Source organism: Cololabis saira, chromosome 22 (assembly GCF_033807715.1).
Source record: "Cololabis saira isolate AMF1-May2022 chromosome 22, fColSai1.1, whole genome shotgun sequence".
Taxonomy (NCBI): domain Eukaryota; kingdom Metazoa; phylum Chordata; class Actinopteri; order Beloniformes; family Belonidae; genus Cololabis; species Cololabis saira.
Window position 1 is genome coordinate 14933146 of NC_084608.1, and position 210304 is coordinate 15143449.

Genomic DNA, 210304 nt, shown 5'->3' on the forward strand with positions numbered 1-210304 from the left:
ATATATTGTGTTTTTTTTTTTTTTTTTCAGATGCCCGAGTGCATGGGGGGAACGGGGAACGCACCGTCATATTTCGCTCTTGTCTACAAATGTATGCCTTTTACTAATCAGACTGTCACATGCAAAACACAGGTGTTATTAATAACATGTAGGCTTTGAAAGTGTGTGTGTGTGTGTGTGTGTGTGTGTGTGTGTGTGTGTGTGTGTGTGTGTGTGTGTGTGTGTGTGTGTGTGTGTGTGTGTGTGTGTGTGTGTGTGTGTGTGTGTGTTATTGTTTACACCTGTCGTAAGCCTTCAGACCAACTTCCATTATGTTGATTAATCTATTAATTTTGCTCTTTTTTGGCGAAATTGTAGCTGTCGTGTGTGTCCAAACATCACTTTAACACTCAATGTTAATTATTTCTGTTATTTAAAAAAAAATCAGACAGTTGAAACACAGATCTCAGGTTTTATCTGCTGAGTTCATTCCACCGAGGAAAAACACTCCACGTCGGGTTTTTGTCGCCTTTCTTCCAAATTAACTTTAATCGTAAAATATATAAGGCGGCTGGGCGCTGCGTCCCTCTCTCTGTCTCTCTGTCTCTCTGTCTCACTTGTGTCTCTCTCTCCTCGCGCATAAACCCAGGCGCGCTCCCCCGCGGGCCAATCAGACGCGCAGGAGCAGCCAGCGCGCAGGGCGAGCGGGCGCGGAGCGGAGACAGCGGCCGGCAGGGACAGCAGAGCAGCCAGGCGGCCACTGCTGCTGGTTATTACCCGAGAGAGTGGAGGAGGAGGAGGAGTGACAGACGCGCAGAGAGGAGAGGACAGGACGGAGGAGAGGACAGGACGGCCCCGGCCAGAGCGCAGCACCGGCCCCGGAGGACGCACGGAGACGCGGAGAAGGAGAGACCCAGACCTCCGCCCCCCCTCCTCTCTCCCTAAAGAGTTGGAAACTGGACTGGAGGCGTCCCCTTCCCACCCCCCACACAACAAAAAAAAAAAAACAACCCCAGACGAAGCCAGGCGTCGACATGAGTGGCCAGTTTGAGGAAGATATCCACGACCGTGGCGAGAGGAAGAGCAGTAAATCCCCGACGCTGCTCTCCTCTTACTGCATAGACAGCATTCTGGGCCGCCGGAGCCCCTGCAAGGTCAGGCTGCTGGGGCCGCAAAGTTTGACGGGGCTGGCCGGCAGAGGAGAGCCGGACAAGACACCCGACGGTTAGTTGTGATTTAAAAATGACAGCCCGGGTCGGTTATCTGGGGAGGGAAGACGGGAATGATGTTCGCGTAAAGGCTGATTTATGGTTCCGCGTTACACCAACGCAGAGTCTACAGCGTATGGTGCGCGTCGCTGCGTACCCTACGCCGTAGGCCCTGCGTCGATTTAACGCGGAACCATAAATCAGGCTTCACAAGTGAACTTGTGTGGGGAAGAGCTGCTTTTAATGTAGAAATAAGTCTAAATTCCTCGGAAGGGAATTAGTTTGGGACTTATCCTGGTGTCTATTAAATAAGGAAACATTGTTTGGGAATTTTCAGCTTTATTTAAAGTATACAAATGTAAATTAATCATTTATAACAGTTTTTTGTCGTCTCTTTTATTTTCAGGGGCCACGAAAGAGCCCCTATCTCTGAGCGCGGACATGCACCTGCCGCCCAAGCTGCGCCGGCTGTACGGACCCGGGGGGAAATACCTCCACGACCACGCAGAAAAGCTCCTGGAGCAGCAGGGCGGCGACGGCCTCAAGATCAGCCAGGCTCCGCAGGTGAGCATCAGCCGCAGCAAGTCGTACCGGGAGAGCGCGCTGAGCCGCGGGCCGGAGGCCGCGCACAGCCCGGGGGAGAGCGCGCACAGCCCGGGGGAAGAGCTGGTGGAGCTCGGCCCGCTCAAGCTGGAGGAGGACGCCGGGAATAAGGAGGAGGGCAGCTGCGGGGACGCGGCCGCGCTGTCGCCCAATAAGGACGAGGAGAGGGAGAGCTTGAACGCCGGGGACGGGGACGGGAGGGACGGGGAGGACAGCGTGTGTCTGTCGGCGGGCAGCGACTCGGAGGAGGGGATGCTGAAGAGGAAGCAGAGACGGTACAGGACCACCTTCACCAGCTACCAGCTGGAGGAGCTGGAGAGGGCTTTCCAGAAGACGCACTACCCCGACGTGTTCACGAGGTAAGGAGAAAAAACTACTCACGCTCAGAATAAATTCATATTGAAATTAAAATATATTTATTTTATTTTAAAATGTCACCTTTCCCAAAGTCAGTATTAATATTATTGTTAGCCTATACATTTATTTTAACAATTATTCAGGCTTTTATGTAAGCCTGAATAATAAAAGGCCATTATTATTATTATTATTATTATTATTATTATTATTATTATTATTATTATTATTATTATTATTATTATTATTATTATTATTATTATTATTATTATTATTATTATTATTATTATTATTGGTTAATTTTAAAATATTTTCCGGGATAGGCAAAAAAAGACAGAAAACATCCATTGTGGTACTTTTTATTTCTACGCATTAACGTGTTAATTAATTGCGGTTACCTTTACATAAACAATTTTCTCGTAAATATTTCCAAAATCCGTCCCAGTACCGTGTGTAACAGGACACTAGTGGATCACAGCTCGTACACTGTCCCAGCAGTTAAACCCGTGCTGCGAATAAGTGCTACCGCCGGGGACTTTCTTTATCCTCTTTTTATTTTGTGTTGAACTTGAGCGGTGTTACAGGAGGAATAATTACCAGGAGCAGCTCGGGTTAAACCTGCGAGACTGGATGCTTACGTGGAAAAAGACCGGGCCTCACCTCAAACCCCAAGGGCATGTGCGCAAGAGATTCACGAATTTAAATATTTTTATAGGTTGAAATATTTGGCTTGAAAAGAGAGAGAAAATAACCCGACCAAACAAAATAAAATATTTTATTTGCAACACAATTTAAAACCGATTTTGTGTAACTTTTTTCACCCATATACGCTTTTTAATTTAAAATAAATGTTGCTCGGTTGCACTGACGCTAAAACCCATATTTGTTTTAGACTTCGGATTATTCATATTTTGAAATCGACTTACTTTAAGGCAATTTGTTGGTCTAATTTGGACTGCAAGCCCATCTTGTATATAGCTCAGGGGAGCGTCGATTGCATTGTGGAAGGCTAGTTTAGATGTCATTATTCCGACCATTATGTTGTTACAGTGACAGGCCTTGGCTGAGGAAAATCTAACAATCACTAGGCCTATTTCTACCCATCCGTGACAGGGAAAATAGAATATGGCCATGGCGTCTTTTTGCGGTTCATGCCGTCTCCTACAAATAAAATAAAAAATCAAGTCAAGGCAATTTTAGTCGTCTATTGTTGATAGTTATCAACGGGAGGGGGACAAAACAGCAATTCTGCGCGCTCCCAAATGGAGGCTTGTAATGTTGACTCCTTTCTTACTGTCTGCCTTTTTTCTTTTCATTTTCCTTTCAGAGAGGAGCTCGCCATGCGCCTGGATCTCACCGAGGCCCGCGTTCAAGTAAGTGTCTCTGTGTGTTTGCCTTGATATCCGCAGATAAGCATAATGCCCTGTAAACCAAACAGAAAGGAAACGTAGCCTCGTCTATTTTATCAAATCCTCGAAACCTTCCCATATACGGTGCCGGGTAATAACCGGTGATATGCGTCACTGATTGAGGATCAACGATTATGGGCCAATCTAAGGCAATAATTTATTACGGGTAAAATGTGTTAAATGGCCCCAGTCGCTGCGCGGGGAGAGTCTTTCCTGTTATTGGATGTTATTACGCGCGAACGGGGAACGTTTTAGTGGCAATTAAGCCGACGCCGGCGATTCATAAAAGGCTCACTTAGTGCAGGAGCAAACACTGTCTGTATTCCTTGGATGAGATGGTGTTTGAATTCCCATCAGAGGGGACAGATAGGGGGCGAGTCCGACATGTGTGTGTGTGTGTGTGTGTGTGTGTGTGTGTGTGTGTGTGTGTGTGTGTGTGTGTGTGTGTGTGTTAGAAAGAGAGAGAGAGTAAAAAGATATGTGCCAGAACAAGAGAGAGGGGTGAGAGGGAGGGGAAGGAGAGAAAGAGGGGAGGGATAATGCCATTTGATTTCCCATTATGTGATTGCAATAGACCTGCATTGATCCGATGCTTTGCACTTGGGAGCGAATGAGAGACCATTAAAGGTGTCTGCTCCCCCGCCACCCCTCAAGCCCCTCTCCCTCCCTCCCTCCATCCATCCATCCATCCATCTAGCATCCCTCCATCCCTCCCTCCCTCCCTCCCTGGCTCTGAAAGCGTGGCTTGCATGTTGAGAGTCTGGGCTCATAACCAGAGAGACAGTTCAAACATGGTGGAAGCCATGGCCGACGGTGAAACAACAGATGTCTCTTTAGGGGGCCGTAGGTGAACAAATCACTTAACGGGCGCCATCAGGAGGTGATAAAAACTCATAAATTCCCGAGGGGCTGTGTAATGCTAAACAGCCCTCTGGGAATAATGCGTGTGTGAGCGTGTGTGTGTGTCCCTGTCGCTCAAGCTCACTTGTTCAATCACTTTCCACATGTTGACATTTTGCTCATTGTGAGAGCCCCGTGCTTTGGCAGGGCAAGCTGGGCAACAGTGGATGCGTGGGAAAGTTAAATACTCTTTTGGATGGAAGTCGCTTGTTCTGCTTCTCTTAAGAATTTAATTTAAAGCGCATTAATTGTTATTGGAGCCAGTTCTGCTGTAATTTTCTGGATCTTTTGTTAAGGCTGCTCTTAATTATCTCTCCCCTCCCCGAAGCCCATCTAAAGAGAGGGGGTTTAATTAGACAGAGAGTGGTTTTAAGGGGGCATGAGTGGCAGGGTTTACCTTGCATGCAATTAGCATTGACTTCCCGCCTGTTGGCCTTGCACCTGAACCAGACAACTATAGACTAACATGAAGTTCAACAGGGACTAGTCATGCTACATTAACATGCTCCTCACTGTGAAGTAAACAGGGCAGGGAGTTGAACTACTTAATGAGTGAAAGAAAAAAAATATGCATAGCTGAGTATTTATGTCCCTGGAAAAGCATCATACTCATCTGAGTGTCATCATCTTCTGCGTGCCTCCAGGTGTGGTTTCAGAACCGCAGAGCCAAGTGGAGGAAGCGTGAGAAGGCCGGGGTGCAGGCCCACCCGTCAGGCCTGCCGTTCCCAGGCCCGCTGGCAGCAGGCCATCCTCTCAGCCACTACCTGGAAGGAGGGCCCTTCCCTCCTCACCCCCACCCAGCCTTGGAGTCTGCGTGGACGGCTGCTGCGGCTGCAGCCGCAGCCTTCCCCGGCCTGGCCCCCCCACCTCACAACGGTTCTGCCCCCTCCTTGGCCACCCCGCTGGGCCTGGGCACTTTTTTGGGCACTGCAGCCATGTTCCGCCACCCAGCCTTTATCGGACCCACTTTTGGCAGGTGAGTTTCACTTGTAGAAGGTGTCCTCTGGACTTAATATCAGCTATTTATCCTAATTTATATCTCAAACTTTACATCATATGTGGCCTTTGACACCAACCGCTAAAAAAACCCAACCAAATCCCTGCATTTTGAAGTGAATCACAATAACTGTGCAGCATCAACACAGCTTATGGACTCTTTAAACAGGGCGCCACTCTACTGGGACAAACTGTCACTGTTTATAACTGAGTTGCAGTGTTGACCATCCAGAGTAGCGTGTAATCACGCGTGTGAAATGCGTGACTAGATTACCCAAGTGATCATGCAAATCAAGTTGTGAAAGATTTTTTTCGGGGGGGGGGGGCTGACAACACACCGTTCATGTGAGAGCTACAATATAGTTAATAATTTGGCTCATGTCTCTTCTCTCATTCAATTTTTATGCAAATAAACACAAATCCCGCTAACAAACTGACCTGACCTCATGACCTCCTTTACGCCAATCAAAAAGCTGCTTCTCCATAGTTGCAGACAGCATTTTGAGTGACATTAAAGTCTAATAAAGGAGCAAAGAGTCTGTTGATAACTTAAATAGTGATAATGCCTCCCGATTTTTGCTTGATTGAAATATCAACATGTCTTATTTGAGATATGACATGCAAATATTACATGTTGGTCTTTTTGCAGGCTCTTCTCCAGTATGGGTCCTCTGACCAGTGCTTCCACCGCTGCAGCTCTTCTCCGTCAGCCTGCTCCCCCCGTAGAGAACCCCTCCCATGCTGGCTCTGTCCTCCCTGATCCTTCCTCTTCTTCCTCCTCCTCTTCCTCTTCAGCGGCAGCCGACCGCAGAGCCTCCAGTATCGCCGCGCTGCGCCTCAAGGCCAAGGAACACTCAGCCCAGCTTACCCAGCTAAACATCCTGCCCACTGGAGCGGCGGGGAAGGAGGTGTGCTGAACACTCGACACCAGCTCCAGAGCTCCCTGTCCCGGCTAACGTCCCATTCCACTACACCCTACCCCTAAAAGAGAGAAAAAAACAACAAAAAAAACCCCCACTCATACCTCTGGAGGCTGACGTGCTGATGTACCCCCCTGTTCAACCATCCCTTTTACCTCATGTCTCCCCAACTCTAGCACGACCAAATTCAGAAGAGCACTGGTTTTAAAAAAGAAAAAAAAGAAGAAGTTTGTTGGTGTGTGCCTGACAGAAACGGTCATTGTATCGTTCTTTTATACTGGACCCACACTAAATTCAATATCCTACAAGCTTTCATTCAAACAAAACAAAGAATATTTTGAGAGGAAACCAAAAGATTTTGTAAGGTCAGAAACTAGATTACACCACTAACATGAAACTCTATCACTGTTAATCAACAGCAGCATCTTATCAATCATTTTTCTGCATTTATTTCTCTTGCATTTTAGTGCAGATTCAAAAACAGAGCTTTTCTTTCTTTGTAAGACAGTATTTTTGAAAAATAGTTTGGTTTCTCTGACTTAAGTAACAGCTTGTCGCAAACACACACACACACACGCATGCACAAACACACAATGAGAGCTGAAGAACTGCAGGGAAGTCCCAGACTTTTCAGAACGGATTCCTGCGCTACTTCAAATGTGGACAACATGAGTGTTGGTCATTAACACTGCTTAATCTGTATGCATTGATGTGGGCTGAGCCGGTCTGAATTTCTAACAAAGGCAAGTAGGAGGAGGTCCCCCCCTGTACCAAAGGAAAACTGTCCATAGACCTTCCATAGCCTTCTCTACAAGCCTGACTCTGCTCCACTGCTCACCTGGCCCTCAGTCAAACACACACACACATTATTTATATATATATGTACATGTATATATATGTATATATATATATATATATATATATATATATATATATATATATATATATATATATATATATATATATATATATATATATATATATATATATATATATATATATATATATATATATATAATGCCCGAGCAATCTGACTCCAGGACATGCGAGCATGACACCAGAGTGTGTCTATACTGAACTGACTGTGCGAAACACAACTGTACATAGTGTGTAAAAGAAGAAATGAGAAAAAGTATGAGGAAAAAAAGGATGAATTTCAAAACAAGGTCATGCATATTACAAGAGACCATGTTTTGATAATTTGCACTCAGTGTGATGTTTGATTAATGTCGCCCTGTGTAGAATTCCACCTGTGTTTATGAATTATTAGGTTTTTAGATCATTATTTATGTCAAAACCTTTCCCAGAGGAAACGAGTGAAGGGCAGTTTTTTTGTTTGTTTGTTTGTTTTTGTTTTTCTTATTAAGTGATTGTAAGCTTCCTGGTTTAACAATTTGAATAAATTACAATGTCAAAATTTATTACCCTTTTTCATATAGAATTGGCATAGGCCTAAACCAGGAAAAAGAAACACTTCAAAATAAACTATTATAGAAATATTAATAAAAGGTGATATGAATAAGATGCGCTTTCTGTCTTGCATTTGAAGAATTTGCACAAAATGCTCCAGGATTAGTCCGTTTATGATTTGAACATTGATGATAGTCTAGTGGAATGGGAAATAAACATTCATCCAGCTTCATGACAGGTGTGCAAATGCCCGCAGGCCGTCCGAGGGAGAGGAAACACAAAGAAGATGAAATTATGGCCGCACAGATGCAGAGGCAAACTGCTCCACCTGCATGAGAGAAAATCTATGAGGTGTTTAATCCTGCGCTGCGTGCCTCTATCCTCTTCAACGCAGTTGACAAAATACTAACCATATATTCATGAGCTTAATCCCCAACATGTGAAACGCGCGACAAAGGCGAGGGGTTTTCAATTAGATCGCCCACTTTATCATGGGGGGCCCGTCACAAAACTTCCTTTAACATCCTTTAAAGGCGCTAAATTGGTCTTAACATCAGTAATGCCGTGTCGGTGGAAGAGAGTCTCTTTTGTCATTAATGAAGTAACAAACCACTTCATCAAACGGCTTTCACACACACGCACACACACACAGCCTCGCAGAGTTAATTCCCCCAAATCTCCCCTCTCAACTGGATCTCAGCGCTGATGTAGGACTATTACAGCAATCAATGCTTATTCTCCTCCGTTTGACCCGTCTATGGTGCCCGGCCAAAACGCGTGAAATTACCCCACGGATTAATGTAGTCCCTCTTTATGTTGCCTGCATCTGTGTGGAGAAAAAAAACCCTTCTTAATTCCTCCAGCGCTCTGGTTTTATGGCTCTGCTGGTTTTAACACCTGTTGATCACCCAATTTACTCCAAACAAGGACCTTCAATAAGGGACTAACTGAGATTTAGTCATGTCCATAGATTTAACCCACAGTCCCAAACCACCAGGCGGCTACAAGAAATACAAGTTCTATGTATGTATATTTGATAATATTATGATGATTTCTGCGTAAAATATTCATTTTTTAAATATTTTACTGAAATTCAGTGGAGCGCGTTATTTTCGCGTGATTTTAGTTATTTTCCTGGACGCCCCTATAGGATTTTGATGAGATTGTCCGGGGACTTTTAATCTCATTGTGAATATAACTAATGAATGGCAAACCAATTTGTCTCTAATATCTGGGGAATGCCAGGAGGCGGGCGACCTGCTGTGAGAAAGGCTTAAACTTTCTTTGCAGCGCAAAAAGGCGAGAAAATTGAAATGCTGTCGAATGGCAATGGCCCTGGATTTATAGAGTCACACTTGTTGGATGTGCGCTGTTTCATTCAAGACCGGCCTGTGTTTGGGATTAGGGCCAGGAGGCTCCTTATTGCATGAATGATCATTGTAATGAATGTTGATGCATATAGGGGAGGGGGCTGTTTTCTGGCAAATTGCTTGTAAAAAAAGAAAAAGAAAAGAAAAGAGAAAAAGGAGAAGAAGAAAATGGAGCTGATTTGGTGGATTGTGTCAGTGCACTGGACCTGAATGCCGCTTCCCACCTCTCACAGGTCAATCCAGGTGTCTCAGGGGTTTCTCTCCCCCATTGTCATCAGCCACCCCCCCACCCTCGCCCACTTGCAGTCGGACTTGATTTGGCCCGTGATTTAGTTCCTGCGGGGCCTCGCTGCTCCCACCACGTCCCCATCAGAGAATAGACCCAATCACTGCAGCAGCTCCGGATCAGAACTCACTCAGGCCCGGAGAGAGAGGAGCCCTAAAAGGGGGCTGATGAACAGCACACACACATATATATAATATATATATATATATATATATATATATATATATATATATATATATATATATATATATATATATATATATATATATATGAATTATCATATATATGATACATGATCAGTTACAATTGCTTTTACAATATATTACAGCAATAGGAATATTGATCAAGTCATAAAACAGTAATGGTTTGTCAACAAGCTGTGAAATTCAGAGCCTTTTAGGTGCAGTTTTTGTTTCAATTTCAAAAGAATAAGATATTGAAAGTGGTTGGGGGACTTGACCCACCTGTATGAGTGAAAGGGGCCATAAATAGGCCCATACTGCGCTATATTCCCTTTAGTTACCGACCACCAGCCAGGTCTTTAAACCAGTGGTCATACTTGTTCACATTTATCTCCATTAGCTGCCCACATTTCAATTTGAGAAGGTCTTGGTGTACTTTGTTCTTATTATTCAGGTACTGCAGAGGTTTTCATTTTCTTTCTCTTCTTTAAAAAAAATGCTGAAGCCCACTGACAGTCTTTTTGAATGCTTGTGCCAATAACAGGAAGGAAAGAAAGAAAACTGGCACGGAGTTTATGTTCACTTTATGTTCACTTTTTCCTACAATTGTTTCAGTTTGAAGCATATGGAAGCAAAATCTATCTATCTATCTATCTATCTATCTATCTATCTATCTATCCATCCATCCATCCATCCCCAGGCGGAGAACCGGGTCCCCTATGGGCTGAATGGGGGCCACGGCTCCGCGCTCCCCTCTCGCATCGCCCCTTAATTCCCCGTCTCTCTTGCTCTCATCCAATTAGCTCAGTGTATTAAGCGGTTTATCGTCTCATAAACTCCCTTTCAGCTCCAACAAGGGAGACACTTTGCAATGGGCCCGGCTCTCCCTTTGACACCCTCTCCGGCGCTTGTATGTTCCGCAGCGCCATGAATAACCGGGACAGAATGGGAGACTAATTCCCTCATCAAAGCCTACCTTGTCCATCGCTCGGTCAAAACGACAAGCAATAAAGCTTAAGCGCCACAATACAAAGAGACTTGTTCGACCTTATTAGCTTAGGAGGGTCGAATTAATGCAGGGACCTCATTTGACTGGGTTTTGCTCCGAACTGAGAGGACAAAACGGGGCCCTTGCTTTAAAAGCCCGGAGTGAGTGAAGGGCAGAGCAGAGCAGGGCCTGTAACATTCAGCTCACATGGGAGCCGAGGTTGATTAAATGGAGAAAAAAAATAAAGTGGCAGAAGTGGAGCTGATATGATTGATTAAATAAATATGTAAAGTAATGAGCAGTAGGATGTACAGTTTCTCTCACACAGCCTGTTCTGTCCAGTGAATCATGGCTTAAGTGTTCCTCCCACTTGAGGCTGCCTTCACAAGTCACTGAGGGTTAAAGTGATTTGTGAGCTGTGCAGTGTTGATGGAAATGCACAGGACAGGATGGAGTTAAAAAAAACAACAAGAAAACAAAACAAACAAACATGTACAGTAACACAAAGGAGGATTTTTGAGAAGGGGAAATGCTCAGCCTTCAATAGCCACAGAGAGTGACAGAATCAGAATATATATCACAGGGAAATATTTATTTGTTGTGACTTCTTTTCTCTGAGGGAGAGGAGTAGAGTGGGTTGTCTTAATGTGCTTCAATTTCAGCATGGTTGCAAATATAAATAAATGACTCATCTTGATATCAACAGCGTCATTCTCTAAGCACAACCTGGTGTGATGCTGCAGACTGAGAGACAGGCCACTAGTCCCCAGGGCCAAAGTCAGACATGCAGGACTCCTTTCATCTGCAAAGCAGCTTCAAAGATGAGCTGCTGAAGGGTTTTATCCACCACTTTAAGACACGTTTATGAATTAAGTAATTACTTATTTATCCCCCCCAAAATTCCATAAAATCCATCCGTTAGGCCCCGGGTTTATTGGGTCCTCCAAAATATGAAATTCTTGAACCATTATGTAACAAATACTTGTTTTTATTTTACAAAAATAACTTTAATTCCTCAATGGGCAAGTTTTTGTTTTTAAGCAACAAAAGGATTTCCCCAAAAATGCTGATTGAAAGTGATGATTTGTTTTTCAGAGAGGGAGACAGAGATAGAGAAAGAGGGGGGGAGGGGGTGCAGGTAAAGTTTAATTTTCACGTCAGAATAAAATAAAATAGAGAATAGAATAAGATAAATTTAAGGCTCAAACAGTCACTTTTCACTGAACAGAGCAGGAATTTTCATTTAACGTGCAAAACATTATAAATATGACATTCGAGGAGAAATTTGTTGTTGAATATTTATCACTTTTGAAAAACACAATGTAAATGAGTAGTTTTCGCAAACAGACACAATTTTTTTCAAATTGTGATTTAAAAAAAAAAAAAGACAGCTGTCACCATTCAAAATGAAACCAGACATTCCTCTCTCTTTAATAGTGAATTCATGCTTCAATTCACCCTTTTCACTGGCTGTAACACTGCATTCACCGACTGTATTTCATAGATGTGTGATATCTACATTTACCAGCCACATGTGAAGTCAAATGCAATCCAGTCTGACAGCTTTTTATTCAGGTTCAGCATTTCCAGTCGTTGATAGATGTCCATAAAAGGCTAATCTAATTCTTCTGAAAGTAACGGCACTATGGCAAGTGGTTGTATTGCACTAAACTGCTTTTAAGTCATTAGAAAGTGAAAAAGAAAGTAAACCCTCTTTTAATTCAGAGGCAAGGGAAATACCAATAAATAAACTAAAATAAAAGGTAAAATTCCTCATTAATTACCGAACAAAAAATATTCTAAAATTCAGTACTGTACAGAATATCTAAGTACACTTTTTGAGTTTAATTAAGAGGGTAAGTAGATTCCAGGTGCGGTTCACCAAATGCACTTTATTAACTGAACATCAGAACAACCCAAGCAGTTTGTGGGATAACAGAATGCCAAAGAGAAGATTTCTCGTTGAGAAGTCGTCACTGTTTATGTAATAATTGCTCGGGGGTCATGTTCTGGGTCTCTGGAAAGTGCCTAGAGACAACTTTTGTTGTATTAGACGCTATACAAATAAAATTGAATTGAAACTGCCATCAATCTGGGAATGGCCATAAAACCATTTCCAAAGTTTTTGGAGTCTGTCGTTCAATAGTACGAAAGCTTATTCACAAGAAAAAATTCTTCAAGATAGTTGCAAATCATCCAAGCACTAGATGTCTCTGCCAGTTAAGCAGCAGGTCAGATGGTACGATGCTTGGAGAAATGACCAGAAAAACCCAAGAGCTTCATGTCAGACTCCACGCGTCTCAGTCGCCATGTTAAATGTTAAACAGTGCAGTTTTGACGCATGCACAGCTATGGCTTGCTCAGGATTGTTTCCAGTCATCCGAACAAACTACAAGACTTCTGTAATAATCTCCCCTGAACATCCAAGACCAAAGTAGAGGTGTTGGCAAAAACTGAATTTACCAAGTAGTATATCAGGACGGATGGCTCTGAAAACGTGTTGAAGACACGTGAGGATTTGGGCCAGTCATGGAGTCATCTCTGGGCACCTGCCTGACAGATAAACCTCCACTGAAACGGGATGATGTAACAAGACGACCCTAAAGTGTCCAAAAAATAAAAAAACTGGGGTGTTATAATGAATAAATCAATGTTCAGACTTCCATGTGATTAAAATGCACAGGTGGGACCGTAAGAGAACATGAAGAGTACTTAACGAAGGCGAGACTGACGACAGACGACAACACTTTCAAGTTAATGCTGCTAAAAATGCGTCAGCAAACTACTGAACCAGACACTTATTTATTTTATTTTACACGATTTGTTTTAGTTTTGTTCAATAACATTAGAAAAATTTGAGATGACGGTGTAAACTTCCTTTTCAGTTCAAAGTGTTATAAAAAGATCCCCCACCTCACATAGGTCATGACCCCTGACCCCTCCCAGAATGACTCTCTGGGAGACTTTTCAAGTAACTGGCAAATATATTGAAAACAGACTAATTTGTTAAATGCCGTTTGAAATCAAGATCATCCATGCATCCATCACAACACCAAATTGTCTCATCAGTTAATTCTTTTATTGAGGTTTCAGTATCAAAAACATTAAAATCAATATCAAAATACCCAATATGAAACATTCTGCTTATTACAAAAAGACGGGCACCCTAATGAAACATGAAAAACTCTAATACATATAAAATTACATGCCTCAACGCTCAATTTTAAGGGAGAGGAAGAGGAAAAAAAAAAGGATGAAAGGGATGAGATGACATCAGTTAAACAGAGGCAGTGGAGGAGAAGAGGATCAGCTGTTCGATACGGGGACAAAAGAGCGGAGGAGCAGCACGTGTGGCCTTCCTCACCCCGCCACTCCCTGCGTCCATCGCACTCCTTTCTTTCATCCAGCGATCTGACACGCACTCGTCACACTCGCACGCGATGAATGGTGGCAATCAGAACAAGTGTCCGAGCGCGGCGGGCAGCCGGCGGTCTCTGCGGCTCGGGTCACTATCATTGGCTAATTAGCTGCTGCTGGAGTGGCCAGGCGGCTCTGAAGAGGAGTCAGTTTTACCCCTCACGCACACAAATATCTCGCCTCAACTCGCCTTTGCACATACAATAGACTGTCATTTAGGTATGATTGCTGCTGTGATGAGGTTAAGTCAGGAGTCTGCGTGAGAGAAACTGGACGAGTGGAAGGTGTGATCGGTGTTTAAACGTATATAACAAGCCCATTAGCTCGAGGTAGGAGCCACATCAGAGCAAAGTCTTACAACACCAACAGCACGTCTGTCAAACCAAACCCTCATGTGGTCAGATGGGCGAACCTCCACCTTCACGTCGGCGGTGCAGTCTCTGTGAACGAGTCATTTTTATTTGAGGGATGAGAAAGCTTGGAAGAGTTTGGACAGGTTGATCTCCGAGTAGCTGCTGGCTGCCAAGGCTTTGTCCGGCACCTCCTTCAGCTTCCCGTAGTCCTCCTTTTCACGGCTAAACCGCTTCAGGTTGTCTGGAAAGGAGGGAAAAATAGAAGAAAGAGAGGAAAAATGTTAAATGATGTTCTGCCTAAGTTCTGCAACTGCCACTGTAAGAGGAGCGGAGAGCACGGAGACTTTGTCCCAGCACTAATAAACACTTAAGACAGTTTCACCCGTAAGTGCAAAGCTAATAGATCCAATGCCGTCGTCAAGCAATGCTATCACTCAGAGGGCTGGGAGGGCGATCTGGCAGAATTGAACTGATGGGTCGATGGCACATGCACCCACATGGGATCATGAGATCGATAGAAAAGCCCAAGGAGAGCATGGAGTCAATACCTCGTCCCTGTTATCTCCTCAGGTGGGCTGTAATGGGACCAGACTGAGGGAGCGGCACTCGGGGACTGGATGGCAACCGCAACCAAATCTCTTCAGCATTACACCGAGCGTCAAGTGTGGATTAAGTACCGCGAAACCAAGTAATAACACAGCATCGCTCAGAGCATCGCTGTCCTGTTTCGCCAGCGACCGATTTTAAAACATCAGATCTTTCTCTTCGGCTGAGAACTTTAATCTGGTTTCTTATCGCTTTTGTTGGAAGTTAAAACCTTTTATCAACGTCCTGATCATTAAAATCAGCGATCGTTTCTGTGAGCTCAGGGATCAATGTCAATGGAACTGAAGCTTGACCCATTGACAAAATAAATAACCAAGACACCTGCTGTACGCTTCGATTCATTGATCACAGAGGGTTTGTTGATTAGCTAATCATTTACACTGTACTTCCAATAAAAAGAAAGGGGGAAACATCACAAATTGTTCAAAAAAAAGCTAATTAAACACGTCTAAAAGTCTATTTTAACCTCGATCACATGAACACACAAAGGCAAAGTCCTCCATATGGCCAGTTGTCATGTTCTCTCTCCCGCCTCGTCCTTCCTGCCTGCTGCATTAGCGGCTGCTGGATAAATAGCAGCCCGCTGACCGCCCAGGGGAACAAAGGTTAGATACACAGAGATCGCCAGTGTGGCAGCAAAAAGAAACTACACGGCAACAAAGGTAGTTAAACACTTAAGAAGCCCAGTGACTCGGCCGCTAAAAACACATCCACAAGGCAAACAGTGATGGATGTGCTCAGATGCATGCAGGGAAGATGGAGTGGTTGACTTAAAACGCCAGCAGCAACTATTACCAGATAATCCTCATTTTAGGGAGGACGGGGACGGAGGGGGAGCCGAGGCAGGTAGGGAGAGACTTTTTATCCGGGGAATAGAAAGAGAGAGAGAGAGAGGGAGAGAGAGAGGGGTGATGATGCATGATCAAGCGAAAGCAATCATGTCATCATTTCTGAAAGGTAGAAGAAAATAATTCTCCACTTCCCATTCTTCCCATCCTTTCTCTTTTCCAACTCAATCACTGCATGGCAAATGGATAAAAGAATGATTTAAGAGTCACAAGAAAAAAAAAAAGAAAGAAGGGAGAGATCTTGCTGCAAGTCGGAGCACAGTGGGGAGTGTAGTTCAAATAAATAGCTTCCCCCAAAGAGCAAGTGAGAGGTGGAAGGACAGACGAGAGCGGGGACGCTGTGAAGAAGCGAGACGGGCAGAGTGAAAGACGGACGACGGTGGGTGGACGGAGAGCCCGGGTCGGATCCCGGGCCACCTCGCTGGCGGGAGGGCCTGCCACACGTGCGCGCCGAGCGTATCAGAGGTTATCTGTGCCCTAACTAAGTGTTGTCACACAGTCGCGCACACGCTGGTGGAGCCGGGCACGAGTAGATCAGGGCTCTGCACGCTCTAACTAGGTGTAAATACAATAACAAGCCTGTAATTAAGTGAGCATGATGAAGTTAATGGAGATCGGCCATTCCGTCGGCCGCCTCCATGAATATTCTATTAGGCTGGTGGCGACGGGCAGCTGGAATAGCAGTTAATTTAATCACTACTCGGAGCACGGGGAAACTTCTTTGTGTGAGTGTAATTGCACAGAATGAATAATTGATTTGACAATCGCACCCGTGGATTTCGCCACCCCGCTTTGTACCGGCATAGAAAGGGAGGGAGAGCGTGGAAGAGGAGAGACAGAGAGACGGAGAGAGAGACAGAGAGAGGGGTAGGGGAGAAAACGGAGAGGGGAAGGAGGAGAGGAGAAAGAGGACAGAGTGGGAGGCAGAGCGACCGAGAGGTGGCGAGGAAACGTTCGGTAAATGGATCATTAGAAAAGCGCAGCTCAAGGACAATTTATATTTTATCAATGCGGCAAAATTACATTATTGCTCACACACGCAATCATACTGCCCACACTCAAGATTGAGACCTGCAGGGGTGGCGGGAGGTTGGGGGGGGAGACAGAGGAACCAGGGAAGGAGGGAGAAAATGGAGAGAAGAAAGTGACATAAAATGATTTGAAAGTCATTGATACGGGATGTTCCCAGCTAAGGAACGGACAGCATGCTTTTTCATGTTATTTTAATATTGTACTTGTGTGTGTGTGCGTGTGTGTGTGTGTGCTTGTACGAATCCATTAGAGATCTCCTGCAGTGGATGAAATTACCTCAATGTTTTACTCAGTCGCAGCAATCAGGCACAAAAACGCGACGTACATGTAGATAAGACAGGCGCATGCTTATAAATAAATACACACACACGAGTTCTGCAGCGTACAAACACCCAGATTATGATGTGCATCGAGTCACAGCCTTTATCCACTGTACATGTGGTAAATGCAATTTTACTTTAATAACTTTTTATCCTGTTGGTTCTGATGAACAGATACATCCCGACTGGATGATTGGACTGAACACAAATCCCCCCATTTCATCTACACATGACAAGTACTGTCATAATAAACATTTGATTTTATAAACAAAATGCAGACATCAAAAGAAAAGGTTGAGGATATCATATCCATGTTTCTTTTTCCAATAAATCCCCTTGAAGGAGTAAAACAACTTGTTAGAGATCTCCCCAACATATAAATACTCGTATCAAGGGTTTTCCCAGCGTGGAGCGTGACAGGTGGAGAGTATGCCGCTGAGCTAGTCGGAGCAGACCTCTTTCACTCCTGAACTTGTGGTTTCCGGTGTTGATCAGAGTGACAGGTATTTCCACCGATCACGTCAAACATTTGTAATCAGTGTCCTGTCACTCTCTACCTCTGACCAGCTCATATTAACAACACGGCGGGCAGTAAATTGGACACATTAAGCATACGGTGCAACAACAAGGGTGAAATGTTAACTCATATCAGAGTGAGGATGTTAAAAAAACAACAACCATACAAGTTAAGTGAGTATAATAGCCCTGGAATAGTAGATAATGTAAGATTCATAGACATATAGATGCATTTCTAATCCGGGATGACGTATAGTACTGATTCTTTTATGACCTGTGTTGTTTCAGATCTACAATAACGGGGAAAAAAATGTTAAAAACCACCACCAGAGGTGCATTCATGACTTCTGCCATCTAAGTCAGAACAAATCTTTTGCAGTCAGTAAATTACCGCTGGAAGAAAGATGGAAAATCCAGTTGAGACGGGGTGAATGAACAGACATCGTCACAAACAGGTCTCTAGAGACGTGGGCCAATACGCCGACCCCCCAGTAGAGTTGGGTGTGCAGGACTGTACGTCTCCTCCCTGTAATCTGAGCAGTGTGGTTCCTGGGTGTGTAATACAGTAATACGGGGTATTACTGCCTCAGGACCGAGGGATAACACCCTCAACCTATATTTTATAGCAGCATGAATGTGGGCACGTATACGCATGCACACATTCATGCTGCCATAAATATGATCTTTCTTACTTTAAGGATAGATGTGGTATGAATTGGATGTCAATAATGTGGTACGCGACATAAACGCTACAACAAAAACTAAAAAAATGACCAAAAGGGAACATAACAGCAGAATAAATAAATAAGTCTTGCAGTCTTCATTAGAAATGAAGTGATCCAGTAAACAACACTTAATACACATGTGTCACATGTGACTAGTATGTACACAACACTCATTTATTCATAAATGTATCCATAAATGAGCATTATGTTTCCATGACAACGACCCTTAAGTGGCTGGTGACAACTACACCACGAACAAGAGAAGCCCAGACCTCCCTCTCTCAGCCGTCTCCTCCAGCTCTTCCCAGGCCAGACAGGAGATTCCCCCAGTGCATCCTGGGTCTGCTGTGGGACGTGCTCCTAAGGGAACGGAGCCAGAACCAACTCAACCTGCTCCCCTTGATGTGGAGGACCAACCACATGCTGAATGAACTTCTTCCTCAACCACCACACAGAGAAAAGGCATCTCAGCTTTTTCAATTCAACCGATTCACAGCAAAGCCTCCTCAGGGCACTTTACACTGAAGGGACTCAAAGCTTAAAGCAGCACAATGTAACTTTCAGCTTTTGTTGAGTTTGGCGGCTCCTTTGGACAAAAGCGGTAGTGCTTTACCAGAAAGAACACTACGTTTCCCATGAGCACCAGCGCGTACTGCCGGAAAACTCCTGTCCGGTTGCGTGCATTTGTTTTGAGAGAAGACGGGACACTTTTCTGTTTCACCAAGTGAACAGACGGAACGCAAAAAAAAAAGATGTTAAACTGCTGGAAAGGAACTGGAATTTACCGGGATACCTTAAACAAGGAAGCCAGGGAGCAGTATATGGAGAAAATAATGATTATTAACGGTTTGGGTTCATATGAAATCCCTATCAAAGAGTGGAGCTCCGATGAGGATTTACTGCCGCAGTTCTGCACAACCCACATCTTACTACCTTGTTTAGGAGTGTTTGGCAGCTGCTTTGGTAAATGTTTGACTCGCCATGTGTTTCAATAAATTTGTATAATAGTACAACATACAGTACATGTTTTGTATCACTCTTACTTGTCTTTTCTTTTTTTTGACTGCTATATTATGCTGAAGAGGCTCCGAGGCGTGAGCAATATTTTTGTTTTCCTCGTGAGATTATTTTTTTCCTCTGCAGAGTTAATATCTTTTCCTCAACAAACTAGTTTTATCTGAAGATTGGGGTTAATTGCACCACAAAGAGCTGGCCAGCAACTGCGTTTAGCTGGAGAAGTGGGGAATAAAACCTGTGTTTTGATCCGACCCGGTCTGTGTGTGTGAGTGTTTGTGATACTTTGTGGAAGGTTATGTTTGGTCGTGACTCGTTACAGCCGCGATCCAATCGAGCCGACGACTCTTTGTTATCTCTGATGGTTGTTCTCCGTGGTTCTTCCTCAAAGCAGGAAAGCGGTGAAAAGTTAAACCATTAGGATCTTTTCCCTGGTCTGTTATGTGGAGCTGCTGCAGCCACAACACAGCAACGGGTTACCAGCTTCTCCTGAGCTCTCGCTCAAAGCCCCGCCCATTTTCGTCTCGACTATGAATCGGGAAGGAGGGGGAAGTGACGTATGCCGTAAAGCAGTCAAAGCCGTAAAAATGTGTAGTTTTTTAGTGTGGAAGGGTTCCTACCATGCTCCTCAAAGTTACATAGTGCCAGTGAAGGCGATACAGACCCCTCATACCATAACAGAGGTGTCATTAAACCTGTTGTAAGTTGATGTACCATCACAATGACTCTGGAAATATGATATTAAGGTGGAAAAGTTACATAGTGCTGCTTTAAACAAGGTAAATACATAACCACTTCTACCCACGATCTTGTTCTCTTGGCATCTACTAACAGGTCATGACCAGAGGGGAGGAACATACCTGGACAGGTAAACACAAAGCTTTGCCTGCTACCTCAGCTCTCGGTCCATCTCCAGTTCAATCCTCCCCTCACTTGGAAACGAGTCCCCAGAGACACTTCAAGTCCTCCACCTGAGGCAGAACCTCACTCCAATCCCAGGGGACAGTCCACCCTGTTCCCACTGAGAGCCACGGTCTCATGAGCCAGACGTTAATGTGATGGAGGGGATCGTCACATTCTCTCAGCCACATTGTTATTCCCAGTCTGAGGGCAGAGTCTACAGGCCGCACACAGAAGGTGAATTTCCATTACACCTTTTCGCAAAACAACAAGCAACACTGCAACATGGTACCGCTGCAGAGAGGCAGGTGTTTCCATTCAACTGCGTTATTTGAGCATAACTGCACGAATCTTGTCCTGTGAGACTTCAAAACGATGGACGGTAGGAAAAAGAACCGCCTACGTCACGTCTAGTGATGCTGGAGATGTGCAAACACACAAAAGGGTTTCTTTTACACTTTAGTGATACACTGGACTATCAACACGGCTGGCAAAAAAAACACCTCATTAAAGTTTAAAAAGGATTTTTTGCAACATTTGTTTCAAATTCGAGGTGTTTCCATTGCAGGTTTTTCTGTGCAATATTTAGTTTTGCACAATTCTAATGGTAATGGGAACATGACTAGGGACGTATAGCTTTTATCGTAGAGCTATAAGCAAAGCTACAGCTGCAAAATAACACTGCAAAGACTCCTTTAACTGATCAGAAATTAAATCTGTCCCCTGTGACAAAAGCAATGATTTAACAATAACACTTTCATTACTACTTCCTAAAATCACAAATCGCATCACCCTGCTGAATAAAAAATAAAACCAGTCCTTTGCTTGGCAGGTCAGGCGACATGAAGCGGTGGAGATCTACTGAACATTGTGGATAATTCAGTTTGTCCCCGTTTGGTGGTCAAGCTGACAGTCGTCTGTCGTCTAAGGTACCACTACCTATCAAAGTAGAGATCCTGACCTTAAAACAATGAGGCAATGAACAATACGCCAATAGGAAGGTTTCAACAGTTGGTTTTAAGACCGGTGGGCCATGACTTGCTCTAGGGAAACACTCATTAGGATGTTAGCTGCTCATCAGTCCTCCGACACGTTGTTTACTTATTAATGCACCTTCTACATGTACAGTAAATGGTTAGCACACATTTACAACTCTTTATCATTGGGAACAAATGCACACCGTTGGTCTGCGAGACGAAACAAGGCTGGAAGAAGGAACGGGCGCGCGGATAAACAACGCTGAAAAGCACAAGGCAACATAAAGAAAGGAGGAGAGTCCAGAATTGATTGGCGATGATTTCTTACATCTGGGCGAAGACAGAAATAAAAGAAAGCAAAAATGGAGGCTATAATCATGTTAGTGCCCCCCTCCCCTTCTCTCCTTTACAATGGTCCAATCCCTCCATTTCAGCTCCCTCCATTTTTCTGAGTGGTCATCTGTTGATTACATGTTATATTTAAGTCAGCTGTCTGGCTCGTTTGCAGCCTCACTCAGGTTTGAGCTCACACACTCGCAAGATTCAGGCATACATACATAAATAACATACATACATAAATATTTAATCAAATAAATAAATCACTCGGCCCGGCAGCCCTTTCTAATCAAGTGACATCAATCAGGGAGAGCGGTGGGTAAAGAGGCCTTGTGGCTGACGCCTACTGAGTGCACCCAGATCGCTTGAGTAGCGTCTATTTGAGTCCAAGGGGGGAAATATACGCTCCATGTCCCATTACAGGAGAAGGGCTATCCTTTCGTCAGCGTGCCCATTACTCCCCCTATCATTTCCCCAAATCTAAAACCTGTTTTCAATCAACACAGCCAAACGAGTGCCTGTCCAAGAGAGGCAGAGCGAGCGGGAGAGACAGAAAAGAGAGCGAGAGGGAGCACGGGAGGGAAAGCAGTAGAGATGGACAGTGAGGGTAGAGGGAGAGCCATGGAGGGCTCTTTCCTTCTTTCTTCCAGTGATTGGAGCATTTTGCATTCTGTATGTGTGTGTGATTGAATCCGTCTCCTAAATTAGGGCTGTCGACTCGAGGAGCTGAATGTCCTTAACTCCCCTCCCTACAACCAATGCCCAGGCGGCAGGACTCGGGTGTGTGTGTGTGTGTTCATGTGTGGGTCTCGCAACATTGGTGAATATTTTAAGTGCAGCCTTGGTAAAAGGTTTATGTTGAGACATTGATTGCTAATGCTATGTTGTATGTGCATTTGTGAGAAGGCATAGCTGGGACATTAAAACTTCTGTACTAACTTGATTTCACTTCCAGAAGCTGTGTTGCAGAGTAGCAACAAAGATGGCACAAAACGATAAATCAGACTTTGCATTATGAAAAAACCAACCACAAAGAAAAAAAGACTTTGGGGGGCGAGGGAGGGGCAACAAATATTAAAACCGAATAATTTCCACAAAGCCTTCCAGCATACAAGATGTAATCTTACGTCTTTCATCACTTGTTAGTATTTTGGTTGCTGCGTAGTCCCAGTCGAAGAGGAATTTGTAGAAGCAGAGCTGGTTGTACAGGGCCTTCTCCGAGTACTGCAAAGACAAGACAAACAACGTCAGTTCAGCAGAAATACGATGAATGTAACAGCAGAAACTTTGCTGGGTTCAGGTGAGTTTCATCTAAAACAGTCCAGAGTCCAGAGTTTGTGATTTAAGTCCTCAAAATCAACTTCACCCATTCAGGTTTAAGTCCGTCAGGAAGCACAAGTACTAATGCATTTACATTCTGTGTTGCTGCCTGTCTTGGCCAGGACCCTCTTGTAAAAGAGATTTTTAATCTCAATGAGTTTTGTTTCCTGGTGAAATAAAGGTTAAATAAAAAATAAATTAACAGAAACAGCAACTAACTACTATATCTAGCCTCTTTTCAACGCACTTTTTTTACTATTAATTAATAGTTTTCCATCAGACATGCACACACAGGTGAAAGGGATCCATTCAGGATCTTCAGGGATGGTCATCTTCAACGAAAGGGACCACATATTATATTTAAGCCTTTGATTTATGGTGGCACATTATGTCCTGACATCGTTTTAAAATAAAATAACAGACAATAGATTGAGGAATGGAAACGTTTCCTTATTTGATGGACGCTGGTTTATCAGCAGCCAACATTTGTACCACGTGTCTCGTTTTCATCTTAAACTGCAGCAGCTGCTTTGTTACTGAGAACGGCTTTGAGCTCAACAGTAGTTGATAGTAATAGTTTTCATGCAGTGTAAAAAAGAATATTTCATTAAACAATAGTTATTTTTTAAGGTAATTATGAACAATCCAGTAAATGTAAACTGTTCCCTGTGTGCAAATGTTGGTTCATTTTGTTATTGTACAGGCAGTTTTAATTTCATTTTTGTGAAGGTACCGGTATGTTTGTGTCTGAAATGACTAAAAACACTTCAAATGTGATATAGTGCAAACTTGCCCTGAGATACTTCATCCACTGAGATGTTCAGATCTACAGGGCAGCATGGCCTTGCAGAACCAAGACAACACAGAATTATGCAGCCTCCCCATCTTTAACTGCACCTGCTCCCTCCTTCATAGCTGCTGTGCTTCAGAAGGGGGTGACACAAAGCTGTACGACTGATTTCAAGAGCCACATGGCTCAGAAAGCAGGGAGGAGTGGCGTTGAGATGCTAAAGCGACTCCCTTAAAACACCTTCGGTGGCCAGAGCTGAAAACGTACGTTAAAAAAGTTAATGTCATTAAGATGTCATGATCAACCCTGGAAAATGGGCACGTTTCCTATGAAACTTAATAGATTTGACGGTAGCTGGATTTCCATTCCCCTTTTTTCAAACCAAAAGTGCCAATTCTGAAACTGTGACGAAGGTACAGAAGCAGGAGGTTGATGTTTCCACTGGATTGTGTTTTTCTTTCATGAGTGTAACTCTCCTAGTTTTCTCTCCATATCTCTATCTTGTCCTGATTATAATTACATCCGAAGATGCTTCTCCTTCACTCACTTTTGGTGAATGTAGCCTTGGCCAGGAGGACTTGATGTCACCAGGTGGTAACCAAGTTCATGGGATGTTTGGACCCTGGACCACAACACCCTCCCATTGGCGGGCCGGCAGTGTTGGCCAAATCACTGCCCATCTCCTCCTCCTGGCTTACAGCTAACCTCCTCTCTCCTGCTCCATAACCAGCAACAGCTCTCTCTGCTGCCTCCCCCATCCTGCGAGCTGCTGTTTTCCTCTCCCTCCCTGTCATTCCAATGGCTGTGAGCATCCTCCACACGACTTCTCCCCAAAAACCAAAGAAAAAGAAGGTCTAGACTTCGAGGAAGATGGAAGAAAACATCTTGAGTTTTGGAGGGATTATTGCGACTGCTGTGAGCGCAGATGATCATTCTAATGATTATTTAAAGGCAAAGTTCCTATGTAATCTGGCAATGTATAATGATCAAGTAGTGATATAATACAACTACACTATAAATGAGGACACAAACAGCTGGTAACTACATTTTGATTACTGTAGATTGACCGACTACATCAGAAAGAAAGAAGAAAAGTGTTTCCATTACCATTTTCTGCAATAGTAGAAACGCAACTAAGTCATTTATATCAATTTACTGCTCCCTACTAAGTCATCCATTTTTTAAATCAGCTATTTTTGTCTTATTTCTTTACATATTGTTTGGTTTTGTGCTGAATTTAACAGTTTTCCAAGGTATATATATATATATATAGTCAAATATGTGTATTCGATTTATCTGCAGTTTGGCCATAAACAGTTTTTAGTGATCCTTCTTATGCCCGGCTTACTGTTGATGATCGTTCTGAAAGAATGGTAAGGATGTGTTTTGTTGTTGCTCTAAATCTGTGGTCCCGTCATATATTGTGAGAAGTTCAAAGATAGTCGTCTCAAAGGTCTTGCAACCAAACATTTGAGGTCAACCATTACAATTTTAACACGCCTCTTCTCCTTAATCCATAACACAACCACATGCTCCTCCTTCACCACTCCCTGTTTTAAAGTATTTTCTGCAGAAATAAATAAAAAAAACTAACATTAATGTGGTTCATTTTCTTGTTTTTCCTTATTGGTGATCAATACGCTGATGACACTATTTTACATCGGTTATAGCTTATAGTTCAGAGCATCTCATCGTCGTACAGTTTACACATAATACACACCTTCCTGAAGTCGTACCAAAGGATAAGCAGATGCACGTCCTGAATGAGATAAAACGGTCTTATATGAACGTGGGAATGGTGCAGTCTAGGGCATAACTAGAGATGTTCCCCGATAACGAGCTGTTGGGTATCGGCTGATTAGTACTCTTCTAACACCAGTTATTTTTATTTAATTTGATTTTTTTTAAACACCACACTTGCATTTCGATTAACATACTATAAAGAACATGTATAAATACAGAGCGGTTGAATAGAGCGGTACTTTTGACCTGGGAGACTACCATGGGTGCAGATATTTGATACGCAATGAACCATTTTGTCCATGATCGTTCTTTTTTTAGTCTGGAAACAATAGTCCTGAATGAAGACCATGTCACAGTTTTCCTGGCAGGATTTTCCAGCCTAAAGCACCAGCATACGTGGTATCAGATGGTGCATAAACCCTTACCGACACTGATACCTTTATGTATGTGAGCAACCGTAGGCACAACCAGCTTAAACTGCCCGAGCTTGTTAAAACAAACCACCACAGATCGGAAAACTGAAGCAACATAACAGCCAGCTGTTGGGTGGCAGATCAGATGAAGATAATATAACTTGTTGGTGTGATATAGACGGGGGAGGGTGCTATAGGTCTGTGATGAAACACTGCAAATCTAAGCACTCACAGAATAACATTTTCAACATGGATAATGTTTTTTTTCCTGAGTTTCTGAATTGTTAGTTGCATCAGACAGATAATGACTTACTCTCAAACACAGAAAAATGCATATGTAGCCTTCAACCGATTATAAACAACAACGCATCTCCTGAAAGCCATCCTATTTATTCACCAATCACAATTTGAAGCAGAAAGTGCCAGACAATGCTGTTACTTCTTTAATGACGTAATATGTACAATTTATTTTACAAGAAGATTAAATACCAATTGATCTTTCACGATTGTTTACGACACTAGAGATGACTAAAAACCAACTCTCCATTAATGCCAGTGCTCTATTTTGTTTCTTGATTAATAAACATTATGTCAATTTGTTGAAAATCAAGACCATCACAGGTCAACAAGCATCCAAACCAGAGTAATAAAACTGCCAGGCAGATTAAGAGTGATTTTACGAGAGAATACCCCGCTCAAATGACTACACCTCCCTCATAACATCTCCCTTCCTCTGTGTGACAAAGACGGGGAAGAAAACAAATTTGCTTGCTTTGTTAATCTGTACTGCAATTAAGTGGAGCCACATGACAGCCAGCTAGCGGGAGAGAGGGCAGAGTTGGAGAGGATGAGCGAGACAGAGTGGTGGGGGGGGCGAAAGAGGAGAAAAGGAGAGAAAAAGTAAAGACAGATAGAAGTGAGAGATAGCGAGAATCAGACAGCGACGGGGAGAGAGAAAAGGAAGAGAGGGGATCAGACCTGATACACCCTCCCTCATAATAGTTTGTTGTGATAAGCCATTGTGAGAGAGGCATGCGAACAGCCAAGGCTGTCAATTTGATTAGCCATTATACTGCATGTTTAATTGCAGTTATTGGCTCGTCATTTCCCTGCTACACTGCAGAGGGCACGCTAAGCCTCGACCCCACACTGCCATCAGGTGTGCGCCGAGTGCTTTATTATTACCGCCAGGAAGAATCCCCTGACAACTCCTGTGCGAGAAGCGAGTTTGTGTGTGCCTATTATACCTGCCAATCGGCAACGCGCGTAATTGTAATTTCAGTTTTTACTGCTGTGGCATAATCAAGTGGTGAGAGTATCTAATGCAGCTAAATCCAAGCTGTGTGATGTGTGTGAATGTGTGTGTGTGTGTGGGTGTGTGCGTGCCTTTAATGGCTTTCTATGGCCGCCCACATGGCACGCACAGCTGTTGACCGTTGATGCACTGCCTAGTCAACAACCAAACCATGCACATCCCATAATGGAGCCTCGGTTACGGTTGCCAAGGTTGAACGAGCTCAGTCGGCACAAACGCTGCACACCACCTCTTCCTCTAGGAAAATAAAACACACACACTCACACACAAGCACACAGAGCAATAGCATCCAAACAATATAATGCTGATTGTGGGCGGGCCGTTCACCGCATTCTGATTGATTGACAGGTGTCAGAAAGGTGTGGCTAAAATGTTAAAGGATTGTTATTGAATTTAGAGCAGCAGAACCCTGCCACACTCTCTCCCTCACACACCCATGTACACACACACACACACACACACACCTTCCTCGTCATTCAGCTCGGCGCTTTGTTCCTGCACTGACACCATTTCAATTTGTTCCACAAATCTGCAGCATTTTCAGCCTGACTGCCTAAGGAGCAAACCAGCTGTGAAATTGCCTCTCCCGGGAGAGTCGGACCCCCCAGCCCCCCAGCTTGTACCCTTGCTCCTTTGCCTCCCTCATACCAGACTTACTCCTGCACCTTGGCACACGTACCGTATACACAACCTGCCTCCGGTACACGAGCAGAACGCAGAGGGAAATTTAAAGAGCTGAATGGACGTATGGAATAAAGGACAAATAAATAAAAGGAGGAGGCTAAATCATAGAAATTGATCTAAATCTCAGGGCAACAGCATGAAATGTCTCACACAATAAAACAATCCCTGAAGTCTTTCCATCTTTTAAGTGACAGGCAAATGCAGAAAAACACACACAAGCAAAAGAACTTTGGCACCCTATATTTTCATTCAACTACACAAGTGAAGCATTTAATGAAAAGGGAACGCCGTTGGAAAGTATTTCTGCATGTATGTAAGGAGACAGAAAACTCCCAAAACAGCAGGCCAAACATAAACAGAAATGCATAACGAAGATGAGAAGTATGCAACCTGCTGAACACATTCAGCAGCTCGGCGGCTCAGACACGACCCGACGCTGCTCACGCGCTGCCATACGGCTCTGCAGCTCGGCTGCAAACACGCACAGCCTAACTGCTAAATGTACAGTATCCAAGACCCTCCAACAACTGCAGCTGCAGTAAAAGAGAGGGTGTGAGAAAGGGAGGGAGACGCAGAGAAACAAACATACATTTGCTCCTCAGCTGTGAGGCCACGAGGCTTTAAAACTCTTGAGCTTTTTAGATGCGATAAGCGTTATTGCCGGTTGTGGTAGTCACGCCGATCAGCTTCACAAGACACCATAATGAGTCAATATATGTAAATCTTTACTAGGCAAACACGATGGGAAACAAAGGCATTTAACTGGTGCTCTCGCTCGCAAGCCTCCAATGATTCAGCACCGGTAATTTCTCCCCATTGAAAGGCATAATTGCCTGCTATTTGAAGATATTCATGCTCAATTTTTGAAATTAATTTCAATTGGGGGGAAATGTAGAAATGTCAGCTCCAGTGAAAGGGATTTGATTTCAATTATCCTCGCTCAAAGGACTGTGATTTCCAAATACACTTAAGCAAAATTATGACAAGAATTTTTGTTCAGCAAAATTCAGTGTTTAAAGAGCGATTAGGCGATAATGGGGCAGCTTTGAGCCGGCAGTGAATGCAGCCGTCTCCCTCTGAAAGGCACTCAATTATCTCTGATTGCTCCTGCTATAATGTATCAAATAGAGATACCTGCTATTGCCGTAATTTGTGTGAAAATTAACATGCTGCAATTTCCACTAGAGGGAAAAAGGGAGCTCTAATGGGCGCCTGAGCGTACATCAATAAAACGAGGGGAGAAAAAGAGAGAGACAGAAGGGGAGGGCGAGAGGAGGACAGAAAGAGGGAGCCAAGAGAAGACGAAATGTGTGTAGGAGCTAAAGAGGGGCAGGGGAGGGAAAGAAAAGAAAATGAAAAGAAGGGAGCAGGGGAGGAAAGCAGTGAATAAAAAACGGAAAAGAAAAGCAAAGTCAGGACAGAGATTTGAGACCGGGTGGGGGGGGGGGGGGGGGGGGCTATCTGATTTAAGCACCGAGGAGGGCGGCAGAGATGAAGAGAAAGGGAGAGAGGAAGAGAAAGAAATTTAATTTACTGAAAATATTACAAATTGCACCTGTGCATAACTCCCCCAAATTACCAACCAATCAAGGCAGAGTGCCTATTACTCTCCCATTACATGGAGATCAGATCACGCTCCGAATCTGTGTCCAGAGAGAGGAGGGAGGGAGGGAGGAGGAGGATGAGGCAGAGTGAGAGAATTGGATGGCGGAAGGAGAAGAGATAGGCCCCACAGCAATGGTTAAATGTACCAAACGAGCCACAGTCAAAGACAATATGCTACTGTGATGAAACTCGTGTTTTTGTGGCCGCTGCCGATATGAACTCTGTAATCTGTGAGTGAATCTGAGGGGGAATGTGGTCCGAGCAACCAAACTTCACTGGAGGCACGAAGACCTGATGGAGGTTTCAAAAACCCAAAACTTTAATTGGAAAGAAAAAAAAAAAAAAAAAAAGGCCATCTCTGAGTGGAGACTGGTGGATGCTTCATCTTTTTCTCTACTTGCTGAGCTTTTCTGTCCACCACCAGCTCAAACAGCCATGAATGGCCTCTTGAGTACTTTGCATAATTAGCACCAATTAAATAAGAAAGCTGCAGGGCCATTAATCTCCACGCACTGGTTGGATTCAGATGACGGTGTTACCCTGTGCTTAACAACCAACATTAGCTTGCTAAGAACCATATTATGAATGATTTTTGGAGAAATATTACTAAGAGGGAGGTCAGTGGTGCTAATGAAGGTTTAAACATTAGGCTTAAGGGCACTTCAGCAGGGCAAATGCTTGTATAAGTGGAGGGGCAGCATTTGTGACGAACGGTTGTCGCAGTGCAGACCTGCCATTGATTTGCCTGGCGGCGGCTTCAAGATCAGCCCAATGAGCTACAGGGGAGGATTAATGACCAATCAATTACTTTTATATGGCAGAGTCAGTGATTCATAACAATGCGGCCAAAGTCAAGTTATAAAAGTTACCAGAAATGGTGCATGTAAAGGTAAACAACAATACATGACTAGAAAAACGTGGGAGCGACGGCGGCAGAGACGCAGAGATTTTTTTTGCTGCTGTAGCTAAACGCAGCCACGTCCCAGACTTTATGTTTATCCACATGTTCGTTCAGCCATTTATTTACTATACGGTCATTTTGATCTGGTGAAAATGGATTGTGTGTCAATACAGTTTGAGAAATGACAAACAAGCTCATCTGTATTGGTATGCAAATTAGAAAAGAAATTACAGGAAGCTTTGTGCAAAACTTTGATGCATCTGTGTGTGACTCATGCAGAAACTCAAAGCTTGTAAAGCATCTTATTGTTTTACATTCTTCTGCAGATCAAAGAAGCATCTTTAAGGAAGAAAACAAGAAAGGTTGCATTGTATATATCTGTTTATTCATTTATGATAATGTAACAGGAGTTGGTGTAAAAGCACCATGAAACTGCTGTTGTTGCAGTGTTTGGAGACAGTTTTAATTACTTTATACGTGTTTAACCCATGTGGGTTCCTCAGTTGCTGATGGAGATATTACGTGGAGTATTTCGATCAAGCAAACAAACATAATGCTGCTGGGGTTTTCTTGCATCATAGAATTTGAAATTGAGTTGCAAATGAGATAGATTATGAATATCATCTTTGATGAACCTGTGTTTGCTTTGGTAGATTTACACTGTTCACAGTAGACTTATTTTTATATGAATGTGACTTATTTGTCTGCACTGCAGATGCGTTTACATTCTTTTAATTGTGATTTCATGAAATAATCTGCAGCGGATATCTTTATACATCTTTATAGACAGGAACAAAAAAAGGAAAAGTAAAAGGGGGAAAAAAACAACACTTTTAGACATTTTACAACAATTACGGGGAAAACATGCTTGCTGTGGGGATATAGTTTTTAAATCATTATTCGGTCAGGCTTATTTTTTTAAGCCTATCATATCTATTATCGCACCTTTAAGCAAAGCACTATATAAGGTTAAGATTATATATAATTATATATATATATATATATATATATATATATATATATAATTTGTCATCACTCCATTTAATATGTTTCTAAAAAGAGAATGCAATGATAGACTGGGGAGTCAAAAGTAAGGTAAAATGAAGGCAGGATGCAGTTTTTTGATACAGAAGGAGTTCATGAGCAAGAACAGAAAGTTAAATGTTGTATTCAGCCCTCAGCGTGAAGTGCTTGGTGCCCTCCGGCACAGCGATGGCCGCCTAAAGTGGCTACAGTGACAGCAGAAATTGGCCTTCTGGTTTACAACCTGTCGCCACAGAGCCAGACGGAGCACAGCAGTCGGGGTGGAGGTTTGGGCCAGAGTGTACAGAATTAAAAACTAAATGAGAAAGTTTAGGGTTGGGAGAAAGGAACTGAAAGAGATGGGACAAAATTAAAAAAGAAAAAAGTAGATTTAACAGGCGCGCACAAGCTCGACTAAAAGGGAGAGTGTTTCTGTCAAATCCAGCTGTCAAACTAAAAGTGTTCAGAAGGCCTGAGTGCGACAGACATGTGCTTTTTAACGCTTTATCTGCCCACAGGCTCTCAAAGTCATGGATGCAGGTGGATATGCATGTACATGACAGACAAGGTTATAAGACAAAACTGTAGGAAACTGTAGTATATATATGTGAAATGTGAGACTAATACAGTGCACATGAGGAGAGAGTGCAGCTCCATAGCACCATCACCTGGAAAAGACCTACAGAGCACAAAGCTTGTGTGGATTCAAGTCAACCTCTGTCCTTATGTGTGAAAGAAGATGCAGTTTTTTGCTGTTTATCCTCCATCAAATGTATCTTTTTTTAATTTATTTTAATTTTGAAGACTTTGTGGCTCCAGTGGACTTAACTGACAGTAGTTAGACAGGAAATGGGAGCAGAGAGAGGGACTCGAGCCTGGGTTAGACATCCGAGGACTGCAGCCTCTGCATGTGGAGCACCTGCTCAGCCAGGTGAGCCGTCTGGCCCTCCCTCCAACCTGCATTCATCCAGCTAAGCACAAGCGCGTGGCTGCGATCCCTGGCGTTTGTGTGTCGGGGTGCGTTACCTCGGGCCTGAGCGTAGCTCTGCTGCAGGCGGGACAGATGGGTCCGTGCCGGGAGAAGGCGACGGGCAGACGCCTCGTCCTGTTCTGGCAGGCCTGGTCCTCACACACCAACCAGCCCTGCGACAAATACAGACACTTTATCCTGGCTGACCGTGAGATCCACTGAAGAGCTGGAATTATCAGTCCGTCGAGCTTTAGAAATAAACTGTTTCTCAATTTCTTGCTGCTTTGGAGCAAGATGGTGGAAGTTGACTTTGAGGAAACAAAGAAAACACATTACCAAGAAATAAAGTTACAAATAAAGAACACCCCCCCCCCCCCCCCCCCCCCTCCACTACATAAACACTCAGTAAAACTCACCCTCTAACAAATATCCATGCTTTCATTTTTTTAATCTCAGATTCCATGTTTGTTATCAACTTGGTGAGTAAAATGGATCCTTGATGTACTTAAATAAAACTAAAGCGAGTTTTGAATCAAAAAGATGAAAATGGAAAGACTGGCATCACAAACAGCCTTTACCACTCTTTGTGATTGCTTCTTTATAAAACGTGTTCACGTCGCCATTTATTTTGTCAATAAAGATGCTCTTTAAAAATTGATGAAAAAAGAATAAGAAAGTTTTATTGACTCAAAATACTTTCCAAATAGTTTATAGTAATGAGGAAATTTCGCTTGAAAATTGTTCGCTTCCATTTAGTTACTCTGATTTTGCACACCAATCTCACAAGGATGGTAGTTTGAGGAAGAAACAGACCGTTTGTAAAATAAAAGCTCAAGACAGGTAAAGAAAAATGGAAGAAAACAAACAAGAGGTTTGTATCTGACTTCATGTCCCACCCGTCTGTCTCTCTTTAAATTTGCGGCCCATAACTGCTCCGTCTCACACAGGCAGTGCAGCGGACAGCCAAAACGGCAGTAGTTAGGACCCCCTGGGGTGAGGCGCTGACCCTGGGCAGGTGCTGTCTTCTAACCCTCTCAATCTCCCCATATCCTTTCAGACTCCTCCTCCTCCCTCCACTTCTTATGCTCTGTCATTACCAGGGGGGGTGTAAAGGGGAGGGGGTTAATGCCCGGCTAATGACAGAGCATGAGACCCGCCGCCATCAACGCCTTTGCTCCTCTGCTGCATCCATCTTTGCTTCCTTCCTTCCATTCACTCAAAATAAACCCCTTCTAAACCGCTGCACCTGTCTTTCTATCAACACCCCCTTCACAAACTGAAGCGTGCAGCGTTCCTCTGATTGATTTTTGGGTCTGCCTTTGTCTCGTCTCTTGATCAGTTTTGAACAGCAGGAGGTGAAGAGAAAAAAAAAAAAAAAAATGGCGAGGAATATTTTTGTCTTTGCAACTGACTTAACCTTATATAAACACTTCCCTCCTCTCCTCTGCACAGGCCCCTTCACTGCCCCTTCAAGAAAAGAAACAAGCAATGCAAAGCGAGGATGCACTTTTTGACGTCACTTTGATACAACACAGAATGACAGAAATGAATGTGGCAAAGTTTGATACGGAAAAAAGAAAAAGGGACTGGAATTGAGCAGCTGTACAATCCTTGACCTAAAAAGTCCGTCAACTAACAAGAACAGAGAGTAAATGAACCAATAGTTTAACTTGGTCCAGTTGCAAGTTTGTATCTTACATAACATTTGAGAGGTTTTGCAACCTCTCAAAAGAAATTTGGAATCAATTACCTGTATTTTCATATTAATATTTAATTTAGAAAAGTGCAATATCCCATACAACCACTGCAAACCGGGCCGGTGTTGGTTCCGCTTTGAGAACTTCCTAAGATCCAGTTTACCCATCACCACCTCCAGAGAAACCACACAAGTGCAGCACTCTTCACTGTGTTTGGGATGTGTGTCCGTGCCACAACTGTTTAGTTGTTGTTGATTGAGTCAATTAGATGGCACACTATCTCTTTAGTTTCAGCTGCTCTTACTGGTCACAAAAACCACGCTGCAAGCCCAAGAAATAACTGGTTTCGGACAAAGATTTCTTTGTCAGAGCAAACTGACTCACAGGTGAAATATGGATCCGCCCACATCATGTCAGGTCACAGAAATGTGATGAGGATCGGTCAAAGGTTCAGTCCTGTCTCAGGCTCTAACAGCTCCTATTGCTGCCTCTGTACATTTTAATTAGTATTATTTTTGACATGCTAAAAAGAAAAAAAATTCAAACTAAATGCAAATAACAAAACTGCAGGTTGGCAGAACATTTGGAGAGACGCAGCAGCCGGTGGTCGCGGGTCGTCTCGCTCTGGATCTGTCGATATGTTCTGCAGTCCTTCAGACGACCTGAGTCTTCCAACACTCACTGAACATAAACAATGAAGACACATTTCTCTCTTTTTCAATATGATTATTTCATTTTTTGGGTTGCTGTTGCTAATAAAAAAAAAAAAAAAAAAGAAAGCCAGAAGATTGTTTGAATTTCCAGCGCTTTTTATATAAAGTTGGGCATCAAATGGAGTAACGGTCCACAGACTGCTCATTTCGTCTGGATCAATAAACTGCTGTGGCCAGTTTCCAGATCGGGCCATGGCCCAGAAATAGTCATCACTGCCTCGGTGGAAAAGGTGTTGGAGACGCCATTCTAGTTTAAAACTTTCAGAACGTAACACAAACATTAAAGTAACTAAACTTTTTTTATAATTCCTGCAAACTTTTCTCTGTTTTAGACCAATAGGATGTTTTTTTTTTGTTGGTAAAATAAGACTTCTACATCCTAGACGCACCACAACATACACAACCCTACTCTTTTGCATAAAGTACATGTTTTTTTCATCATCTAAAAGACTTTTGAGGCGTCAAGAAATGCATCAAACTGCAGTGAATCCTGAATGTGAATCTATCACAAAGGCATTCTTACATTTTATGTGCATTACTAAGATTTTTTTTTTGCAGTTAGAAACTTCATATCCCAGCCAGACTTTCTTTCTACAGTCCCAAAGCTTTGATGGCGTAGGGTTTATCTGAGAGGGATCCGTGTTGATGTGAATGACAGCTGGCACATCTTTTTACACTTATTGTGGCAGCAGACAGAAAGAGGAGCGTTTCATGTACTTTGCAAACACAAACAGGCTAAACACACACACACACACACACACACACACACCAAGCCAATCTCTTTTAAATGAAACCAAACACACACATATGTCCCAAATCAATTAGAAAGTCCCAGAGTTCACAGCTTTACCCACAAATCCCAGCACCACGACTAATTACTTAACACCTTTGCTGCTCTTCTGTAGAGAGTGGAGGATCATGGGAAATTACACTATGATTAAGTCATGGAGATGACATATAAGAAGCATGAGAGTGAGAGGCTGTTTGATCGCAGGTTTTTTTGTTTTTGTTTCTTAAGCCTTAGCACAAACTCCTGCTCCCATCCCTCACAGACAGACTGTCACACACACATCCGCGCACAAACACACACATTTCAATTAATTAATAAGACACATATCCAGGACTGAGGGGTACAAAAGAATAAAAGTTATCCACAGTGTCCCTGGGCTTGGGTTTGGAGATCTCACAGCCATGCGCAGGAGAAAGAAAAGGAAAAAAAAAACAAGTCAAGATGAAATATTTGGGATCTGTGAGCCACACAGAAAGGATTAAAAAGCAAAAAAGCAATTCAGGAGCTAGCCAAGGTGGGGGGAAGGAAAGTAAAATGTAATTGAGGCATTTTGCCAGAGCAAGGGAGGGGGTTGGGGATGTACAGTTGGATGTGAGAGAATAAAGGATCATAATTGCATAATTATAGCAGTGGATACCTGACACGCTGAATGCAGACGTCAAATGAGTTCCACATAATTTAACCAAACAGAAGCAAGACCAGGCCACGACAGCGCCCACCGCCAAACACACCCTCCCTCCTCTTCCTCCTCTTTGTCTGCTCGCCTGTTTCTGCGTCTTCCCCAGATCTTCCTTCAGGTACAATTTCAAAACATCATCTTAAGTGTTTTGCTGACCAATTTGAGCAGTGGGAATATCTTTGGTAAAGTGGCTGGTCTCTGACTGATTCTGCCGTTTTTCCTGACTCTTGAACAGTTCACCAAGAAAAATAACTTACGATTAAAAAAACAAGTCAGCATTGACAATCATTTACTCAGTTGAAATACTTTGTCAAACACAATATAAACTGTTGGTTCAGACCGTTTCCAGAAGTTGGTGATAAAATCCTGGAAAAACTAGACTAAATAAAAATGATATGCTTTTTCACGTCTTATTCCATGACTTAAAAACTCTCCAGCATGAAACAGACGTATGACGATGTAACCAACTAATTTATGATAATTATATTTGCAGGCAACTAATTTTGTCATTAATTTTTGTCGACTGGGTCGGTTATTTGTTGCAGTTCTACATTTTAATACAACTTACTTTCAGTATAAATTTAATCTGAACCAGCTGTCCGTTTTAAGTTTGTGCTTCGTTTTAACAGAGTCAAAGCTTGAAAATAATGACTCAGCTGTTAATCTGGATGTATTTTACGTATAAAAGCTTGCTCCTGCTGGTTGCTTGGTCGTCAACTGAATGTTCTCCAGCCAATCACTAATTTTAAAACCTAATGGCTACATAAGATGTTTTAAAATGATTGCGAGTAAAAAACAAGAGCCAGTATTCAAAACAAACTCGGTGTCTGCTGTCACGTGGTTCACAGCTCTGATTGGTTGGTTGTAGGGAAGCCCCGATACCATTTTTTTCACACCGAGTACGAGTATTTTAATTTGTGTACTTGCCGATACAGAGTACCGATACTTCTACCACAAAAATAACTAGGCTAAAAATGCAATGAAAAATGCAATGAATTGGATACTGATACCATTATCCCTAATTGTTTGTCTATCCAAGGCGTCCAGGGGCCATTTCTTTTGCATCGGCTTATACTGAAATCAAAGTTGAAAAGACAAGAGACAGACTCATTCTGGTATTATAGAGGAAATGATCTACAGTATGATGGCTGGCCAGTAGGGTTGCCACCTTTCAGAAATAGAAATAAGGGACGCCCTGATTTCAGCAGCCCAGGAGCCAAAAAAAAAAAGCCCCCAAACTTTTAAACTGAATAAAAATGTGTTTATTTTTATATAAAATTTTTATATAAAAAAACAAAATGCTTTGATTTCAAGTTTAAAGTGCTTTAATAGCATTGAACTTGCATGACTGTACAGACAGACAACCATACTAGCAACTGAAATATCCTCCTATGCTACTGTATGTCCACATCAGCCCAGATGTATAATATAGCCTACAGGTGAAGAATATGGTGTAAAAGTTGATTTATTTCAATAATTCAACTAGAATAAGGTGTAAAAGTTAATTTATTTCAATAATTCAACTAGAATATGGTGTAAAAGTTAATTTATTTCAATAATTCAACTAGAATATGGTGTAAAAGTTGATTTATTTCAATAATTCAACTAGAATAAGGTGTAAAAGTTAATTTATTTCAATAATTCAACTAGAATATGGTGTAAAAGTTAATTTATTTCAATAATTCAACTAGAATATGGTGTAAAAGTTAATTTATTTCAATAATTCAACTAGAATATGGTGTAAAAGTTAATTTATTTCAATAATTCAACTAGAATATGGTGTAAAAGTTAACTAATTTCAATAATTCAACTAGAATATGGTGTAAAGGTTAATTTATTTCAATAATTCAACTAGAATATGGTGTAAAAGTTAATGAAAATACGGGACAAATCGCGTCCCGTATTAGTTCAATACGGGACACAACATTTTTTTCTCAAATAAAGGACAATTCCGTATTTTACGGGACGGGTGGCAACCCTACTGGCCAGGCTGGAATTGTTAATGCACAATGTTTTATTATGCTGTATTAACGTTTGTAATACTGAGTCATCCTTGTTATACAGTAGATTTTTATTCTGATCCCTCCACACATCTAACCTGTGTTAGCCAATTCCGTTAAGCAATTGCTTGCTATTGCAGCAAATTATGATAATTTCCATCACAGATTAACAAGCAGACAACTATCTCCAATCACTTAATGAAATGCTCTAAAATGTGTTAAGAAAAAGCCTTCTGACTTCTGGTTCTGTGTCAGTTTTGTGCCAGTTTTCCATCATTCTGCTTTTTTGTTTTACAGCAAAATAATTATCTGAGGTCCCAGAACTATTACACTTTTTTTTTTTTTTACAGTTTCATGGAGTTAAAGCATCCAAGAAACCCAGCAGGGCCCCCTATAGGCGTGGAGAGTAAGTCACTTCTACAACACTGTCCAAAATGTATTATAGTTTATTCTCTTGTTCGGTCACTCTCTCAATAGCTCTTCTACTACTATTGCTCCAGGCCGCGCTGAGGCTTAAACGATCTCTTTACCTCACAATTCAGCTGAGCTCAGTTGGGAACGAGGTAACGCACCAATTGCAGAGGACTGAACAAATGTGGTTGCTTCTCTGCCAACAAAAGACTTTGGTGAATCTCCATCCATGCCCTTCGAGCTGAAGGCCAAAGTAGCTGGAGGATGGGACTTCACGCAACAGAATAACAGTCACAGACACAAATGCACACCTTCCATTCCCACAAATAAAACTAAAGTCTCGTCAGGAGTCTCGTCGGTGCAGCTGCGTCAGGATCAGTGAATGTACTAAAGTAGCCTAATCTAAAGTTTCACATGGCGAACAGTGAACAGTCTTGAGCTGCCACAATCGGACAAATCAAGAGCAGCGCTGAACTGCAGATGTCCAACACTCAGAAAGGAAACTTTTATAACGCTGAGATTTTTAAGAGGAATCTGGTGTGTTTGTTGAAGTGACGAAACTGGCAGAAAACTCCTGAGACGAATCACCAACAATTCAGCAGAGTTTCAGTCTGAGCGTTTCAGTGAACGAATCTGAACTGATCCTATTGATTCAGTACTATAAAAACAGCAGCTATGCTCATCTATAGGCAAAAGCAGCACGATGAGAGTGAGTGAGACAAAGCAAAAGGTAACTGGATTCTAGTCTCCTTTGCTGTGACGTCCACTTTAACTCTGAGCTAGCGTCATCATTGCTGCTAGGTTACTACAACATAAAAGTGAGCCACAGTTTTCATACGAGACAATTTGCACACAAGTCCAAAGTTAATTTGACTGTTTTTGGTGATAGTTCACACAGGAGAAGGCAAGAGCCCATCGATGCTTCCTAAATGTGAATAAATATTCCTTTAAATAAAAAAACAAGACTGATTTAATCTTTGATCATCACTGATAGGGATTGGGGTTGGTGGGGAAAGGGGCTGGGATCCACTTTCATACTGTAAAGCACTTTGTGCTGCATTTTATTGTACTCTATATGAATAAAGTTTGATTTGATTAGATTTTTGGAGCTGGCATTAGGACATGAAAAACCTGTGGTGTAACTTGCAACTTTTTTTTTTTTACATTTGAGAGAAAAGCTATAGGAGACCATCACTGATGAAAAGTATCCTCACCTATATATTGTACAAAAAAACAAATCCAAGGTGATTTCTTTTTTCCTTTATTGCTAGTTTGGTGTCAAAAAGTCCAAAAAGTTGGGCCTTTTTAATTCAATTAATTTTAAAGATGATAAAAGTGTTGTTAAATAATTAAATTAATGCTCTCAATGAAGACACCTGGTTGGCCAATCGATCGATCACCGATATCTGCCGGTAAAGTCCTCGTTGACATGAATCTTGTAGCAGAGAGATCGACCTGATAAAACCACAAGCAGCAAAAAGACCCATAACTCATTTTAGCCCTCTATCAGTCAACGCATCCAGCGCTGAGAACAGACCTCGAAAATGGGCCTTCTTCACAAACAGTCTCCCTCTCACAAACACGCAGTGAAAAGAGCTCAAACAGCTCCACTTTGTACCTCCTCCGCTTAATCAAAGCTTCACTATTCAACAATTTGACCTTTTGTTCAAAACAGGATTATCACCTTCTCTAGTCTTCATTCAACCGTTCTCTCTTTCTCCCCCTTTCTTGTCTTGCCCCTCAACCCGTTTCCAAGGGCGACCCACACGACGAGGGTAATTGCAATAATTTGTTAAATGCCATGGCAACGGTGGTTGGATGGGAGGGGTTTAAAAAGGAGGAAAAAAAAAACAAAAACGTAGAATTGGGGTGGTTCAGGAAACAAGCAAATTTCTCATTTTGCCAAAGAGAGTAGGGTGGGACAAGGACAGGATGGTGTGTGTGTGTGTGTGTGTGTGAGAGATAGAAAGGGTGAGTCGTGAAGAAGTGTTTGCATATTCTCAGAGTGCTGGTTTACTGATAATTGTGGGGATGAGGGCAGGAATGGGGGCAAGAGGTAATTTCACTAATGAATAATGCCTCTATGGTCCCAGATCAAGCCGCCAGCACACATGTACGTATATTTGTCCACCCACCCACACCCCGACCCACACACAGGTCCACAGCTTTCACTCTCTCTCACCAGGCAAACAGCTCTATTTGAACTCTCCCCCTTCCTGAAAGGAATCTTTAATTACACAATATTACCCCTCTTCATTGCCCCGTTGTGTGTGCTGTATCCACTGCTGTTCAGCCTACAGTGGTGTGTGTACGTGAGGGAGTGTGTGTGTGTGTTGCTGTGTGACGTGGAAGTATTCAGTGGTAGCAGCTGTTTCACACATCGTGACAAAGGGGTTGAGGGGGTCTCGCTCCCCTCACATTCACCACACTAATTGATTTCTGTTCAGCACTGTGGGAGAGTTAGCCAGCCAGCCACACACACACACACACACACACATACACACACACAACCACACACACACACTTTAAAATACAGTGCATTCCACCCTGTGTAGACCGAGGTGCTGGAAGCTGCCCAGACAGAGAGTCCTTTACAAAGACGACACTGGAATCCAGTTTGATTCACTTTCAGGCGGATTACAGTCGCAAACAGTCTTCCACACCGTTGTGTTTCTACTCCGTCCTTCCTTTTACACCAAACCGACATGACAGACAGCAGCAACTATGACTTGTTGCTGCAGGTCCTCATAGTGACAGTGCCCAGACAAAAAAGTACTGTCTTTGAACACACACCAGAGGTCCAACATCCAACTACGACACCAACACTCGTGCAAGAGGACGTAAGTTTGCACCTCACTGCAGGTCTTAAGCCTGAATTAAGGTTCTGCGTCAAACCAACGCAGAGCACACGCCGTCGCTGTGACGCCGTCGTGAACCCTTCAGACTTCTCCGTCTTCACAGTGAATCAAAGAGATAAGGACAACTATTGTGCAAAAAAAAAAAAAAACAAAAAAAACAAAAAAAAAATCACACATACACGAAGAAAAGAGCGCTGAAAGTTCACTACTGCTTCAAACCAGAAATGCGTTGCTACCAAGCGAACCAATCGCAGCCCTCTCGGTCTGCGTGTGGTCTGCGTCGCCTCGACGCGTAGTTACAATTTTCGGGAGGTGCACGTCAGTGACGGCGTCGTTTTGACGCAGAACCATAACTCAAGCTTTAGTGTGCGACATAGTGCTGGCTCAGTTAAGTTCTACATGCTAATCACAAATGTGTGTGTTAAATTTTTACTAATTACTTGTATGGATTAGTTTTGCCCATTTCTGCTGTTATTAAGCACCATGCATCCATCAGCAGGATCTCTCTCATTTACAGACAGAACATTGATTCAATATGTTAAATCAATTAGAACAAACCCCAACATAACCTTAACAGAGTCTAACAGTCTGTGGCGTGTTACACACCGACGAGAAAGTAGTAACAAATATTCATCAATGCCAGTTGTTGTTTTGGCATATAGGAGCGCCAAAACGAACCACTTCATTGATATTGGTACGTGATGATATCCTGGTAGAAATCAAAAGTGCAGCAATACATTTGACCTTAATTCATCTCCTTTTCGGGTTAAATAAAGTACTTTTTCAATAAATCTAAATTGAATTGCCTTGTATTTTTGTAAATGGAGGTAAAAACACAGAATGTGCTCTGGGCTTCCCTCTGTGCTTAATAACAGTGGTGCACCATGTTACCTGAAACTTCAGCTTTCACTGGTAGAAATGACTGAGTATTTAAGCATTAAGACATTAACCTTGCAAAAGAAAGAAATACCAAGGGTTAAATACGACTGAGGTACGTGATGAATGTCACTCTTTTGTCAGCAATGTGACCTAAATAATGCCGCCTCTGAAATGTGAAATGAAATGACAAATATTAAAGCATATTAAAGCATAGTATTAAAACAAACTCAAGGCTCAGGTGCAGGTTTTACTTTTACAGGTCCTTTCCACCCTGTGCAACTCTGCCACCATGATGGACGGACATTAACTGTTTCTTCAAAACACACAACACTGACGTGGAATTCCCCCCCTGCAGACTCCACTCGAGCTACTAAAAGTGTTTCCAGACACCCTTTGATGTCGTATCGGGACTGGACGGCTTGAGCGGCGGGACAGCGGAGCAACGGTGTCGCTCAACAGTATCAGAATTGGGTATTGAATGACAGTTTTTTTAGATACACAACGGTACTGAAGTCAGTGCAAAACCAAAACCGTTGTTTCAAGAAAAGTACAAGGCTATTTAGCTAGTCTTAAGAATTCTAGTCAAGAAAATTTCTTTAAAAGGTTGTTATTTCTTAAATAAGAGAATTTAACAGGCTGATTTTTAATTAATAATGTGCATTTGTCATCATTTTTTTCAAGTCTAGTCAGTTTTTTATGTAACATTTAAAAACAACCAGTGTAGACCATCATCAACATAATGAACTGATAAAACGGTTAGAACTTGATTTGTCACATTTCTGTGTGGGTATATACTTCTTTTATGTGTGCGTTTGTTTTTTTATTTTAAATACTTCTGAAATTAATTTAAAAAAAAATCCAAGGGCTCACAATCAACAATTTTACACACATTCCTTAAGACATTTGGCTGAAAAGTAATTTGTTGTTTAAACCTTCTAATTAAACTTTACTTTCTAACAAAATATCAACCTTTTATGATTAGGAAAAATGCAATTTTACCTTGAAGTAAGCCACATCTATTCCTTTATTTATTTATTTTTTGTTCTTTCTGAAACTTAAAATTACCCTCTGTTCATGCAATCTAAGCTTTTACTGTACGGTAAAACTGCCTACTTAAGTTTGACAATGTTCCGTCTCCTTGGAACCTGTTTTATTTCACGTACCAGTATGTTCTCTGGCTGAAAATGTCAGAGCGCCGCCCCGCTGAGAGGTTCTTTGTGTTTAAGATTACTGCATACGTTGCGACCCCCGTCGCGTTGAATGCAGTCCATTGACACTTTGCAGAAGGTCAATTATCACAGGTTTTGACCATTTTATTTACTGTACAAACAATCTTTTGACTACTTGAGATTATAAATTGTCAGTTGACGGATTCATTTGATTTATTTTTTTGAGAACACGTTGACAGGCAGTTTTACTGTATGCCACAAGTGACAGGCTGCAAAGACCTAAACAGTGAAGTCATATTTGGTGTAGATGTTTGAACCAATGGGGCGGAAGGAAGAGATCGACATTATTAAATCTAAATAAAACAAATAAATAAATATATAAATTAAAAAAGAACCACTCTAGCAATCACCAGCTCAAAACTCATCCGTGCTCTTCAAAGTTATATATTTCAAAGTTGTTGCAAAATAGAAGACTAAAAATTAAAAAAGAAATCATGGCTGTAAAATAGTTTCAACAATCTCTAAATATGCAAATCTGATCCTGGCATAAGATAACAGCGACCTGCTCCATCTTCTGCAGATCTGGTACCCTATGCAACTTAGTATGCAGGTGGACGTATCAGAAGGGGAAAGAAATGACTTCAATGACATCAGAAATGCAACATAATTGAAGTGCTGCCCAGATTTAGTTGAGCATGCTTGGTTAAGGTTTACCGATTCTGAATATCACAGCCATGAACAGAACATGTCATCGCTGCCATTTTCACGAGAGCAAAACACACCTCCTTGCTTCTGCTATCTTCTCCACTTAGCTTCGGGGTAGCTTTTCATTATACTGTTTTCTCAGAAAATGAGGGAATGCAAATGAGCTGTAAAGATTCACAAGCACTCAGGATGTTTCCCTCCAGTCTTTTACACTGAAACGTCTGACCTCGCCTCTGCGACTGCCTGTAAGAGGAGTTCGGCACATTCAAAGTGGAAATGTACCACAACTATACTGTTAGTGGCTCATTTCGCTCATGAATCTTGTAACATAAAACAAATTAAAGGACAAATCGTTGATTTGAAATTAAAATGTAACCTTTTACTGAATGGGGCCTTTAAGTTAAAATGTACATCTGGCTAAAAAAAAAAGATTTTGGACCTGTTTTCAGGTGAAAACGCAGCTTTGGTTGCTGTACCGTGATTTAAACACCATGTCACCCATCTACAAGGATTTGGACGCCTTTACTTTTTCACTGGAGTATAACTTGTTTTATGCTTTTGCTTTGACTTCTTTCTCACACTATCAGAAGTCTCTCATTGGTTCTGCAGCTCAGTGGTGTGAACTGTGTCCCCTCAGCTGATTGAAATCTGTGTTTGAATGTTGTGCAGAATAGTAAAGACTATTCCTGGATGAGCATTAAAGCTAACAAATTAATACAAGCTATTATGGATACTAAAGCCTTGACACTTGTCTCAAAAGCACGACTCCCTGAACAGGACTTAAATTTCTCCCTCAGACTCAGTAATGATGCTTCTCTTAAACTCCACGGTTCCTGGAAAATTATTCCTGCTATTGAACTGCAGGTTAAGTGGAGACCAGATCATCTGCTAAAAAAAAATCCCCCTCAACTAAAACTCTCAATGAATAAATAAATAAATACAATTATCACATTTTGTTCCTGCAAGTTGGTAAGATGTAAATCCGTGACTGATTGTGCACTTCCACATGCATAATTGAGTGAGTGTGTTATTGTTTTGAGTCGGTTGCATTCATTTAAACTTTATAATAAGATGCAGAGCAATTTAAGAGGAATACTCACAGAGTAATATCTTTTGATGTGGCGCCGGATGTCGAGGAGAAGTTTGTTGCGGATGTTGACCATGTAGTCAACGGGCTGAATCTTACAATCGTTGTTGCAGCACCGCAACAAACTGGGCTCCACGTTGGTGCCCTGTAACAGAAACACACGTCACATCTCAGAAAGTCAACACATCAGTTCAATTACACAGAAAATGTCTTCACAGGATTATGTTGTTTCAATGAGAAATGTTATTCTTCTGTTGATGTATCCCACTTAAACGTTTAAAAGCTTAACCCCATGTGGCAATCGCACTCTGTGAAGCAGCACAAAGGAACTATTGTCATTTTTAGCTCTTTTACAAAACTGTCCAATATTCATTCTTCGTTTGGTCGGCCTCATTTTCTTTTCCGTCATTACTTGAGGGAATGCTAATAGCGCCCCAAGTGAGGCCATGACGGGAATCCAAAGCCACTGTGCTGGCAGGGATGGAGACCACGTGAGCTTGACGACGCTTCCTAACAGCAGGCAAAAATCCCCACAAATAAAACTGATATCTTTACATGCATGGAAAAAAAAAGAGCTCTGTTCAAAAGCAGATAGTTTCGTGGGGTCTTAGGCCCCGTTTACACGGGGCAAAAACGGAGGCGTTTTCATGCGTTTTGGCCGTTCGTTTACACCAAAACGCAGCTCAAAGCCCCGAAAAACGATCATTTCTGAAAACTCCGGCCAAAGTGGAGATTTTCAAAAACTCCGTCTTCACGTTTGCGTCTAAACAGACAAAACGGAGGAAAACGGAGATTTACGTCACATTATGCGACAGAAACGTCACCAGCAGCGTCATGAGTGCGACCTGTGTTTACAATTTGTTTGGCCACCGTCAATATTTTATTTTATTTTACCTGTTTTAAATTCTCTCAGACTCTCGTTCCGTCTTGGAAGTAAAGCCTGAATTATGGTCCCGCGTAAAATCAACGCAGAGCCTACGGCGTAAGGTACGCGGCGATGCGCCGTAGATTTTACGCGGAACCATAAATCTGCCTTTATTCACCCGCCCGAGACTCGCCTTTTATTCGCCCCACCAACCGCCCGTGCGCTCCTAAAAGAAACTCCTAAAAGAACTCCTAGACAAGGCGGCAGGAAGAAAATAGAAGCAGGTCTAACGTCCGACCAAAGTGGGGAAAAAACCGAACAAAATAACGGCGTGTGATGACGCAATCAAACAGCGAACAGCGTGGAGTGACCGGCGTGTGGTGTTAAATGCAGCAAACATGTCAGATCATTACTGGGATGTGGGGAAAAAGCAGAGGACACGAGAAATGATCAAGTAGGTACCAGATCGTGTTGGATCCGGTGTTACAGTTCGGAGCTCGTCACCTCCTCGCTGCAGTTCATGCAGTATAGTGCCAGTTTGCTGGAGACAAAGACGGGGACTCACTGATGCTGAAACTGAGCTCACTGATGGAGAAACCGTCAGAACCATGCCACCCTAAGAAAAGTGTCAGGGTTGTAGTTTTGCAGTTGGTACCATTTCAAAGACCCAAATAAATGCTTTCAGTGCTTTCATTAATAGGGAAGTTAATTCCATAATATGTCAGTTTTAATGGCCGTAACCTCCATCGGCAATATTCTGTTCACTCTGGGGGGAAAAAACATTTCAGAGAAGCTATGATGTTAACCCGATCTCCAATAGCCCCCAATGTCCAGATCTGTAACCCTCTGAGCCCAAACGATTACCTGCACACATCACAACACCATACAATCCCATAATAACCCCAAATGTCCTGTGTCTATGTTGCAATAATTGAAAAGCAGCGTGAGGGGGATCTAGGCAGTATTAAAGCTTTTTAATGTTGTGGCTTCTAACAAAGCTGTTTAAATGTTCAGTGGTTTTAAGTGGGAAGTTTCAAGCTGATCCGTGTTGCAAAACCACTTTTCGAGAGTCATCGAAAATTATCTGAGGAATAAAAATGGCCGTTCCTCACCAGGGGAACCCGAAGTAATCTTTCCGATTTCTAATGTTTTAATGCTGGAAGCCAAAACGATGCACTAGGTCCAAGTATTAACTAAATCAGATATTTATGTGTGGGGAACTTGTTTGGAGTCCTGCATGTACACAGGAAATCATTACAGCTCACTGTTCACCCTGTAATCAAGGAGTTGGGTACTTATAGCATAAAGAATCGACCCATTATCTTTAAATCCCCCACAAAGTGCACGTCAAACACAGATGAGAGCCGAACGAGGCCCAGAGTCCATCAAATTTTAACATTACTGTAGCCTAAAAAGAAAAGCGGGTCAGTGTGACCGCCCTGAACTGTTACCTCGACGGCAGGACTTCTAGCCGCGGCGGTGAGAGAGGCAGCTACAGTACATAACAATAACAATAACCGTGAATGAAATGGCTTTAAACACTTGCCCCTTCAGAACCTGAACTCCATTTACCTGTCGTGTTGACGGCAGCACAAAAGTCAATGCAGAAAAGTCAATGTCACAAGTATGCCGGTGACACCCCCCCACCAACACGCAGGGATTTTGTTTGCTTGAATCAGTCCATTTTGGTGAGAAAATTACAAGAGATTTTCTGGTAGCTGGAGTCTCTCGACTCCCCCCCTCTTCCCCCCCGACCTCGTCTCGTACATCGCCTGCTTACTTTCCTCCTCTTTTCCCTTGATATTTTTTTCTTTTTTATATCCTCAAGATGAAAGCAGCCTCCCTTTTTCTCCCGCTCAAGATCTCCCCTCCTTCCTGCTCTTTATCTCAGTTGTTTCATTCCACACTTCATTTTGCAGCGATAACTCCCCCACTCAAACAAACTGTATCTATTAAAAAAAAATACACGCAATTGGCTTGACGGTGTTTTCCAAGCTTGCTTTTTTTTTTCCACAAAGCAACTGCGGAGAAATATGAAACTCCTACAGTAACTCATCTACTGTCTTTGTGCAAGATTTATGAGAAATGTTCATATAAGGCAGTCCAAAGATAGTAACTTTTAGCACTCGTCTGCAACTTCAGCCGACTTTCATCTTTACTGCGGCGCGTCGGCACCCTGAAATAGACTCACGCAAACCAGGGAAACGCTTTTTAAAAAGCTCCACAATGTCAAGCGTCTAACAAGCCCATTTTCGTCGGCGTTCTCATCTGATAACGCGGCGCTTTCACAGCATTCTCCTTTAACTGCACCGCGCGGAATACCTAACGCTCTTTTCATCCCGCGTCTGTCCTCCATCATCCACCGCCGCCGCCTCCTTCCATCTCTGGCTCCGTGTCAGTGGAGGAGTCAAGGCCCATCTGTCCTCCCCTCTCACTGAGCTGTTAGACCATGTTCACCACCTTAATTAACTTACCGTCTTATCAGTTCCAGTATGTACGCATGCATGCAGACTTCAAAAAACACACGCTTGCTCTGTAATCACGCGATTGCCGGTTCGGCTACACTAAAAATCACTCCGCCAGATTCTGACGGATTACTTCAAGAAAACGTTTTTACTATCGTTTCTTTTCTTTTTGCGTTTGCGAGAGCGTTACAGAAATAATATTCCTCTTTTATGACCACCGTTCAGTGCGATGGTACAGTCCTTTTATGGTGTCATACTCCTGCGTTAATTAAAAGCGAGTTCTTTCCGCCGGTCGGTGACAGAGGCTTGTCAGTTTTATTAGTGTCTTCCAGACGAGAAAAGGCTGCGCGCCCTGCTCCTCATTAGAGTCTGATAACACTCGAACACATGACCTTGGCCTGACAAGTGGTAGGAGATGAGTGTGTGTGTGTACATGTGTGTGTGTGTCCGTGGAGCGGCGAGGTTAAGGAAAGGATTTTCAAGTTGTGGAGTCCAAACTATGCCAATGAAAACAGAGTCCATTTTGGAGCCAGGCAGCTGTCTAAAAATACAGGCAGAGACACAATATGGAGGATGACTCAAGCAGGAATCCTTCACAGGAAGTTTTACTGACATGCCTTCAGAAACACCTTTCTCCAACGCCTTTTACGCGTCTCATTTTATTAGAAATAATAATAAAATCATCAGGGACAGAGAAAACCATCTGTGACAGCATCAAATGCACGAGACAGCAGAAGAGGTGACACAGACCGGTGACAAATTCAAGGAAGAGGTCTGAGGCATGACGCAGAGGGAATCTGATCGCTTTTATCATGTGAAGAAACTCTTCTATCGGAGGGGGGTTGCTGCCTCAAGTGGAGGAGTTTAAGTGTCTCATGGTTTTGTTCAGGAGTGAGTTCATGAGTGGTCGAAATCAGGGAAGAGAACTGAACCCAAAAGGATAAAACTGTCAATTCACCAGTTGATCTACGTCCCAGCCGTCAGCTACAGCCGTGAGCTGCATGAGCTTCCACTGAAAGAGTCTGGTCTTAATACATAACATTTATTAACATAAATGACTGTTTACTGAAGCGTACTCTGATGCCCTTATTTTTTAACAACTTGTGCTTTTTATTATTTTACCTCTTTTCCTATCATTTTATTTGTTATTTAAGCGTACTCTTAAATGAAGTTATGGGTAAGACTTGAATGCAGGCATTGTGACGTAGAATTGTCAAATTGGTCTGATTCACCGCACCAATTGGCACAGATTACTTTTGTAATACTGTATTTAACCCAGTCTTTGTATGTTTTGACCGTATAGAAACGTAATTCTTGCCATTGAACCGGTCTTTGTACGTTTTGACCGTATAGAAACTTAATTCTCGTCAGTTGTGTAATAAGACCGGGAAACAGGTATTGTGGCATACAATTGTCAAATTGGTTTAATTCACCGTACAAATTGTTACAGATTACTTTTGTAATACTGTATTTGACCCGGTCTTTGTACGTTTGGACCGTATAGAAACGTAATTCTTGCCATTTTAAGAATGAGATGTACCTGCTGTACTCTACTGCCCTTACTTTTTAACAACGTGTGCTTTTTTATTATTTTACCTCTTTTCTTATCATTTTGTTTGGTATTTACTGTTTAATTGTATATGTTGATGTAAAGCACTTTGAATTACCTTGTGTTGAATTGTGCTATACAAATAAACTTGCCTTGCCTTAAGGGAAAGGTTGAGGGCTCGGTCATCTGGGAGGAGCTCAGACTAAAGTAGCTGGTCTTCCACAAAGTGGAGGTGCTCCTGTGATCTGTATAGAGGAGCTGTTTCCAGACACGTCCTGCTGGAGGAGGAATCGAACCTGATCCAGGAGCCGGAGATTACGCATCTCAGCCGGTTTGAGATTATTGTCTCAGCAGAGGAGCCTGAGAACGGCGCCGTTCACAGGACACTAGGGCTGCAATGATTCCTCGAGTACCTCGATTACAAAAAATGATAGAGGAATTTCCTCTTCCTCGAAGACTTGTTTAAATAAAAAATACATTTAAACTTCACGTTTCGCACGGGTTCTTTTTAATTTGACAACGTGCTTACACGCATGTGTCCCCTATAAAGCAGAAGAAGACGGTGTTGCGCTTTTCGTAACGCGTTAACAGTTTAGCTGCACAGACGCCGGCCCGGGACTGACAACAGTGACTGTGCCAATGAGAAAACGCAGCAAAACAAAGTAATAAGAGGAAGAGAAAGAAGATGTCGAAGGTGTGGGATTATTTCAAATTAAAAATGAAGGCCCGGGTCCATATGGTGCAAGTCCCGGTCCACAGCCAAGCATTTCTGTTGAAACGTATTGGTTCTGCAGTGTTTAAAAATATTTCTTATTTGTGATACTTGGAAAAAATATGTTTTTTCTTTTAATGTTTCAGGAAATGTTAAGTTTAAAATAATTGTATTTATTTTTATTGGAAAATTTAACTAACAGTTTACTAGTTTGCATAATATGTAAATAAATGTCAATTATTCTCATAAAAGAAACAAATTGGTTGTTTTTAAATCAAGTGATCGGTCTTGTTTTCTATTGTATATTTATAATTGGGCTTTAACAAAGCAAAAGTACATTTTATCCGATTACTTGATTAAATCGATGGAATATTTTATCACCAAAATATGGTGACATCACTGGCTGGCTCGACATAATCCTTTGCAAACATTGGATTGTTGCGCTTAAACACTTAAATCAGGAAAAATTATCTGAAAGAACGTCCCACTGAAGCCGTTCGATCCCTTATCTTGTCGTGGTTTTTCCGTTCATTTGTCACCCATCTGTTGCTCACACACACATTTACTCACCGCTCCTTCAAAGACGTTGTCGTAGATGTTGTCAGTCCCGCACCCAGGGCAGGTGAACGTAAACCTCTCGCAGTCTTTGTAACGCTCCTCGTCGGTCAGCTGGATTGGCACTCCCAGCGTGGCGTCTGTTTCCTCCTCCCGCTGATACTGCTGCTGGGATCTGAACTGAGTCGGGTCCAGACCTGAGATGAACATCAGCCATTACTCCAGCTGTTGCACGCGAGTGTAAGAGCAACAAAACAAAGTTGATCCCAGACAAAAGATGATAAAATCTCTGAATGCTACAGCAACTTGGAGGATGTTTGCAGATCACACCTGAAATGATGCAACAAGCTGAAGTGAAAGATAATGTCTTTCTCCAAAAGTTACTTTCAAGTAAGACACCAGAGGGTTTTGTTTCAGACTAATCTCATAATATCACCAGAAATGGTAGCACCACATTTATTCAGTGAACTATACCCCACGACTGTCACACAGTTAGTGTTTATCTATAAAATGGTATCAGATCTGTTTTATCTGAAAAATGCAAATGAGACCCAATGATCATTTTACAATATTATTTCAAAAACCAAGATGAGGTGATGTCAACAGCACCCCTCTTTCATTTTAATTATACACTTTCTTTTTTTTTTTTTTACTTTTTCAGCACTAATTAGGGTAATTTGTCATTTTTTTCTGAGGTGAAAGGCAATGTGACATTCCTCAAGTAGCAATGCAAATCCTTCCACAGTCGACAATAACCTGTAATTAACGTACCCAGCCATGTAGCTATGAGCACGTTGTCGAAGCCTTCAATGGGGTCACAGATGCGAGACACCACGGGATGGACCTGCTGGGCCAGGTAGTACTGCGTATCCAGGCTGAGACCCTCCTGCTTCTGGAGCTGCTCTAACGCGTACGCTCTCTGACTGGCGGCCAACGTGGAGCCGTCCTGCACGACAAAAGGAGATACAATGAAAATCAATTTCACAAGTTACATTGTAACTGTCTGTGGAAATTAAGTGCAAAAGATTACACGTCTGCCTTCCTGAGAGGCCGTACGTTTCATGTGAAGTGTGGCTCGTGGGACGTGAGGGAAGGAGCCTGAGCTTGTACGTTAGGTTAGTTAGTTAGTCAATATTTATTTCGGTCAATCACAAACATAAAAATCAACAAACAAGATAACACAGGTTTTTCCCTGGTCAACATTGTGATTATTTTGACCGAAAAGGTCTAGGCTTGAAGCTTAAAGCTTATCTTGCCCACCTTTTAACAGAATAGAATATACAAAAAGAAAAAATGAAGTATCATAAGTCTACACAAAATAATAATAATAGTAATAATTATGATAATAACAATAATGACGATGATAATAATAATAGTAATAATAATAATAATAATAATACTAATAGCTTAAATAACTGTAATAATAGTAATAATAATGATAATAATAATAATGACGATGATGATAATAATAGTAATAATAATAATAAAAATAGCTTAAATAACTGTAATAATAGTAATAATAATAACTAGAAAATTTCTGGAAATTTTGATATGGGCATGCCCTACCGCCCATTCGACCCCTCTCGCTGCTTTGGTTTGGGGCTGTAGTGGTTGTGTTTGGGGTGGTTCTATGTCAGTTTGAGGTGTTTACGGTTGTATTGCATTCATTCCTGTGCTCCCAATAGTTAAAAATGGGGCGCGCTTTTTGGCGTCTAGCGCCCCCCACGGTGACACTTTTGACTGAAAAAAGTAATGCCCATCGAGGCAACATGGAGACCCATCTAACGATGTATGCCATGCATGGGTGCACGTTGCGGTTCAGGCTACATTAACGGATAGGTTTTTGTTTCACCGTGGTAAAAAAAACCCATCCGAATGAATGGGGCCATTTGGCATGGATTTTGACATAAAATTTCCTTAAATAACAGCTTCATGAAATTTGAATATGTTGAAGTCCACAGCGTGCCGAGTCGGGGAACATTTGTAGGATGTCTCTACGATAATCTGTTGCCTAGCAACAAGCGTCCAAAGTCAAACGGAAATAAAGAAAAATATGAAAGGCCAATATCTCAAAAAACTGTAATAATTAGCATAATGAGGTTGTACGTAGCGTTAGGGACAATTGGGCCGAGTGTTTGAAAGTTTGAACGATGTCTCTACGATAAAGTTCGACCGAGCAATAAGCGTCTGAATTTTTGCCTTTTTTTTTGCTTTTTGGCATCTAGCGTTGCCACGGTAACACTTTTGACTGAGAAAAGTAATGCCCATCGAGGCACGATGGAGACGCATCCAACGATGTATGCCATGCATGGGTGCACGTTCCGGTTTGGGCAGCATTAACAGATTGTTTATTCACATGGTCCCCCATACAAATGCATTGGTTTTTGTTGCCATGGTAACAAGCCCCATAGGATAGAATGGGACAATTTGGCTTTAATATCTCAAAAGCTGTAAACGACAGCGTAATGAGACCTCAGCATGTTGTAGTCCACATGAAGCTGAGTCTTTTAACGTTGGAACCAAGTCTCTGCGATACCGCGTTGCCGCGCAACAAGCATCCGAAGTTCCGTTAGCATCAAAATGAACAATGTGGAATATCTCAAAAACCGTAATAGCAAGCATGACGAGACTAAAATATGTTGCAGTACAAAGCGTCCCGGGTTGGTCAATGTTGTAATAATGTCTGTACAATAAACCGTTGCCTAGCAACAAGCGTCCAAAATAAAAGTGATTTTTTTTTTAAATTGAAAGTTAAATATCGCAAAAACCGTAATAACTAGCATGATGAAGTTGTATGGTCCTTTAAAGACTATCGGGCCGAGTGTTTCAAAGTTTGAACGATGTCTCTACGATAAAGTTTGGCCGAGCAATAAGCGCGGGAATTTTTACCTTTTTTTTTGCTTTTTGGCATCTAGCGTTGCCACGGCAACCCCTATTACTGAGAAAAGTAATACCCATCGAATCACGATGGAGACGCATCCAACGATGTATGCCATGCATGGGTGCACGTTGCGGTTCGGGCCGTATTAACGGACAAAAAAAAGTGCGGAATAATAAGAATAATAACTAGAAAATTTCTGGAAATTTTGATATGGGCATGCCCTACCGCCCATTCGAGCCCTCTCGCTGCTCTGGTTTGGGGCTGCAGTGTTTGTGTTCGGGGCGGTTTTATGTCAGTTTGAGGTGTTTACGGTTGTATTTCATTCATTCCTGTGCTCCCAATAGCTATTAATGGGGCGCGCTTTTTGCCGTCTAGCGTCCCCACGGTAACGCTTTTGACTGAGAAAAGCAATGCCCATCGAGGCACGATGGAGACGCATCCAACGATGTATGCCATGCATGGGTGCACGTTCCGGTTCAGGCTACGTTAACGGATAGGTTTTTTTTCCACCATGGTTTTAAAAAACCCATCCGAATGAATGGGGCCATTTGGCATGGATTTTACATTTAACTTTCCTTAAATCACAGCTTCATGAAATTTTAATACGTTGAAGGTCACAGCGTGCCGAGTCAGGGAACATTTGTATGATGTCTCTACGATAATCTGTTGCCTAGCAATAAGCGTCCAAAGTCAAACGGAAATTAAAAAAAAAATGAAAGGTCAATATCACAAAAACTTAAAAAAATGGCATAATGAGGTTCTAGGCTCCGTTAGTGCCAATCAGGCCGAGTGTTTGAAAGTTTGAACTATGTCTCTACGATAAAGTCCGGCCTAGCAATAAGCGTCTGAATTTTTGCCTTTTTTTTGGCTTTTTGGCATCTAGCGTTGCCACGGTAGCACTTTTGACTGAAAAAAGTAATGCCCATCGAGGCACGATGGAGACGCATCCAACGATATATGCCATGCATGGGTGCACATTGCGGTCCGAGCAGTATTAACAGATTGTTTATTCACATGCTCTCCCATACAAATGCATAGGTTTTTGTTGCCATGGTAACAAGCTCCATAGGATAGAATGGGACAATTTGGCTTTAATATCTCAAAAGCTGTAAACGACAGCGTAATGAGACCTCAGTATGTTGTAGTCCACATCAACCTGAGTCTTTTAACGTTGGAACAAAGTCTCTGCGATACCGCGTTGCCGCGCAACAAGCATCCGAAGTTCCGTTAGCATCAAAATGAACAATGTGGAATATCTCAAAAACCGTAATAGCAAGCATGACGAGACTAAAATATGTTGCAGTACAAAGCGTCCCGGGTTTGTCAATGTTGTAATGATGTCTGTACGATAAACCGTTGCCTAGCAACAAGCGTCCAAAATAAAATAGATTTTTTTTTTAAATTGAAAGTTAAATATCGCAAAAACCGTAATAAGTAGCATGATGAAGTTTTATGGTCCTTTAGTGACTATCGGGCCGAGTGTTTGAAAGTTTGAACGATGTCTCTACGATAAAGTTCGGCCGAGCAATAAGCGTGGGAATTTTCGCCTTTTTTTTTGCTTTTTGCCAACTACCGTTGCCACGGTAACCCCTATTACGGAGAAAAGTAATGCCCATCGAATCACTATGGAGACGCATTCAACGATGTATGCCATGCATGGGTGCACGTTGCGGTTCGGGCCGTATTAACGGACGAAAAAAAGTGCGGAATAAGAATAATAATAATAATAATAAGAAAAGGGAAACCTTTTCTGGGTACTAATTTACGCCTTCATTTTCATGTTTTTCCTCATTTTTTCGGCCGTGTTTTACTTTTTGGGGATTTTTTTTTTCCACATCAGTGCGGGGTCATGCTGTACACCCACTGGTACGCAGTGGGACTTTTGCGACTTTAGCATGTTAGCGAAACGCTAGCAGCATTGCCCTTTGGCCCATTCTGGACGATTGCAATATGGTCATGCCACTACTTGGCATGCCCATAACTAGAAAATTTCTGGAAATTTTGACATGGGCATGCCCTACCGCCCATTCGTCCCCTCTCGCTGCTTTGGTTTGGAGCTGTAGTGTTTGTGTTCGGGGGGGTTCTATGTCAGTTTGAGGTGTTTTTACGCTTGTATTTCATTCATTCCTGTGCTCCCAATAGTTATTAATGGGGCGCGCTTTTTGGCATCTAGCGTTGCCACGGTAACGCTTTTGACCTAGAATAGTAATGCCCATCGAGGCAAGATGGAGACGCATCTAACGATGTACGCCATGCATGGGTGCATGTTCCGGTTCAGGCTACGTTAACGGATAGGTTATTTTTTTCACCATGGTACAAAATCCCATCCGAATGAATGGGGCCTTTTGGCCTGGATTTTGACATAAAATTTCCTTAAATCCCAGCTTCATGAAATTTGAGTATGTTGAAGTCCACAGCGTGCCGAGTCGGGAAACATTTGTACGATGTCTCTACGATAACCTGTTACCTAGCAACAAGCGTTCAAAGTCAAACGGAAATAAAAAAAAAAAAGAAAGGTCAATATCGCAAAAACTTTAAAAATTGGCATAATGAGGTTGTAGGGTCCGTATGTGCCAATCAGGCCGAGTGTTTGAAAGTTTGAACGATGTCTCTACGATAAAGTCCGGCCGAGCAATAAGCGTGTGAATTTTCGCCTTTTTTTTTGCTTTTTGGCATCTAGCGTTGGCACGGTAACACTTTTGACTGAAAAAAGTAATGCACATTAAGGCACGATGGAGACGCATCCAACGATATATGCCATGCATGGGTGCACGTTCCGGTTCGGGCAGCATTAACAGATTGTTTATTCACATGGTCCCCCATACAAATGCATTGGTTTTTGTTGCCATGGTAACAAGCCCCATAGGATAGAATGGGACAATTTGGCTTCAATATCTCAAAAGCTGTAAACGACAGCGTAATGAGACCTCAGTATGTTGTAGTCCAAATCAAGCTGAGTCTTTTAACGTTGGAACCAAGTCTCTACGAAACCGCGTTGCCGCGCAACAAGCATCCGAAGTTCCGTTAGCATCAAAATGAACAATGTGGAATATCTCAAAAACCATAATAGCAAGCATGACGAGACTAAAATATGTTGCAGTACAAAGCGTCCCGGGTTTGTCAATGTTGTAATGATGTCTGTACGATAAACCGTTGCCTAGCAACAAGCGTCCAAAAAAAAAGTGATTTTTTTTTTAAATTGAAAGTTAAATATCGCAAAAACCGTAATAACTAGCATGATGAAGTTTTATGGTCCTTTAGTGACTATCGGACCAAGTGTTTGAAAGTTTGAACGATGTCTCTACGATAAAGTTCGGCCGAGCAATAAGCGTGGGAATTTTCGCCTTTTTTTTTGCTTTTTGGCAACTAGCGTTGCCACGGTAACCCCTATTACGGAGAAAAGTAATGCCCATCGAATCACGATGGAGACGCATCCAACGATGTATGCCATGCATGGGTGCACGTTGCGGTTCGGGCCGTATTAACGGACGAAAAAAAGTGCGGAATAAGAATAATAATAACTAGAAAATTTCTGGAAATTTTGATATGGGCATGCCCTACCGCCAATTCGAGCCCTCTCGCTGCTCTGGTTTGGGGCTGCAGTGTTTGTGTTCGGGGCGGTTTTATGTCAGTTTGAGGTGTTTACGGTTGTATTTCATTCATTCCTGTGCTCCCAATAGCTATTAATGGGGCGCGCTTTTTGCCGTCTAGCGTCCCCACGGTAACGCTTTTGACTGAGAAAAGCAATGCCCATCGAGGCACGATGGAGACGCATCCAACGATGTATGCCATGCATGGGTGCACGTTCCGGTTCAGGCTACGTTAACGGATAGGTTTTTTTTCCACCATGGTTTAAAAAAACCCATCCGAATGAATGGGGCCATTTGGCATGGATTTTACATTAAACTTTCCTTAAATCACAGCTTCATGAAATTTTAATACGTTGAAGGTCACAGCGTGCCGAGTCAGGGAACATTTGTATGATGTCTCTACGATAATCTGTTGCCTAGCAACAAGCGTCCAAAGTCAAACGGAAATTTAAAAAAAAATGAAAGGTCAATATCACAAAAACTTAAAAAAAAGGCATAATGAGGTTCTAGGCTCCGTTAGTGCCAATCGGGCCGAGTGTTTGAAAGTTTGAACTATGTCTCTACGATAAAGTCCGGCCGAGCAATAAGCGTCTGAATTTTCGCCTTTTTTTTGGCTTTTTGGCATCTAGCGTTGCCACGGTAGCACTTTTGACTGAAAAAAGTAATGCCCATCGAGGCACGATGGAGACGCATCCAACGATATATGCCATGCATGGGTGCACATTCCGGTTCGGGCAGCATTAACAGATTGTTTATTCACACGGTCCCCCATACAAATGCATTGGTTTTTGTTGCCATGGTAACAAGCCCCATAGGATAGAATGGGACAATTTGGCTTTAATATCTCAAAAGCTGTAAACGACAGCGTAATGAGACTTCAGTATGTTGTAGTCCACATGAAGCTGAGTCTTTTAACGTTGGAACCAAGTCTCTGCGATACCGCGTTGCCGCGCAACAAGCATCCGAAGTTCCGTTAGCATCAAAATGAACAATGTGGAATATCTCAAAAACCGTAATAGCAAGCATGACGAGACTAAAATATGTTGCAGTACAAAGCTTCCCGGGTTGGTCAATGTTGTAATGATGTCTGTACGATAAACCGTTGCCTAGCAACAAGCGTCCAAAATAAAAGTGATTTTTTTTTAAAATTGAAAGTTAAATATCGCAAAAACCGTAATAACTAGCATGATGAAGTTGTATGGTCCTTTAAAGACTATCGGGCCGAGTGTTTCAAAGTTTGAACGATGTCTCTACGATAAAGTTCGGCCGAGCAATAAGCGCGGGAATTTTCGCCTTTTTTTTTGCTTTTTGGCAACTAGCGTTGCCACGGTAACCCCTATTACGGAGAAAAGTAATGCCCATCGAGGCAAGATGGAGACGCATCCAACGATGTATGGCATGCATGGGTGCACGTTGCGGTTCGGGCCGCATTAACGGACGAAAAAAAGTGCGGAATAAGAATAATAATAACTAGAAAATTTCTGGAAATTTTGATATGGGCATGCCCTACCGCCCATTCATCCCCTCTCGCCGCTTTGGTTTGGGGCTGTAGTGTTTGTGTTCGGGGGGGTTCTATGTCAGTTTGAGGTGTTTTTACGCTTGTATTTCATTCATTCCTGTGCTCCCAATAGTTATTAATGGGGCGCACTTTTTGGCATCTAGCGTTGCCACGGTAACGCTTTTGACTGAGAATAGTAATGCCCATCGAGGCAAGATGGAGACGCATCTAACGATGTACGCCATGCATGGGTGCATGTTCCGGTTCAGGCTACGTTAACGGATAGGTTTTTTTTTTCACCATGGTACAAAATCCCATCCGAATGAATGGGGCCTTTTGGCCTGGATTTTGACATAAAATTTCCTTAAATCCCAGCTTCATGAAATTTGAGTATGTTGAAGTCCACAGCGTGCCGAGTCGGGAAACATTTGTACGATGTCTCTACGATAACCTGTTACCTAGCAACAAGCGTCCAAAGTCAAACGGAAATTAAAAAAAAAAAAGAAAGGTCAATATCGCAAAAACTTTAAAAATTGGCATAATGAGGTTCTAGGGTCCGTATGTGCCAATCAGGCCGAGTGTTTGAAAGTTTGAACGATGTCTCTACGATAAAGTCCGGCCGAGCAATAAGCGTCTGAATGTTCGCCTTTTTTTTTGCTTTTTGGCATCTAGCGTTGCCACGGTAACACTTTTGACTGAAAAAAGTAATGCACATTAAGGCACGATGGAGACGCATCCAACGATATATGCCATGCATGGGTGCACGTTCCGGTTCGGGCAGCATTAACAGATTGTTTATTCACATGGTCCCCCATACAAATGCATTGGTTTTTGTTGCCATGGTAACAAGCCCCATAGGATAGAATGGGACAATTTGGCTTCAATATCTCAAAAGCTGTAAACGACAGCGTAATGAGACCTCAGCATTTTGTAGTCCACATCAAGCTGAGTCTTTTAACGTTGGAACCAAGTCTCTACGAAACCGCGTTGCCGCGCAACAAGCATCCAAAGTTCCGTTAGCATCAAAATGAACAATGTGGAATATCTCAAAAACCATAATAGCAAGCATGACGAGACTAAAATATGTTGCAGTACAAAGCGTCCCGGGTTTGTCAATGTTGTAATGATGTCTGTACGATAAACCGTTGCCTAGCAACAAGCGTCCAAAATAAAAGTGATTTTTTTTTTAAATTGAAAGTTAAATATCGCAAAAACCGTAATAACTAGCATGATGAAGTTTTATGGTCCTTTAGTGACTATCGGGCCGAGTGTTTGAAAGTTTGAACTATGTCTCTACGATAAAGTTCGGCCGAGCAATAAGCGTGGGAATTTTCGCCTTTTTTTTTGCTTTTTGGCAACTAGCGTTGCCACGGTAACCCCTATTACGGAGAAAAGTAATGCCCATCGAGGCAAGATGGAGACGCATCCAACGATGTATGGCATGCATGGGTGCACGTTGCGGTTCGGGCCGCATTAACGGACGAAAAAAAGTGCGGAATAAGAATAATAATAACTAGACAAAATTCCCGGGAAATTTTGAAGTGCCACGGACTACTGCCGGATGATCGCGGGGCTTATTTGCACCCATGAAGGTCAAGGACTCGATACTTAGTCATTTGACACCACCCATGACTCTCTATGTCAAACCATTCAAAAGTTATTACAGAAAATATGTAATAGGCTAATAGAACCGCTAACAAGACCGCTAACGGGATCGCTAACTGAACCGCTAACGGGATCGCTAAAGGGATCGCTAACAGAACCGCTAACGGGACCGCTAACCGAGCCGCTAACGGAATCGCTAACCGAGCCGCTAACAACCGCTAACGGGACCGCTAACGGGACCGCTAACGGGACCGCTAACGGGATCGCTAATGGGATCGCTAACGGAACCGCTAACGGGACCGCTAACGGGACCGCTAACCGAGCCGCTAATGGGGTCGCTAACGGGACCGCTAACAACCGCTAACGGAACTGCTAACGGGACCGCTAAAAGAACCGCTAACGGGACCGCTAACGAGATCGCTAACAACCGCTAGCGGAACCGCTAACGGGACCGCTAATGGGATTGCTAACGGGACCGCTAACGGGGTCGCTAACTGGACCGCTAACGGGATCGCTAACTGGACTGCTAATGGGACCGCTAACGGGATCGCTAACGGAATCGCTAACTAAACCGCTAACGGGACCGCTAACCGAGCCGCTAACGGGATCGCTAACCGAGCCGCTAACGGGATCGCTAACGGGATCGCTAACAACCGCTAACGGGACCGCTAACGGGATTGCTAACGGGACCGCTAACGGGGTCGCTAACTGGACCGCTAACGGGATCGCTTACTGGACCGCTAATGGGACCGCTAACGGGATCGCTAACAGGACCGCTAACAGAACCGCTAACGGGACCGCTAACACCAATAACACTACCATCCCATAATAAACACCTACCATCCCATAATAACACTAACATCCTATAAAAACACTAACATCCCATAATAACACTAACATCCTATAAAAACACCTGCCATCCCATAATAACACTAACATCCTATAAAAATACCTGCCATCCCATAATAACACTAACATCCTATAAAAACACCTGACATCCCATAATAACACTAACATCCTATAAAAACACCTGCCATCCCATAATAACACCTATCATGTGTGTGTGTGTGTGTGTGTGTGTGTGTGTGTGTGTGTGTGTGTGTGTGTGTGTGTGTGTGTGTGTGTGTGTGTGTTCATCTAAGGTTAAAAGGTCAGGGTTCAGATTTCTCCATTTTCCAGGTTATACTATGAAGTCTGTACTGAGTGAGTCATGTGACCAGTTCTGGGTCAGCCTAATCAGTCAACAGCTGAGCTCTGGTTGCTAGGGGCAACAAGAACCTGATACAGAGGGAGCGGGAATGACTCAGCTGGATTTTCGGTTGTGACAAACCTGAAATCACTCCACTTTGCGCTCAAACCGTAGCACTTAGCAGAAAAACGAAAACATTTTGAGAAACAGAGAACCTACCAGATTATCTAAATGTTATTTTCATACAGATATTCCTTAAAATGTGTTAGTAACGGCAATTCGAAAACAAAAATGAGATTTTTTTTAAGAAAACTTCATTTAACATGGGAGTCAATGAAGAGACAGACAGGAATTGGCGTGACTGTTGGCTCCCCCGTTAAAATTTTGTGCACACCACGCCTGTCAAAGTCACATTTTACGAATCACAACACCTATGTCTATATTCTGACCAAAAATGATCTGTCTACCTTTTACGGTTTGGCCGTGACCTCGAGTTACAAATAAGAAATCATGTTTTTTTTTCAGTGTAACTACACTCTAGCAAACTGACTCCCGTGCTCTAGATTTGAAAAAAAGTGATTTCCAGTCCTCGCTTGAGCGCTCATATCTTGAAAAGTGTACATTTTAGGAAAAAACAGTCCGGGGTTTGGAGAGAGAAGAGAAGTTTTCCTCCGTTTTGAAGTTTGAATGACGTTTCTACGTCCAAATATGAGAAAGATACGTGACTCGGAAAAAAGGTGAATTTTGTCTTTTTTTTTCTCAACATTTTCCCATCCGCTTATAATGGCGCCATTGAAATGCATGGGAAAATCTTCCCCATTAGTTTGGAAATTTGGAAATGTTTTTGCACTTCGTGCAAAAACTATTCGTGCCATCGTTCTGAAAATCCACAGGACTGTAGTTAAATTCAGGGCCTACAACTTTCTAAATCGGTTCGGAATTTTTCGAGTAACGGTGTGCGAGTGGTGAGGCCCCAAAGTTCACGCAATGCGTTCCGGATGGGGCAAAAAGCGCACGTTTGTGCACGTTGCGCAAAAACGTGCACGCCAATTGCTTATAAAAGTCATACCCATCGATTCCCGATTAAGGCGCACGTTTCTACGTTTTTACTTTTCGCGTTTTCTCAAAGCTGTGGGACTAGTTACGGGACGAAGTTTATACGGAAGAATATGGAATAAATAACTAGACAAAATTCCCGGGAAATTTTGAAGTGCCACGGACTACTGCCGGATGATCGCGGGGCTTATTTGCACCCATGAAGGTCAAGGACTCGATACAGATTCCAATGACACCACCCATGACTCTCTATGTCAAACCATTCAAAAGTTATTACAGAAAATATAGAACCGCTAACTGAACCGCTAACGGGATCGCTAACGGGATCGCTAACGGGACCGCTAACGGGACCGCTAACCGAGCCGCTAACGGGATCGCTAACCGAGCCGCTAACAACCGCTAACGGAACCGCTAACGGGACCGCTAACGGGACCGCTAACGGAACCGCTAACGGAACCGCTAACGGGACCGCTAACGGAACCGCTAACGGGACCGCTAACGGGACCGCTAACGGGATCGCTAACGGGACCGCTAACGGGATCGCTAACGGGATCGCTAACGGGATCGCTAACGGGACCGCTAACCGAGCCGCTAATGGGATCGCTAACGGGACCGCTAACAACCGCTAACAGAACCGCTAACGGGACCGCTAACAGAACCGCTAACAGAACCGCTAACGGGATCGCTAACAACCGCTAGCGGAACCGCTAACGGGACCGCTAATGGGATTGCTAACGGGACCGCTAACGGGGTCGCTAACTGGACCGCTAACGGGATCGCTAACTGGACTGCTAACGGTACCGCTAACGGGATCGCTAACGGAATCGCTAACTGAACCGCTAACGGGACCGCTAACCGAGCCGCTAACGGGATTGCTAACCGAGCCGCTAATGGGATCGCTAACGGGACCGCTAACAACCGCTAACGGAACCGCTAACAGGACCGCTAACAGAACCGCTAACGGGACCGCTAACGGGATCGCTAACAACCGCTAGCGGAACCGCTAACGGGGTCGCTAACTGGACCGCTAACGGGATCGCTAACTGGACCGCTAACGGGACCGCTAACGGGATCGCTAACGGAATCGCTAACTGAACCGCTAACGGGACCGCTAACGGGATCGCTAACAACCGCTAGCGGAACCGCTAACGGGACCGCTAACGGGGTTGCTAACTGGACCGCTAACGGGATCGCTAACTGGACCGCTAACGGGACCGCTAACGGGACCGCTAACGGGATCGCTAACGGAATCGCTAACTGAACCGCTAACGGGACCGCTAACCGAGCCGCTAACGGGATCGCTAACCAAGCCGCTAACGGGATCGCTAACGGGATCGCTAACAACCGCTAACGGGACCGCTAACGGGATTGCTAACGGGACCGCTAACGGGGTCGCTAACTGGACCACTAACGGGATCGCTAACTGGACCGCTAACGGGACCGCTAACGGGATCGCTAACAGGACCGCTAACAGAACCGCTAACGGGACCGCTAACACCAATAACACTACCATCCCATAATAAACACCTACCATCCCATAATAACACTAACATCCCATAATAACACTAACATCCTATAAAAACACCTGCCATCCCATAATAACACTAACATCCTATAAAAACACCTGCCATCCCATAATAACACTAACATCCTATAAAAACACCTGACATCCCATAATAACACTAACATCCTATAAAAACACCTGTCATCCCATAATAACACTAACATCCTATAAAAACACCTGACATCCCATAATAACACTAACATCCTATAAAAACACCTGACATCCCATAATAACACCTATCGTGTGTGTGTGTGTGTGTGTGTGTGTGTGTGTGTGTTCATCTAAGGTTAAAAGGTCAGGGTTCAGATTTCTCCATTTTCCAGGTTATACTATGAAGTCTGTACTGAGTGAGTCATGTGACCAGTTCTGGGTCAGTCTAATCAGTCAACAGCTGAGCTCTGGTTGCTAGGGGCAACAAGAACCTGATACAGAGGGAGCGGGAATGACTCAGCTGGATTTTTGGTTGTGACAAACCTGAAATCACTCCACTTTGCGCTCAAACCATAGCTCTTAGCAGAAAAACGAAAACATTTTGAGAAACAGAGAACCTACCAGATTATCTAAATGTTATTTTCATACAGATATTCCTTAAAATGTGTTAGTAACGGCAATTCGAAAACAAAAATGAGATTTTTTTTAAGAAAACTTCATTTAACATGGGAGTCAATGAAGAGAGAGACAGGAACTGGCGTGTCTGTTGGCTCCCCCGTTAAAATTTTGTGCACACCACGCCTGTCAAAGTCACATTTTATAAATCACAACACCTATGTCTATATTCTGACCAAAAATTATCTGTCTACCTTTTACGGTTTGGCCGTGACCTCGAGTTACAAATAAGAAATCATGTTTTTTTTTCAGTGTAACTACACTCTAGCAAACTGACTCCCGTGCTCTAGATTTGAAAAAAAGTGATTTCCAGTCCTCGCTTGAGGGCTCATATCTTGAAAAGTGTACATTTTAGGAAAAAACTGTTTCGGGTTTGGAGAGAGAAGAGAAGTTTTCCTCCGTTTTGAAGTTTGAATGACGTTTCTACGTGCAAGTATGAGAAAGATACGTGACTCAGAAAAAAGGTGAATTTTGTCTTTTTTCTCGACATTTTCCCATCCGCTTTGAATGGCGCCATAGGAATACATAGGGAAAATGAGCTCCCCATTAGTTTGGAAATTTGGAAATGTTTTTGCACTTCGTGCAAAAACTATTCGTGCCATCGTTCTGAAAATCCACAGGACTGTAGTTAAATTCAGGGCCTACAACTTTCTAAATCGGTTCATAATTTTTCGAGTAACGGTGTGCGAGTGGTGAGGCCCCAAAGTTCACGCAATGCGTTCCGGATGGGGCAAAAAGCGCACGTTTGTGCACGTTGCGCAAAAACGTGCACGCCAATCGCTAATAAAAGTCATACCCATCGATTCCCGATTAAGGCGCACGTTTCTACGTTTTTACTTTTCGCGTTTTCTCAAAGCTGTAGGAGGAGTAGCCGGACAAAGTTTTTACGGAAGAATATATAATAAACTAGACAAAATTCCCGGGAAATTTTGAAGTGCCACGGACTACTGCCGGATGATCGCGGGGCTTATTTGCACCCATGAAGGTCAAGGACTCGATACTTAGTCATTTGACACCACCCATGACTCTCTATGTCAAACCATTCAAAAGTTATTACAGAAAATATGTAATAGGCTAATAGAACCGCTAACAAGACCGCTAACGGGACCGCTAACGGGATAGCTAACAGAACCGCTAACGGAACCTCTAACGGGATCGCTAACTGAACCGCTAACGGGATCGCTAAAGGGATCGCTAACGGGACCGCTAACGGGACCGCTAACCGAGCCGCTAACGGAATCGCTAACCGAGCCGCTAACAACCGCTAACGGAACCGCTAACGGGACCGCTAACGGGACCGCTAACGGGACCGCTAACGGGATCGCTAACGGAACCGCTAACGGGACCGCTAACGGGACCGCTAACGGGACCGCTAACGGGACCGCTAACGGGATCGCTAACGGAACCGCTAACGGAACCGCTAACGGGACCGCTAACGGGACCGCTAACGGGACCGCTAACGGGATCGCTAACGGGATCGCTAACGGAGCCGCTAATGGGGTCGCTAACGGGACCGCTAACAACCGCTAACGAAACCGCTAACAGTACCGCTAACATAACCGCTAACTGAACCGCTAACGGGATCGCTAACGGGATCGCTAACGGGACCGCTAACCGAGCCGTTAACGGAATCGCTAACCGAGCCGCTAACAACCGCTAACGGGACCGCTAACGGGACCGCTAACGGGACCGCTAATGGGATCGCTAACGGAACCGCTAACGGGACCGCTAACGGGATCGCTAACAGGACCGCTAACAGAACCGCTAACGGGACCGCTAACACCAATAACACTACCATCCCATAATAAACACCTACCATCCCATAATAACACTAACATCCTATAAAAACACCTGCCATCCCATAATAACACTAACATCCTATAAAAACACCTGCCATCCCATAATAACACTAACATCCTATAAAAACACCTGCCATCCCATAATAACACTAAAATCCTATAAAAACACCTGCCATCCCATAATAACACTAACACCCTATAAAAACACCTGCCATCCCATAATAACACCTATCGTGTGTGTGTGTGTGTGTGTGTGTGTGTGTGTGTGTGTGTGTGTGTGTGTGTGTGTGTGTGTGTTCATCTAAGGTTAAAAGGTCAGGGTTCAGATTTCTCCATTTTCCAGGTTATATTACTTGAAGTCTGTACTGAGTGAGTCATGTGACCAGTTCTGGGTCAGCCTAATTAGTCAACAGCTGAGCTCTGGTTGCTAGGGGCAACAAGAACCTGATACAGAGGGAGCGGGAATGACTCAGCTGGATTTTTGGTTGTGACAAACCTGAAATCACTCCACTTTGCGCTCAAACCGTAGCTCTTAGCAGAAAAACGAAAACATTTTGAGAAACAGAGAACCTACCAGATTATCTAAATGTTATTTTCATACAGATATTCCTTAAAATGTGTTAGTAACGGCAATTCGAAAACAAAAGTGAGATTTTTTTTAAGAAAACTTCATTTAACATGGGAGTCAATGAAGCGCGAAACAGGATTTGGCGTGTCTGTTGGCTCCCCCGTTAAAATTGTGTGCACACCACGCCTGTCAAAGTCACATTTTATGAATCACAACACCTATGTCTATATTCTGACCAAAAATTATCTGTCTACCTTTTACGGTTTGGCCGTGACCTCGAGTTACAAATAAGAAATCATGTTTTTTTTTCAGTGTAACTACACTCTAGCAAACTGACTCCCGTGCTCTAGATTTGAAAAAAAGTGATTTCCAGTCCTCGCTTGAGGGCTCATATCTTGAAAAGTGTACATTTTAGGAAAAAACAGTCCGGGGTTTGGAGAGAGAGGAGAAGTTTTCCTCCGTTTTGAAGTTTGAATGACGTTTCTACGTGCAAGTATGAGAAAGATACGTGACTCGGAAAAAAGGTGAATTTTGTCTTTTTTTTCTCAACATTTTCCCATCCGCTTATAATGGCGCCATTGAAATGCATGGGAAAATCTTCCCCATTAGTTTGGAAATTTGGAAATGTTTTTGCACTTCGTGCAAAAACTATTCGTGCCATCGTTCTGAAAATCCACAGGACTGTAGTTAAATTCAGGGCCTACAACTTTCTAAATCGGTTCATAATTTTTCGAGTAACGGTGTGCGAGTGGTGAGGCCCCAAAGTTCACGCAATGCGTTCCGGATGGGGCAAAAAGCGCACGTTTGTGCACGTTGCGCAAAAACGTGCACGCCAATCGCTAATAAAAGTCATACCCATCGATTCCCGATTAAGGCGCACGTTTCTACGTTTTTACTTTTCGCGTTTTCTCAAAGCTGTAGGAGGAGTAGCCGGACAAAGTTTTTACGGAAGAATATATAAATAATAATAAGCCTGAGCAATAGTATGAGTGCCTCGTGCTGCGCACGAGGCACTCCTCCTCCATTGAGCTTGCGCAGCTCAATGGAGGAGGCGTGCCACGTGGCGCAGCCGTGGCACTAATAAGCCTGAGCAATAGTATGAGTGCCTCGTGCTGCGCACGAGGCACTCCTCCTCCATTGAGCTTGCGCAGCTCAATGGAGGAGGCGTGCCACGTGGCGCAGCCGTGGCACTAATAAGCCTGAGCAATAGTATGAGTGCCTCGTGCTGCGCACGAGGCACTCCTCCTCCATTGAGCTTGCGCAGCTCAATGGAGGAGGCGTGCCACGTGGCGCAGCCGTGGCACTAATAATAAGAAAAGGGAAACCTTTCTAGATACTAATTTAACGCCTTCATTTTTCAGGTTTTCTCGGCCGTGTTTCATTTTTTGGGGATTTTTTTTTTCCACAACAGAGCGGGGTCATGCTTTACAGCCGCTGGTGCGCAGTGGGACCTTTGCAACTTTAGCATGTTAGCGAAACGCTAGCAACATTGCCTTTTGGGCCATTCTGGACGATTGCAATATGGTCATGCCACTACTTGGCATGCCCATAATAATAATAAGAAAAGGGAAACCTTTCTAGATACTAATTTAACGCCTTCATTTTTCAGGTTTTCTCGGCCGTGTTTCATTTTTTGGGGATTTTTTTTTTCCACAACAGAGCGGGGTCATGCTTTACACCCGCTGGTGTGACGTGGGACCTTTGCGACTTTAGCATGTTAGCGAAACGCTAGCAACATTGCCTTTTGGGCCATTCTGGACGATTGCAATATGGTCATGCCACTACTTGGCATGCCCATAATAATAATAAGAAAAGGGAAACCTTTTCTGGGTACTAATTTACGCCTTCATTTTCATGTTTTTCCTCATTTTTTCGGCCGTGTTTTACTTTTTGGGGATTTTTTTTTCCACATCAGTGCGGGGTCATGCTGTACACCCGCTGGTACGCAGTGGGACTTTTGCGACTTTAGCATGTTAGCGAAACGCTAGCAGCATTGCCCTTTGGCCCATTCTGGACGATTGCAATATGGTCATGCCACTACTTGGCATGCCCATAATAAAAACTAAAAATTTCTGGAAATTTTGATATGGGCATGCCCTACCGCCCATTCGTCCCCTCTCGCTGCTTTGGTTTTGGGCTGTAGTGGTTGTGTTTAGGGTGGTTCTATGTCAGTTTGAGGTGTTTTTACGCTTGTATTTCATTCATTCCTGTGCTCCCAATAGTTATTAATGGGGCGCGCTTTTTGGCATCTAGCGTTGCCACGGTAACGCTTTTGACTGAGAATAGTAATGCCCTTCGAGGCAAGATGGAGACGCATCTAACGATGTATGCCTTGCATGGGTGCATGTTCCGGTTCAGGCTACGTTAATAGGATAGGTTTTTTTTTTCACCGTGGTACAAAACCCCATCCGAATGAATGGGGCCATTTGGCCTGGATTTTGACATAACATTTCCTTAAATGCCAGCTTCATGAAATTTGAGTATGTTGAAGTCCACAGCGTGCCGAGTCAGGGGACATTTGTACGATGTCTCTACGATAACCTGTTGCCTAGCAACAAGCGTCCAAATTCAAACAGAAATTTAAAAAAAAATGAAAGGCCAATATCGCAAAAACTGTAATAATTAGCATAATGAGGTTGTACGTAGCGTTAGGGACAATCGGGCCGAGTGTTTGAAAGTTTGAACGATGTCTCTACGATAAAGTTCGACCGAGCAATAAGCGTCTGAATTTTTGCCTTTTTTTTTGCTTTTTGGCATCTAGCGTTGCCACGGTAACACTTTTGACTGAGAAAAGTAATGCCCATCGAGGCACGATGGAGACGCATCCAACAATGTATGCCATGCATGGGTGCACGTTCCGGTTCGGGCAGCATTAACAGATTGTTTATTCACATGGTCCCCCATACAAATGCATTGGTTTTTGTTGCCATGGTAACAAGCCCCATAGGATAGAATGGGACAATTTGGCTTTAATATCTCAAAAGCTGTAAACGACAGTGTAATGTGACCTCAGTATGTTGTAGTCCACATGAAGCTGAGTCTTTTAACGTTGGAACCAAGTCTCTGCGATACCGCGTTGCCGCGCAACAAGCATCCGAAGTTCCGTTAGCATCAAAATGAACAATGTGGAATATCTCAAAAACCGTAATAGCAAGCATGACGAGACTAAAATATGTTGCAGTACAAAGCGTCCCGGGTTGGTCAATGTTGTAATGATGTCTGTACGATAAAGCGTTGCCTAGCAACAAGCGTCCAAAATAAAAGTGATTTTTTTTTTAAATTGAAAGTTAAATATCGCAAAAACCGTAATAACTAGCATGATGAAGTTGTATGGTCCTTTAAAGACTATCGGGCCGAGTGTTTCAAAGTTTGTACGATGTCTCTACGATAAAGTTTGGCCGAGCAATAAGCGCGGGAATTTTCGCCTTTTTTTTTGCTTTTTGGCAACTAGCGTTGCCACGGTAACCCCTATTACGGAGAAAAGTAATGCCCATCGAGGCAAGATGGAGACGCATCCAACGATGTATGCCATGCATGGGTGCACGTTGCGGTTCGGGCCGCATTAACGGACGAAAAAAAGTGCGGAATAAGAATAATAATAATAAAAATAATAATAATAAGAAAAGGGAAACCTTTCTAGATACTAATTTAACGCCTTCATTTTTCAGGTTTTCTCGGCCGTGTTTCATTTTTTGGGGATTTTTTTTTTCCACAACAGAGCGGGGTCATGCTTTACACCCGCTGGTGCGCAGTGGGACCTTTGCGACTTTAGCATGTTAGCGAAACGCTAGCAACATTGCTTTTTGGGCCATTCTGGACGATTGCAATATGGTCATGCCACTACTTGGCATGCCCATAATAATAATAATAAGAAAAGGGAAACCTTTCTAGATACTAATTTAACGCCTTCATTTTTCAGGTTTTCTCGGCCGTGTTTCATTTTTTGGGGATTTTTTTTTTCCACAACAGAGCGGGGTCATGCTTTACACCCGCTGGTGCGCAGTGGGACCTTTGCGACTTTAGCATGTTAGCGAAACGCTAGCAACATTGCCTTTTGGGCCATTCTGGACGATTGCAATATGGTCATGCCACTACTTGGCATGCCCATAATAATAATAATAATAAAAATAAGAAAAGGGAAACCTTTTCTGGGTACTAATTTACGCCTTCATTTTCATGTTTTTCCTCATTTTTTCGGCCGTGTTTTACTTTTTGGGGATTTTTTTTTTCCACATCAGTGCGGGGTCATGCTGTACACCCGCTGGTGCGCAGTGGGACTTTTGCGACTTTAGCATGCTAGCAGCATTGCCCTTTGGGCCATTCTGGACGATTGCAATATGGTCATGCCACTACTTGGCATGCCCATAATAATGATAGCTCTGAGAACAGAAAGTGAAAAGATGCTAGGAAACCGACAAAACCAATTTAAGTTGTCATTTTATCTCATGCATGTGTGCATTCTTCTTTGTTTGCTTATTGTGCTCCTATATGTGTCCATTACCTTTGCTTTGAATAATATCTTGTATGCTTTTATTGAGTTTGCTAGTTTAAGGTCGTCGTGTAATGAGTTCCACAGTTTTACTCCTAAAGCTATTTTTCAATAAAGCTATCAAGTCTTGCTAGTTGATCCGTATCAACTAGATATTGCCGGACTCACCTCATTGCACAGAATTAGCTCTGGAACCAATCTGCTACAGACTCACAGAGTGACTGGACCTTGTTGCACTCTGACGTTGCCCAGGATGAAAGGCAGCAAGCTGGAGTGGGCTTATTCAAAGGATTATATTTTTTCTTAAATGCACCAACCTTGCAAATGAGGTAAGATACAGTATCTCCAGCTTTGACTCTGCGACCCCCCTGCGAGTTGATCCACAGAGCTACGTGGACGTGGGGGAGACTCTTCTTATCAGGGTAGTCCTGAGGATCCTTCGTCAGGGCCTGGGGAGGAGAAGACGGGTCGAGAAGTGATCAACGAGACATTAATAGAGAACATACAGGTGATGTCAAATATCAGAAAGTAAAGGCTGAGAATATTGTGTGAATATACCCGTGTAATGCTCATGTAAAGGCAGAATCCAAGTACTGGAGGACCTCACCTTGTGTATCTCGTACTGGTTGAGAGGAATGTCTCCGTTGGCTACTTTCTCTCCGACCTCCACAAGATGTTTCTGGATGTTTTCCACGATGACGTCACGGCTCTGGTCTGACAAGATCTGACCAATCACATAGCTAGAAGCAAAGGAGAGTGGCGTCGTTCATCATGCAAAACTAACACTTCAAATGCACTGATGATTGGAAATAAAAAAATGCTGTCTGAGTATATCCTTTGGATAAGCGGCTTTAACATACTTGCCACATTCTTTGGCGAGGTCACACCAGTCCCTGCGGACGATGTCCAAGCCTTTGAGTTCCTGCTTCACACTGAACCGGCCTTCCCCGTGATGCTCAACCAATAGGGCTGCATATTTCTTCTTCTTGAGCAGCAAAAGCGACTTAAACACGCCATCAATGTCAATCTCCAGGAGTTTATAGAGCTTGTTCACTTCTGCCTTTACCTGGATGGAAATGTGCATTACTGCATGAGTATGCTGAAAATGATTGAATGGTGATAATATGGTTGAAGACAAGCATGTAAAAGGGAATATTAAAACTGCAACGCAAACCTTATTTCCAAGTTTGAAGACTTCCTCCAGTGACTTGCTGTTGGTGTTGATCATGATGGAGTCAGTATCTCCATAGATCACCTCCAGATTCATCTGAGTAACACACAAGCACAACGAGGAGTGAGGCGTTATCAGAATCATGACATTGGAAAACAACAAACAGAACTCCTGTGAACAGATCTACTTGACACAAATGAAGCCCTCAAAGATGATTGGGATGATTTTATAAAGGGAGTGCTACTAAAGAAAAATATATCATTTCAAAAAGTGGAGTGTGTGAATTTTTACTTGAATATTTCCCTTCAATCCTCTCCTGAGCTTTGGCCTATCAAGAGCTGATTTTCTTTGCTACTTTTAAAGCAAAGCACTTTGATCAACTGCAGTCATTTGACTGTTTGAAAGAATAAAAAATACACCAGACTCAGCGCAACATGCGAGTATTGCCGTTTCCTTGTGAGGGGGAACTGCAGTTGTGAATGGGAAAAAGCTATAAAGGTGAGTGCTGCAACTACCCTTTTGAGGTGATGCAGAAGAGGGAAATGAGGTATTTTAATCCAGTGGGGGACTCACTACGATACCGCTGTATTTGCATAATATTCCTGTAATGCTGGACTGACAGTTTCCTTTTTTTTCTTTTTTTTTTGGCTTTGTGTGGCTTTTTTTACTTTCCCAACTAAAGCCTTTTGATTCCAGCTTGTGGAAACATCTGCATGTCGCCCGCTCTTGGTTAACCAACTCCTCTCCAATGGGGCACTTGTCGCAGGTATTGAGAGGTATTTCCATCAATCATTAATATGGTATCAATCATTAATATGTGTGCAGACAAGGTAAAAAAAAAAAAGAAAAAAAAAAAGTTAAAAATCGATTTTACGATTTTCACGTTTTAACATCGTTCTAATTACATAATCGCGATTACGATTTAAAATCGATTAATCGAACAGCCCTAGTCCTACTTGTGTCGAGCAAATCCCCCCCTCAAAAAAAAAAGTAACAGCAAATATTTCCATCAACTCACCTTCTGAACCATGTCCTTGGTGTGCATTAGAATCTGAGGAAGTGAGGAGACATAACAGTATGAATAACACCAACGACAAAAAGCATTGCAGCCTGTAAACAAACAAATCACCCGGGAACAAACAACAATTAAATATTAAGCTTCCATGTTATTTATTGAGTGTGAACGTGTGATGTGTGTGAAGGCATTCATGCGGACACGGTAGCAGAGCAGGTGACTTGCTTTTAAATGGAGGATAATTGGCTAAGAGGGCAATTATGAGAGCGTGCTGTGACAGGCGTCTTTTCAACCCACACACACATCCAGCCAGCCAACACACCCTCGCATGACTCGCAATGGCCTTTATAACCAGCAGGGCGAGCGGCGGATAAAAAAGTTTAAAAAAAGAAAAGAGAGTTCTGTTAACGCAGATTGTTCACTCAAAGGGAGAGATAGACAGAGAGAGAGGGGCTGGTGGGAGTAGCAGAGGGATCCTAACAGGTGGGGGCCCAGAGAGAAAGGGGGGAGTGTGGGGACCCGGGGTCGCTAATCTGGGGGGTTGGAGGGATGGAACGCGGTGTGACCTGTCACCAGCAATCTGCCCCTCAATCAACCCTGGCTGCATATATACACACCCCGACTCACACCAGCTCTGCGCGGGGACAAGGACGTGGCTATTTCAGAGTGTGAGGAAGGGGCGGGCTCGTCTCCCACTCCCTGAAACCAGAGTGGGATGTAAGCATGCTTTATGGGCTGCGACATACCGCTGTACGGTGGGGGGAGTTGGAGCCATTCACAGAACAGCCCTCCTCCATTAGGGACTGCAGTCAAGGTCAAGGTCTCACCACAAACACACATTCACAATCACACACCAAAGTCTTGGCCCCCGCACATATGCGGGGAATTGCGCTCTTAAGCTTTGATGCAGACAAAATGACTCCGGCCTGTTTGGAGGAAGAGTAATGGAGGACGGGGACTTAAACCTTAATGTAGATCCAGCTTGAGTCACCAAGCGTCAAGTCCTGTAGCATATATCTAATTTTAGGGACATATTTAACTTAAAAATGCTACAATGTTACAGTCAAACACAAATCATGTTGGATTATTAACTGCTTCAGAAGCTTCACACTCTCTAAAATCACCTAATCCATTCTGGCTGTGTGAAATAGAGCAGCATAGTTGACACCAGACAACATTCAAATTAAAATGCAAATGAATGAAAATGTAAAAGTTTGAACTAAGAAGATTCAGATTCAAATCTTTGACTGTATTTCATGATTTCACCGGAACCTGGCATGTTTGTTTAATGTATATAATGGAAAAACATTGAAGGAATAAAATGTAATCTTCATTTAAGTCAGTTATTTTTACTGTGATAAACAGTCGTTATAGTAACAGCTGGAAAGAGAAGAGCAGAGAAGTCTAGCACGGATAGATGTGAGGAAGGGACGCAACAAAAGCAGTACGCGGTAACAGGGGGAGTCGAGCGAGGTGAGAATGCGTTGATGTAATTGATGAGTGGACTCATTTAGACAGGTTTTCCATATGCTGTCACTTCCAGCAGGACGGACAGCTTCAAGGAATGATCTGTGTGAAAGACAAGTCGTTTGACCATGACATTGGAATGTGTGCAACTGACTCTGTGTGTGTGTGTGTGTGTGTGTGTGTGTGTGTGTGTGTGTGTGTGTGTGTGTGTGTGTGTGTGTGTGTGTGTGTGTGTGAGAGAGAGAGAGACTGTGTAAGAGCGCTCATCTTTAAACACATACCAGCATATGTATACTATACCAACCAATGCAAACACATTTCCCCGGGGGGTGAACAGCGTTTTTGTCTGAGTCTTTGCCGTGAAGACCGCACTAGCCACAGCCGAGCGTGCCGCTCATACTGGCCCAAACAACTGAAAAAGCATGACAGGGGGCTCGTGTTACTTAACGTCATCCTGATATTGTGTGATTCCCCTCAGGGAGGCCCCCCTTTATTCATCACTCTCTAACTATGTAACCAACCGCTGAATGTACCGCAGGAGGCACAATCTGCTCAGCTTCAAGTACTCAGTAAATGTATAAAATCTGCTGTTACTGTCTTTCTGTTTTTCCTCCCATCTAAAAAGCATCACTCAGCCCCCTCTGCTCCTTCCTCTTCCCCTCCTCGGCTCGCTGGCATTAACAAACAGTAATTAGATTTGACAGTAATTGAGCAGGTTAAGGAAAGGGGGCTCTCACAGATCAGGGATCATGACTAAAGACTTGTGATTTAGCACAAGCCCAAATCAGAAAAAGCCATAACAATATAAAAGATGCAAAATAAATAAATAAATACATTTTTTTTTTTATCAACTTAATTTGTTCAGTTGGAACTAAAGTGATGCAGCTTTTACCACCGTATGTTTCCTTTCCTACTATTAAAAGAAAGCTCTTCCTTCTTCTTCAGTCTTACTTTGGTACTGTATGTAGAATGTAGTTTTGCATAATCTTGCTGAAAAATGCTGCTATAGTTCCTCTATGTACTAGGGCTGGGCGATATATCGAGATTTTAATATATATCGATATATTTTCAGAAGCGATATGGTACGAGACAATATTGTTTATATTGATTTACATTTTTTTTTACGATTTTGATATAGCTTATTTTGTGACAAATTGACTTGAATGTTTTATTTGAGATTTGCACAAATGTTTTGTCATTTGCAAAACTGTCAACCTCAGTGGAAAAGTCTGCCTGTTACTGTCTACATTGTATTAATTGTACAGTGTATTTTAATTTAATTGTTATGCAGGAAAGGGATATTTGTTTTATTTTATTCAAGAAGCATTTTTATTCTATATATGCAGGCAGTTTATTTTTATTTCATTTGTTTTATACATTTTGATATTGTGCAGACCTCTGTTAATAAAGGAACCTGTGTGACATTTGGCATGAGGCTTTGTATTAAAACTGACTGTTTTTTTAAGGGTTTGCCTCAGAAAAAAATGAAGCTAACAGAGATGCTATGCTATAATGCTTTGGGGGAAACCCCAATTAAGGCACAGAAAAAATATCGATATATATCGAGTATCGCCATTCAGCTAGAAAATATCGAGATATGACTTTTGGTCCATATCGCCCAGCCCTACTATGTACTTTCCCACATGATTGCTTTCACCCCTGATGCAAAAAAGACCTTTGCTACAAGGACTTGATAGAACCTAATGCCATCCCAGAACCGGACCTTTGGACAGTCAGGATGGTCCTCTTCACTTTTGCTCTGGAGCACAGTGTCCGCTTCTTCCACTAAATAGATCTGGGAATAGATCTGACCACAAAACTCATCTCCACTGAGCCCAGAGATGATGCTTCCAGATACCATTAATACATTTAACTTTTCAGTGGGATTACTTATTATTATTACCTTGCCTATATGGTTTCCCTCGCCATCCATAAATGTGGATTCACACACGTCGAGCTTGAGTGTTCACGCCAACACCTCTATTAACTGATAATCCTCCACATTTCTTTTATCATTCAATGACCCTGCAGAAGGAAGGAAAATATGCAAATTCTTCGCAATCTTTCTTTAGCCCCTTTCACACTGACGGACACCCGGCCTTTAACACTGGAATCTACTGCTCTTTTTACATTAAGTGACACGGGGTGGCCTCACGGATAACTCTCCTCTGAGGGTACACTTAACTGCGGGTCAGGACTTATGTAAACAGAACTGATGCGGGGTGGCGAGTTGTGGGTGGGATTTGTTAAGGACAAGTCGAGGAGGTCTGCGAGCATAAATCAGGATATGACAGAATCTCCAACTGGCTACAAGACGAGAAACTCAACAAACTGAAGAGCCTCAGAAGTTATTCGCATCCAACAAACACAACAGCAAGAGTGGTAGAGGAAAGCTGCTGGTCATATTTGTGCAACACCATTTGGGCGAAGTTGCTACAGAAATCCCGTTGTTATTCAGCATGGATCCACCACCCTCCCCTCCAAACAGCGGGTTTTCATGTTTCGTAGTACCATTCGATTAAGGGCCAATCCCAACACACCCCCTACTTTCTACCACTAGCCCTAAAAATGAAGCCACAGGCGTAGGGCCCTTGTAATCTTCCCTAGGGATTGGGACACCACTTGCGACGTCACTGCGTGGTTTGCGCTGTTAATATGCCACTTTATTAAGTTTTAATATTTTTTCCAGGCGTAAAAGTAACCGTTAAGATCCCCAACCTGGGCTCAGTTTATCCAAATAACGCCTGTTAAGAAATTTTCTCTGACGTTTTCGGGATGAGACCAGCCTGCCGGCTCGGGAGCTGATTTATGGTTCCGTATTAAATCGACGCAGAGCCTACGGCGTAGGGTACGGCGTACGGCGCGCGTCGCCACGTAACCTACGCCGTAGACTCTGCGTTGGCGTAACGCGGAACCATAAATCAGCCTTTATTCTGGCGAGGTTTGAAAAAGACTTCGCAACAACGGGTAAGCGAGTGATTATGTACATTCACTGAGTGAATATTATGAAAGTAAAATATATATTTCTCGCTAGAAATGTAATCAAAATGCATTTTTATGCAGAAACTAACTCAAAATATTGATTTTATTCACTAAAAAATAAGAAATGTCCGCCATGTTTTTTTGTTTGATTCAGTCTGCAAATGATGACGTAAAGCATTCTGGGAAATTTCTCTAGCCCTCGGTCGCGAAGTCAGCATCTGAAATCCCTAGCTTTTAAGGGGTAGATTCATACCCCCTAGCCCTCGTTATGTCCACTACCCCTACATGCAAAGAGGAATTGGGACACCACTACCCTCACGGGAACGTGCAAAATTTAGGGGTAGGGCTGAAAAGTAGGGCTAGGGGGGGGATTGGGACTGGCCCTAAAGCTCCCGAGTTGTCTTCTCCCCTTGACTTAGCTTTAGGAGGCAAAAACACGCTGGGTAGTTACATGGCCCAGCGCACGTTAAAGATGCGTTCGTCAACTAGGGCTAATAACAAGGTCTAATCTAAAAACGCCCTTTGTTTGTAAACATTTCTAAGATCTTCTCAACCATTTGTTGGCCACTTATCTCCTCCAAGACTCAAACTTTCATGGGTAATGCTTTTATACAGAATCTTTATCATCAACTGATGACATCACTTGCTTGAAATAACATCATTGTCACTTCCTTAGTAGCACTAAATCTTAATCATCCTAATTTGGGGCAAATACAACCTCAGATAAACAACAGCACATGACATTTCACAGCTTGTTATTATTCATTTTCCTTAAACTAAACTGAAATACAAGGGGCAGCTCTCTTAACATCCAGGCAGAAGATCCAAATTCTTCCAATCCTCACCCGTCAACAGATGGCCCTAACATCTGTCCACACAACACTTTAGTGTACACAAAGGTTCATGGTCAACCCAATGACTACAGGACATCCAGGTCCTGTGATCGGACACAAGCTTCCACACCTGTCCTCGTCAGGTGAGGGCTATGAGACGAATGATCTCTGCAATGCACAAAGTTGGGCATTCAAATCAAAAACCTCAACTTTATTCCACAAGTTTTGTGGTTTCTTCAGATACAACTCTGGTAACCATGAAGTCATGCTGCCACGTTCTTTTTCAGAGATAAGACACTTCCTCTTTCCAGTCTTCCAAACACATCTCTGTGCTGTCTTCTTCTCATTATACTGTCATTAACTCTAACATTTTACGTGAAGCATGTACAGTATGTATGTGGCTTGATACAAAGTCCATTCCTGGGAAGATTGGCAACCATCTTTAATGTCTTACACTTGGGAATAATTATCTCACTGTAAAATGATAGACGTCAAATTATTTGAAACGCCCTAATAAAGTTTTCCCAGATTGATGAGAAGCAGCAACTGGTTCTCAAAGCTGATGTCTTGTCTCCTTAGCATTGTGTTAACATACTTGAATGCCTAAGATCAGCAAACTGATCTACTGTAACAGAATTTGCATTTTACATAGGAGGTATTCACACTTGCTGACGATCAATCATTCAAGTGTATTTGATAAGAAGCGCTTGGCAGGTACTTAAATTTTAATTTACTAAGCGGTTTTAGTTCTGTAAAACAGTGAAACTGTGTCACATGTCATGTGACGGCGTTCAATTTTGTATTATTTTAGCCCTTTCAGTTCCCATGTAGTTGATTGGTCTAGTCTAATTGTACTGCAATCTCAACATCACACGTACATTTTTGCGTCAAAGATTCCTTAAAGTCAAACTCCGCTCTGTCCTCTGAACAATGACACCTGTAAACATCACTAACCTACTCTTTAAAAGAAAAAGTTTAACATTTTACAAAAATCTGTGAGTGTCAGAGCACGCCACAGTCTGAAGCTATAGTCTTTTCAGATGCACCGAGTCAGGATCTGAAATTTTCAAGCGAGAGAGCAGGGAAGTGCTCTCGTATTAATGCCGTATTTCAGCCGAAACGTGACATTTTCCTTTGTGGTGCGCATAAAAACATAATGCACCCAAGAAATATACCTTGGGGCTTGAGAACGCAGGCTTCGGGTCACCAGAAGATGGTGTGTTTTTAATAAGTGCTCCAATAGTAATCTGAAACACTCAAAAGTTGAGGCAAAACGACCAAAAGAGACACGTACAGGAGCAGAAGTCTGCGAGGAGCAACACATCTGTCCAGCTGACACGTTGACTGGATTTGAGGCTTGATGTTTAAACAACACCTGAGTTTTACCTCAGTAAAATACTAAAGTGTTGCGTTTTCTGACGTCGGCTTTAACTTTCCAACGTTTCCCATCTTTCCATGTGCGCCTGAATGCCTTTACATAATCTGCAGCCTTTAATCGTGGGCTATTGATGAATGGGTCAGTGAGGTTGGGATATCTGCCCCCCCCCCCTGTTCTTGCCCTGGTTGCAGTCAGTCTCATCTGTTAAGACTTCATGTGATGTAACTTATGTATCTGAATGACGGACCTCAGGTGAATCAGGGGTAGAGTGTAGGGTAAAAAAAACTAAATTGAAAGGACGAGGATTAGTGTGTGTGTGAGAGAGAGAGAGAGTTCTCAGTAAGTCAGAAGCAGTATGTCGATCTCCAGAGAGGGAGAGGGCCCTCGTAAAAAATAACCTGAACCATCAACAATTGTTTTGAAAAGCACTCAGCTGAAAAGCATTTTGGGATGACAGTCGGCCGTCTGAAATAGCACGTGTGGAGGAACACACTAGTGTCAGAGCCGGGGGGGCACACATGGCTCTTGAGAGTGTGTTGTGCACATACCCATGGCCATGTTTTCAAACACTCTTTCACAAAAACAATCTGGGACCTATAAAGATGCGTAGCCGTAGAGATTTATAATCTTCGTCACTGCTGGGAGGATATGAACACACACACGTGGAAATCAATCACACCGGTTTTGACTGAAAACGATTCGAGGATGGTATCGATGCTCTGGTTGGTTGCTCAATTCAAACGTGGTTCTTCACAAGGCAGGGACAAAACCAGACTAAAAAGAAAAAATATAAACAACTATGCCAATAGTTGCAAAAACAGAAAAACACAACTTAGGCTATATTTAATGTATAAAATATGAAAGGCTGATAATTCTGCATTTATTCTTCCTTTTACTATATGTAATACTGTTTTTTATATGTAATACTGTTTTTGAAACAGGCCAAGTAGTTACATGAATCTTTTGTTTTTCACTCAAATGAGTCATTTATGTGCCAATATTCCTTTGATCATTACAGCACTAATCCTGTGATTCAGAAACATCATGCTAAGGTCCATTTCCCATGGCGGTTTAATAGAAAATCCTCACATTTGCATATACAGTGGGGAGAACAAGTATTTGATACACTGCCGATTTTGCAGGTTTTCCCACTTGAAAAGCATGTAGAAGTCTGTAATTTTTATCATAGGTACTCTTCAACTGAGTGATGGAATCTAAAAAAAAAAAATCCATAAAATCACATTGTATGATTTTTAAGTAATTAATTTGCATTTTATTGCATGACATAAGTATTTGATACGTCAGAAAAACAGAACTTAATATTTGGTACAGAAACCTTTGTTTGCAATTACAGAGATCAGACGTTTCCTGTAGTTCTTGACCAGGTTTGCACACACTGCAGCAGGGATTTTGGCCCACTCCTCCATACAGATCTTTTCCAGATCCTTCAGGTTTCGGGGCTGTCGCTGGGCAATACGGACTTTCAGCTCCCTCCAAAGATTTTCTATTGGGTTCAGGTCTGGAGACTGGCTAGGCCACTCCAGGACCTTGAAATGCTTCTTACGGAGCCACTCCTTAGTTGCCCTGGCTGTGTGTTTGGGGTCGTTGTCATGCTGGAAGATCCAGCCACGACCCATCTTCAATGCTCTTACTGAGGGAAGGAGGTTGTTGGCCAAGATCTCGCGATACATGGCCCCATCCATCGTCCCCTCAATACGGTGCAGTCGTCCTGTCCCCCTTGCAGAAAAGCATCCCCAAAGAATGATGTTTCCACCTCCATGCTTCACGGTTGGGATGGTGTTCTTGGGGTTGTACTCATCCTTCTTCTTCCTCCAAACACGGCGAATGGAGTTTAGACCAAAAAGCTCTATTTTAGTCTCATCAGACCACATGACCTTCTCCCATTCCTCCTCTGGATCATCCAGATGGTCATTGGCAAACTTCAGACGGGCCTTGACATGCACTGGCTTGAGCAGGGGGACCTTGCGTGCGCTGCAGGATTTTAATCCATGACGGCGTAGTGTGTTACTAATGGTTTTCTTTGAGACTGTGGTCCCAGCTCTCTTCAGGTCATTGACCAGGTCCTGCCGTGTAGTTCTGGGCTGATCCCTGACCTTCCTCATGATCATTGATGCCCCACCAGGTGAGATTTTGCATGGAGCCCCAGACCGAGGGAGATTGACCGTCATCTTGAACTTCTTCCATTTTCTAATAATTGCGCCAACAGTTGTTGCCTTCTCACCAAGCTGCTTGCCTATTGTCCTGTAGCCCATCCCAGCCTTGTGCAGGTCTACAATTGTATCCCTGATGTCCTTACACAGCTCTCTGGTCTTGGCCATTGTGGAGAGGTTGGAGTTGGTTTGATTGAGTGTGTGGACAGGTGTGTTTTATACAGGTAACGAGTTCAAACAGGTGCAGTTAATACAGGTAATGAGTGGAGAACAGGAGGGCTTCTTAAAGAAGAACTTACAGGTCTGTGAGAGCCGGAAGTCTTACTGGTTGACAGGTGATCAAATACTTATGTCATGCAATAAAATGCAAATTAATTACTTAAAAATCATACAATGTGATTTTCTGGATTTTTTTTTTAGATTCCATCACTCACAGTTGAAGAGTACCTATGATAAAAATTACAGACTTCTACATGCTTTGCAAGTGGGAAAACCTGCAAAATCGGCAGTGTATCAAATACTTGTTCTCCCCACTGTATATGTATTAATATAATATCTAAACTACTGGCTGAGCTGAGTCATTTAAAACCATTTACTAATTATCCAATCATTACCAGCTATATCAGTTACCCGATAAAGACGGCAGATGTCAAATCAATCCATTATCAATTGTAATCCCTGCCATTAGCTTGGTCTCGCATGGCCTCATTAGTAAGTGTTACCAACGTGGCCGTTTGAATTCTGCACTCTTGTCTCGTCCGCCGTCGGTCCCTCAGACAAGCTGATGCAGCCAAAATAGCAGCGCTGCTCCCATGTGACTATTTGTTAAGTCCCGTCCCATCAGGAGTAAAGCCAGCTCTTTACGAGGACTACGGGACCATGGAAACATCGCAGCCTTCATTTCCCCAGACAGGAGTGCGCAAGCAGAGCCACGCTATTACGTATCAGGCTTATATTCTTACACCTAATTCAAGGAAATTTAAAAATTGCCCCGGTGATTCTGAGGTGTCGGCGGCAGCCGCCGAGACCCTGAATGAAAGAAATGGGGGCAACAATGTTTCGCTGCAAAGCGCTATGGCCCAAAGTGACAGCCACGGCTGCAAATGAGACATGATAGCGAGGTTTAGGTATTCGTGCGTCCAATTCTGGGAAATAGTTTGTCACTCTAGCGACAAGAGAGGTGATATGGAACCTGAACAGGAGATGCCAGGGGCAATAATATTTACTTAGACTTCATTACAACCACTTGCACACATGTATGTGCAGGGTTTTAACCTAAACCAAACTCTGACCCGTCGGCTCTGTCACATAAGACCGCTTCTATCCTCCTCTCTTTGCATGCCATCCAATAACGTCAACGATGAGCTCCTGTCAGGCTGTTTTTAAACACAAGGACAGAGACTCAATTACAGCAGAATGGCTTTCAGGAGTCATCCTCCGTCCTGAGACACACACACGCACACACACACGCTCACACATGCACACACCTGCTAATGGTTGTCAGATTTGCTGGCAAAAGGTACAAAGGTCAAACCAATCTGCAATCCACAACAATCAGCAGCTTCCACCAGCCTGTGCTGTTAACATCACTCGTTTAAGAGCACATAAACACACTAACACACACAGTCGCGTCGGCAGCCAAGATAAGGCGGTAAAACTAAAAACCAAGCATCCTGTGTGCTCATTCACATCTAAAGATACCAAACAGATCATAGTTAATGTCAAAGTAAAGCACTTTATGATACATCTCTAAGGGCTGGCAACAATAAGAGCGGCGGCTCGTTGTTTAAATACTTCACAGAGTTCTTTGCGTTTGTCAGGTGAAACCACTCAGAGATTATCGACATCTGTTAGCCGGTAGTCAGTGGATAATAAAAGTTGTCTGGTGAGACAAAGACATTAATCAGCCCATCATGAGCGCGTGTGTTTCATACATCTGCGCCTGTGCACTCAGGTTTTCTCTGGCGAACATACAAAAGAACCCAAAATAACGCTGAGGGCCCGAAGGGGACATCAATCTGTAGTGGACCCTCGGCTGTGTAATCCTAAACCTTCACCTTCCTCTTAATACCCATCATCCCCCTCCTTAATACCCACGCATACCAGGACAGAGCAGGGCCACAACAAATGGTCATCCGACAAAGGGCAGAGTTCGGCCGGTAGCGCGGCGTGTGTATTTGTGTGCACAAAGAGGCGGACGGCTGGGACACGTAGCCGAGTAACACCTACGAGATTTAGGAGGAGAGATAACTGGATAGGCTTCGATCCTCTTATGTTAGCAAATCTGATCAGAAGGGTAACAGCCAAGGATCTGTCAGCCCTCCCTTCAAGCCCCTCACAGGTCCGATAAAGCCGCCGTGGCCTCCGTCCTGACCCGCTCTGCCACATGTGAGCGAGGCCCCCCATTTAAAATGAGAGTGAGAGAAAGATGAGAGCAAGGCCAATCAATAAATACGGAGAACACATGCACATTCACTGCCGACACTCGTCCAAACAGATGATGGGAGGGCGCGGATAGGGGATGTGGGGGGGGGGTGGATTTACACTGCGGACAGTGCTGTGATCAGTGTACATGTTACAATTACAAAAATAAAAAGCCTCCTAAATCATGAGATGAAAGTAGAGTGCAAATGTGATGATTAAAATGGGGGCAGGAGTGCAAATGGCAATACCCACAAATACACTAGAACCGTAGCCATAAATGCCAGCTGGCTTTTCTGGCTCGCTGCTGCTGGAAACTACCAGGAACTACTTGCTTTGCGGTCGATTAACTCTAAAGCTGCCATGTTTTTTTTTTTTTGCTTCATGTGAGTGATGGAGCAGCAACGTGTACTTCTGTCCGTCCAGATTAACGATCCGGGGGAAAAACGTGGCACTTAATTTATTTAATAGGGACAATGCAGGTTTACATGTGATCACATTCACTCATTACAAACAAGCCAATGTGACTGATGTTCTGCATACAGAGATTGTAGCTATTGCTAGTTTCCATCTCCTGTCCCTAGTTAGGCTTTTAGTAAAAGAAAACGAAAGAAAGGAGAAAAAGAATACAAAAATAAATTCAATTTTCAACATGCAAAGCTATATCCTATTTACAATTCTCAGCTTGCAAGAGAGCACCCTATTAGCGGTTACAGGTGATTAAAAATGCGTACATTTCTGATTTTGCTTCAACCAGTCTTTGACATTTTTAGTAAAAACCTTAAAATCTTGAGTTGTTTTTATCTCAGTTGGCAGTAGTGTGTTCCACATTTGAGAGCCCTTTATAGAGAACTTGGCAGAATATGTGGAAATGTTAACGTTCAATTTTAATTATATCAGATACATGCATATGAAATAAAGCTGTCAAAATGCAGATTTAGTAGTGGACAGAGTTGACTGCGATACCCCTGCGCGGCGCGGATGCGCGGCTTTCCGCAAACACAACGTGCAGTATAAATAGAGTCGTGTCCAGGATCACAGACGCAAAGTAAACAAAACACCAAGACAGCGCGAGGTGGGACCTCCTGCTAAATCAGCAGGACGAGTTAGAAGCCGAGCACTCAGCCCGCACCGGCTTCAGATCTGACTGATGACCTTTTAATCATCATCTCTGCAATATATCATATCACACCTTACTGTATGTGATGTACTAATAGTAGTAAAACCACAATGTAACTCCATCCACTTCATTTACTGTCCCCTCAGCACACCGGGTAACTTTGGGAAAACATTGGAGGCAAAGCAGGCGGTCAGAGTTTCAAAGTATCTGAAACCGTCATTAGGGACCGCGCTCGGATGAAGGTTTATTTGATGCAGCCAGCAGAACCTGGACTCGTCGGGGGTATGACATTTAGTTTTTGCTGTTGCAGCAAAGTGTTGATTTAACCGCAGGGTCACTTTAGAGGTTCTAATTGCTGCTAAAGTGTACTTTATAAGTGTTATAATGTCAAATCAGTGTTTTGATTTTGCCAAGCCCGTTGGTTTCTGTTAGAGTAACCTAACAGAAAGAAAACACCATTATTAGTAAAATCCATAAAAGCTGCATTTCCACTGCAGGAACCTTTTAGAGATTTATTTTATAGTTTTTTTGACCCTCTTCATTCCCCCCCACAGGAATCTGTGTGTAAACAGTCGCAGGAGAGACGCGTCTGACACTGAACATTTCTGATTGGTTGAGCATTAGCAGCATCTGATTTCTCTCTTTTCTGCGTCGGGTATCTTTGGGTTGAATATCTATGACAGCTGATAAAATCCTTTACCTATAAATCGTGCCACGGGAATAATTTTTAGCGTCTGTAACCAGAGCATTCAAACTGGGGTTCATGCTGCTCCGTTCAGCGCGTGAGAGAAGACTCAGACTCGAGGGAGAACTCCGACTGCGACCAGAAAACTGTGAAATGAGAGCGAACAAACGTCGATCTGTCACTGTGATAACTGTCTTAAACAAGATAAAAACACCCAAAACCCATAGAAGTGTGGAACATGAACAGAGTTTGAGTCTAAATCCAGATATTGGTACAAGTGTGTCTGTGGTTCTGGCTGCACTGACCTTGCTGAGCAGGAACGTCAGACATAGAGCTGGAATAATCACAAAGCTCCTTGAAAAAGCCCCCGGGGTATTTCGTTTCTACATACTATTGGCGGAAATGATATCTTAAAGGAGACCTATTATGGCATCTAATGCCTATTTTAAACGGGCCTTGAATGTCTTAAAAACAAGCTTTTGATTGTTTTTGCTAAATAAATTAGAAATTCAGCCTCCGAGCCATGTCTTTATCTTCCCATTCTCTAAACTCATTATCTATGCAGGATTCTGAGTGGGCGGGGATATGATAATGAGGCTCTGTGCTGATTGGCTGCCTGAATGACCCGATACACCGCTACGAAAAAATGGTGGAAGCTCCGGCCGGCGGAGTTAGTTGTGGACGTGGTTTCACGCATCGGAGGCCAACCGATGTAAATCGCTCCTGTCGTTATGTAACAACGGGAGCAGAATCTGAACGGCTCGTAGATCCACATCACACTGGATGGCTCATCCAGGCGGCTGTACAGACACTGCAGAATTTGGTTTCTTTCCTCCTTCTCTGAGTTGGCAGGCTGAGGGGAGACCACTTTATATATGTTAAAGCAAGAAAAAACCTGTTTTTCATAATAGGTCCCCTTTAAGCTTATTTTAAGCTGAAATACCACCTTCCTTTCACTTTTTACACATTATCACCTGCTTTTTTTTCCCCCATCCGATCCCATCTGATACAAGCTCCTCATTTTGAGGACGTCTTCACATTTATAAAGTTAGCATGCTCTGGTATGACAAAGCTGGGTTTGCAAGCTTGTAGCATTTCTAAATTTTCTTTGAAGTGCAAATGCATCACCACAAACTGCAAGAGACTCCTAAGAAAGTAGACACGAGGAAATGTCCCTGCGCTGAGAACTACTGCAAACATTTCTGAAGGAATTATTGTTATGCTGTCAGTGAGCTCCTACCATCAGACAAATTGGCAGAAGATCGGCTGAAAATACTGAAAATGTGCAAGAATATGTGTGAATTGTCAAGATGTTATACTGAAAAGGCCGTGAAGCTTAAACTTAACGGTACAATCCACATCAAATGAGCCACATCAGACTGGTTTATGTTTGTGTTTTTTGGCAACAAAAAGATGTCACCATGTGTCAAGGGTGTAGCTGTTTTGGTCAGAGTGCAATTACCGTTTTCAAACTCTCCCTTATAAAGCCAACCAAGAATATACTGTGGCTTAATTGAAAAACCCTTTCCACGTGCAGAGTTTATACCCGTCTGTCAGGATGAAATCCTGGAAACTGGTTGGTCTGGGAGCCTCTGAAGCCTTTAACAAGAAGTGTCTTATTAAGGCAATTACTTACCACGTGAAGATATAATGAATAATATTCAAACTGAAACTTTTAACAATGTTCATACAGTCACTGGGATGGTATTATGCGTGTTTACTTGCTCTTCCTACGGGCACATGTACTCACGTTTGTTGAATTTTCAATATAAATATTCCCAAATACCACCCACAAGAACATATTTGTTTAAAAACCTTATATTTCATGTTTATTTTAAAATTATGAATGTGCTTTTTATTGTCTGAATGGAAGTGTGGTTGATTTTTATGTTTTGATGAGCTGCTGGACGGTTGAATTTCCCTTTGGGGATGAATAAAGTTCTATCTATCTATCTATCTATCTATCTAGAAGTTAAATAAATAATGTGGAATAGTAAGCATCTGAATCTTTATATTTGTTTTGAGATATAGAGGCATTGCTTTATTGGATATCCTGCCTTAACATGGCTCACTGATAACACCCCTTTACTTCAACACAGCGGGACAGAAAACACTGCTGGATCCTCACATCTACAGTATAACAAGAGTTTGTTCCAGTTACAAAACAATGCGTTCATTAAAAAGGTCTCATGTGTAGGATGTGGTGACATCTAGAGGCTCAAACTGTGTACTGCAAGCAAATAAATGAGTAAATAAATTAACCTCAAAGTGCATGTTTTTGTTCTTATATCCAAAAATAGGACTTATCTAAATAAAATGGATTTGTCTTGGGGTTCACGACGTCTACGACTGTTGACTGTTTTGCTGTTCTCTGTTGTTTAAATTGTGTTTTTATATTTTGATTGTTGTACGCCGACCTTGAGTGCCATGAACGGCGCCTAACAAATAAATTGTATTATTATTATTATTATTGATGCCTTCTAGATAAAAATGATACAAGCCAGCGCTAACTGAACCATCCAGCTTTGTCTGTAGACGGAAAAACAAAGTACGGAAGGAGACGTTCCCATCTGTTCCAATAAACCAAATACACCTGTTAAATTTTGCCCTGTCAGTCTAACATGGAGCATGACTCGAGACAAAATAAACACAGTGAGTAACTGCCCTGCACTCTATTAAGGAGCACAATGAATGTGTAAAGTGATCTTAATGAAGGACTCCCCTGAGGCAAAGCCTGATGCCTCTGCTGAGGACTTGTACCGTTAGAGCTCATTAAATGAACATGAGTACCGCCACTGACACGATGGGAGTGTGTATGGTGTTCAGTTACAATTCCCGCTTTAGCCGTTTATGTCATGCAGCACCCATGCTCCTTTGCACCCCTTTATTGAGCGTGCACGCCCATCAGTCCTTACACAATCAGACTTTACATGGGGAGAGTTCAGGTTTCATTGAGTTTTAGCAGCAGTTTGGAATTAGACCGTGTCTACAGGATGTCACTGATATCAGAAACACTAAAACAAATATTACATACTGATATCATGAGCAAGAGGGGGTGCAGCGTGACTGGGAGACAGAAGCAAAAGAAGAAAAAAGAAGGGGAAGGAAGCAAGAAAATATTAAAGAGACAGAAGTGATGTATAATTATGGTGCAACAGTGCCCTCTAGTGGAGGAAAATGGAAGCTCTTGTTGGCTTTTTTGCCTACAAGATCTAACCAAATCTAATGCAGATTACATCATGAAGCTCGGTGAGATGATCAAGAACAGGCAACAAAAAGAAAAAAGAAAAGAAAACTCAACAAATGTGGTAAAATCCGGACTAAATCTTAAAACTGCCTTGGCTGGGGAAAGTGCTCCGTGCGCCTTGGAGCCTGGATCAACATGGTCACAGAGCCGGGTGTCCACACAGGCTGCAGTATCAGTTATTAAATAAGGTACAGTACGAATGCTGGACTCACCTCTCGACCTTTGTGTGTGACCAGGGCAGCAAGTGGCTTTGCATAGAAGCGGCTGTAGCTGAACCCCAAGCAGCCGTACATACTGTTAGCCGTCAGTTTCAAGGCTTTCTGACGGATGTCGTACTGAGGAGCAAAAACATGGAAAAGAGACGACTTTTAAACAATACACTCGCCTATTAAACAAGTCTATGATCCTTTTTGTAGACATGATCCTACAATAAACCATAGTTGGGATCAATAGTAAATCCCATTAGACTGAATCTTCAAAAATGTGGTCTTTTAAAAGTTTTAAAGATACCAAACTGAAATAAACTCACAGCTGTTCAAATTATTTTCACTTCTGGAGTTGAGGCTGATCTAGACCCATCCACATAAAGACACAGGCTCCATAGTCTCACATTTTCACTAAAAATTAGGGCTGCACAAGACACTGAAACCCCCCTGTCATTGCAATATCAGCAACCGCTATATTAATAACCCAAACAAACATAACACATACTCTCTCCAGTATATTTAGCCAATCAGATGGACCCGTACTGCTCCAGAAGCCAATTTAGATGCAAATACACATGAAAAGTGTTGTTGTTGTTGCAGAGGACAGTTTTATTTGTATTTATTTTTAGTAAAAGTATGACACTGTAATAGAAATTATGCATTTAGTTCTTTTTCATTGTCTGCATAGACTATTTAATGTCAGGGGCCAGTCTTAGCTAAAGCAGAAAGACATTACCACCTTACACTGAAGTATACGTTCATAGGTATCAAAGAATTAAGAAATGATAAACTCATTTTATTGTAGCGATGCATACATTAAGTCCCTCTATCTCTCACAAACGCAGATCATTAATATTAATCATGTTGCAGAGTTTAACTGCTGCTAACAGGGTTTTGAGGCGTAAGCATCTCCAGGATATGATGGTTACATACATGGGTACGATGTGAGTAAGGGACATGTTACGTTATTCTGTTAACCACAATTCAAAAGTAATATCTTATTATTTGACTTTAAGTAATTATTTATTACTACTTTTGTCAGTTTCAAGTTATTTCAGTTAGCATTGTGTTTTTTTTTTTAAACCAACAAATTTGTCCACATCTGCCTGTAGACTGTCACGTCAACTAATCGATCGATCAGTACATCTCTGTCAACGTACTGATCGATCGTAAATCTTAAGCAATAAATCAGACAATAAATGCTGTAATTCAAGATGACAAAGTCTCACTTCGAGTACACGCCAAAAACTAATTTGTAAGAAAGTTAAAACAGCTTTGTTTCAAGAAAAGTAGAAGACTACTTTGATAGTTTTACATATTCTAATCAAAAAGATATTTTTGCTTAAAAATAAGACAATTTTTACTAGATTTATGGAATATTAGACGTATGTTTTTGCATCTTGTTCAATAAAGAGAGAGCGTGCTTAAATTTCAAGAGTAAATTTGGTGCTGTTTTGCTTCATCTTTACACCTCTAGTGTTTTTTGCCAAATCGACAGTGCATATCCACTTTCATTCCCTTTTTTGCAGCACAGCTTTCAGTGAAGTACCATCCCTCTCTGCCACAGCCACGAAGAAGAAACCCCGCTGGAGTCTGGATCAGTGCATTCGCCACAATACGGAGCGCAGGCCAAATTTAGGGGAAGCTTATTAAACTTGATATTGAGGCTGAGACTGTGCCGAGCAGGATCCTTCTGTTACTTGCCATGTAAATATATACGCAGGCATCGGCCGACTTCAGCACCGGGTAACATTTCATAGCAACAAGTACACTGATAGCAATGTTCACGTCAAAAAAGTTCTTGTATCAAAATACACCAACAAGTCAAATTCAGGAAGTTAATCCAAACAGAAAAGTGCATTTCTAGTAAATTCAATGCTGGAAATCATCACCAGATTGTCCAAAGCTTCTCATCAAGCCTCAAAAGAGACTAATTATTTTCAGTGCTGGAAGTCATTCAGTCCTTTTACATTATTTATAGACACATTATGACATCACACGCAGTTAATGACTAAGTAGGAAAGAAAAATGAGTTATTTCTTAATATTAACAAGTGAAATACAAAACATCTGTCTGTTCCTATGGTTGCAGATGTGTACATGGTGTGTGTGTGTGTGCGTGTTAGTCATTGTGGATGGAGAATCAGTGTGTACCTGCATGTAGAGATCTGGGTTGATGTCTTGCTGTTTCATGAGCGTTTTGACTTGTTTACGTCGTTCCACCAACTTCCTAATTTCCTTGGGCAGGATCCCCATTTCCAGGTCGGGATCTGGGATCTCGGGAATTTCCTCGTGATCATCTTCCTGTTACCATTAAAACAAAAGTGAGACATTCCTCCGGTAACCCGCCTGCTGCTGCACTCGTGTCCCCACATGCTGATTCATCTATAAATGGCTTATCACAGTTCAAGATTTGATATTATTTCATGAAACAACAACTTGTACGTACGTCCGTCCTCTTCTTCTTTGCGTTGTGAGCCTCCCGCTGCACGGTGGTGAAGCAGATGTTGAACTCTTGGATGATTGAGGGATACAAGCTGTTGAAGTCAAGGAGCAGCACAAACTTGTCGTAGAAACCTGAATGAAAAGAGGGATGCAGCTTAGAGGATATGAAGTTAATACCTACAGGCATATCATCTAGGACAGGGGTCGGCAACCCGCGGCTCTAGAGCCGCATGCGGCTCTTTAGCGCCGCCCTAGTGGCTTCCTGGAGCTTTTTCAAAAATGTTTGACCTTTTTTTCTTCTTTTTTTTTCTTTTTTTCTTCCGTTTTTCTTTTTTTCCCCTTTTTTTCCTCTTTGTTCTCATTTTTGTCTTCTTCTTTTTCGTTTTCTTCGTTTCTTCTTTTTTAATCTTGACATTTCGACTTTTTTCTCGAAATTTCGTGCATAATGAAAAAAAAAATCTTCCCCCAGTTCTAACTAATATAGAAACATGCCGCATGTGTTGCCTTCATTCTAAGGCTTATACAAGACTTTTAATTTTTTGCGGCTCCAGACATATTTGTTTTTGGTCCAATATTTTTTTTTTTAAATCATTGTATTTATCACGCACTTAACGGGGGACTTATATTTTTTATCTCTTTTTCTCTCGTATTTTATCTATGCTATGGTTTTACAGCATCTAAGTCCAGCAGTATTTGTGATTGCCCAATGTATGTTGCTTTATATTGATTGTTTGGTTTGTTTCTGTACTGTCCTGTTGCAAATGTTATCTGTACACGCACTGATGCTGATGCTTTTCCACAAATTAAGTTCCTAACGGATAAATAAAGTTATTTATTATTATTATATGGCTCAACATTTTGGGTTGCCGTCCCCTGATCTAGGAAATTCACATTTCAGACACGCAGGACTCACCAACTTTCGGATCCAGAACCAGACCTCCAGCATAGGCCGCCTTTTTCTTCCTCTTGCCTTTCCCAGCGTCCATATCGTCTTCTCCCTCAGCCTGGTATGCAAAGAAGAAAAAATATGTACCAGTAATGACTTAAGTGCAAAAAGACAATGAAATGAGCCGGCTTTGCAAGCATCTGAGTGCTTCCTTACCATCTCCAGCTGGGCCTTTCTAAAGGACAGTTTGTCGGGGACAATGTAGTTTTTGTCATGAAAGGCGTGAAGCAGCAGGAACTCATTCCTCTCAGACCGGCCGCCCATCAGAGTTCGAGACTGCAAGAAAGAGATGGAAAGAAATTAGGCAACTGAAGCAGAAGTGAAGAATATCACCCAAGAGAGAAGAGTATTGAGCCAGAAAGTTCATCTGACCTGCCTTAAAGCAAGAGCTGGGGGCGACTGTCCTTTTCATGACTTCATAAGCAAAGTTTTAAATATGTCATTTCTTTTTTAAGAAATATCAATCCTGGTGAAATCTGCGGTGCCTTTTTCCATGTCCTGAATCATAGCAGCTGATTCTGGGACACCAGTTCTCAGCCGTGTTTTAGACTTAAAAGTTACCTAAAGTTTTCACTATGTTTACTTAGACTGAGCAGTGAGTTGGAGAGCCCGCACTCGAGGAAAAATACATTACATGTCAAGTATTTGTCAATTTGTGGCGACGATAAGACGAGTCGGGGTGTTTAGGGGATGAAGTCTCTTTAGCGGTTGCGTTTGATGTTGGGGGAAAACATTTCTGCTGCGTCGTACAATTAAGCGTGAAATTCAAATTGAACCCAACCCTATGACTGCTATATTTGGAGTTCCTACGGATGATGCACCAGTTACCTCTCTCTCCTCAAGCCAATTTTATTGCATTTTCTTCTCTCATAGCCCGGAGACTTATCCTCCGCAATTGGAAATCGGACAAAACCCCAACATTCACAGAATGGGTCAAAGATGTGATATATTTTATATCTTTAGAAAAGCTCAGATACAACAGATTCAAATCTCGCCAAAAATGTATAAAGGCCTGGTCCCCTTTTTTAGAATTCGTCCTTACGCTGTCTTTCGATGATGTAGCTTAGTATTATTTTGGTCATGTTTACAGTGTTACTCAGATTGGTGGAAACCCTCAACTGGACTAATGTGTAACCCTTAACCGTCCATGTGTTATTCATCTATTTATTTATTTTAGCATCATTATTACTAATGTTATTTTATTTGTGTACTTTATTTTATTTTTTTTTTAGATTTTTTTCTTCCTTGTGTACATATTATGTTTTACTGCTATTATCTTCTTTGCATGTGGGAACTGGGGAGGGTGGGATATATGTAGGGTTGTTTGTCTTAAATTTTTGAAAAATCTTATAAATAAAGTATAAAAAAAAAACGTGAAATTAAACTAATTTGACCGGAAAATTATGTTGCGTTTAACAATTTAGCCAGAAGGTCACGGCTGTCCTTGATGAAGCCCAAGTGACTTCATTTGCACGGTTCTCAGTTCTCCGCTGGCTTCAGTATTCCTCACTGGTTGTGTTTATTGCCGGCGTAGATGGAGCGGATCAGAGAAGATGGGGAAACGTTGATGCTCATTCTGTATCATCCCTTGACACCCAAAACAAAAGACTGGAGTAAACCGGTCTATAATCAACGTTCCTCCTCTGAGCAAACCTCGGCTACGCCACCGCTGGCTAGCCGTCCCAAAACACCTCCATCCACCTGTGAAACCCCAGTTTCGTCCACAGCGACCACTTCAAATCTTCTGATAAGGACGAGGGAGGCTGCGGTGAGTGGGACGTTTGTTTTGTTGCACCAAAAATCGGCTGAAGCCAGACACGGCGCTACCGGTGTTCAATAGTGACGGGAAGACTGACAATCTAGGCTAAAGCGACAGGCGCTGCTCCCCGTCGCAGGGACAGGGGATACAAACGGACTTGCTAGACAGATTTACGCATACCAGTTAAACCGACCTATCAGAAAGCTTTAATTACTGTTGCTAACTCGGACAGGTGTTGTTTACTTAAACAATGGTGAGCAAAGATGTTTTAGACACAATTTGGACCAAGAAGGACCACTTTTCTTTCATTGAGGGACATCAATATACCATGGAGGGACATGCACAAAATCCTAAAACAGATACAGTTGCTAATAAGTTAAACTGTGGGTGAGGGTTTGCAGATCACAGTGTAAGTGGGAGAAGCTTCATCTCATCAATATCGCAGCTGAAAACCTCCAGGATCAACACCGCTCATGTATCACAGGGGGAAATTAAAAATCAATTTAGCTTTAATTTGAAAAGACATAGCTTCAGCTCTACTGCGCTGCTGAACGTCACATCTTGTGCAACACGTCGTAGATCTGAACTTATGGCACCACACAACTTCAGACCTTCTATTAGTCATCTCGGACTAGATATTTAGTTACGAAGATACTGAAGAAGCTCTTATAAACCCTCCTCTACCAAGAGCAAACTCAGAGGAGGAGGGAGGCAGGGAGAAGGTGAAGCAGAATACACCGATAACAAAACCAGTGTTACAAAAGTAATAATACTAACTATGGTTATTTCCATGTTGATACATTTTAAAATTCATTTTTCAGAACAAAACAGATCTGGATCTGTACATCTCAGCTCCGTGTCAGAAGAGATCTGGATCCCCGTTACTACGGCGTAGTCACACATTACACACCCATCTATGCTTACTTTTGTGACTTAGTTGTTTTGTGGTATATCTCCATCATCATTGATGCTATAAATATGCTTTAATTCTGATGTTGCATTTCTACTTGAACAAAGCAGTAGCATCGTTTTGAGTTACCATGACATTGCCAGCGATGTTGGTGATCTGCAGGGCGAGCGGCAGCACGTTGAGCTCACACATGATCTGGAGGATCAGCTTGGTATCGGTCCACGTCAACTCCAACAGGTACAGCAGGTGAGGAGAGTCACTGACATGGAAACATTTAGATTTTAGGATACACACACTCATACTGAACACTGACTTCTGTTAATTAAAAAAAACATGGTTAAAAATTTCAAAAAAATAAATAAATCTTTACAGGAGACTGTTCTGCATCTCAGCTGATTTTGGTGAGATGATCTGACTTTTTCACCTGTAGAGATTTTTGATTTCCTCCTGAGGGACTGCGACTCTCTCCATCTTGAGCACCTGTGAGGTGAGCTCGGTCAGATGATAGCTTTTACAGCGAATCAGCTCTTTAGCTGAGATTTCCACGTCACACACCAGACGGCCGCAGGTAGCACTCTTCTCTGCAAAGGAACCACGGCCCTGCGAGAGCAGCAATCACAACAACACACATACATAAGTACTATTTAATTATGTGTGCAATGTTATGTGTGCAGCATTTTGGCCTTCACTTAGATTACCCCTAATTTGGGCATATTGGCCCTCCTGAGGCGTCCAATCTTTGACCAGTGGGGAACTTTGCATGCATTGATCCTCTGCAGAAGAACTTCCAGATCAAAACCAAAGATGTCATGACCCTACAGAAAAACAAACGAGGAAAAAGAAGTGAGGCTCTGGACAACGGAGAACCTTTATCGTTGCCACAATGCTGATATATTTAAATGACAACAAGGAAGGAGCAAGAAAGGCAAATTAGACATAATAAATATCACGTCACCATCAACAGAGAAATTACATACAGTACAGACCAAAAGTTTGGACACACCTTCTCATTCAAACAAAGGGGAAGTGTGTCCAAACTTGTACTGTACTGTATACCAACTCAACACAGAAGCTGTAATCCAGGCGTGCGCGACTCACCACAAGTACATCAGGGTCAATCTTGTGCATCTTGGCCAAGAAGAAGCCGAGCAGAGTCCGCTCCGTAGCAGCAATCTCCACTTTACCGTTCTACGAGAGGGAACAAGTCGCACCGTCACCATCTTGAAAAAAGGTTGACTGAAAGACATGATGCATCTATCCAAAAATGTGTTTCCAAGCAACAGATGAGCAGCCCCCATTTTTATAGCAGAAATCAACTAAATCAATCGAATTCCTATCATCCATGTTAGAGAGGAAAAGCTGCTGTTTATCAATAAATTAGATCAAGTCACAATAATGTTTGTCCCATCATTGCTGAAACGTGTCCTGGGTAACAAAAGCTGACATGTTCAGACACTGCGGTTTGTAGTTTAAAAAGGAAATGAAGAAGGAAAGCTGAGTTTTTGTAAAGAGATATAAAACGTTGACAAAGTAGATTCAAGCAGCGGCCCTTTCAGTTGATAGTGTAAACGCTGCTTGTGGAAAAAGGTGGTCTGGAGTCCTGGAGAAAACTTTCTATTCAAGCTCCAGATTTAAATAGTTAGTAGTGTTAAAATGCTTTTTTTTTTGCTGTTGCTCTGCAACGTTTTTTAAACCCTAAACTATTGTAGTATCCTACAAACGAGGGCTGTCCTGCTTCTGTACTAGTACTTCTGCTGTCTCACCACACGACCACCTACCTTCTTCCTCACAGCATCTTTGAAGTCATAAGGGAAGATGCAGTCGACAGGTTTACTGACCACTGAGGAGACAAAATACTGATCAGTTCCTTTTACATCTTATCATTTCAGAATCTACACAGACACTGAATTTGCACCTTAATCTCATAAGAAAAAAAAAATAAAATAAACTAGTATATTATACATGTATGTGAGGGGTGGAAGTGTAAGCTCATGAATTAAAAAAAAAGAAAGCAAAAACACAAACAACACTCACCACAGAAATGGGTCTGATATGGAGGTTTGGGAGGAGCTTTATCCATATGGAATTGATAGTGGATAAGTGCAGCAAGAGACACAATCTGCAGAGGAAGATTGCAGCTTTAAGCTCAGAGTCCAAGTCCAATATTTGCCAGTGTTTTCCATCTCTGATAACAGATACAGCTTTCTAACCTCGTTGTGGTGCGTCTTGGGGTTCTGGACAGTCTTGAGGCTGATGGACATGACAGTGATGGGAGGAGGAGGAATGTCTTTGATCACGTTGACCAAGTCGCTCCTCACAGCGAGAGCCTCCACTTTACACCAGCTGACGGGCTGGTTCATCAGCTCTGACGTAGACAAAGTGAAGATGTTAGATTAACAACGTTGCTGGGCTTAAAATTCTTTTTCCTGATATATCAGATAAGGAATTATAGCCTGAAACATTATACGAGTTAGTTCTTCTTTTAAAAATAGTTCAACTAAATGTATCATCAGAAAAAGAGATTTCGCTTACGAGGCGTCTTGATATCCAACCAACAAGGGCCTTTAATTTTCCTGCCGAGGAGGAAGTGCTCCAGACTGGAAGTGTTAGTCCCAAAAACATGGGAAAAAGTTGTCCCCTTAAGGTCAGACGGCAGGGTGGAGTACTCCGTCTGCAAAAATGACATTTGATGAGCCCTCAACAGAAACACCACGCGAGCCTGAACTATCTGGAAATGTTGCACGTGTTTGCTCACAGAGTATCTGACTTCCAGGTACTCGCACTGACTGGGCACATCAGGGATTTCAAAAGCATAGTTCCTTTCCACTTTCTGCAAAGAGAAACGCACATCAATTTAAATAAAAACATGCTTTTTTTTTTTTATCTAAGCCACGCTAGTTAGCAAGGCTAGTGCTGACCTTAGATTTGAACTTCATAATCTTAAACTTCTCAGAGAGGTCGTTGAACTCCTGGTAAACATCCATCATCCCCACTGGTGTGTCGGATACCTCGCCAGTTTTGGGATTTGTTTTCTGTTGATTACAGTAAATAAAAAAATAAAAAAACTCCCAATAAATAAGCAGAAATATTTCTTCTTCATAAAGTGTTAACATTTTGTAAATCTAATCATGGAAATACTTACTTTACACTCCTAAAATGTCTCTCATTTTAAGGGATAAATTTACCTCTAATGTGACAATTATTTTCCAAATTGAGTCTTCTAAACACTTGTTTCCCCTTTTCTCTATTTCAACCAACAACAAACATATCAATAGTTTGTTTTTCCTTTACAAAGAACATGAAACTTACATATTCACGAGGAAGCAGGTACATGGTCCGCTCGATGTTCTTTACAGTAACGCAGCAGCTGACGTGAGACTTCGCTGACTCGATCCACACTTTCCCAAACAGGTAGACCACACCTGGTCCACAGTCAAAGACACATATTACAATGTTTTCCACAATTTTGGAGATTTTAGGACATTAATTTAAAATGGTATTATCAAAGCTTTACCTGGTTGGTTGTACGGGTCTTCAAAGGCGTCCAACCAATAGAAGCGAAAGACCTGGTCTCCATCCGTCCCCTCTACCAGTGGGAGCCGGCTGGAGTCCACCTGCACGTCTGCAGGAGCTTCACTGACTCCTGCATCCTCATCTTGACCCCAAGAGCCTCCAACTCCCCTGCAACAAGAAAAGAAAAATAAAAGAAGGATGCTCGGGGTTCAGCAGAGTGATGAGGAATGCATTTGTGAACAACTATGAACTGGCCAAAACATAAAATAATCACAAATGTCGCAGAACCTGCTACAACAGCAGTATTATGGGAAATTGAAGAATCAAGAATAAACCAGCTTACAAGACAAAGGGATCAAGAGGCTTGGCTTTTGGCTGGACTTTAGCTGAGGCCACCTCCGACGCTGCTTTAGGTTGCGGTTCGGGATCCTCTTTAACCGCTTTTTCCTCCTCAATCCCAATCTCCATCGGTTCATCAAAATCCACCCCATCAAATGCTAATGTGTCATTCTCTGAGAAACAAACAAAATTCTTGCGTTTACTCCTCGTCAGGAAGTAAAAACAGAATACCAACGAGCCGGAAGCTTTTCCTCACCTTCCTCTTTCTTCAGCTCCTCTTCCTCCACCTGAGGCTTTTCCCGAGACGGCGCTGGTTTGGAGGGAGGACGGTGCGCTGACGGAGAGGGAGTGGGGTCTGCAGGTGGAGGCCCGATCACTCTGGCCTTTGGCCCCGCAGGTGAGGGAGACGCCTGATACGACAGGGGCAACATACACAGATTTACAATTTTAGTAATTTGCGATGTTTGGACAGACCCCTTCATAAAAACTACACTAAATCAATAACCAATCACTACAGTAGAAATGTCCTGATGAGTGGAGCGAACCTTTCGCATCTGTGGTTTGAGGGAGAAGGGATTCATGGGGGATCCTACGGACTTCCTCTTCTTTAGAGTGACCACTGGCGGAGGGCCCAGAAGAGCTGGTTTCTGCAACAGAAGTGAGATATGTGTTAATAAAAAGTCAGTAAGAGACACCCAAGATGCATGTCTCACCCTAACTAAATTCAGTTTATCTCGGGTTCACGCCAGCTAAAGGCAGCAAACGTTTGAAACTAAAGGATGAAAATCGTGCATTACCGAGAAGCTGCTACCTACCTCAGAGTGCAGGTCCTGTAAGATATCTCCTAACAAGTCATCTTTGGACAAATCAACATCTTTCTGAAAGAGATTACATAGGGTGAAAAACAACGTTAATGAAGCACAATGAAGACAAAAGCGGTTACATATGAATATGATCTTGTAAAGTCAGTGATGCACATAAATACACACCTCTGAGGGCCTTTTGACATTGCTGTTCATGAAGAGGCTCTTTATGGTGTTATTCTTGGCTACAACAGGTTTCTTCATACTTTTCTTTGACTCTGCTCCTTTATTTCCTCCTTTACCTGTTAAATCAAGCAAAAATATATTCATATATCTTAGTTTGTCTGATTTTCCGGCCTCAAAAACGTTATGCACTTCAAATCTCTACCTTTCTTTTCCACCACATCTTCATCCAAATCATCATCAAAGATTTCTCGTCCATCCTCAACATATCCAGTACCGTCTGAAAGAAGCGAGGGATGATTAGAAACTGGACTTCTGCATCAAAACAAATCTGTGCAAGTTGATTGAGAAGACAAGATCTTACCATCGTCGATAATCCAGTCGTCCTCTTGCCTATCTCGTACCATCTTTGAGTATTGATCCTCATCCACCTCCTCGTACACGCTGGCAAACTCCTTCACCTGGAAAGAGATGAACACGGCTTGACCATCAACTGTAACCGAAGCATGGCACGATAAAATATCCAACACCAACAAAGCAATAATGACTGATCCTTTTCTCCGAGCAAACCCACAGTCTAAAATCTGCATATGTGAACTTGAAAAAGATGCAAGTTTGAAATTATTGTTTTTGTCGAAATATGTGAAATGCATTAAATATTGAGATGCCTTTTGAAACCACTGTTAATTTAAGTAAATATGTTCACGATAACTAAAAAATGTATAAAATTCAGGAGAAGGGCTTCTTGATAACAGAAGAAAGGTGTGAAGTGGAGCTCAAAGTACAATATATCTGATTTACTAAGGTGTTCCAAGTTAAATTGATGCAATTACAAACATAAGCAGTGACAAACAGACAAGCATGCAGAGCTACAGCAGGTTGTTTCTCATACCTCGTATTTAATCTTCTCTCCCATCTTGGCTTTCTTGATTTGCTCAAGCGCAGACTTTCTGCCCACCTTCTCCCTCTTCTCCCGCCTGGAGCGAGACTTGGCCAGACCACAGTCATCACCGCCGTCAGCTGAGCAGAGAGAAACGTTGTTATGACAAAGCAGCATCAGTTTGACTTGCTGATATTTCTCCTTTCAACACTACAGTGAATTAACTGCATCATAAAGATAAATAAAAAAACAAAAACAGTCCTACTAGGCCACTTCTTCTTCATGTCAGTATAAATGGTGAGACATTATGCTGTGACAATGAACTGTAAATACACTGCCTAGCAATAAATAAATAGATAAAAAGTGACATCCTGTGGTTGTGGGTAAGATATTACACTGATGTTTATGAAGGCTCAAATATTAGGTCTGAACAAAGCAAACAAAACAACTAGAAAGATTGCTGAAACTGTCCAGGCTGGAAGGACAGTGGTTAACAATAATCTTTGAAGACAAAAAAAATAACTGTGCTTAAGGATGTGATCTTATAGGTATAAAGACATTGCTAAACCTAGATCTGACCAAATGAAGCAACCAAACATTTAAGTAATCTGTTTTTGTTGAAAAGATCTTTTAATCTGGAGATATTTTAAACTTAAAAAAATCTAAATAAAAAACATAAACATTAGAAGTCATGCCAACATTTAATAGTGAAAGAACTTCCAGAAAATTAACTCTACAATTAAAAGAACTGCATAACCTTAGAAAACAGTGTAAAAAGAAAGCTGTCAGTCTGCTAGGTGTATAGAAACTGGTTAAATAAAAACTAAAAACTGAGGTCTGAGCCCAGATCTGATCCAGATAAATGGGAGCAGTAGGACAACAAAAGCAGTGGATGGGACAGTGATGCACCCGTCATATGTGAGGTGTCTAAAGAGCAAGACTGATGGCAGTATTCTGATTTGCTTCTGTTCGTCAGGTCAGTAGGTTCAGCACAAAAAAAAAAAAAAAAACAATAATATCAGCTGGCTGGATACAATAAAAGACAAGGTCGTATCTTCAATAGCTTTTTTATTGCAAAAGAGTGGTTTAGGAAGCACGAAACATATTTTTTTTACACAGGAATTGGTCATCCTAACCCTAATATGAATCATATTGATAGTCAGTAAGATACTTGTATGTTTGCCTGTCAGGTTAATACTGCATGCTGTACTTCTCACAGCACATGTCATCACACTCACTTGCTGTTCTGGTTTATGATGGCGATACACTCGAGTTTTCTTGTCTCGACAGCACATAATACAGAACCAATACGATAAAATACCATCTAGTGGGCAGAAATAACTCTCATTCAGTGTGAAGGGCCGAAGCCTGCTAGCAGGTGCTGGTGGGACTGAGCTAAGATGTTAGCTGCCTTCGCCGCTTTCTCTGTGCCAGTTTGAAAAAAGCGAGCAAATAAGCAACGACATAAACTCACCGCCATCCTGAGCGTCCACGTCTTTGTCTGAGTTTGACACAGGAGCCATGACTATCAGACTGCTATCGTTCGCTCTCTGACAGCGACGGCAACGCAGCACAACAACAGACGAGTTCGCGCCAAATCCTTCCCGGGGAAAGTCATATGCAGGAAGTGACGTCACACCGCTCTCCTCCAATCAGGTCTTATCTTGTTACGATCCGTCCACCAGGTGGCAGTATTGCACAGTGGAAGGTTTTGACTGGGACACAACATGGTTAATCGTGTATTTAAATTGTAATCCGGATTACCAGGTCGGATTAGAAAAATAGGGGCCCTTAATCAAGTGAGATTCATTTTAGAAAATATGTACAATATCATAAGAGTCAAAATGATTGCTATGATATATGCACTGTTACTGTATATGTATATATATATATGTGTATATATATATATATATATATATATATATATATATATATATATATATATATATATATATATATATATATATATATATATATATATATATATATATATATATATATTATATATATAGAGAGAGAGAGAGGGAAAGAAAGAGAGAGAGAGATTATATTTAAACTATAGCAGCATAGCTATAATAATATGACAATAAGATGTGCAATAATATAAAATGTGCAATATCTCCCAATCTGCCAGTCTACTTCACAACACTCCACCTGCTTTTTCTGCACCGTTTCTTCTTTCAACCAACTGTATATACTGTTCATATTATGTGATTATACATATTTTGTATATATTTTTTGTATTTTTTATATATTTCTGACTTTTCAGTCTTTTTTACCCCTCCCCTGCATGTGTGTGCTAAGTGTACTGCTGACAACAAAAATAAGTTTCCCCACTGAGGGAGAAAATAAAGGATATCTTATCTTATCTTATAAGTGTTCAAGAAGGTCAACACGTCATTAGATAATTATGCCCGAATTAAATGTTTTTAAAAGAGTAATTTGATTGCAACAGTTTAAAAGAATTACTCGTATTATTAGATTTTTTACTGGTTGACTGTTTTTTTTGTCAACTACACGGTTGTGCTGATAAGAAATCATTATGCAGCTTAATATGTAAACATAAAAAGGTCATAAACATAAAAAGGTGAATAAAATTAATACAACAAAACATAATAAACAAAACATGTTTCTATTTCATCTGTGACAACTCACACTACTATGGAGGATTTTTTGTGCCAAAATTAAATAAATAAATACATCATTAATTAATTAAAATGGGAATGAAATATATAATTAATTAATTAAATGTGTCATTAATTAATTAAATGCTGAAACAATAAATATATATTTTTACTTAAAATGAATTGTATTTTAATTAATTAATGACATATTTCATTCTAATTTTAATTAATTAATGACACATTTAATTCATTAATGATATATTTCATTCCCAATTTAATTAATTTATGATGTATTTATTTATTTAATTTTGGCACAAAAAATCCTCCATACACTACCTGTAGTGCCGTAAAAAGGGTTTCATTTTTCTCTTTTTCTTCCCAGTCCTAAAAATATCCTAATGTATTTAAGATAATAGGCCATCTAAGATTTGTATTTCTTTATCCCTCAGCATCAAGCCCTGTGTGCCTCCATAAAAATTGGTTTCTATAGCAACGAGGCGGGTCACAGGGCACAATGGATTCCTGTCCCAGATTGAGTTCACAACGGCATTACAGTACCAGCAATAACGAAAACACAAAGCATGTTTTGTCCCTTTTTCCCACATCTTATTTAATGTATGTGTATAAAAATACTACTTCTACCTCCCATGAGCATAAAGTAGCATCCATAAACTTTTTAATTCATTCCAGTAAACAAAACAAAGCATGCGTGTATGATCCGCGCTCTTATTGACCTCCCACTGTTTCTTTGAGCGCGTTATCCCAGATACAATAGGAAGAAGATTTATGCGGGCCTGAACCCCAAGGATCCTCCCCGCAGTCGGAGCAGCTGAACATCTCCGGGACTGTAGTTGGGCGGCCCTTTGCAGCTGAGCAGGATAAAACCACGTCTTCCTCACCAGATACTGTAGGAAAGCAGAGACCCGACCGGTCAGTGATGGTGAGGCAGCAGCCCCGCTGCGCCGCTGCGCCTCTTTCTAGTGGGAGAGGTTCCCTCAAGGTAATTCACTTCAATTCAATTCAATTTTATTTTATTTATATAGCGTCTAATACAACAAAAGTGGTCTCTAGGCGCTTTCCAGAGACCCAGAATGTGACCCCCGAGCAATTATTACATAAACAATGGCAGGTAACCCCCCCCCCCTAGTGGGAGAAAAGCCTTAAGCCAAACAGTGGCATGGAAAAACTACCCTTAACTTTAAACTAATATCTCGTTGAAAAGAGAGTTTTTAGGGTTATTCTCCATCTCAAAAAAGTTTCGCTTTTGACATGTGTTAAAGAACTGTATTTAAAATGGCTTTGAAAGCTAAAAGTATAGATATGAAGTTTTTTTTAACCTTTTTGTTCTGCCAATTTCTGCTGCTTTCCCAAAAAATGCTACCTAATGGTTTTCTACCTTTGCAGAGCTTCAATTTTACTGTGTTTTACTCCCTAGCCCACTTCCTTTTTCCCCCAAGTGGTGCTTGCCTCTTGCCAGGCCGTCGTTGTAAATAAGAATTTAATGACCTGCCTGGTTAAATAAAGGCCAATGACTGAATGAATATCAAATAAAGCGATAGAATTGTTTTTTTTTCTCTTTATCATATAATGTTCACAAAGTGTAATGCAATTCATGTCATGGGTAGTGTATTTTGAAGGATCAAATACTCAACATCCCATATTATCCATTTTACATCGTGCAAGAAATGATGCAAACTTTGAAAAATCCACTGTGCGCATGCGCAGAACCACAACGTAGCATTTCTCGGCAGGTAGCAAAGATTGGCAGAACACAGGACCACAGATGGCATAAACAATCGGACCAGTCTACAGTGTATGGTTTATGGTCTCTGGCTTAATGTCTGCTATGAAACACCAATCACCGATGCTTGTGCTGCTGGTCTGTGCCAGCTGCTTTCTGATTGGTCCTCTCTGGAAGCGCTCTCCTCTTTCCCGTGGTTGTCATGGAGAAAGAGCTGCCATCACCAAAGATCGTCTAGTAACACACTGGCTCACTCCGCCCTGAAAAAATGTAACCGGATGATCTTTGAGGGTTATAAATATCACTTGTAAATGAGGGGCAGTAAATGCGGTCCCGTTGTTTAAATGTAATAAATCTACCTTTAAAAGCACTATATGTCGGTCTTCTTAGAGCACAGTGGCTTATTAGTCCAGGGGCCAGAGCCCAAAATTTAACTTGTTGTCAATACCACTCAAGGTGACAAAACTTACTTATAATTTTTGAAAATATCTATGTCTGTAGATGATATTTTGGTATGATAACCTTTCCTGAGTGGCAGCTGTATCATAGTTTGAGTGACATTATGTGATGATTCTGTACTCGGTTAACCTTCTTAACATTATCTTAAGTACACACAGAACTTGATAGACTAACTATAATCAGATCTTGACATATTCCCATTAATAACGATGTTCATTTTGTTTACAATATTGTTATGTTTATAATGTTGTATATAAAACTAAGCTGGTTCCTTATCTCATTGTTATGTCCTTTTTGTCCTGTATGATAAAGACCAGTTTGTGACATCAGCCTGGTAGTGGCTGTTATAGTTTCATAGGAGCCTAATGATACTCTTCTAGTTTAAGGCTCACAATGACCTGTAACAATGATATATTATGGGGTATATTATACATTTCCTGAATCCTTATGGTCCTGTGAGTATTCCAGTTTTTGTATTTTGTGTCTCTATTGTTCCTAGATGACACAGGGCTAAAATATAGTATATCATTTAGGCGAAAATTGTGTAAAAATGTGTGTTGTTTATAGTTTAAAGAGCTGCAGTGACCTCTATGTTGGTCCGAAAGATTCTCATCTTAGCTAGAATGAATGCTTAAAAGGTCCCCTTTAAAATGATACCAAAGACAATATTGTGAAACATTGACAGATATCCTGTACATGAGTCTAAACCAGGATATGCACCACCATCTAAAATGTAGTTTTCTGAAGGGGGTGGGTAACTTCATGAGCTGATATGACACAGCTGCCACCCAGGAAGGGTTATCATACCAAAATATCATCTACAGACATAGATATGTTCAAAAATGAAGAGCAAGTTTTGTCACCTTGAGTGGTACCGATATCTGGCCTGGCCCATGGACTATATACACACCGTGGCACGCATCTTTCTTTGTGTGATTGTGTTACTAAGCAAAAGCGAAAGAGGGAGACATCTTTCCTGGGTGGTTTTCTGCAGCAGGGAGGTGAGGAGGAGGAGGGAGAGTGAGTGGGGAGCAGCCGGACTGACAGAACAGGCAGTGGGCGGAGACAAGGACAGGAGACACAGTGGTGAGGAGGAGAGAGGCATCGTCTCACTGATGCTGAGTCACATAACAGAGAGACCTCAGTTGCATCCCATGAGTCTTTGGGAATAATGGAGGAGCTTGAACACACCTGCCCTCATCCCCGGACGGTAGGGGCATTTGTGCCTGGGTGGTTGTTTTTTTTTTTAGTCCTGCTGTGTGTATAGTGTGTGGGTGTGTGTGAGAGAAGGAGACAGGAAGTAGTAGGGAAACAAAAGACCCTGCTTTCTCCCATGTTATGAAACAGATCCTCTAGCGTGTGGCTGCGGGGGGATGCTCGGGGAGCTGAGTGGACAGTGTGTTGGTTTGAATGTGCTGCCAGAGGAGGAAACACACCATGGATGTCCTGCTGATGGGATGCTGCTGCAGTGAGAACATGTATCTCCTTTGATCTGCGTCTCTTGCATCTTGTACCGTCTTTGTTGTAATTCCTCATGCTAGCATTTATGGTTATCCAACTCTCCATTTTACACGTTTTCACCCCAGATTGCCTGTATTTGTGTGAAACCGTGTTGCCTTCACTGCCCTTGCTAGCTCCTGCCCACTCTGTTTTTTTTTTACTTTAATCCTTTTTAACGCCAGATGTTCTTTGTTTGTGCCAGATATTTTCCTAGCATGCTCCCACCCTGATAGGGCCTTGTACTGTACGCTCCTGGTCACAAAGTTTATGTTTTGCCATCTGCTCTGTGCAAAATAGCTTCTCTCTCACCGCTCCCGAAGGGTTACAGGCGATAAGGTGGCTTCCTCAGAAGACTGTTGTGGCTGCTGATAAATTGTTGCTCCAAACTAATTCATATACCCGGAAAATGCTAATGACCAGTTTGAAAAATAGAGGAAGGAGTCTTTCAGCTACAGAAATAATAACACCTATAACTTATTTCCCTGTTTGAATAAATAGGTTTACTTTTAATTAGTCCACTGCATGAATTGCCTTTTTCCAGGCCTCTGCCAACACCTCTGGATTGTTTCCAGATATCCGTGTAATAAAATGACTGCATCTCATGCAAATATGTCAAGAGCAACCTTGCAGCTTCTCTTACTTTGAGGGTCAGTTAATGTTTATGACGGGTAGTTTTATTGCTATAGGGCACAGTTGGCACTCCGCATGTGCGTGTTTGACATTGCCTCTGGGATTGTTTAGGGTTCAAATACTTAATTTCTTTGTGTATAATACTATAATAATCACAGAGCCACCTTCACCTTTCCATATGATTTTTCTCTTGACGTTATATAACTACAGACAAAGACAAAGAGATGGTATTAACCTTCCTGTCTCCTTGTCCTTTTTTATTTGTCCATGTTAAAACTCTTAACCTGAGCTTACCTAACAGAGCCATTGATTGGTTGGTGTTGTTGTTTTGTTGTCATACTGTTCTGCAAGGATCATATTTTCCCATATTATGGTCTAGTAGGAACCTAGTCTGCTCTTAACCAGGCTGCTGCATTATGTGTGTATATACATATTGTTCAATGGGGAAAAAGTCATTTTCTTGTTTGAACAAACCACCAAGTCCTCATTAAGGAAAAGAGGACCAATGCCACCAGTATGTGCAGCCATGCAAACTGCTGTGACTTCAAGGTCACCATACCACTAGATCATTTAGAGGTCTAAATTATATTCTTTCACATTGCTATGGTTACGGTACAGAGCATGGTTTCTTGCTTGCCTATGTGGGACATGATCATGAGAATTTATAGTACGAGTGGGTGACCATATCCTCCTAAACCTACCAGATGGTTTCGGCTCATATAAGGCAATAATATGCACTGATAACACCGACAGAGTGGTATCATGATAACAAAACATAATACAACATAATAAACTGCCGTAAAAATCTGTCCTTTCTCAAATCAGGATGTTACAAAAGTTACGTGTGATTAAATTATATTACTTTGATTAGGGAGCAGTCGTTCACAGCCAGAAAAACAAGCTTACACAGCTGAGTTACTGAGTATTTTATAATTTTCATTATAAATGAAAAACTGGTTTGAGAAGCCAGAGGGAATGTATTTCTGAGAAATATTAGGCTAAGTAACAAGGTGAAAATAAAACTTATAGTCTTCTTTTTGAGTGATTTAAACATTGCTCAGATCGGACCAATAAGGTTACTATTGAAATCAAAATAAAGGCGCTCTCAGATGTTTTAGAGCAAAATGAACCTTATCCAGTTTTAGTATATCTATAAACATTAGATTGGTTTGAGCTATTTTTTTCTTTTTACCCAATTCCACCTCCAATGTACCTGCGGGACCTCATACCCTTGCATTGTTCATGTGTTCATGTCACCGGGAGGCTTGGGAGAGACTGGGCGTTACTATTTGATCAATGTTTTTATTCCATGTATTTTTATGCAGCGGCTGATGGTAACAGAGCGAAAAGCCGGGCATACCTGAGGTCAACATGAGCACCAGGGCGGTTGCTGCTTCATCGTTCAGTCTTACCATGTCTCTGTTTTCAGTGATATTTGTATTTTTTTCCAAATTCATGCCGTGAGGACCGAGCCTGGTGTGGTGCAGCTTCTGGTTACATTGCTGTTCACTGGTCAGACTGACGTCAGGTGCTCGCCTTATCCACAGAGGCCTCTGTTTCCATGTTTTCATCCTCCTCTCACACTCCCACATTTTTCCACTCTGCGCAGGTTCCTTTCACACTGGTGGGAAATGAGAGTCAATGACTGCTCCCTGCAGTCAACAGATGGCACACACACTCCATTTTTCAGACTTTCATACGCTGCAGCACTTGTGTGATGTAGCTGTGATACAATCTATCCAACAGATCCTTCATCTCCCTTGTCCTTATTTGCCCTTCGCTTTGATCTCCCACTGTTACTTATGTTCACCCATCCCAATTTAATACGCAAAAAAAAAGTCAGATTTTCTATTACCTCCTCACACTTTTGTACACTTCAGCTCAGTGGTTGACTCCTTAATTTGTGAACACATGCAGTCGGCTTTACAGAATTCAATGTCAGCTCGCACTCAGTGATCAATAACAGTGAGTGCAGTTCTGTCTGTCTCCCACTCTTTTGTCTCAGTGCAGCGTGAGCATCAGCTGGGGTCAATAACATAATGGAGGTTACTGTAACTGGGAGGGGCATGGAAAGGGAGGCATAATGTGAACTACCCTGGGAATAAATGACGGCGTTTCTATGGAGACAGTGTGTCTCTATGTTTTTGGGGATGCTGGGAAAACCTTCATCAGTCTGCATCACACCTCACGTCGATAACCTTGCCACTCTCTGTTGCAGACTCTCACCGAGCCCGCCATTTTTGCCAGGGAGACCAGCTGCGACTGTCGCGCGCCTCATGAAAAGCTCACCATCGCGCAGGCCCGTCGAGGCACCCCAGGTAAACCTCCTCCGTCCAGCAGGGCTTTCCTCTTTCCTTACTGTCCTTCCACCCAGCCTGCTTCCGACCCGGATATTATTTCTTTTATTACTAGTGTAGTACAGAATACACAAGTATAGCACCATCCCAGTACTACACACTACTTTTACCTAAGCTTGTAATTCTTCCTCTGAAGCTGTTTTCACTGAAACCACCTCAGCCGTTGGTCCTTTTATAGATCGGTTACTGTAACTATCATGTGTTTAACGCCTCAAAATTTACTGCAGCAGCTGCTGTGCGTCCTTATATACACATATTCTCGTAATTCACCACACAAATTGCCACAACTGCTAAGCAAAAGCCAGTCTTTGCAGTGCTTTATTGTTTCTATTAGAACAAAAAGGTGGAAATACCCAGTTTCCTTAACTGAAGACATTCCTCCACCTTTGGCAGGATTAACGGACTCCCCAACCTCAATTGATGATGGGCCCCTGAGCAAGGCCTTAACCCTAATTGCTCCATGGTGTGTGTGTCTCAGATGTAAGTCGCTTTGGATAAAAGCATCTGCTAAATAACAGTAGTAGTCAGTACTCGAGTTGTAAAAAACAATCAGGGGGGATGGTGGATTTTATCATATGGGGACGGATCATTTGTGCTGATTACAAATAATATAATATATTACAAATAATAGCAGTGACCAAAACACCTGCAGAAATACTGCAGGAATGACATAGCAGCAGTTAAATGCAGCCTTCGGTAAGCTTTAAATATCCACTGGGCTTACATCAAATACATCAAAACACAACAATAAAAAACACTTTTCTGAACTTATCAATACGACTCTGTCCTTCACAGGATAAGTAAAATAGATCACTGCAAAAACTCAAAATCTTAACAAGAATATTTGTCTCATTTCTAGTTAAAATGTCTCATTTTAGTAAAAAAATCTCAGACTTAAAACAAGACTGATCACTGGAAAAAATAGCAATTTTAACCTGTTTCAAGTAGATTTTCACTTAAGATAAGTAGAAAAATCTGCCAGTGGAACAAGATTTTTTTGCTTGTAATAAGAAGATAAATCTTGTCCCACTGGCAGATTTTTCTACTTATTATTTCAAGTGAAAATTTACTTGAAACAGATGAAAATTGTCAAATAAGTTATTTTTCTGGTGTTATTTTTCTGGTGATGACTCTAAATGTTGAAATAGCAGTAAAACCACATTCATTGATGAAATGACATAAGGGATGGAAAGGGGGGATGGCAGTTTTACAGGGGGTATGATTTTGACCGTTTTTATTTCAGGGGGGATGCCATCCCCCCTCATCCCCCCTCAACTCGAGTACTGGTAGTAGTAGTCAAATTTTCAACCTGAGTCACACTTCAACTAAGTGTGTACCTTCCCAGTGTCCAGCTGTTGTTCATTTGGCGCTGGTGGAGAAGCAGAAGCACGTCAACGTCCTCTGGTGGTGTGATGCACCAAAAAACAGCACCAAGAATCACCGCAATGTGTTGGAACACTCATGTAAATGGTATAATTGAGTCTAAGATGAGTAAGCACCACACTGAAGTCTGAGAGATATACTGTATGCTTTTTGGCTTGTTCAGAACATGAGAGGCTTAAGTGTATTCATTATATCTGCTTTTCTTTTAAGAGATGGCTTTGTATGTGCACCGTGGCTCACTTTCTTTTACTGGGACATTAACCTGAGCAGTATTTCTGTTTTTGACCTTGCAGTTAGGTTCACTTTGTCTGTGTCTGTTTTCAGTGGACCGGCCTGTCCGCGTCTATGCAGACGGCATCTTCGACCTGTTCCACTCTGGACACGCTCGCGCCCTCATGCAGGCCAAGAACCTTTTTCCCAACACCTACCTCATAGTAGGAGGCAAGACAGACCTCACTTTTAAAAACGGGCCTCAACTGATCAGATTTCATTGCGTTTGAAGCATTTTCTCATCAGTTTTCTCATGTTTGTCTCCTGACAGTGTGCAGCGATGAGCTGACTCACAAGTACAAGGGTTTCACGGTCATGACGGAGTACGAACGCTATGAAGCGCTGAGACATTGCCGCTACGTCGACGAAGTTTTGAGAGACGCACCTTGGACTCTCACGCCTGAGTTCCTCGAGACACACAAGGTTTGTGGTTAATAGTTCACATCACTGACACAAACCAGCCATTTCCAGGGAGTAAAATTATTCACAAACATGAAGTAATCCATGTAAATGAGTCTGTTAGTTGATGTTTTCCTTAAATATTCTTAAGTGGAAAATCTTATCTTACTGGACAACTTGTTCTGGTATTGTGAATATGGACTGAGGGAGTGATATGTTTATGATCAAACCCTTATCTTTCTTAAAACAGTGTCTCCTTTGTCTCGCAGATTGATTTTGTGGCTCATGATGACATCCCGTACTCCTCAGCTGGAAGTGAAGATGTCTATAAACACATCAAGGAAGCAGGTTGGTGCGCAATGCCATTGCGTAGATGTCATTTTAAAATTTCCCTCGGTCAGTTTTTTTAGGTTATATTTGTTGTTATTATGTGTGCCTGTCAGGGATGTTCGTGCCCACCCAGCGGACAGAGGGAATCTCAACCTCGGACATAATAACCAGAATTGTCCGAGACTACGACGTTTACGCCCGACGCAACCTCCAGCGTGGTTACACGGCTAAGGAGCTTAACGTCAGCTACATCAATGTAAGACCGTGATCAGTTCCTCACACTTGATCTGCTGCAGCTGCTTTATTTCTGAGCATCGATTTAGCCTTGATTTGATTTTTTTTTTCTTTTTGTAAAAACATGACTTCTGATGGATCTGCTATTCACGGGATGCTTTAACGGTAACAAGGAAAAAAAATGGTTTGATCGAACTAAAACACACATGCATGTATTTATTCATCATATTGATCCATTAGTCATTTGAAGGCTGGAAATCTGAAGTAAAACTGCTAACACACAGAACTGTGTAGCTGCTCATGAGATTTGATCAGGAAGAGCTTCTTCTTATTCGTTTGCTACAAAATGGTTTTATTTAATGGAAGTACCTGCCGTGTTTTGGCTGAACAGCCGTACTCAGGTGACGCCACTAACAGTTTGATTGATTTCAGGACTGTGACTTGACCACTCCAAAACCGACCCCCCCCACCCAAATCATGATGGTCCCTCCACCGTGCTTCTTATCTGGGATAATGTGTCAGCGTGGGTATTTGGTCCAGACTGCCAAATAGGTTTTATCTGAACTTTCGACAATACATTATTCCACAAGTGTTATTTGCTGTTTTGCCATGGAGACATGCATGAAGATATTTGCAAGATGTAGAGATTTTGGTTCTTTTTCATCTATGATGTATGACGTATGATGACATATGATCTTTGCGGACGGCTCAATCATGGGCGAAAATAGCAACAGTTCGTACTTTTTTCTTCTGTAGACAGTTTGTCTTTTTGTAGATTTATGGTCTGTAGAACTCCTTGGAGTCCTTTCGAGGTTTTGACATCTCTGTAAAGCTTCTTCTCAGGTCCTGAAACCCTGTTGGATTAGACTCCAACTGGGTTGGACTTGTTGGCATGAACTATGCTGCGACATTTGGAGCATCGTTCAGACTAACAAGTCTTTCTTGAACCTTTAAAGAAATCAAGAGCCAGATCCATAAACCACATTTCCAGTCTCACTTTCTACCTTGGAAAACACAGCTCAGCATAGCTTTTGGGGACGTTATTTTTGTAAAAATTTGTTCGATAAAGACTAAGCAAGTAAAATTAAATTTGTGTTTTCCGTCTAATCAGACTGTATTTCACCGCGGAAGATAAAGATATAAGCAATTCAAGCAAAAATCCCCATAATTCAAAACTGTTCGTATTAGCGCGTGATAAGTGTTGTTCTCACGTTGAAGGAATCAGAAAAGGTGTCACAGCTGCCATGCAACCAGGTGTGAGGAAAATGATCCTCACGCTGCTCCTGCATGGAAAAACCTGGACTGGATGTTTGTTCTGGTTCTTCTGCTGTGTTTTCATTCGTGACAGCTTCTAATGGCTTTTCCATCGACATTCCATCTCCTCAGGAGAAAAAGTACCGGCTACAGAACCAGGTGGATCGCATGAAGGAAAAGGTTCGCACAGTCGAGGAAAAGAGCAAACATTTTGTCTACCGCGTGGAGGAGAAGAGTCACGACCTTATTCAGAAATGGGAAGAAAAATCTAGAGAATTTATTGGCAACTTTTTAGAACTTTTTGGACCTGATGGCACGTGGGTAAGTCATTTTCTTTTTAATGGTGCAAATATTAATAATCTCGCTCGTTCTTTAACTGAATATGTTGAAGTATGTACTGACAAAGCTGGAGGTTTTATCGTCTATTGGACTTGGACTCTTCTCTCTCCGTGTGTACAGAAACAGGTGTTTCAGGAACGCAGCGGTCGAATGCTGTCCTACGCGCTGTCCCCCAGGGAGTCGCCCTGCAATAGTCCTCCCCGCGAACTGTCCCCCCTGCGCTCCCCCTCTCCTCCGTCTCCCCCCACCCGCTGGCACAGCGCGCGGCCCTCCCCCCCTACGTCTCCCAAAGGGGCGTCCGCCTCCATAAGCAGCATGAGTGAAGGTGATGAAGATGAGAAGTAGATGGATTTCTTAACGCCTAAAAAACATCTCACCCATTTCACACGTGGTGCACTGCCCGGGAACTCCTCACTAAAACACATACGCACTCCTGCAAACACTGGCTGGAAACGGAGACGGATTCACGTCAAAGACGTTGCACATCTGCAAGGCTTGGCGGTGAACGGGGGGGGGAAAGGTAAGAAGCCATCACAGTCTCTGTTGCCTGGGCAACCAAGCAGACCAAAGGAAGAGGCCAGAAGAGGAGGATGGGGGGGGTTCTGCAAGTCTTGAGTAGTTTATCATTTCAGACGGACCAGAATCCTTTACTGTACCTTTTAAATGGATCTGCTTGGTAGAACACTGGTAGAGACTCACCAGCCTTCCTGCAATATCACTGCTTTGCTTTTTGTCTACTTATGTCTGAGTGTCCATTTCTTTAAGAAGCCAAGTTTTGTCATAAATACCACAACCGGGAAGTTACTGGAACAGATTTGACATGAGATGATAATTAGAAATAAGACCATGTTTCCCCTAAAATAGCAGCAGAGACACTATGTATAACATTTTGGCACTTAAACACATAGTTAGTTCTAGTTTTTAGCGTTTTAGCTTAAAGGAGATCAAGAAAAAATAACTTTACTCATCACTGATACTAACGAGTGCTTTTTAAAAGGTATTTCTCAGATAAATAAGGGAAAACTACAAGTCCGCATGCTGACTGGATACTTTAAAGACTGTCCAACTGAACGCTGATGGAGTTTACTAAATTCTGTTTTAAATTGATGACAGAATTAATTTTAATAAAATTACCCCACGAGGCTAAAACTGCAGCTATCATGTGCAATCCCTGTTTTGTTTTTTTTTATACACAACTTTTGATTGTGATGAGGTACACAAAGCAGCCTTCAGACGTACGTCTTGAATGTAAATTGAGTTTTTGAGATTGCACTTGAAAAGGAAGTGCAACCGCTGTCTCCTAAGGTCGTAAAAGCAACGAATTGTTCAGACCGTCCAGCTGGCGTTGCAAACTTTACCCCCTCAAAGGAACCAATTAATGAAAATGGTTATCTTTTTACAGTTTTCCATGCTTTATCAGACATTCTTTGACGGTTTGGAACATGACGTCCACCGTCATTGAACATTTGACAAATTGATGGAAAAATAAGAAAATGTAAGCTCTCTGGGTGAACTGTCAAAGTTGTCGGAAGCCTGAACTTTAACCCTGATGTTTTATTGCTATTATCAGAAATGTGCTTTCAAGTTCTGCTCATCCATAAGAGGCCAAAGCGGACCAGTCTTCCACACTGACGATAAACAGCATAATGTGATGAAAAAAAACCTAAATATCCTTTTAAGCTCTACATGTTAGTCTGCACTATAAAACTTTGGGAATATATGTCATTTTTTTATTTTTAATGTTCAAACAGCTTGACATGTAAATAAAAATGTTTAAGAGGAAAACAATGAGAGTGCATTCCAACTGTTTGAATCAGATAAGATGATGGATGGATCACAAATAGCAGTTTCCTTTATTGTCAGGTTGTACAGTTGGTACACTAGTGGGTGTCGCTGCATGGCTGCCTCCACAATGAGCAGTTCATGCACACAAATACATCATTTCAGCAGGATGGAAAAACACAGTGATCACTCCACACTGTATATACGGCATCAAAATTAGATTTAGTTATAGGTGTAATGTTCTCTGAGATATAAGCACAGTCTTCAAGAATACAGGTGAACAACTGCTGAGCTGGAAAGATCCTCAGTCTTTAAAATTGAGATGTGATTTGTTTTTGTTTTTTTTTAATTTTTCTAGCCTGGCCTGCAGGGAGACCACACGTTTACGTCCACATCAACGGCTATTCTATAACAGGGCACTTCCGTTGCAGCAGGTGCGTCACAGAGTATCACTTGGGGAGGCTGGCAGCTCTCAGAGTCATTGGAAATGATGGAATCTTACAGACAGGCCGAATAGCGGAGAAGCTACAGGATGTGGACGCTGTCAATACTGAATTCTTCTTTCATTTCACCGGTGAAGCTAAAGGAGACGAGAAAGAGGAAATCATTTCAGATTGAGAAAACTCCCCACCAACTGATTTTATTCTTTGGACCAGGTTTGGGCCACACCTCATTAAAATCTGGTCTTTTTTTTTCCAGCAATTACAAACAATTACGTTGATATTGTGACTTTCTTATTAGTTCTTGGTGGTTTGTTGAAATCAAAGCAACAGAAGCACTTTGAATAAAGACAAATGCATGCAAAGTTAGTAAAGTGCACAAAAATAAAGCTCGATATGGTCCATGCTGTACGCCTGGATAGTTTGATCCACAATTTAGTACCCAAGGAAGTTTAAGTGGTTCACCATATTTGCCTTTGCCAGCTTTTCCAGACACTCAACTGTGTCTCCATTGCTCTCATTGAAAAATCATTGGGTAAAATAAAAGTAAGCAGTCTGCACAATTGCAAATAATAAAAATATCAACAACAATAATCATCAACAATTAAACTCCTTTTTTTTTAGCTGCATCTTCCAACTCATTCATTTTCACTCATGATTGCATTTTTAAAAATGTATAAACTTTGTTCAAACTCATTCAGAGGACTGAAAGTACAAATTAGGTAAAAGGCTGACTTGACAAAACCAAAAGGAGAGTTAGGATAACAGGTCCGAGCTGTGAGCCTTGTCATTTATCCGCCACGACAGGTTTACAGAAGCATGTTTAAAAAAACAAAAAACAACCGATCCAATGTTCGCGACATGAAGCGACAGGTCCATAAAATTCTGTGAGGATTTGCTGGTTGGATTAAAGCTACTCAGCAGATCAAGCTGGTATCTGATCATGTCATAAGAATTTACAAGATGCTCATTTGGGCTCTGAGCGGGTACCATCAGTCTAAGGTCTGTAGTTGGGCAGCAAAGCCAAACATCAAAATGTAAATATTCCTACTACTACTTTCATTTTTATCCTTTCCCTCCTCAAGTGTTGTCCACAGTTCCACATAAACTTTCAATCAGCTTTTCAAACACATCAAATAATCCTCAAGTTTCCACAAGTAAAGCTTTCTCTCTATGACAAAATAAAATCTTGAATTGTAGTACTTTAAAAGATGTGTACTTTTAATGCACTGCTTCCTCTATCTTTTCAAAAAGGTGCTAGAATTTATTTTTTCATCTATAAATATTATTCTTATTCATTTTCCCTGACTATCAAAGAAAAAGAGTGCAACCAAACGAGATCTCCGCCATATTTATGGCACACTGGCCTAGATGTGGTTCAACCACGTTGAAAATAAAATGTCGCTCCTCGCATTTGCACTGAAACATAAAACCCTCCCGACTCGGCAGACGTTTGCAGGAGGTGAAACAGAACGCAAGCTTTTACTCCTGGTGAGAGAGAAGGACACTCAATCAGCAGTGCACAGCTCAGTCGGCCACAGGGAGCAACGGCCTAGTCAGCAAAGCTGAGGCGGGCCAAACTGCAGGAGACGGAGGGAGGGCTGGCAGTTACGCAGTCAATTTAACGTCAAGATTCACCAAAATAACCGGTCATTGATGAATGGAGTTAAACACCGGGGGATCTACTGTACGATCAAGACGAGGTTCATTTTAAACTCAATTGTGAGTCACAACAATGAAAGCTACGCTGATGAAGGTTATTGCCATTGGGTACAAATTTAAGTCAAAGGGATTCCACCTTAACAAACCTGTAACGAGTGGAATGTAAAAAGCAATAATAAATCCTTCACCCAAGGGCAACATTTCAGCATACATGCTCCACGCAGTGTGCCGCCACTTTGGATCCCAGCAGAGGGCTACGATAGCAGCTCGGGCAGAGTTATCTGTTGGCTTTGTATATGGACTTGCTGGCATCGCGTGGTTCTCTGCTGGGATTGCTCCAGTCGTCCGCCTCGGCGCTGGTCTGGTAGTGCCGCCACGCTGACTTGTTGAAGACAGGCAGCCGCTCAAAGGACTCGCTGGACAGAGCCTTTAAACGAGGACACAAAACATGAAAGACAAGTAAAACTCTTATCTCTTATCTTTAAAAAAAAAAAAATATATATATATATATATATATATATATATATATATAGATAGATAGATAGATAGATATGCTTTATTCCAGACTCAAGGTCCATACAAAAATACAATCAAAAGATACACAGTACAAAAAAGATTAAAAAACACAAAGATAAAAAATAGTTTAATGACTCATTTTAAGAGACACTTATACCAGTGTTCCCAAAACTGAGACGTGCAGCGTGTGGCACTGTACATAATGTTCACCAGTACCACAACAATTTGATTTTCAGAATCATTTAACCGACAAATAAACCTGTACATTATATTTCTCAAAACAGATTGCAGTGTGTTCACTCCAGCACTCACAAACATCTCACTTGCGCTAGTCCATCTGGGCCTTTTTAACAGTATCCTCAGAGCATCATTGTATGCCACTTGTAGTTTCTGAAGGCTGGCTTTTTTATAGGTCAACCACAGATGTGCAGTGTACAAAGGTGAACAATACATTTTGAACAGAGTCAACTTCACTCCAACAGTACAACAACCGAATTTACGTGACAATACATTTGCTCTCACATACAACACTGACGATATATGTCCTCGTCATCTGTCAGTTGGTCTGTGATCACATGACCAAGATATTTCATATATATATATATATATATATATATATATATATATATATATATATATATATATATATATATATATATATATATATATATATATATATATATATATATATATATATATACACATATACATATACATATAGGGCTGGGCGATATGGACCAAAAGTCATATCTCGATATTTTCTAGCTAAATGGCGATACTCGATATATATCTCGATATTTTTTCTGTGCCTTAATTGGGGTTTCCCCCAAAGCATTATAGCATAGCATCTCTATTAGCTTCATTTTTTTCTTAGGCAAACCCTTAAAAAAACAGTCAGTTTTAATACAAAGCCTCGTGCCAAATGTCACACAGGTACATTTATTAACAGAAGTCTGCACAATATCAAAATGTATAAAACAAATGAAATAAAAATAAACTGCCTGCATATATAGAATAAAAATGCTTCTTAAATAAAATAAAACAAATATCCCTTTCCTGCATAACAATTAAATTAAAATACACTGTAATTAATACAATGTAGACAGTAACAGGCAGACTTTTCCACTGAGGTTGACAGTTGTGCAAATAACAAAACATTTGTGCAAATCTCAAATAAAACATTCAAGTCAATTGTCACAAAATAAGCTATATCAAAATCATTAAAAAAAAAAAAATGTAAAAAAAAAAAACTTTTTTTTTTTTTTTTCTTTAAATCGATATAAACGATATTGTCTCGTACCATATCGTGTTTGAAAATATATCGATATATATTAAAATCTCGATATATCGCCCAGCCCTATATATATATATATATATATACACATATATATATATATATACATACACACATATATATATATATATATATATATATATATATATATATATATATATATATATATATATATATATATATATATATATATATATATATATATATATATATATATATATATATATATATATATATATATTACTATCAACACATAATTACTGCCAAATTAGTAAATTATTGTCACGTAAATAATTGGCTCTATTTCCCGAAAGGTCAAAATACCCATTTAGGCCTTGAATAAGCTGAGTAACAAAGCTGAGTGCGATCGCTTTCAGAGGGAGACGGACCATTACAACACGCCCCGTTTGGCAGACTCGTGTTACCTTCAGATAGATGACAGCGTCCGTGCCAACTCCCTCCATCGAGTAGAGCTTCAAGTCCCCCTGGAAGTATCGGGCATAGAGTCTCGAAATGGGTAAACCATAGCCAAAACCAGCCTGTAAGAGGAAGAAAAGAGAACTTTAGTAACTCCGATGTCTCGGCATTTATCAAAAATACATGAGCTGAAGGAGGTTATTGTCACCACGGTCAACACTGAATGGTTTTGAACTTGCGTACCAGCGGGACGGCTCCTGGCTCAAAGCTCGGCGTTGGGGCAGTGGAGTACATGTAGTTAAACAGACGGTCGATCTTCCTCAGAGGAACTCCTCCACCTTTGTCGCTGATCTTAAAGGCAGATGGTGAAGAGGAAGACAGAACATCAAACACCACTACATTTTTATATAATGATGGATATGTGGATGTCAATTTACCTTTATTGAGAGATCTTCTTTACCCAGAGTGAGTCTCGCCTTTACTGGCGGTAATCCTTCATTACTGTTCTCATGAAGCTCCACTGTTGCCCTCATCGAGTTCTGCAATCACCCGACCCCCCCAGAACTGATCAATTACGCCCCGTGGGAATCCAGACAGACATTTTCTCATATTCAAAGAGCACAGAGCTGGTTATAATAAACACTACTGCTGCTCTGCTCACCTTAAAAAGCTCGAACAACATGTGGAACAGATGCGACGGCACGTACACGACATGGATGGGCTTTTTAGGAGCCTTCACTAGAAGACAAAAATATGAAAAAATGTAGCGCAAACAGAAGCACACACAAAATAGGGTTTGTTTTGGAAGCTGAGACTTTGAAGCTCAAATCATCACATGGCTAAACGTGGAGTCCAGAGTTGTAGCCATAGTCTAGTCTGAAGAGAGTAACACAACAGCTGTTTTGTGTGGCTGATTATAAGGACAAATGGTTAAAAGCAGTGATGCACGGGTTACTGCACAAGAGCACTAAACTCTCTTACTGTTGAACTCTTCAATCTTGAGCTCGGGAGCCGCTAAGTAGTACTTCTCACACAGCATCTTGGCAGTGTCGTAGGCATCTGAAGGAAGAGGCATAATAACATGAGTCAGGACACAGCGATCAGAGCGTGCTCAGTGTTTATGTTTGGCTTTCCGTCGTTTGTTACTAATATAGTTTCCATCCCTGCATGGTTCACTCACAGGGCAACTATGGATCCATCCGGCTGGAGCGATTTAAAAACTATCACAATGTACAGTACATGTGTGTGAGATGGAGGAAAAAACCCAACTTCAGCTCTTGGAAACAGCAGAGACGCTCAGGATGTCAGTGGAGAAATATTTTCAGTGCATAATCAGATGTCCATATATGAGCAGTTTTGACAGAGGTAAGAAGACATTTTCCATCATGGCTGTGGCTTGGATGGCTCTGACGTCACGTCAGATATCTCAGACTGTAAAAAACAATGGAGGAGGCATTCTGTCACGTGACCCATTGGTTTCTGGTTTTGACATGGGGACACGCCCACCCCGTATCAATCAAAGTTAGCTTTGATCCCAGCTCTTTCAGCCGAACCTCAACTAAATATAAGAAATAGCTGCTGTCAGGCATGTACAGCAGAATATATTGTTTAACATGTTGAATTTACGACAAAATCCAAAATGACGTTTAGCCGACGCTGGGTTAATATAACCAGCTGGTCGCTTCACTAAACACGGTAGCATGACAACTACAGATGAGGAAGTATTAATTGCTAGCCGTTACCTAAAACGACTGTGTTGTTACATAGCCTGAGCAAAAAGTAGTTTCTTATAAATGTGTTTAAGTGTATTACAAGTATACTTATTTTATATATTATATACTTAAGAATAGTATAAGTGGAGTTTACTTGGCTTATACTGAAAATAAATAAAAGTTGAAGACTAAGTACATTAATGCTACAACTTACACATATACTTTAAGGCTTTTACTTGTACTTTCAAGTACTAATACTTTGTACATCTTGATCCAAGTACAGAATAAGGTCAAGTCATTGACTCGTGATTACATTTAAAATTAGCAGAATAAAAATGTTTTTCACTCCACACATTTACTTTGAGGTCTTATCTGTTATAAACCTGCATGTTCAAGTTCATATAGTTCTGGAGTTTAAAAGAACATCGTATGTGTGCTCAATTGCATTATTATCATTAGTATACTTCAATACACTAACAAGTGGACTAGAAGTATATACTTAGTACACTAGTAGTATAGAGATAAGTGTATTTAAAGTATACTTTTATAAAACGTAAAAATCTGCCCATTTAGTCTGAAGAAGTATTAAGTTAGTATACTTTCCAGTACACTACAGGTACATGGTCCGTAGTTTAACTGCTATACTTATACTCAAGCCTACTTAATAAAATAAAGTGTACTACTTTTTGCTACAGGTATACAAACGTCTGATGTGAAAGCATCACTAAGCAAGTTCCTCAAATGATCGAAAACCCACAGAAAATCATTTAAATGTTGGGTTATCGGGAAAAAAACTATAGGGAAAGAAATGTCAAAGGAGGTGAAAACTTCTGCAACGCATTGCCAAAGCAGACCCGTTAACAAAGAAACAGGTTTCATACAGCAAGAAGCAAAAGGCTTTGCATTCCTGGTCAAAACGTCTTTACCCTGAAAGGTTGGGACAGTAAAAAATGAATAAAAAGATTCTGTTACAAAGTATGAGCAAAAAAAAGAGTAAAAAAAATATGTGACTACGGCTTATATCTGACATCGTTAGGAAACCCACGCTGATGGGAATTCCAAAACTACAAATTCTGTTGATCGATCAGCCCGATTGATCGGTGGCACTGGCTACGGGCAACCAGGTCAAGGCTACAACAGGAAAGGAAAGAGCTGTCTTATCTGACTGCAATCTTATCAGTTCATAAAATAATTAGGAAATGACACTAATCAGCAGCGGAGGAATTCTAGAGGATCATGAAAAGATTTCGACAAACATAAAGCTAAAATAAAAACCCACTTTGATTTAAAGACCTTCGGGGAGCTTTGGAAGACTGTGCAGACGAACCACATAAAAGTCCGATCTAAACATGGAAATTAACATCCAAACATGCTTGACACATTTTGGAAACAAATCATGTAGACCACTGAGGTAGAAATAGATTTTTCTGGCCTCAACGAGTGAAGAATGCAGGAACACATACAGTAAAATGAACTGCTATTAATCATGGTTGGGCTTTTGTTGCAGACTGTGGCACCGGGGACGTTTCTCTGGCAAGGACGAAGCAAAAACAAGCTGGTGAAAAAGCTGAAGGTGGAATAAAAAAAAAAAAAAGGAAGTTTTTTTTAGTTTTTTTTTTTAAAGGAGCTAAAACCACTAAGTTACTATTCACTGTGGACAAACCTTAATTCTTCTTTGATATTCAGATTTTTTTTTTTTTTTTTTACATTTTTTTAAGGTTGCAAAAAAATGCATGATGCGATGCCTGATGAAATGTAGTTAACTCTTACTTTTTTCCCAACTGTAATGTCTGATATTATGTTGCATAATCACAGTGCTTGACCGATCTGGTGCGCTGCTGAGCTATTCACGTGTTAGGCCTCTTAGTCTGCACTTTACATTTCCACATCTGGAAGAAATTTGAAAGCAACCCACCAAGTCGCACTGTCTGCACAGCACATGCATCTTTTCCCGTAAATAGCTACAAACACAGTTCTTGGAATACGTAAAACAGAACTGGAGACAGACAGAGAAGACATCATGAGGAAATGCCATTCTACTATTAAGTGTGCTTTTCTGTTTACTTTTGTTTGTGAAAAAAAAAAACAATTTAAAAACACCATTTCCAGTCACAACAAAACAAAGGATTGCAAAACACAATAGATCCAACATACAAAGAATCCACAATTGAAACTCTCATGGGATACTTCCAACTTAAAGAGACATCACATCTGTTAAAGGAATATTCCAGAGTTAAAGCTTTCTTCAGGGAGCAAAATGAAGTGACAAGAAATAGAAGTGAATATGCATTTACAGCATGCTTTGAAGCCTTTGTTAAGACTCAAAAACATAATTCTACTGTAGTGATAGTCTGGATAGCATCCTTACAGATGAACCAAGGCAGTTTTAACTTTGTATGTATACAAAAAGTGTAATAACTATTTTTACAGGAATGCCCTTCTGCTACTGTTACATCAGTCTGTATAAGTCATCTACTGGTATCAAAAAAAATACTGTCCAAAGAGACAAAAGAAGGAGTTTGTTGTCTCTGTATCTAACTCTTGTCTATTTTGTCATAAATATTTAAGTCCCAGTCCAGTTGAATGGAAGCAGAGGCCATGAACTCGCATTCTTTCTGCATCTATTGTCAGTAGTTTGTGCAATATTAATAATGAACTTGTACAGACTTGTGACAACCTGGCAGCAAACAGAAGGGACAATTTGTTCACATACAAAGATAAAATTACCTGGGTTCATCTGGAGGGACCTTATCCACACTATCACTTAAAAGAAAACACGGATGCTCCCAAAAGGTCCGCACCCCGACCTTCCTCCCCACTTCTTGTCAACGAGCATGAACTCTTCTACTATTGGTGATCGGCTGGAACAATATTTATTATGGCTGCAGAGTCTTGGTTGCATTTTCCTTTTTAAACAGTCACAAGATTAGCAACCAATGGATGGTTAAGATATATTCATTGAATGAGACAACAATCTTGTAGCATTGGTTACCCTGCCTTTAACCCAGAATTACAGCATAGCAAGGAGTTAATTTTGTGTGCAAGATAAATCGATAAAACGGTATTTAATAATATATCTTTAACATATTCTCCCACTTACAAAAACAAATGACAGTTGTTAAACTCACCGCTCACAACTTCTGCTACGCTGCAGTTGGGATCAATGCTGCCGATGTGTTTGGGATGTGCCGGGTTGGTGTCGTTACCAAACAGAAGAGCTGAACACAAACGCATGGAAATAACACTTGACTGCAGTGACAGATCAGAGTAGCTCAACCACACTCGGTGCCAGGGATACAAATTAAATACATGCGAGACTCACTGTGCTGGTTGATGAGCATGCGGAAAGAGATCCGGTTGGTGTAAAAGCGGTCGAGGAAGTACTGGATGTTGCTGCTGATGAAGGGGTCGAAGCCAAACTTCTCCTTGTACTCTATAACCCCCTGAGCCATGGTGGGAACCACATCGTTGTGACGGTTCCGGATCTCAATCAAGAGCTCCAAGAAGCTGAAAAGATATTATATTAAACATTCAAACATAGACAGACAACCGAACCAACATGCAGAGATCGTCAGTAAAGCTGCCTCATTGTAATTCCCATGTATGCACATATTTATGTAATCCAAAATAATTCAAATCCTTCCATTAATTTTCTATCATTACAGAGTTTCAAAATGCTCAGGAAATGATAACCATCTTTGTATTTTTGTCTTAATTTCCATTGAACTAAACAAGTCTTGGAAATGTGCACACCAAGCAAACAGGTCCCAACTGTGAGTCAAAGCAGCCTCCTTTATTTGTGTTTATCAGCATGGCTATTTATCAAACAGTCGTTGTTATGGTATACACACACTCTGTTACCCGAGCAGCCAGCAGTCATCTATGTGCACTGATGCAATTATCTGAAGTAACTCTTCCATTGCAGCTTCTAAAGCCAGCACGCAACATATTGCTGCTTGACAAAAGTGCACGTATTCTCTGTAAACCCAACTCTGCGTACAGCAAACACCATTGCATTTTACCATGAATGCAACATCCACTCACTCATTCAGAGTGTGAGGATCCTCTGGCTTTCTGTTCTCGTAATCCAGCAGTTCCACAAAACTCTGCATGTACCTAACATAGCAAACAGAGGTCAAAAGTCAACTTTTATGCACTGTTCTTAACAATACCATGATTATAAACCTTATCAACTGGCACCAGTACAGAGAAAACTGCTTACCATTTCTGGACCAGTCTGACGGAGGGCTGGCTGAGCAGGTTATCTGGCAGCAGGTTGACCTCTCTCATGGTGTTCGCCAGCCGTACTGGCAGCTCTTTACGCAGGAACATGTATGATGTTTTCTCACAGGCATTTTCCCTTCCTGAGAGGAGATAAAAAAAACAAAAATAAACATTTGATAAGGTTTAATCTTGACAGAGGCCAGTTTACAGTTCACTCCAACGCCCACACAACCATGAACGGCCCAATGCCTCGATTATTCTAACATATTAGTCATTGTGTAAGATAGCGGTCACATCAAGACCTATAAACCTTAGTGCCAGAGCTCGGGGCGCACCCATAGTCATCGCAGTATTCATCCTAAAGGAGTATGTGTTACTTCTGAGAAATGACACTGCAACACCACCGAGATAGCACTGGAACGAGTCCTACAAAAAGTACAACAAATTACAAAAACATAAGTACAGTACACCATTTTCAAACGATAAGTTTTACTATTACATAGTATCTGGTGTTTTCGTAACCACTTGCATAGCATTAGTTTACAAACATCTGAAGGTCTGAGCCAGGCCAAACAGGCAGCAAAGCATCCATCCATCCATTATCTATACCCGCTTTATCCTTAGCAGGGTCACGGGGGTCTGCTGGAGCCAATCACAGCTCATTACAGGCGAGAGGCCGGGGTTACACCCTGGACGGGTCACCAGTCCATCGCAGGGCCACATATCGGTACATACAAACAACCAGACACACTCACACCTACGGGCAATTTAGAATCACCAATTAACCTACTACGCATGTTTTTGGACTGTGGGAGGAAGCCGGAGCACCCAGAGCGAACCCACTCAAGCACGGGAGAACATGCAAACTCCACACAGAAAGACCCCGCTGGGCCTGGGAGTCGAACCGGGAACCTTCTCGCTTTGAGGCAACAGTGCTAACCACCAGCAGCCGTGCTGCCCCCCAAAGCATCCAATAACCAAATATAATCCAATTTTGAAGTAAGCTGCTGTTCTGCAATTGCAGACATGGCCAAAGCTTAAACGCTTTTGTTTATAGCCCAGGTGTCTCAAATTTTACTGATCTATATAATAGAGATGCACCGATCGATCGGCAACCGATCGGTATCGGCCCGATAATGGCCCTATCGGTTTTGATTGGAGATCGGAAAATAATAGTTCCAAAGCGGGCCGATCAGATGACGTTTACAACAACAAACCGCCGCAGGAAAGCTGAAGCTAGTAAGCTACACTTACTCTTTGTAAGCCGAGTCTAAGTCGTCTCTAAAGGGTGAAATATTGCCTCAGCCTGAAATAAAACAGTTCATGATACTTTCTCATCTCCTAATTTTTATACCTAATAATGCAATGTCAGTGTTGTGTACATGAAACAACAATATTGACGAATTTATGGATTTCACGCTGTGATCGGTGATCGGCAATATCGGATCGGCAGATACTTCTTTTGGAGATCGGTTATTGGTGACCGGCCCTCAAAATCCTGATCTGTGCATCTTTACTATATAACCATGATACATACTCCCACAATGCCTTGTTAAGAGCAATTTTCCCAATGAACAATAGAAATCAATTGGACGAAGCATTAGGTCACGTGACCTATTGGTTTTTAAAGAGCAGTATTGAAAACTATTTCTTTCAATTCAGTTCAATCAAATTTAACTTTGGCTACCAGCTCCTTCAAAAGATCCCTGACGAAATATCTGCAAAGCTGCCAGCAGACGTTTACACCAGAATAAACCGTTGACTGTTGACTTGATGGCAAAATCAAAAATGATTGCCATGTTCAGCCGACGCTGGGTTAGTACAACCAGCCGGTTACGTCACTAAGAGCATTACCATGGCGATTAGGGATGAGGAAGTGATAGTGCCTAGTCATTGGCTGAGGCAACTGTCAATCAATCATATTAGAAAAAAATGTACTACTTTATATAAACTCTCCTGGCATGGTACAAAAAAAAAAGAACACCCTCAGAGTTGTCATAGATGTGAAATCAAACAATTGAAACCAAATCGTTTTTTTTTTTTAACCGGGCTGTAAACATGTTTAATTCTGTTTTAAAGTTGGACATTTTAACATGGGAGTCAATGAAGTGACTCGCTTTTGCAGCCAGCTTCTAGTGGTCGGTCGAGGAGCTGCAACAAATCTTAGGTCTCAACCTGGAAGTTAGATGGATAGTGCTTCTAAAATAAGGAATTACCAATTTTCTGAGCAATCAAATCCCGCATAGCTATTTGGGAGAGATCTCTTAAACAGACGGACGCTAAAACAAACCACTTTAGACAGCAGTTCATAAAAGGCAGAAAAGGTGCGATGGAAAATTCAGCCTTGCACTTTGGCCTAAGTGTACAGAGACTGGTAGTCAAAACCAACGACCTTAACAATGTTTTGTTTACCAGAATCGTAAGAATGAATCATCATTCTTACGTCATCATCATTTATGCTTTAAAAAAGATTATGTTTCCTTGGTTTCATTGATATTCTGCATCGAGACGCCTGATGTATGTTCTGGGCCTGCATGCAACTGCTTAATTAAATCCACTGAAAACTGAATTATCTCTCAAGTCTTGGTTATTTAGAAACTCAGTTTCAGCCTGGATATTCACCTGGTTGAAAATAACATATTAAAGAGCATTTCAACCAGTTTTTCCACAACAAAAGGAATGCAAGGAAACATGATTATGCAAATTTAAAATATGTAAACTTAAATGTCAGAATTAACTTCTGCTGCCAAAAAAAAAACCTTTTTATGCTACTCTCAAAAGGTGGCATAAAAAGCAAATCCAGCAACCTCAACTGAATTCTATAAGTAACCTAATGGAAGCTGGAACACAAGCTGGAAAGTGCATTTGGTTTCAATATCCAACCTTTAATATGACACCTAAAAAGGCACTGCTGTCTGCTTGTAGCTGCATGTGTCTGTAAACATGAGCTTTAATAGTTTATGCAAACTACCACAAATCTTAAGAGGCAAAAGAAAAAAGGAAACTTCAGAGGGATTTTAGGTAGAAGAAAAGATTTACTGTATCAAAACATCTTTCCCACTTTTAACTTGACCTGAGGTTTACAGGACACTGTGTTCACGCCGTGCACATGGCCCAGCTTCTCGTGTGTACAAGATAATCTTTTTAACCCTCAGCAGAGAAAACCATGACACACAGAGAAAATCTGCCTCTTTCAGGTTCTTTCAGCTCCTAGAAAAAGGAAGTGTCATGGGAATCTTTTCATGCAGATCATGGTGCCACATGACCGACTTCATGACTCCTACAGTTAAAGTTTTGCTCCAAAAGAAGTTAAAACGTAAACGATCCAGGAAAATCAAAGGCTCCAGCTACAAAGAAACACTTACCCAGCGTTTTTTTTTTTTTTTTTTTTAAGACAATGGAAGGGTTATAAATTAGAAAATACTGTAGTTAGACGGCAAAATGTGGAACCTAAGAGGCCACATCCCAGTTTTGTGTGAGAGCAGGAAACACGAGCCGCGTACAAGTCCTCTCTTTGGGCCAACTGCTTTCCAGACACAAACAAGTTCTGCACACTTCCCGTTGCTCTCACCCAATTCACAGCTGTGAGGACGAATTACATAACAGACATGACATGCTTTTAATCAGTGATGGATTAAGAAAATCCTTGAGACCAGCACCAGGATCCAATTAATAACTGTCATCGTGTGTTTGGAGTCTCATGTCTGAGTCTGGTATGCTTAGTGCACTTTGGAGGGAAGGAGAAGAAGAAATGTGGCATCTTTCTCTTTATTAAACTCAAAACACTGAGTGTACATTTCAAGATTAAATCCTATGAGACTGAAAGCAACTTGTTCAGATTAAGTAATAGTTACTGAGCAGCTGGAAAACAGGTCTGTTTACCCTCCAATGCAACTGTAGCTCTGCGGTTCTAGTAAAAACACCTGCACGCACAGAGAAATGTGCTAGTACATGCTCCCATGGTAAACAATCATGCAACAGCACAACATATGCAGGGATGTCAGCGTGCATGCTGCTGCTTGTGCAGACCTGGAGCTCTGTGCCAGTCAATTTAAATGTCACATCTGATCATGTGATCATAACTCAGTATTAGCTTTCAACTGGGCTTGATTGACTTTTTTCTATTAATAACGAGCCAGGGTTTGCATGTGACACTCATGAAATATACAGTATCCTTTGGTAATACTGGCAAAAGATTAGGAGAGGCCGCTCTGGTGTTGCTGTCTTTAAAGGCTGATTTATGCTTCCGCGTTACACTAACGCAGAGCCTACGGCGTAGGAGATACGCGGCGACGCGCACCCCTACGCCGTAGGCTCTGCGTCACGTCACGTTTTTTCCTTTACATTTCTGAAGTGGCTACTTACCAAAATCCAAAAACTGCTTAATGGAGAGCGGTGACGGTGAAAATCTGGAGTAATACTCGATTTTGGGATTGGTGTTTTTCAGCAGAGACATGAAGATCCTCATTTTGAAAGTTTAACGCTGATGTCTCTGTTCTGGCGTGAGAGAGTGATCAGAAACAACAACAGCGTCTCATCCCCGGGACCGATGGCGGACACAGTCTTTCTCTGTCACCAACCGCCTCATTTCCAGCGTCCACGGAGGACACGACACGACGCCAGAAATGTATGTCCATAAGACAACAGGTTAAGACACAAAGAGCTCCCAATGCGGCTTCCTGGGTCTACATTTCTGTATCAGGTCAGCTCATCACCGTGAAGCAGCTGACAGGAAATATGCACTTCCTTTAAAGCTTTTCAAAATAAAATCCTATCACGTACACGACTTGGAATTTAAATGGGTCACTAAATAAGAGGTTATAGTCCATGGGCCAGAGCCCAAAATTTCACTTGTCAGTACTACTCAAGGTGACCCAACTTGCTTATAATTTTTGAAAAGATCCATGTCTATAGATGATATTTTGGTATGATAACCCTTCCTGAGTGGCAGCTGTATCATAGTTATCAGCTCATGAAGTTCAGAAAATTACATTTTAGATGCTGCTGCATATCCTATATATATATATATATATATATATATATATATATATATATATATATATATATATATATATATATATATATATATATATATATATATATATATATATATATATATATATATATATATATAGCAAACATTTATTTATAATGCGCAGGTATAATATTTATAATGCTCAAGTATATTTATATTTATAATGCTCAGGTATAATATTGCAATGAAGTGCTGTACTATTTTTATAAGGTAATAACAGGTATAATTTTTTGATAAAGTAAAGCTTGCTGTTATATTTTCTTCTTATTTTTATTTTCAAGCAAAATTGAAATAGAAACAAGGGGTAGGACCTCATAAGTTTTTTACTTCCTCCTACTCCTTTTCGAGCATGAAGGTTTATTTCCCTTTGATTTTGTTGAGTGACTGTTTATTTGTATTCTTTTTTTTGTTGTTTTGTGTAATTGTTTTTTTTCTGTTTTTCTGTTTTCTGTTTTTTCTCTCGAAATAAAGATTTCAATCAATCAATCTATATTTGTAAATATATTTTTGTGACTTTTTTTACGCTAAGTGTTGAGTGTACTGCTGCCACACAAAGACTATTTCCCCATTGAGGGAGGAATAAAGGACAATCTAATCATTACAATGGTCTTCAACCCTGGTCCTCAGGACTCCCTGTCCTGCATGTTTTAGATGTTTCCCTGCTTCAGCACACCCTGATACAAATGACTGTGTTATTAACAGATTTATGCAGACCTGGATGACAAGCTGATGACGACCATTAATTAGAATAACTATCATCATTTCCATCATATATGGCCTGTCTGAGGACTACATGCAAAACTATTACAGCATATGACTAAACAATCAAACAGGCCTACTGAATGAGCTGATGTGAAGGTAGGGAACAGCACACTCACTCAAACACAATTCTCTTTATTTTATTATTATTATTATTATTATAATGTATTTGTATTATATCATTGGTTACTACTGTACCCGTTTGCTCCTCTTCCAGCAAATATATAGAGAAAATAACAAAATATGACATATGGTCCAGTTAGTCATTTGATTTGGTGCCTGCTCATTGGCTGGGGCCCCTAGGCGCTCGCCTGGTTCAGTATATGGATAATCCAGCCTAGACTCAAATTAAAAGCCCAAAATGAGGAACAAATGTGTTAAAAAAAAGAACAAATATGTTTGGTCAGTCATACATGTGGAAACATTGCTTCATTTACTTTAGCCGTCAAAACCTCTTATGTTGAAGGTTTCATCACCACACGTCCGGTCTCGTGGAGATGTTTCTGGCAGCACGTACTTACTTCGGAAAAAACTCGACTCAACCGCACTTGACGGGGCTTTATGATGCACTGCGCTGATTGGTTGAAAAAGGGAAGTGGCGAAAAGTGACCGCCTTATTGGTCGGAATTGTGTCAGTCAAAGATATTTACATTTACCCGTTTATCTGTTCAAGAGCAATGCACATAAAGGACACGAGCGCCCTTTTACTTGAAATGTAACTTTCCAAAGCGTTTAAAGGTTTCATTTTGACATATAGTCTGTTTTTTTTTTCATATATGTTGACTTACGCTATACTAAACGTGAAACCCACATGGGAAAAAAAGGCGAGAGTGTCAACAAGCAGGTGATACTTCACGTCTCTACTGCCATCTAGCGGTGATCAACTCTCACTACAATTCATGTAATTCCCATATGAAAGCACCCAAACGCAGCAGTCCACAGCTGCTGGCGGGGACTGAGCTGTCCGATGAATGAATGAATGAATTTTTATTTCGAACATGTATATAAAAAAACAAAAAAAAAAACAGTAACATCTTCATATTCTCATATGTTCGAAAAAAGGAGTAGGAAGAAGTATATACACTTTTTCCTAGTTCCTACCCCTTTATAACTATGAATTTACATTATTGTTATTATTATATCTACACAATATCCATATAAATATAGTCTATATAAATACTACATAAAAATGCCTATTACTACACAATTATCCATATAAGTATAAAGAAAATATAAATATTACATAAATATGATATCAATATATAGAAAATACAATTATTAGATAAATCTATATAAATATACACTATATAAACTACATAAATATCCCTGTGTATATATATATATATATATATATATATATATATATATATATATATATATATATATATATATATATATATATATATATATGCTACATACCTAATAAATATATAATTTATATTCCATAATTATAACTATCCCTCTCAACATATTATATATACTACATAAATATCCTTTATGTATTTCCTCTTCCATATACCTGTTTATAAATCATTTTTTGTATCTCCTTTTAAACAGATTTATGTTAATACTTTGTTTCATTTCCTGCTCTAAACTGTTCCACAGAGTCACTCCACAGTTCAATATGCACATGCTTTTCATTGTTGTTTGTACTTTATGTTTTCTAAAATTTAGTTCTCCCCTTAGATTATAGCCCCTTTCTCTCTCTGTGAACATTCCTCTGATATTTTTTGGTAGTAGATTATTCCTTGTTTTGAACATTATTTGCGAGCACAGAGACACTGATGCATGGGTTTTTTGTACAGACTGGTCTATATATAATTATACAAACACTGACGAAGTGGTGGCGTCTGTAAGAGATTACATATAGTTCTGCTTTGGCCATGTGGTGAAACAACATAACAACAAACCACACATAACAAAGTGAAAGAGTACATAAATAGGGGAAAAAGCTGCCTTTAGAAGTGGTGATCAAATGTGAGTGGAAATATTTGAGAAAGAGAAGTTTTATTTATCCCCCAGGGGCAATTAGGTAAATTAAAAGAGCAAGAGGGAGGGAAAAAAAGTGGGTTGGTGGATGGGTGAAAGCATCAGATTATGTGCAGTGGCAGGCCTGCTGCCAGTAACAGTATAGTAGCTGGTGAGGAGGTAGGAAAGGCTACAGTGTCCATATATGTGTTAGAGATGTAAAACCAGCAGAGTATGTACTGTGATGAAAAATGTAGCCTTGGCCACTTAATTAAACCAAAAGCTGCTGAGAGCAGCAAAATATATCCTTGTCCCGACTAAGAGTGCAGATTGATACTCTGCCCCCAAAATATTAACATTGACCTTAACAATGATTTATCTACCATTCATGTAATAATGAATCATCATTTATGCCTTAAAATCATTATGCCTCCTTGGTGTCAATGTCATTCTGCTTCGAGAGGGATGATGTATGACCCTATTACATGTAATTGCTTAATTAAATCTTCTTAAATCTGGATCATCTCTCAAATCTTTTTCTTATACACACTCAGTTTCGGTTTAGATATTCAACTTGATGGAAAGAGCATATTAAAGAGAATCCAATAGGTTTTTGCACAACATGTACACCAATAAATGAATAATAAAGTTTAAAGTTATTGTAACCCCTTAGAGTTCAGGAGGAGAATAGCATTGGGGACAAAGGTCGCTCTCCTTCTCTGGATCTTACAGGTTGGACAGCAGAACTTGGGACCAGATGGCAGCTACTTAAATGCAGTGAACAGAGCGTGTGTCAGGTGACTGACAATGCAACGAGACAGACCATATGTCTGCTGTTCATACACAGTGTGCACGTGGCAAGCAGGAAGTCCAATAATCTTAGATCACACACAGTGTTGTGCAGGCAGCTCCTGTCCTGTACGGTGATGGAGAGATACCAGCGGCATATGGAGAAAAATGAAACACTTTCAATGAATGTGTAGTAGATTATCAGTAATATTCTTACTGACAGAAACGGAGTTCAGTTTCCTGGGTATAGGCACCTTCTCGGGATCCCCTCTGTGTTGGAGGAGAACCTCAGTAGGTTGTCCAGGACAGTACAGAGATGTGTGGATAGGTTAAGATAGGGATCGGGATCGGCCAACGTTTTCAGCCAACTCGACGGCAACTGGAACCACAAATTTGGATAAACACAAAATAAAACGGAACCTGAAATAAAAGTAAGCTCTTGAATAGCCATTGCCTTGCTGATATATGAACAAAAAACCCAAGTGTTGATATGTTAATGTGCCAGTACACATATAGACTACACGTATCCATCTGAGATTTTACCGCATAACGAAAACATTACGTCTTGCACAAGCATTCTGGCTATAGCCTATTCCCCAGACTTAAAAAGGGCTTTGACATCTGATGAATCCTTGGATGTATCTGAAACATATTGTTGCTGTTATCCAAAGATAAAATCAACCATTGTTGAGAAACTTCTACATCAATCAGAACTTTCAAACATGAAACATTCCAACAAATTAAACATGAATTATACCTGAATTGACCCTTAGGCCACGTTTACACGTAGCCGGGTATTTACAAAAACGGATATTTTCCCCTCTACGTTTTCAAAAAAATCCTCGTTTACACAGACCCGCATGAAAACGCTCTTAACGTCATGCCAGCCAATCAGAATCCTGGAAAAACATCAACAAATGACACGTGTGTAACTTCCAGTTAAGGCTGATTTATGGTTCCGCGTTACACCAACGCAGAGCCTACGGCGTAGGGTACGCGGCGACGCGCACGTACCTTGCGCGTCGCCGCGTACCCTCCGCCGTCGATTTAACGCAGAACCATAATTCAGGCTTCATGCTGCTGGCTGACGCGCTCACAGGCTTGAATGAGCAGGAGGCTGGACGGGGGGGGGGGGGGGGGTTACTTTTAAGTGTGACTTTAGAATATTAAACAGGTAAAATACAAGAAAATATTGATGGTGGCCAAACTAATTGTAAACACAGGTCGCACACATGACGCTGGTGAGTTTCTGGTGCATAATGTGACGTTCTGAAGCTTAAATCTCCGTTTTCCTCTAGACGCAAACGTGAAAACGGAGTTTTTGAAAATCTCCACTTTGGCCGGAGTTTTCAGAAATGATCGTTTTTGGGGGCTTTGAGCTGCGTTTTCGTGTAAACGAACGGTCAAAACGCATGAAAACGCCTCAGTTTTTGCTCCGTGTAAACGGGGCCTTAGTTAGCCTTCTGATTGGTCCCTGACTGACCAGAGAAGAATCAGAAAAATATTTCTCCATTGCTACATCCGGGGCAGAATATACGGTTGGACAAAACAGCCGTCTCTCTCGTTCACATCAATAGAAAAAGCGTAGTTTTTACTTGCCTTGTATAGAAATTCTAATCAATGGATTATTTTTTTTTTTTAACTTTCTATTTGTACAAAGGAACACTTCGGAAAATATGCTGCACACAGTGTAGTGAGGGTGCAGTGTATTTTTTTATCCCAAAACTGGCAAAAATCTGATCAGTACTGCCGAAACAAAGTTGGCAGGCTCAACCCATAGCTACAACTGCGAAAGTCATTTATTTATCTTAAAATGGTTAAGTGGTGTGTTTGGGGCACTTGTAAAAGTGACACCCGTTACCCAGAAAGAACCACAGGAATACATTGCATCCCTTTCCAAAACTACCAACTTCTACCAACGGTAGAATACGAAAAATGTCTGCTTTGGATAAAACTATGTGGACGCCACACTTGCAGTTCAACCCTTCCACCATGCTATCAGCTAAACTAATCAAAAGATCTTGTTTTTGCCGAAAACCTCAGTTTTTTTAAACTCAATTCCTTTTTTACCGTATATCTAGTTGCTGTTGTTTTTCTCTGGTACACTAATTAGAAATAAAGTGGTGTAAAATCCTGTTTTTACAATGGGAGTGGACGGGAGAGATGACAGTTTTGTCTGACCCAGCAACAGTGGGTTTAACTTGACAAAGGATCAAATAATAGAAATAATAAATATGATGCGGCTACCAACATTTACCTTAGCCGCCGGAGAGTGTGAGGTTGGATCCTTAGATTCATGTTTGTATGACGTCTTTTCACAGTATGATTTCATCCCATCTGAAACCTTTGACCTTGATTTACTGCCAACGCTGCCTTTTGATTTCATAACACTTAGTTTTTCCCTTTCCTCAGCGATTTTATTTTCCAGTAAAAGCTATTCTCTTCTTTTATGTAATTCTAACTCCTCTTCATCCAATGCGTGCTTTTCCTTTAATGTATTTTGTTTTGCTTCCAAAACTGCAAGGTTTGCTTCTGTTTTTAAACAAGCAGAAGAACATGAGGCTAGGGATGAGGAATAATGTGAGCATGATCTGTTGGTTGTGTTTGAGACACTGTCACAGGGCTGTAGTTCATCCTGAGGATCTTTAGTGAGAACAGGTACTGGAGGATGAGCAACAGACAAATCTTTTCCCTTTCCATCAGTTACTTGTTCCACATGGTTCATTTCCTTTGGTGGTTGCTCAGAGATATATGTCTGAAGTGGTGATTTATGTGGATTTTCATTTATCCATTTTTCCACTTGTTCCTTGAATGCATCACTGTAATCCATAATGCTAGAAAACTAGTCATTTTGGTTTTTCTCTTCATCAGGAAGCAGTGGCATTAAAAACTGGAAAAACAGGAAACTGCAGTAATAAAACCTCTTCTAAAAAAATCTAATCTGGATGCTACAACACTTAGTAACTATAAGCCCATATCAAATCTGCCATTTTTGGGGAAAGACATTGAAAAGGTTGTTTTCCAGCAAATCCATGCTTTTATGATGCAAAACAACCTTTTTAACGCATTTCAGTCTGGATTTCGGCCACAGCACTGAGACTGTACTCGTCAAAGTCTTAAATGATATTCATCTGAATAATGATGCAGGCAAATCCTCTGTTCTGGTATTACTGGATCTCAGTGCTGCATTCGACACAGTTGATCATAACATTCTTCTCAGCAGATTGGAAAAGTGGGTGGGACTTACCGGCACTGTGCTTCAATGGTTCAAATCTTTTTTGTGTCAATTGGAAACCATGAGTCTAAGAGAACCAAGATCACATGTGGGGTTCCTCAAAGGTCTATTCTCGGACCGCTTCAATTCATATGCTACCCCTAGCTCAGATTATGGAACATCACATTTCCTACCATATGTATGCCGATGACGCACAGCTCTATATTTCAGTGTCACCACATGACTACAGTCCCCTACTCTCATTGAGTAACTGTATTCATCAAATCAATGAGTGGATGTGCCAGAATTTTCTCCAGCTAAATGCAGAAAAGACAGAGGTGATCATTTTTGGCCCTAAAAATGAAATGGAAAAGATCAGCGCTCACCTTGGCTCCATGTCATTGACAGCTACAAATCAAGCCAGAAATCTGGGTGTAATTATTGACTCAGACCTGAACTTCAACAGCCATCTAAAGTTTATCACTAAATCTGCCTACTACCACCTAAAAACATTGTTAGAATTAAGGGGATTCTGTCTAAACAAGACATGGAAAAACTTATTCAGGCATTCATTTTCAGTAGGTTGGATTATTGCAATGGCATCTTTACAGGCCTTAACAAGAAATCTACCAGGCAGCTGCAGCTGATCCAGAACGCTGCCGCCAGAGTCCTTACAAACACCAGGAAACTGGACCATATTACACCAGGAAACTGGACCATATTACACCAGGAAACTGGACCATATTACACCGGTCATGAAATCACTACACTGGCTTCCAGTGAGTCAAAGGATAGAGTTTAAAATGTTACTGCTGGTCTATAAAGACCTGAATGGTCTTGGACCAAAATACATGGCGTCCGTATTAATGGTGCCATCGGTGTAAACCGGAGACAAGTTCTCTCGTCTGATTTATGTCTGACCTGGCAATAAAGCTTTTTCTGATTCTGATTCTGATCTATTAGTTCCCTATGAAGCTCCCAGACCCCTGAGCTTCATCTGAATCTGATTTGTTGTGGTTCTCAAGAACCAGAACCAAGCAAGGTGAGGCAGCGTTCAGTTATTCTGCTCCTCACCAGTGGAACAAACTTCCTGTAGACCTGAGGTCTGCTCCAACTGTCAGCTCCTTTAAATCAGGGTTAAAAACATTACTGTTTACTCAATCGTACTCCTAAATTAAATACTTAACTGCTTGACTCTACTGCCCTTATTTTTAACAGCTTGTGCTTTTTATTATTTTACTTCTTTTCTTATCTTATTCATAATTTTATTCAATCTTATTTATTTAATTCCTAATTATGTCTTGCCGCTTTTAATGTCAATGTAAAGCACTTTGAATTACCTTGTGTTGAATTGTGCTATATAAATAAACTTGCCTTGCCTTAATTCATTGTGCAAGTCAGTGACCGTTTTACACAGTGCATTCAAGTTGTGCAGTTGTGAGGGAATTTCATTTGCGTATCCCTTTGATTTCATGTGCGCTTTTATTTGCGTAATAAGTGCCTTGACTTTATTAACGTCACTTTTGCGCTTATGTTGCAACCATTCAATTTTATTTTCCAGAGCTTTGGCCGTCACTTTGACTTGCCTTTTTTCCTTTTCCATGTTTGAACATTCAACAACAGTGTTTATTTGACTCATTTCCTTTAGATTGTATTTTGTACGAAGCAAAACAATCACGCACGATGCATTGGAGGAATACTTCAAGCCTGCCAGGAACATGATATGTGAGAGATATTTCTTTGGCAATTGTACACAAGATGAGGGAGAACCCATCCACGCATTTGTGACGCGGCTGAGACAGAGAGCTGCATTGTGTTAATACAGACAACCTAGAGAGGAGCTCATAAGAGACAAACTGGTGCTGTATGTGTGACGTGAGCGTACGCCATTGCCTGCTCAGAGAGAAAGACATCACACTGGTATCCACTATAGAAAAATGCTGCAGAAATTACTGATATGAGGGTGAGAACAATGATGCATAACAGGCTGCGTGAGACAGTGCATGCAACAGATAACCGTCACCTACAGCCCACACCCCTGCTGGGCCGTACCGACAGGTCTCAGAATACCGCATCAGGTGCAAACGAAGGGGAAATGTGCACAGGTGTAGACATGAACATTGCCCAACGTATGGTAAAAATTGCCTCCATTGTGGGACAGCAAACCATTTTGCGAAAATGAGCATGAAGATGGGCCAATACACTACACAGCTGAACATGCCACAAAGCAAGATCCTGGGGGGTATGGACAGGTGCCTCACAGAGGCCCACATCAACGCAGTGGTGAGCATAGGGGCGCTCCAGGGTGGGTGTCTAGGGATGTGGGAAGAAATGGTTTGCCAATTATGAAATTAATGAAGGCTTTCAGAGGTGTCAGTTGGACTTAGGGGCAACATGTGATGTAATGAACATTGAAGATCTGAGGAGACAGGCGCACAAGGTATTACCAAAGTTATTACCAAGCCCAACCAGGTTGGTTCTGTATTTCGAGGTGTCAATGCACTCCATTGGCATATTTAAGACTTGGTGTGTCGTGACAAGAAAGACACACAAGCTGAATTTTGAGATAATGACAAGTGGGCAGAGACTTTTGCTCTCAGGTGAAACCTGTCGAGGTTTGATGCAGTTCACATCCCCGATGAGCTACTTTGTATAGCACACAGCAAACCGGAGCCCTGAACCAGGCAGAACCTTGTGAATACTTATGATAATGTTTTCAATGCCCCAGTTACATCACTCCTAGACAAAGAAGACAAAGAAGTGGTTCCAGTGCAGGCTTCCCACGCAATGTTCCTGTGGCACTCAGAGATGCAGTCAATGGTCACTTAGACAAATATGAGAGAGATGGACACTTGGCCCCAATGTCAGAGCCAACTGAGTGGATAACATGGTGATGGTCAGGCAAACAGAGAAGCTGAGAATTTGCATAGACCTCAAGGCATTAAAACCTGGCTCTGAAGTGGTCTTGCTAGATAATGCTAACACTTGAAGATGTGTTGCACAAACTGCCCAGGCCCTGCATGTTCACCTTAGTAGACGCACGTGATGCTTTCCTGCAGTGCAAGTTAGATGAGGAGAGCAGATACACAACCATGTTTTGGACACCCTGGAGAATCTTTTGGGGTATCTGTATCCCCAGACGTATAGCAGAGCAAGCAGCACGAGCAATTGTCGGCTACTGGAACCCATTGCAGACAAACTAATAGTTGGATGTGGGAACACAGACAACGAGGCCACACAAGATCATGATGTGACACTCTTGGCTGTTGTGGAAAATGCAGAGAAGTTAAGCTGAGATTGAGCTTGAAGAAGCTCCAATTCAGGGTCAAAGAGTTCAAGTTTCATGGATATATTTGTCAGCAAAGGGGCTCAAAATAGACCCGGAAAAAAATCAGGGCAGTCCAGGACATGCCCCACAACACAGATGAAAAGGCAGAACAACGACTAATAGGATATGTAACTTACCTTGCCAGGTTAATGCCAGGTCTCTCAGAGGTATGCAGGCCACTACGGAGGCTGTAGGATAAGGATGTCCGATACTGGCTACCTAAGCATGAGGCTGCAGTTCCGGATATCAAACATTTGGTCACAGTGGCTCAGATTCTGAAATACTATGTCATGACCAAGCCGGTCACCATCCAGAGTGATGCAAGCCGGAAAGGGTTTGGCTGCTGTCTGCTGCAGGGGGGCCAGCCTATGGGATACGCATAACACTCAAAAGCTACAATCTCAAAGAAGTGTACAAGCCAGGCCCAGACATGCATATCAGCGACACACTGAGCACAGCCACCAATCCACTGCAAAGGATGGACACAAGATACACATACATGCCGTCTGCAGTCTGTAGAGGGCGCAGAAGGACATTGAACAGATCAATCGGGTTGACTACCTAAATGTCACCAGCCAGCGTCTGAATCAGATCAGACAGCCCAAAGAGAGATGAAACCCTTCAACTCCTGAAAGTGGCAGTGCTATGGGGTTGGCCTGATCGTCAGGAGGACATGCCTTTGGCAATCAGAGAATACTGGTCAATCAAGGATGGGATCAGTGCACAAGATGGGGTACTATTCAAAAGCCAGCCAGTTGTAGTCCCAAAAAGACTTAATGCTGCATGTTGGATCATTATTATTATTATTATTTCTGGGAAATAGAAGTGCTCCAAGATTTCTCAGCAGAAACCATAGTACTTGGGTGCAAGCCACTGCACCTGACCATGTGATTACAGACTATGTGCCACAGTTTGACTGCGACACATTCAGGAAGTTTGCAAAAGCATGGGAAATGTCGTGTCAAATCCTCACCCAGACACCTGAAATCAAATGGAAAAATGTGCCAGTTGTGAAAATAGTGAAGAACTAAGAAGGCAGCAAGAAGGCAGCCAGTGCAGGTAACGACCCTTTGGTTGGCTCTTCTGTGTCTGCAGCAGGTGGGACCCAGATCATATTTGGTGGAAGTTGTGGGGACATATTATCGGCGGGACCGAGTTGACCAACCACCACCGGAGACAGTGCCAGCAGGACACCTCCCTGAGCAACATGGTGTGCAGCACAGCAGCTCATCCATGGAGGAACCCAACAGTCCAACTTGCATTGCAGCAGATAAAGATAAGGACCAGGTCACAAATACCCAGGAAGTCAGGCCACCCCGACAGAGTTCCCTGCACCAGCCTATGGATGACCCACTACCAACTCCAGGGTACAGGACAGCTAGTGGCGGGCTGATCAAGGTGCCAAACAGACTGAACCTATACAACAGTTTTAACCTACGGGCCAAGTTTAGTTTGTGTTATTGTATGATCATACCCCCTCACCTCCCCAAAAAACAAAAAGGAAGAAATGTAAAACAGAACCCTTTTCGTTAAGAGTTGGGTTCAGTAATGGGAAGCTGTAATAAATAGTAATAAAACCTAGTATTGTACATGAAGGGTGCATCCCGGCAGTAACAGCTAAGCAGTGTTGTTTCATGTTCGGTTATTAGTTTTCTGATAATACAGCTTTACAGAGTAGATGCACACGAGTCTCCTGCTTTCCTGCCCTGCGAGGAGCCTGTGGAGGTAGCGAGGATATCAGAGAAGTTAATCAACCTAACTTAATTAGGGATTTGGGCTTTTGCTGAGGAGCAGATCCCTGCATGGTGCTCAATATTCCAGTGGTCTTTGGACATGGTGACTGAACTTCTGGAAATAAAAGTTCCCCAAAAGAAACTTTTCCTTCTTTGAACAAAGAAAATAAAAAAAAAAATACTTGGTATATCTGTTACAGGCTGACATAAAGCCACTCTTTGATCCCTTCCAACTTGCATATAAAGCACTGCTGATGCTGCATCTCTCATTTAAATTTTAAATGCTTAGAAGACAGCCAAGCACCTGTAAGTCTGCTTTTTATTTATTTGAGCTCTTTTAAAATATGCCTTATCTCTTGATTCCAAAATATGAAGTAGTTGAAGGTTAACCCTTTTATTAACTAAATAATAGTTTTAAACTGGACACATTCAGATTGTAAAGGTCAACCAGATACTCTCAGAACCCAACCTGAGATTTACAAGACAAATACTGTTCCATGCTGTTAGATTCAGAAATGAAACTATTAACGTGTTACTTAGATGAAGAACATGCTGTTAAATTCAGATAAATAACTCCAAGCTTCCTCACAAAACATGCCAGAGCAGTGCCAAATGAGTAGACGGCCTAGTTTTGAAATGCTCAGGACCAAAAACAACATACCCAGTCTTATCTGACTTTAACAGCAGGGAATTGGCAGTCGTCCAGATCTTTATGTCATTAAGGTATATTTGTACTTCAGCTAGTTTATTAGTCTCACAGGGATTTATGGATTAATTTACCCGAGTATAATTTCCATCGCAATGAAAGTTCATGCACCTAAAAGTCGTACCTGGAAACATGATTAGAGTGAAAAGCAGTGACCCAAGTACAGAACCCTGTGGAACACCATGACCAAATCTGATGTATGAATAAGACTCTCCGTTCACTGAAACTGTAATCTATCAAATGAGTATTCAAATGGCATCTTCAAACTTCTGTAAAAGAAGTCTGTAGTCTGATACCATGAAGAGATTGTTGGTTGTGCCTTCATGTTCAATCTAATAAGAGAAGGTATATTATTATTATGCTAATAAAGACACCGCACACAGATTCAGTGTTTGGATTTTCAGCTGTTTCACATGCTCTCACATAAGAGAAAAATACAGTTATGGTAACAGATTGCTAAAAAATACAGTTTTATCTTGATGTATATGATACATCACAAAAGCAGAAATGATTCAGACACGTAAAGCTTTATTTTTGGGGTTCACATAATTGACATAAAAGCATATAAGTCATCATGTATGGAAAACACAGGTACATGGTGCAAAAATGTATTTAAAAAAAAAAGAACAAATAAAGAAACATTCAGTTTTAAAAGTGTTTACATTCAATACTAACTAAAGTATCAATTTATTTCTGAACTTTGCTTTTCATCTAGTGTTTTAAGACAATTACTTTTGTAATTATGGTAGAGATTTGTTATGTTTGTGCACTTTTGTGATGTTTTATTTGAGCAGCATTGTGGAAACCTCATGTTTATCATGATGGGTGCTGGACAAGTATTCACATGTGAAAATCTGGGATTTTGTTGGACGAGCAAGTTTTTCATTTAGTGCTTTGCTGCTTCTTTTTTTGTTTGTGTAGCAAAACCCTTTTAAAAAACCAAAGCAAACAACATAAAATACAAAAATACAATCATTTCCATGGACAATGACAATAATTTTCCTGTGTATAATTCACTTTTATGGTGCATCTGTCTTTATAACGGTATCTGTCTTTATAGTTGCAAGTTTCCTTCATGACCAAAAAGCTGTTCATGCAGAACAAATTACATATTTCCTGGGGAATTAAGAGGAAAAAATTGGATCTGTGAATCGTAAAAGTTTGTGCATAATGGCTTTTTTGGTAAAAGCAAAGAAGACAAAGTGATTATAAGTGGATACCAGTTAAAAAAATAAATCAATCCTCTCACATTGATCCTCTTCAAAACAAGCATCCATCTGCTATCTTGTAAATGGACGCAGAAGGCTGAAGTTTCTCCTTGCAGACAGTGAGAAAATGCAGGGTCCAACTTGTAGAGGTTGCATGGTTGGACAAACAAGTATGTTCACATCTCCATCCAACATGTACATTTATGGGATTCTGGGCGGAAACAGCCAGAGTGAATTCACACAGGCAGAACATGCAAGCAGAACGGTCCCAGCCAAGCAGCTCTTGTATTTTTTTTTTAAGAGATGTTCAAGTATGCCACATATATCTGCAGACACTTCTTTCGAAGAAGATCAGTTTTTTGTTGAAATATGTTGAAAAAAGTGACCCGAGTGTCCCATCAGTCTAAAGTACAAGCACAAAGTTCATTCACACATATTCATTCATATTAATTTAATCAATCTCATAATGATATACCTGTAGCTGTAATAAGATTGACACACTTTACCACGCAAACACACTCACACAAACAAATTCAGTTCTCATGCAGAGTTCGCTATCGCGACCATCTTGGTGTTCTCATTATCGTCCTGTTCTTCGTTGGGTAACGGATCGTACTGTCGTCGATACAGCAGCCGTGTGGCCAGCGTGATGATGAACATCTCCAGGATGAGCAGCTGCTGGCTTATCACTGCAAGGACAGGTGGGAGAAAGTCACAGAGGTGTCAGAAAATGAATAGAAAAACAAAGTAAACAGTTCAAATGCATGCCCATTGGGCAGGACTCACTGTTCATTGATTCAAGTTAAAATGCACCAATGACTGATTATATTGACGGGATGCTGACTCACTGTATCCTCTGACTGCAGAGGAGAAAGGTGGGGTGCAAGCAATGGTTCCATTTAAGGCCAAAATATTGATGATGGCTGACTGCAGCTGGCTCAGGATCAGCACCAGCTGCAACACAAACACACGCTTAACTCTGACAAGCACAATGTTGGGAAAATTACATATAAAAAAAAAACAACCCTAAAACATTTACCTCCAACAGTGTTGTGAAGGTATGCTTCTTAGTTGTCTTACCTGATACATGGCGTATTTGGGAATGATTTTAAGTGTTCGCAGGGTTATCCTTAGATGCATGAACGTGATCGCTACAGGCCACAGGGCTATGATTGTCAAGATGCCCACAAAAGGGTTGATCCATATCGCAGCTCCATTGATGGTCAACTGAAATGGAATCAGACGAGACAACAGGAAAACACAGCAGACAAACAGTTATATGTTTTGGGCGCTGTTACTAAAATAGTGTTAGGCAGCTGTCAAGCACTGATTCATGCAGTGATATGTAAGTGATTGCATCTTACTTCCAGTCAACAAGAGGGACTACTGTGCAACTACTGTTATCGTTTATCTGAGAGACTATTTGAGGACTGAGGTGCTTAAGCTTAGCCTGGCCAGCTGTAGCTATTCACTGAATGATAACTTCTTTTTTGGGAAAATTGGGTCTGCTACCCCTCCCACTCACTGCTCTTTCCGCAGATGCAGAATGTGCCACACCAGTTGCATCAGGGTGTGTGTGTGTGTGTGTGTGTGTGTGTGTGTTTGGTTGGGGGGGCTTTGTGAGATCACTTGTACAGGATTCCTACCTAGTGTCCAGAGGCAGTTTCTTCTGAATCTGTTAATACTACTCCTTACAACTGAACCGGAATCAAGGGGAACCAGATGAATGGTTTCTATCATAGAGGAAATCAGGCTTGCGTGAGCTATCTGTCAAAATGCTCAAGTGGAAATGATATGGTGCTGACACAAAGCTTTGACATTCCTGTGTTTCCTACAACTTAATTGGATAGTGTCTGCATGCAATAATCCCTGTGGCACGCAATGGTTGAGGGACAATCAGACATTTCTGTTACAGTAAGTCATTTAATCTCCCTGGAAACGTTTATCAAAAACTTCACTGTGACTTGTTGATGATCACTGTTAGATATTAACCAGGATGACCAATCATCCTCATTCTTTTACTCTTATGTATAAAGATACAGGCTGATTCCTCTGGAACCGAGGTCTGTACAAACAGATGCAGAAGAAACAGCCTCTGGACACTGGCGCCGTGAATGCCAGGTGTACCAGACTCCTTTCACGAGAGAGAACTTTTGCAGAGTGAATGGGCATGGGTGAAGGAAAAATAACAGAAACAGCATTTCAGGAAATGAATGCTTATCCATCCAAGAAGTGTGGGAGTGGTTGGATCACGGTTTGGGCTTGGGTTGTAGGCAGTGGTACGAGGAATATTTCAATGATAAGAGTAATGAAAAACTTTAAAATACCAGTGACTTAAAAAACAAAAACTGAACTTTTATGATATTGCTGAATGATTTATCTATTTTTATATAGTGTACTTTATAAATCATTTAATATTAGTCGAAACATCTAAAGAGTGGTCTCAGTGCCGGTACTGCCACTGCCCTGCATCTTCTGGAAACGTCCTTGTTTCAACAACATATAGTCAAATGAGAGGATTGCACGAGCTTTTCATGAAGTTCTGCTCGAGTTAGCGTATGATCCATTCATCTGAATCACTATGTGTTGGGACAAGGAAACATTTAACACTGACCTAAGGAGATCCTTAAGGAGATGCAAATGTTTTGTCAAAGTCTGAGGTTCGAAGCCTTTAAAAAACAAAACAAAACAAAAAAAAAAAAAACAGCCCAAAGTATTACAACTCATTTTATAAGGAAAAATCTTTAAAGAAGAACCGAAAAACCACGTCTAAGCAAACAGGCTGGATATTTCAAATATAAAACCATTTATCTTTGGTAATCCGGTCATCTGTTAATGTTCGATATAAAAAAAACTGACGTTTTGACCATTGGTTCTTAATTTTTTGCATGCTTACAAATTCAATACTTTGGATTTGACACCAGGTGCAGCTCAGGCTAAATTAAAGTTTCATAAACATACTATCCAAAAGCGATACGTCATATATTTGTACATATTTGTCTTACAAATGATTACCCAGTCAAACAAGACTGATTACTTTGATAATCAAAATTAGAAGCAAACAATATCAGCAGTGAGAGTCCGAGGTATATTGTCACAGTAGTTTTATAATCAGTCATTAGTCATCTAGACAATAAACTGTACAAACAAAGGTTTGGGAATACAAATGAACTCCGACATGCTTCTCAGCATTTCCATGTTATCAACTTACGTCACTCAGGTCAAAGTTTCCATTGGTCCACAGGACAATGGAAAGGATGGTGAAGACAATCTTCATGAGGGCGAACTGGAAGGAGCCAAGTTTGAGCAGGAACAGAATGCGTCTGGATGGTAACAGAGGAAACGGTTTCATGGTCATGTTTAATTACACAGAAGGCCTGAGCCCCTAAATGCAATTAAAAGTTAGCTCTGGTCCACCATGGAATTCCCTTTCTTCCAGAGTCTATCCTGAATTTGCAAAGCAGGATGTTTCTGATGATGATTCAGCCTCTCCGGAGACAAATCTTCATTGTTTTCAGTCATGTTGTGACTTGGACGTGTTTGCGCAATCACAGAGATGCTGACGATGTTTCTGGGGGCCCTCATGAGAGGGCATGTAAGAAGTATCTGAGAAAGTCAATACCCACTCTGTGTAGTCTCAGAGGTTTTTTTTGGAAGGATTTGAAAACAGCAAACCTAAAAATAAACACATGTGGTTTTCCATTGCCTGAAACCAGCATGCTGTAAGATGTGTTTCATTTACCAGCCAAAAAAAAAAGAAAGTGGCTATCTGATTGATCGATCGACTGTTAAGCAAGAAAAACGATGGGGTCTGCTGCAGACATGTTGCACCACCCTGACTGAGTTGAATGACCACGCGTGTGTTCAACCTGTGTTCGTAAAAAAAGAGGCATATCTCCACCTAGAATCCGAGACTGCATCCACACGTGCCATCTGGATTTGTTCAAACGGAGGAAAAGGTACATCAAAGCTGTCCAACATGACCGTATCCCTCTGTGAAACGGTCCACGATGGAGAAATCAAAGCCTCATATTACACCTCCAAGTTAAATGTGACACAAAGCCGGTCTCTCACTGTAAACATTTGAGAAATGGCCTGTCATCACTTCAGAGGATAAATACATTACAACAGTTGTGTAGCTTTGTGTCTTTTTATTTATATACTGTATGCAACTTTGTGGTCATTAGATTGCAGTCTAGTATATTTTTCTGACATTTGTTGCCTAATGAGGCCCTTTCAAAGTCTGTTCTAAGTGAAGAAAAATACCCAATCTCCTGCCAAGAACAAAAAAAGGCTGTCCACCAGCATCTTGTTGCAATTATCAAACCATCTTTTGTTCACTCTGCCTCAGAGGTTAATTGTTTTTTTTTTTTCTTCAAAGATAGCATGGTCCATTTCAGCTCTAAACACAGCAACATATTGAAGGGTGATAACTAATAGTGATAACCAGTGTCAGTGTGGGGGGTTTACCGTGTGATGGTGACGTATGGGAGACACAGACAGCAACAGCAACAAGGGCCCGTGCTGATCTTCAGCCTATGCTTCCCCGCTCGCCTCATGAAGCCCTCATCCCCGCCTATCTCCTCCATCATCATGATCAGGAACTTGAACACCACGACGGCAAAGTAGCTGCAGAGGCATCGGAGCACCGGGGATTGATAAGTGAAGGAGGATGGCAGGATCAGCAGAAAGAGCGGAGAAAGTGAAACCAAGCACATTGCACAACGCTGCATATGGTTTCTATAAAAAGATAATGAGATACATGTTTCCCTCAGCTCTTTCACTGCGGAGTTCTGGAAAGTCCAAGAACACAGACGTGAAAGCGTGAGACAAAAGGTGAGGAAGAGTGAATCATACCAGGCAGAGGTCATATCAGTAAACATGATGGCTTTAGGAATCCACATCCCCAAACACGACATGGTGCCAATTACCTGGAAAACGGAGAGTAAGGAAGTAGCTGTAAGCACACAAAAGATCCTAGTAAATCCTCACAGCAACTAATATAATGTGCATCATTCCTGTACTATCCTTACCGGTGCTGCCCCGTTCACCCAGATGATTAAACTCTTCTTATTGGCGGGCACTTTTCTGTAGATGTATACACATTCCTCGATGAAGACCAGGAGGGAAACGGACGCCATGAAGGTGAGGATGGAGTACAAGATGATGCCAAAAATGTCCAATTCTGACATATGAGAATGGAAATTAGATATTTAGATTTTTAATGGGATTCATGAAATGTTCTCTAGAAAGTGAAAGCTGATATGAGGTTTGCATTTTTCCACTTTTTTCTTTTTTTTTTATTTCTCACAGGATGAATAACATTGCTCTTCGAAGCAAACAGTTTAGCAAGTCCCAGCAAGACTTAAATCCAACATCGGTGAACTAATCCCGCATGAATGTCTGTACAGGACTATTTAGTTCAGCACTCCCAAAAATCACTAAAACTATCAATTAACTTCATGCAGACTTCAAATGCTGTCTATTTGTTGAGTAGATGTAAAATGACCTGTCTGAGAATCAATTTTGAACCAAGTGAAGTGAGTAAAAGCAGGATAACAAAAGAAATAAAGGTGAAGTATTGCTATACAGAGAAATTTGCAGGCAGACTTGCTGAAACAAGCTGCACTCGACAATAGCTGTTATAAACCTTTCCTATTTTCTAACCTAAAAAAAACGATCAGAAAAAGGAGATAGGTTGAACAAAATTAAATATCAATTCCTGTTTTTCTCAAATCTTTCTTTGTTTACTTCTGTATAAGCAAAAACAACAGGAATATCTTCTCAGTAAAAGGCAGGGTTAGTGTGATTACTTCTTGAAAATAAAGTTGGTTAGCCAGAATGTAAGGAAGACGTTGGCAGAGCATCATTTCCAGATTGGCTTCCTCAGAAAAACCTGCGTGGCTTCGGGTAAACATCTGTTAAAAACATCTCAGAGGAAGGAAAATATGATGTGAATTTAAAGGTGGGAACAAAGAATAGACAGAAAGGCACCGAATGGTTTCAGCATGCCGCTTGTGTTTTCTGTGATCTGCGTCATTAATTCTCCGCAATCCAGTCATTAGTGGCAGTCAGAACGAAACGGCACAGAAACAGAAGTTACTCTCAGACTGAACTGCAGCTTACAAATTAGACTTTTTAAAGTGTTTCTAAAGATGAATAATGGTTCATCACTTCCTCGTGAGGGAAAGTCTCTCGCTGGATGACGGCAGGGACAGACTCCAACCACCTGCCATTTAAAGTAGCCCCAGATCTACAGGACAAACCGTGCAAAGCAAGGCAAGTTTATTTGTATAGCACATTTCATATACAAGACAATTGAAAGTGCTTTACATGAAAATATTTAAAAATGTATTAAAAAAGAAAGTTAAAAAGCAGAAAATAAAGACATAAAACTAAAAAGAATTAAACAAATGAGATGCAAAAAATAAAGCTTGCGGTACATTATGGGGGATTACTGAACTGCAGCAGTAAATAAACAGGTTTTCAACCTTGACTTAAACAAATTGAGTTTCAGCAGCCCTGATGCATTCTAGGAGTTTGTCCCACAGTTTAGGAAGATAAAAACTTGAATGCTGCCTCACCATGTTTGGTTCTAACTCTGGGTACAGAAAGTATGCATGACCCTGACCATAAAGGACCAGGAGATCAGAGATGTTTTTTGGCCCGAGACCATTCAGAGATTTATAAACCAACAGCAGGATTTTAACATCTATTCTGTGACAGACAGGAAACCAGTGTAAAGATTTAGGAACTGGAGTTGGATAGGATCTGATGTTAAAAGGTTTACTTTCTAAAATACAGCACAAATAATCCAAGAGTTTTAAGGTGAATACTGATATTGATATGTGAAAGGCAGCGTAGAGAAATGAGCTGATCAAGATTGGTTAGAAACAGCAATACTCATCAAAGCAAATTATTAAAGAAATTATTTTCAGTTTCATCTTCAGACTCAAATCAAGAAAATGTAACTTTTCTAAACAGTTCATCTTTAAAAGCGTGTCTTCTCTTGAATATAGATGATCAGTGTAGTTTTAGTTTGGATGTTGTATTTTCAAGCTCACAGTTCAATGATGAAAACTTTCCTTTTCTTTTTAATGAAAGAGTGTTTCAGTGATTAAAATGAAAGGACACATCTCCCACAGGATCACTCTCTACAGAAGAAAAATTCTTATCTTTTTTCCCCAACTTACTCCATTCTACCCTGCAAAACTTTCTGCAGAGCAATATGATGATTGTACTTAGTCCAACACCAGTCACTCCCTGAATTATGAGTCCCAAAGAATGACACCTACCACATGGATCTCTTCAAAACAAACCAAATCTGACTCAGGTCGGAATTCTCATAAACACCTAAATTCACTGCACATGTCAAAAGTTTGAAGCTGGAGCTACAGTAAGAGGCCAAGCGGGGTATAAGAAAGGCCTTCTGGCAGTCCTCAGATTGACATATGGCACATTATTTACATCAGTCTAAATTAATTTTCCTTGAATTTAGTATCTGCAAGTGGCAATGATTATAAACCTCAGGAACATTTAAGTTGGAGTATAAACAGACTTCTTAACTCATGAAATACTCACGGTCCTAGCAGGAGTTAACATGTATGAAGTCTATCCCTCCTCACTGTTAAAAAGGTCACTCTGACGGCATATAATTAATTAAAAGGTGCAATGAAAGAACACGAGTTATGACATGTGAAAGTGTCAATTTCACTCGCTTAGTCCTGTCACACACCTGTATTTGTGATGTCATGTTATACACATACACCTGACGTCAAACTGGCATCTTATTTCAATATGAAGAAATTACGAATGAACGAAACAGTCAGAATGAGTACAAATGAGTAACAGGAAATGATCACGGGTTAAATCATCATGATCAGCTTCAGGATAGTGGGGTTTTTTTTTATATCAGTAGTGAAAGAGTCATTTTATGACCATCATGTTGATTTTATGTACTTTTACTCTAGGAGGTTTTTTCCTCTGTATCTTCTCGTTTTTATTGTATTTTTTACATTTATTGTATTGTGTTTATTATTTGTAAAGCACCTTGTGGCATTCCCTTGTCCGTGAAAGGTGCTATATAAATAAACTTTACCTACTTACTTACTAGGGGTGTAACAATATATCGTGCCACGAAATTTCGCGATACAAAAATGTCACAATACGTGTCGTGGAGGTGACAAAGTGTATCGCGATATTGGGTTATTAATATTAATCTATTGTGTTGACTAGAAACGCGCATCTGAACGCGACCGCGGCCGGACCGCGCGGACCAAAATCTTCCTCCGCTCAGGAGAAACTAGTCCCGTTTTGCGGTCCCGTTTTGAGGTCTGAACCTTTACTTATGTAAGTCTGGTGTAGAGTTAAGCCTTACCTTATTAAATTAAACCTTTTTGGGGTGATGAGTAGGATAAACACGGGGACAACTTCTGCTGAGTTCCAGTGTACTTTAATGTCCGCTCAACAGCGTAGGATTTTAGAACATCAACACAGCACCTAGTGCTGTATCACTCCGCCCAATCTAAAACAGATTAATCACTACAGATAAACTGACTAGTGTCATTATAGTCCCTGATTTACATCACAATATAAAGAATATATTTATAAAATAATGAACCCTGAATTACCAAAATAACCTTAACAAAAATAAATCTCCTCTTAGACTTATAAGGTGAGCATGAATCAATCTTTTTTATGATGTAAAATTGTATGTATTTATTTACTTGTATTTATTTATTTAATTTTAGTTGTTAAATTTCTGGAAAAGAAAAAAAGTAAAATCATACATGAGAGAAACTATTCAGTTTGTGGCAAAATATTTTTATTGTATGAAACTGAAGATGCATAATGCAAACCTGACATTTACTTTTAGTTCAGTTTGTGGAAAATGGTTGGCCTGGCTTTCTCTTTAAAACTTAAACAGTTATAAAGCATTACAAACTGTAACAATAGGGCAAACACACAGCATTATTTTGTATTTTGTGTCTTTCAAATAAAAGACAATTTCCTCATGACTACCTCATTTAAGGTTGTTAAAAAATACTGCTATATCGTATCGGATCGTTATCGTGACCTCAATATCGTGTATCGTACCGTATCGTGAGATTAGTGTATCGTTACACCCCTATTACTTACCAAAATACAGGCTTAATCTGTTAGTTCCCTATGAAGCTCCCAGACCAATTAGGTCATCTGGATCTGGTTTGTTGTGGTTCCCAAGAACAAGAACCAAGCAAGGTGAGGCAGCGTTCAGTTATTCTGCTCCTCACCGGTGGAACAAACTTCCTGTAGACCTGAGGTCTGCTCACACTGTAGATCCTTTAAATCAGGCCTAAAAACATTACCGTTTACTGACTCTGAAATTAAATACTTACCTGCTGTACTCTACTGCCCTTACTTTTTAACAACTTGTCCTTTTTATTATTTGACCTCTTTTCTTATAATTTTATTTCATTATATTTGTTATTTATTCTATTTTATGTCATTGTATTGTGTTATAATTTCTATTTCTCTTTTTATTAATTGACTTGTTACTGTTTAATTGTGTCTTGCTGCTTTTAATGTTGATGTAAAGCACTTTGAATTACCTTGTCTGTGAAAGGTGCTATATAAATAGACTTTACTTTCTTACTAAGTATACAAAGGTCTAACTATTTGCAACAAAAAGTAAGGGGGAGAGCACAGAGTCTGTAAAGTCCAGAGACTTTAGATGAGGGGTGTCGCACTCCAGCCCTCGAGGCTCCAGTCCTGCATGTTTAATTGTTTCCCTGCATGTTTAATTGTTTCCCTGCATGTTTGAGTTGTTTCCCTGCATCAACACACCTGATTCTAATTAACGGTCCTGTCATCAAGGTCTGCACAGCTCTGTTGTCGACGCAGCTCCTGGTATCACGGTGTGAAACAAGGACACATCTAAAACATGCAGGACTGCAGTCCGACAGCACTGCTTCAGAGAATCCCTTCTTCCTCAAATAAATCCCAAACATCGGTTTAGTCTGTCCCCCTCAATTATCATTACAGTTCATTGGTGAAATATAAACCCGACCTAATTAAAATTCCAGGGGGCCCGCTGGTGCGTAAAAGAGCAGCAGCTTGTCAGATGCGCCTCGCTTTCATGAGACTTTAGCCTGAATTATGGTTCTGCGTAAAATCGACGCAGAGCCTACGCCGTACGGTGCGCGTCCCCGCGTAACCTACGCAGTAGGCTCTGCGTTGGTGTAACGCGGAACCATAAATCAGAAAGTTCGATCTGCGCTTCATACTCACGGTTGATGATGTCGATTGCAAAAGGTGGCTTGCCGGTGCAGCTGGGATGAACAGTTCGGTTGGATCCATTATTCATGCTGGATGCTGTCCAGTTAGAGTTTTCCACAGTCAAGCAAATAAACGTCCCGCAGCGGCACGGTGCGTAAAAGTTGTAAGCAGCGCGTTTTCTCCTCTCCAAATACTCCGAGGAAGTGTTCTGATGTCTTTACCAAATAAGCATCGTCCTCTCTGACACCCCAAAACACTTGTTGCGGCCAGCAGACCCGCCTCCTCCTCCCGACGTCATGCAGCTGACGTCAAAAACAGGATTTGTCACTGCAAAAATGTCTCATTTTTAATTAAAAAAAATCTCATTAGACTTAAAACAAGACTCATCACTGGAAAAAACAACAATATTCACCTGTTTCAAGTAGATTTTCAGTTAAAATAAGTAGAAAAATCTGCCAGTGGAACAAGGTTTTTTTGCTTGTAATGAAAAGATAAATCTTGTCCCACTGGCAGATTTTTCTACTTATTTCAAGTGAAAATTTACTTGAAACAGGTGAAAATTGTCAAATAAGTTATTTTTCTGGTAATGCCCCTTGTTTTAAGAGATTTTTTTTTACTAAAAATTAGACATTTTAACTTGAAATAAGACAAATATTCCTGGTAAGATTTTGAGTTTTTGCAGTGTAGACAGATTAATTATTAGAATCTGCCCGTCGTTTTCATTAGGGGACTTCTATTAGTCTCCAGTTGTTTTATAGGGCACTCATTTGACAAGAAAATAGCCAACTCTTGGCCATTTCTGTTAAAAGGTCTAAAAAAAAACACACACCTTATCCGTAGCCATTCAGACTTGTTGCGCAGTCCTCTGCTGTAGCGTGATTTGGTTGTTTTTTGTTTGTTTGTGTGTGTGTGTGTGTGTGTGTGTGTGTGTGTGTGTGTGTGTGTGTGTGTGTGTGTGTGTGTGTGTGTGTGTGTGTGTGTGTGTGTGTGTGTGTGTGTGTCACAACTTAGTGGTCCACTGAGTCAGAGCCTGGCAGGAATAGGAAACCTCTGTGAAACTTCTCTCTCCTAACTTTCACTCTCACCATCTGTCCTTTATTTGATGTCTTTGTTAAACATTTTGGAGTTTATTACAGGATGCTTATGGCAGTTCGGCTACTTGGTACCCGTGCACAACCGCAAAGATCTTTATAAGTTGCTGGGAAACTACAGCTATCCTATTATTTGTGAGTGCATTTTTTAGTGCCAGAGCACACAAAAAGCACACATCACATGCCACCCGGTTGCCATAGCAACGTGCACAGAAGGCATCGTCACGTGAAGCTCAATTGGTTCTCTTCTGCCTTCTCAATAATTCTTAGCAATACTCAAAGACCAAATTATATTGCAGAAAAATCACTTGATTAAAGTCAGTTTTACACTGAATAGCACGGATGCCAAAAAGCAACATTTTCATCATATAAAGTCTTATGTATTTTCTGCATTTGAGGTAGTCATATCTCACGAGAAGCTGCACTGATTTTTTTTTCCTTTCAAATCCGTTCATGTATCTTAAGGATCTTATTTTTTTTGTTATATCTGCCTGTTTATTCAGGCAAACCTTGGCTCTGAGATGATAAAATGATTTCGCAGTGAGATTGCGTCCTTTTATCCTTGAGCTACATGTGCAGACCCATCTGAAGGGTGACTAATAGAGGTAGCTGAAGGGTACAAAAACAGGCATACGTCAGCACATCAAACTGTACACCAACACGTATACGCAATATTGCACACAGGCATGATGAGAAGTATACACTTTGTCTGTATTTATTCACGCAACTATATCAGACACGTTAGCATGACCCATCTTCCTTTGACTTTATAAGTCCATTGAGGCATTTTTATTCAAGTCTGTGCAGCTTTCTTCAATCTGGCTGAGTCGTGTTAGACCTTGTTTGTACCTTGAGTACATCCATCAAACTCTTTGTCTTGGCTAGCCTGCATTTAAGACATGCTCAGAGGGAAGATTTTCAAGAATTAGGACAGTTTATTCTTCACACGCAACAGAGATTTTGTTTGGTCTTATTAGTAATTTTGACAAAATAAAAAAATATATATATAAAAAAAGAATCCCTCATCAGAAAGTACAGTATATGCTGAGACAAATATGAATGCATTTGTTCTGACATGAACATCTGGGAGCCAGAATTTCAGATTAAAGTTCATTTAAAAAATCCAAACACCTTCACATGTTTGCTGCTGGTCTCCTGCCAAGATGTACTGTACAAGTGGCTTTGTTCACAGGGCATTATGTCACAATCTGATATCGCTGGCTGTCACTTTAATGGATAACTGATCCAGGGGTCGTACATGAAACAGTACTTACACACTACTATGGCTTTGTGGAGTTTAGACTTTTTTTTTCTTCTAAACAAATCTCCCTGAATAACTGACCTAGAGTTCATCACCTCATTGAGTTTATAGCGGACATGAGCCGTACACTACATGCACGTGCACAAAACAGAAATCTTAAACAACAAATGGGGATTTCTTCATCAATAAAAAAACTTTTATAGTGCGTTTGTTTTTTTCCAAAAAAAGTGTTTTGTCTTTTTGGTTTCATTTTGACCACAGTGGGTGTCTACAATCACACAACACTCATTGCCAAGTCTCATCATTAGTAACATCCGCACAATGAAATCTGTAGAGCAGATGTGAAAGACACAGGCTGCTTTGCCCCAATTTCCTCACTTTTTGATTTAAAAGAAGCTATTTCGGGCAGCTTTTAAAGGGAAGCGGTATGGGAATGATGGGACCGGAGAAGACGTGCAGGAAAGCCGGCAGTACTGGGTCAAGGGCCCGGGTGTCACACAGATAGATAGTTACGGTCAATGATCAACTGGCTTTTGCTGACAGAACAAGGCTGTACGCAGCCACCCATCCTGTCTGTTGTGTTGCTGTCACACCCCCATGTCTCATGTATCATGGGCAGAGACGTCTTTTTTTGAGAGGCACTTACCGTAAATGGTACCAGCATCCTCCTACACATAACCGGAACTTTAAAAGTGAATGTGAGGAACTACAATATGCATAGTTTAGTGACTTTAGTCCATTCCTATCCACTTGAACTACATAATGTCTGTTCTTTTAGAAACATTTACGTGTATTTGTATATTTTATTAGTCACTATGTTATTCTCAACTGCATGTCTTATGTATTCTGTGGTATCGAACAGACTCATCATAATGGTGCAAACTGCAGTTTGCATGTAGAAAATGAAACCTGTGGTGAACACTAAAACTGAGTGAACACTGCAAGAATCCATTCCTCTGGCATGTACAGTTTAAGATTGTATTTTTACAAAACCCCTCCAGGAGTTTTCTAAAGGCAACAAGGATAAAAGAAGAAAAGGTCACTGTCTAACTTTGTGATCACAAGGCTAACACTTACAAGTATGAAAAAAAAAAATACTTCAGGTTTTTAGAAAACACAATTTTAGATCTAAGTGAAGTGAAATGTGGGTTCACAGTGATGTGATGGTTAAAGCATTTTTAACAGTATTTGAATTCTGCGTGGAATTTGCAGTTTCTCCATCTTCCAGTGGGGGTTTTCTCCAGCTTTCTCACGCAGTCCAAAAAGATTAATTTTAGGCGGATTGGTGATTGTAAATTTTATTTTTTTTCTTAAAAAAGTTTTGCTTTTCTAATCTAGGATGGGTCATTGGATCATCATTTCTCTGATGTGTCAAATTCCATCAGATTTCTTATTTTTAATCTTCAATTTTAAAAACTGCAAATGATGAAATTGCAAAAAGCATTTTTTTTTCCTGAATCTACATTGCATAATATTGTTGAAACATGTAGGAAGTCTGAAAAATTTCAGTGTGTAAAGGCCAACACCATAAACTGTTCATTGTTGGAAGCTTGTGACCCTCAAGCCCTCGAGTTTCACTGCACAAAGACGCAGTCATGAAGTCAAGATCAATGTAGCTAGAAATACTGAAGCATCTTGAGTAAGCCAGTATCAGTTTTGCTTGAGAAACCTAACAGAAGATGCAAGCTCAGATGACAGAAAGATAATTAACACATGACACATGCCGAGGTGTGTCTATTTTTCAGCCTACTTTAGAGGTTTTTAAAAAAAAAAGTTTTAAGTTTTAGGTGCCAAATTAAAGTTAAATGTGGCATCTATTCTCTTCGTATGGCTGCTGCTGACACTGGATTTCTTTCCATAAATACAGTATCCTCCTTGACTTGAGTGCACTTTTTGATACAATTTCCCACACCATACTTATTGAAATATTATCCATTGGACTATCTAACATGCTCCTGGACTGGTTTAAATTAGATCTCTCTGGTCGCACTCAGCTCATTCAAATGAAATCATTTACATGCCAACCATTCCCTCTCTCCGGTGTACCCCAGAGTTTGGTACTGGGATCTCTGCTGTTTACTACTTTATCTTGGCAATATTTTCCAGAACTATGGCATTAATTTTCATTGCTATTCTGGTGACACCCAGCTCTCCCCAAACCCACACCCTCCTCCCACCCGCCTCCCTGATTCCCTACAAGAAATCAGATCCTGGTTCTTTCACAGCTTTCTCAAGCACAGTGATAAAACTGAAGTCCTGCATGGCACTACAGTATATCCACTCTCTCTTTGGACAGCTCTTGTGTTTCTCCGTCTCCTCAGGTTAAGAGTCTGGCTGTCATCCTCGACCGCCCTCTGTTATTTCAGCCCCACATTAACAATGTCACTCGCTCAGATTACTGCCATCTATGTAACAACTCACGTTTGCGCCCATCTCTCACACCCAAGTCAACTGCTTTTTTGGTCCACGCCTTGGTTTGATCCCGTCTTGATTGTTGTAATTCTCTCGTGTGTGGTTTACCTGCCAAGTCCCTTCAAACACTTCAACTGGTTCAAAACTGCTGCCCGAATTATTACCAGAACTCCTTCCTTCAGTCGTACCACCCCTGCCCTACAGAAACTCCCCTAACTCATATTAAATTGAACAAGATATTTTAGTACTCACAACAAGGCCATCAACAACCTCACTCCACCTTATCTCATTTAGCACCTTCACATTAATGTACCCAGTCGTACTGTTATGCCCCCAGTCTAGGGGTGCCTAGGACACAACATGAAAAGGCCCCATCTTCCCCAAGTCCCAAGTAGCCAAACAAGATTTGGTTTCACTATAAAAAGGAAGTGATTTATTAACAAAAGTAGATCAACATAGAATGTTCTTGAAAAGTAAACAGAGACTGAGCTACTAGGCTTCAGGGTGGACAAAGGCCAAAACAAAAGGGTCCTGTCTTAGGAGTAGGTAACTGACCTGTCAAACAAAGGAAAACAAACGAAGTTAACAAAATTGGCAGCCCACCCTTACTTTACTCAAAAGTCAATATCTTCCAAAACCTATACAAAATTCTAAGCACAAGGTGTGGCCGGTTGGGAGAGGAGGAGGATGAGTCTGCAACCTGCTTGCAGCCCACATGGTGGCTGCCATCTTGGCTCCTTTTATATCAGGTGGTTGTCGTTTCAGCCAATCACCATCCAGGGCATGGAACCTTCCCACCAATGACCGCACGGCTGTGGAACACACCTATCTGCATATTAGATTAATACAAGAAAATCAAAGGGCACACACACACACCCACACAAGACAGACTACAAAAATATGACCAGTCATAACACCCCCACACCCAAGAATTAAACACACCCCTAAATGTTTAATTCCTGTGGATCTGAGGAACACCTAGACAAAGCGTCCGCTATTACATTTTCTGTGCCCTTTTTGTGGTGAATCTCTAGATTGAAATCCTGGAGGAGAGAAGAAGAGACCAGCGCATAAGCCGCTGGTTAGAATTACGCATGTGCGCGAGGAATACTAACGGGTTGTGATCAGTGTACACTTGTACAGGCTGTGAACTAGACCCGATATAAACCTCGAAATACTGAAGAGCAAGCAGGAGGGCAAGAGCTTCCTTCTCAATAGTGCTATAATTAAGCTGGTGCTTATTAAACTTTCTTGAGAAGTAGCAAACAGAGTGATCAATAGCCTGATCATCCTCTTGCAAGAGAACCGCACCGGCGCCGCACGCGCTGGCGTCAACCTCCAGTTTAAAGGGTCGTGTAAAGCAGGGCGCAGCGAGGACTGGGGCACTACACAGTAACGCCTTGGCAGACTCGAAGGCAGCCTGGCAAGCTGGGGACCAAACAAACAAGTCCGGCACACACAAGTCCGGCACACACAAGTCCGGCACACACAAGTCCGGCACACACAAGTCAGAGACGGATCATTTCTCTGAGCCTTCATCAACATTTCTCGGGTCACATTTAAACTCAAGTCTGAATCAACAGGAAACACATCAAGCTCAGTGACACATTTGGTATCTTTTCACATTCAGTAGTGGGGGACACTGAAAAGGAGGGCTCACCCTCATCTAATGTAGCCATAAATGAGCTAGACAAATCCATCACATCACCCAATTTACGAGCCTGTGCGCGAGTAACTGCGCATACAGGAAACACATTTGGCACCGACAAAGCAGAAGAAACAGGTGGGGCAGCAAGCAGGTGCAACCGAAATGGGATCATTGACGACCTCTGGCAGAGGAAACACATTTCCTCCGGCCAGATCGTTACCCAAAATAAACGAAATGCCACTAATCGGAAACGGTGGGAGCACGGCAACTTTCACACGTCCCGACACAAGCGGTGAATGCAAATGGATCATGTGAAGTGGGGCGTTCAGTTCACTCATTTTAATTCCCCACACTAACAAATCAGAAGAACACGAAGTTTCGTTTGAGAGGGGCAGAACACTAGCCAGCATGAATGAATGATAGGCGGCTGTATCTCTGAGGATAGTTACCGGTACTTTATCTCATTCCTCACCGGTTACTGACACAAATCCACGAGAAACAAACGGTTTGAAACGAGGGTCAACCTCCGCATTTAACTCTGCTTCAGATGAAGACTTAGTGCTTTTTTCAGGTGGGGACGCGGTGTTTATAAAACCCACACCTGCAGGAAGTTTAGCATTTCTGTGTTGTCCTTTTTTCCTGAGGGCCGGACAGACAGCAATCAAGTGGCCTGGCTCATGGCAATAAAAACACTCGCGGCTCTCACCCGCAGCTGGTGAGGTGCTTTTACGCATCAGCTTTGGCGATCGGTTTCTTCGCTCAGACATCGTGTGTGAGACACGAGGTGCTGGCATCGAAAAAACACTTTTGTGAGTCAAAATGAACTCATCAGCGAGCACGGCTGCTTTTGCTACAGATGCCTCTTTTTGTTCGTTCAAATAGATCACAATTCGCTCCGGCAAACACTTTTTAAATTCCTCGAGTAGAATGAGCTCTCTCATTTCCGCCATGTTTCTGACATTACACGCTTGGCACCATTTATCAAACAAAACACTCTTGTCACGCACAAACTCAACATACACCTGGTTGGGAGTTTTCTCACTGTTTCTAAATTTTTGCCGATAGGCTTCGGGAACCAGCTCGTAGGCCTGCAACACAGTCTTTTTCAAGATTTTATAATCCAGACTATCCTCGATAGATAGACTGGCACAGACTTCCTGAGCTTTCCCCACTAGTTTACACTGGAGGAGAAGGGACCAGAATTCTTTGGGCCAACTAAGGGCAGCAGCTATCCGCTCGAAAGCGCTAAAATACGAGTCCACCTCGGACTCACGAAACGGCGGGACTAAAGCGATGTGCTTACTGATGTCAAAACCCGGAGCAGAAACAGCGCTGCGGCCAACAGTAGACACTGGGGTGGAGGCTTCAGAGGCTCCTTTTTCCAGCTCGAGAGCCCAGATGCGCAGGTGCATGGCCTGCACCTCTAGCTGTTTGTTTCGGGTCTCTACCTCCTTTATTTGGAGTGCTATGCGGAGATCCTCGGTAGTCATGTTACTCACCAGAGGATCTATGACCGGCCCAAGCCCCGCACCAGCAGTGAGCGTGCCAGCGGCCCCCGCCACTTTCACCTCAGCGCCCGGTACGTCACCAGCCACGTCACCCGCAGCAAAAGCAGCATCATCCGCATCAACAGCTGGGTCAGGTAGGACGCCCTGCTCCACCAACTGTGCACACAGCAACCGTCTGAGCTCCGCTTTATTGGCACTGTAAGACACCCGCACATTATAAACATTTGCCAAACTCAACAGGTCCGCCTTTTTGCACTTCTCAATTTTAGCCAAAGACGGACTAGCCACAAAATCATCCAGTGAAAACTCCATAATTTCCCCCCACACACCAAAAGAGAACTACCAACCAGAGGTACTCACCAAACTAAGCGAGACAAGAAAACGGACGAGCCCCCAATTCATGTTATGCCCCCAGTCTAGGGGTGCCTAGGACACAACATGAAAAGGCCCCATCTTCCCCAAGTAGCCACAAACAAGATTTGGTTTCAGTATAAAAAGGAAGTGATTTATTAACAAAAGTAGATCAACATAGAATGTTCTTGAAAAGTAAACAGAGACTGAGCTACTAGGCTTCAGGGTGGACAAAGGCCAAAATAACAAACAAAAGGGTCCTGTCTTAGGAGTAGGTAACTGACCTGTCAAACAAAGGAAAACAAATGACACAAGGCTTACCTCCCTAACTAAAATAAACAGGAGAAAACGAAGTTAACAAAATTGGCAGCCCACCCTTACTTTACTCAAAAGTCAATATCTTCCAAAACCTATACAAAATTCTAAGCACAAGGTGTGGCCGGTTGGGAGAGGAGGAGGATGAGTCTGCAACCTGCTTGCAGCCCACATGGTGGCTGCCATCTTGGCTCCTTTTATATCAGGTGGTTGTCGTTTCAGCCAATCACCATCCAGGGCATGGAACCTTCCCACCAATGACCGCACGGCTGTGGAACACACCTATCTGCATATTAGATTAATACAAGAAAATCAAAGGGCACACACACACACCCACACAAGACAGACTACAAAAATATGACCAGTCATAACACGTACTCTCAGGTCTTCCTCCTCCATCTAACTCATCCTCCCATCAGCCAGCTTGTCCATCAAGGGGATGAGAGCTGTCAGGTTTACAGTTACACAGGTGGACAAAAGATCTCAATCTTTAGAGCTGTGTCCTCTGTTCTGAATAGACTAAAACTAAAACTCTAGTGTATCTCTCATTTGCCTTGAACAGGCTGTGTGCTGCAAAATGTGCTGCAATTCGGTCCCGAATTTCCCGCGCTGGGCTGCGGATGTGACGTCACATGACGCTGCATGCACGTTCTCCCCGTTCTCCCGTGCCGGCTTCACTGTTGGCTGCAGTACCCCCAACGGCCGTCGTAGTGAAGGGTGGCGCTAGAGAGTCTCATTTCTTAAAAGGAGCCTCAAGCTCCTTTAAATGCAAAGTTTTCTCAACTTTAATGTCAGACAGATAAAGATTTTTTTAAACTTCTGGTTGCTACTGCATTGGTACGTATGTATCTGTGTGTAACTGCCTACCTTGATGCCACTTTGTGGAAAAACAGATTAGAGTTTCAGCTTTCAAAATGAGACAAATAAGGCAGTGGGGGGTTGTTACTGTGTGGTGGATTTACAGGAACTTTGTGGTCCACTCTTCACCTGAGGTTTCGCAAGCCTGGCATGCCGGTACACTGTGTGTGATCACGGAGCGAAACGCAGGCTGCAAGTTTTGACATGGGCAAAAAAAAAAAAAAAGAAGAAAGAAAAAAAAGAAAAAAAAGCATGAAATTAAAGATGCACAAGTCAGTTACAGGAAAACATCTGAATGTGCTAAAGTTATTACGCTCTCTTTCAATTCGGCTTTTGTGTGAAAACGTATGGAAAATATTCTGATTCTAGAAAGACATAAACCTCAGACAAAACATATAACGCTCCAATGTGCTATTATTAAAAAAAAAAAAAAAAAAATCAAAAAGAAGAAAAACAAATAATTATATGGTCAACAGTAAGTAGCCCCGTCATTGGCTGGTCATTGGATTAAAGGGCTCAAACTGAAGCTAATCACAATCCATTGATGAACTGATCATCAGGTCTGCAGGCCTCTGTGAAATCAGATGTTTCGTCTGGTCTGCAGCATTTCAGTTATATAGTAGCGTAATGTTCAGAAGCAAAACCCCTAAATCTTCTTTAAAACCATGACTTAACATTGCATATCAATCTGAAAAATGCAGCCAAGTATCCCCAGAGGGATGGGATGTCAAAGAATATTTACTTTGTGCAAAGTTTAGGCCTCAGTGGGCATGTGACGTCCATGACAGCACAATTAGAAGACGACTAAACCAGTCTAGTCTGTTTTGAAGGGTTACCAGTAGAAAAACTCTTGTTTAAAAAAAAAAAAAAGGAAAACCAAAGTTTGCAAACCTACACCTGAACAAACTACAAGACTTGTGAACAGAAACATCCCAAACACAATGTCAAGCATGGTGGTGGAAGGGTGATGGTTTGGAGGTTGTTTTACAGCAACAGAATCTGACAACTTGCACTGAGTAATTCATGAACTCCTCCGTATACTCGAGTAGTTTATAGGCAGATGTGAGACCATTTAACAGATGAAGTTTGGTTGAAATTTGGTCATAAAATCAGACAATGATCCAAAAACGTAGCCGCATATTTGCACCAAAATGGCTAAAAAAAATAAAAGGTTTTTGAATGATCCAAGGTCCAGACCTGACCTCGATCAAGTTACTGCTGCTAAAAGCGGATCACTTAGTATTATTACTCATATGCTTGTTTTGTTTTAAAAGTTTCATTTTTGTTAAATAAATTATGGTCAGTGAAAAAAGTAATTTGGTCAAAAAACAAACAAAAACACGTGAACAGTCTGAAAAAAAAAAGAAAAACGAGCAAAATGAAACTCGGTGGTTAAAAACAAATTTTATTGTTATTTTCCCATTAATTGTATAGAAGCATTACTTCATTCACAAAATAGGAACATTAAAATTAATCATACAAGAAAAATAGATATGTTGTCTTTTTCTTACATCATCAATATACTGTATATACACGCACAGAGAGACGTTGTAAAATAAGTCTGTAACAAAAAGAAATCAAAAAGTAGCAATAAGTTATAACTGGCTACAACCTGCACTGCAAACACAGGTGTAGCAAGTCATCAGTCACAATATATTTGTATTAAAAAAAAAAAAAAAAAAGTGAAATTAGACTGAGATTTTCAGATCCTCCATCCGTTTTTACAGGAGTCTTTATGGCTTCATTTATTAAATGTATACAGTTGACAGTAAAGCTAATTGGAAAGAAGACATACCTTGCTATAGATGAAATAAAAAGAAGAAATAAAAAAAACAGTACAAAAACAAAAGCATCTGTTATAACATCACAACCTCCATTATCATGGTTACACACATTTTTTTTTTACATTAGTTAGGCGCCATGCTTTTAAGCCAGAGTCCAACAGTTTTGCATGTTCACAGACGTGTAAAAACCTCATGACCGCACAGGATTCCTCCAAATACAACAATATTACAAAAAGATTTACCGAAGCGTTTCAAAACACACGCAAACCGTATCAGGTGAGTTCAGGCGACTGTAAAACAAGACGAGGGGTCAAGGGGGGGGGTCCTCCACACGCAATACAAAAATATCTTCCTTTTAGATCACTAAATGTGTTAGTGCGCGGTGAAGAAAGAGATGAAAATACGATCAGAAAGTAATCTTGGCTTGAGACCGAGATCTCCAACAGTGTTTTTTAATCTGTTACTCTGAGATCCAACCACAGTGTGATAATACAGTAACGAATGCCCTCCGCTCACTGGTTTGGAAAGCATAAATATAAACACTCGGAAAAGGTAAAAATGTAAAGTACAAAGAGTAGGCTGTTTTTGTTTTATTTTATTTTAAACACCGCTTCTTCTTTTTTTTTATTATTCTTTTTTCTCCATTTAAATACCTTCACAGTCCTGCCTGTGGTGCGTTCAGGACCGCTGGGACACACGACTTCCAAGCAACACTCGACTACACCGGCTTACGCTACACAATAGAAAACAGCTGTAAACATGTACCTCAGTCTGCTGGGAGGGGTTTCCAGCAACAGTTCGGCTTGTGACATCAGTAACTGCATGTGTCAACTTTCACTGGAAAAACAAGAAGCTTCAGAGAAAGGAGGAAAGAAACCCCCCACATTCCTGCAAAAAGGATGAAACTCACAACTATAGTTTGGTTTAGCACTGAAAACTTGTGAAAGTCCTCCTTTACGAAGTCTGGATCACATATGAGATGCTCTACACCGACAAGACAATTCATCGACAAACTTCTACGCAAGGTCAGGCTCTTTCTACAATTCACAACACTGAGATGGTTCAGGATAACACAAACATGAGAGAAGCAGAAAGTGGTTGAGGCCTCAAAATTATTGAGATTAACCCCTAGATGAGTTATTACATATAAGTAATGCACAATAAGGACATCTTCAGAAAACATCTTAATTAATAGAGGAGAAATCTGCACCTTTAAATGAGCCTGAAAGTGAAGTGAGCGCTTTCACGCTTCAGCAGAGTGGAAACTGATAACGCGAGTGTTGTCGCCACCTGCCGGTACATCACTGGTATTGCGAAGACATCATAGCCCGCAGCAGGTAAGGCCAGATATTCAAAAAAAATTAAAATAAATGAATAAAAAAAAAACAACAAAAGAAATCCTGCACCAATCCTGCCACTGCTGAACACAGTTTGGTTGATGATACTAGCCAGTGAGTTTACGATAAAGCTACGATGCTGCATACACTTCAGCTTCAGATGTCAAAGCTCCTGATACATAACAGCCCTTTTTTTTTGGCAACTAGTGTTGGTATCTCGGTGAAGGCTGAAGCATTGAGCTTTATAAAAATGGGCAGTGGACATCACTCATCCGACTCTAAAAGAACAGGTAGAGGAGGACACTGAACATTGCACCGTGTGAAGTATCTCCCGGGTTTAACTGTCCATTCCTAAGCAGCATGTGTTAAAACCAGTTGGCCACAAAGACACGTAAAGCTGTTTTTGTTTTTTTTAGTCTTTTACGTTTTAGTTGCTTCTTTTGTGTTTAAAAAAAAGAAAAATAAATGATTCCCTCTTGACTTGTTGCACACATTTTTGTCTCTCTCACACAAATACAAAACGCACACAAAATACACTAGAAATCACTGTCTGCCTTTGATTATATAAAAAAAAAGTTGAGAGAGAAAGTAAAAAATAAAATAAAAAAAACAACTAAATAAACAAAGTGCAAATGCGCCATCTTGTGCTCTGATATCCAAATCGCCACCCAAAAAAAAACTACAGCGGTGGTACAGTCCACTGAACCACGCGGCTGAGTCCTCCAGAAGACAGTCCAGGACTTTGGTGGTAAACATCCATCTCAAGTGGTGCAAACCATAGATGTTGCAACATTATCGGTTCAAAATAAGACACACAGAAAGGTCACATGGGGAAATCCATCGCCACTGCATGTGCTGCCACTTTAAAAAATTTGAAAAGAAACCCACTGCTCTGCATCAGTTTATCGCCCCCATGCCTCACTGCAGCTTTTTTTTTTTTTTTCCTGCAAAATAAGTCATGGTGCACCCAGGAGGAGGTTGGCACTAAAAGTTGTCTCATTAAAACCCAGAGTGTATCTCTCGAGTCCCTCCAGAACTTTCAAATGTTCTTCATTATCAAACACTCCACTTGTGAGAAGAAAATGCAGGACAGGCAAATATGTATATAGCTGTGTGTGTGTGTGTGTGTGTGCTTGTGTGTAGGGGAGAGCATGTTTTACATTTGTTATGGGTTAAAGTGAGAGATGTGCTTATGACTCTGCATGCAAAAATGCAGGGAAAGGAAACCAAAACATTACTGTGCCATGATGCCAGTAGACTTCCACATGATTTCCATAGCTACTGTGAGCAGGTCTGTGGGGATGTGGTCGCACAGGGAACTGTTGCTGAGGTGATGAAACAAAATGCGTCATTTAAGGCAATTGTATTAGATGAGTGAGGCATTTCTCCTGTGACAAAAAAAAGGAAACAAAAATATATTATTATTACTGCAGTCACTTCAATAAAAGTTATAATTACAATTAATCAAAAGACTATTTTCCAAATGAACCCATGAGAGTGAGTGTGTCTCAGAAATAGAGATTAAATACATTTGATGAAAAGTTACATGGTTGTCACCCTGAACCACATCAGCGCTCCAGTTGATTGAGCAGGTTTTCGCTTCAGTCAAGACGGATGCAACAAGGAACTGAGGTTTGTTGAAACGTGGCAGATTATTACATAATCTGCTCATTACAACACTGACATCAATTGAAGGTTGACAAGATTTTGTTTTTAGCAAGTTTTATCTTCCTTACGTCACTAGAGTTGTTGCTTTTAGTGTTGTAGGACAGACATAATCCGGTGAAACTAAATGATACAAAGGGTTCAGAGCATTTCCTCCGCCCTGGTTATCAAACAATGCTGAAGTTAAATGTCTGTTTTCAGCTCTGCTGCAGACTACACATTTTATTACACTGCAGCCAAGATTAAAAGCAATTCCTTGGACTGCTGACAGTTTGACTCACTGAAGTGACAGCTCATGGGAGCGATAATGTTTCTGTTGTGGACATACATTTAGGAGGGGTTTTCTTGCAAAGGTAGCTGCTTTATGCAGATACTTTACTGTGATGTTTTCTGCATCAGCATGGCCAGGGACAGCATTTTACTTTAGTTACTTATTTGCCACAAAGACTAAGTTCCTGTTGCAATTAGTCACATTTCCCAATGTTCAACGGTAATGTCAGAAAAGGTGGGGACACCTGGAAGCTTAAGACACATCCTTTTCACATTAACACACACACACATATATATATATATATATATATATATATATATATTACATTGACATTACTAATACTCTGCATCAGAAACCTGCATAACTGCAGTGAATAATCCACACATGTTTGTTAAAAGGCATTAAAAGGTGGAGCTTGCTGGTCTGCAGGACTTGGATTACCTGGTTAGGACTCGCTCTCCATGGAGATTGTAACAGTTTCACTTTCAGCTGTAAAACAGAACGAGTGATGAGAAGAACTGCTCAAGTCAATTCTGTCAGAAATACTGCTGTCTTTGTTAAACTCACCTGATTTGAGGGTGTTATCAGCAATGTGGTCTGCGGTGTTGTTTGCATGCTGCTCGTTGCTCAAAAGTCGATTCTGGGACTCGCTGAGCGGGCTCACGGGGACCTCACCCGTGCTGCAACAGGAGGCTCCGTTAGTCCAGTCTCTAAATATTCAAATATGTCTTATTTTATATTGAGATATGTCACCTTTTATAGGGTTCTTGGTGCAGCGTGACTGTGGCCTGCTCTGCATCAGCGGTGACCAGCCGGGTGGGGAACGTGAGACCATCTCCTTGACTGGAGGCAAGAAGGAAGTGCAGTCAGAACGTGAGAAGAGGTTCCCCACCTGCTCATTTATACTGCAAGTGTTTGAGTCTTTTACCTGGTGAAGATGGGCAGCAACCAGTACTTCTTTTGGTCTCCAAACACCTGAGTGATATTCTTCCGGAAACCCAGAGAGAAGCCATTCTTATCGGAGCCGGTTCTGAAGACTGGTGCTCTGAAGGCCTCTGCAGGGAGGGAGCAACACGGCGAGGAAGCCCGTTAGACAAACGCTGAAACACGGACACACCATGAAAACGACACCTGACGCAAACAGAGAAGGATGGCAGAAGGACTTGCACATCTCACAGTGACAGCCAGAAAGAAAACATATTTAACAACCTTCTTTGGGAAGACATCAGAATTATAGTCTTGGAATTCTAACACAATCAGTGCCGACACGTTTCCAGACGTGTCACCTTGTCTTCAGCTGTGATATACACCTCCGCTACATACAGAGTTTATAACCGAGGTGTGGAACTATTCATCGGTGGCTCTAGATGCTTGTTATGAACATGTTTGGTGTTACAGTGTTGTGTTCATATGAACAACAGTATTACAAGAGTGATCTGGTACATAGTCCTACAACTATGAGCATATTTCAACGTGATACAGTTTACTTGGTTGTGATCAAACAGTCCAGCGGCTTATACTCCGAGCATTAAGCAACACAGCTTATTTAGGTGTGTAAAAAAAATCAAATGCTGCCAGTGGAGAGGTGGCAAACACAACCACACAGGAGCTGCCGTTTATAAAAGTAGACACTGAGTTAGATGTTTCCTAACAACTTCTCAGCATTGAATGGCCCCATTTTCAACTGAATTTTCTTACATAAAGAGAGATATTGATGATAATTAAGCATATTCTGTTTTTTTTGTTAGCTTCTGATTCATGTTTTATGTTTTTTTTAAAGTGCTAAGTTTCTTGAGCTTGTAATGAAATGTCTGTAACAGGTTTCAATCTAAATACCACAGTGGGACACCACCAAAGATCCCTGACAAGGCTTTATTCTGCTCAACTCCACCCCTGTCTTCTGCAGAAAGCATCTCTTTTGAAACTGGTGTTGCAGCACTCCCCGGGGTGAACAGGGGTGATAAAGAAGTGGAAGCTGGACAGTTCTACTCTCCAGAACATTCTGTGATGTTACAGAACCCTGCCAACCTGAAACGCTCACTCACTCAACGTGACGTAGACAAGTTTTGTTGGGGTGTGTTCACTATGTATTGAGTCCAAACACCCAGATAAAATACTTCAGGCACAGAAAGGAGATTTTTACTGAATTATATGTTTATCTTAAATGAAACAAAAAGGTGTTGAATACGAGTGTGTTTGTTACCTATAGTGGACCTGTTCTTCCCTACAAGCCACAGGTGGTAGCTGAAGAGGGATAAAATACTGATGCAGAACATGGCCGCCACGAAAAAAAGAAACAAGACGTGGAATTTGGCGTGAGTGTCTGGCAGCTCGTTCTGGAGAAGAGACCAAGCAGAGGACAGCAGGACAAGAATCAATACAAAAATTATTTTGGACGAGTTTTATGGAAATGTAGAGAAAGAGCAGGAAAAAAAAAAGAAGAAGAAGAAGAGTTTCATGTGAGCCGTGTCACTGCATGCACATCAGGATGGCGATGAGGGTGAGGCTCTGCAACGCTACAGGATGGCTGGGTTACCTTTGGGCAGTTCTCTGCTGATTTCCTTCGGCAAAGCTTTAGTACAAACAGAAACGAGACTGGTTAGCTACACACGAGGAGAAAACAGCTGGGAGGGCAGGGAGAGCTCGGAAATCAGGGAACATATTCAAGTTAAGGCCAAGTTTGTTAAAAAAAAAAAGAAGGAGAAGGAGAAGGGGGTGGCATAATAGCTGAGAGCTGAAATGGTGCCAGGAGTGGAGAAAGAAAGCAGCGATGAGAGGAAATCCAAGTGGAACGGCTACAAGAGAGAACACAGAAGAAAGAGAGGAGGTGTTCGCTGCCACGTGAATGGTGTGACTGATGGTTCTGATAGTGGAGAGCGAGTCACAGAAGAGAGAACTCAAAGAACAATGAGCCAGTGTACGACAACTTGGGAGAAAAGAAGGGGGAACAGAGAGGGGTCACAGGGTGAAGGGTTACAGAGGACATAGAAAACAGAGGACCAGCACAGCAGACGAGAGGTCAGCGCCATGCACAACCAACTCAGCGGACGCTCATCCCGGCTCCGCCGAGCTCCCGCCTCCGCGTCTGCAGACGCACATTCACCACACACTGAAGCCGAGCAGAGCAGATGGCTGCACATCTTTTACTCACTGTCCAGAACTTTATGAAATACTGCAGAACCGTGGATGAAATGAACAAACAGTACACCAGCGAGTAGGCCAGGAAAAGGATGAAGAACTTGTAGTTGGAGAAACCGACACAGTTGTTCACCCTGCAAACACACAAAAACCAATATAAGACATATTTTTATTTTTTCCTGAGAAAAGAAAAAATAACAAATGGACTCAGTTTTACACAAGACTGAAACTTGGTGCAACTGGTGACAGAACGCAAACCCCTTTCTTTCCTTTCTTAATATCTAAACTGAAATCGCTGTTGCTTTTATAACCCATTAAACAATATGTTTACAACCAATATAAAGCCTGAGAATAGGATTAATGCACGTCTGACATTTTCCGAGGACTTCCTCTATTTTTTCAAAACAGTGGAATGAAAGTTTAAGACTCATTGAGCTTCAAATGATAAACAACTGATCCGAGAGGAAAGTTCAAGATTTTCATTCTTCTAGCGCAAATATAAGGGATGTAAAAACAAGAAGCAGCTCTTACATACCAGGGACAGTGGTGGTCCATCTTCAGCACACACCTGCCAGATCCAGCAAAAAACAAAGAGAAGATCAACAAAACCGCACGAGCATACAACCAAAATCCGTGTTTAGAAATGTCTTACATGTCACATGCGGAGCAATGATGACACCGGTCCGGCTTGATGACTTGACACCGATCACAGTATCGGATTGCTGCATCATAGTGACACAGTGATCTTGTTAAAAAGAGGAACAACACAAACATTCTGGCTGGCGTGTGGCTGTAGAGACGTACCTCCGGCACCGGTACGGGTGTACAGAGGCAAGTTGGTGGCAGCTCTCCACAGGATCTCCTGCTGGGACTCCGGCCTCTCCTCCTTCTCATAACGCTCCTTCTCAGCCTTGGCCAGGCAAAACTGGGAAAAAAAACACAGCAAAGAGGAGAACATTATATATCTTTCTTTTTAAGATGTACAAATTAAACTGGGTTCATTGAAACAAGAGGGTGACAGGCATGCAGAAACAGCAGGACTGTGAATGGGGAATGGGGTTATTCTACCTCTTTGGAGGGGTTGGCAGGCCTGGTGAAGATGGTCTTCCAGTAAGACCAAACAAACATGACGAAGGAGAGGTGGAAGAAGATCAGGTATGCAACTGGAGGTGGAGAACCAAGCATTAGGAAATCAAGATAAATTACTTGACGGATGCACTGACAACTTCTACTGTTACCTGGGCTGGGGGGGAAACTGTTTATCTACATAATTAATGACAGAGGAAAACAAGTAGCAACTGTTGTGGAGGAGCTACTGGGCTTCGAACAGGCGAGACTCAGCACTCTGAGAGGAGCCAACGTTTCTGTGCCAACTCTTTGAGCCAAGTTTACAGAGCAAATTTCAACAGAGCTGAGGGAGATTAATCCACCAAATAGCAAGAGATATCAGCTGAGTAAACTTTCATTCACAATGGATCAAATAAGCATTGTTTTGGTTACTTAAAAGACTTACTCTGCTCTGCTATACTTGGAATGGTGACTGCAAAAGACAGAGAGAAAATATAAATGTTAATGCATCAACTAAACAACAGTGATAATGAAGCATTTACATAAGTGGTTGAAGATAAGACAGCAGTTTCAGGTTAGTGCAATATGACTGTCATGTGTTCACAATTCATTTATTGTGAAGTCTTGCTGATACATTTAAAACATCTCCATCATAAATTTAGATCAGGATGTTCTGGTCCAACATCAGGATTCGATCTGAATATTGACAAAATCTGTGAGTCAGTTGTCGGAAACTTAAAACAGATCCACGAGACGATCCATTCACTTTAAATTCATATGTGAATTTTGTAAGGAAATCATTGTTGCGTTTGGAAAATATGTTGAAATCAAGTCTGATGCCTTTCATCTCTCGGCCATGGTGAGGCAAACAGCACATTTATTCAACAACCGTATTGGATCGGTACTGAGTATTTTAAGTATGTAAGACCTCATTCCTGATCAATACACAAACCCATGGCATCAGTATTAATATAGAGACTAAAAAAGTCAGACTGGTGGATCTATAAATGTATATGTTAGTCTGAAGTTTCCCAGCATGAGAGCATATACCTTTTGCAGTTTAAAAAAAAACAAACAATCAATCTGTTACGGATCAGAAAAAAATACATTTTTCTTTTAATTAAGCATATAATTTGTGTAATAACATGGTAATTTAAGATGTTCTAGAGCTTTGTTCATATCACATAATCTCAGTCAACAAAGAGACTGTGCTCGTGTCAGCTTCTGTAGTGTTGAAAACAAAGGATTATATTTTTAATGCGGACAAAGATGTCAAACCCCACTGTGCTGTTGCTACAGAGAAAGCTATCCTTCAACTGCACAGAGATGAAAAGCAACAAGTTGCGAAGCCTCAGTTCAAACTGCTGACTTTTATTGCTGAACAGAGAGCTGAACAGATTTACAGCAAATAAATACAGTACCCAAGGAAATCATCTCACGTATGTACATGCTTGGATGCATTTCAGGTAGCTTATATAATAAAGTGTCATAAAACGCATCTAAACCTGATGGATTTGCCTGTTTGCATGGTCGTCCTCATATTTGCACATTCATTACCGCATTTCTCATTTATCTTTTTGTGTTTACTTGAACTTGCATTGCTAGGGATGGATAGCTCACACATAATAACTGCATATTCACTATTTGTTTTACTGAGGATATTTTTCTTTGGGAAATGATAAACTCTTTCCCTATATATCTAAACAAAATACAGAGGCAAGAGGGGGAGTAAAAAGATCACAGCTTGCAGCTCACAAGAACATCCATACCATATAATCACAGGGTGGGGATCACAGGGAAATATCCTGCCTCCTTTTTCCAAACCGTGGCTTACTTCAATGTGCATCTATTTTTATAGCATTTTCTGTATTTAACACATTGAAAAACATAACTTTAATCCCCGAGATTAACCTCTGTTGGACACATTTCTGGTGTTAAAGATGATAACGTTGAGAAACTACTGCAAAATACTCAAATATGCAAGCTTTTACACCATTCACAGTTCAAGCAAATCAATTGTCGTTTGTTCCTCCACTCAGCTGCAATGCTACCGCATTGAAAGCAGAAGCCTTTCAGACCCAAAACAACTCGCAACTGTTGTAATCATGCAGCCGAGGCAATTACCGATCCCAGGGGGGGAATCTTTACGTGGCCAGCCATCCAAATACCGTTTAGTTGGCGTTTTCCCCCCTTCATTCAGCTCAAACAAAGCCACAAAGAAGAGCCGGCCATGGAGGTGGGAATTTTTATGGTACCTAAACACATTCCCTCAGAAAATAAGTGAAACGAAGCGCTGACAGTGATGAGACAGTGAGCTGTGCGCAGATCTGTGCAGACTTGGCACCATTGTGCTGCCAGTCCGTTCACTTCCTGATGCCAGCAGCGCAGCTGGGTGTTTGTGGTGGCTGCACATGGAAAACACCAGCGATTCTGAGGCTTTAAACACGGAACCGGAGGCAGCGGGACGGCTACTTACATACACACAGCTCCACCACATACGCGTAGTAGGACCAGCAGACGACCAGGGCGATAAAGATCACAGGTATCCACGCTAAACCCCGTTGACAGCATCTCAGTACGTGCGTGGGCGCCATCTTTCTCTCTGCTGGGGAGACGGGCGTGCCGGCGTGACGTCACCCCGGCGGAATCCGACCGGAGGGGGCGGATAAAATAAAATATATTAAAATATATTAAAATATATTATATTATAATATATATATATATATATATATATATATATATATAAATTCTATATTATTTCTATATTAGAAATAAAAACCTTTCCTGAAAAATACACACTTCTTTAATGACACCGGTAAAGTAAGCTTAAGTTAAGTTCCTACAGTGTTTTATAAAGGTGCCTTTAAAGTTTCACAACATAACTTAAAGGGGACCTATTATGGCATCTAATACCTATTTTAAACAGGCCTTGAATGTATTAAAAACAAGCTTTTGATTGTTTTTGCTAAATAAATTAGAAATTCAGCCTCTGAGCCATGTCTTTATCTTCCCATTCTCTAACTTCATTATCTATGCAGGATTCTGAGTGGGCGGGGAGGCTATGATAATGAGGCACTGTGCTGATTGGCTGCCTGAATGACCTGATACACCGCTATGAAAAAATGGCGTAAGCTCCGGCCGGCGGAGTTAGTTGTGGGCGTGGTTTCACGCATCGGAGGACAGCCGATGCAAATTGCATTTTCCTTACGTAACGAAAGGGAGCAGAATCTGAACGGCTCGTAGATCCACATCACACTGGATGGCTCATCCGGGCGGCTGTACAGACACTGCAGAATTTGGTTGCGTTCTTCCTTCTCTTCGTTGGCAGGCTGAAGGGAGACCACTTTATATATGTTAAAGCAAGAGAAAACGTGTTTTTCATAATAGGTCCCCTTAACTAAGGATGATGTAAGCTCCCGTTAAAGTTTTCAAAATGTTATATAAAAGTGGTTTTAAGGTTCATTATGTAACCTTAAGCAGATGTTCCCCAAGGTGTTATATGGAAAGTTGCTGTGTCTTGGATGGATACTTGCATTGCAGTGCTATAGATGGATAGCTCACGCCTAATAAACTTCACATCTGAGACAAGAAGTTGTCTCAGAAATAACTTTTGGGAACATTGCAGAAAATTTTACAGTTTTAAGTGATAACTAAGGATGATGTAAAGTTTTCAAAATGTTATATAAAAGTGGTCTTGAGGGTCATTATGTAACCTGAAGCAGATGTTGCTGTGGTCACTAATAGACGTCACATATTTAGGGAATATCTGAGAGGCGTTTTCCACACGTCTGTTGCACATCAATTTTTCAACAAAAGTTACTTAATTTTCCGAACAAAGATTCAATCTTGTTTTGTTTTTCCCTCTTGAAGGTCCTCTCAGGGTTACAATAAATAAATAAATAGTTACAAAATATCTAGACGTTATTTTAATCCTCATATTTCTGCGTTAAGAGCTGAAATAAAAAAAACATCATGTAAATTAAATCAAAAAAGTTTATAAATGTATTCATTTTTATTTTATTTTTATTTATATATCTTTGTATGTTGTATTTTTATTTAATTTTTAACTTTATTGTCTTTATTAATTTTTATTTTATTTATATATCTTTGTATGTTGTATTTTTATTAAATTTTTAACTTTGTCTCTATTTTTATTTTATCTCTGAATGGTACAATAATTTAGTTGTAGGGGTGGGGCTCCGTTGGAGCAAGACATGTGGGGGTTATAAGTATTTATCATATTTACTATGTTAATTCTAATTCTCTTGTATGTAATTATTCTGTAAAACTTAAAAAAAACAATAAAAAGACCTTGAATAAAAAAAGAAAAATTTGTAAGCCTGACGCTTTCCTGGTTATATCTCTTCAAAACACGAACTTTGAACTCCTTTCATAACAGCGTAAAGGAGGAGGTCAGTAACTGAACACTACTCGGCTTACCTAAGTGCGACTCTAAAACACTGGGTAAATCTATTTAAAAACAGAAAGTGAAAGTAACAACAGTGAAAATGACTTCCGCGGAGATGGACGTAGGGAAGTACTTGTCGCGCATTAACTTCTCGTCCAGCAGCGTTCCAGCGGAGCCCAGTCTGCCGCTGCTGCGCGCGCTGCACACCTGTCACCTGCGGGCGGTGCCGTTTGAAGACCTGACGGTCCACAGCGGGGGACGGGTCCACTTGGAGCTCCCTCTGCTCTACCACAAGATAGTGGTCCAGCACCGAGGCGGCTTCTGCTGTGAGAACAACTCCCTGTTCTCCTGGCTGCTGACCCAGCTCGGCTTCCAGGTGACCCTGCTCTCCGGCCAGGTGAGCAGAGGTGTCAAAAGTATTCACATTCATTACTCAGGTAGAAGTATAGATACTAGAGTTTAAAAATACTCCTGTAGAAGTTGAAGTATCAACTCAAGTTTTTTACTCAAGTAAAAGTATAAAAGTACTGGTTTCAAAACTACTTAAAGTATAAAAGTAACTCTCTATTCACTCTATCCAGATGGCGCAATTTAACTGGATAGTTTTTTTTTTTTTTTTTTAAGGCCGAAATGAAATAGAGTAACAAGGCTGTTTTTAAAATGTAAGGAGTAAAAAGTACAGATAATTGCGTGAAAATGTAAAGAGTAAAAGTAAATAGTTGTCTGAAAAATAATTACTCCAGTGAAGTATAGATAACCAAAATTTCTACTTAAGTAAGGTAACGAAGTATTTGTACTTTGTTACTTGACACCTCTGCAGGTGAGGAACTCCTTCACGGGCTTCTACGGGCCGCCATGCGACCACATGGTCCTGATGGTGTGCGTGGGGGGCCGGCGCTGGCTCTGCGACGTCGGGTTCGGGGTCCCCGGGTTCAGCACCCCCCTCTCTATGGAAACCAATGGCCCCCAGGTGCAGGGACACAGAGTCTATCGCATTAGGAAGAGCGAGGAGATGCACTTTGTGGAGTGGCGAGGGGATGAAAACAGAGGCGAGGATGGAGAGTGGACAGAGATCTACAAGTTCACCTTTGCCCCTCGGTGTCTGGAGGACTTCACTGAGATGTGCCAGTACCACCAGAGCTCTCCTTCTTCCATTTTCTTCTGCAAGTCCCTCTGTACCATCTTGAAACCTTATGGAAGGATCACTTATATTGGCCGCAGGCTGATTACAGTCATATTTCCATCAGAGGCAACAGGCGGCATGGTGGAGACAACAACCAGGGAGCTCCAGGATGAGGAGATTCCTGCTATTCTAGCAGAGAAATTTGGGATTGTACTTCCATCTACGCTTATCCCAAAGGATGATACAATAACTCCACCTGCAGTGATTTACTGACGTCACACATAGGACCTAAATTTGTGATACATTCCTCAAGTAGGCTTGAAAAGTGCCAATTCTATTTTATTTGTTGAATCATGCATATTATCCAAACTTAAGACTGCGAATATATATATATATTTATATAATTTTAAAGGACATTCATTCATCTAATTTTGAGACTTTGACTCATCCAAATCTACCTGCTGAACAACCAAACATTGATTGAAAACACACAGAACAAGACAGATAAACAGCAATGTTGATTTTAATAAATTATACATACACTTTTAAGATGTACAATGGTCATTGCATTATTCCACAAGTGTCATTTTTCATAAGACAAAGTCTGCATCCGAAGTATTTACACATGTACAATTATCAGGCAGCGCTTTACAAAGCAAGGCATGAATGATGATACAGATGTTGGGCTTCAAATCAAACCTTTAACTTTCTTGCCTTAACAGTTTGAGATATTACTCAGCGGTCCCACGATTAGGACTATAATACATTTTCCCATCTCATCTTTCATGAGTATGAAAAAAAAAAAAAAAACAACAAAACAATTGAACATCATCCATGAAAATCCAATAAGATCTGGAGGAAATTCAAATATCAACTGTGAGGGCCGAGTCGAAAAAATCAATGGATTGGGTAAAGGATGTGGGGGAGGGTACACGGGTGTAAAACTGGCAACGTGTGACGAACCACTTTACTCTGCAACAGGGTTGGGGGGTGGGACTGAACTTGTTCTGCCAGATTTACGCTCGTAGTTGACGAGCCTCTGGCCAACCAAGTACCTGGATGGACAAAAAAAACCAAAATCATTACTATGATTCTGTGTTTCAGACTTTTTCTGTAATGCAAATACATTTTTAATTTCTGAAATATTAAACTAAACATTGAAACTGAAGTATTAAATAAGAAAACCAAGACTGTAATGTTTCAGTACAGAACAGAAGAAGTTTTCTATTGATGGTTCTATGGAAATAAGATACGTACTTGTCATTTTTGATGTGTTCATAAAGGCGTTTAAACTGTCTGATCTGGAAGGAAAGAATGCCGATGAGCGACACCACCATCAACAGGAACGGGTAGATCCTTCTCTGCATTAAAATCTCCATCTCTGGGGTTACTCCTGCAAGAGGGATGGACAAGTTTTGTCACATATCTGTTATACGATATCATTTTAGGTCATGAAAAAAAAAAAATGTAAAAAGGAATACAATGACAAAAAAATCTATGTATTTAGAAAGGAAAAAAAACAGGTCAGATCAAAATTTGACTGGCAGTTGTGTCTGATGGAACTTTAAGTTACTTCGAGTGAATTGCACTTCAAATGTAATGTTCGTAATGCTTGCAAGCCTGATGGGGAAAAAAACAAGTTCATATACTGACCTACGGTGGGCACCACCCCAGCAGCAATCACATACGGCACACACAGGGACAACAGCAGAACTGAGATGACCGGAGCTGCCAGTTTTCGGATGATGAACTGGAGATCAATGTTGCGGATTCCATTTGCGTAAACCTGGTAAGCACAGTGTAACAATCTCACTTTGGAAATCTGCCATTTGTTAATACTTAGGAAAAGAAAGTATTCATATCTAGCCAAGAGTCTGATAGACTGAAAAATACTACGGCGAGTTCCACAAAACACTGTCTGAAAGGGAATTACTCAGGATGAAATGAATTGAATGTCCATCTAAACTCTACCTGCTCAATAACAGTCTTCAGCCACCACTGGGGGCCCATGAGGGTGATGGCAGCAATGATTTTGGCATGGAGCACTCCGAGAGCCCAGTCCTGCAGATCAAAGGCTCAACGTCAGTTTAAGAACTCCTTAATGACTCTCTGCTCCTGTCAAGATCTTTCTGGTGATCAGGTGCCAGACATGCACCACACAGACACTAAATCGCACCTGCCAGGGGTAAAACAGTGGCGTTTGGTCCAGCGGTACTCTGAGTGGGGCAACAATGACCAACTCAAACAGCAAGCCCAGCAGCAGCGGAATGACTCCAGCAACCAGCACAGCCACAACAAGTGTCTTCAGGATCTACAGAAGCAAGACAGGTTACGGACATAACAGGTGACACCCACTACATGGAACAAAAAGGTGCATTTCTGGCAGAGTAAAGACAGGCTTCATTTAAAAAAAAAAATATATTGTTTCTAAGAGAGAAGCTGGAAAATGTTGAATATTAGTTAATAAGTATATAATTGGCGACCAAACATTGTACTTGGGTCCAGCTTTTAACACGGTAATGACATGGATATATATTTACCATGAGTGTCCATTCCTGAACTTTGCGCATGATTACGGTGCGTCCCTGCGGCATCCAGGCCAGCAGAACTGTGAACCCCCGTATAGAAAGCCAGCAAACGTACAGACCACAAGCTGCTGTGTACAGCTCATGGATTTTGGAACTTCCTGTCCAGAAGGACATCAGCCAGCGACCTGTGAATACTGAAACACACACGCAGCAAAATCAAAACCCACATCCTTCCTTACTTTGTGGTGGAGTAAAATGACTTCACTTAAAATAGAGAACACATGTGGTGATGTATATATAGATGCAGTGTTTAATTTTGGTTTGGGTGTGGGCCTTTGGAGTTGATAATTATCAGTTTGGTTCATTGCATGTTGCCAGCCCTCACCTGGTAAGGTTAAGCACACCAGACTGGCCACTAGCAGAGTGATGCACATGAATACTATCAGCAACACGATCTGTGGAAAAAGGGCAAACATTTTATAATGATTATAATGAAAAGAAAAAAATCGATATTGCAATATATTGTTGCGCTCTCTGTCGCAATAAATAATCGATAAAGTGATGGCAAATAGCGATATTTTATTACAACACACATAATGGATTCACGCGGTTGTCACCGCACTATTGTTCATGCACTTCAATTTGCCCAGCTGTTCAGTGTTTACATTTACAAGACTAGGAGGCAGTGAGGTACTATGCAAAATTAAGTTGCTTACTGACTTTTCAGTATTAGAAACAAAGAAGTGCACTGTCCTGGTTTATATAAAACAGGTTAGTAATGTTCATGCACTTTAATTTGTCCAGCTGTACAGTGTTTACAGGCCTAGGAGGCAGTGAGGCACTATACAAATGCACTTTCTTTGTACATTGTATGAAGTTTTGGCATCGAATAAATGCATAACTACAGACATTCTCCTTTTTATGGGTATTTTTTCTTTTTCAGTTACATAGATCGTGATATATCGTTGATGAAATTTCTTACAATATATTGAATATCGTAGATATCATGTATCGTGATATTATCGTTATCGTGGGCCACACTTTCCAAAACAGGACAACTCAATTTCTGTGTTAGCATGTAAACACACCAAAATTATATTTTAACCCGTCCCCCCCATAACGGAAGCACAGATTATTAATTATTAAAATTATTGAGTTGTAAAGTTAACAGGAAACTTTAAACACAAATAATCAAGCAGCCCCAGCTCTGTACATCTTTTCTCCATTGAATATTTGAATAATTTAGTTTAATAATTTTACTTTCAGATAAACTATTAGTTCTGTAGAACATCAAACCTCTGTGTCATTACCCTGCTGTCTGCAACCGATCCCTCTGAAAGACTCAAAATATTTATACACTTAGGGTGAATTTTTCAAGCAGGCTTGGTAAAATCACGCCTGAATTTGCAGCTTTATGGAGCACTGAGCGTCACACTCGTCCCTTTCAATGGTTTGGTTCAGATGCATTTTTGTGACTGTGCAGTGTTGTGAGCTAAAGCCACCAAATAATTTAAGAAAACAGCCCCTAGCAACACAGCTGGCTCTCAATGAGAGTGCAGCTGACACACAGACACAATGTTCAGAATTTTTCTCATATGTGACCAATGCAAACTGGATGGCTATGGGAATCTGTAATCAGAAACGATTTTTTATTTCATTCATGTGTGCGGAAAGACACCAGTAAGTCGTCTATCTAGTTCTCTTTAGTACATCTTTTAGTAAGCCTGCTCCTGAGATAATGGTGAACATGTTTAAAGCCCTGGGACCTGCTTACCCTAAATGGAAACCGGAGGGGTCGGTGATAGGGCTGAAAACCCACTGGCCCCCCTTGCTGAAGGATGGCCTGATGGGCTGCATGCAGCCCCTCCCCAACAGCAGGGGCAGGGTTGTTATTGTTGTTATGACCACCATGGGGAGGATTGTTGTTATTGTTGTTGTTCACGGGCTGGTTGGCATCATTGTCCTCCTGCTCACCAAGGAGGTAGGAGTGGAGGTCTCTGTGTACAAGGAGATAGTCAGACATTTAAAGATGACCATGGGAACAAACTAACAGTCTCTGATGGATCTACAGAGTGATCAAAAATGTTCTTGTTAAGGTATGTGCAGTCTTGACTCACAATAAATAACCAGCGCTGACTGTCCAGGCTCTGACGAGGCCTTTGAGCCACTGCCGAGTGTGTCCTTGCTCCAGTAAAGCAGGAAGCACAACCTGAAGTAATAAGAGCTCCAAAGACAACTCGCTGACTGGTGCATCACTGAGAAAACAGGAGTAAAGAGGGTGTCAAACAGCCATGTCAAGTGTTTGTTCAAGTACCAAAGTGCTAATCAACTTTTTATTTCTTCTCAATACATTTAATGAAATAAAATTGTGTTTTCTTTCTTGCTTAGTTTCTAATCGCACATAGCTACACCCAAACGGACAAGTCAAAGCAGATTTCTCAAACCACTCCAGAGTCACAGAGCAGCAGATTTCAGGGTTTAGTGAAAGTGCCTATGTTTGCTGGTTACCTGTAAAGCATCACGTTGTATGGGAGGAAGGTGGGCAGCAGAACTTTGATCAGCCTGATGGGCAGCCACAGCATGAGCAACACGATGGAGCCAAAAACAACCACAGACAGGATGAACCGCCGCAGGTGTCTGTAGATTGGCAAATGAATCATCTCCTGCACTGGGTTAAAGTCAGGGTCATTGAGGTTTCTCAGAAACCACAGCACTCCAGGCCTCAGCACCTGTTGGAAACACAAGGTCATGTAATTGACGGTTTTTTAAATTCTAACCAAAATTAGATTAAATACACCAAGTCAGACAATATTAACTCAAAACACAAGAAAACTTTTTTCCCCTTACCTCTCTTAGCAAGAGAATAAAAGATGCGAAGTAGAAGACATACACCATTCCCACAAGCCAGTGCAGAAACATGGTAGTACCAGGTGCCGATTTGAAACTCATTTCTCTGTCTTTCAACGAGGCGTCAAACATTTCCTGCAAGACAGAGACAGTAGCCCTTAAAGACAAAAGTTAAATTCATTCAAACGTTACGTTGGAACCATGACGATGGTGTATTATTACTAGAATTTGGTTGATAAAAACTCAGTCAGCTTGATGGTGAAATAAGCTACTGGTAAAATTTGCACATGCTTTATGCTCACAAGGCTCCGATCTAATCATCTATAAGTGGCATTGGTGCTCCCTGGTGGCAAGTTTAGGAGCAGGAGCATTAAAGCATGCAGCACAGCGTAACCTATTATTATTCTATATAATATTTATCATATGAATCAAATTTACATGTACTGTATTGTTCAAAATGCTTTGGAAAGGAATTTACAGCGTACAAAGAGACAAATATGCTGATGTATTCAACCCAAAGAGATCGGAGTCGTTTTTATACATTATACATTATATCTCAGCCTCTGAAGAAAATTCAGTACCTCCACACCCTTCGCTTCGTGTTTTTCTTTTTTGTGCTGGCAATGGAAATGTTGATGCAACATGTGCATTGCTCAAAGCTTTAAAGATAAAAGCATGGCCATGTTGCACCAGGTCATAATGGTTTAAAAGAAAAGTAAAGTACCGGTAGTGCTTTAGGAAAAGCTAAATAAAGCCTATGACATCAAAAGTATTCCATCTTGTTTTATTTTCAAGAATACACCAGCATCTCATTCTTCCTGTAATGTTTTCTTGTTTTAATTTGAAATTGAGTCAGCAGACAAATTTCCTTCGCAAACGTTGGGCTAAACCGAGAGCAGTATGTTCCATACACTGCATTTCTTTCTCTGCACCGTCGGCTACACAGGCAGCGTAATTCATTTTAGCTAATGTACTATGAAGATAAACTTCTGACTGGAGTGGAACTGTTCAGAAGCAATTTGGTTTTTGATGCTCTGGCCTTTTAATAATTTCAAAGTGACTGTAGGTGGTAACAGATGGTGCTAGTTCAAGAAAGAAAGTATTTCAAGTATGCACTGAAGTCTCAAAGGAGGCGAGAAGAAACAATACTCCCTGGTGTTTGTTTGTAATTCTTTAACATTGGCCACCCAGCATAAAATGAAAGGTTGTATCAAGATCTACATCAAGGATTTGCCCAAATCTCATGTCCGTAGAATTATTACTCCAAGCATTTAGTGTATGTTCTTCCTTGTTTTTAAAATGTATATTGCTCTGAAATTTCTCTCTGTATAGAATTCTCTGTATAGAATTGGGTTAAGAGAAATATTAAGAGTTGGGAATGAATATGATAGGATTCATGCATACATAAATTTAAGATGGCTAGTATTTAGAGCATAAAGTGGAGCAAGACTGTCTTACCAGAGAGCAGATGTCAAGCCACCAACCGCAGATCAGTGGAAAAACACCAATCTCCACAACAACCAGCAGAGAGACCTGAAAATATGCATTAGTTTCTGTCAGTGACACTTCAAAAACAAATGTGTACATTAATTCAAAACGTCCAATATCAAAAAAGGTTTTGAAATAAATAAAAGTTGAATATTTGTAGTAATGAGTTCAACATATATACTGCTGGAATCATCTGCAAAACCACTTCAGTTTTAGAGAGTGGGTCTGATCAACTCAAGTACTTGTCAATCACAGCAAACAATATAATTGATTCATCAAGTTTGACTTTCTAATATTCCATTGTTTTCCTCTTTTATTGCTGTTCCTGAATAACACTGTGTATATGGTGTGCATGCTGTTGAGAAACTCATTCTGGTATAATAATCAAAACAATCTGTCACCAAGTATGATAAATTATTATTTTGAAGTTTAATTAGTTTAAATAAATCCCAATCTGTGTTAGATTACGCTAGGAAATGAATCAATGTTTGTGTAGTTAAAATAATGTCACTGTGCACATAAAGCAACAACAAAGCAGAGATGCATTCCGAAAGGTTACCTTGACAACAATGTAGCAGACTCCAAGGAGACGGCGGGAACGCTGGAACCGGACCAGAGCAGCCAGTCCCTAAGATTCCCATTAAGGATTTATATTGCACATCAGTGGCCAGAGTTCAAAGCATGAAATATGTGAGCATGCTGTTTGGATTCAAGCTCACGCTCCATTTGCTCCGTCAAATACATTTTGGAAACAATTTAAAATGGCAATAGTTATATGCAAGTTATTACTTTCATTTAAGGACAAAAAGCAAAAAGCAAAAAGCCAAAAATGAAGGTTGCTGGATGGGTCTGAGATTTTTAACTTAAGTTTCTCTGGTGTCTGATGCGAGTTAAACCTGACAACATTTTATGCGTTTCAACAATGTTTTATATAACGATTTTTTTTATATATTAATTCGTCACATCATCTTTTTTTGGCCCCTTTTACACAGCTGTTAAAGTATATCAGCACAAAAAAGAAAAGAAAAAAAAAAAACGAACTAAAAGCAAAACAGTTTTTCCTGTTAAACATCTGCTGTTCAGCTTTGAAAATTCTCAAGGACATTGCAGCCGGCACGGCTCTGCATCAGTGTGTGATCACGCACAGCAAACTGGTCTGGCTGAATCATATTAGTGACAAAAGAGCCGTTGGTAAGGACGCTGCAAGACATATTGCTTCGCTGTTCAGTTTATGTAACTTGCTGTTTTGTAATCAGGAGTCTTGAAGTCTTTACCGTTCACATTACATGACTGATCACTGCTGGAGGGTCACATACTACATGAGGGGAATGAGGTGTCAGCATGTACAAATCAGGAGTTGATTATATGAATATGGTCCAAGGGAGGAAACAAGCAGTGCAGGCTATAAGTTATACGATTTGTTGACACAAACCGAAAAAAGGAAAAGAACAAGAGCACGCCTAAAGGAATAAATTAGCCATAACAGGTAACCAAGCTATTCTGTGCTACGGAGAAAGTTGAAAGTGAGTTAAACAAAAAAGTAATGAAAAAATATCTGTGCTTCTCCCTTTGCTTAAAGGATTTCCCCCTTCAGGATTCCCTTCCTCACAGTGAGGTATTTCTCTCTCTCATTGGTTATAACTTGCATCGTGACATTAAAGCTTGTACTCAAATATGAGATTTTGTTTAGATTCAGAAATACATTTCACATATTTGGTGGGTATTCATCTTTTAAGACAAAAGGATACATGACACAAGATGAGAGTCATTGCCAGAAGTATGTAGCCCACGATTGTTGTGATTAAGCCCTCAAAGTGGGAAGCTTGGACCTGGAGTACAGCACAACACAAAGTTGTATGTATGAAACCAAAAAATATCATGTATAATAAATAAAATATATATGAATGAACACTCGGTTGCATTGTAAAAACAAAGTGGTTAAAACAATGTCTTACATATTCCTCAAAGCCAAGGCCAACAACGGAGAAGTGCCCAATGTGGTAGGGACAAAATGCTGGAAAACAGGAAAAAGGATTTAAAAAATAAAAATTTATTTTTCTGGAGAGCACTGTAAACATCAATGATATGCTTTTAACATTACGGACTCACCAAAGACCAGGATGAAGAGCGTGTTAAGTGACACTACCCAGAACACATGCTCCTGTCGGACAACAAAAAAGTAGCCTGTGAGTCACAGTGCCTCAAAAAATCATCATTAGTCCAGACATTACAAATACCAGGACTTACCAAAAATACCAGTGAGCCATCCAGGCCAAGCATCTAGATGAAAAATTGATATTTTTTTTAAAGAAAATGTCCACGTATTTGTAAGAGATGACATCACTTCAAATTGATAAAACATGAACAATGTGTGGTGGAGTTTGGATATCAGTGATGTCATGAAGAGTTACCCTTTCCCAGGTGAGTTCCTCGGCTGCTCTGTCCCACTCCAAAGCATTCCAGTTCATGTCATCTACAAAAAAAATGGGTAAATTTCAAATTCAATGAAGATTACAACATGTGTACCCTTTGTAAGGATAAGTAAAACCTGTAAAATGAACTTTAGGTTTTCATGCTGAAGAGACACGGTCACAGAAATACTGAACAAAAAAAGTCAAAATAGATAATAAAAGTATGTGAAAACCCTTGAAGTGAACCGTTTTTCATATCCATAAAATATATGACCTGATCTTTATTCAAGTCATGATAATAAAAAGACAGTGTTCTTATGATTATAACACACAACCCGTTTTAATTTCTGTTTTTATTGAACACACCCATTAATTATTCTCAACGCTGGTGGAAAAGGTAAGTAAACCCACAGGCTAATTACATCAACAAAAGCTATTTAGAGGTAAATGTTTGCACACCTGGAGTACAGTTTATGAGTTGTGTTTGGAGGTGTGGTTTAGATTTACTTTGCATTATAAAAAGACCCAAACATCTTTACCATCCATAAGAACAACCAGCTGATTTTAACCGGGCCTTTATAACAGGAGATTACATGCGTTTAGTGTATCTAATCAGCAAGAGGCTTGAAAGGGATAATGTCTGTAATGTAGGGCTGCAACGAATTAGTGACGTAGCCGACAAAAGTCGATGACAAAATTAGCTCCCAACGACTTCAATAATCGAGTATTAGTTGGTCACATCATCACACATGTGTTTCATGCTGTGGATTTGAACTGACAAGAAAAAAAAGAAGATCATTTTGTGTCTTTCACTTTGGTTTCCGATGCGCTCTCTGTCTGCTGGTGGGACAGTAGGAGAATAAATGGTTCTCTTACCTTGGGCTCCATTGTTGGGGTCTGCGTCTTCAGCAGCTGCTCCTTCTTCCTCTAACTCTGGGTCGTCAGCCTGGTCTGGGGGGACGTCAGGGGGCTCAGGCTCTGCCTCGTTCTGGGCTGGAGGATCAGCAGGTGCTGGCTGGGCAGCAGGAGGCTCATCAGCCGCCCCCTGACCTGCAGCCTGAGGCTAAGAGTGAGGGGAAATCATAGGGTGTGTTAATAAAGCTAAATATTAGTACAATGTACGACAGAATTATAGGTAATGGAAAGAGGTGGGTTGTAAATCCCTGTGGACTCTAAAAATAAATACAGAACTCTGTGCACGCATATTCCACTTCTTCATGTATACTAAAACCTGGACAGAAGCATCAGATACTGATACCGTAAAGCTAAATAGATTACTGCACACAGATGTGTAGAATTGCAGATCAACTTTTACACTAATTTCATTGCTGAGCAACAAAACATTTTGCTTTTGTAAATCAACATTTCCCACTCATTTTCTCACATTAGTCCAGCCACGTACCTCTGGGGCTTGTCTGGCTGCGTTAGGGGGTGGCGCCTGATGCTGCTCCAACCACTGAGGGGCGCCGCCATGAACTATCTGCTCTCTGAGCCAAACTAGACTGATAAACGCACACAGAGTGCATGTGACAACGAAGCAACCCTGAAGACAGTCTGCAAGAAGGTTCTCTCTGCAGGAACACAATAGAAAAACAATTAAACATACAACAACTATAAAAAGTCAAATAACTTTCATGGTAGGAAAAAACATTTCTACTTACGTAGACAGCATGTCCAAAGGCAGTGTCAAAAGAGAGCTCACAGAGCCGGTAAAAAGACATTTGTAGATGCGACCTGCGACAAAGTGACTTAATTAATAGATCTGTTTCAATTCAGTTAAATTCAAGAAAAGAACAACAAACATAAATTGTATGATTTGTGTAATCTAATGCTTTGTGATGTGATTTCACCTTATAAGTAGGAACAAAATAGATCAAGCTCATGTTTTACATTGAACATTGGAAGGACTTAAATATTCTGGACCACACAAGGAATTTCTTGTTATGTAATGGCACTAAAGTAGCAATTCTCTTGACCATGTTACACATGCACATGGTTACGTGTACAGCTCCTATCATTATCACGTCATCGGTAAGTGTACTATGCCCCGCAGAAGAAGGAAAACTTCAAAACTGCTTCACATGAATGCATGAATGTCCTATGTATCCATAGCTGGAAAGTAAAAAAGATGGAGGTTCACCCAAAACAAAATACATCAAATACATTTTTCAACTATACTGACACTGTTCCATATGGTTTAATTAATCAATTACTATTTGTGTGAAAGAAGCAATCTGCTGCCATCGCTAGGTGTGGAACGGTATACCATATTTCGGTATACCCCAGTGGTTTAAAGCTCAGTGACGTAATTCATTAATTATTTTAATATTATGCAGCACTGCGGGTGCAACAGCACATTAAAAAAAAAAAGAATATGCACAGCTTAAGTCCAAGCAAGTAAGATGAATGATTATAAATCCCACGGTAGTCTACGAGGTTTCATCCAAAGAGCATGGGTATTGTACGTCGCTTTCATTCTCTGTGAAACAGCGTGTTCTTGTTGTCTACAGAAAATACAGATCTACAAGACTTCACTATATCGCTTTGCAACGCTTTGTTCACTTGTAGATTAGTTGTTTGTTAGGCGCATGGCAATGATGTCATGACAAAGTGCAATCCAAATTTGACTAAAGAAAGAAAAAAAAGATGAAAGAAAGAGAAAAAGATAGACTATAATAGATAGCTGCATAATAGAGGCAGTATGACAAACATACTATATATATATATATATATATATATATATATCTTCAGATAAGGCCTCTACAACTATAACATATATATATATACATTATATATATATATATATATATATATATATATATATATATATGAGTGAGAGAGAGAGAGAGTGAGACAGAGAGACACACTTTTAAAGTGTTAAAAAGTTTTAAAAAGTTAAAGTCTTTAGTGATTGAATATAAATAATTACATTTAGCTGACACTAATTTGATACTGACACTTGTCTGTTTTGTTGATCTTTTCATGGCCCAAAGTACAAAAAAAAAAAAAAAAGTCTTAAAAAAAAAAAAGAATAAAGTCACCATGAAATACCGTGGTATATTGTACCAACACTGTACCGCACTGCTAAATCCCACACCGTTATACACTTACATGCAGTAAGAGGAACCACGCCAAGCCACGCAAAGGCAACCAATGTGTAATGGAACCAGTAGCGGATGGCTGTGCCCACACTGGTCAGCAGGCCAGCACAGATGTCCTGGATGGGCAGGCGTGACGGCATATCCGGGGAGTAGACTGAGGAGAACAGCTTTTGTTAGACTCTTCTGTTAACAACGCTGGGATTTAAATTATTGAAAAGAATAACTAAAGAAAATCTAATTAATAAATGTAATACCCCATGGAAAAGAAAGGAAAAATACACAATGTTGAAATGATGACTCATCTCTGCTGTTAAATGATATTCTGCCTCAAGCTTTGTATTGAAGTGGATGGACTTACTTGGTGTGAAAGCGAATCTGTGCTTGCACAGTTCACAGTACTCCTTCCGGCTGTGCTTCAACCACTGGACCAAACTGTGAAATGATATTAACATGGTGTGAGGATAAATAAAGATTTAACAAAATGTGGCTACTATTTGTATATTTTTATACACAATACTTGTATTGACAACCAGTTTCTCACAAATTCATTGCGCTCATATAACATGTTCATTTACACGGAGAGAAAACCCGTGACTATTTTTAAAATATCTCAGCTATCTGGGCCTGTGAGGCCATATTTGGAGTTTCAAATGATTGTGCTTGGCAACTCATTTTAACATTAGAAACATCTGTAGTATATCAGATTTGGATGACATAGAAGCAGACTTTGTTACACAAAGTGGTTATCCAAGATAATCTTTTATAATTACCATGACTATATAGTGTGATGTGTACTGAGGACTCTCTGGTCACTTCTTCCTGATTTATGGACCTAAAAACTGTAATTTCGAGAAGACACGTCTTAAACTGGCATAAAGATACTTGTATGACTTTGAACTCAAGAGGTCGAATCGCTTTTATGACACATATTCATTCTGTTCAATCCCTCTCGATTACAATTCTGTCACTACTTTGTTGAGGCTTTCAGTCATCAAGTTAATGTGTGGCAAAGTGCTGTAAAGTCCTAGAAGTTGTTACAATAATCATACATTTCTTCAAATGAAACTTTAAAAAAATGAACATGTTACTTTAATTGTGAGGGGAAAAAAAATAATCAAACACTCTAATTGACAACAAACAAAAAAAGCATTTAATACATATCTGAGCTAATTTTTGCTTGTACTATGCAACATGCCCCCGCAAATGTCATTCAGGCTCACATGATTAACAAGCACATAGGAAAGGGTGTCGTTGTGCTAGCTGATTCCAAGAATACAACAGCATTAAATAAACTTGACATTTTATTTATTCAAAAGCGCCTTTTGTTAAAGTGCAACTTTGGAGCTTCAGGAAAAGGCTGCCTACCCATGAGTCTAGATCACATTATCTTGATTGTCCTTAAATTCACTCATTAATCAATTGTCTAAGCTGTGTCTTTCAACTTATAAATATTGCTAAAACGAAAAATGATTTTGTCGAAGGCTGCTGCCGAGAGACTAGTAATGCATTTATTTTTTTTAATTTCAGGATTACCCTACTGCAATCCATCATTATTAGGCTGTCATAAAGTTTTATTAAAAGACTCAATCTGATTCAAACTTCTAAAGTAAAGATTCTGATGAGGATCAGCATGAAATCATAATGTTCCAGTATTTACATCTCTTCACTGCTCTCCGGTAAAATCAAGGAATTTTAAGTTTTTCTCCTTGCTATTTATTTTCCTATCATTAGAAGTAATCTATATTTCATGATTGTGGATACAAAAAAAAAAAAAGCGAGCGCCAACATTTTTTTCAATATATCCTGGTAGCCTATCTAAGAGATAGACAGTGTGCAGAAAACCCTGCCCACCGTTCTTGTGTTACACAAGCTATCAAACCACCTGTAAAGAGATTCTCTGAGTGCACATCTTCCTCTCAAAGTTATCTGGTTCATAACAAACACCTCAAGTTAACACACCTAAGCCCCTTCCAGCAGTTTGTCTCCAGAGTACTTTAGATTTCATTAGCACTAATAAACATAATAACTTTGATCAGTGATTCATTTATTGTAACACTATTTTGAAGTCAAGTCCAACTTTTTTCCTAAGATTATGAGATTAAAGTACCATGCTTTTTTTTCTTAGAATAAAATATAATAAGGCTCATGTTTACATAATCGTGATAAAAATAAACTCTTTATTTAAAAAAACAAACAAACATGGAAAATGGGAAACATTTTTCTGCACTGTGACCAGTAACAGCAACAACAATTAATTATTGTCACACTTCAGATTGTAATGGATCACATATTTCACTCTTTGGATCATATCATCCTTTTTGAGCCATGATTTGAATTGTTTATTTGGATTGATAGTTATTTTTTTTTATTATTATTTTTTTATTAAAATCATGAAGTAGAAAACTTTTAGCACACCGGATATGCAGAAAGGTGCGTCAGAGTTTTTTGATGCCTTGAAATCGGTCTATGACCGAATAGTTGGCCCAATAAACACTAGTACGGTGAGAAGAAGGTGTGCGGGAGTTCTCTTTTTGAAATAAAATCATGAAAAGTTAATCCACTGTGATCCCGGAGTGATTCATCCAGACCTTACGTGAGTTATCACAGACTTGGACACTCAGCATGAAACCAAAAGTTGAGAATCAGTTCCTGTGTACTTGACATTAGGTTCATTTATGGAGGGTTAACTAATACATCAAGTGAATTAAGTGAATTAAGATTGTTACTCAATTCAACGTCAGCTGTCTGTTAAGTTTAAATGTCTATACATAAAAGTATAAAACTTTGCATGTAGACGTTAAAAGATGAATTAACTTTGCAAAGTACAAATAATGAAAACGAAAGAAAAACTTACCATTCCTGGTGGATAAACTTGATACTGCCAGTGCAGACACAGGGGTGGTACAGGGGTTTGTCTGGTGTCCCCTCAGAGCGACACACACGACAGATATCCGCTGGTCATGAAAACAAAGAAAAAAGGCTGAATGTTAGATTATACACACAGTCAAACCTGAGCAAACAGAGGGGTGCTGACGGAAACAAAGGAATGTGATCCTATCGGAAAAATATATTCATTCAAGTGAGAAATGCAATCCAGAGACAACATTTGCACATTTGATATCAATCACAAATTTTGAGGATCACAGGAGGATTTCGATCTCCAGAAATGTGGAAAATAACTACAAACCAAAGTCTCAGAAAAAAAAACCTTACTTGAGCAAACGCATATAGGAATTGCAAAGTAAAAACATTTTGGTAAAAGGCAATTTTTGCCTTCTGGCAAAGGTACTATTACATTTGATTCTCCATGCTTTGGAATCAAAGTACAAAGGATGCTACTGTTGCAGCTGCTATATCTGAAAATTAAAGTTAGAGGTGGTCAAATTATCTTAATTCTTATAAAAATCAACAATAAAAAACTAAAATAAAAAAACAAGCCAAGTTTGTCTGTAATCTTTAATTTTGGGCTTATCAACCTCACTAAAAAGAGATCCAACCAACATTACATTGTGTCATACCTGTCAAGTCATCCGTTTTGGCCGGGAAACTACCGTATTTTACCTCTCTTTCCCACCGTCCATCCCGTATTTTCCCGTAAATTTCCCGTTTTATAATATAATAAAACTGAATTGTCACTGACCTCGCGAGAACTGCCACCTGCTGCAGCCTGGATGGCAGTTCTCGCGAGGTTAGTGGTGACAATGGGGGCAAACTCGGAAAAACAAATCAGAGATGGATGGACGAAACAAGAGAGAAGGCATTTCTGCCCAAAAAAATGGAAAACCGAATTTACTTTCCTAAAGAGGAGCAGGATGGGTCTCAGTTACGAGTTCTGAAAGATGTGTGTGAAGAGCAGAGGTGTCAAAAGTATTCACATTCATTACTCAGGTAGAAGTAAAGATACTAGAGTTTAAAAATACTCCTGTAGAAGTTGAAGTAAAAGTATAAAAGTACTGGTTTCAAAACTACTTAAAGTATAAAAGTAAAAGTAATGTAAGGGGGAAAAAAGCCATTAAGGACAAAAGCCATTGAAAATGAATGCATCTTAGTATAATGCAAATACATTAAAGAACCATATATGTGTACTATTGAGCATTAACATGTGTTTCAGAGAGCAGAAGATATGATGACTAGTTGCCTATAAGTATTGTAATGGTGCAAAAAGTCAAACTTCAGAGGCATGTTATCATTTATCCTAACCTTTATTGGAATGTACATCCAAGTTTAGTTGCAGGAATCTGAGGGAACGGATGTAAGAACAAAACTGGACAAGAACATCTGAAACAACCACAACCAAATTCACTCTATCCGGATGGAGCAATTTAACTGGATAGTTTTTTTTTTAAAGGCCGAAATAAAATAGAGTAACGAGGCTGTTTTTAAAATGTAAGGAGTAAAAAGTACAGATAATTGCGTGAAAATGGAAGGAGTAAAAGTAAAAAGTCGTCTGAAAAATAGTTACTCCAGTGAAGTATAGATAACCAAAATTTCTACTTAAGTAAGGTAACGAAGTATTTGAACTTCGTTACTTGACACCTCTGGTGAAGAGAGCCACATGTTTGAAAATGAAAAATTAAAAGAAAATGTTTCACTTGAAGACAATCAATGTGTATATAAACTGAAAATATTTAAAATAAGTGTGTTTTAATTCCCCTTTGTGCTTTCATTTAGGCTCTATAGTAGGATTTCCATACTTGGGAATGTCAGCATTTCACTACACATGAGTGTAGTTTGTAAGTGGTTGACAGGTAGTTATTTTGGATTTCTCGTATATCTGTCTTAAAATGTAATACTGGACCTTGGGCTGGTGGGACAGCAATCTCCCGTATTTTTAAATCCAAAACTTGACAGGTATGCATTGTGTGTGAGATATTATAAGCATAAACACAGTGGATACTGATGTGTGGGTAGAAACCACACCACCAAACTAAAGGCCACACAACAGGACACTGGTGACATCAGCCACAACTTCTGGTCCTTTCCAGGCTGATCTGTATGTAACAGAATCAATCTACACCATTTCTGATTCAATAAGGTCCACCATCAGGTTAAAAGCACGGCTTCATTAAAACATCACGTATAAATCAGTCGTAACTTCACAGGTGAAGCCAGCCGGCTAACATCACAAGTAGCAGGCCAACTCAAGGCTGATTTATGGTCCCGCGTTAAATCGACGCAGAAACTTCGCCGTAGGTTACGCGGGTACGCTGCGTGTCGACGCGTACCCTACGCCGTACCTTACGGCGTCGTTTTAACGCAGAACCATAAATCAGGCTTAAGTGACAGCCAGAGCTAACACTGGGGAACACGACGGTGCAGCAACACACTCACCTTCTTCTGCTGTATCCATGCTGTCCACAATGGCCGGTCACCTTCTCGTCCAGCAGAAGCTTCACAGTGGAGCCATTCACGGCGCAGGTGGTGTGGTTTAACCAGCTATCTTACGCTAGCGTGTGCTGATGGCTCGGATACATTGGAGATCATAAAATGGTTTCCTCCACAGATTAACAACCAAGCTCTTACTTCACCGCGATCCCCTTCGCGTGCAACTTCTTGAGCTCGCTAATAATGCATTTACTGTATGCTTTTACTACAAAAACAGCCCAGGAGAGGACCACAACACTCCCTGTGTTGCTAAAACCAGTCTGGCGACCAGGGGGGCGACAAATGGCTGGAGGTGCTCACGCATGCGCAGACGATATTACAACCAGCCGACGGTGGTGCGTTCCATTTACCTCGGAAGTCGGAACTGGGAATAACGTCACAGTCGAGTTATCAGCGTTCCAGTTACAAAGTAGGTAAACAAGTTTGTAGTTCGCATATACCACATGAAAAATGTAAATTACACTATAGCAGCATATATATGCCGAACAATACTTGTATACGACTGATTTAGTGTGACCAAAACTAGAATGAAGTGCTACGAATTTTTACAGAGTTCTCTTCTACTGTTTACAACCGGGGCAGCCATCTTGGAATGGTAACTCGGGGGTGGTGAAGACTCTCCCACTTTCCCAGTGGGAAATCCCACTTCGAGGGGCGTTCCAGTTAAAAATACCGACTGGGAACTGGGAAATCCCCACTTCCGAGGACAAGTGGAACGCGGCAGGAGTTCAGTTTAATAATAGGTTAAACGATCTTGTGCTTTTATTTCTGACCACTATTCATTTTAATGTGTCAACCATCGAACAAAATACTGCTAGTTTTCCAAATAATCTAATGTTGTACTGTTTAACAGCGACATCCACAGGATGATACGTGCACCTGTCTTTGTGTCCAACACCTACAGGTGTAAACCACTTTTATTTAGTCATAATCACTCAACCAGTTTAATTTCTAGAAAGAGCAAGTATTATATGTATGTAATAAATATCTTCAGTTTATATATTTTAATTACAACGAATTTATGTTGATTTTTGCTGGTTTCATTTGTTTATTATTGTTAAATTGAGGGGGAGATTTATCGTTATATCTCTTGTTTTTCAGGTTGAGTCTGGTTATATAGTTTTCCTAATGTTTCTTCAAACCACGATGCTGTATAATTGTACAATTCAAGTTAGTACGCCCACGTTTAACAGAAAGTGGCTGTTGGTGGTAGAAATCCTTTTGAGATATAGCTTTGACTAATATGGCATAGCCTACCTGTTTTCTGCAAAATAGATGAGCAAGTGAGCATTTACAAATATCGACATCTAAACAGACAATACTCGGGTGCTGGTAAAACTATTTTAAATACGTTAACAAGAAACGACTAAAGGTGTTGCATCATCGTTGGTAAAAGCTAGGGGAAGTTATTTTTCACTTTCCTCTGTATCTTCTATGAAGCAGCATTAACCCACTGCTGTTCGTGACAGTTCAAACGTGTAATAATCCAACACGGTAGATCATCGTTGCAAATGTTACAGAAAAACGGCAGGGGTTCACTAGAACGGCTGAAATGTTAACTGTCAACAATATATGAACCCATCCATGCATGTGTGTCGTTAGGTACTGTTATATGTGCAGAAATGCCGATCCAACGTCACCGGCGCCGTGGCTTAGTTGGTTAAAGCGCCTGTCTAGTAAACAGGAGATCCTGGGTTCGAATCCCAGCGGTGCCTTTTACGGAGTTTTATAATCCATCAAACTGTCATAACTAGTTGTTGAACACGGTCTATCATAGTCTCCTTATGAAAATATTTATATGGCACGCATTATCAATATTAAATCAGCCGCTATTTGGTGATATATATGTACTTTTAATTTGAAGGTTGCACCAGGAATGTTTGGACTTTGTCACGTGACCCGTTTACTTTTAACCAATCTCCTTTTAACGCCACATTTTAGACCTAAAACACTCAGCAGATTTCCTTTGTCACTGTTTCAGGACAATAAACTCCAGGGTAAGTACGATGTCTTAAATCTATATATATTATGGTGTTGCTTTAGAGGCTTCTAGAAATGCTTTTGTAAAACGCTTTGTCATCCTATTGTGCAATAGATTTCTCAAAGTCCAAGTGAGGCCAATTTATAACATGTGTTGCTGGATTTAGGTCAATCTCGGTAGCAGAGCTACGAATTTAGCTACTTTAAATATGCTGTGCACATTTTGGGCCTATATGAAACGCTGAAATCCTCACAAGGTCATGAATGACAAAAACTTTTGATATTTCGATCGGTGGTCTGCTTGGACCTTTTAAGATAAGATAAGATAATCATTTAATAGTCCCACAGAGGGGAAATTTGCAGTAGTAGTAGCATTAGTGTGATGAAATCAAGTTTCCATTCTCTTGTCCAGTCATTAAATAAAAACTAAATAACAATGATGCTTCATCAAGACTATTGACTTGTATTGATAACGTGACATCTGCAGAATCTTACCTGAAAATAACTTGCTAAGACTGAATCACCTTCCAATCCCAAGTTTCTCACCTGACTTTCTTGTGTGTATGCATGTATAATAGATGGCAAATGAAAACAAGCCATGTCCCTGCGATATTGGTGATCGGATGGAGTATGGAGGACTTGGCCAGGAGGTCCAGATAGAGCACACAAAAGCATATGTAGTGAAGCCCTCCGCTGCATCTGACAAAGCTGTTATTGTCATTCATGACATCTATGGATGGCAGCTCCCCAACACTAGATACATGGCGGATATGCTGGCTGCCAACGGATACATGTGTGTAAATTCAAATTCTGTATATAAAGAATGAACTCATTAAGTTAAATTGTATGGTTTTAATTAATTCTCTGACATGGCTAATTTGTCTGGCACCATTTTGCTCTGAACAGTGCTGTTTGCCCAGACTTCTACACTGGGAAAGAACCATGGAGCCCAAGTCATGACTGGTCCAAATTTCAGGAGTGGCTCGAAGACAAAAAACCAACAAATATCAACAAGTAACAAAACAGTCAATTTTGCTGATTTATTATCTCAAAGCTGAAATCTGACAGATTTGCCTTTACAGCTTCTGTAATTATTCATGCTGATCTTCCGGTTGTGACTAGTATCTATATAATTAAACTCCAGAAAAGAGCTGTAAGAATAATAAATAAAGTTTTCTTATCGTGACACTACTAATAAATTATTTGTAGAGTCATGCATATTAAAATTCATATTGTATATTTAAAAACATTAGAAATTTTGTTTCGAGTTAAGAATAATAGCCTTCCTGCTTGTTTTCAGCATTTCTTTAAATGAAGAGAAACAAATTATAATTTAAGAAGGCTGTGGGTCTTTGAAAGATGTCGTGTGAGGACTAATGTTAAATATAGACGTGTTTCATTTTTGGGAGTCAAATTATGGAATCAACTTAGTGATGAAGTGAAACTGTGTAAATCTCTGTTGAATTTAAAAAAAATATTGAAAAGTAAAATAATTAAGGATTACAATGCTAAATGATTGGAGTATAATTTGGTTAATCAGAACAATTTAAAGGGAAATTTCTCTTTTTGTTTCTTTTCATATTGCAGATAATCTGGGTTTTCTGTTGGAAAGTACAGGGTAGGCAAATATAAGCTTTGGCTTCAGCCTATTCCTTTTTCGGTTACAGAGTTTATTATTTTTTGTGTGAAACTGATGAGTGTAAACTTGTATGAAAGTGTTTTGTCATTTACACACACACACACACACAGTTTGAATTGCAAATAATGTAATGTAACCAAAATAAACCATTCATTCATATCTTTTCCTCAGAGAGGTGGATGCAGTGCTGAGGTTCCTCAAGGAGCAGTGCAAAGCCAAACACTTTGGAATAGTGGGCTTTTGCTGGGGAGGGGCTGCCACACATTACTTGACCTTACAAAACCCAGAGTTTAAGGCTGGAGTGTCTCTTTATGGTATGCTATTCCAGCAGCTGATCATGTGAGCAATACCATTTCTATGAGCTGAATTTTTGACTGGTTTTATGTGATAAATTATCACTGATAATGTCCAGGAATAATTCGTGACGGCGAGGACAGATATGAGCTGAAGGGCCCAACACTATTCATCTTTGCAGAGAATGATCCGATTGTTCCTTTAGAGCAGGTATGTTTTCTTAAATTTGACTGACACCTCCTTGTTTCAGGTCAACTCTCATGTGCCTGTTTTAGTTCAAATACAATGCTTTTGGTTTCTAGGTTGCAGTCCTCGAAGCTAAGCTGAAGGAGAAGTGCACTGTGCAATACCAGGTGAAAATATTTCCTGGTCAGACTCATGGCTTCGTCCACCGCAAGAGTGAGGACATCAACCCTGCTGACAAACCCTTCATCCAGGAGGCCAGAACAGACATGCTCAACTGGCTCAACAAATACATGTAAATAAGGTGGTTTAAGAAGTAGCAAAGTTTAATATACTGGCACATTGAACCTGGAGAAACAAAAGTGCCTTACATAACTGGTCAAAACTGTATGGACCAAAGGATTAAAATGTGCAGTTTAGTAGGCGGTTGTGGTGGGTGGAAGCTTTAATAATATTGTAATGAATTGGTTGACATTCCACAGCCTTTGTTTCATTTTGTAATTGTGGGCAAGTGCAGCAAATGTTTTTGAGGAATTGTCATTGCCTGTGAAATGTGAATTCAGTTTGTTCAGTATTACTCATTTTTACCCAGAGTGGACTGTGGATGCAGTCAAGCAGCTGCTTTGGTAATCTAAGACCATAAATCTTGAATGACAAAATGCAATAAATTTATGTGCAACTGAAAAATCTGATTTGGGTTAAGAGCAGTCATTTTTTTGCATATTTAAACAAGATTAACATTGTAGACTTTGACCAACATTTTATTGGTGGGGGACACTACAACAGCATGGACATTTTGTATCAAATGATAAATAGGAATAAGCAGTGCGGTTCGGACATGGAGCTTGAGGAAGTGCCAAAAACCTCGAGAACACTTCGCACATTTAAGCGTTGAAGGGGCTGTTTCCTTTACAAGAACGAGCTTCAGTCCTCACTCTCTCCGGGGTTTCGGACATCATCGATCTTCAGGATCATTTTGACTACCTGAGTAGCCAGCAGGATCTGCTGCTTCTTGCCAATAAGGGTCTCGATCACATGTTGCTGCTTCATGTCTACGGAAGAAAAAACAGGAAACCCACTCAGAAGACTGTTTGGACACACAAGTGCCCGTAAGGAGGGAATGACTGATCTGTTGGAGTGAAGTCATGTTGGTGCATAAGAATCAGAGGCCAACACACTAAACTACAACTGCTCAGATGGTTTCTCACCATTGGTGTTGTTGCGCAGGCAGTCAATGCCAAGGAAGGCGTTGTTCTCTCTGACTTGTCTGCCTCTGACCTCCGTCATGGTCTGGATGGGGTTATACCCACTGTTTTCAGCCAGCGCCATCGGGATTACCTCTAGAGCATCAGCAAATGCCCTCATGGCATACTGCTCCAATGATGGACACTGGGAAGAAAAGATAGGACAGATATAATAAGATCCAAGGAGTTATTCTGAAAGCCATACAAACTATTTTAAAGCTCAGACCAACATTGTGCTATGGTGTATTGTGCATCCCTGACATCTCACCTTATCTGCAGCCTCGTTTACAGATAGAGCACATGCAATCTCTGAAGCTCCACCCCCGTACACAACACGGTTGTCTTTGACCAAATTGCGAATTACACACAGAGCATCATGAAGAGCGCGCTTGGCCTCCTCAATGATCTGCAGAGAAAGATATGAGTGAGAAAACCTGGCATTTATTTAAAAAAAAAAGAAAAAAAAGAGAAGGGATATATACTGACCATTTTGTTGCCTCCACGGATGAAAATGGTAACCGCCCTGGTGTTTTTACACTCCTGGATAACCAACATGTGATCTTTAGTAGTGCCAAAGGATATTTCCTTCACCAAACCAGCGACGCCAAGTTTCTCTGGTGTCAGCTCGGAGAACCTGGGGACAATGCGGCCTCCTGTGGCGATGGCTATCAACTGCGCAGAAACCAATCGACATGAAATACTTCAGTACAGTACAGTCGTCTATATTACAGCAGCTTAATGTATGAATACGAAAATGTTTTGTTCAAGAACAACTTTACATTGAGGGGTTCTAACATACATCGACCAGCTCTCACCTCAATCTCGGGCCCTCCAACCCAACGCACTGCAGGCAGCTCATTTTGCAGCAGAAGGTGGTTAGCCTCATCGTCGAAGCCCCACTGGCAGATGGCCAAGTTGGCACCATTGCTTTTGACCTATAATTAAAATAGAGGTTGTTTTGCTTCGGTCAGTTGGTAAATAAGTAAATATAAATACTCAACAGATTTCCTGGATACCTACCTGATGAATCATCTCCTGAAACTTTTCTTTCTCATATTTCTGGAGGGCTTTGTAGTCCTCCACAGAGGTCACATCCAACTTATGCTTGGTTTTGGGCTTAGGGGGCTCAAATGGGCAGGTCAGGATAGCAATTTTAACATCTTTCAGAACCTGGGTGGAGCAAAGACAAGTTTGAAGTCCAGTTATTGTAGTTACATCAGAAACACAGGGAGACTTTTCTTGCAACAACAAAACGCAGTTTTTGGTAGTTTCTTATCCACAAATGATGTATTGTCATGTAAAGCCTTCATCATCCCTGTACATTACATTTAACTAATTGGATTTCAACTGTTAATTTTAAATAGCTAGATGTAAAAAGGAATGTTTAATCTAATACTTGGAAGTTTATTGTGGCCGGATTCCCGACTTCAGCTTAACTTGTTCCTGAAATCTTTCATCTACTTCAGGTCTCTTTGATTAAAGACACGTCAAAGTAATTGGAATGAAAGTCAACCATGTCCTCTGAAGATGTTCCTTTGATCATACCTTGGGCATCTGAGGGTGGCTGAACTCCTTGTCAACTATGACTCCCTTGACGAGCTGTGTGTCCTCCAGCTTTCCTCCCACCTTGCCCTCCATCTTGATGAGCTCGAAGTCGACGTCCTTCCTGTCCATGTCTGCCACGGTGAGGATGGCGTTCACAGCAATCTCTGCCATTTGTCTGTGGCACCGGTTAATACTAGAAAACAAGATTCATTTGGAGCGGTCAGCCTTTGAATTAAGAGAATACAAACAAAAACTTGCAGCTTATACTTAAAATATCTTGCAAAAAAAACTTTTCCTTAAATATTAAACAAGTCAAAAGAGCTGACAGACATGCAGCCAAGAAGTGGAAAGAAAATCCAGTTTGTCAAAAAATATATATATTAAGACATACACTTTGGAGCCAAGTGTTGTCATGGCAGTCTGAATGAGTGGTTCTCTGTTGTTGGGATCAAAGGGAAAGGTTTCTGCCATTTTGTCCAGCTGTTCAATGGCGATACGGGCAGCCTGGTCATAACCGTCCGAGATCCTGATGGGGTGGATACCGCGGTCCAGCAGCTGCTCAGCCTGCTCCAGCAGGGCACCAGCCAGCACTGAGGAAGCACAAGAAAAATAAAACCAAACAGTGAACACATATAGCTGGAATATTGTAACACATCATAAAGCTGTTAATGCATGAAATTTAACGTATATTTGATGTAAAGCATTTCTTTAGTTTGTATGATAAAACTGCCATGTGCTTCAGTGTATGTGTGAGGAAGTAAACATTAACATGCTTTGGAGACAATGAGACATTTTTATGCCATAAGAATTCTTCGTGTGTTAAGGAAAATTAAAATATTACTTTGAAATTAAGTTGAAACACTTCAGTACAACATTCAATATTGTTGCCACAATGTATTAAACTGAAGATGGACAGTTGGATTAATAATTAAGAGAAATTGCAGCAGAAATTGGAAATATCCATAAATGAGCAGGGAGCATCTACAAAGACCACCAGACAACCACTGTCAAATCACATACCAACAACTCCAGTAGTTCCATCACCAATCTCATCATCTTGAGACTTTGACAGCTCCACCATAAGCTTAGCAATCTGGTGATCCACATCCATCATGCTGAGAATAGTAGCACCGTCATTGGTGACGGTTACCTCCCCATCACTGTCAACCATCATCTTGTCGAGACCTTGCTCCAAAAGAAAAGGGAAATGGTTTAAGTGCAATGACAGGTGATAAAACTGCTGTGTCTACTTAAAACATTAATTCAATGAAATTTATTTGTATAGCGTCAAATCATAAAGGTCATCTCATAATGCTTCTCAACACAAAAACAGAGATAAAAGTGATTAGATATAAAATAATGTAGAAAAACATAATCAGAAAAAGAGATCAGATATCACACATTATAAAATAAAACAAGCATCTGAAAACATCAGCATCGGAGAAACAGAGGAACAGCAAAACCTCCAAAAAACACAGTAACTAGCTGACTCTAAGCATAGGATTTTTCGTAGAGGAAGGTTTTAAGCCTGCTCTTAAAGGCAGAGAGTGTGTCCGCCTTTCAGACCAAGACTGGAAGATTATTCCAGAGGTTAGGGGCCTGAAATGTGCTCTTGGAGACTGTAGGAATCATAAGCAGTCCTGCATTCTGTGAAGGCAGTAGGCTAGCAGGATAATAGGGAACTATAAGTTCTATAAGTTGCATTCAGGACTTTATAGGTGAGGAGGAGGACTTTTAAACTCTATTCCGGCTTTTACAGGAAGCCAGTGTAAGGAGGCTAATATTGAAGTGATACGGTCTCTTTCCCCAGTTCTTGTTAGTACACAAGCGGCGGCATTCTGAACCAGCTGGAGAGACTTTAGCGTTTTTCTAGTACAGCCTGATAGGGCTGCATGATTAATTGTTAAAAAAATCGCGATCTCGATTCATGCTTGAACGCGATCTCATTTCCAAATGACGACGATTTAAAAAAAAAAAAAAAAAAAAATTTTTTTTTTTTTTTTTTTTTAAAGATGGCTGCATAAAAAAAAAGGACTAGGCCTATGTTCTAGGTTGTTGTAGTCCTGTCATGGTCAACTATCATGTTGTCATGTTTGTTATATTTTGTTAATGATTGTGGATTACATTTCAAAGGTTTGTGTAAAGAAGACAAGAGATGTTTATTGTTATTATATTTTTGTTCAGCTGTTGCAAAGTTAAAGTAATAAGTGCAATAAATTTTATATTGGAAAAAAATCGTGAGAGAATCGTGATCTCAATTCTAAGCAAAAAAATCGTGATTCTCATTTTGTCCAGAATCGTGCAGCCCTACAGCCTGATAACAAGGAGTTACAATAATCCAACCTTGAGGTGCCAAATGCATGTGCTATTTTTCCAGCATCTTTCTACGACAGGATGTGTCTGATTTGGTCAATATTACATAAATGAAAATACAGAAATGTATCACAGGCCAGGGTCGAAAATTGTGCACTGATCCAACTTAAATCAATTTAACTACATGATCCTTCCTAGGTATATATTGTGATTATTGTGCAAATTGTATGTATTTTATAAATGTAATAGTAAATATATTCTAAATCACTGTAGGCTATGAGTGTATATATAGTATAGAAGTATGAGTATATTATGATATGTACTATATTTATACTACTATAGATAGACGTATGGGTATATTATAAAATATAAAGTCGTTGCAAACTATTTTGCTCAAAAGTGGAACAGATCTGGTGATAGTAGCAAATATTGTGGATGGTGGGTTACTTAATCTTTTATTTTTGTTTCAATTTATTATTTCAGGAATTGTAGTGAATGTTTTTCACCTTTTTTGAGTTGTATTATTGTAATCTTTTGTATGTCTATGTGTGGACCCCAGGAAGAATAGTCTTCCCATGGTGAAGACTAATGGGGATCCTTTTTAAATAAACAAAATAAATTACAATGTGTCAGACGTGACGTCACTGTCTGTTCCACTCACCGTTTGGTCCCAAGGATGTCTTCAGCGTTGAAGCCACCGCCTTGGCTGCCATTATATGAGACTGCAAAACAAATATTTGAACTTAACTCACACTTTAAGCTTGGCAAATCTCTTTGTTTTAGATAAAGTTACTATCTACAACTGTGAATGTGGAAGTGGACTATTTTGGGCAGCAGCCTGTGCAGCAACACCCACCGCCTGCACGCATTAAGCCTGAAATCGACGCAGAGTCTACGGCGTAGGGTACGCGGCGACGCGCGCCGTACGGTGCGCGTCGCCGCGTACCCTACGCCGTAGACTCTGCGTCGATTTAACGCAGAACCATAAACCACCCATTACAGAGCACATGGGCCTCCGTGTTAGCACGAGCTAACGCGAGGCTAGAACTGTGCAGATGCGCAATCATAAAAACAGTACCGTTTACATGTCAAGTATTCGCATTAAACCCAGTCAACTCAATCTCACCAATAACCGAATATTAATAACTCGTTAAACCAAGTCAAACGTGTGCTCCGCTAACTAGCCCATTGTACCTTCAATGCGTCAATGCCCGTCAGCCGGGTCTTCGTGTCCTGGTCTTTAATGATGATGAAGGGCCTCCCATACTCGTCGAAGGCGAGTGTCCCTAAACTGGACATGTTGGCTGGAAAAAGCGATCAGGCAGTGAGAGTTTTACCGGGACGATGAGGGGGTTTTGAGGGTGTTACTGGGGAGTGAGGCTGAGCTGAGCCGCACGGGTCTGCCGGCCACTTCTGGAAGACTCCACGGGCGGGAGGGCGGAACCAAGTCACCACCCGCTCTATATTTAACCCCCAAAAAACGCTTTCATATACAGTAATAGCTATTATTTTTTAATTAAAATAGTGTTATAAACGTGAATACAAAATTACAGCTTCACGAGAAGTCAAATTTATATGATACAACTAAAAAAAGTATTTTTTTTGTAAAGTGGTTCGTTCCGCCCTGAGATGTTCTCGCGAGAGTTCAGTAATTATAAACTCAATGGGAAGCAGTTATC

General features: G+C 41.1%; 11 protein-coding genes and 1 non-coding gene across 21 annotated transcripts in view; 6 read left to right on the forward strand and 6 right to left on the reverse strand.

Moving 5' to 3' along the window:
- Positions 1-627: 627 nt before the first annotated feature.
- Positions 628-7254, forward strand: arxa (aristaless related homeobox a). 2 transcript variants are annotated; one of them, XM_061713175.1, is made up of 5 exons: positions 628-1203; positions 1594-2149; positions 3472-3517; positions 5098-5429; positions 6099-7254. In XM_061713175.1, the coding sequence occupies exons 1-5, from the start codon at positions 1014-1016 to the stop codon at positions 6364-6366; spliced, it is 1392 nt and encodes a 463-aa protein (XP_061569159.1). In that variant the 5' UTR covers positions 628-1013; the 3' UTR covers positions 6367-7254. The 2 variants fall into 2 exon arrangements, with proteins under 2 accessions (XP_061569159.1, XP_061569160.1); XM_061713176.1 differs by having other exon boundaries at positions 6245-7254.
- Positions 7255-13679: 6425 nt separating this feature from the next.
- Positions 13680-104467, reverse strand: pola1 (polymerase (DNA directed), alpha 1). 2 transcript variants are annotated; one of them, XM_061713474.1, is made up of 37 exons: positions 104340-104467; positions 102878-103005; positions 102350-102446; positions 102191-102265; positions 101989-102104; positions 101815-101877; positions 101545-101646; positions 101256-101409; positions 101004-101172; positions 100662-100828; positions 100457-100569; positions 100066-100179; positions 99903-99977; positions 99680-99818; positions 99358-99512; positions 99182-99266; positions 98926-98987; positions 98246-98335; positions 97846-97962; positions 97572-97747; positions 97277-97406; positions 94635-94754; positions 94446-94536; positions 93537-93664; positions 93242-93391; positions 91095-91217; positions 74582-74614; positions 73567-73659; positions 73253-73458; positions 73000-73132; positions 72710-72841; positions 52319-52493; positions 51563-51744; positions 45415-45546; positions 32470-32586; positions 22777-22873; positions 13680-14616 (listed from the first exon to the last, which is right to left on the reverse strand). In XM_061713474.1, exons 1-37 carry the CDS (start codon positions 104386-104388, stop codon positions 14480-14482), a joined length of 4425 nt encoding a protein of 1474 aa, XP_061569458.1. In that variant the 5' UTR covers positions 104389-104467; the 3' UTR covers positions 13680-14479. The 2 variants fall into 2 exon arrangements, with proteins under 2 accessions (XP_061569458.1, XP_061569459.1); XM_061713475.1 differs by having other exon boundaries at positions 101989-102089; positions 102188-102265.
- A 1809-nt stretch (positions 104468-106276) lies between these two features.
- pcyt1ba (phosphate cytidylyltransferase 1B, choline a) lies at positions 106277-118208 on the forward strand. 3 transcript variants are annotated; one of them, XM_061713769.1, is made up of 8 exons: positions 106277-106489; positions 112038-112137; positions 113884-114000; positions 114101-114252; positions 114498-114576; positions 114672-114814; positions 116179-116367; positions 116512-118208. In XM_061713769.1, exons 1-8 carry the CDS (start codon positions 106427-106429, stop codon positions 116728-116730), a joined length of 1062 nt encoding a protein of 353 aa, XP_061569753.1. In that variant the 5' UTR covers positions 106277-106426; the 3' UTR covers positions 116731-118208. The 3 variants fall into 3 exon arrangements, with proteins under 3 accessions (XP_061569753.1, XP_061569752.1, XP_061569754.1); XM_061713768.1 differs by having other exon boundaries at positions 116506-118205; XM_061713770.1 differs by lacking the exon at positions 106277-106489 and adding an exon at positions 108746-108899 and having other exon boundaries at positions 116506-118197.
- On the reverse strand, positions 118204-133150 carry pdk3a (pyruvate dehydrogenase kinase, isozyme 3a). 5 transcript variants are annotated; one of them, XR_009770819.1, is made up of 12 exons: positions 132798-133150; positions 128431-128572; positions 128253-128324; positions 127531-127715; positions 127337-127426; positions 123478-123555; positions 123158-123234; positions 122934-123035; positions 122740-122847; positions 122505-122618; positions 120481-120696; positions 118204-118747 (listed from the first exon to the last, which is right to left on the reverse strand). XR_009770819.1 is itself a non-coding variant. In XM_061713767.1 (12 exons), the coding sequence occupies exons 1-12, from the start codon at positions 132898-132900 to the stop codon at positions 118731-118733; spliced, it is 1209 nt and encodes a 402-aa protein (XP_061569751.1). In that variant the 5' UTR covers positions 132901-133150; the 3' UTR covers positions 118204-118730. The 5 variants fall into 5 exon arrangements, 2 of the variants coding, with proteins under 2 accessions (XP_061569751.1, XP_061569750.1); XR_009770818.1 differs by having other exon boundaries at positions 120458-120696; XR_009770817.1 differs by having other exon boundaries at positions 120416-120696.
- A 13325-nt stretch (positions 133151-146475) lies between these two features.
- slc51a (solute carrier family 51 member A) lies at positions 146476-157673 on the reverse strand. The gene is made up of 8 exons (XM_061713706.1): positions 157442-157673; positions 152206-152357; positions 152030-152103; positions 151643-151801; positions 150384-150495; positions 148253-148399; positions 148021-148126; positions 146476-147861 (listed from the first exon to the last, which is right to left on the reverse strand). The coding sequence occupies exons 1-8, from the start codon at positions 157515-157517 to the stop codon at positions 147713-147715; spliced, it is 975 nt and encodes a 324-aa protein (XP_061569690.1). The 5' UTR covers positions 157518-157673; the 3' UTR covers positions 146476-147712.
- A 10589-nt stretch (positions 157674-168262) lies between these two features.
- Positions 168263-178742, reverse strand: LOC133423584 (palmitoyltransferase ZDHHC20-B-like). Of its 2 annotated transcripts, XM_061713812.1 has the most exons (14): positions 178613-178742; positions 176582-176608; positions 176137-176231; positions 175873-175993; positions 175721-175790; positions 175604-175636; positions 175082-175202; positions 174467-174502; positions 174134-174266; positions 172859-172985; positions 172684-172773; positions 172498-172610; positions 172372-172419; positions 168263-171382 (listed from the first exon to the last, which is right to left on the reverse strand). In XM_061713812.1, the coding sequence occupies exons 1-13, from the start codon at positions 178728-178730 to the stop codon at positions 172376-172378; spliced, it is 1128 nt and encodes a 375-aa protein (XP_061569796.1). In that variant the 5' UTR covers positions 178731-178742; the 3' UTR covers positions 168263-171382; positions 172372-172375. The 2 variants fall into 2 exon arrangements, with proteins under 2 accessions (XP_061569796.1, XP_061569797.1); XM_061713813.1 differs by lacking the exon at positions 174467-174502.
- Positions 178743-180545: 1803 nt separating this feature from the next.
- LOC133423586 (arylamine N-acetyltransferase, liver isozyme-like) lies at positions 180546-182563 on the forward strand. Its single transcript, XM_061713814.1, has 2 exons — positions 180546-180941; positions 181365-182563. Exons 1-2 carry the CDS (start codon positions 180645-180647, stop codon positions 181938-181940), a joined length of 873 nt encoding a protein of 290 aa, XP_061569798.1. The 5' UTR covers positions 180546-180644; the 3' UTR covers positions 181941-182563.
- On the reverse strand, positions 182173-199726 carry LOC133423583 (E3 ubiquitin-protein ligase MARCHF6). The gene is made up of 25 exons (XM_061713811.1): positions 199374-199726; positions 196897-196996; positions 194401-194474; positions 194053-194196; positions 192603-192675; positions 192344-192512; positions 191818-192004; positions 190942-191003; positions 190778-190810; positions 190640-190691; positions 190486-190544; positions 190279-190359; positions 189090-189158; positions 188501-188575; positions 187043-187177; positions 186704-186924; positions 186313-186450; positions 185970-186192; positions 184581-184650; positions 184208-184389; positions 183844-183978; positions 183639-183728; positions 183321-183453; positions 182925-183060; positions 182173-182722 (listed from the first exon to the last, which is right to left on the reverse strand). The coding sequence occupies exons 1-25, from the start codon at positions 199390-199392 to the stop codon at positions 182635-182637; spliced, it is 2748 nt and encodes a 915-aa protein (XP_061569795.1). The 5' UTR covers positions 199393-199726; the 3' UTR covers positions 182173-182634.
- Positions 199727-201068: 1342 nt separating this feature from the next.
- Positions 201069-201142, forward strand: trnat-agu (transfer RNA threonine (anticodon AGU)). Its single transcript has one exon. It is a non-coding gene; the product is annotated as a tRNA-Thr (tRNA).
- An 82-nt stretch (positions 201143-201224) lies between these two features.
- On the forward strand, positions 201225-204215 carry cmbl (carboxymethylenebutenolidase homolog (Pseudomonas)). Its single transcript, XM_061713106.1, has 6 exons — positions 201225-201424; positions 201986-202200; positions 202314-202421; positions 203218-203360; positions 203459-203550; positions 203643-204215. Exons 2-6 carry the CDS (start codon positions 201986-201988, stop codon positions 203820-203822), a joined length of 738 nt encoding a protein of 245 aa, XP_061569090.1. The 5' UTR covers positions 201225-201424; the 3' UTR covers positions 203823-204215.
- Positions 204216-204263: 48 nt separating this feature from the next.
- On the reverse strand, positions 204264-210051 carry cct5 (chaperonin containing TCP1, subunit 5 (epsilon)). The gene is made up of 11 exons (XM_061713105.1): positions 209820-210051; positions 209287-209347; positions 207333-207497; positions 206704-206902; positions 206313-206505; positions 205788-205937; positions 205583-205702; positions 205254-205439; positions 205036-205173; positions 204732-204912; positions 204264-204575 (listed from the first exon to the last, which is right to left on the reverse strand). The coding sequence occupies exons 1-11, from the start codon at positions 209922-209924 to the stop codon at positions 204448-204450; spliced, it is 1626 nt and encodes a 541-aa protein (XP_061569089.1). The 5' UTR covers positions 209925-210051; the 3' UTR covers positions 204264-204447.
- Positions 210052-210287: 236 nt separating this feature from the next.
- mtrr (5-methyltetrahydrofolate-homocysteine methyltransferase reductase) overlaps positions 210288-210304 on the forward strand; it is a 35646-nt gene continuing 35629 nt past the window's right edge. Inside the window, exon 1 of the mRNA XM_061713443.1 lies at positions 210288-210304. This exon is cut by the window's right edge and continues 28 nt beyond it. The gene's annotated coding sequence lies outside the window, so the exon portion shown is untranslated.

Coding starts and splice junctions, on each gene's coding strand:
- pcyt1ba (XM_061713768.1), top strand. CDS start 106,427: ATGGTGAGGCAGCAGCCCCGCTGCGCCGCTGCGCCTCTTTCTAGTGGG. Junction 112,138..113,883: donor GGCCCGTCGAGGCACCCCAG/GTAAACCTCCTC, acceptor GTCTGTTTTCAG/TGGACCGGCCTGTCCGCGTC. Junction 114,815..116,178: donor TTAACGTCAGCTACATCAAT/GTAAGACCGTGA, acceptor CCATCTCCTCAG/GAGAAAAAGTACCGGCTACA.
- pola1 (XM_061713474.1), bottom strand. CDS start 104,388: ATGGCTCCTGTGTCAAACTCAGACAAAGACGTGGACGCTCAGGATGGC. Junction 101,410..101,544: donor TCAAACCACAGATGCGAAAG/GTTCGCTCCACT, acceptor CTGTCGTATCAG/GCGTCTCCCTCACCTGCGGG. Junction 72,842..72,999: donor ACCAGTACGAGATACACAAG/GTGAGGTCCTCC, acceptor TCTCCTCCCCAG/GCCCTGACGAAGGATCCTCA.
- slc51a (XM_061713706.1), bottom strand. CDS start 157,517: ATGAATAATGGATCCAACCGAACTGTTCATCCCAGCTGCACCGGCAAG. Junction 152,104..152,205: donor GGGTGAACGGGGCAGCACCG/GTAAGGATAGTA, acceptor TCCGTTTTCCAG/GTAATTGGCACCATGTCGTG. Junction 147,862..148,020: donor CTCTGCAGTCAGAGGATACA/GTGAGTCAGCAT, acceptor CTGTCCTTGCAG/TGATAAGCCAGCAGCTGCTC.
- pdk3a (XM_061713766.1), bottom strand. CDS start 132,900: ATGAGGATCTTCATGTCTCTGCTGAAAAACACCAATCCCAAAATCGAG. Junction 127,427..127,530: donor CATGCTCATCAACCAGCACA/GTGAGTCTCGCA, acceptor GTTTGTGTTCAG/CTCTTCTGTTTGGTAACGAC. Junction 123,235..123,477: donor CAAGATTGAAGAGTTCAACA/GTAAGAGAGTTT, acceptor TTTGTCTTCTAG/TGAAGGCTCCTAAAAAGCCC.
- cct5 (XM_061713105.1), bottom strand. CDS start 209,924: ATGTCCAGTTTAGGGACACTCGCCTTCGACGAGTATGGGAGGCCCTTC. Junction 205,938..206,312: donor GCCACCCTCAGATGCCCAAG/GTATGATCAAAG, acceptor TGCTCCACCCAG/GTTCTGAAAGATGTTAAAAT. Junction 205,440..205,582: donor TTGGAGGGCCCGAGATTGAG/GTGAGAGCTGGT, acceptor GTTTCTGCGCAG/TTGATAGCCATCGCCACAGG.
- arxa (XM_061713175.1), top strand. CDS start 1,014: ATGAGTGGCCAGTTTGAGGAAGATATCCACGACCGTGGCGAGAGGAAG. Junction 2,150..3,471: donor TACCCCGACGTGTTCACGAG/GTAAGGAGAAAA, acceptor TTTTCCTTTCAG/AGAGGAGCTCGCCATGCGCC. Junction 3,518..5,097: donor TCACCGAGGCCCGCGTTCAA/GTAAGTGTCTCT, acceptor GCGTGCCTCCAG/GTGTGGTTTCAGAACCGCAG.
- cmbl (XM_061713106.1), top strand. CDS start 201,986: ATGGCAAATGAAAACAAGCCATGTCCCTGCGATATTGGTGATCGGATG. Junction 202,422..203,217: donor AAACCAACAAATATCAACAA/GTAACAAAACAG, acceptor TCTTTTCCTCAG/AGAGGTGGATGCAGTGCTGA. Junction 203,361..203,458: donor GGCTGGAGTGTCTCTTTATG/GTATGCTATTCC, acceptor GATAATGTCCAG/GAATAATTCGTGACGGCGAG.
- LOC133423584 (XM_061713812.1), bottom strand. CDS start 178,730: ATGGCGCCCACGCACGTACTGAGATGCTGTCAACGGGGTTTAGCGTGG. Junction 175,994..176,136: donor CTGCCAACCCCTCCAAAGAG/GTAGAATAACCC, acceptor TTTTTTTCCCAG/TTTTGCCTGGCCAAGGCTGA. Junction 174,503..175,081: donor ATTTCATAAAGTTCTGGACA/GTGAGTAAAAGA, acceptor TTTGTACTAAAG/CTTTGCCGAAGGAAATCAGC.
- LOC133423583 (XM_061713811.1), bottom strand. Junction 192,513..192,602: donor CCTTTGGACATGCTGTCTAC/GTAAGTAGAAAT, acceptor GTGTTCCTGCAG/AGAGAACCTTCTTGCAGACT. Junction 192,005..192,343: donor CAGCCAGACAAGCCCCAGAG/GTACGTGGCTGG, acceptor CCTCACTCTTAG/CCTCAGGCTGCAGGTCAGGG.
- LOC133423586 (XM_061713814.1), top strand. CDS start 180,645: ATGACTTCCGCGGAGATGGACGTAGGGAAGTACTTGTCGCGCATTAAC. Junction 180,942..181,364: donor TGACCCTGCTCTCCGGCCAG/GTGAGCAGAGGT, acceptor ACACCTCTGCAG/GTGAGGAACTCCTTCACGGG.